The sequence below is a fragment of the Arvicanthis niloticus genome, chromosome 3 (assembly GCF_011762505.2).
Source record: "Arvicanthis niloticus isolate mArvNil1 chromosome 3, mArvNil1.pat.X, whole genome shotgun sequence".
Lineage (NCBI taxonomy): Eukaryota > Metazoa > Chordata > Mammalia > Rodentia > Muridae > Arvicanthis > Arvicanthis niloticus.
In genome coordinates, this window is record NC_047660.1 from 69,364,515 (window position 1) to 69,652,872 (window position 288,358).

Consider the following 288,358-nt stretch of genomic DNA (forward strand, 5'->3'; position numbering starts at 1 on the left):
CTGAAATACACCTCTACAGCAGTGTCCCCTAAATTCCACCAGCACAGAGGAATGGAAGCAGACTCTCCAGGTTTGAGGTGTAAGCGTTTTTAGAGTGTGCACATTTCCAAAGGGAGACCAAGCAATTCAAACAGTTGGTGTCTGGCTCTTTTTATTGGGACTTTTGGTGGCTTCCCTTAATGGACTATTGAGTCTATCTTCCTTTTAAGCATGTCTCCTAGCAATAGGAAGGGTGATGAAAAATGGAATAAACAGACCCACACCAAGTAGTTCTCCCAAGAAACCATTAGGAAGTATCTGTGTTTATGCAGAATTACTCTCTGCAGGGAATTCCTAGTCAGTGGCAATAAAATTTTTCTCTGCTTCAGATGACCAGTCCAACTATAAGCATGGAAGGTAGGCTGCCTCTGATCAGTGAGCTGAGTTCATGACTACTAGTTTGATGATATCTCTGGGCCTTTGGTTTCTCATTTAAAGATGAGAACACTGCCATGGTGATCAGAATTCAACGTCAATTCCCATTTTAAAACAGGACTCAAATTTTATTGAGGTAACTATCCAACTGGAGCTGCCTGGTAGACATGTGACTTCATTCTCAAAACGGCTCCATGCTTAGATTCCTAGTGTTTGCACATATGATTTGGAGATGAAGTCTACATGGAGAATACAGACTACCTTGTGCAGAGATGGCAGACATGGCTTGTCTGGTTCTCAGCCTCCCCATCTGCAGCCTCCATAAGATGCTCACATCGAGGTCACTGTTTTCTGTGCTGCCAGATTCTCATGGTTGGTTCACAGGCACCCCATCATCAAGTTCTGCATCAACATGACTCCAATTGAATGGGAGCTGCAGCTCTGAGAGGTTCTTCATTTCCCAAATGAACCAGAACTTGCTTTGAGTGCAAAAGTTGTTGTTCTAAGAAATGCAGATGATCGAGAAATCCCATCACATCCTGTCTTATTTATGTTACTTCCTTGGGTGAGCCAACAGTTCACACTAAAACCACAGAATGTTGGCCCTTTGTTCGTATTCACAGTCACTGGGCAGAAATGTAGAGACGCAGGTAGAATGTACATATCAAGAAATGAAACAAAAGTATTTTAATTAGTTTTCTTACTTTCCATGTTTAGAAAGAATAAAATGTGCATTTATAAACTAAATAAAAATTGTATGGGATGCAGTCTTGAAGGGGCATGTCTGTGCCTGTGAGGGCATGAAGCAGAGACATGAGGAGCGAACAGAGGTAGACAGGAAAGTAAATGGCAGAAAGAGAGAGAGAGAGAGAGAGAGAGAGAGAGAGAGAGAGAGAGAGAGAGAGAGAGATACATCAGCTTTCCTTTACTATGATAAATACTTGTGATGAATCAAATTAATAAACTATGAGCTCATTTTGACTCATAGATTAAAAACAAACCATAGCATGTATGGTTCATGTGTATGCATGCATACAAATGCAAGCATATGTGTGCTACAGTGTGCAGATGGTGGTCAGGGGACATCTTCAGGTATTTGTTCTTGACTTCTACCTTGTTTGAGGTAGGATATCTGGTTTGTCATTGCATATGTCAGCTTGCATGCTGGCCCATGACCTTCTGGAGAGTCTCCTATCTCCACCTTTTATGTTACCACAGGGTCACTAGGATTACACACATGAACCACCACTGTGTCTGGCTTTACATTGGTTCTGGGTATCAAAGCCAAAAGTCTTTGCAGGTACACAGCAAGCACTGGGCCTCCTGAGCCATCCCCAAGTCCCTAGATCACAATTTTGGAGGCTTTTGATCAACTGGCTCTGTTCCTTTGAGTCTGTAATGTAGCCATGAGCTTTTCTATCCAGCCTCTTTGTTCCCAGAATAATGACTCAGAGGCTTAATTATTTATGAATAAATGCTTAGACCAAAAGCTTTGGCTCATTCCCTGACTAGCTCTTAACTCATTAACCTGTTTAAACCATTCTATGTCTTCCACATGGCTGGTTACCTCTCCTCAGCTTCATATGTCCGACTTCCTCAGAGTCCAGGGGCCCATCTCCCACTTTTACTCTTTCCCCAAATCCTATCTTTCTCTGCTGGATATCTCACCTTCTATTTCCTGCCTCAACTTTTAGGCCATCAGGTTTTTATTGACAGGTGAGTTCTCATGTAATGAGGCAGCATGTTTTGGCAGGGAGCATGTGGGGAGGCAAAATTACTCACTTCACTATGGTCAGAGGACAGGAAGCAAAAGAGAGAAGGGTTGGAGACCCAGTACTCCCTCAAGGTCACACTCCCAGTGACCAGAAGTTCTCTCCAGGCTCTACTTCATAAGGTTCCAAACCTCCCTATAATGAAGCTGTGCTGGGGACTTCAATACACAGGCCTTTGGGGGGGACATTTCACATGCAAAATTTAACAGTGGTGTCCTGAATTTTTATTTTCTTAGTGGGGTACAGTCATGTGCAGGTGAACCAAGGGTGAGCCGTGACTCTGAAGTGCTTGGTTGTAGAGAGGTCTGCAGCCACGTAGTCATGGAGATTCTATGCTTTCCTAGTTCTACAAAGGTCATTTACTGAAGTATTAGCAGCTCTTGTTTAGAACTCAAACACTTGCATTTGAAGTTGAGCCTGCTTCTCACCGATGGTATAAATTGGGCATACAGCTTTTTTTTTTTGTCCTGTGTCTTGGCTCCCACAATCGTAAAATGAAGGTATACAGAGGACTTACCTCTGCCTCTGCCTGACTGCCCTGCCTCCCTTCCTTCTCTCCTTCCCTTTCTTCCCTCTTTCCCTTCCTTCCCTCCCTCCCTCCCTCCCTCCCTTCCTTCCTTCCTTCCTTCCTTCCTTCCTTCCTTCCTTCCTTCTTTCTTTCTCGTCATCTAGCATTTGCACTGGCAAGAACTCCTCAGTGTTTTCTTTTAATTGCCTTACCAGAAAGATTTCTTTTATTTGGTGTCTTAACCATCCCAGAGGCTCACAGACCTTCCTGTCACAGTTAAACATTAAGAGACAGCTTCTGCATGGATGAGCTTCTCACCCTCCCAACACTTTTGACAATGGCCTCCAAGCCTCAAATTAAATACTCCCAAGGCTCTGGATTATGTGTGGTTTAGTTTTGCCTTTTGGAAATGCAGTCTGGTGAAGAAAATAAGAAGGATCTTGGAACCAAACCCCACCTCTGCCAGGCGGTCACTGTGGTTCTCTCCAATAACTGGGCATGTGATTTGAGTCCTGGCCAACTTGGGAGTTTACTGAAACAAAAGCAAAAGTCACCCAAGAAATGCTGTATTCATTACTTTCCTGTTGTGGTGACAGCAAACTAGGCAGAAGCAGCCTAGAGAAGAAAGGATCAATTTGGGCTCCCAGGTTGAAGGTAGCATGAAGATTAGGAGCAGCTGCAGCTTGGCAGCAGGGGCTTGAGAAACTGGTCACAGGGTGTCCCCTGTCAGGAAACAGGCCGATGAATACTGATGTCCATTTTCTCCTTCTCAATCCCAACCTGTGGGACAACGCTGTCCCCACTCAGAGTGGGGTTTGCTTCCATGGTTACATCTCTCTAAAAATATTCTCAAAGACATGCCCAGATGTGTCTCCTTGGTGGTTTCAAATCTAGATTAACACTACAAGCTCATTTCATATCAACAACTTGAGACTCAAACATATCACTTTTAAAAAATATTTTAACTTATTTTAAATTTTCTTAGAAAAAAAAGTTGCAAAAAAAAATCACACAACAAAATTAACCAGTCCCATTATACAATTCAGTGAAGTTCGATACAGTTAGAACAGCTACTATTTCAACTTTTCAACCATAATATTCCACCCTGTCTTCCATTGGCTTGTGGGTATTTTGTAGTACAAAATTCATCTGTTTTCCACATTCAAAAGTCCACAGTCTTAACAGTTTTAGTCTTGTTCAAAAAGATCAAAGCATCATTGGAGACTCAAAGTGTCACAGAAAGCCTGGCAGAGATGACCACTCAGACACTATGGCCACACAGACACAATCATAGCCAGTTGAAAGTCTTTATTCTAGCTGTCTTAGATGACACTCGGTATTCAGGGACACAGGTGTAACCCCAATGTCCAGAACTTGGGGTTTCTGAAGGCCTGTCCTGGCATCTCACTTGGCAATTTTGGGGGTGGGGCACACATAAGCAAGCAGGTTGGCAGAAGCTAAGATAAGTTATCGAGGGCATCCTGACCTTGGGTCCTAGACTAGAGTTGGTTAATTTTCCACGGGATCATCAGAGAGATCAAACTCTAGTTAAAGCTGAAATGGCCTCCTCAACAACACAAGCTGAAGAGGTCTATGCACTGTCTTGCCCTGGGACATTCTCCACTGGTCCAATGGGTACAAGTCAAATTGTTGACTGACCTGTTCTGAGGGTAAAGGGGACATAGTTGGTCCCAAAGGACAATAGCTTAACTGAAGTTTTTCTCTGTTTGATGTGGTTGGCCATACAGAGGAGTATGTGTGCCTACAAACCCAGCGACATGGAAGTAATAAGAAGCTCTGCTATTTAAGCTCGCGATGTAGACTGCACTCCGACTACAGCTGTAGTGCTTTCTGTGAGCCTTTATGGCTAAAGCTACTTCCCTAGGCAGTTGTTTTCCTATAGAAAATCCTTTCAAAGGTTGTCTCAATTCAGGCTATCTCCTTTCAAATGAATTTGCCTTTCAAGTTGGAGCCTTCCACACACAAGGTCTAGTCCTCGGACTGGAGCCCCTTTCCTACTGTCCTAGTGAGGAGATTCAGGTTTTACTTCCAGGGCACTAAACCACTATGACACTTATGGCTGCTTGTCTGCATCTCTAAGCTCACACTCTTTTTCCTGCCAAACTGCACAATTTCCACATCTTTCTGTTTTCTCACACGGTAGAGCTGACTGCATAGTGGGCAGTAACCAAGCCAGAGCCTGGATGCCATCTGGAAATGTCTTCTGCCAAACAACCAAGTCCATTTCTTCTTAAGATTTAGTCTCACTCAAGTTTTGAGGACACGGGCAGAATGTAGCCAGATTCTTCTCTTGTAACAGGAATGGTTTTTACTCCAGTTTTCAGAGTAAAAACTGGAACCTCATGAGCTATGCCTCCGCTGTCCACGTTTCCTTCTGCTCTGGTCTTCTGAGCTCACACTAGAATGGCTCGTTGTACCCAGGTTTCTGCATTCTAGGCCTTTTCTAGAAGCTTCTAATTTTTATTACATCTACCCTCAAAAGTCACTTCCATAAGTCTGTGAGTCACATGGTCAGATCTGGCATTGTATCAGCCACACATCTTGGTACCAGTTTTCTGTGGCTGGTATTACTCGTGTATAAGAAGCAGAAAAGCATTTGTTTGCCGTTTTGCCTGGCTATAGACTGTCACCTCTTTTGTGATCTGCCTTCCCAGCCACAGGCGGCAATATTTGGTATCAGCCCAATTCTCTCCTACCTTGCCTTGGCCATAGGGATCAGAAATGACTCTGTTAGCTATAGCATATTTCCTCGACTCTGTAAGATACCCATATAATGCCTGTTACATGCCAGACAACGTTTGGTGAGTTGCCTTGTGCACTGCCTTGCATTCTACACATTATGGATGAGGTAACTGATTCAATGCATAAACATAAATACGCATTCTTAAATTGTTCAAGACAAGCAAGGAACATATAATTTAAACAAGTTAACCTTTAAACGTTGCTTTCAACTCCATCTCAGAGTTGGATAATTTGAAATTCTGATTTCTGCCCTCTGGATTAGTATAATCTTTCTGAAGTGGACTTAGAAATGTAGTCCCATTCATCTTATAGTTACCACCAACAGTTACAGCTTACCTTTACCAAACAAGCAAATTTGAGGAAACCAGAAAAATCTCAGGCAACCAAGCCCCCAAATTTCCATGAGTATTTCTTATCATGATGTGACCAAGACATAAAAATTCTTGGCTATAGTTCAATGCCAGATGATGATTCTGCAGCTGAAGAACATCTGGCACAAGTATGCAAAGTTTAAAAACTCCTTTTTATAGATGAATATACAGAAGAAAGCATGAGCTATATATCTGGGGACAAAATCCCATATTATCTTTGTTTTTAAATACCTAGCACATAGCCACCCTACAGAGGGAGACCGTACCAATCTTGTTGGAATGACTACAGTTGTTGGTGAACCAAGGACATCTCAGCCTGCCTTCAGTGACCCAGTGCCAACACCCACGTCATCACCAGCCACCAAATGCGACATATTTCCACTATTCCTACAAGTCCTGCATTCTCCCTATGTACACACGCTATACTTCTTTTTATACATGCTTTTTGTGATTGTTCTTTCTCTCCTCCATCCTTGCTCAGAAGTAGCTTTTATATACATCCACCCAAATAAATCTCTCTCAAGATCTAATGCATGGTGTGACTTTGTGGCATTCCTTGGCTCCAATCTGTCAAGTTACTCTTCCTCCCAGAAACACTAACAATGGTGGTAACAATAATTTTTTTTTGCAGTTCTTCTATTAATTTAAGAAAGAAAATAGCATTATGAAAGAGACTATAGTTTCCTGGTGAGCTATTTATGGTGCTTCACTATTAGCTAATGTTGATGCCTTCTTCCTGGTTCCAGTAAAGTAGGACAGACCTTAGAGAAGGAGGTTGGGTAGACTGAGTCACAGATTCACCTGGATGCTTCTCCATTACACTTAGTCCTGGGATTGCAAGGGGGCATGAGGTTACATTAGATCTTTTTCTTTAATGTGTCCGAATGCTTTATTTTAATGTATGTCTGTGTACTTGCCTGGAACCCAAAGAGGAAAGAAGAGGACATTGCATCCCTTGAAACTAGAGTTACATACAACTCTGATCTACCATGTGGGTACTGAGAGTGGAACTTAGATCTTCTGAAAGAGCAGCCAGTGCTCTTAACTACGGAGTCATCTCACCAGCCCTAAGCATTACACCTTTTTCTCATTGTTATAAAGAATCTTCATTGAGAGATGCCTAAGAGGTTAGTAAAGTATACCTCTGGATGTGTCCGTGATGATGTTTTCAGAGGCAATTAGATTGTTAGAACTCTAGCATAATGAGTAGATTAATTCTTAGACAGATTTCTAACCTGATGCTTTTACTGGGAGATGGGTGGTAGGGGGTGGGGTTTATCTGGAGGAAGTGGAGGTGGAGCACGGAGCACAGACTTGGGAGCACAGACTTGTATCTTGTTTTGAACTCCTCTTATGTTACTTCTTTCAGTTTCTTGGTCCACAAGGACATGAGTGTCTTTGCTTTATCATGTGCCCCATGATGGACTGACACCTCTGAAACCATGAGCCGAGTTCCCTCTAAATTGTATCAGATAATTTGGCCACAAGGACACAGGGGTAACAGATATAGTCACTATGACCAAATACATAAGAGAAACAATTTAATGGAGGGAGAACTGATTCTGTCTCATGGGTTCAGAGGTTCCACTCTCATGAGGGAGCAAGGCCACACAAATCATGACTGTGAGGAAGCAAAGGGATAGTGGCTTTCTCCCTCTTCCCCCTCAGTTTATTAAGTAGCATCACCAGTGTTCAGGTGATTCTCCTCTTGTCATGCATCCTCCCTGGAAACACCCTGCAGACCAGGAGCGTTGTTTATACTATCCTGGATTCTTAATTCAATCGATTTGACAGTCAGAGTTAATGGAGACAGAAGGCTTACCTATCCCCACAATGATGTGGCTTGTGGGTAAGCTATCTGAGGAACAAACTGGGACAGATCTGGTAGAGGCAATTTGTAAGACCAGATGGTGCAAAGCGAGGTTGCAGTGGGTGGGAGCCATTTTTATTTATCTATAGTTTACACATGTCACTAGTCTCATATAGATGAAGCATGCCCACCAACACTGTCAGCTTTGGTAGCAAAATCTTAGAACAGTGGAGTTCAGGTATCTTTGGCACAAATCAGAGATGTAATGAAGAAAACACTGGTAATACCTGACACAGTGATCATCATATTATAGACCGAATATATGTTATCAAAAGTGGGTGGCTTCCTATAAATCCGGTCTATATGAGCAAGTAAGCTACACTTCATGGCTTTGTCTATGGGCTTATGTTCCCTAAATACAGAAAGATCATTCTGTCATCTGATGGAAATAAAAATGAAGATAAATGTAACAGTAGGGAAATTTGAAAATGTGTTGCTTTCATACCATAATCAAACGATTAATGTATATCTCTTTAATAAAATTGGCGTTCTATTGCCTCAAAATGTCAATGACAACTCATACTTTCCTCCCTTCTGTTGTTTTACACTTCCCTTTTAAATAAAAAAAGGAGTCAAGGAAGCAGATAAATCCCAAGAGAAGCTATTCAGGCATATTAGACATTCCCGTGGTTCACTTTCTGGTGTAGTTCAGTATTTGACAGTGATGGAGGACATCCTGAGACAGCATGCAAGAGCCAACTGCAGACACCAAGGTGCATGGCCAGCTCTACTAGACTTTTCTACTGATGAAGCTCTTGCCTCCCGTTCCCTGTATGGCAGCCTATTTGAGAAGTTAGTACCAATTTTTCAGTAACAAAGGTTTGGGTTAAAACAATGCTCTGTTGTTTGAGCTGCATAAATGAAAGCAGCAGATCAAGATAAACTATCTTTTAATAGAAAAACAATCTAGCTTTGTTTCTGTTTTTAATTCATTAATTAAAAACATGCTCTTGTAAGAAATATAGATGTCATTCATTAAAATCCCTACACTTAAATCAAGTTCTGCAGGTCTAGAACATTTAAAAATAATGTCTAGGGGTTGTTATAGTAACCCCTTAAGTTGTAACTGTGTACCTTCCCAAGTAAGGTCTAGAAATGGGATGACATTTGGGGAGATACCAGCCCCACAAAGCAAGTTTATCTGTAACTAAGTCTACTGTAACCATTGAGCAGCTATTCCCCATGGAGAAGAAAAGGAGACATAATACATAATAATTTCCATGCAAATCGCTCTACAATGGCCACTCCGTACAGTCTCCAGCAGAGGACTAGATGGGGAGAGAACGAAGAGAGATGGGCTGTCTCTAAGAAGAAGACCTGTTGTCCATTGGTGAGTTGAAGAAGGCCTACTTTATTGCTTCTGCAGGGAGGACGTAATGTTTCTTCAGGGGAAAGACTGTGTTTGCTCCAGGGATCAGAACTCAGTGTTTACCCATCCTTTAACAATGCTGAGCCACCTGAACTAAACCCCACCCTTCATATACTCTCTCCCAGTCCTTGGGACTGCATGGGAATTTGCCAGATGGTGAAAACACCTGCCTTCTTGGGCTGTGGGTAGTCTTAGGCTGACCACCAACCCGCCCTTCCCCTCTGCTGTTAATTAAGCAGGGCATTTTTTAATCTTTTGTGCAATTCTTTTTTTCTCTCTCTCCGATTATTTAAGAGCACTAGATCAGACTCTAAGTCTGAAAGTCTGGCAATCCTTACATCAACCTCCATTTTTCTCTGCTTGAAACAAGTGTATGAAATGAGCTAGATTAGAACAATCTATTTCCTGAGCAGATAACTTGACTAATGTAGTCAGGGAGTGTGAACCGCCATAACAATCTTGAGGATATCATTCATGGAAAGCATCTAAATTCTTATGCTTGTGGAATCCCTAAAGCATAGGAACAGTGGTGTCCATTGCGTAGCTGTCAACTGTGCTGTGGTGGTTGAGGTGGGGTAACTTCTCTGCCGGGCGGTGATGTTCTGAGACAAGGGAGGTGGTGTTGGGATTGTGACAAAAACCATCAGATAGGTCTCTCTTTAGATGACACAGTAGAATGGGGAATATGTCTGGACTCATGACAGATAACACATTGTAAATAAAGTAAGTGATGTTCTAGTTACTACAATTATATTAGTGTTTATTGGTGTTAAACTGAAAACCCTGTCATTGATAGGAATTCATTCAGTTTCCTAGCTGCCTGGGAAAGTTATTTATGCCACAGGTAATGGGAGCCAGGGAAGGACTCTAATGTCAAACTAACAAGCCACATTACAATAAAAGATCCATCCACCTGGGATTGCTCAGCACTTCAACACAAGGCCTAAGCTACCCCGATGCTAAGATGGGGTGGTATAAAAGGGGGTGCTGACCTATAAAAGGCACCTGCAGCTGCTGCAGGATGGCATTAAAGGTATAGTTAGGGCCGATCCTTGGAAAGAATCAGTTTCTGTCTTAGGTTTTACAAGACTGCCTGCAAGACTGTCTGACCACACACACCAAGGGGAGAAAGCTGACTGGAATTAGTTTTCACCAGCATGTGATGATGTTACACAACAATGCGTATATGCTTCATGTCAACAGATTGTATATTTTTACAATATTTATTTTATTTATGCGTATGTGTGTATGTGGGTACCTATGGAGCATGAAAAGTCAGATCCCTTGGTGCTGGAGTTAAAGGTGTTTGTGAGTCACTCGATATGAGTGCTGAGATCTGAACTCTCTCTCTCTCTCTCTCTCTCTCTCTCTCTCTCTCTCTCTCTCTATATATATATATATATATATATATATATGTGTGTGTGTGTGTGTGTGTGTGTGTGTGTGTGTGTGTGTGTGTACATTTCACAGTAAACATTTTTTTTCAAGTTTTTTAAGGGAGAGATGAACAGGCTCCAGAATAAGGTGCTTAGAGTTTTGAGAGTCTCCTAGGCAATTAAGTGTGACACCTGTGCTGTTCAGATGGTTAATATCAAAACTCTTCTCCACTTTGAAGAAATCGTAAGATGATGCTGGCAGTGTAAAATAGATGGTGGGCATTCCTGTGGAATGTTCATGTGCTGGACTGGAAGGGGAGGGCTCTATATGTGTGGCTTGGAGCAGAGGTGAAAGGAGTTTGCGAGGGGCAGCCAGTGACAGGCTGTGGTTGCAGGCTCTGCAGCTCCTCTGTGTTCTGTTTCCTACAGTTTCTGCCCATGATCTCGATTTTTCCAGCGTCCCTGCTAATGATGCAATAGACTCTCTCTGCTCTATTATTTTCCCACTTAGGCTACCCCGTGTTAATTTCAGGGGCTTGGGAGTTCATTGGTAATAAACAGAGAGAACGTATTTCATTATTTCCATATTGTCAAGAGGTATTTGAAATCAAAGTCAAAAGGGAAGTCAATGGTTTCTTCACTGTGTAAGAATCTTAATTGAATCTTCTCATCATTTCCAAACTATTGCACTTGCTGTGCATTCAGGCAAATGAAGGCACAGATGATTCTGAAATAGTTTTTCTCTCTATCACGAAAGAAGACTTTGCCAGGAGATCAGGAGGAGCCCTGATATTACCCTCTGGTATTTTTGCTAGGGATGGTTTAAGGGTCAAAATAGGAAGCTCCAAAGAAGAGGCCATTGTCTCTTCTCTAAAAGCCTTTACAATGAGGGTGTGATCAATGGGGCTATTACTTCAGGAGACCCTGGAGTATAGCTGTGTAGCAGTTTCCTCTAAGATTAAAACCTTTCATCTTAGAAGAAAGCTTGCTAAAATACAGGTATTAAGGGGGAGAAATGACACAATAGTGCACTTTAAGAATGAGGTGAAACATCCCATACTGCAGAAGAGCTTGTTGAGCTCAGGAAATAAACAACTCAATAGCTTCAGGAAGTCACTGAAACCAACAAGATGCATTAGGCCCTTCCCTCCCCAAGTAGATATAAATGGTAAGGACTACTTAGGCACACTCTCAAACCAGCTAAGCTGCCTGGAAGAAGCAGGGAGATGAGCCACTTGGAAGAAGCAAAGATCAACTGAGCTATGTAGAAGAGGCTCAGAGTGTTTGGGTAGCCTGAAAGCAGCACACTTCAACTTGCCGAGCTGCCTGAAAGCTGTCTGGTATGCACCAGGTTTCTAGATTTTTGTGAGCTGCCACTCCTGCTGGGGTGGGATTTGGTGATGCAGCTGTCTTTGAGCAATTTCTGCTCTTGTACACAACCCCCATCCATATTTCTATAAGTAGCCCCAATATAATTCCTTGGTTGGCCAACATGGACTTTGGTGGTATCCAAACTTTTGTCTGTTATTGTTCTTCATGTAAGGTGATGTCATTGTTCTTCATGTAAGGTGATGTCATTGTTATGCATCTGAGGAGATGTTTGTTCATCACCAGAAATAGTATCACACAACAGGTATTCATCTAGAGGGAGACACAGGAGTTATAGACAAGATAGGATCCAAGTTCAAAAGCCAAACCACAGAGCCTAGTGCTGGGATGTGACCTTATCTCCAGGAAGGATGCTTTCTCCCTCTCCCAGATCCTTTGCTTTTCCTTTAAGTAAGCTTTGCAACTGACAGCATTCTGAGGAAATCATGGGAACTGGTGACATAGCTGTTGTTGGCTATGGGATATCTTTGCTGATGAGGTAAATGTGGCCTTTGTGTCCTCACCTTTCACCCTGGTAATCTAGGTGGCAGAAATGGAGTGAATACTGCACCAAAGCTCAGCTACACTCTGATTCTAAGACAAACGTTGCTAAAACCAAACCAAACCAAACCAAACCAAAACAAAACAAAACAAAACAAAACAAAACAAAACAAAAAACAAAACAAAAAACTGCATGGTCTGTGACATGAGTCCAACCTACCTCCCTGAAGGCTGTGCTCAAACCACTAAGCATTTCTTTCTGTTAAACTGAGTGTTCCCTGTCTTTCTTTGAGCACCCATTCTGCACTGAGACATCCAGGACAAACTGTGACAGAGGTTCTTTGGTTGGTTTGTTTTGCTTTTGCTTTTTATAGTTTCCAGGGTTGTGATTTACAGCCAGCATTTACTGATTCCACTTCCACTGGGCTCAGGATAGAGACTAAGTGACAGGAGTCATCCTGGCTATGACATCTCTGGACCAGGATACTTTACAACACCCAATGGACTCGAGGAGGACAGGGTGGGAACATGAGTGGCTGTGCACAGCTATGTGGAGATAGTTTGCAGGTGATCTGTGCACTGGCCTCACCTGCTGCCAGTGCCAGGGTTCTGGAAACAGGAGGAAGCTGACTGTGGGAGAGAAATCAGTGTGTTGGACCTTTTTTCATTTTTGAAAGTTTTCATTGCTATACAGGAAGAAAACAAATGAAAAATTCTAAATTACTCAGGATTGGCTCCTCTCTGAGAAGGTAGGGCATGTGTCCTGAGGCAGAAATGATGTGACATCGCTGACAGCCGCCATTTTCTTTGCATTGTTCCTGTTGCTTCATTTAGTGTTGCCTGATTAGCCTACAGCAGTGGTTCTCAACCTTCCTAATGCTGTGACCCTTTAGTGCAGTTCCTCATGTGGTGGTGACCTCCAACCACAGAATTATTTCATTGTTATTTTATAACTGTAATTTTGATACTATTATTAATTATAATGTAAATTATAATTATATGTAATTATAATGTAAATATCTGTGTTTTCTAATGGTCTTAAGTGACCCCTATAAAAGGGTCATTTGTGACCCTTAAAGGGGTCACAACCCACAGGTTGAGAAATAATGGTCTACAGAAAAGATGGTGCAATGACCAAAGACACAGGGATAGGTTGTTGCCAAGCCAAGCTTATAGTAACAGAAGAAGGTACAACTTGGGAAGATGTAGTGACAATTTTGGAGTTTTGGTTTCTTAAAAAAACACAGAAATATTGTAAGAAATTGTTTTAGTTTTAATCCCAGGTATGGAGTATGGGTCTGCTTCTGATTGTCCACAGCAGCTGACTGTGATTTGCCTTGTGCTATAGCAGGGGTGTGATTTTGCCAGCAGCAGATAGTTTCTGTGACTGTGTGACATTTGGAATTCTGGGGACTTTTTAGAGAGTATATAAATGCTAAGGCCCTGAAAGGTGGGGTGGGTTGATGGTTGGTTGTTGGTTACTGTTGATTGTGGTTTGTTAAGTAGTTGTGCACAAAGAAGAAACAAGAAGAAATTAGATATTCTGAAGGTGAAGATCAAACTTGCCCTAAGGAACTTGATACCCCTAATCAGCAGGAAGTAGTCTAAGGATAACATCACCCCATTTCTGACCCCTGACTTTATTCAGGGATCTCTTTCTATTCTTTTTTTCTCTCTTATCTAGTGTTAGGGAACTAAAAGGGTGAAAGAAAAGGGGTGGAGAAGGGTGGAAGAAAGAAGAGCCCACAAAGTAGTCAAAGACAGGCTATAGGAAAATATACAGTAATGGCTGACAAAAACACATGAAACACACATACACACCACACAGACACACATACACACACAAACATATACACACACACAACACACATATATACACATACATACCACACACACACACACACACACACACACACACAAACATATACACATATATACACATACATTCATACATACATACATATACACACACACACCACACACATACACACACACACCACAAAATAACCCAGGAAAACCAGTTAATCTGTAAGGCACTTGGCACTATCTTCTAGGGAGCTATTTCACTATTTTCCAACAATTCTATGGGATTTACAGAAATTAGAAGAGCAATTAAAATTACATGAATACCTACCCAGACATGTTGGTGTTGCTTGATATTTTCTAATGTTTTAAGTCCTTTGCATAATTGGATTAGGTAACATGAAGGTACCACTCCGGAGCTAAGGGCTACCACTATCCTGGAAATGAGAACAGCATTAGCTAACACATTTATTCCTGGGTGACCCAGACAGAAAGGAATTAAGGCCTTGGTTCAGGACTCAGTGTTTTCGAATAAATCCCAAGTTCAAGAGACAACCTCCCCAAATGAGTTATTGTACCCCAAATACACACGGTGTCCCAATCATCCCACTGGGTGCCAGAAAGGGAAGTATGCACACGGGTTGCTAATCTGCCCAGTGAGAGAAAGCATGTGGTGTGCGCGTAGCACGAACTGGAGTGCTACACTGAAATGCTTTTCTTGTTATCCATCTTCATGACCTTGGGCAAATAATTCCAGCAATTTTGAACAGGGTGCTGCCTTCACTACCCTATAAAAATGACTATTGCATCTATCGATCATGCAGAGGTGCCACAAGGCTTAATTTATTAGTTAATGTTTGTGTTCCACTCTGCGGCTCTTAGATGGAAGGTGCAGAAATGCAAAGCAGCCATCTATTACAGAAACATCTGCCTCCTCACGCAGCTCTCCAGGAAGTGTTCCCCGCTTTGGCACAAACGATTTCTCCAAAAATGGATGGTTTCATCCAGTTCTTTCTCACCCTATAAATTGTTTCCTGCTCCTCTATGTCCTCGGGCTCTATGCAGAATACACTTTCCATCTTGTCTTAGGGCAGGGAATTTCTCAGTGCACACGGCAGTTACTCACGGGCCTGCCCTACCCTCTCCATTCTGCTTCATTCTTTATTTCAAAGAGCCATTAGAAGTCTGATTTTCTTTTGATGCTTAATTTCATACACGGGTGTGTTACATCAAGCCTAAGAGCTTAGGGTTTGAGAACTTGGCACTAAAAGCAAGAGGAATCACTGAGGAGTTTCTTGAAAAACAAATTTTTTTTTAAAAAAGTGCATAAGTGGGTTCAAGTTTGAACATGCTTTGATGAGACTCAAGTAATTTCTGAAGGTTGTTTTGGAGACTACTTTGCTACTGTTAATACTATCTATGTTGTTATTAAAACAATGGCAAGACCTCGTAGCAAATGAACAGTTCTTCCTATAGAGATGCCACGTAGCTGGGTGAGTTTTGACAACTTCTTTTGGAGATGGAACTAGAGAAAGAAAATTCCAAATACATTTTATCGGCATATGCTCTTTAGGGGCTCGTTTTTTTCTTTTTTCTATATTTTTCCATCTGCTTCATTTTTTAAGAGTAGTTTTTTTGCATATTATTTTTGAACTTTATTGCTTATGGGGTTCTTGGAAAAGCCTAGGGATTTATGGTGATCAGGTACAGAGAAGAGAGGCTGCTGTCTGTTTTTTGTTTGTTTGTTTTTGTTTTTTTGTTTTTTTCGATACAGGGTTGCTGTCTTTGAAAGAAGAGTGTCACTCACAGTTCCTAAGAAGAGAGGCATACCAGGTCATGCTGGAAGGAGCTCTAGGGTCAGGCAGCCTGTGGATAGAAGAAGAAGCGAGGCCCAGGCCTTGGTTTTCCTGGGGAAGGATGAGAAGCGGACAGATGTACACATGCACAGGGTTGCAGCGCTAAAGGACTGTAGAGTGATCTAAGACACCAGAGTGCTCTCTAGCTGTCTGAACTCTGGAGACTTAGAGTAGGGAAATTTTTGGCTTAGTGTGAGTTAGAGAAGGTCAGGGCTTTGGGCTGGGGGTTGAGTGGATTGTTTATAAAAGGTGTGTGCATAGGCAACTTACTAGCTAAGAACTAGGTCACCTTGGAGGAGCAGTTCCCTTTCAAGTCTATACAGTCCTCAGGAAGGGAAAGCATCATGAAACACAGAAAGAACAGGATGCAAAATAATAAATAATAAAATATTAATAAATAATAAAATAATAAATAATAAATAAAATAATAAATAATAAAAATAAAATAATAAATAATAAAATGCAAAATAATAAATAAATAATAAATCCATGATAAATAGAAGGATCTTTTCTGAAAAAGTTTTGAGCAACTAAGTTTGGCTGGGTAATACCTGCCTCATTTTCATTTTCTGAGTTAAGTTCAGGATATACAGCCCAGACCTCCATCTTGAGATCCTCCTGGTTAAGTCTTAAAATTGCTGGCCTTGATCGCTCTGTCTGTCTGTCTATCTATCTATCTATCTATCTATCTATCTATCTATCTATCTATCATCCTGATAGCATGCACATTTTATAAGAAAAGTTGTGAAAATACCCATGAGCACTGCTGTCTGTGGAGAGCACTTACTATGCCCTGCACCTGGTGCAACACGGCAGATGTGATCTCATTTCAAAGATTACACTAGAGACCAAAAGTGACAAGGTCTGCATCATACTGTTTATTTACTCTTGCATTCTAGTAAAGCAGCTCAAGGTAAAGTCTGCAGGAGGGGACCTGGAGGACTCGGAAGGGAACAACCTAGCATTTTCTGCTTTCTTTGTTTTGTGTGATGTTGTAAGACCACTCACACAGACCCATAGCTCTAACTCGCACCCCCGAGCCTTGCATCCGTGGGAGAGAAAGCACGAGACGCAGAGATCGGGTAGTTACTGCAAAACGAGGCTTTTTAATCTGTATCACACACGTGGAAAACGTGGAAGGGCTGAGCTGTGGAAGGGGTCTGGCTTAAATACAGTCTAGAGTGACATATTCACTTCTGATTGGCTGTTCGCTCACCACCCAACATTCAGTGACTTTGGCACGCCTTTCTGCCTAGCAGCTGCATAGATAATTGTTTACATCTGGAGAAGACACGAGGCTAGCGCCAACTTGGGGTGGCAGATTATATTGCGGCTCCTTACATCTCCCCCTGTTTAAATTATTAAAATGAAACAGCCTTTTGCCTATTAAATGTAGTACCAATTAAGATTCGAACTCAAACCCGATCAAGCAAACTCCATCTTGGGGGAATAAGCGATCAAGAGCTTATAGACCAAAGATTTTTCCCTTACCCTAACCAGGTGCAATGGAAACCAGTCCTCTGGGTGCAAGGGCTAAGGGGATATAAAGAGGAATTGACACCCATTCCTGTGCAATGGAGTATAGCTCCCAGGAGTGCAAGGGCTGTCAACCTATTATTTAGGTACCACAATTATTTAGGCAAGGGCTGGCTGGACTTAGAGCTCTCATCGTCCCAGTGCAATGGGCTGAGCCCCTTGGGGTGCAACGACTGAGAGCCTCAGTCAATTGGCTACTTTCTTAGCCTAGATAGTCAAATTTCAGGGAGACGCTTGCTCTAAGGCTGCGAATGCTTAGGCTTTAGCTACCTTGTCACGTTTTTTGCTGGGCTCTGAGCTTACAAACCAAACATCTATGAATACTAATTCACAACATAGGGCTGTACCAAGCAGGCCTATTCCCGCTCTTTAGAAAGAAAGAAAGAAAGAAAGAAAGAAAAGGGTAGAAGAAATTTAAGAAGTAAAATCTCCACAGGAAACAGGTTCCATCCGCACTCCATCAAGGCTCGAAATCCAGATTTGCAATTGCTGCTGTACCTGGTCCAGCTTCCCATTCCACTTTCCTTTTAAATAAGCAGAAAGATCATGGCTTTAAGTAAATGTATCATTCACAAATCTCAGAGGTGTAACACCTGGATGTGGGGCTGCTGACACACAGCTTATTTGAACCACATCCGTGAGCTGCTTCACATGGGCTTGGAGCCAATCAACTCTCTGATTGACCAAAGTCTCTTTTAAGTCTCCATAATGATGTACTGGGATGGGCACAAAGGTAGGCACATGCACAACCAAGGCTAGGTCTAGTGATCCATTCCAGCATTGTGCTAAAAGCATGTAACATTTTTACAATCCAAGATATCAGAATTATTCTGAAAGTTGGATAACATAAAGAAAAATAAAGGGTCTACACACACCAACACCGGTTGTGCAGATGCATTCCCAAACACCTTATTAATTTTTAATGTTATTTAAATGGCTAGAGATATTAAATCTTGTAGCGGAAACATTTTGCACTTTATGAAACATTTAACAAGACAAAGGCAGATATACCCCTTTTTAACATTTTAAACAGTGGCTACAACACATAATTTAATTGTGTTGAAGCAAGATAAACTCAAGAAAAAATATATATGATTTAATTTTGGACTTGCATCCCTTTGAACACATTAAACAGAGGTTTAAATCCTCCTATGGTAAGCTTAAGATGAGGTTTTAGTCAATTAATATCTCTTAACAACTTTTAAAAATCACTAAGAGGAAATCAAGATTAAAAGTAAACTATTTTCCTTTGCATGTACACTCACAAGCCAGAAGATGGCGTTAGATCCCCACCACAAATGGTTGTGAGTCACCACGTGGCCGCTGGGAGTTTAGATTTTATATTTTAAATTAAGTCCAGCCTTTAATGGCTGAGCTATCTCTCTACCCCCAATTTATCTCAAATATTGAAAGACACTGTCTTTGAATCCTTTTTGAACTAACAAGTATTTTAAAAAATTTTTAAAGCTCGTTATATTGAAGCAATGGCTTGCAGAAAAAATTTCCTTAGAGAAATCCACTAATAAAATATCACATAAGAATAATACACACCAAAAGATTTGACCTCTTACCTTTTGTATTAATGCAACAACAAAATTTGTATAAAATGTAAAACATTACCCATTTTTTGAAGCAATTATTTTTTAACAAATATCTCTCCATGGGCTCTTAAACATTATGAATAAATTTATTACCTGTAAACCTTTCACCTTTATCAGAAATGTAAAGGAATGGTATAAAAATATCCTTTATGTAAACATTTATTGAAATGGTAGCTGGAGAAGACAAGTTATGCTGTATAAATCTTAAATTTGAACTTTATTTTGGATTAATTTAATAACCAATCTTTTTTTGTCCCATGAGAATATCGGATAAAAGCCGATCTTATTTTCTAACAATTGTTATACACATTAGAGGAATCTAAAGCATCTTATTTTTAGCAACTTTGAATATAAAGGAATTAAAATAATTTGAACCATATTTTATAAGCACATTTCTAGGATCTGGTCTGTGAAGACTCAGAACAAAACTTAGCATTTGGGCTTCTGTGGCCAAGGCCTGCATATCTTAATTCAAATGTAAATGCACTTAACCTCCCTCTGCCTGCCGATTCCAGGCACCGGCCTGGACTGTGTGAATTTGCTTTTATTTAAAACCTTAAATTTGAACTAAAAGCCTCTGGAACAGTTTAAGATCTGACCAAGGCCCACAGCGGTATCCACAAATGGCAGGAGAGTCAGAGCCGAAATCTTGTAATCCAGCTTCCTTCTTTACGATCCTCAGACAGCTCCAGCTCCGCCTCCTGAGCCCACACCTCGGGGCGCCGTGGCCAGCTCCGCCATCGCGGCTACGCTCCGAAAGGCGAGAGGGGCTGAAGGAGGGATGGACTCTCAGCCACCGAGAGCCGCCCTTGCTGCCACCATGAGCCAGGGACCCAAATTAAATTGTTTTCACCTGTGAAATAAGCACAAATAGCCTCTCCTCCCGGCCCGCAGCACGCACCTAGGCAATCCCGCAGCCTCCCGTTCCCACGAGAGGCGGCTGTACGTTCCGCTGTGGCCGCGTCCCTGCGTCCCTGTTCCCACAGTCCGAGCCGAGAGGCACAGCAGGGAGCCCTCAAACCCCAGCGAGCCGCTAGCTTTCTTAATCCTATCACGGCACCGCTACCCTGCGCACAGGTAGCTGCCTCCCCAAAGATTGTTTCATAAAGGCGGATTCTTTTTTTCTCCAACCTCTCCCCACCTGCCGGTGGTTCAATGGACTCTGCAGCAGTCCGTGTTCCCTTTGAACACCCTATTCTATCACCAGGCCTTCTCTGTAGCCTGCCAACACACTTTAGTTCTGATATGCCCGAGTAGCCATAAAACAATTGCAATATAAGCAAGAGGCTAATTAATGGAGTAGCCCGGTGGATCTAAATCCACTTGCCACGACCCCTACTTTAGACATATCTCCTAAAGGTGTACCTCGCACACCCGCAGTCTTTCAACCTTCCTCGAGTCTCGGGGTCCCTCCGCTGCGCCTAGAAATTCCACCGCACCTAGGAAATCCTGTGCGCCTAGAATTACCCACACGCCTGGAAATTTCGAGCGCCTGGAAAATCCCGGGTTCTCGGCACCAGCTCTAACGCGCACCCCCGAGCCTTGCATCCGTGGGAGAGAAAGCACGAGACGCAGAGATCGGGTAGTTACTGCAAAATGAGGCTTTTTAATCTGTATCACACACGTGGAAAACGTGGAAGGGCTGAGCTGTGGAAGGGGTCTGGCTTAAATACAGTCTAGAGTGACGTATTCACTTCTGATTGGCTGTTCGCTCACCACCCAACATTCAGTGACTTTGGCACACCTTTCTGCCTAGCAGCTGTGCAGATAATTGTTTACATCTGGAGAAGACATGAGGCTAGCGCCAACTTGGGGTGGCAGATTATATTGCGGCTCCTTACACATAGCCTGGAATTTGGCAGTGAGTAGCCAGTGAGCCAGTTGTTTGGAAACTCAGCACTGATGTATGGCTGTAGTTGAAAGTCTTTGTACAGAGGCAGCTGTCTTCAGCTTGCTGGTAAGGGTTCTTAGCCTGCTGGTATATAAGCAGGTAAGCATGGTTGACACATTCACACTCTCCAAATCATACCTGTGGCAAGTGTCATCTAGTTTCTTCAAAGATGGAACCTCAGGATCTATCTCAACAGTGTCCTAGGGAAACCACACACACACACACACACACACACACACACACACACACACACACACGTGCGCGCACACGCACACACGCACACACACACACTTTATCTAGATTGTCAAGACAGGTAAAATGTAACGTACTTTTCATCTCTATAGAGAAGCATCAGGATCTTGCTTCGATGGTTACAGTGAAGTTTTGGAGTTTAGGATACTGAAAGATAAGGCTTCGTTGGCTAATAAAGAAATCAGAGAGGAGCAATTCGATGCTTAGATCTTCATAATGGAGCCTTGCCTTTTGTAGTGTGCAGCTCAGTCCTCTGTTAACTGACCTAGTCCATACCCAGTTAACTTCAGATGGGCAACCAGACTGTACAGCCTCATCCTCCGGGCCACTTTCATTAGGATCAGTCTTTTCATGGAGACCTGATTCTACAGGTGTGAGGAGCTTAGCAGGAGCTGCTGATGCTGATCTAAGTGTCCCCGTCTCCTTCCCCAGCTCTCTCAGACTCACCTCTGATTTCCAGGGGGAAGACACCTGACTCTGGCTAAACAACATTCTTATACCCATGCTGGATGTTATAGGCTCAGCCAACCCACATCCTCCCTGGGACTCCTCAGCTAAAGCATCAGAGGAGACCATTTCCGGATGGAAAGGCAGCCCAGGAGAGTATAAAACTGAAGCTGGTGGTGGCCATTTTTCCCGGAAGGTAGAACATGAGAGAAATGTTTATGGGAGCCCTGAGAAGAAATGGAGGGAGACAGAGCTTTTGGATCCAGCCATACTTGAAGCTAAGTGTGTGCTATTACTGCCCAGGCAGAAGACATCCCTTTATGTCCCCTTAGGCTAGTTCAGAAATCGGACTCTTCAAATTTCCAAATGACAGAGTCCTAACTTGTATACAGATTTTTTTAAAATATTTGAGTTATTTTTATTGTCCATCTAGTGCTGTTTTCTGAGGTTGTCATGCTTATGGGTTATTATTAATGAAGAGAAACATAACTTGAGATAATATCTACCAAGCACTTCCTACATGCTAGGCTCAAGTATTTTCCATGTAGCAGATGAATTTGAGAAGTACATTAAGTAAGACCATGGGTTGTGAGTGAATGGGTTGAGACCTGAACCTAGGCACACTGGCCTGAGTCTCTGCTGTTAGTGACTGAGCCAACAACTTCAAACAAATCCTTTCTTACTGTGAAGTCCTTCATAATAATGTACAGTGACAGAGGGGAACAAGGCACAATGTCCCCTCTCCTCTATGTCTGGTTGCCCCAAGATACCATTTTAGCTTTCCAAGATAAAGAAGAGGGCTTAGTTACCCTTTGTATAGAATTTGAGTACCACTGTCCTCCAGACCTAGGAAAGGACATTTTGGAAGGACTGTAACTCCGAAGTCCAGCTCAAATTAGCACAATCCCCGGAAACATCTATCTTTTCTTAAGTCTGGTGAATGATATTATTAATCTGCTGACAAATCCAACTAAATCCCAGAGTAAACTGCAGTATATGATCTAAGATAAACATATAGAGGAAAGCCAAATGTTACACAGTGAGAAAGAGCAGGCCTACAGCTCAGGGCTTTCCTGGAGTGAAAAGCAGGATGGCCTGCCATGCTTCCTGAGATGAGGTCACCAGGTTTGCATTTTCCATCCACAGCTCCTGAAGATCTCCGCCCTCTGTCTCATTCCCCCGCAGGATTGTCAAGGCTGGAGTTTGCACTTAGTTTCTTGATTACCCACTGAGCCCCTGAAACTGCAGCTGCTGCTGCTATCTTAGGTCCTTGGGTTTATGAGGCTCAGTGCCTGTCCCTTGCACCTGCCTGAGATGTGGCTTTGGAGATGAGCAATGACATGGTGAGAATGGGGACAATGGGGACAATGGGGACAACAGTTCCCAGGCATGAGGGCATCAGAGAAATTCTGAGATTACAGGATTAGCAACAGAGTGCACCCAGTGTGTGTGACGTGCAAGTCTTCCCTGAAATGCCAACCATTCTAGGAAGGCAGTTTTGTCTCTTGCTGCAGGAGGGAGAGGGTACCTGTGAAACACAGTGGCATGACATATGGAGAAGCTGCTTCTTAAAGAGGGGTAACCTGGAGAAGATGCGGCAGTTTCTAGCTGCCCTTTTCAGCACTAATGGTGGCAGTAGGTTGCAGGATCTTGACAAGGGGGCAAGGATATAGACACATTTCTAGTTTCTTTTCTTAACAGAAATCAATACACACTTTGTTTTCCTCAAAGTCTAGATCAAAATGCCTTCAAACCAAAGAGGAAGCGTGTCAGACAGCCCTCATGAGCTCTCAGCTCTGTTTGGCTTTGATTTGGGGTAATCCATTCTCTGTGTTTGTCTGACCCTCAGACCTGCTGTGTTGTCAAGGCCTCTAAGGAAGGGAGAACAAGGCAGCAAGAGCTGTAGATGGTGAGAGAGTTAGGAAGGTGAGTTCTGTAAGCCAGGAGTACCCAGTTGTTCTGCTCGGCAGACGTTGGGAACTTGAGTCCGCAGAGTCGCATCTGCAGGTTCTTTATACCTGAAGGACTAGATGTGGCGACTGCTCAAGGGTACCTCTCTACTCAACAGCTTGTGACATGAGCACACATCCTCACCCATGCCGATTCTGTAAGAGATTCTACAGGCTTGGCTAAAATATAATTCATTTAAGAAACCATTGCTAAGCCTTCAAAGAAGAGTAAATAGGATTTAGTGTGTATAGTTTATGTATATTAAAAGAAAACCTCATCATTTGAGAATAAGAAGAGAAAACCAAAGGTAATTATTGGCGTATGGAGACACCATAACACAGGCAACTCTTATAAAAACAAAGCATTTGAGGACTTGTTTAGAGTTTTTAACTTGCTTAACAGTTTTAGAGGGCTAGTCAATGTTTATTATGGCAGGAAGCTGCTGGCACTGGAGCAGTAGCTGAGAGCTTTATATCCTGATTCACAGGCACGCGCGTGCGGACACACACACACACACACTGAGAGAGAGAGAGAGAGAGGGAGAGAGAGAGAGAGAGAGAGAGAGAGAGAGAGAGAGAGAGAGAGAGAAGAGGGAAGGGGAGAGAAGAGAGGAAATGTGGAGGGAGAGGGAGAGGGGAGGAAGAGGGAGGGGGGAAAGGGAGAGGGAGAGGGGAGAGGGGAGGAAGAGGGAGAGGGGAGGGAGAGGGAGAGGGGAGACTGACTGGGTCTAGTGTGGAAACTTCAAAGCCCACCCCAGTGGCATACTTCCTCCAACAGGGCCACACCTCCTAGTCCTTCCCAAACAGTTCATCAACTGGTAACTAAGCATGCAAAGGTATGATCCTATGGGGGCCATTCTCATTTAAACCACCACAGGGTACATTGGCCAAAGCTTGAAGAACATTACCTTTCAGATAACTCTTGGGAGCCCTAGTTAGCTATTGGATAAACAAAAGATACATGGTTAAATGTAGCTCCTGCCCAAAGACTTCAAATACAGGTTGAGGAGAGTTCAACTGGATGATGCTCCAATTGTGAAGAACTAGACTAACCACACAATTAAAACCTGTTAGGGCCACAGGCGGCTGCTAATTCTATGCTTAGAAACTGCAGGAGGAACTTTGAGGAAGGCAGAGCTGCAGAAAAAGGGTGTTCTTAGCCTGATCTTCATAATTGCGCTCGATCTCTCTCTCTCTCTCTCTCTCTCTCTCTCTCTCTCTCTCTCTCTCTCTCTCTCTCTCTCTGTGTGTGTGTGTGTGTATGTGTGTGTGTGTGCGTGTGTGTGTGTGTACATTAAAACGAGTGTTTGTAACTCACGGGACAACTTATGGAATATCTATTCTCCCCTCCCACTATGGGGTCTCTGGGATGGAATTCAGGTTGTCAGGCTTGGTGACAAGTATCTTTATCTGATCCTAGGGTGTATCCTTTTTAAAAATAAATTTTGAGATAAAATTCATGTAGTTATTATCTATCTGTTCAAGTGTACAATTCGGTCTTTTTTCCTCTGTATAATCACAGTTGAGCAACCACCATTAATTTTAGAACATTTTTACCCCCAAACCTAATACCTATTCATTACCATTCTTTTCCTTAATCACCAGTGAGTGACCACTAATTTGCCTCTATGAACTTTTGAGTCTGGTTTCTTATACTTAACACATTTTCAAGGTTTGTCTGTGTTGAAGGATGGGTCAGCACTTCATTTTTACAGCCCACATTTTAATTATGTGTATACATTTTGTTTATCCTTCTCTTAGGTGATGGACATTTGGGTAACTTTCAAGCCTTTTTTACTATGGGTAATGTCACACTAGCACTGACACATCCACATGGCTCTGGACAGTAGCCTCGATGTCCACGAACAGATGGACAGATACTGGAAATGTTGTACATGCATACGATGGAATTGTACTCAGTTGTAGGAAAAAATGGGATTTGCACAAAAGTGGATGGAACTGGAAACCATTATTTAAGTGGGGCGGGCCAGGCTCAGAGACACAAACTGCACATGTTCTCTCACGCGTGCAGATCCTGGCCTTTTAAAACATATATCTTCAGGTGGGAGAAAATGGTGATGACTGTCAGGAAACTAGAATGAGGCCCAGGAGACTGAGGGCAGCTCTGAGGGAGGAGGTGGAGAAGGCAATAAAGTGGGAGGGGAACACCAATGGCTGACACATAGCTGAGAAAGGTCTGGGAGCTGGGGAGAGCAGATGGGGACGAATTGAATGTGTGTAGTAACTTCATACAGAAACCTATTACTTCCTAGGCTAAAGGTGTAGGGGACATCCGCTCATGTTTCTGTGTGTTTCCAGTTCTCTGCATCTAGGAGCAGATTGCCAGGCCACATAGTAACTACATGCTGCAGACTGCTTGCCTCAAAGCAACAGCACTGTTCTGTCCTGGAAAGCGGATGTCAGAGTTCTGGGATGGTCTTTTTAGTTATCCCAGTGGCTATAAGGCAGGACTGTGCCGTTTGAATTTGCATTCCCCACTGGCTAATGATGTTGAGCATATTTCATGCGTTTATTGAACATTTACGTATGGGGGTGGGGAAAACAACTTTGACCTATTTTTAGTGGCATTGTGTTCTTGTCAACAAGTTGAAGTTCTTACATAGGTTTGATTCAGTTTCCTTGTGAGACTTATGGCCACCATATATTATCTTCATTTTTATAGTTGTCTTTTTACTGATGACAGTTTCATTCTGTGCACAGGAGTTTTTAATTTTGATGAAAGCCAACTTGTTCATTATTTGTTCTTTTTGCTTTTCCTGGCTAAGAAATGACTAGTTAAGAAATGACTAATTTAAGGTCACTAGAGTTGAAGCTTTCCTTCAAGAGCTCCACAGTTCTGCTCTTTGACCCACTGAGTTAATTGGTTTTTTTTTTTTTTTTTTTTTTTTTTTGGTTTTTTCGAGACAGGGTTTCTCTGGGTTTTCGAGACAGGTTTTTCTAGGGTTAGCCCTGGCTGTCCTGGAACTCACTCTGTAGACCAGGCTGGCCTCGAACTCAGAAATCCACCTGCCTCTGCCTCCCAAGTGCTGGGATTAAAGGCATGCGCCACCACTGCCCAGAGTTAATTGTTTTTATCATAAGACCCCATACCTATGGGTCCTAATTCCATTCTTCCACATGAAGATACCCAGTGGTCCTTGATCTATTTGTTGAAAACAACCCCCTCCACACACTCACACTGAATGAATTCAGCACACTTGCTGAGTGGGATAAACCTTACAAGGATAGCTGTTTAACTACAGAAACTCGTTACCATTCATGACACCTCAAATTTGATAAAAGTAGAACATATGCTTCTTGTATAAAAGGCTATGTTTGCATTCTTTTTTTGAAATAAAAGAATCTATTTCTCTCAACAATAGTTTGAATATCAATTTGAATAGAAAAAACACATCACAAATGCAAATATTTTCTTACGATAGACATGCTGATTTAAGGTTTGAAGGCTCAGTCACCAGTCTTTTGCTACTAAAAGAGAAGAAAGACTATCATAAAAGTAGTTACACAATTATATCAATCATGAAGAAGACCCACTAATTCTAGAACCAGGTTAAATTCTCCTCTGAATTAGATTTATTTGACAGGGATAAAATGTCACAAGAAATAGTAAAATAAGAACCAATGGAGTTTCCTTAATAAAATGAAGTTTCTTTAATAAAAAAATTTGGGAGATTTCAGAACACATATGTAAGAATGCGGTGTGCAGAGTATAACGAAACAATACTCCTGTCTGTTTGGGATTCAGGTAGAAACTCAAGGAATGTACAAATAGTCTACGTTTTGCATCCACGCCTCCCAACGTCCCCACGAAGCCAGCGATAACAAGAGTCTGAAGACAACTTACAAACATGGTGAGATTCGTTTAATAGCTTTTGAAGATTTTTTCCCTGTAAAATGGCTTATATTTCCACAGGTACAACAGTGAAGACATAAATTTCTCAATTTGACATGAAATATAAAAGAACAGATTTTACAAATATAGCCATAAAATTTAACTGCTCATAACACTATACATGGTAAATATGATCAGCCCCTAACTTCTAGATTATTTAACAGAGAAGCAATCTGTGATCTCATCTTAAAAGGCAGAACATCCTTTTCAACATGTTTATTTTTGTTCAGAAAGTTAAGCAGACCTGGAAAATATATTCGTTTTCCCCTACTGCCCACTAGGGAGTCGTGAGGGCAGACATTTGTGAGGACGTCTTACTAAAAAGTAGTAATAGAACTCTTCTGATTTTACTGCTTTCAGGAATGCTTAGCTTCCTTTACAAATGTCCTGGAGTTATCTCATTGGCCTTGGGTTATAAAGAAATGCCTGGAGCTGTGACCTACGCTCACCACAGGAGCTTCCGACCCTCAGTTCAAAAGGCTGAGCTCTGGGATCATGAGACTGACAGCTCTGGGAGCAGAATCACATCTGGTGAAATCAAGGTCCTGGGGCTTGTCTGTCTGAATTTTCACTGTCAGAGGCAAGACTGCATGAAGTCAGGACCGAGAGTGGCATGATTGTCCACCCCTTGTGCCTACCTAATGAACAGAACAGCTCTGAAGAAGAAAAGCAGGGAGTGAGATCATGGGACAACTGTTAGTACACATAAGTAGAACATGTGCACCCTAAACTCTTAAAAGGGTCCAGAAACCAATACTGGGCTCTTGCTTGCAGAGACTGGTAAGCAAAAATAGGGGGCCTTGCTGCTTTCTGGAGAGGTCTGGACTCTCTGAATACAGTATATGTAATAACTTAAAAACGATTTCCCTACTAGCACTGGGAAACAAATTCTACTACAATCACTCCTGCACCTAGATTAGCTTGTCTCCTTAATGGAGTCCATCATGTTTCCAATGGCTTTCTCCTTTCTCTACACCCTAACCCTGAAAGTCTATAACCAGTTACATCACATGGCTTCCCTGAGGCAAAAAGGTACCAACCCTACAACTAACTATTGAGGAATGATATAAATATGCTCTCTATTTATATTAAATGATTTTTAATTCTTTTGGGTCGCAGAAGTACGGGGGTGGGGAAGGACCCAGAATGCTTAATACTTACTCTGCAGTGTGAACTGTAGCCCTTTCTGCAAAAGCTGAACGAAATCCGAGAAGCGTTGAGAGCCGCAGCGTGCATGACCCAGCAGCACCGTTTATTAACAATAATAATAAAAACACTAGAAAAATACTCAGAGCTAAATCCCATTCACTCTGATTGTTTTTTTGTAAGAAAATGACACAAACAACTGAAAAAAATATCATCTATGGAGGCATGTCACTAGGGCTTGACTTCTGGAAACCTATTTGAAAAGGCAACTGGTCGGGCCGAGACCAGGATGAGAAGTTGATTTCCTTATGTACAGGTGGAAGGAAGTTTGGGATTCATCCTTTATGTGATGGCCACCAAACCTGAACACAGAGTTGACCTTGAAGAAGTTTCCTTTTCTCAACTGTATCATTCTACTTGAATGAACTAGAGTTTATTCTCAAAAGCTTAACTCTTTTCAGACTTGAAAGCCTTTCCTCAGTAGAAAGTGATCAGAAATTGTCTGAGTCATTGTGGCTGCTTTTGCAGGTTGACACCTCTTTATTCCTCTGGCAAGGGGCAGGGGCAGGGGCAGGGGCAGGGGCAGGGGCAGGGGCAGGGGCAGGGGCAGGGGCAGGGGCAGGGGCAGGGGCAGGGGCAGGGGCAGGGGCAGGGGCAGGGGCAGGGGCAGGGGCAGGGGCCGGGGCAGGGGCAGGGGCAGGGGCAGGGGCAGGGGCAGGGGCAGGGGCAGGGGCAGGGGCAGGGGCAGGGGCAGGGGCAGGGGCAGGGGCAGGGGCAGGGGCAGGGGCAGGGGCAGGGGCAGGGGCAGGGGCAGGGGCAGGGGACCTCACCTGAAAATGGAAGGAAAAGCTACAGGCTGCCCTACTGCCACTGAAGGGCCTGTAGTTTATTATCTGAGTTTCAGCTTGCACTTGAGCTGAGTTTGCAATTTTGTAATCTGACAGTGGGATGCTTGCCTTATTTGGGGGGTGTATGCCATACACAGAGTATCAGACATAGTCCTTGACACAGAGAAATCTGGTATCAGAGTGAACTTCCTTGAAAGAAAAAACTTTTTTTGATTTGTTTTTGGATAGGTGAAATTTAGTATTTCTGGGTGTAAGACTCTTTATCTTAGAAGAGTCCTCAAACTATCTATCTCCATATAAGGAGAGGTGGGACGGGGGCAGGGGGAGTGCATCTTTTATCCTTCTCTGAAAACCAGTGACGAAAATTCTGTCTGCACCAGATGACACCCTATAGGTTTCTCTAGAAAGTTCTTTCCCTCTCTCCCTCTCCCTGTCTGTCTGTCTGTCTTTATTTCTTTTTTGTCTGTAGGTAATCTATGTAGAACACAGGGAACTACCAGTAAAAAGACTGTTGGATTTTCATAAGTTAAAACAAAACAAACAAACAAAAAAACCCTCTCTTAATACACAGCAGTCTCCATGGGAAAATGAAGCGGACAGCGGAACCCAGCACACTGAGTCAAACTAAGCAGCAGCACTACAGAGTAATTAATATTATCGTTTTGCTTTCAAGAAAAAGTACGCAAATAGATTTAATTTGCTGAAAATAGGCGAAATATCTGCTAATAGGCAAGATATGGAAAAACCAATTCAAGTATGAATGTGTCATAATTATATAAGTTACTTATATTTACAAAAGCTAAAACAGGCAGCTCAAATCTGTTGATGGTCCACCTGAGCAATGTTAATTTAACTGAAGACTTTCTCCTTGGGAATGGGGTGGAACGTAGCTAAGCCCAACAGTGTCTCTCCATTCTGACATTCTAGGAGCCACAGATACTACTGGCACCAAGCACAGAAAACAAGCATTCAGGCATTATTAATCAATGCTAGATGAAACTGAAAGAGAGGGCCAGTGCAGCTCATATGAAATTCTGATTTAATTATTCCTCAGTAAACATTCACTTGCTCTCTCAAAATCAGAAATTTCAAATGATCTCTGCAGACATGCCACTCAGTGCTCCGTGTACTAACGATCACATTTAGATTTAGTTTGATTTGCAAACATAAAAAAAAAAAAAAAAAGTATGGGGCTCCTTAAACTGAAAGGGAAGATGACTGATGGTGGGGAGGTAGGGGACAGAAATGGCAATCCCACTGTCGCTTGTTGCTTCTGGGTTAACAAAATTTTGGCTTTCTTAAGAAGGAGAAGAGAAGGAAACCACATTGTGAAGTGCCAACAAGTGGCTTTAAAAAGTCAAAGCATGTTTTCATCCCACTTGGGTCTTAAGTATTCTGGTGTACAGATAAAGCTGGAATTAGAGTACCTGGGACACACCCACTGCTGCCAGCATGGGCAACAGCTGACCTTAGTGCATGTCCACTACTGCCACCCTCAGCTCATGAATTTAATCATCAATCAAACAATCAATCAACCAATGACTTCTTGACATGTAAGATGAGGAGCAGAGACAGCCCATATTAAGCAAAAATAACAGGACAGACTGAAACCATGGGGAAATTCTTTGTTTGACATGCCAAGTAACTGATAAATGAGCGAGTGAATTCCACTGAAGTTAAAATAAAATAGGATATGGACATGCTCCTCCACCTAAAGTCAAAAAAAAAAAAAAAAAAAGGTGAGAATAAAGTTGCAGATTTCAAGACAAGTACATGGTCTACACTGCCTGTCCACGGGTGTTTGTGGCAGGGCCGACAGAGCTGGCTCTCTGGTATTGAGTCAGATTCTAGCTACTGTCAAGTATTCCCAATCACTGATCATCACAAGATGTGTGACACCTGTGCCACACAGCTCTGCAGGCTGCGCACTAAGAGACATCTGTTGAGTACACTTCTACATTTGTAAAATCTTACCCAAGTTTACAAAGGGGAAAAAAAAATCTGGTTAAAAACCTAAAGTTAAAAATAAAAGCATGGCAGTTGAAATCCAATTATTACACAAGTATTAAAGTTTAATCAGGCAGACCTCATGACGATGCTGCTGTTTTGAGCATGCAAAACACAGTGGTATCTGTCATCGCCTGCCGTATTCAGCCCTCCCTCTGTCTTCGCAACCCAGTCCGCCGTTCCCTTAACAAACAGCATTACAAAAAGGTAGAATCTACAGTTAGTGGCAAAATCTTCACAGTAACTTGTTAATGATGTGTAGATGGTTGTCCAGGGTGTCAGTCCACTGGACCTTGGAAAATCAATTTGATGCAGTTCTGTTCACCAACCAGCTGCGTGGCGCAGAATGGACAGGCGGCGTGAAACGCGTGGGTTCCATGGGGCAGTGGAATCTGCGACCAGTACTTGGCAGACTTCTCTGAACAGACGTGGCCGCAGGGGGTGAAGGCATGGGTTGGGGGTCCTGCATCGACATAAAATCCTGCCTCACAGCCTAGCCAGAGAGGGACATAGGGGCCCACAGTCCTGCACATGGGACACTCCCTCTCATTGGCTTCTGTGTCGCTCCGATGGCCCCAGCTGTGATAGCCGTGCACATGGCCGCAGCTCAGGTATGCCCAAGGCTGCTTCTCTTCCACTACTTCCTTCCGGTTGATGCTGGGGAAGGCCAGGGTGTTGAGGCCCACGGGACACTGGGGTCGGGCTGCATTGATCTCCTGCCGGAGGGCTTCAATGTGTTTCTGAGTCGGAGCGTGGAAAAGGCCATCTGCGGTTCTCCAGAGAAGAGTGGCCCCACACAGGTCAATGAGGGAGCCGTCTTGCAGGACATTGGTCTCAGTTTCCACCTACAACAGGTTTAATAGATACATCTTTAAAAGCAAAATCCTATAAACTATGGGGGCAAAGGCCCCCATTCTTTACTCAGTAAGTAGAAATTCAGAAGACACAGAAGTAACACATCCCACTAAACATGGGAATTATCACTCTCCCCAAGCCTCAGTGCACCTGAATGTCCAGGGTGCAACTCAGCAGAAGGTGATGAGCTATTTAAGTTGGGTTAATGCAGCGGTTACTTTTAGAGTCCAATAAACATCACACTTTTATTTTTAACATTTATGCTGGTAATATATCCAGAGACCTTATGAGGGATGAAAGCTGTCCTGCCAGTGAAGACCCACGCTCCTCTAGCAGAGCCGATGCCCAGCAGAGCAGCCGACACAACCCAGGCGACCCTTAGCTGCACAGGCCTTGATCTGTCTTTCATCCGTTTGTCCTAAGGTCCAAGGTGAAAGGCTTCATGAACAAGTCTTTGTTTTCCTAGGACATGTGGGACGTGTGTGCTGCATGCCCCGTGCTTGCACGGGTGGTTAACAGCTGACAGGCAGCAGGGTCAGGCATGGTCAGCAGGACTTGGCCCCATACTACTTGTGCCAGAGGCACGGTAAGCCCCAAGGTGAGCAAGACTAACAAAACAGAAACATGCTCTCCAGGAGTGTGAGCAGGACAGGCATGCCTGGATCCAGGGGAGGTAAATGAAGCACTGGCCCACTGACCCACTGACCCACAATGGCCGACAGTAGGCTCTGGGGGTTCTCGGCCCCTTATAGGTGTGTGACTTGGGGTGGTTACTGGAGCATACTGCCACCCTCTCCCTTTCTTTAGACTACAGAAGGTGACTATGACAGATAAACTAAAACAAGTGGATTCTTGGACTGAGGTCTGGCATGCAGTAAACACTGTTATTACTGTTACTTTGATGGAGACAGGTTAGGATGGATTCTGAAAGGATTCTTCCTGAATAGAGATCTGGAAAAGATGTTTGGAGCCAGGAGGTGGGTGCTAAGACCAACACACCAGAGAGGTGTGATTACTCTAAGTATGGAGTCTACAAGGAGCTCAACTGAACAGGCTGGGAGTTCTGGGTGATGACACAGTACCAGGCAACAGGCCCAGGCTGCATGGCTGTGCACAGAGGTCTTGGTGCCAAGAGAGAATCAGGCCCAGGCTGCATGGCTGTGCACAGAGGTCTTGGTGCCAAGAGAGAATCAGTGTGTCTTTTGCTAGCTCACACCTAGCTGCATAGTGATGGACTGGAGGGGTGCAGGGCGGTTGGCACAGGTCCTCTCTGTAGGCAGAGTTTGGGTACACCACACACAGTAAAGAGTATCTGTGGCACCAGACAAAGCGTTAGGGATCTTGACTTGAGGAAGAAACATGTCAGTAATTCTATTTAGATGTAAGACACATTTCTGACAGGCACTAACTTCAAAATTTGTCTGGGCTGGGAAGGCAGTTCAGTGGATAAAGCACTTGCCTTGCAAGCAGGAGAACCTGTGCTCAGAACCTGTGTGGGAAGGCCACGCGTGGTACTGTCTCCTTGTCATCCCAGACACAGGAGGCTCTCTGGGAATCACTGGCTAGCCATCTTAGCCTAGTGGGCAAAGCCCTGTCTAAAAAGAACAGGCAGTACCTGAGGAACAATGCCAGAGGTTGTCCTGTTGTCTCCATACGCACATGTGTGCACGCACGTGTGCACACTACCCCCCTCCCCCCCCACACACACGTTTGGAGCTGTTTCTTATTAGCAACCCTGGCAAAAGTCTTCCGTGCCTACTGCTGCCTAAGCTGTACTGCAGTTACCAAAGAGGACAAGAAACCCACCAGTGACATGCTCACTGGACAGTCTTGCCAAGTAGGCCTTATTTAATCTTTTGTTTTTCCTTGCAGGGGACTGAGTGGAAGTCCTTGTCCAGGATGGGAAAGAGTAATGTTCAGCAAGAACACTACTGAGCTGTCTTTCCACGCCATGGTTTATGAGACGGGGTCTCAGGATGTAGCCCCATCTGAGCCACAACTCCCAATCTGTTTGCCCCCACCTATTCAGAGGCAAGGGCAATTGTGCCTTTTATTCACACAGGTAGCAAACGCTCAAGTGGGACCCAGCTCAGGTGAGCACTGAGCTCAGCCCTCTGTGGTGCAGTACTGGGTGAATTAGCCAGATTTGGCATGTCAGCAGTGGCCACCTCCTAACTCCATGACTCAGGGCAATATTTAACTTTCACGTGCTACTTCTCTTCATAGATAAGGTGAGGGGATTCTGCCTCGTGTAGAGGGCTTTGGTGGAGAGGGGGCGAGCTGAATGCTTGGTGAGGAGTGCTAATGTAGTGTCTGTACCTGCCGTGTCTTCTTCCGCTACTGTAATGATTAATCACAAGCCAGCTGAGTGAGCTAGGGCAGTCTTGTGTAAAATTATCGGATCACCAGAAACATTTTTTGTAAGGAAATTGTTTTCATATTCCCTTTCCTATTAATAGTGTCTCAAAAAGTATTCAGCTAAAACAGAGTTTGCCTGGCCTTTCTCAGAAAATACTTTTCATGTGTATTCATTAGAGATGCTGAGAAAAGGCGACTTTACTGTAAGATGAAGGGTCCTTCCCTGTCTCTGAATGGTGTGAAACAGAGGGAATGACCCTCTAGAAGCAAGCCTCCGCTGTGGGACAGCAAATGGTCCATCAGGCTCCTCCTCCTTTCTCCACCCTGAAAACATCTGGCTGCCACTTTCATCTCTGCAGCCCACAGAACACTCCCCAGCCCCAACCCCACGTGTGTCTGTCTAGGGCTGTTTGGAAAATGCCTTCTTTTCTATAATCTAGAAAGTCATCTGTTCTCTCCCTCTAGCTTCTATGCAACAAAGTGGAAGTGAGTGAGCCTCTTAAGGGCTCGTGCCACGGCTACTTCACTATCAGAAACCTACACTACTGACAGCCAGAAAGGGAAACAGAGGCACTTGCTTCAAGGCTCAGCAGTGGCACTTATAAGAAGAGGTCATAACAGTGATACAGGAATGATGTCAAGTAGAATAGCCTACTTCCTCTGGGGTGACCAGCACTGAGAATGCGATTAATTTCTAACTATGAAGCTAAGGGGGTGTAGAAATGCCAACTTCATTATTTCTTAGTTTTAGAAAATCCAGATCTTCTAATTTAAACATTTCACTCACTGCCTCACACTGCTCAGGATTTTTCTGACTTAGTGAAGTATTATGGGGAAAGATAAATTCTGCAATGTTAATAAACAACTGTCCTCTCAAGATGGTCAGGAGTGAAAAATAACACACTTGCACACAAACGGCCAGCTACAGGGAAAGGACAGGCACCCCCTCCAACTCCCTGGAGCTTATGGGACTGTTTCTGGATCAGAAAATGGCACATCCCACCTTGCAAAAAGGCTCTGAGCTTTATCAGTAGGAAACTGACAGCCACCATGAAGCATCTGTGCGCATTTTCTAGGGCGGAGCCCACTCACCAGCTTTCCCCTCTGCTGGGCCGACCTGGTCTCTCGCAAGGTGTACACGTCTCCACAGACGGAGATCTCTCTCCAGACTCCAGGCTGGGATTCCTCAGTGAAGCCTCCTTGTGGGTGCATTACCAGGACACCGTTGGTGGTGAGTCCATCCATGTGTCCATCAGGATTTTTCCATTTTGCTGCCTTCTCCTGGAGAACAATACCACAGACCAGAAAAAGCTTGGTAAAATAACACTCGAAAAGGAGGACTCCAGAGTCTCCTTAAAATACAGAGAAAGCCAGCCAGGAATGGTGGCGCCATTAATCCTAGCTCTCAGGAGATAGAAGCAGGTGGTTCTCTGAGTTGGAGGCCAGCCTGGTCTACAGAGTGAGTTCCAGGACAGTCAGGGCTACACAGAGAAAGGCTGCATTAAGAAACAAAGTACACAGCAAAGGTGGGAGAGAGTGAGGGATTTTGATTTCTAGTTAATGCTGATAACTAGAGGATAATGTGCTGGTTTGACACCAGGAGAGCTGCTGAGCTCTTTGAAGCGGAAAGGTTCATCTCTGGCCACTCGCGCCACTCTCCTCGGGAGTTTAGACATACCTGGCACCTGACCTCCTCACTGAGAGATTCCTCTCCCCTGTCAAGCCTGAAATCTTAGCCCTCAGTTCCTTTCTCTGGCTTTACTTCTGCCTGCTCTTACTCAGGTACCTACAACTGTTTTACATGCACTTACTACTTGGGTACAGAAGGAAACATAATATTCTAAAAAGTACTCTTTATTAAAGGTTCAAAATTAAAACAAAAAATTAAGCCAATAATTTAGGAGCCAGTGTGTTTCCACACAAACGGCTGTGCCTGTTCCCAAGGCAGAAGTGATGGCGGACAGTGATGGGTCAGCCTGCTCAGGCTGCTGTGCTGCTTTGATGCCCCTCCTGCTTCCTGGTGACAAAGCTCATGTTTTGTCCATGAGGCAGAGCAGGGATGATCAAAGCCCTGCTTAGTACAAACCCATCAGTCCCAGACTTCCTAATGCCCCACACCACAGATGTCGGAAAGCTCAGGGGAGGGTGGCACACTCAGAAGCAGACTTCCCCCTCCTCTCCACCCCCAAGTGGCTGGTGTGCCAGCAGAGACACTGAGCAAGACATAAAGAACCCAGTCCAAGATGTCACAGGGTCACTGCATCAACCTGTGCTGGACTGGCCTTCCACAGCACTTCCTGCCATGTGAGACAATACATTTTCTCATCCTTTAGGTCACAATGGACAACTGCTCTCTGCAACAATATTCTGATTCAAGAGGTATTCGTATCAAGATAGGATAGTCACTAAAGCTTTTGGAGTTTGTTGACCAAGATATTCCATGAGGGAAGAGCCTTCTCTTTGTTATAAACATACCACATACAGGATGTGATGTAGTAGACATTCACCTTTCAGTGACAATTGTTCACTAACAATTTCCTTTGTGCTCTAAAGGTTAAATTTGGCCACTTATTTTTCCCTTTGAAATAAGCCTCTCAAATCTTCCATAAATGTGTTATACATAAGGCTAACATATACTCCTTTGAAATAATTACTGCATACATTATAACTGACACAGCAAATACAACAACAATAACCGAGTAAGCTACAGAGTTTCCTTTTTCTGAGGCAGCATCTCGCTATGCAGTAAGGTTGGCCTTGAACTTATGATCCTCCTGCTTCTCTCTCCTGAGGGCTGGGTGCCTGCGGCCAGGCTTCAAGTTATCTTTAGGTTTTTACCACTGTCTTCTAAGTCTAGTCTGAAAACTAGAACTTCAAAAAAAAAAAAAAAAATCTAACTACAGCCTCCATGCAAAGAAACCTCCCCCCACATTAAGTAACTATCAGTAGTGAGTGTGAGTCTGAAACCAGAATATAGTCACAGTACTTACTCCAAGGAATATATTTTTGGAGGAATCGAATCCTGCTGCGAATATGCGTGCTGTGTATGGCTCGTTCCTGTCACACACGATTCTGCAGGCGAACCTGGAAATGGTGCTCTGTGTGATCTGGGCATCGTCGTTCTGACCACCGGAAACCGTGTCTGTGACCACGAAGTCGATGGGGCTTTCTGTTGACCTGCCCACCTGAAGAAACCAAACATTCTCATGACACACATAAAAAACATCAGGCTCCGTGTTGCATTCACAGAACAGAGGCCCAGAACCCTGTCAACCTCACTGTCTTTGCTTAATCAATTGCATCCCCTTCCTTGTTATCGACGAGAGAAATTACAATCAATATCAACCGGATCTTTTAAAATGAGATGTACACACCTCCCACCTCACTCCACATGCTCCGTGTGTATGTGTGCAGACCAACATGCATAGAGAGGCTAGAAGACAACCTTTCTGTCATCTTCAAAGATCCTGTCTACCTCCTGAGACAGACTCTCACTGCCTGCTGTTCTCCAGTTAGGCACGGCGGGCTGGTCAGCCAGCTGCAGTAAGCCTCCTGTTTCTGCCTCCCTGGCACTGAGATTATAAGCAAACATCATTACCCTTGGTATTCTTTGTGGGTTCTGGGACTTGAACGTAGGTCCTCATGCTTGAGAGGCAAGCAGTTTACCAATTGAGCTATCTCCTCAGCCTGAGATGAGTGCATACAGATGCACAGTACTGTAGCTAGTATGCTAAAGACTAGATTCCTTGATCTTATTCATTTTGTTTTCTACAACTTTATGTCTGTTAGTCTACCAATTTTAAGTGTCTTAATACGGTGTCTTCCTTTCCTTGGTAAGTTGTCAAAGATGCCAAGAGATTGTACTTCACTAAAATCTTAAGAGTTCTAACAGCCTTTCCCGTTCAGCAGATTCCTCTAAAACAGGTTCTGCTTTCCCCTGTGAACTACAGACACATTTGCTTATGAGTCGGAAAATCCTCAGGATGGGACATTAAACATTTATGTACTGATGCTCCCTAGGTGTTTGCCTGGAGGCACTGGAGAACATGGCCTTCAATCAAAACCATTTACATGGAGATGAAGAATTCCTCACTAAATAGGCCACTAATGCTTTGCCTGAAAACAGAGCCTGGTTCAGAAGCTGGTAGTGGGATGAACACATGGGCCCCCGACACGTATGCACATAAGGTCATGAAAATCAATTTCCAAGGTGTTTTTATTCTGATCGTGAATTCTATCTGAAAGATAAGCAATGTAAAATACATGATTTTTTTTTAAAAAGAAAATCCAAATGAATAAAGTAAAAAGAAGAGATCTTCCATCATCTAGCTCCGAATGCTTCCCAGGAGTGTCACTAGGTCCTTTGTAAATTTCTTCTGTATGTTCCCTTGCATCGACTGCCCCAGTAAAGCCAAACAGACGTCTGTTTTCTCTTGTTTTCAAATGGCCCGTAATTCCTTGTTCTAATGACATGTGCCTGGGATAAATGAGGTTACTGGTTTCACTGAAATTCATCAACTTGAGCAGGTATAGACTGCTTAGTGGTATGCATTTCAGGTTTAGAAAACATACAACTTTTTAAATAAAATTTTACATTAGAGATGCCATAAAACCACACCATCTAATTCACCCTTCTAAGGTTGTGTAACCTTCCCTCTGCTGGGCTTCTTTTCAACATGCATGTGTAACTTAGCTCTCCTGACCAACAAAGCCTTGAGTCTTTTTGCTGTTGTCATTAAACTTGAAACTACTTACTAACAAATTTCACAATAAGCTTTATATATGCACAGTTCAAAATAAAAACATCCAGAAACACAGAATGAAAGCATGGCTCCCTTCCATTTAAAAATATAGTATTTCATATTTGTTATCTGGGAATTTTATGCACATCTCATGTGTTTTGATTTCATCCACTCCCTATTCACGACACCAGCCCTCCTGGACTTCTCTCCATATCTTCATCTCAAATCCCAACTTCCTGTCTTTTTTTTCCCCTTAGACTGGAGTCCAGTTACTGATGCCCGCATGGTCACTGGTGAAAGGCATGGTCACTGGTGCAAGGCATGGTCACTGGTGCAAGGCATGGTCACTGGTGCAAGGCATGGTCACCACCCTCAAAGAAAACTGACCCTTCTCTCCCAGCAGCCAGTGCTGTCAACTGCACCTCAACGAGGGTGAGCACCCTGTGAGTCCCTCTAGCATCTACGCAGGAATGACTAACTAGTTTGGCCTTGTGGAGGCAGGCTCTAAGTTTCTTTTCTTTTTTTTAAAGTTTTATTTTTTAAAAAGGTCAACAAATGTTTCAAATATTTGATAAATACAGAAACATAAAAAGGAGAAAATATGTTTTCTTCAAACTGAGCATCATACCTCACTCTGAACTTTTATTCTAGAATATGTCTAGGGTTAAGAAGCCCTGCACTTTTCCTGGGTCCTAGCATCCATCAGTCTTAGAGAAGAGAGGTGGGACTTCACACACTCTGGGTCCTAATGTCCATCACAGTCTTAGAGAAGACAGGCAGGACTTCACACAGTGTGTGTCCTAATGTCCACCAGTCTTGGAGAGGTGGGATTTTTACACACTCATTTGTAAGCTAAAAGTGACTGCACTTCTAAAATGCCACACACTGCTCTTAGACGAGTGGGCAAAGGATGTGTGACTGAAACCCACTTCGCAGCCCCACCCCTTCATGTCTACAGCCATTACTTCCCTCCAGGAGTGCAACATCGTGACTTTCCCCCAAGTCACTAAATTCATGTCCCATGATTCAACTGAAATTGACTTCAAAGACCTGAAATTTTATTTCAACTGAAACATTCTGCTAGGATCAGTTATTTTAAGCCCTGCTCTTATCTGGCTGGCCATATTATGATTTATCACCTCACCTCCGATTGCACCTTATCTCTGAGGTACTAGTATGATTTTCTCCTTTAAGACACAAGCCTCATATTGATTTGCCAGCAAAGAAATTTCAGCTACTTTCTTACTGAAAGCCCGGTTGGTGTGGGAAACCTGCCGTCCGTCTTTTCTTCTGTTGGATCAGTTCCTCCTTCTCTTGCAGGCCGTTGTATAGACAAGCCCAGAAGCCTCTGAATTTCATCTGACAGTTGAATGGTACCCAAGCCAAGATGCCTCTGAATTCATGTGCTATTCATAGAATGCTGGCAGGCACTTGGAGAACGGCTGGAGTGAGAGCTTCGCTCACTATCCTTCAAGTTTTACATATAATCAAAGTGTATTTGTTGAAGGGGCTCAAGAAGACAGGGCTGAAGTGGCAGAGGCCTCTCTCGTTTCTCCTCTCCCTCCCTCTACACATTTATTTTCTCACTTTCCCCATGTGACACAGAAGAATCATGGCTGCTTCTATCTAGGAGCTCTCTCTCAGAGGTGCCTTAGATGCCAAGGGAGTCCTTTCCCATGGCTCTGCTCCAACAGTTTCCCCTGAATCTTCACTCACTCCTTTGTTTTGGATCATGAACTCATCAAACACACACCCTGGAGGACCCTGAGCTGAGATTAAAGGCACAGATCTGTTCTGGTTTCTGTTAAAGATTTTAGCCTGTCACTGATGATCTTTTTTTTAAAAAAAAATGAATATTAGAAAAAAGACCCTTAGCTGAGACCATCTGAGCCATGCTGAACTGCTATAAAAGTTTCCATGGCTTGGAACCTTCTCCTGCCACCAAGCATCCTGCTGCCACAGTGGGCACAGACCCCTACTGAATGTAATACGCCTTGGAAAACCACATCCACCTGATCAACTTCCCTTCTCGGCCCAGGCCAGCTGTCTTCCTAGCTCTCTCACTTCTGGGGGTCAGTACACTGCTAACCCCAGGCTACAATCCTGAACACATCTGCCCCTGGTATTTATCCTGCAAACACGTTCAGCTCCCCCCCTCCCCCCCCCCCCCCCCACCTTCAAATCTCCTTCACTAGCTCCAAGCTCTGACTCTTCTGGGAGCTACCAGCCAGCAGATCCAATCTATCCTCTGTCTAGTGAGCACCTCTGGTGTGACCTGCTCTGAACAAAAACTGAGAGCCTGCAGCCCCTCTCTGGATGGCGATGGCTGCCATACAATTTGTTCAATCTAAAAATCAAACCCAAGATCTGTCCTTGGTCTTTCCGTGGTCCCTCTGTACAACCCTGTCACTGTAGTTCTGGAGCATACTTAAATACTTCCATTTCCCCTCTTGGCTCCAGTTATCATTGTAGACAGGGATTCTAGTTTGTTCATCTAGCTCAAAACATGTAACTTCTGATGGCCTTAGGAATCCTCAACCATAAATTAATGCTTGTTGATACTTTATAACTGAGTGGTTTGCTACTGAGTGGTGTCTCAGTTCCCAAGATCAGGGAAATCTGTTTTCCTATGGTCAAGACCCAGAGGTTGAGAACCGCTGATGAAGTTCCTTCTTTGCAGGTAACAGCACCTTACTCTTCCCATCTGTTTCTCTCCCTTTACTTCCTTCCTACTTGTCTCTGTTCCTGTCTTGGAGCTCTGGCAACTCTATGTTTGACCTGGAATGTCTGCTGATGGCTGGGTGGTCTATCAGCCTTCTTGGACTTGTTTGATTATATGCAGTGTCGGACAGAAGTGGACTGTTCATTCCAGGTAAACTGAGTCTCATCCCTAGCTCTTTGTCCTCTGAAACTAGGTGAGTATCTGACATAGCAGACTCCATATCTATACCTAGATAAGATATAAAAAATGATGGAAGGATTCTAATGGTGTACCAACTTTGTGAGCAGACACATGTGCGCGCATAGGACAATTTCCAAAAGTAGTAAGTTTAAAACGCAGGTATTACTAAACCAATACCAATGCTAATTAAATGCTACCACATACAGCTATAGTAAAGCACCTAAGCTGAGTCTCCTAGTCTCACAGGCAGGGCACTTGGTTCTGCGTCTCCTCTGAGCGACAATGTAGGGCCCCCAAGTCTCCTCTGACTAACTCAAATTTGTTTTACTTTCTCTTTGAGAGCTTCTTTTGCTTTCTTAATTTATTCTAACCCTAGGAAACAACTACTAAGATCTTGCTTGCTTCTATGAGTTCAGACTCTACCATCCCTAAATCCCTAAATCCACACCTAGCCCTGACAGTTCATGCTGACACTCCACAACACACACGCAACCTTGACACCAAGCTAACGGGTGGCTGAAGAACATAGCCTATGCTGAAGCCCGTTCTTAGGATTCTGACTGCTGCTGTACTGTTTGCCAGTGACAGACTTTGAACGTACAAACTTGTTCAAAGGAGGAAAAGCTGGGCATGGTGTTGTATGCCTTATCCCAGCACCCAGATGGTAGACAGAGGTGGATCTCTGTGAGTTCATGTCCTGCCTGGTGTACACAGTGAGACCCTGTTCAAACAAACAAACCAAAACAAAACAGAACTCCTAACATGACTCTGTTCAGTAGACAGTAAGTGGTAGGTAATACAGGGCTGGAGAGACATCAGCTGAGAGCACTTGCTGTCCTTCCAGAGAACTTAAATTTGGTTCCTGGCACCCATATAAGACAGCTCACAACCTTCTGTAACTCCAGTTCCAGGTCTAAGCCCTCTCCTGGCCTCTGCAGCCACCTGCATACAGATGGCATAGACTTTCACATAGAGACACATTAAAAACAAAACAGATCATTTCAGGAAAACCCACAAATGTGGTGTCTTCTTAAGAAACTTAGTCTTGTTTGTCTTGCTTCTTGCTGTAAGGAGGCAGCACTGGGGTGTGTGGAAAACAAAGACCTGAAGCTTACTTCTGCCACTGTCATCTCCGACCTCAGTTTAAGATGCACTTCACTTCAAAAAATCTAGAGTTTTCAGGTTCAAAATTTAGAGGCTATACAAAAATTAGTCTTTTTTCTTTTTCTATCTGTGTATGCAAAGGTATAAGTGCATGTTTGTGTGTGTGTGTGCACAGAGGCCAGAAATCAATGCCATGTCTTTCCCTTTGACTTTCACTATTATTTACCCTTTGCGTGTGGATGCATGCGTGTTCGTGAGTGCATGTACACATGTGAGCATGTGTGTATGTGGGGCAGAGGAGGGATGAGTGATGGGCATGCATGTTGGGTATTGTGTGGAGGTCAGAGGACGACTTGCCTGAGTTGGTTCTTGCTAACTTTGTAGCTTCTGGGAATTAAACTCAGGTCATTAGGCTGGATGGCAAATGCCCTTAGCAACTGGGCCCATTGCTGATTCTCTTTACCTTATCTGGAGGATCTCTTGCTGATTCTGAAGCCCCACCAACCTAGCAAGGCCAGCTGGCCAGGGAGCTCTCAGATCTGCCCAAATTCCTTACATAATAAAATAAAGATGTCAAGATGGCACTGCCATCCCTCTGTGATGGCCTCTGAGGAGATGGAGATCAAGTACTAGTGACACGCACTGTGGACTCAGGGCGAGTCCACACTGCACCCTTGGCATTGCTACATATTGGCAGGTGAAGAACTATCGATTTTATTAGATCTTGAATCTTTTTACTACTGTAACAAAATGAAGCACTTGGAAGTTAGTTGAAAAAAAAAAATCCAACTGCATCTTTAATTCATTCTGAGAAGGGAAAGGCGCAAAGAAGACCATACTGGTCCTCAAAGGATGCTACATGGCTGTAGGGACTTACTCAGGCTTCTCCTTAAAGGGAAGCACCATTTCATGCTCTGGCACCTGCCTGACCACTTCACGTGGGACAGACAGCAAGCTGTTGATTTAAGGTTGGGAAAGTATCAGTGGCAACTGTCAAACAGTCACGTCCCTCTCAGTTATGACTGAGAATGCTTCCAGCCCACTTGTAGTATAAAAAGGCTTTGCAACTGAAAATGTGCACTTTCACCAAGCATTAAACACCATTATAAAGTTCCATAACAATACTGACAGGAAGTACGTGCCCGTCCTTGGCATAACAAGAGCCATTTAGGTGGTGCACGGAATGGCCCAGAGAGTGGAGATGCTGTCAATACTGTGTATAAATAACAGATCTTGCTTCTGAGTTTGAACTGGCATTTGAACAACTAAGCCTGTATTTATGGTTCTGTCTGTTACTTAGGACGCAGCTGTCGAGAGCTGTTTAGCTTCGCGTGGTCTGCAAATCTGCACCCTACCTCCTACTCCTTCCTTCCTTCACAAAACTAGCTGCCTAGTAAATGTTTTATTTACCCTTTTAGAGACTTTTAGTGACTTAAGTATTGTTTCAGTCATTCAATAACACCAATTTTAACAACACAGTATTTAATATTAATGTAATATTTAGCATTATTGCTTGTATTTAATGCCATGATTTAATTGTTTGACACTTTACAGTAAGCAGTCCTAACTAACTCTAATATTAGCAGTAGGACTCACTATATGCACTGGCCTTGATATCCGCTCCATCAATCTGTTGTAAGCACTGGGTCTGTACTCAGAGCTTTTCCTTGCTGAGCACGATGGCCTGCGGGCTCCAGTGCACTGCTGACCCCGAACTTCTGGCATGGGTCCCAACTGGTTATTTCTTAAGCCATGAACTGTGTACACTGTCATGTTGCACAGAGGGAAGGATATCCCTGGGATAAGTTTGTGGGAAGAGAAAAATTTTTCCCATGAGAAGATTGGAGTTGAGTCCGAGTATGTGAACAGTTGAGTTTTGTTACAGCCATTTGCAAATGTCTGCCCCACTGAGGTTAGTCAGTTTATAAAGCGTAGTAGACTCACCTATCTCTCCCATACTTTTGACAAGTCTTTGGGTTACTTTTGTAATCGAGCAAGAGAAAAGTAATGTTCCTCTACTAATTAAAATCACATATCCTCTCTTTTTTTGTAGGTAAGATACAGTGTATTTTCTTATTTTCTTATTTTAAAGAGCTATTTAATGTCCTTTTTAAATGAATAGCTGCTATATTCTTTGATGGTATGTCAATTTGAGTGTATGTATTTTTATAGTTGTTTTTAGGAATATCTTATCTCTTAGGACCTCAACTACCTGTGACATGAATTGAAATATTTCTCTCATTTATCAGTTGCCTTTTATTATATTTTGTCTATAAAGAAACTTACCTAAAATACAAAGCTTATTTATAATGTATTTTATGTTTTATGTTTCAGGGTTAGGAAGTTTTAACTTGAGTAATTCCTACAGTAATCACTTAATTTAAAAAAATCTGACCACTTAATCATTTGGAATTTTATAGTGTTTGCGAGGCAGTTTTCCTTTTCAGCTATTTACCGCAATTTTAATCTTAACTTTAATCAGATAGCTTATAAAGACAAATATTTCTGCAAAAATTTGAGGACAGCTTAGAGAAAGGAGACACTTCTGACAGAGCTGGTCCTTCTTTTTAGTCAGAGGTGTTGAAGCGCACGTGTGCTCTGGAGCTTTCTGGTCTACCCACCCTATCTACGCTGAAGTTTGTAGTTACCTTCAGTTTTTCATTAAGAAATGTAACTGTGAACCAAGTAGCTTTGTGTTTAAGTCATGTTTCATATTCCTTAATCATTTAGGCATAAACTAGTGGCAGTGGCTGGGCCAGTGGATCTGATGGTTTATGCCACTGGTGCTGCTGTGACCTTGCCCTGTGCAGACACTGCCCTGACTCTGGTGTCCAGAGCCACTTCCTCACAAGGTGCTCGGTGCTGTACTGCCAGTTACTCTGCCATGAGCCCACCTGTGCTTAGCGATTTTAATACAGCTCCTGGCTGTGTATGGTTCTCTTCTGACAACTGTCCCTGTTTTGTTCTTGCTCCTTTGTAAAGTCTGGGGAAATGGATGCAGGATGGGGACCAGCCGCTGGCGTCTGGATTTGCTGTCTTGAGACCCCACTTTAGCTTTCACTTTTGTCTGACTTTCATAAGGAAGCTACACTGTGAAAACAAAGCCTGCTAACCCTCCTTCCCACCTTACCCCGCACGCTCACACTCACTCCATCCACAGTTCCCTCCCTGTGCAGATGTGCAGGTCTTGCCTCCGAGGCTCACCTTTGTGTCTGTCTGTCTGTCTGAATCCATGTTAAAGCTTTCTGTTGGTTCTTAAGTACTGAATCTCAGATGCATCTTCTAACCTCTTTCTTTTCAGCTTCATTGGTGTTTGCCTCTTTCTTTCCTTCTGCTTTTGTTTGTTTTACTTCTAGACTCTGTAATAGGCCATCAACTCTTCCTATGCCCATCCTATAACTTAAGGTCAAAGAGCTTTCTGAGATAAGCATTTGGTAATCTGACTATCAGTCTTTATCTTCTTAAAATTTAATTATTATGAAAGCACTTATGCTTCACATTTTCTCGAAGACTGTAAGGCACTTACCACATCACGTGTTTCTCCATACACTGTTCCAATTACTTCTGGAAGCCTCCAATATTTTTATGTCTTCCTTGACTTGTGCCATTTAAAAAGCTCGTCTATGTTTGTTTTAAAAGTGGCTGCCTTTACATTTTTTTGTGTCTATTGTTAATGCCTATTTTTATTACATTAAAATTGATGAAAAAATAATGAAGCCATGAATTTGAAGGTGAGCAGGGATGGGTGTGTGTGTGTGGGAGAGAGAGAAATGCTGTAACTAAAATACAATCTCAAAAACAAACAAGCAAGCAATCAAAACTACCTCAACATATGGCCTTATAATTTTCTTTTCCCCTTTAGAATAGGAACAATTTTTTCATTACTCTCACCTCTTCTCTCCCCCCAGCCCCCTGGCATGACTGAACGGCACTGTGGCAGATGTTCTGGTTAAATGTCAAAACAACAAGTTAACAGAAATGGGACAGTCTCCATTAAAAAGACTGGTTACCTGAAACATGTCCGTGTCTTTATCGTGCGTGTACTCCACCACGACAGTCTGGTTCCGTGACAGAGTGTAGGATATACTGTGTTGACCTTTGCAGCTGATGGCCTAATTGTGAGAGGGAAGAAAAGAAAAACTCATTTAAATCTCATCTTAGCAACTGGCTTTGCTTCTGTCACAGTTCAGTCACTTCTCCACCAGGAAAACCCAGCATGAGGCAGCGTCATCCCTGCGGTCAGAGCCTGTCCCCATGCTCCACCCTAAAAGGTTTAGTTTCAGAAAACTTTGTCATATACTCTACACAGGTATAAAAAAATCAGTTAATTTGCAACCCTTGATTTAATTATATTGTCAGAAAAATATATACAGTCTCCTTATTCCCGAACTTAGTGATAGAACTTTTACACCAACCATGGTGATTTCTTTAAATTTTTAAAATTTCTTTCACACAATGGATAAATGAATGGGACTCTGTCACACTGCTTCATCTGTGTTAGAGAGATTATTATAAGCACAGCAAAAAAGTCACTGAAAACACTATTAATATCCTGCAAGGATGCCTAAATAACAACGTAAAATTCTACCTCGCAGTTGTGTCTGACTGGGTTCCGCATCTCAGTCACATCTTGTATGAGCAATGCCACACTCACACGTTTTAGATCTTAAAATGTAAGACAGCAGGACTGGGTGGTACTTTACAGAAATCCCAGTGCTTGAGAGGTGGAGGTAGGAAGGTTGGGGGTTTGAGGTCAGTCTGGGCAACAAAGCAAGAGCAAGAAGCTCTCTCTAAAATACAACTTATTTGTAGTTTTTCCCTGTTTTTATTTTTATTTTTAAAAAACAAACAAACCCTTTCTCAGTGATCTACTAGGAACAGGAGGACAAGACACTGCTCATTGTTTCCCATAACGATGCTTGAACACGTCTTAAGTTGTAGTCAAATGCTTTTAATATTTCTAAATTAATAAGGGAATTGATTTAAATGATACTCTGAACTGTTTCAATTACATTTTCTCTAGTACTTGAACTTATCTTCATTTCTATTTTTTTATTAAGCATAATAAATAAAACTTTTAATAAGCTGCCCTATTAAACATTTATTGAAGGAAGGCTCTGTCTGAAGAGCACAAACCCTTCTGAAGTAGCTGAGCATCCACAGCTGCTCAGAGCAGTGAGCAGCAGAGAATCCGAGTCACAATCAACCTGGTGACCCCCAGATGTTACTAATATCTCATGAGGAGCTCTGTGACTGACCTTTTACTCTACAATGCTTTATTAAGATACTGCAATTGCTAAAGGCAACAGAGCTCTTTAATATGGCCCGGAATCTTAAAACCACTTCTTATTTAACACTACCAAGAATAGTCTTCCAACCAGTCACTGGATGAGTCAGACAAATTCTAACGTAATGTGAACATATTCTATTTAGGTTAAATCAAAGTTGCTTTATTAGTTTGGAAGACACTTAATTTAATGATATTGCTAGAGATATATCCACCACTCCCTTCCCCCTCCCCACCCCCCCCCCCCCCCCGAACGCAGGTATAGACGTGTACTTGCATGAGGAGGTCAGAGGTATCTTGGGTGTTTTCTCTCAAATTCTATCTGTACATGTCTCTGACAGGAACTTGTAAGCCAAGTTCCTCACTCTCAAAACACTGTACCTTAAAATTATTGCAAGCTTTACTCGTGCTTGCTAGTCTTAACATTCTCCCAGTGTGCTGGGACAGTGATACGTTTGGGACTGGCTTATGGTAATTATGGGGCCTAGGTCAACCCTGTGCAGGTGCCTGGAGACACTGCCAAACCACCAGGGGAAGTGCCAGAAGCAGGCACGGTGCAGCTGGAAGGCTAAGTTCAACTGTTCTCGTAAGTTTAATTTATAAAATGCTCTTGTGTCCAAACTATAAGCTGCTATGTAAGAAATGCAAACCACCAGCAATAGTGTTTATTGACCTGGTTTGCCCTTCTGTTATTGTAAACACCATGACCGTAAGCAGCCTTAGAGAAAATAGTTTACTTCAGCTTGCACTTCCAGGTCGCAGCTCATCTTTGAGGGGGAGGCAGGAAACATGTAGGAAGGATGGTTTTCTGGCTTAAGCTTACCTAGCCTTTTCACACAGCCCTGACCCATCAGCATACACTGACAATCATCATTCAAAATGTCTTACAGATATGGTCACAGGCCAATTTGATAGAGGCAATTCTTCACTTAAGGGTCCCTCCTCCCAGGTGACTTTTGTTTCCATAAAGTTGATAATAAATACTAACCAGCACAGGTACATGTGGAGATGAACTATTTTACACAGAAACTGCCAAGGCAGAGGAACCATGCCCAAGTGCTATTAGAGACAAGGGGGGATTGGAACTTCTTGGCTTTGAATGCCCCATCCAGGACACTGTGAATATCTCCCTTTTAAACAAAATGTTATCATTTTAAACCACTGTAGGTTATTTATGTTGCCAAGACAGTAAATGACAGGCTTAGGAAAAGTAAACAATATTATGTTAAGGAAACATGCTTTCTGCATCTTCAGGGTTAAGAAAGCCATAGCTGAGGCCTATGATGGGAGGCTCTGCATCTGGGGGAAGACAGAAAAGAGGTTACCAAGACTCTGCATAAGCTCCAAGAAGACAACCAGTGCTGAGTTGTCTCACAGGGCACTGCCAGCACCTCACAGCAGTCACCTCACAGGACACTGCCAGCACCTCACAGCAGAGTCACCTCACAGGACACCGCCAGCACCTCACAGCAGAGTCACCTCACAGGACACTGCCAGCACCTCACAGCAGAGTCACCTCACAGGACACTGCCAGCACCTCACAGCAGAGTCACCTCACAGGACACCACCAGCACCTCACAGCAGAGTCACCTCACAGGACACTGCCAGCACCTCACAGCAGAGTCACCTCACAGGACACCACCAGCACCTCACAGCAGAGTCACCTCACAGGACACCACCAGCACCTCACAGCAGAGTCACCTCACAGGACACCACCAGCACCTCACAGCAGAGTCACCTCACAGGACACTGCCAGCACCTCACAGCAGAGTCACCTCACAGGACACCACCAGCACCTCACAGCAGTCACCTCACAGGACACTGCCAGCACCTCACAGCAGAGTCACCTCACAGGACACCACCAGCACCTCACAGCAGAGTCACCTCACAGGACACCACCAGCACCTCACAGCAGAGTCACCTCACAGGACACTGCCAGCACCTCACAGCAGTCACCTTACAGGACACCACCAGCACCTCACAGCAGAGTCACCTCACAGGACACTGCCAGCACCTCACAGCAGTCACCTTACAGGACACCACCAGCACCTCACAGCAGAGTCACCTCACAGGACACCACCAGCACCTCACAGCAGAGTCACCTCACAGGACACCACCAGCACCTCACAGCAGAGTCACCTCACAGCAGAGTCACCTCACAGGACACCACCAGCACCTCACAGTAGGGCTAGTCTCCTTTATTCTCATTCCCAGCTTCAAGGGCACCACAGGCATTCAATGATGATGAAATGAACAAATGAAAGAATTTGCCACAGACACAAGATGACATTTAGACTTTCCTTTCTCGGGCCTTCCCCTCACTCTCCTTGCTCTTCATGAATGGAAGTTCTGACACTGACCAATTGTGTTATTCTCAACTGTCTCCAGTCTATGAAAGTTACTTTACTGTAAGTGTGAACTGAATTAAAATACGCAACCAGGCAATTGTGTCCACATGGAATAACAGCACCTAGTCCATCCAACTGAAGAAGTGAAGCCTGACTTTAAAGCCCCAGAGGCCCATGTGGGCCCATGTTGAGCAAGGCACTGCTTCCTTTAGCTGCTTTGCTTTCCTTGTGTTGCCCTCTCACAGGCTTAGTGCTCAGCCTTTGCCATTAAGGATGAGAACAGTCAGGGTGCATACTGGCTCAACCTCCAACTAAGAACCTGATCTCATGGAGTTCTTCAGGTCCCTAGACTCACACCCAAATGGTTCCAGATCCTCCTCTCTTAAATCAAAGCATGCACACACCATTAATGACCCTCAAGAGAGTACAGCAGTGGTGTGAGGTTACCTTGAGTATCTGATCTTCAAGTGCAGGGAAGTAGAATTCATTTTCTTCAAAACAAAACCAAGTTTGACTGATACTACACATATCTCAGAACCAAACGACTCAAAACTTTAATAATGTCTTTTTTCTAGATGCCTTGAATGCCAATTATTACAGAACTACGGGGTACATGGCAGTATGACTAACTGTTTCTGGGAGCTCACTCTGCCCAGTATCCTCTCTGGGTAAAAGCAATTGGGTCTGTCTCTGCCCCTTGGAAGGGAGAGCAAGACACTTGCAATGGCCACATGCTGAAGGACACATGCTGAAGTGTTCTCAGCCTTGCCCTGAGAGCACTGTCTTGGGTTTCTAAGCTCACTGTTCTCCACTTCATTAAACTGCAGACACCAATGAGAACCGGAAAGGAGGGACTTGGCTGGATAAGCTCAGGCCAAGGGATGGTTTTTGTAGTCTGTCCCCTAAAGTGAGGCCAGAACCTGCCCCACAGCCATCTGATGGGTTGTTTTGGGATACAACCTCACACTCTTACTCTAGGAGCCATGACCCCCTTGTCTCTGGAGCTTACCAAGAAGCACAACCTATACTTCTGTTCTCAAAGGCCTTCTGAACGATGGCTACCACTGCAGATTTATTAAGACCTGAGGGGTCAACTACAGAGCCTCCTTTCAAGGCACCTGCATGTTTCAGGGAGTATTATTTTAAGTCCCTCTAGATATTAATCCTAACTGGTAATTTAATATTCCAGTCGATCACTTAAGGAAATAACTATACGGGGTGATCATTGCAGAAAGGACCCGATAAAAGGGAGATATAACCTGCAGTGGCCTCTCACAGTAGGACCACTATTAAATGTAAGCATCCCACAGTGAAGTGTGTATTGGTAGAAACACCTAGACTGGCATTACAGGAAACAACAGGGAGACAGTTGGAGCTAAGTCTGAATGAGGCAGATGAATTGCACCATTTTTGGTCTATATCAAACTTTTGACCTGTGTGTTTGGTAGAAACAATTGGGTGAGCTTGCATGACTGCAAGACAGCCTGAAGCAACTGTGGACTCTAAGATGCTGGGCATAGCAGCCTGGGTATCACTGGGTTTGAAGTACAGACCAACAAAGAATAGCAGTTTCATTAGCTGGTGACATCCAACGACATGTGAGACTGCCCACGGTGATTCAGCCTCACAGTAAAGCCAACAGAAAACCTAGCCTGTGTCTGAAGCTACTCACATTCAAACTCCTTGCTCCGTGTAAGTACCTGGTTTACTCTTCTGGGTTCCAACTTTACACGCACTTTAAGAGGACATGGCCACGTGTGGGCACCACTAAGGTCAACTTGGCTAGTGGAATTTAATGCTGAGGAAAACATCACACTGGATCTGGCTTGGATCCTAGTCCAGATACTCATCAGTTTAAACGGCATCCCTTTCTGATGCTTCTGTGCCCTTAATTCACCAACAAAGGGCGTCAGTGCCAGCAGCTCTGAAGCACAGCAGAGGCTGTGCGGCCTGGTGCTGCCCTTCCTCATGCATCAAGCTGTGCTTACGGCACGGTATCAGAACTAAACAGGTTTGCCATCAGCTCCTTGGAGGCGACCACGTGCTGGAGACAACTATTCTCCCTGGGTTTAAATACATGTTAGATATTGACTGTATTAATCAGAGATCATCCTGGTATGACAAACACGTTTTTCTAGAACTAATGACTTTTATGTCAGGATGACAAGTGTAATTAGGCAATAAATCCTCCATCAGTCTGGTTCAAACTGCTCCAGGGAAGATGAGGTTTCTGCCATCCTTGTCAATTTTCATATAAAATATGCATGAGTACTATTTCTAAAGTAATTCTCAATTCATGGTACATGTGCACACACTTTTAAAGGTATTACATTTTCCAAAGAACCATATATTTCAGAAAAGTACCTAAGCCATGGCTATGATAAGAAAGTCAGAGTGTATTTAATCAACAGCAATAGTATTTCCTAGTAAATCACAATGATAAGCCTATTTGATAGCAGCAAAGGTTTTGAACTTGGCACTTGGCCACTACTGTTCCCATCCACATCAGCTTAGCGAGCTATTTTATAAGCCTTGACAGAGAATTTACTGTATGCATGGTACTGGACAGTGCCTGGGACAGACACAGCCAAACAGCTAGCAAGCACAGAGGCCAGAGGCTAAGAATCCTTAAGATGTACCTGTTTCTAATTTGGGGTCATTCTTAACCACAAGGAAGCTGGATTTGGTTGGTGGTAGCAGTTACAAGAGACAACTGTAGTATGATATTTCAGAAGACAGGAACAGCAACGGCTACAGCAGAAAAGCTACTTCCTGTGCGGGCTGAGAACCTGTCCCTAGGGATTCTACCACTTCTACTTACTCTGTATCCGTGGAATTAAGCACAAAGTACAGAGTAAGCCAAGGTCTCGCTGTGATAGCTAATACTGACAACTTGACGGGGTCTAGAGTCACCTAGGTGACCAGCCTCTGGGCATGCCTAGGAAGGATTACCTAGGTTAGCTCTGAGGTGGCTAACTCATCCTAGCTGTGGGCGACACTATTCCATGGGCTGAGGTCCTAGACTGAATAAAAAGGAGAAATGCGCCACGTCTGCTTCCTGACTGCAGATGCTGTGTCATGATTTCCCTGCAATGAAGGGCTATGGGGGGTGGGGGGGGGATGAGGCAAAACAATCCTTTCCTTCCTGAGTTGCTGTTTGTCAAGTCACAGCAGCAGGACAGTATCTGATACTGAAGACCAGCACTGCGAAGCATGACTACTGCTCTGATAAACGTGACCATGTGGTCTCTAGCAGGCAGGCTAAGGACTTTGGGACTTTGAGCTAGGAAGGCCTCCAATGCTGTGGCTACAGTTCAATGGGCTGTTCTGATGGAGTCTGGAAGACCAGAAGCCTGAGAGAAATGTGGACAACAGAGGCCCAGCTCAGGCCCAGCTCATGGGGTTTCGGAGGGCAACAAGGATTCGGCCATTCAGGGTATAATGTGACAGTGAGTCTGGCTGCCTTCTGTATGCATCCTGAGAACCCGAGGGAGACTGGATTTAAGAGTAATGGACTGGTATGTTAGATGGCAGAAATCTCACGTCACGATGGGATTCCGACTGTGGTTTGGCGATTGCTCACCTCTCCTGTCAACTCTACAGAGAAAAATAGTGACACACCCAGAGATTTGTCTCCCACGTGATTCTATATCCTGTCAACTGGCAGTCAGTGTTAACCATTACACTTGAGGTTGGAGGATGCTTTATTTCACTGTTTCACATAAAGAGCTAATCTAATGCATGGCCTTCTTGTTTTGTCTCTGGGGAAATCGGGATAGAGTACAGTTTTCCACACAGGAAAGCTGAGACTTGAACACACTATCTATACACATAAACATGTTCCCATTACCAAGCGCACACCATGCACCAGTTGCCATAGAGAAAGCCTATTTTAACCATGCAACCCCCAGTAGCTCTACTTTTTTGTAGCAACATCTCCCCACGCTGAGTCTGTGGCAGCTCCGGAGAGCACCACACTCAGGGGTCAAAGCAACACTGAAACCTAGGCATCAGCACTGCAGCCACCCAGGGGGTCACATGGTGACAAAGACCAGGCATGGCCACCTGCACAAGGGTAGGGGAGCCAGTCTAATCTGGTAAGGGGTGGAGAAGCCACCCTTAGCAGACTCCTTCATAAAGATGGTGGCATGCTTGCTTTCAGACAGTTTTATGGTTGCAGGCATGAGCAAAGAAGAACATGTTAAAAAGGATTTTAAGAATATTTCTTGAAATACCAATGGTTCAGCAAAACTAAAGCAATATTTTCTTATTGTTGCATATGTTAAACTCGACAAACAGACTCGGGGTAGAGAATGGTAACTGTAATGGGAAAATATTTAATCAGTCAAGAGAAAATGTTTTAAAGGGCGTATGTGAATCTGTCTTCTATAATCTTTTACAGATAATTTAATATTTATATTGACAAACACATGACATACTCATCCCAGGAAGTGAAGTTTATTTAAAGAGTAAATATGGATCATAAGTAGAATAAAGCATCTTATATATGACTTTGCTCAAAGTGCAAACTTCATTGGCCAATAATCCACTTGCCCGTTTTGTTGGCCTGATCAGGCAAATTTCCAGATGCTATAAATTGGCCCTGACACAAATTGATTTTATATTAATGTTGGGGGCCGACTTTTAGCAGAAAGCGGCTATCAGCTTTGCAGCCATCTTGAGCCATATACCCTGACATGAGATTTAAATTACAATAGCCTACAACAGCTGAGAACACTCGGATAATCTTGGTTTAGATACCTTGAGATTAAAGGTGTGTGAGATTAAAGGTGTGTGACTTAGAAGTATAGAGATCAGAGTTAGAGACAAGACCTAAGGGCATGATTAAAGGTGTAACTTAGAGGCGTGGCTTAGAAGTGAGATATATAAAAGGCAGAGACAGAACAGATCAGAATTGAGACGATAGAAGACAGAACCAGAGATCAGAGAATATAGACTGAGATCAGAGACTATAGAGGGATCATCAGAGACGAATCTCAGACATTAGGGAGACACAGCAGAGAGAAGACATTAGGGAGACATCAGACGAGAGAGAGATTCATACACATCAGACATTAGGTAGAATCTGTCCTCACCCTCGCTCTTGCTGAACCCCCCGACCGGCAGACCGGAGCAGCAGCTTGGGCCAGGATACAGTGGCCGCCCAAACGTGGGTCGGCCCAGGCCTCAACATTTTGCTCAGGCCGAGACATTTTTTAGCCGCCCCAACGTGGGACTAGTGCGGTCCCCAACATTATTTTGGCGTCCAACGTGGGGCTAGTGTGGACCCCAACATTATTTTGGTGCCTGAACAGGGACTCGAGCTTGGGCCCCAACATTTATTTTGGCGCCCAACGTGGGGCTAGTGTGGACCCCAACATTATTTTGGTGCCCGAACAGGGACTCGAGCTTGGGCCCCAACATATTAAGACAACCAAAAACCTACCATATATATATATATATATATATATATATATATATATATATATATATATATATTTTTTTTTTTTTTTTTTTAATATGCAGGCCAGCTTACTAGCTGTCTAAACAATCCTGAGCACTGAGAAATACTGAAATGTAGTCATGCTCCAAGTAAAACAACATCTAAAACCCACTAATTACCATTATTCATAGGGGCAAAGGGCCTCCTTCAAAGGTGTAAGAAAGAAAAGTTCAAGTTTTCTAAGGTGACTTTTGTTTTTATGATTCAGATGCAGTTAAAAGTTTGTCCACCTGCTGAGAAATCTCTTTTTCTTTATGCAATTAGTGAAATCTAGAATTCCAGTTATACAGAATCATGAAAAATTTTTCAAAAGAAAACATGCATGTTGGCAGTTGGCATTTTCAAGATGCTGAGCCTGTTAGAGTCAAGGAAATTACAATCTTAATATTAAAAAAATCTGGGGGTAAGACAATGGCCAGTTGTCTCTGTGAGAACCCTCGCCTCATGATCTCGATATCTCTCTCTCTCTCTCTCTCTCTCTCTCTCTCTCTCTCTCTCTCTCTCTCTCTCTCTGCAGACAGTCTTGCCATTTAGCCCTGGCTGACCTAAAACTCTCAATGTAGATCAGGCTGGCTGGCCTTAACTAACAGAGACCTGCTTGCCTCTGCTCTGAGTGCAGGGATTAAAGGCATTAATTAAGAGATTAATTAAGCCTTAGCTGAAAGCCGTATTTTAGCTCTAGCTCCTACACAGTAAAGTACTTTCTTGAAGAGCTGTGTGAACCTATCAGTTGGCATCTGAAATGTACTAGAGTTCAGTGCCCAGGAGATAATTACCACGGCACCAAATTATCATGATAAACACTCAAAATCTCTATTGGATATTCAATATTTAACTTCACAGAGGTTTTTAGGTTCTCGGTTCACTTATAAGCCAAGAGTATTTTTAAGATTCTTAGATCTGTTAATTTTTGTTTTCTTAGGGGTATGAGTATTTTGCTTACAGGTGCACCATGTGTGTGCTTGGTGCCCGGAGGCCAGTGAGGGGCATCGGATCCCTTGGAACTAGAGTTCTGTAGATGGTTGTGAGCCATCAGGTAGGTTCTGGAAACCAAACCCTAGTCCTTTAAGAGCAACTGCTCGTAGCCACTAAGTTGTTGTCTGAGTCTTCTGTCCTGCCTAGAGTCGCCCTTAGGGGCAGTGGGTGAGAAGGCACAGAATCAACTTGCTTATTAACCCTTGGGAACACCTTTTATGCCCTCCACCCATGTCCCATTGGTCCCAAGTGAGTGTGTCCTCCAAGTGTTAGATGCCCAGTGGCTGTCACTGTCTATGTTACCAATCGCTAAGCTCTCAGGCAGGCTTCAGTTTGGCCTTCATGCAGAAATTGCCTCCATAGCTGCACAACCCACGGGCTATTTACCGACTTTTATGCGGAACCAGCCACCGCCCTGTCAGTGAGGCCTGCCATTCCTCCTACACTGAGCCAGCCCTCCAGCCCCTTTATGTGGCAAGGGATATTTTAATTAGGTGAAATGTGCACAAGTACAAAGAATGCACCTTCCAATAGCAGTCTATCATAGAGAGAGTCAGAGGACCACTCACCCAGTTCCTATTACATTCTTCCAGGGACAACTGACCACACCAGCAGGGTGTTTATGTCAGGAATTAAAGCTTGCTGTGCCGTCTTCCTATTGACTTCCATCATGGGGACTTAGTGAGATCCCCTGCTTTTAGACGTACAGGTAAGAGTGTGAATCAGCCAGTACATCATGTTTTTGTGGGTGTGGTGGCTTCAATAAAAATGGCTCCCCTACACTTATAAATTGTAATACTTGGTAGAACTGTTTGGCAAGGACTAGGAGGTGTGGCCTGTGGAAGGAGGCGTGTCACTGGGAGTGGGCTGTGAAGTTTCAAAAGAGGACACCACTCCTAGTGTAACTTCTGCTCTTGTTCCTATGATCCCCTGCCTAGGTAAGTTTACTACTTTCATGCATCCCATGTGATTGAATGCTGGGCACTGCTGTGTCTCCGTTTGTGTGTGCTGGGTTTTGTTAAAGGCACTGGGCTTGTTCTGGCAGGCAGTTAAGTCTCCTCAGATCAGCTTTATCTCTCAAGGCTTGTTTTCAGGTTTGTTTGGGCAAGTCTCAGGCAGACTCTGACCTAGGGTAATTTACTCTGATTATCTGGGTGGTGCTCTGCTGCACATTGCATCCTAATTCTCTTGTACTGTGTGGTCTTTCCACTCTGTGGGTGGGGACGTAAACTAATCTCTCTCTGTGAACTACAGCCCTGTTAGGACTGCTTCCTTCAACAGGGAGGTTGCACCCCCAAACGGAAAGCAGTGCTGACCGATGGGCTCAGGGGGCACCCTTGGTACCCACTCATTCTCAGGGCAAGGCCCTTTCCTCTGAGACTCGCGTTCACAAATCCTAGGTGCTGTCTGTTCGTCTCAGCGAGGTCACCAGCAGCTTGGGGCTTCAGTACTGTGCTTGGTAACAGCCGTTAGGCAAACTGAGGCTCACCCCAGTTCTGAGGTGCTTGCTATCTTGTGTCTTCAGGCAGGAGGAGGCAAGTCTTTATGGGTAAAAAGTTAAATTTGTTTTAGAATCTTTCTTGTCTCTCTCTCTCTCTCTCTCTCTCTCTCTCTCTCTCTCACACACACACACACACACAGAGCTATTGATTCATTCATACTTATACTTGAAATAATGGCAATTTTGATCTTAAACAGTTCAACTTAATGAATTATTACCCACCTAATAATGCCATATATTAAGTACCACCTCAATTCAGTTCTAATTCTGAGCACTTAGTAGAAGCAAGCATTTGTTTAATCTACTTGCTTACTTTCTCTCAGTCCACACTGGTTTGTGAACTCTGAGAGAGTAGGATGGCTTTCTGTATTCTTTATACCATTTATTATCTCCAGCACCTGAAATAATTCCTGACATACATGTAGAACAAGATTACCTATTGTGTGACTTGGTAGGCATCTTTCACATAAAAAAAAAAAAATCTGATCATAAAACCAAGTCCAATTTGGGTTAAAAATATCCCATTTGTGTCCTTGATGCCAATATGTATTACTAAAATAAGGCTCTGCCTTGGGACATATAGACATTTACACTCATGTGAAAGAGAAATATGACCTCATATATGCTGATAATAATCAACTTAATACATGTGACACAACAAAATCTTTTGTAGCTGTCCAGACAGCTGGTCTCTTTAGGGCACCTGTAGCACCAAGAGGACTCTGAGGATGGAAACCTGCATACTGAAGTCAGAGGACACAAGCTGCAAAGTCATAATTTCAAAGGTATGACTTGGGTCCTGTGCCATGGCACTCCATACCCAAATACTGCCGGGAGAGAGCTGGTCTCTCAGGAGTGACAATATACCTGTGAGCACAGGTAACACCACCACTCTGCTTAAATTCCAGGCCCAAGAGGGACCCAACCAGAGCCATCAGGACACAGGAACCAAGGACAGCCCCAGAGCTGACGCTTTGCCACAGCTCTCCAGACCCAAACTCGTCCTGGAAAGAACTGGTCTCCCAGGAGTACTGACACACAGGCTTGCAAAGGTATGAACTGTCTTTTTTAGGACAGATATTAAGTACCAGAGAAGAGACCTGCTTGAAATCTACAAACTAAGAGAGGTTTTGATTAAGATTTTACAGGCTAGGTATTAGTTACTTTCTAATTTTTTCTTAGTTTTATAATTTCTAACTATATTTTGTTTCCATAAAACACACACACACACACACACACACACACACACACACACACACACAGAGAGAGAGAGAGAGAGAGAGAGAGAGAGAGAGAGAACACAAAATTCCAACACAATACACTTTGAACTGGATGTGATGCATCCTTCCTTCAGAGCCACCCCTGGCTTCTCATGCTCCTAATTAAATATTATTGAGACCATTTTGCTGTTTTGCCAGAACTCACTCCATCATAATCACTATCATTACACTATAGTTTAATAAGCTTTCTATAAGTAATCTTCCAATTGCATTTTGAAAGACATCTTTCAAAGCCCCCTGAGTTGAATGGGACAGACTGAGTTACAGCTTTAAACACACCAGTAGCCCAGGATGACATCCACCAATGAGCACAGGGACATCTCTGCCTTGGGATGGCAACTCTAGAACAGCAATATATAGCATTAACTGAGAAAAATTATTTTAAAGGCAGAGACGCTTCTCTTCAAGCCTGCTTCTGTTACACAGCCCCTCTAGCATCTCTCCCATGTGTACAAACTTGTCAGCTGAGAGTGCACCCGACACAGATTATTCAGTAAGTGCTGGCTAGACAAATAAACCCTTGACGCAGAATATCCTATCCTGCCGGAGATATCATTACCTGATGCCATTCTCAAGCTAAGCTGATTAACAGTTCTCAAAAACCTACCTCATAATCCACTTATGCCTCGCTGTGAAAAGGAAGGAATTATGGACCACACACTCACCATGCTCCAGGTTGTCATGCGAATCTAGATGAGAGCACAAGGTGATGTAACTGAACAGCTACAGCAGAAGCTGTCCTTAGTGTCCTGCTGTGCTAGGCTAGCGCCAACAATTAACACAGACAGCGTCTTACATCTCCTGCCTTCTGTCACTATGCTCAGCGGCTTCTTCTCACAACTGACAAAAACTTGAGCTATGGACTTTGTTTCTGTCCACGCACTGAAGGGACTAAGTGTGCAGTCACACAGACAGTGGCAACTCTAAGTAACACCAGCTTTCAGAGCACAGACCTGCCATTTAACCTTCTGCATCCCAACATGTAAAATAAATGCAACACTTGTGTTTAACAGTATGCGCATCCCACAGATCTGCTGCAGGGACCAGACAGGATGTCCTGTGCAAACTACTAGAGACAGATTTGACTCACTCAACCTGCACATATTGTGACATTCTCACCTGATAATGATCAGTGATCACTTTAATTACTTTATAGCACTGCTGCAGGGATACAATGAAATAAGGGAATTGGTTGGAAACTTGGTTTTTAAAGTTCAAAGTCTTAGACACTCACTGGCCAACAAAAATGATTCAGTTGTAAACAGAAAGCTAAGGGTAACTAGCAGTCAACTTCAGTCATGTCTGAAGGCACCTCTGCTGATGGCCCTCACAGACCTGAGCTCCCATCCCCCCACCACCTCTCCGTGTGGAGAGTATAGACAATGTAATACTGACTAATGGTAGCTCAGAGACTAAATCTCCTACTGAGATGGTATTACTTCCCTGAGGTAGCTTGTAGCCTAGAGCTAAGGGAGGGAGGGAGGCTGAGCTGCTGACTCAAGGTGGAGCACTCTGCCTATTCATGCCCCATGGCCCCTGGACCAGAGCTTCTTCACACACGTCCTCACTATCTGCTACTGCTAGCGCAACCCCAGTAAATCACGTCTGCTGATTTAAAGCCAGTGCCTTATTTTCTAGGGTTGATTTACCTTGCTGACATCTGACAACCATCAGCAAATCAAAGTGTTTCCAGCGTGGCCCAGGATTCCACTGGGAACCACTGTTGACCTGATGGTGCCACACAAGTCCAGCCAGTGCTGGAAGCTACTTGGAAGTGAGCTTGATGTTGAGCTTAGGCAGGGAAGTTGCTATCACAGGAGGGGAAAAAGTTACATGGAGGAGACAGACAGAAGCCTTCACAGCGATGGGACAATGGTGTTGACATGTCACACATGTAAAGAATGACAAAGACAACAGGTGTCAGGTCTGGGGACTAGAGTTTAATTTTCATCCCTCTACCTGTAGAGCTGCCCGAGCCGCAGGAAATGCCCAATATTGCTTATATTAGAAAACATTAATTCATTAAGCTTATAATCCTCATACTCCAGCAGTCAGTCGTGAACACTGATAAGCATCATAGTCGCTCGCTCACTGCCAACCTCGGGCAGGGAGTAACTGACAAAATGGGCAAACCTGACCACAGTATAGGACAGAGGCACAGAGATGCAGTGAGGGCCACCAATGTATTCCAGTGCTTGAGCTGACCTTGAACTACACAGAGCAAAAGCAATGTCCTCTCCCAAAGAGGCCCAGGCACCCTGAGGGCGGCATGCCAACTGTTCCTCCCCATACAAGACAAGGCCCAGAGGTTCAAGTCAGTGATGCATCAGCATTTGAACAAGCAGCCAGACCCAGTTCCTCCTCTTTTTCACTGGGCTCCGAGACTACAGGCTGAAGCTCAGAGTCCAGGACTCAGTTTTGGTACAGTGCAGTCTGGCCATGTTCCCTGCTCCTCTGGGCCCATATGCCACACATGATAATCAAGGGTCCCTGCCTTTCCTCCCCACTATTTCCCATGCCCTCTGGTTGCTTTCTCTCACCTCTCATATGACTCAGTGCTCAGGTGGGTGCTCCTGTCAATCACACTTAACTGAATGTGATTAGGACTACCTATTGCGTGACTCTAACACTGCGACCTATTGCGTGACTCTAAGACTGCGATGCCCAGTCTTCTACTCTTCAATAATTCTTTCAACTAAAGGATGGAAATGACCATTTGAATTTTGCTATAGACCTTGAAACACTCAAATTGAGAGTGTTAGTCCAGCCTTCAAAACCTTAAAAAGAAATAAATAAGAATGTGCAAACAATGGTATTATTTTCTATGTTAGCTGGAGCCACATATTTAGTTGGCTTTATGGGAAGTTCACTACATAGTAAAAGCTGTACAGACACTGAAAAATATTTTTGTGTTCCAATTAAAAAGTATGCCACTACTTTTGATAGTTTAAATGAACCCAGTATTCTGAAAATACATTGTAACGGATGGTACTACAGCTGATCTTGCTAAAAAAATGTCCAAATGGAGTTTGTCTGTGTGTGCCAGTCATGTGGTAGTTAGCCCAATGGAATCAAAACAGAACTTCCATTTGCCTTTCCTTTTTGGCAATAAAGCTATGGGCATTTTTAGACATTTCTGGAAAAAAAATGTTTCTCCGTTAATTTCAATGTTTTCTAAGTACAGAGCACGGCATCATCTTCCCAGAATGGGTAACAAAGCCTACTCACGGGATGAGTTAACGAGCTGTGAGAAACATGTCTCACAGGGACAGAGACATGTTTGTACATAAAACGGAGAGATGCAGAAGAGTCTGAGAACTGAACAACAGTTATACCTGGGTGAATACACTTGAAAGTCATGTTCAGCCTAACAGGAGCCCTCTAGTGGTAACTACGCAACTCCGCCCTCAAGTGTGGAGGCCAGCCTTCTTAAATCCACGATTTTTAAGCTGTCAAGGAGAGTAACTTAATCGTAAATCTAAAACTGAAGTGTCTGGGTTCTGGGGAGGTGGCTTGGTAAAGGAGACACTTGCCATACGAGTATGGGGGCCAGTCTGGATTCTCCAGAACCCGCATACAAGCTGGATAGGCAAGCTGGCAGAGATAGGCAAGCTGGTTAGCTTACCTAGCTGGGATTGGTGAGCTCCAGGTCTCAGTAAAAGACTTTGTTTCAGTAAAGAGGAAATTAACAGAAAGATACTTGGTCAACTTGGGCCTACATACATGTGGCCATGAACATCTGCACACCTATAAATATACATTGCACACACATGCACATACACATAGCACATGATATGTCTGAAACCAAAGATAGTCAAACCACTGTACCGCACAGTCCAAGACATTCAATACCGGTCCATTCCAAATGTAGACCAGATAGAACAGTATAATACTTTTACAGAGATAAATGCAAATGTCTATATGTAGGTTCAGATGATCGATTCTCAAGAATAATGATATCTGTTTAAGATCATTCCTCTTGCCACATGGAGATATTTTTTGCAACGTGGAGATATCAAAACATTACCAGGGGATGTAGTTTACTTTGCAGCTAAAACAAAACAGAACAACAACAATGAAAAAAAAAAAAAACCAGCAAAACACAAGATAAAATACCCAACACAGTGGACCGAGTGATGACGATGTGGAATAAGATCCAGGCTAAACATGGAGTGACACAAGCCATGGGGTGACACAAGCCGTGGGGTGACACAAGCCATTTGAGTATCCTGCACACACAATGCTCTCATTCTTGGTTTAGTTTTGAAAGACCTATAGTGGTGCTCCTGCTTGTGCTGATACACTGTGTGGGTGTGTGCATCTGTGTGTAACAGGATATCAGAGCTCCTGTTACACACTGTGCATGTGTATGTATGTGTGCATAATAGAGCATCAGAGCTCCTGATTGTGTTAATACACTGTGCAGGTGTGTGTATGTGTGCATGAGTATGTATAACAAGACATCTGAGTTCTGGCTTATGTTAGTACATTGTGCAAGTGTGTGTGTGTGTGTGTGTGTGTGTGTGTGTGTGTGTGTGTGTGGTACCAGCACAGCTGAGCTCTTCCTATGCAGCAGATGCTCTCCTGCAGGTGCTTTACAGTTAAGAACCCCTCCAGTTCCCTTAATGATTCAGCCACACATCCCTGTTTCTATTTCATTCAGTTTTGGTGCAGACACAGAAACAGTAGGACAGGAATCTGAAAATGCAGTCATCTTACCACATATCGTTTTTATACGTCTGTGCCTTTTAAAGGGTTTTAGAAGTATATGATACTTCATAAATTAGAGAAAAGAAACTGTGTCTAGTGAGTGCCTATGAGAAAGCCTGCACAGTCCAGGCCATCACCACAATGGAATAATGGAAAGGAGGAGCACAGGTCCCGTTTTGCACCTTACTAGCTAAGCTCTTGAGAAATTTCTGTATCACCTGACTCAGTATTATGACCACAAGTCATCAACTCACCTTACAGGGAGCTGTTAAAGACCTCAGGATGGACCTGAACTCTCCAGGACAAGGATGTCTGTGTGGTGATTAGAAGTTACTCTTCATTTTGCAAAAAGCAGCATTTGCTGAGATGGACCATTTGTGTTTCAAGCTAGAACGGCTGGTGGCTGGTTAGCAAGCCCCAGTACTGCTTCTGAATCTGGCCCTAACAGCTCTGGGGTGACAGGTACACATGCTGCCACGTGTGTGTGCATGTGCGTACATTCCTATCCACCAAGCTATCTCTGCAGTCCATAGTCTAATAAGTTCTATATGCTCATCACCATTTTTAAACATGAATGAAAGCAAATGTTTTGAAATTATATCCTGTGTCAGCACACCCCTTCAACAATATTAGATGACATATTTAGCTTGAGCAATAGTCCCCATCCATCTAAGCCATCAACTTAACATGCTTTAATTTCAGGAAGTTAGGAAATTACAACCCACTGTACAGTGAGCAGTGGCTGCACTGTTTTGTTCTCTTAAGCAGCCCAGATATTTGCATTAATGAACCCATATGTTATGAAAATGGCTTTTTGGGGAAGCTATGAGGACCTACCCTATCCGTCAAAGCTGTAAGACAGAACTTCTCAACTTGGGAGAGTGGTGATCAGATTCTTCAGTCATATAATTGCCTCAGATTTTTACATGTGCCTGACATTTCAACTTCTGGATATGGATCCAAACACAGCAGAAAGGAGTTAGGCTGAGTGGCCCATTGGCGTAGCTGTTTTAAAAACTTCTGCTTTAGAGTTCTGAGTCTTATTTCCAACATGTACCAAGAAGAGACTGAGCTGGGAAAGGTAAGAGCATGTGTAGTCTCTGCTGGCTGGCTGGCTGGCTGGCTGGCTGGCTGGCTGGCTGGCTGGCTGGCTGACTCAAAGAATATTTCATTTCAGAGGGCTGTAAAGATGGTTCAGGGTAAAAACTATTTGCTATGAGAGTGTAAGAAGGCCATTTGAGTCCCTAGTACCCTCTTAAATTACAGGTAGGTATGGTGTCCATTTGTAGTCCCAGGGCTTATGAGACAGAGACAGGACCTCCAGAGCAAGATGGCTGGCCAGAGTAGCTGAACCGGCAAGCTCTAGGCTCAAGCGAAAAACATGCGTCAGTATATAGAGAATGGAGCTAGTGAGGAAGATTCCCAATATCACTTCTGCCCTCCATGTGCAAATAAACACACTTTATGTGTATACCCACACAAATGTGCTCACCTACACACTTGCAAACAGGCATGCACATCACACAAAGGCACATGCAAAAAAGGAGAAAGTTCACTTCATACCCTAGCTCTAATAGATCTCATTAGCTAACAAATCTCAACATAGCAAAGCTGAAATACGTGTTTGCTGAGAACTGTTTCCTAGAGCTCTGGGAAACGAAGCCAAGTGACAGCCTGTTCATTCCCCTCTCGGTGGGAAGAGTGGAGTGTGGATGAGCACTCTCGGGGTACCAGCATCTTATGAATACTTGGTGCCCTGTCATGAGGGACGCCAAAGAACCTTTCCATCAGCGTGGCCATCCAAAAAATGAATCAGTTGAAAATGAAATAAACTAAACCAGACCATCTGAAGCAAAGGGTTACAGTGAAACAATGTATCCAGTCACTGAACACGTCTCTCTCAAATGTGCTCCCAGCTCACGCTCAGGACTGACTCTGAGTCTGCACGTCAGTGGTTTCAATCAACTTTACACTGAAAGACTCACTCTTATATACCGTCGCTCTTTCATACCGTACACCCCTGAACTAAGTGCCACACAAGAGCAGCACTCAACGGAGAGCTGTTCCACTCTCTGAGCCTGTTTGCTGTTGGCCTTGGGGTTGGCCTGAAACACTTCTCAGCACAGCTGCTTCTGGATGAGGGACCCAACTCTGAGAGATACCTTTGAGCCCTGTTCTGGGCCCTAAGTGACAGAATTAATCAGTTCCATCCCAAAACACTATTTTGTACTTGGTCTGGAAAGCTACACTTTTACTAGAGGCCAATAAGCTTTGACTGAAAGTAACTGAAAGACACTGGGTTTTCAGGCCATTCTCTGACGCAGCTTCATAGCAGAGGGCGCACTGGAGTCCGTGGACAAGTGAACCACCTGCCAAGTCAGATCCAACTCTCAGAGGGCCCTTCCAGTTTACAGTTTTCCTTCTTCTGTTATTTGAGTGAAATTATCAGCCTGTCAGATTTGCTGGTCTTTGGACATTAAGAATTAGATTCAGTAATTCTACAGGGTTTCTGTTCACAACTTCTGTTTATGGCATTTTTAGCTGTAGTGTTTTATTTTTATTTTGCCACCCTTCTTATGTTCCAAAGAACCACTTCTGGATTACTCATGCATTTGTGTGAGCTCAACAAAGGAAACAACACAGTTTCAATGTTAAAAAAAGAAACCTCCAAAAGCTAACTGAAGTAAAACAGTAACACCCTGTAAGATGCCTACTATGTACCATGAACTACTTGAAAGACTTCACATATCTCAAGTGACTGTTCTTCACATCTAGAAGGAAAAAGTGCTAGCGTCCCCATTTTACAGACTGGAAACTTGAGGCATGACATCATTTAACAAGATAACCAGGCTTGCTTTTTTTTTTTTTTTTAAATGTGACCTTCACAATGAAGATAGAACACACAGAGATCAATGTCCAGAAGGGAAACAAAGGCATAGTAGGCACAGCTCTCAGCCCAAAGAATCCTACCAAGAGCTCTACTGAGATGAGCTTGCCCTACAATGTCCCTGGCAGCTGCATCCAGGACACTGTAGACAAGAGGCACCCACTCTCTCCTGTGAGATGGCGTCTGCTGGAGCAGTCACTAGCCAACTTCTGATGGATGGCTTCTTCTCCTGTGCCTTCGTCTTGCTGGGCTAAAGCCTGCTCAGTCTCCTTCAGTGGGTTGGTTTAATGTCACATGATCTCACATACTACATCCTCTGATTTTTAAGTTGTTTGATTTCCTCCTTGCCTCCTTTCTCCTCATCCTAATATATGGCTGTTATCGAATGGCACTCACTGTTTTCATGGCTAGGACTATGAATGGAATACTGTAATGGCATCTATAGTATGTCATCAACGTGTTTCCTTTCTTGACAACTCCATTTCTCCTAGAATTAATCAGAAATTTCTTTATAGTTATTTAAGTTTTCTGTTTTCCTATTACTGATTTATTACCAAACCTTATGACACAACTGTAAAACAACTCTGTATAAAAGCCCATGAGTTCAATGGAGCCCCATCTGTCCCCACACCTCCCAGAGGCTGCACCTCCCTGTCATCGGTGGGCCCAGCACACACAACCATTCTCCTCTCCCCCATTAGATTGCCTATTACTTTTTTCTTGTATTAGATCTCTTTTTTCTAGTATAATGCCTTTATCTTTCTGAAGTTTACTCCCTCATTTCTATGGAGGATATGCTAGTAATTAATATTTTAGTCCTACTAGCTAAACATTTCTCAGTTCTAGTTGCATACTTGATAATTTGGCTGGGTATAAAACTATTGACTAGAACTCATTTACCCCCTGAAACAACAGAACTTTAATTCAGCTTCAACTCCACCTGGTTCTTTAAATATAACAATTTTCTACTTTAAGGAAATTTTCACTATTTTTCCTTTTATCCTTGGTGTTCTAAAATTTTACAATAAAGAATTTTTTCACTTGCAATTTTATTTAATAAAGGGGATTATCTCTGACTGTCAAGGAACTCACTCTGTAGACCAAGCTGGTCTCAGATTCACAGAGATTTACCTGCCTCTACCTCCTGAGTGCTTGGATTAAAGGTGTGTATCACACTATATTCAGCTTTCTCTTACAATTTTCAAATTTACTTCTACATGCAGAATTATTGCCAAACTAACCAGTTACCATTCAGCTTCTCGATAAAGTGCAGGCCATATTTCCTTCCAATGCAATGTCAACAGAAAATAAACAAACGCAAAGGCAACACAGACAATATCTGTCTCCCCTAGCTCCTAAGTTTGACAGAGACTGTCTGCTAGGTAATACTCAAGCACACAGGCTGAATGAAAAACCAAACATGCTCACTGAGGTCCGAGGTCTCCATTTTTTGGTGTCGAGATCAAATGCAGGGTTTTGCGCAGTTAAGCACATACACTGTAACTGAATGACACACCCAGCTCCACTAAGAATTTTTAAAGCAGATAGTCTAAATTATTTTTGCCTTGGGTACTATTTATCTATTTCAATTCTAAAGAAAGATGAAATAAATATTTTTAGACTTTCCAGACTGTATGAAACCAACACATGTGACTCTTTTGAATGTAAAAAAACTCTACGTAACCAGTCAATAACACTGTTTGTGGTTTAGTAACTAATGACTTTCATTATTTTAGATCTTTTAAGTCAATTTATACTTTAAAAAATAATACCTCAGATCACTATCACACAGCATCAAAGTCATCTTCAAAAGCTGTGATACTAAGAGCTCATATTTCCAGTCAAAACCAAGGGGGGGGGGGGACACAATTTTTCCCTATTACTGAAAAAGCATGTTTAATTTACTACTTGAGTTGGTTCAATCACATCAAGTAGGTTTTCACAGCCATCTTTCTAATTTGTTACTCTTCTTTTAAAAAGACAGAGAAGGGTTCCTTCCGGTCTGGGCCAGGGCACTGAGCAGACCTTGGGTGGCAGCTCTGCCCCCAACATCCAAGAACCCAGAGGAAGCAGGGATCCCAGGTGCTCGAACTAAGGCAGTATCCTAGATCCACAGAGGAACAAATGAACTCAGAGCTTCAGACAACATATCCTGAGATATTCTAGAGGAGACACTGCACCCAGAACAGCAGACACCTATCTGGACTACTACCTTGGAGGCACCATATCCTGAGGCATCCTAGAGGTACCACTGTAATCAGTGCAGCTGGAAAAGATCACAGAGCCATCTGGACCCCTAGGAGATCAGACACAAGCTAGATAACTAGAAAGACAGGCTTCAGTCAGAGACAGCAAGTACAGGCAGCACTAGAGTTAACCAGATGGCAAAAGGCAAGAGCAAGAATGTAAGCAACAGAAACCAAAGTTACATGGCATCATCAGAACCCAGCTCCCCCATCAGAGCAAGCCCTGAACACCCCATCACACCAGAAAAGCAGGAATCAGAATTAAAATCACTTCTCATGATGATGATAGAGGGCTTTAAGAAAGACATAAATAAAGAAAGAGATGTCCATAAATATACAAGAAGCTTACAGAACTCCAAATAGTTTAGACCAGAAAAGAAATACTTCCCGCCATATAATAGTCAAAACATCAAATGTACAAAACAAAGAAAAAATACTAAAAGCAGTAAGGGAAAAAGGCAAAGTAACATATAAAGGCAGACCTATAAGAATTACACCAGACTTCTCACCAGAGACCATGAAAGCCAGAAGATCCTGGACCGATATCATACAGACCCTAAGAGAACACAAATGTCAGCCCAGACTACTATACCCAGCAAAACTCTCAATCATTATTGATGGAGAAACCAAAATATTCCATGACAAATCCAAATTTACACAGTATCTCAACACAAATCCAGCACTTCAAAGAGTAATTGGTGGAAAACTCCAACACAAGGAGGGAAACTACAACCTAGAAAAAGCAAGAAAGTAATCTTCCAAAAACCCCAAAAGAAGATAGTTACACAAACATATCTCCACGGATGTTAGCCCAAAAGCTTGGATTAGCGAAGACTCAACCCGCAGACCACATGAAGCTCATGAAGAAGGACGACCAAGAGGGGATGCCTCAGTTCTACTTAGAACGAGAAATAAAAATGCTCAAGGGAGCAAATAGGGAAACAAAACATGGAACAGAAACTGAAGGAGGGGCCATCAGGAGACCTTTCCACCTGGGTATTCACCCCATGTACAGCCACCTAATCTAAACACTGTTGTGGATGGCTGGAAGTGCATAATGTGAGGAACATGATATAGCTGTCTCCTTAGAGGTCAGCCAAAGACTAAAACACTCAGAGGACAATGTTCACAATTAACCACTGATATGATCAGAGGTTTCCCAATGGAGAACTTAGTGAGAGGACTGAAGGAGCAGAAAGGGTTATTGACCCCAGGTGGAAAGCAACAATACCAAACAACCAGAGCCCCCCAGGGTCTAAACCACCAGCCTGGGAACACATAGGGAGGGACCCAAGACTCCAGAGGTATATGTAGGGGAGGATGGCCCTGTCAGACATAGGTGGGAGAGGAGTTTCTTGGTCCCATAAAAAAAAAAAAAAAAAGAATGAAAAATGAATGAATGAACACACAGTGGGGGGGGGATGTGAGGGCGGGGAGGGGATAGTGAGGGGGTAGGTGTGGTCACTGCCTCATAGAAGCATGAGGAGGGGGATGGGATAGGTTTCTGGGTGGTGGGAGGAAGTAGGCTAAGGGGATAAAATCTGAAACGTAAATAATACAACCAATTTTAAGAAGGGGGGGGGGGAAGTCTTCAGAACCAACATCTTTTAAAAAAAAATGTCAGCCCCCTGGGGGTGGGAATTCTTTTTTTCTTTTCTTGATACTAAAACTTGTTCTGAGAATTGTATATTGTAGAATACACAGCCTTGGTGTATCTACTCATCAAGCATACTGAGCAGACCTGCCCAAACCTCTGATGTCCTGGAATTCCATCTGGATTCAGTGAAGACACAGCATCAGAGGCTTATCAACTTACTCTCCCCCCCACCCCTCTTCTAAAATCTCAACGCCCTTAATCAGCTTGAAGAAGTTAAAGAAGAGTCAGCGCCCCTATTCCCTGAGCTTGGGGACTAATGCGGTTAATAATGGTCTGTCTTTCTAGGGAAAAGTAGTGATTTTGTTGGAACAGGGAGGATTAGCTAGGACTTACTGCATAGCCATAACCTACTGGTAGAAATCTGTATAATTATTATCAAGATGAAGTTATAAATTCTTAAATGGTACAAAATTTACTTTGATCTCAAATTTAAGGTTTTCATTGGTACGAGCCTCTTATTAATATAAAAATGAGATGAATATTGATACACTCATGGGCATTGTGCCTATATAACACATTTAGGAATACAATGCCTAGACCCAGCCCTTTTTTAGCTTTTTTAACTGATTTGGGACGGTTAACCTATGAGTTAAGGGACTATAGCAAATTCATATTTTTGAGTTTATTGTTAGGGTGCTTTCCATATTTTACTTAGAAATAGCTGAGAGGAGTGAACAGACAACAGTCCAGGTTACCTTACATGGATAGTTGGTTTTCAAAACATCAGAAGTCCATAGAACTGATGCTACAAATATTGATGTTCATATTGATTAGAGACCTGTCTGCTTCTGACAGCTTCCTGTCGTGGATTCTAAGAAGAAATTGAGCATCCTTGGAGTTACTCCAGTTGTGTGGTAACAGCCACTAGGCAAGAATTGCCTCTCTCCATCTACAGTCAAATTACTGTCCAGAAAAGGACACACATGCAGAATAGTCAACTGATTATATCTGCCTAGACAGAGTAATCAGTCCTTAATAATCCTGCATCACCAAGGTCTGTCAGATGATTCTGGGCCAGAAGGCTGAAGATTTGATGCTCCAACGTTCGGTAGTATAGGGGCTTTTCAGGTGTTCAGAGGTCTCTCTCTATAAATTGGCTAAGTTTTAGAAGCTATGCTTTGTGCTTCCCACAATTATAGTTAACTCAGTCATTCTGGATTTCTGACGGGGTTGAAAACTTATAGCTATTTACCGTAAGAGAAAAGATTTGAGTGGATGGTCGTCAGCTGACATTCATCCTAAAGCCAGGTTCAGAAGTAAATGTTTTAGTTAGGATAGATGACAGAGGTGCTGGTTAGTCAACAAAATGATGGACTGGGTATTAGGACTATCTTGTACCTCACTGGTACAAATTGGCATAATTATGCTCTAATTGTATTTTGAGAGAAAAGTTTCATTTTAACAGGAAGGGTGATGTGCAGGAGGAGCTAAGGTAGGAGGAGTACTGAGAGGAAGAAAAGGAGTAAGAAGAGGAGGAGAAGAAGGATAGGAGAAGCTAGGTGATGAAAGAGAGAAAGAGGGGGGAGACAGGGAGGCAGATATTCATGTATCTCCACCAGTCAAAGATAGTCGTTATATCTAGGTTGGTCAGTGGGTTACACCTCTGATTGAACAATTCCAAACTTATAACGCTTATGATTAAAATTATTTAAAAAAATGTATAAATGCAAAAAGGAAAAGGGGGCATGGGATAGGGGTTTTCTAAGGGGGGGGAATGGGGAAAGGGGATGGCATCTGAAGTGTAAATAAAATATCTAATAAAAAAATAACCCCCCCCCAAAAAAAAGACAGAGAAAGAGATTTTTTTTTAAAGTTTGCTGAACAAATCTTTTCATGTGAACCTTAAAGTAAGTTTAACCATAAATGTTCACGGCTGAACATTGTTTTGTCAACTATGTTCATTCATCTGGCCTCTAGATACATGGTTGATATTTCTGCACAAGTTCCAGGATAGAAACAGATTAATTAAACTCCAAATTCATTGTTTGGAATATAAAACTTAAATCACAAAGTAATCACTGTAAGTCTATACTATCTAGTAAGGGCTATCAAAAGTCAGGAAGCCCTGGCTGCATGTGATGATGTATGCCTGTAATCCCAGAACCTGGAAGCTGAAGGTAGGAGGATCACAAGTTCAAAGCCGCCTCGGGCACACAGGAAATTAGAAGCTAGTTCCTAGGTGACACGAGAGTCTGTCTCTAAGCAAGCAAGCAAGCAAACATACAAAACATTCAAGCATCTAAGAGCTGCAAGAACCAGGTTTTGTTTTAAGAAACACAAAGCCATAGTAGAGATGGATTCAGACCACTAATCACCTCCAACTTACATTGCTCTCAGAAAATCCCTGTGACAAGAACCTAAATTATAAGACAACGTATGTATTAGGAGACTGAAATCATAAGAAATCTAATTAATACTCTCATTATAAAATGGCAATTGACACAAAATACTAGATAAAACGGGACAAGAGTTTTAATCTATTCTTTTAAATTAAAGGTAAAAATAAAACTCTTTTGTAAAATATCTCTAATATATATAATCTTTTAAAAGTGAACTGAAAGGAGCATAATAAGTCAATGATTTGATTATTAGTAACTATAGCTGTGTATGTACTAACCTCTGCAGACAGAACTGACTGACAGCATGCTAAGTGAAAATGATAGGTTTTTAAACATTCCAAGAGACTTTCATACTCTAGGTAATTTTCTACTCAAGGAAATATTCTTTAGTGAAGATAAACAGAACAGTATCTCGGCCTTCATCAGCACACCCAAACAGAGGCAAATGCTAACACAATGGATACTTTTTTAAAAAGGTGTGTTAACCCCTATTCCAGGATGACTTTGTTCACATGAAAAAAAAGGTAAGGGTTGAGAGTGATCTCTGGGGAGTGTGGAGGTGAGTATGGAAGTGAGGACTTATCTATCACCCCCGCTGCTGCATTACGACCTCTGCGATGACCAGCACCTCGGAGCTGCAGACATATACAGCCATACAAGAAGCAGCTGGTCCAATGCTATACTTAGATATGGTTAGGTCACAACTGGGATATCATGAGCAATCATGAACATGCAGTGTCTGAGGGACACAGACAAAGTCGATGCCCAATGGATGAGAATCCGTAACACTCCTAATGCGGTAGACGGAGATTCAGATCTTGATGCTCAACAAGTCTGGAGACACCAAATTTAATCCAGGAAAGAGGGCTATTGCCGGTTGGAGAAGCAAGAGACACACAACCCCAAAGGCCACAAGGAACCAACAGAAACAATCAGGAAACAACCAGAAAAAATTATGGAGATGTAGAATTTAATTCTGTGCAAGAAAAGGTTATTGAAAAATTGAAGGTGTCCAACTAGAATACGGTTCTGAATAAGCAGCATGCACTGTGCATGCACTGTGCAGGGTTTGCACTGCCTCAGATGTAAATTCTATGATTTTTCTTGCCTTAGCAGGAATCATATGTGCTAAGAAGGGGTTCAGAGCAACCTTAGAACTGACAAATTTTATTTCTAGAGATCTGCCTAAGTATTGTGACAAAACCTCACTGAAAGTTGAGGCCAGTCCCAAAAAAACTTTGTGGACAGAGGTATCTTGGGGAAAAAAAAAAAACTCAAATGTCCACAAATTTGAGATCATTCTGGTCTACAGGGAGTTCTAGGGCAGCCAGGGTTACACCGTGAGACTTTGTCTCAAAACAAACAAACAAAACCACCTACTTATTTTCAGCTGAAAGCTGTTTCCATTGGTCCTGGGTCAGCAGTAGGTTCTGTTGCAGGAGAGGCAAAGGGGCTTCTTCATTGGAGGAACCCACTCACCACCCTGGCTCCAGTGAGCTCCACTAACTAATTCTGAGAGATAAGGACTCAAGCTCAAACAAACAAACGGAAACACTAAGAGAAAACACATCTACAAACAAGGTGCTATGACTACGTGCCAGCAACAAAAAACAAGAGCAGGCACTGAGCCGGGAGAGCTGAGGGTGTGTGTACACAAGCACACTCACACTACTAAAAGTCAAGCGGTAGCATCTAAACAGCAGAGCTTTAGAGCTGCTGAAAAATTATCCTGTAAGTGTAATTAAAGCCCGAAAATGAGCCTCCTCTCTCCAGCATCTGTTACGATTGTTCCTCTATACAGAAAGGCCTTGCTCACACATGCCTGTGTGTACTTCAAAACAAATTCAAATACGTTTATGCTGAGACATGTTAAATGTGTTCTAATTTATAAATCCTGAAAATTTAATTATGCTCACGTCACAAAAGCACTGACTAAAAGAAGTCATACAACCCAACACTCATTTCAAGTGTTCTCTGAACTCTGCAGGAGATGGGCAGTTGGTAAATGCTGCTCTACCATAAACGCACCAGCCAATCCTCACTGCCCAAAGTGACTAGGGAAAGGTGAGGAAGAGCCCATCAGAGGGGACCAAGTTCATCGTTAGCCATGTGACTATGGGCCTAAATAAACAGTAGCAGACTTAGGAAAAATGTACCAAAAATGGAGCCATCAACTGACTTTTCCGATAATCAACAGATACGGTTTTCTCGTTGGCTGCCCACTAGTGCTAAGGTATGCAGGCAGAACACATGTCATGCAAAATCATCCAGCAATAGCACCATTTTCACACCCCTGGTTTCAATAACCTGGTGTAAAAGGATCTGACGGTGCCAGAGACTCAGGACCCAGCACTGCCTCCCAGGCTGCTTTAGAGAGGTTGGTCATGGTCCAAGGACTCCTAGACACCATTACTCACAGTTGACAGTGATGAATCAGGGTGATGAATCAAAGCAAGCTCCTAAGACTGATGCGATGTCCGGGAAACACACGGTAAAATATAGCTTCCAACCCTCATGAGACCATTCAAGGAAACTTACGGGGCAGCCAGAAACAGCTCCTAGTTCAACTTCTTTGACTATCCCAACAAATAGGCAGGAAGACAGGAGAGGAGGGAGGGGGTGAATCCCACTGGCACCAAAATGGAAGCAAAACAAACACCAAGGACTAGAATTCTGTTGTGAAATATATGTTAGTAGAATGTTGTTTTAACAAAACATGGCTTTTCAGAGTGCTAGTATTCAAGTTTTGGGTTCACTATCACAAAGGCACCCCAGAACACACAACTATGCCCAAACAAAAGTCCCATTTCCCCATAACACAGACGCCTCAGGTCAACTTCTTCAAAGAATTAAAGGGTGCAACTAGGAATTGCTTCATGTTTTATGGCTTACAAAGAATAATGAGTATCAACATATCTAGGAGAGTAAAGTATAGGACATCTTAACATTCACTAAGGTCTGAGGACAAACATGTAGCATGCAATAGGATTTTAGAGACAGTTAAGAAACTCGCATATTTATTTTACAAATACACGGTGACAGCTGGACAAGTGGCTTAGGGGGAAAAAGCACAGTCCTCTCTTCTCACATCTTTATGCCATTTATGGCTAGCAGGAGAGATCAGAACACCTCTTTGTCCCAAATGACTCTGCAATCAGTAAGCCAGGTGGCCAGCAAGGAAGAGCTAGTAGGCTATAATGACACTCAAGGAGGTGGACAGGGGCAAAACCACAGTGCACTGCAAAGGACACATGCATCAGGACCACAGATGTGTAAAAAAATCAGAATGATCTTGATCCTGGAGGTGCATTGGTGGAACACAGAGGGCAGATAAAATAGACACAAAGCAAGCACAAGAGGTGGGCAAGATGGGTTGGAGGCAACTACCAGGATTGAGCCAGGCTCCTCTGACCTGACATGTGGCTAGAAGCCACAGGTTTTGTTTTAATGCTGGGTGACTCCCTAACATCCCTAAGGCAGTGAGATTACACTGGTGGATGGACTGGAGACTGTCAATACTTTAAACTCTCAGACTAGAAGGAGTTCGGATCCAGACTTTACAGGATTAGCTGAGTGGCTCAGTCTCTAACCTTTAAGCCTGATTTGTGGAGAAAGGATCCTCCTGCCCTACCTGCAGATATGCAGGCATGGAAGGGCAGACTAGGGCTACCGCCTGGTTCTCTACAGCAGATTTCCCCAGTGGCCTTTTTGGGAACTCTGACACCCTCTAGGACAAGAAAAGCAGGGCAGAATGAGGACACAGTGCCTCCTAAAAGGGCAATATTGTAGGGGTTACGACTCTTCCTTGTCCCTCCTCCTATGCCTTATTAATTCATAGCCAACATGGGAGAGTGCTGAAAACCAGTCAGTTCCTTATGCCCACCTCACTTACTCCCGGAGCTCAGGTTTACTTCTCATCTCTCCTTTGCTAGCCCTACAGTAACGAGGTCTACCCCCTGTGAATTCTCAGATTCCTACATTTCTGAATAAGGTACCCCTCTCAGACCTGCTACTACCCTAACACACTCTTGCACCTACCCCAGCCTGAGTCTGTGGAGCCCCTTTGTTACTCCACCTGCTGCTTTGAGCAGCTAGCCTGGCCAACTTCCTCTCCTGGTCTCCTAGGATCAGCCCTCCACCCTCAATGCTCGTTCTACCAAACTGACTTTCCATGCATGTATACACATATCTACTTGTTCTCTATACAGTGAGCAGCCAGCAATATGCTAGACCCTGTGAACACATGCACCCTGGAGACAAGACCTTGAAAACAGGAAGCATAGAGAGGGAACTTGATTGGCAAACCAGCAATTATACAGCAGTATAGCTGGTACCATGTCAGGAGTATACACAGAGAATCAGGAGACTAGAAAAGACGTGGGTAGAGGATCCCAGGTCTTCATATTTGTCCTCAACTATACTTTATGTGTTCATGTTGTGAGTCTTACACATCCATGTAAATAGTGAGTTCCTTGTTCAATAAACCCTTGAACAAATGTACAGAGCAACCTCTTCCGCGTATACAATCAGAATCCAAAGTCTGCAAGTAAAACACTGCGTAAACTTTGAATTGCGTTTGTGAGTTACTCACTGTATTTGTGAGGGTTCTCTAAAGGAAGACAGCAGGGAGGATGGAGAGACAGATATGTATTATAAAAGAGAAGACAAAAGCCTGACAAGACACCATTAGGTGAGCTGACAAGACTCCGCCAGGAGAGATTAAAATCCTCTCCCACTGCGCCCCAGACCCTACCCAATTCTCACTAGATGATCTTATGAGCAAGTTTCACAGAATCCTAGTGCTGAGCTTTTAAAAAGCTACCAGTTGCGAAAATTAAGGACTTTTCAAGCTGGAGATACCATCTTACTAACGGCAGGTCACAGTCATCACCCAGCGGGGCCAGAGATTTAAGGTAGATTTAGGAAGTCAATGCCAGAACCTGCTTTTTCTTGATTTGGAATCACAGGCCTCATCTGAAAGCAACAGAGGTCATTTTACTGAAGCAAGAACACCTGTCACCGAAACCAGGACCCTTCTGCTCAGACCAGCCCATTCAAACAAATATGGAATGCAATTCAGGCATTAGTCTGGGCACCTCCCAACCTGCTGTGGTTTTCTAACTGGAACCTTTTAAAGTGCACACATACATTCATCCATCTTCTTCCTACTCCCCTCTCAGCCATGTCCACAGGTGGTTTTATACTGCCCATTATTTGATAGACTAGGAGATCACTCTAATGAATAGTGAAAAGTGCACTGATCACTACCCTCCTATACTTACATCTGCAGAAAAGAATGTGGGACTAGAGAAAAGCAGGTTTTATCTAACACAAACTGGCTATAATCTCCTGTAAGTGGCATGCAATTCTTGAAAAATTAGAATAAAAGATCTCTAAATAAGGAAAATGCAGGGGCTGGAAAAATGGCTCAGTGGTTAATAGCACTGACTGCTCTTCTACAGGACATGGCTGTGAGTTCCAGCGCCTGCATGGTGGCTTACAGCCATTTCTAACTCTGATTCGAGGAGACCCTATACTATAACTTTGTTCTGGCCTCTGAGGGTATCACGAATGCAGGAGGTGCAGTCATACACACTGGCAAAACACCCAACATGTGAAATGAAAAATAAAATAATAAAAACATTAAAGAAAAACTACAGGAAAACTACCTGGTTTCTTTTACCTTGTGTACTTTCGGAAAGTTCCTAAGAATGTGGTATCATTATCAGACCCTTGATAAAGTTAATAAGTAGTTAATAAGTGGTCCAAATATTTTCTAGTATCAAAGAAGGGAGAAGGGACATAGTGAGGACAAGTACCCAACTCATAAATAATAGGTTCTAGATTCCTTTCCACACCAATCTCCATCTGCTGCAGTCTTCTTTCCTATTAAGGCTGCACTGACCCCATCATCTTGGCCTTTCTCTTTGTATCCATAACCCACAGAAAGCAGAGTAACACAGGGGTAGGTAGCAACCAGGCTGCTCTTCAGAAACTGAGGGAAAGTGGTCAGCACCAGTGTGCTGAAGGACACCATGGCACAGAAAGGACACCAGGCTCTTCTGGAGAGCTGCCTCTGCCAATCTAAGGAGGGGTGTCCAGACACTGGAGCAATTCAGTTAACCCTCTGGTGTCACTAACCCCTTTGCTCTGAGAATGCGTTCTGCCCCTAAGAACAAGCCCTGCATCCAAGCATTGGGGCTACAGAAATAAGACCAGTGAAAATAATTAAAGTGGAGGAAAAAAAAATGCCAGCAGCAGTAGTACTAGTAGCAGCAGCAGCAGCAGCAGCAGCAGCAGCAGCAGCAGCAGCAGCAGCAGCAGCAGCAGCAGCAGGGGTGGGAGCCCTGTAACTTGCTTGTTGTATGCTAACCCCTCCTTTCCTTTAGTCTCCAGCCACAGGCTCTGGAGAGAGGAATCTGGAGCTGCAGGTCACTGAGAGGACCAGGCTGCTTTATGTGGCTTTAGCATGGGTCAGCTGTTGTCAATCTCCTTCCCTCCCGACTCTGCAGTAAATTTGATTTTTTAACCATGTGTGATCCATCACTTTGTCCTGTGCTGCTACCCTCTCCTGCATCCACTCTCCACTTGCTCTCACTAGTATCTTGCTTCGGTTCCATTCCATCCCTCAGCATCCACACACACCTCACTGACCATGTGGCTAGGCTGAGCTATATCTTCTGATACCCAGAAAACTGTATCCGGCCTGCTCTTGGCTCCTTAGGTCATAAGCCACTGTGCCAGGCTGGTTCTAACCCAAGAAAGGAAAACCTTTCTTTGCATGAAAATGTCACGTAGGGGAATCCCAGGCCAGTGCAGGCTAACGAGTGAGAGCCTGTCTCAAAAAGCAACCACAAAGTCAAAGTGCCACTCGCTCACCCAGCCTTGTGCCCCACGGGTGTAATCTGTCCACGGTTAGTTTCTTAATTAGTACAGACTGGGGCTACTTATGCTTCCTGCTCTCCTATAACATCTCTGTGAATTAAAACAACTACCCCTCCCACAAAACAAACTCCTTTCAAAATGCTCTTAATGATAGCATTTGTCATTGAAGACACAGTGTTATTACATCAATACTTCCCCCATGAACACAGAGTTTCTTCTGATCTATATCCAGCAAAACAACTTCTGGAATTTGGGTGTTGGTGTTGCAGGGCAGATCACGGCTGCAAAATGTACCGATTTAAGCCACACATATGCCGGCCAAGGGAAAGGACAGCTTGCTATAAAGATTAAATGAAGTGTTGTATTTGAAGAAAAGATCCAGAAAAATACATCCTGGGCTCAGTACACTTAACGGGGAGGGAATGGGATGGAAAAGCTTCCTAGAGGCCGTCCAGACATTTAGAGAGCAAGAGTGCCCTGACATCATACACAAAAGAGACACACCTCCATTCAGAGTAAGCTTCCGAAGCAACCCTGGACTGATCTACTAGCCCTGCCCTGCAAAAGTAACCAGTTCCTGACACAGCTGTCCCAAGTCACTGGGACTTGTGTGCTAACCTGGTCATAAGTCTATTAGCTAAAGGTTATTTTTTTAATTATTTATTTATTTTATGTATGTGAGTACACTGTTGCTGTCTTCAGACACACCATAAGAGGGCATCAGCGCCCATTACAGATGGTTGTGAGCCACCATATGGTTGCTGGGAATTGAACTCAGGACCTCTGCAAGTGTAGTCACTCCTAACAGCTGAGCCATCTCTTCAGCCCCATTCAAAGTTTTAAAAATCTGAGTGTTTAAGCCATGGACTACCTAGGAAAGTCATCTCATTGAGCTGCATATTCACAAAGGGTTTACAGGGTTTTTTTTTTGTTGTTGTTGTTTATTTGTTTGTTTTATTTTGTTTTTGTTTTTTTTTTTTAACTGACATTTCCCTTTGCCTGCTGATGGGAGGAGAGAACTTGTTAAAACACTGTCTGTGGGCATCTGAGACTTTGTTTCAGCCTGGCCCTTAGACCTCTGAAAGAGCCCATTATCCTGGCCATCAGACATGGCACTCATGTCCAGTGTGGGCCTGACAGTTACAAGCCTTGCAATTGGTTTCATAAAATGAACAGATTGCTCCCACACAGGGTGGCTGGAGGGAGTCTGGAGCAGGAATGTACACTACTGTTTGCTTCACCAGGAAAAGGTAAAGCTCTCAGACTCTCCCAGCGGCACTGAAACACAGGGCAGCCTTGTGATGCCTTGAATCCGCTTTCTCACATTCTCCTGTCACCTCTGCCAAGAGTGCACCCTAACCTGTCTCTTCATTCCTGATCCCACCCACCCTTCCCACTGCTCTCTGCAATATCTCCAGGTTTAGATTCTCCATAGAGAATCAGGGTGGAGATAGGGAGTCGGTCTCAAGTGAGCCCCATCTGTCCCTGCCCCAGCATCTCACTGGGCCTAGCTGTCTGGCTGGTTTATGAATTAGTATGACTCATGGCCATAGCAGTCAGAAGAGACACTGTGCTTCTAAAGACTCAGTACATGTAACACACATGTAAGCTGAACTATGCCGCCTCTTGTTTTCTGGAATTCTTACAGGAGTCCGGGTTACCAAGATGGTACCATGTGTACCACTTGGTCCTAGTTACTCTCCGTCCTGCTCCTCGCTTTTGCCTCCTCAGCTTTCCGAGGCTTTTTGTATCATGACAGGATCCAGCTTGCCAAGCTGTTAGTACACTGGCTTCTTAAATCACAGGAGAATTTCTCCCTCCTGTTTTTCCTTTGTATTGTCATATTCTTACAGATTGGAACACAAAAAGAACACACACAATGATTGTTTCATTTCTTGGTTTTGGCAAACTCAGCATGGCATTGTAGAGTGACTTTAGCCAATGTTATCCTTTTGCTCAAACTGTTACACAAATGCCAAAACACAAGAAGGTTACTGCTTGGTTTCTGGTTGTTTTTCCAGGGCGAAAACTTTGACTTTTTTTTTTCCAAGAAGAAAAATAAAGATCCATGCTGTGCTTTATAACTATGTTACTTCAAAACCATCATTTTCTTTTCAGCTATTTTCCCCACAAACACTAGCTTCCAGCCAGATTGTCATGTGTGTGTCAGAGAGCAAAGCACCCCCCCCCCCCACAGATGTACCGCCACACAAATGAAATTAATCTGCTGTTAGAACTGCAGAGTGTTAAACCATCCCTCCCATGGCGCAGCCCACTGCAGTCACACTGGCGCTGGCGATGGCGCTGTCACAGCCATCAGCAGCTGGGACACGTCCGCTGTGTGTCTCTTGTTCCAAGCCTTATGAAGAGAGCAGACATAAGGAGCAGGCTGAAAGTCTGCAGCCCGTAGATAAGGCACATGTCGGTGAGACAGGAAAAATCCTCAGCGTCTGCTGTTAATGTATTGTTTACCTGTGCTGCCTGGGATATGATTCCCATGACAAGCATTAATAAAGCAATAAAAAGTGTTAGCACGACACTCAAATTATCTGTTCAGCTGCATGAGATTTTCAGTCCTGAGAGTCTTTAAGGAGCCTGTATCTATTAAAGAAACAACAGGCAACTCTCTTTATGGATGTCAGCTGCCTCCAGTCCTTTGTGGAAGAAGATGGCAAGTTATAAACACACGAAGATACAAGACTTCAGCTGAATGAATCCAATATGTGTCAGGCTACTTTCTAATTTACCAACCTACACAGAATTTCCTCCACCTAATTTTCTGCTTCTAAACTGGCAGCAGAAATGGAAGAACAATCAACAATTAAGGGTCATCCATAAACACAAGGCAGTGTCCTAGGAGGCCCACAGAGGCCGGTGGGCGTGTCTGACAGCCTGAGCCTGAGGCTCACTTCCTTGGTGCTGACTGATGGAGACATTGCTCTGAGAGCTGAGACAGGCTTGGGACAGGAGAGTGCTCAGAGAACAAGAAATCATCTTGTCTTCCACAAGCGGACTGAAGGACAGGGAAGGGCGGGACTCAAACAAGGAAGGATAACTTGAGTCCTTCGAATCTGAAAACAACGTGCGACTTTTGCTATGCGGACAATAATTTTAAAGAACTACAAAGAATGAAGAGAATGGGGGTAACTTAAAAATGGGGGTACTTAAAAATGCTTCTGTATGAATGCTTTCACTTCCCAGAATTCTGACTGCTACTAGCAAAAGAGACGGGAAGAACAAACCAGTCATTGACCCAGGTGAGTGCAGGAAAGCATAAGAACTAGGAAGCTTACAGAGCCAAGGCTGAAGCCACTTAGGGATGCTGAAGAGTAGGCAACAAGACATTGTCTACAATGTGGTAGAGAACACTTACAAGCAAGCCACAGTCTGGATATGCCAGAACTGGCCAAAATCAAAGAGGAATCAAGATCAGTTTCAAGACCAATCTCTTCAAATAACTGAAAAACAAACCTGAAATTCATTATTCATCTGCTCTTGGACCATATAGGAATAAACAGTAAGGAGAGGGAAAAAAAAACAACAAAATCTGTGGCATTTATTATAACATTATTATAAATGGCAGAATAATTTTTCTTAACAGTTAGAGCATGAGCACCCCCTGCCAAAGAAAAATCTGTAAATATAAAAACTGTTAGCTGTTAAACAAACAAGATTATACACTGAAGGAAAATGTCCAAGAAAATGATAGAGCACTGGTAGCTAATCTGTCAAGGAGGGGAGAGAATTGGGTTATTTATTTATTAGATTCCTGGAGATGGAGTCAACAGAGCAGGGCTCAAACTTAATGCTCTTTATTAGATGTGAAGCATTGGGCAATTTTCTTCATTACAGTTTGATTTATTTTCAGAATCTTTAGAATAGGAAGATTTAGCATGTTCAGCTGACTGGGAAATCCTGTGTGAAAACTACCTATCTGGGTGCCCACCTTGCAGCCACCAGCTTTTCATAAAGGACTGTGCCCACTGGCCAGCTGAGTTTCAGAGGCCTAAAGAGTGTTCGCTGGGAGCTGGTGAGAAGATGCTGGTCTGTTGTGAAGAGAGGAAGAAGAGACCTTGCTAGGGAGGAATGAGCCACATGGATCAGAGATGGGGAGAGGCAGATGCTTTCTAGAAGGTTAAAATTTGTAAGATGGGATCCCGAGAAAACAGTCCACCTAACTGCTGTCTTTCCTGTAGTGACGTGCATGTTCAACTTCAGTGTAGAGCTGAATAGGATCTCAAGTACTGCCAAGTAAACTGAGAACACAGCACATGCTAAACCATACACCAGAGAGTGGATCCATCTAGTTGCTGTTCAGAAGGTGGCAGAGGGCAGAGCGATCCCAGGCAGAGACTGACGCCCCTTCTCTCAGCCAGAACTCACTTCCTACTGCTTCAGCATGGCCCCAAACTTATCTGTGAACTTAAGAGTCCTGAAGCACTGCAATGTCAATGGCACCCTTCTGCCTTCTCTGTTCCTGTAGCTTCCAATGCCCAAGTCTCACCCGAGGAGGAAAGCAGCGACAGGTCCACCTCTTGTGGCACAGACTCTGAGCTACAGACCCCTGCAATGCCTGGTGGCTGTGTGCACCTGTCCACATTTCCTCACAGGCTTTACCTGATTCACAGGACTGCCATCACTCTGCAGGTCCTGCATGCCAAGCCGAGGTGCAGCAACAGAATGTAAGAACAATGATCTGCACAGGACACCTTCCTGTGGTGTTTAACATGCTATCTCATGTTAAAAAGAAAGAAAATTCCTACAACTAAGTGAGATGCTGACAGAAGACTGAATTGTTTAGGACATGCTTGGAGATTATTAAATTCTCAAATTAATACACAGGTAAGCAAAATGATTCTTAAGAGACACTCTAAGGTATTACTTAGCCTTGAGGGAAGCCCTCACTGTCAGCAGCTCTTGGCTGAGAGGCAATTGTCCCTTGGATAAGTATAGAGACTGACTTTGTCTTTTTCCAGAGGAGCCAGAAAACTAAGTCCTAGCAACACGAACTTGGATAGTAACTCTTCTCTGAACACGGCCGCTACTCACAGAGGTTTTTCTCTGTTCTCAGCTCTGAATTGGGTTCAAAGGAATGCAATTACAACTGGCTTACACAAAGCTATCAGCAAACACAGGAAACAGTCACTACAACTAGGACAAAGAATTATAATCTGGCAAAAAAATAAATTATGTGAAATATATGCCTTTAGGAACGACTATGTTTTGCAGCACAAAACAACCTATGATGTGTGTGAGCATATGTGTGTATGTGTGTGTGTGTATGTGTGAGTGCCTGTGTGCGTATGTGTGTGTGTGTGCGTGTGTGGGTGTGTGTGAGAACTAATAGTGTGGTTTGAATACCCACCAGCACTAGCCTCCACTGTTCAACAAGTCTTTATAAGCTGGGAGATGAAACTAATGAACAAGACTGAACAGAGTGTAACAAATCCAAATGGCTTTGAGAGAAGCGAAGGGAACAGTATGGCCTAACAGCAACCACACAGATGCAACTGACCTTGAATACCTCCCCAGTCAAGCACCCAAGCACATAAGTGACTCTAAACCGAAACAAGATGGATTACTCCACGGGCACATAAAAAGCAATTCCCTCAGCATACTTTTGTTTGTTTTTCTATAATGCTGATTAAACAATGAAGCAAAATTAATTGCTACCTTGAAAACCTGAAGATGACATCTCTGCAAAATATGAGCCAGATTAAGCAAATTCTTGCACTGCACTGGCATATGCCTCCCACATAAAAATAAAACTAACATGAGCATAAACGTGTAGTATAATCAAACTTTCCGAGTGTGCAGTGCGGCCACCCAGAGAAACTGTGGCTCTCATGAGCCATCGCAGTATGGATGCTACGAAACCACAGCATGCATTGCTTTAAACTTCTGACCAACGCTCAGGAGCCTCAGGTGCCCACGTTCCACATCACTGGCGACAGTGACAAGACCTGACAGGAGGAATTAGGCAACAGTGAATCCAATTAAAGTTTTTATTTGTAAAACTAGGCTCTATTTCAAGGCTGAGTCTTAAGACTCAATTAATTTCTGAAAATAATAAACCCTTAAATCTACCAGATCATAGAGTTCAGCTGAAATGCTGTTACAGCTTAACATCAAATATGAAGTCCCAACAACCGATTTTTCTCTCATCATCTCTTTTAGTCTTGACTTACAGGTGTGTGTGTGTGTGTGTGTGTGTGTGTGTGTGTGTGTGTTTTACTTTAAAGCTCTAAAGCTCTAAATGGGGAAGATGGCTCAGCTGGTAAAGCAGTTGATGTGTAAGACCGAGGGCTTGAGTCTGATCCCCTACATCCACATACAAAGCCAGGCACAATGAGGCAGATCTATTATCAGCAGCAGAGAAGCAGAAACAGAAGGGCCCCTGGGCTCGCTGGTTCTGTGAACTCCAGGTTTAGTGGGAGACCCTGTCTTAAAAAAAAAAATGAACGGAGAGTGATTGAGGATACAGCTGAAGCTGACCTCAGTCCCTACAGGACGAGAGCAAGCATGCATGTATGCACATGAACATACATACACACACACACACACACACACACACACACACACACACACACACCAGTCTTCAATCTGGAAAACAAGGATGACTGTCTCCCACCTGCCTACCTGGAAAAGCCCCCAGCCATGTGAAAAGACCGCAAAGCCTCTTGGCTTCCCATGCTCTCAGCAACACTCCCACACTGATCTCTGGTGAGGCAGTATATTATGTCAGCAGCCAAGGAGGCCGTATTTGCCACCAGCTCTTCCTTCCCTATGCCTCTGTGCTTGTGGACAGGGTCTAGCCTGTGGAACACAGTTCCTAGTGCATAAATGTACTTCTGAAGAGATGGAGATGACAAAGGGCAACGGCAAGTGCCAGGTCAAAGATCTGATTCAAGGTCACCACAGTGCCAAGTGAGACTGTGGCAGACGGTGATTCCTGAATGACAGACACCCGTGTCTTAAAGCTTCAGTGAAAAGCTGGTAGTCACTACTGAAACCTCTGCTCCAGTGGCCAGCTAACTGTGTATGTGGCTGTTAATCCAAAATGTAAGTGTAAGCGGAACAGTCAACGTCTGGCATCCCCACGTGAGAACAAAGCCTATGAACCAGCAGTCACGCCCTGTTCCTGCCACTCTGCTGGGCAGCTGTGCTGTTTCTCGAACCATCTCTCAGAGCTGTCTGACTCTCCCCAAAGCATCTTGGACCTTGTGAGGCATCCTCAATACCACACTGTCACTTACCACCACAGAACTTTGAGATCTGCTTCTGCATTCTGCAATGTACCGGTATGGTGCACATGAAAGTATACCGAATGCCCTAGCAGTGGCCATACCTTCTAAGGGCAGAGGTCACTGTGCCACTTCATCCCCACACTCCTCCAAGGCTGCCCTGTAATAGACAAGCAGCTAGCTTGTCCCATCTAGGACACATGAGTTTCTTCCTGCCAGTGGAACAAGGCAGAGAAAGCCACTTACTCTGCTCAGGGGACAGGCTGGGAGGGGAGGAGAAAGGAAGGCAAGGCTGGTCTACCAAGCCAACAACCACATGTGAAGCTACTGCATACAATAGTCCCCACACCATGACAACCCAACATCCAAAATGAATTCAGAGAAAAACTGCCATCATTTCTTTTCCCAGACCTACCTCTAAGGCCTGTCAAGAGCCACAGAGGTCTCAAGATCCCCTAGCCCCCTCTGCATCTCTCAACCCTACCCTTCATACCTCACAGCCGCAAACCTTTCAACAAGGAGAATCCAAGACCAATTAATTTCCCAGCACTGAATTAAATTGAAAATTATTTCCTGGTGGGCCCCAATTTAGATCCATGAGTTTTACGGAATTATATCACAGGGACATTAGGAAAAGCCTTGTAAATGGCTTTGAAAATTAACACTGCATAAGGTCATGTTTGTCATCCAGAAAACTGAGACATCCCTCAGGAAAAAACCAGCTGAGTAAACCTGAGCTTTTGTAATCAGCGCTGTTCACTGAGCCCTGTCTTGCTCTCCCAATCTCTCTTTGCCCCTGACCTATGAACCTTATCCCCAACACATCTGTGTCCCTGAACACTAAAAACACCATCACTGCTAAAGTCCTGACCTCTGTCAACTCGAGCAATAAATAGTCCACACAGTGTCAGCCCCTGCCTCTTTGCCACATATTTCCTGCAAACTGGCTTTATCCCCCTTCACTCCTCCCTTTCCCCTGGAAAGTGACCTAACCTGGCTGGTGGACACACCTTCGCTTCCCAAACTTCATAACACGGCCTGATAAATATTCTCCTCACTGGGTTTTGAACAAGCCAGTTCCTATCTGGATCTCCTTTGGCATCTACTGTGCAAACTGTACGTAAGACACAAAACAGAATAACAAGGATCTGGGATCTGAACTGTGATTTCAGCCACACACGGTGGAAAAGGCAAGCTATTCTTAGTCAGAAATTTTTCTATTTCCTGGGTGGAAAAGATGAAGCAATTATTGTCAACCTAAAGCTCTGAGCTCAGACTTCTACCACCCACCCGAGACACAGGGCTCCAAAGAGTGACAAATGCATCAAGGCTAGCCCAAAAAGTGCCTCCCGACCCGGCTACCTGACTCTCATGAAGGTCTACTACTGCGGCTGAGCACTGGCCTCTTCCTTAGTTGGCTAAGGCTGATAACCTCCCCTTCCAGCAGAGGTGGGTGTGATCAGTCTCTGGACTGTGCCTGGCCTGTCCCTTCATGGTCCAGTCTCCAGGAGATAAGTCAGGTACTGAAGGAGGACTGAAGCCTCCTGAGCCCAAATGGTCTCCATAGCTGGTTCATACTGCTGCACTAATGTGGCAATAGTGTTGCTACCTGCAAGACTGTGACCTCAGGTCAGAAGCTCTTCCCTCAGAAGGACAATGCAGTGCTAGGAAGTTCTAGGTATGCCCAACAACAACAACAACACAACAACAACAACACAACCCTGTCCATGACCTCACCTACCTCAGATGTCTTCTACAACCTGGGGGGCTCAGCCAGGAAGGACAAGAGCAGGAGAGAAGATGCCAGGGGCAGATGGCATCTGTGTCAGGGCTCCTACGACTTGGTGATTTACTCTAAGTCTGGCCTGGCAGGAGAGTTCAGGCAGAAACAGTGACACTTTTCAAAATGATAAAAGTGATGCACAAAGCAGCTGTGAAAAGCAATCAACACAGAGTGCGATGAAAATCAGTCCTTGGTCCCGGACTGCAGACGCTGGCTTCAGAATGGCTTGGGACACATATCACCATCCTGAGCAGCATCTCTGTCCCGTTTGTTGCCAGCCCACCTTTCTCTTGTTCTTTGACGATATTGATCCCCATCGAGATCTCTAACGTGCTGTACTCTGAACAGAGCCCACACAAGACCGATCCTCCTGGCACCTAACAGGCTCTAGATCCTCTCTGCTGACAGACGAAGCCCAGCCTGCTCAACATCACACTTACCTTCCTAGGAGAGAAACAATGTTTGCATTTGTAGGGATTTTAGTTTGGTTTACAGAGATTTTTTTGCCCTTGTAAGAAAGACAGCACTGTGGCTATGAAGTTCACCGGTAGAGCTCCTGTCTGACATTTACAAGGACCCCTCGTACCAAGGAGGAGAAAGAGGATGAGGAGCGATAACCAAACTAGATCTATAATGAAAGCATTAAAAAGCCTTTTATCCCATTGCTCGCTTGGAATCCAGTCATCTGGCAACCCTGCCCATGGAACACAACAAAAGCAAAACAACATACAGTCAATACTGTAACAAAATGTCTGTAGCCTTGACGTGCCAAATGTCTCCCTGTCTGTATTTACTCATCTGTTTATACCCTGGAATTGGGATTTCTGCTTCAATCCTAAGGACTACAACTGGAGCGACAAACACAGACAGCATGCTCTCTGTGCTAACAATGCTGATTGTACCTGAGGATACACACCATACAAAAAGTAAGAGGCTTTGTAAGAGGTACCTAAGAGGCACTACAGGCACATTGAACACAGCCTCTGTGTCGAGGAACAGTGGTCCCAGCAAAGCAGGCTTCACAGGTGACAGACTGCACAACAAGGCTCAGAGGCTCCTTACCACCCGAGCATCCATCATCCTGCTGCCTTCCCAGCTGCTGGGCTGAAGGGTTGTGAGGCATGGCTAGTGGGGGACAACTAGGGGTTGGCTCAGTTGGTAAAGTGCTTCCTACACAAGCCTGAGGACCTGGGCGTATTGTGCCCCTAGAACCCACGCATGGTACGGTATCGTGATGCATGTGTGCATCTCAGGGCTGTGGAGGTGGGTTGGTGGATCCTGAGGGCTTGCTGGCCAGCTAGCTAGCTTAGACTAATCAATGAGCTCCAGGTTCAGTGGCGTCTCTGTTTCAAAAATGAGTTAGAGTGCTCTCAGGTGCTTTGAGAAAGACACCCAGTGTCAATGTCCAGCATGCGTGGATACGCACAGATGGGCCTGGCGTGGTCTGTGTTGTAATCCGAGCACTTGGGAGGCTAAGGCAGGAGCTGTTCCACGGAGGCTAATAACATGGGTCTCATAGTGAAACCCCATCTCAGAACAAAACAAAACAAAACAAATCACAGGTGGGCTAAAAGAGGTTTAAAACAGCTTGCAGCTTAGAAAAATCAAATTATTCCACAGGCTAAAGGTCAAACACAAAAGCTGGATCCACCTTTACTTCAAAACCAATTTTATCCTCTCGGAGAAATCCAATCTCAGCTTCTGCAGCTGTTTCTTCTGCTAATTACTTCTGTGTTCCTAGACAGCACATCTTCCAGACTGCATCCACTGCCTGTTCTCTCGGCTCTCTCCTCTATGCCCCATCCACAACTCCGCATGCAAATGCCTCTCTGTATTGTCCAGTGGGTTTGTACTGTGTAGCTTTTGGTTGTCAATTTCCATCATGGCATTATTTATTTTATTATATTAATGTTGCTCAAGGCCACATTACAGTGAATAACAATTACATGTTTTCTTTACTCATTTATTACTTTTCCCTGGAGTTTGACTAGCTTTCAGTTTGTATATAATCCCGACCCTCTAAAAACATAAAACTCTCATTATAGTCATTAGACACTCCATTGGTTCTGGGTGTTTTTGCTTTGGAATTCCCTCTTGTAAACAAATCATTGGGCAACTGCTCTGTCTTGCACTATGTCCTCTGGCCTGCTTGCCAGCTCTATCCTGACTTTCCCTACCTCCATTGGAAGTCTTTTTCTTCCCTCCTCCCCCGTGGGATTATTTCCTGGATTCAAGGCACTCCTCCTATTTTCTCTCTCCTTTAGATAAAACCCACCTTCTGGTAACTTTAGTGAGAGCTGGGACACTGTTTCCTCCTGTATGAAGATGTGCTTACTCAATCCCTAAGATCCCCTGGTGATGTGGCAGGAGACACAATGTGGAGCTGGGACTTAGTCACCATTTCAAAAACAGTGTTCAATCGAGTTGCTGGTGAGAAGGCTTTCTAACTCCTGGGTCTTCACAGGTGGTGACTTTTTTTTTTTTGGCAGTGACTGGCGTTCCCCAGGTTTGGTATCCTGAGTTTCAGGCTATGCCTTGATGTGGCTCTCTCCTTTTATTTCTGGTGGCTGTTGATATGTCATCCAATTTTAGCCCATTATCAGCTAGCGCCTCTCTTTCCTGTCGGCCATGTCATGTTTGACATGACCCTTCCCCGGTGAAGCATTAATTTATTTTTTTCTCTTTTCTTTCTGCCACTTCATCTGTAATGATAGTTCTATTTATTAATTGAGAATTTATAAAATATGTTTCTATCATATTCTCATATTCAATTCCCCTTCCCCAACTCTTCTCAGATCCACTCCACACTCCACATCCACACTCTAGGGTGTGTGGCCATCAATGGAGCATGTTCCACCCACCAGGGGCTACACCCTAAAGAAAACCAACTCTTCCTCTCCCAGAAGCCATTAATTATCAATATAACACTTCCTCAGCTGGGGCTGGGAATTCTCCACCTTACACAAGACTTGTGCATGCTGTCATCATCTGTGGCTACATATGCTCAAGTGCCCTGTTTTGTCCGGAAAACACTACCTCTAGCTCTTACAGTTCTTCTGAGGCTGTTTCCTTGAAAATAATCCCTGAATCTCGGGTGGGCTGAGCATGCACCCAGGCTGGTGGCAAGCCTCTGTAATTGCCATCTACTAAAGAGGAAGCGTCCCTGATGAGGTCACCTTGAGTCTGTTTAATACATTATGTCATTGTCCACTCTACTCTCCACCCCAGGAAGTATTTCAAACTTCATTTTCCAAACTTTTATTCATATGTCCTGATGCTGGTGTTATGTTTCTGCCAGACATTTATTTTGAAAATCTAAAACTACAAGGTCTTAAAACCAAGGCCATGAATTTCATGTACCCTTAAACTACTCTTACCAACTGTGAACATCATTGTATCTTCTTGCTTTTTATGTGTGTCTCCTTTCTTCTCTGGCTAATGTGAACTGTGACATTTCATTCCTAAACACCTATGGCTGTTTCTAAGAATAAAGATAATTACCACACTAAAGAAATTTAAAATGAGTCTCCGTCTGATGGGGAGCACTGTAGTCCTGGCACTGGGAAGTGAGCACCCTGCGCCACTCCTGACTTCGCTGCAGCAACTTTCTAAGCTCTGTGAATCCAGTCCCAGCCTGAGTGAGGGCTCTCACTGATCTTCCTCACCAGCCTTTCAAATGGTTTGGCAGACATCCAATTCGTGGTATTAAACCCTTTCTGTTTTATAAATTCAGATCCTTGTTCTGAAACAATATATTCTCAAAACCTCTCTATAATCTCTAAAACCACTGACAAATTCCAAAGGGCTTTTTTTCCTTGTGTGTTCCATCTGTGTTTACCATATCATATATTAAAAATGAAAAACCTCAAGTATCATTAATTCACTTAAAATGACATTATTATAAGATAATGAAAAAAAATCCTGTGTTTCACAAGATGAAAGAACAATTTACTGGGAAGAATGACATTGTTTTATATTTCAGAAATCTTCATGCCTGGCTGGGCTTTCCTTTTCTTTCTACAAGCAATCTGTTGTGATCCACTGATTTGGTTGATGTCTACGAAGGAGATTCAGCCTCACTTGGATATGAAGATGGGAAGTGGGCAACTGCTTAACAGTCTTCACAGCTAACTGCAGACACATGTATGATACTACACACCTAACTGCAGACACATGTATGATACTACACACCTAACTGCAGACACATGTATGATACTACACACCTAACTGCAGACACATGCATGATACTACACACCTAACTGCAGACACATGTATGATACTACACACCTAACTGCAGACACATGTATACTACACACCTAACTGCAGACACATGTATGATACTACACACCTAACTGCAGACACATGCATGATACTACACACCTAACTGCAGACACATGTATGATACTACACACCTAACTGCAGACACATGTATGATACTACACACCTAACTGCAGACACATGTATACTACACACCTAACTGTAGACACATGCATGATACTACACACCTAACTGCAGACACATGTATGATACTACACATCTAACTACAGACACATGTATGATACTAGACACCTAACTGCAGACACATGTATACTACACACCTAACTGCAGACACATGTATGATACTACACAGCTAATATAGACATGTATTTGATACTACACAGCTAATGTAGGCATGTATTTGATGCTGCACAGCTAACTGCAGACATGTATATGATACTGCACAGCTAACTGCAGACATGTATATGATACTGCACAGCTAACTGCAGACATGTATATACTGAATATCTTTAACTATATGTGTGCAGTAGTTAGTTTTAATTGCCAACTTGATAAAATATAGAACCACCTGGAAAGAAAATCTCAGTAAGAGACTGTCTAGAACAGTGTCAGGGGCAGCCCTGCTTATACACTGAAGGCCTGGGGTCAGCTATAGGCCTGACATACAGGCATGCTAACACAAAGTCTTAGGTCTCTGTGGAAAAACCCTGAAAAAGATGGCTAGAAGCTATTGTTAACAAGCAGCTTTGGTGGAAAGTTGCCAAGCTGAATAGTCATAGACCTTGTAGATAGGTAACCTTGGTGGATAGAACCAACTTAGATAAGGACAAGTGAATCATAGGCGGAGTCATAGTGACCTGTCCCACCAGGGACACCCAGTTGATACTCTGTTCTGGAAGATATCTGTACTCCCCCTGAACACCTACATTCCTGTGTCATCCCTTTCCCCCACATCCTGCCTTTTTGTGTATATAACCCCTGTGTGAAAAAAAGTAAAATTACAGTTTGATCAGCCTATAGATAAGCCATGGTTCTTTGCGTTCGCCTGTCCCCCATCTTCTCTTTCAGGTGATCTCCCTAGACCTCTGTTTAATGCCCTGCTGGCCAGGACAGAACAGGTTGTCCTGCAGGCATGTCTTTGAAGGAGTGTCTTGATGACATTAACTGATGTGCACAGACCCCAACCACTGTTGGTGGAACCGGTCTGTGGCTTTGGGTTCTCAGCTATTCGAATGGAAGATGCATACTCTGTACTAGAAGCATTCATTTCCCTCTGCTTTGGACTATGGGTGTAATGTGACCACAGCTTTGGGTGCCTGCCTTGACTTCCCTGAAATGATGGCCTGTAGTCAGGATTGGAATAAGTGAACCCTTCCTCCCTTAGAGTTTCTTCCAGGTTTTTTGTTTAGTTTTTGTTTTTGTCCTCTATCTCAGCAACAGCAGTGAAACTAAAACACTATGCTTCCAGAACATACTGTGTTCGTCGTTTGGAGTCGTAAGTTTCCTTATGCACGTAGATTTCTCAAACGTTGACAGAGATGTCCTGAAAAATGCATACTCACTAGTATCACCACTAAACGCTCCAGAAAACCCTTTAATTTAAAAAACTTTTTTGTATATATGTATTTGCACATATGTGTCTATGTGGGTGCTTGTAGAGGCCAGAAGAGGGTTATAGGCTCTAAATTTATGGGTGCTGGGAATCAAACTCAGGTCCTCTGCAAGAGAAGCATTTAACCACTGAGCCATCTTTCTAGCCAGTGAATGATCTTAAGCATCGGAAACTGTGAAGTCTTAGTAGCAGATACGAGTTTTCTAAAATCCTAATTTTGCATAAAAACTTGATAATACTTTTTTTTTTTACTGATTTCTTTCAGAAAATGGCTGCCAAATATCCAAGTGGCAAAAAGCAGGCTTATATATGTTCCTCAAGATAAAAACACCTTTCAAGGAAAATAGTTCAGTTTGCAAAAAATATACAGAAATGTTCTTCTTACAACTATTACACTTTGGTATACCACAAGTTATATATATATACTTCTCATTTCATCATGACAAATGTAAAGATGTGTGTACTTAACTGGAAACGTTTAATTTTACAAAGTTTACTGCTTCAGCAAGTGAAACTGAATTTTCAAAACTGCAAGTATTTTGTGGCAATAAAGACTCCAGCTTTGAACACTGCACTGATTCCTGCTAAAATGCCAGTTTTACCCCCACTGCTTTTGGACCATTAGTGAGAATGTCAACACAGAAAACAGCGGAATGCCGTCAGCTCTATCTCTCATACCTCACAGTCCAATGAAAACACTTCCAATTCTTGGAGCAGATTTGTCTGTGCCTATGTGAACCACTGCTTCCCTCCGTCCACTTCCTCCCTCTTAAACCCATTTTCAAGTGCTAATGTCATCTTCTTTGGGAAGTCCTTGCTACCTATCTGATTGGAAGCCACATGTTCTTAGGGCAAGTTTCCTGTACCTGTGCACTGAATCCAGCAAGGTTTATAAGAGCTCTTCAGATCCCCTCCCTCGTGAACCTGCACTCAAGGATTTGTTCTTTGCTCACCAGACTGATCCCTAAATGATAAAAGCTCCTTCCATCACTGCTGATGTATCCTGGTAATGCAGTTCTTTGAATATAGCCAACATGTCTGACACTCAAGACGTGTTTGCCTGGTTTTTACTGCCTATATGTCTAGATAAGATTGGCTTTATGTTTGCCTTCTGGGCCTCAATCCGACTCAATCTGACTCAAGCTCTTAAAGAGACTGTCAGTTCCAGCGACCATGCAGATAGAAGGCATGATTTTATGATCCTCAAAAGCCAAAGGCATCCAGGGCCACTATTGGTTAGAGGTGTTTCTCTGTACTAGTGGGCTCTGCAAACACAGGCCTTAATACCTTCTGGCCACACAGACAATCCTCAGTTGTCTTGATGATTTTAAGTCCTTTTAGCCCTCAGCTGGTACTGAACAGCTGACCACGGTGATGATATATGGCTCTAGCCTAACCACAAATCTCACTATCCATGTTCCACACTGGGACTAGATCTAATTGTGGTTTATTTACAGTGTGACCCTGAGTTTCTGTATAAAGACGGTCTGCTAACAGAAAATGTACCCATTATCCAAGTTGGTTCCTCATATACCCCAAGGATACTAGATTTTAATGGGCTGATTGCTTGCTGGAATTTCTCACTAATTTATAAATCCCTAAAGGATACTGAGTATAATATATCCAGTACCCATTTTAATACTTAGTACATAATAGGTAGTCAAAGTATCTGTTAAACTGATTAAACGGGATCACGCATATGAAGTTCTTAGCATCACACCAAGACAAGAAAGTCAACAGGGAAGCTGTTTGGATTGTGGCAGGACCACAATCACAAGAACACTGTGGCTTATGCAAAGATTATTCAGTAATTTTATTTGCTCTGCCAGCCTTGGCAGTCTGCAAAATATATTTTCTATTAGGACAGGAATCTCAGCATGTGTCTCAGGGCAATGAGACATGATGTGGGCTGTGAGTCTCTCTCTGTTCGTGGATAGTAATTTTTGTTATTAATTCCTGCCATCTCCTCAGAATTACACTGCAGACTTACAACTCAGCAGACACGCAGCCACTGGAAATTAAGGTCTCTTCTTGCTGGGTACATTTTGATGAGATCCAACCAAACTGCTTTCAGGAGCAGGGACCAGTCTCCCGAGACACGCTGCCAATCCCCCTGAGGATATTGTCGAAGATTTTAGCAAAAGGAGCAGCAGTGATCTGGGTATTCAGAAAATACTGACAGAGTTCCACAGCAAAAGCAGACAGGCAGCATGAGAGCCTGGGCTGCAGGGGAGACAGCACTGGGCTGAGGAAATGCCAGCCGTCATCAGGATTGCGCGGCTGATGAAAACTCGCAGCTTCTCCTGTAATATTCAAACATCTCAAGCGAAACCACACGGATTGTGTTTCCTAGGAATGCAGAACCATTAGCAAAACCAAAAGCAGCCTTTGATGAAATTCTGAAATAGAGATATCACAGCCAGCATAGCAGACAGTCAGTTACTGAGTCCCAACTGACAATACTAAAATTTAGTGCGAGCAAGGAAACTCTCAGTTTACACAGCAAGGCCCACTTGGAAAAGAGCCTGCTCCAAGATCTTCATCAATCTAGAACAGTGGTTCTCACCCTTCCTAACACTGTGACCCTTTAATACAGTCCCTCAGGTTGTGGGGACCCCCGGCCACAAAACTACTTTGTTGCTACTCCATAGCTGTGATTCTGCTACTCTGTGAATTGTAAACACCTGATACGCAGGGTCTCTGATGTGCAAACTCCAAAGCAGCTGTAACCCACAGGTTGAGAACCGCTGGTCTACAGTAATGCAAACTCTTCCTTTCTTCAAATGGGGGCAAGGATGGTATGCAAACCTGGTGTCCTGATGGAGTTTTCTGTTTTTCCTTGATTAGTCTAACAAGTCACAGCAGCTTTGTTTTAATGAAGTGCAGGGAAGCAATCTGGACACAAGCAAGTTCTCCAGGCCATCACCTGTTCTAACTTCCTTCCTGCTACAGGTACCAGTGAATCAAGTGTGAGCTCTTGTGTCCAACTTTGTAAACCACAGCAGATTGTGAACGGATGCTATTCCTTCTGCTGGGGACACTGCTAGAAAGCTGACCACTCTGTGTCCTCTTCGGCACTGGAACAATGCTTCCTGACTAGTGCACAAGACCCTTTGACTCTCCAATCACACCTTCAGCATCCATGGTACTTACAGCAAACTCTTATTCCAACTGCATTTAATTTGATTGTTAAATCCCAACTATTTTCTAACCTGGGAGCTAGCACCCCAGCAAGAGGGGTCTCTGCCAGAGGTTCCCTGCAAGGTCACCCCGTCCTCCTGGAATGACACTGTACTTGGCAACAACATTCATCTTCAATGCTACCTAGCCCAGGGAGCACACTAAATGGTTTTACTTCCTTAAATATTCATTTTAATTTTCTATTGAGTCACTGTCTCCAGCTTTCCTCTCCCTTTCTTTTGCAAGTGAGAAAGAATTCTAGGGTACCTTGGCCAGGCCTGGCTGAATTCAAGCCACTGCTGTCTTCTGTGGGATTGCCCAGTCTAATCTCTATCCCCACACTATCAACCCCACCCTTTCCCACAGGCTCAGGACCTTTGGGACTCAAGGATGCCTGAGAGTCTTCTACACTGAGGTCTGTATGAACAAATCCCTCTGTAACTGTGCATTCCGGCACCAACATCACTCACTGTTCCCTATGCCTGCCAACACTCTCTCTACCTCCCACACATCTACAGCCCACTCCCCCTCTGCAGTGCCTCCCTGGGGCTCCACACCTTTAGTGAAGAGGATCCCTGAAGGTCACCTCATACTGGCAACAGCAGTGGGTTCTTTCAGTGTTCTCTTGCTTGGCCCCTCGTGGTCCACACCTGCTGCTGACTGCTGGCCTTGCTGGAAGCCCCACGTTCTCCTCTTATTCCTTGGGCCCAGAGCCCTTAAACACACCTTTCTCTCTCTCTCTCTCTCTTTTTTTTTTCCTCCAGAATACTTCAAAGCTGCAAGTGTACTCATTCCCTGTATCCAAACACCATCAGTAGATCCCAAACTTCCTCACCCTGAGCGGCCCTCCTCTCAGTGGCAGATCCACACTTCTTGCCACCTTCTGAGCCCAGCACTTGCCAGTCTCACAAACAACCTTTAACTCAGTGATTCCTGAGCTCATTCATCTCCTCTTCCCAGGAACTGTAAGGAGGATCAAAGCACCTAGATGAACCTACATGAACGTCACTAAGCTGTCCTCTGCCAACTCAAGCTACAACATTACGCCCCTTGTTTGCCCATTAGCTAATCTATCTGTTATAGTCACCACTTGGCAGCCCGATTATTTTCACAGCTTCAAAGCTACCATCAATGTGACTTTCTCAATCGGACACTCCATACCTTGGTGTTGGTCCCTGGAAAGCCTGCAGGACCTACCGGAAACCTGGTATTCTTCCTACCGGAAAGCAGCATTCTTCAGCTTGGCTCTGCCTCCTGTGGTGCTGCCCACCTAACCCTTGGCAAGGAAGAATGCCTTCTCAAGCTTCTCCCTGTGCAGCTCCCCATTATACACATGGACCTTGTCTTGAGGTTTCTATTCCTGCACAAAACATCATGACCAAGAAGCAAGCTGGGCAGGAAAGGGTTTATTCCGTTTACACTTCCACATTGCTGTTCATCACTAAAGGAAGTCAGGACCAGAACTCAAGCAGGTCAGGAAGCAGGAGCTGATGCAGAGGCCATGGAGGGATGTTACTTACTGGTTCGCTTCCCCTGGCTTGCTCAGCTTGCTTTCTTATAGAACCCAAGACTTATAGAACCCAGCCAGGGGTGGCACCACCCACAATGGGCCCTCCCCCCTTGATCACTAATTGAAAAAAATGCCTTACAGCTGGATCTCATGGAGGCATTTCCTCAAGGGAGACTCCTTTATCTGTGATAACTCCAGCTTGTGTCAAGCTGACACACAAAACCAGCCAGTACAGACCTCAAATTCTTCTTTGGGAGACTCAGCTGAAAAGGCACTGTCTGTTAAAGCTGGTTTTCTCTTTGCTTACAGTGTGCAACAGCCATAGCCTTGCTCCGAAACAGCAGTGTGACTCCAGTTATGAGATGCACCTGGGTCACAAGGCTGACCAGGATAAGGACTGTATTCCTCTTGCTCAAAATCACCTGGGTAACCTTAAGAGATCCTCAGTCAGCTTTGATAAATAAATTATAAAGCCAACAAAGAACCTCAAAAACACTAGAGTTTAACTTCCTCATCACACTGCAAGTCCCTGCTTTGTCCTTTAGCTGTTCAACTGTGAGAAATGAATGTGAGTGTTGCTGTAATAATAATTCCCAGAAAGATGCTTATAGTTACAGGGGATAACTGCATACATACACATATGCATACATACAGTGCATATATACACACACATGTATGAAGTATAATATATAATACATATATATTAATATATAATAAAATATATTTATACATATACCTATCTCAATGACATAAATATATGTGTACATTATACATCTATGTTTATTTACATGTAAGTGTGTGTCTGTGTGTAAGAGGAAACACACGTACAAGCAGACATGAGGCGATGTGAACTATTTCAGGCTGTGCTGCACAGATGACGCTGTACCCTGAGTGGTTCAGTGACTTCTCACATCATCACATTGCCATCGTAACACCTGGGAACAACCTCCAAGCAATGACTGTACTCTCCTTTTTATTCCAACTTTACTGATTGTTTAAGAAATGTACCACAATCACTTTTTTCTTTTTTAATTCCAGCTCCAGGGAATAGAGAGTGGCATTTAACCCTTTTAACCTCCGTTAATGAAAAACAGCTAACCCATCTTCTATCTTACTTTAACAATTTAGTCTTTGATGATGGGCTTTTCCTATAAAGCCAACACTGGTATCAAACTCAAGATCCTCCTGCTCCAGCCTCCTGAGCGTTGAGACTGCAGGGACCTTTTACAATGTGTGGCTGTGACTGACATTTCTAAATGGTCTAGGCTACAGGTCCTTCAAAGTTCTAACTGAAGAGATCAGGTGCACACACGCTGTTGACAGTGGTGTGCAGATGGTGACACGTACTTCCTGATGAAGCACTGAAGCAGGCGACAGGATCCAGCCGGCTGATGCACTCTCCTTCCTCTACACTGAGGCTACACCTAAACCCAGGTCTCACAGGGCCACAGTCCTTCCAAGGTGACAGACACTCCAGTGTCACTCAATACTTAGGACAAAGCCAACAGGCTGCTGACTGCAAGGAACCTAGAGAGCACGTTCTGCCTGAGGTGAACAAGAGAAGGGCTGCAAGACATGGAGTTGACAGAACACAGCATCTGTCACTAGGAAGCATGGCATGGAGGAGGTGCTGAGGAGACGGCTGCACTATGAGAGGCTAGACACCTGGAAACTCCAGCGAACCAGGAGAGAGTCAGCCAGCAGACAGGATTATATGACAGGAAATGTGTGTCTTCGTTTAAAAAAAAAAATGTATCTTCTATGAGCAATTTGCAAGTGACAGCTGCTGGGAGAGGGAGAATCCATCTCTCCAATGCAGCGCCCAGAAGTAGCTGACCAACACAGTGGACTCCAGCTTGTGAGGCTGTTGTTGTTATGGGTTGGTGTTTCTGTCTTGTTTTGCTGGTCCCCTCCCCCACCTCTCCTCTCACAAAGAGAGAGAAAGAAAAGCATAAAGCAGGGTACACAGGGAGGTGACCAGGATCTGGGAGAACTTGGGGAAGGGAAAAACATGACCAAGATATATTGTATGAAATCTTTTTTGTTTTTTGTTTTTTTTTCCGAGACAGGGTTTCTCTATATAGCCCTGGCTGTCCTGGAACTCACTCTGTAGACCAGGCTGGCCTCGAACTCAGAAATCCACCTGCCTCTGCCTCCCAAGTGCTGGGATTAAAGGCACAAGCCACCTCTGCCCGGCTGTATGAAATCTTTAAAAAGTATTTTTTAAATGTAATTAAAAACTTCTAGGGCTTAGGTGCATCACCTTCAGACATTCAGGCTGTGAGCTGTGGAGTCCTGGCAGGTCACCAGTGATGATGCCGGGATGCTGGGACGCTGGGATATCATCTAGGGATCTCGTGCCTCCATTTCCTCATCTACCATACAGAGTAACAGAACTGAGTGGTTGTCAGAATAAACAAGGGGAGTGAGTGCTAAGTGCTAGACAGCGCCTGGCACATCAAGCATGCTCACCGCCTCGGTAGTCACCGGGTTAATGCTACTCTTATCTAGCCAGGACTCCACTTAAAAAGCAGCTTCCATTTTTGTTGTTGTTGTTGTTGTTACTTTAGCCTCTGTAGGAAAAAAAAAGATGAACTGATTTCCCTGCAGATGTGATTGCTGTAAACTATTTGCAAGCTGGACTCTTGGCTAAATACCCCTTGTTATTAGCTCAGTGACAGCACTTGCCAATCATGAATGAAGATTATGGTTCAATTCTCAACACCACAAAAAGTAAACTAAAACTAAATATCCCTAGTTGCATCCCGGTAAACCCAGAGCAACTAAGCAGCCCTGGGAGAAGCTTGCCAGTAAAAAAGCAATGACTCACTACACCTGCGATCAATGCAAAGAATGGTTTTAGGTAGAGCCTGCCAAATACAACTCAATCAAATCATATAAAGAAAGTGGGTTTTTTTCCCCTTCCTCAAAGTTAACATCTGTATGGGAGGCCACTGAACATGATGGCTGAATACATGTGAAATTCACTCTACACAGCGAGAGGAAATTTAGATAGAGCTTATGGCTACACCTTTAAAGATCTCTAGGCCTTTCTGAATAACTGTTACTGTTCTGTGCATTGCTGTCCAAGACTCAAGAATTATCAACTACCCTGTGCTGAGTGGAAAGGCGCTTGCAGGCCTAATCTAAAGAAAAACAAAAGGCAATGTCACCATTCCCAGCCTCTCTGTGTCTCCAACATAGTTCCAAAATACCACTTTTACGGGAAAACCAGGCCCCAAAGGCAGCACTGTGCTCCATCACTGTCCACCAGTGCTTCTCTGTACACCTTCACAGCATCCTCACCACAGCGAGACGGGGGATCACTTCTGATGCCACACAGCAACAGGGAAGTTCCAGGTGGCCAAACTGACCAGCCGTTCTTAGGTTCATAGTTAAAAGGCTAAAAGCTCCACACTGTTTTAATTGGTTTCTTAACCAACTGTCTAGTTTAATAAATGGTATCTATGTGTGTGCCTTTTCTGTGTATGAAAACAAGGCATATGAAATAGAAACAAACTTGCAACATTTTTGTGGATTTATTCAATCTATTAATAGTCTCCAGACCAGGCAAAATAGGCAAGCTAGGCCATGAATTTGAAATTCAGAGGTACTTTAGTGGGGAGCATGCCTTGAGGTCTGCCACTGTGACATCCAAAGTAAATGTGGACCTGAGCCTGGAAAAGCCAGCTGCCCAAAGCAGCAGCTTTGCCCCAGTCCCTCCCTATCCCAGAGTTCTATGACTGAAAACCCACTGTTGGGAATTGGTTCTAATGCTTTGTCTTAATTCAGCTTCTAAAAGCCATACTTTCAGATGCTGAAGGTCTCTGCCCCCAGCTGGCTTTGACTGGCAATAAAGAACTGCCATACAGCCAATGGCAGGACAGAGAGACAGAGGTGGGACTTTTAGATTGCACAGGCAAGAGACCAAGGGGGAAGAAAAACAGGAAGAATCGCCACAATGGGGAAGTAGAGCGGATACTAACCCAAAAGCTCACAATACCCAAGATACAACTCACGGACCACATGAAGCTCAAAAGATGGAAGACCAAAGTGTGAGTGCTTCAGTCCTTCTCAGAAGGTGTAACAAAATAGGAACAGAAGCAAATATGTTGAGACCTGTACTCTGGCCAACGCTTTGCCTCAACACTTTTGGGGCTAAGTGCTCTGGTCAAGACAGAGTGTGGCTCTTGGGGCAAGAGACGCGAAGAATGGAGACAAGACAGGGTGTGATTCAGTCTCTTCTATTTTCTCAAGTCTCTTTTATTGAAGGGAATTCTGAGGTATTTATATACACAAGCAGGAGAACACAGGTGAAAACATTTTACCACGTGCACCATACAGCTGAGGTCACTAAACAGCAAAACAAGCTATGTGGGATAAACAATATATTTATCAGAGTGTGCTTCAGCTGTTATAGGCTTTTGACAACCAAGTCTTTCATCAGGGTATATGATTCCAGATGGCTGCAAAGTTGATCTAGCCGCTTTCTACTAAAGTCGGCTCCCAACACAAATACAGAGACAAAGTGTGGAGCAGAGACTGAAGGAAAGGCCATCCAAAGACTGCCCCACCTGGGTTTCCATCCTATATGCAGTCACCAAATGCAGACACTGTTGTGGATATCAGAAAGTACATGCTGACAGGAGCCTGATATAGCTGTCTCCTGAGAGGCTCTGCCAGAGCCTGACATATACAGAGGTGGAGGCTTGAAGCTAACTACTGAACTGATCACTGGGTTCCCAATGAAGGAATTAGAGAGAGGACTGAAGGAGCTGAAGGGGTTTGCAGCCCCATGGGGAGAGTGACAATACCAACCAACCAAAGTTCACAGGGTCTAAACCGACAGTCTGGGAGCACATAGGGAGGGACCCATGGCTCCAGCTGTATATGTAAGGGAGGATGGCCTTATTGGGCATCAGTGGGATTGGAGGCCCTTGGCCCCATGAAGGCTGGATGCCCCAGTGTGGGGGAATTCAAGGGTGTGGAGGCCAGGAGTGGGTGGGTGGGTGGGGGCACACCCTTAGAGAAGCAAGAGGAGGGTGAATGGGAAAGGGAGTTTCTGGGAGGGATGGGGAAAGAGGACAACATCTGAAATGTAAATAAATAAAATATCCAATTGAGAGAGAGAGAGAGAGAGAGAGAGAGAGAGAGAGAGAGAGAGATGATTGAGATCAGAATTAAAGGTCTGCAGACATGTAAGAATCTGGGGAAGCGGCCCTAGGGACCACTACCCCACTCAGGTCTGGGAAATGAAAGTTGAAAAATAGATTTAGAAAATGTTAACTCAGGAATACTAGAGGGAACTATATGCTAGCCGTGGGGAGGTTTAGAAGTCCCCAGCCACTCAGCTAGTTAGGCACATTAAAAATTAAGCTGAAATGTGTGTCTTTCATTCATAAATCCGGACTCTTGGGCAGGTACCTGCGAGCTGCAGGGAGCATAGAGCAGCTTTTAACTATTCATCATACACCCAGCATCTCAACACACGGCTGTGTGGTTTCAGGCTGCCCATGGGGTCTACTGTTTATCTCTCCAGCCTTTCAGATGGTTTCTTTCCTTGCAGACATCACTCCCAGTTCTCAGAAATGCTTCTGTGACCTCTGTAGAGACAGAAGTCTATGGTCACTATAAAGACCGATGGCATCCGGACTCAGAGCCTCTCTACAGTTCTCCTCAGCTGTGTGGCCTTGGGAAGGCAACTCTGTGCTTTGGGATTCCTCAACTGAAAAGTGAAAATTGTAAAACCCCTACTCCACAATGAGAAGTACAGGAAAATCAGAAAAGACACAAGACGCATGTGGCCTAATTCCCAGCAGGTAACTGGACTCTCCACGCTGGCCGTCCTTATTACAGTACAATAGTGTACAAAGGGCAAACTCAGGTTGGTAGGATACATCTTTTCTTCTTCAAAGAACAGTAACAGTGAGAAATATTTGGAAAATGCATCATGGCATAGACTACCAAGCATGTGGTACTTGAACTGGGAGTCAGAAGTCCAGCTTTGACAAACTGTCCTTCATCTAAAAGAATCCTGGGTTATCACTTGGCTGATGACTGACAGGAAACGGTCTGTACTAACCTTTCATCTACCAGGTGAGTCTACTCAGTGCCGCCGCCCATGCAAGGCAGTTCCTTCAAAGGTAAACTTCAGCGAGCAGTCATCACCCAGTTACCCAACAAGCCTGGGCAGGACCTGCAGTCCAGCTCAGTCCCGGACCCTGGAGCAGTGGCTGTTAGTTAGAAATGTCAGTTCACTTTTGCACACGCCCTGAGAAATCAATGGGGAGCGGGAAGCAGAGTAATTTTATAAATGTATTTTCCTATACAAATCTCCCTTCTTAATGATAGGAGGCCCAACTCCACAGTTGTAGGTCCTTTAGCTGAACTGTGTTATTCCACAACACAAGAAGATCTAAAGAGGCCCGGGTAAAACGCCTCTTGCATAAACAAAACCAGAAGGGAACAACAGTCAGGAACCAAGCAGAGGGGCTGTGCTCAGTTTCCAAACATGGGTTTGTGGGGTGGTGAAGGACAGATGCTCACATGACTCAACCACATCACGTGACCACTCTCACAAGAAAGACTGTGGTCAGCAACACAGAGACTCTTGGCTCTCACATACAACAGTAATAATATTCTGTTTGCTTAGAGAATAATGTCAGGAAGAGATATAAGCAGTTGTTTAAATTAGTAAAATTTTAAAAAGATATTAAACATAAAGAGTGAAGTAAAAATCCACCTCTGTGAAAATAAGTAAAAATATGTTAGCAAAAGTGTTTATGATATTAGGAATAAAAATACCATAGTTTATAGACTCAAATCATTAAATGAAATACATTTTGTTTAATGTATTATCTGTAACATAGTAAACCAGAATGTAAAGAAAAGTTTTGCTTATTTGAGAAAAACAGGAGTAAAATCGGAATCAGTAACTATAAACACACATGCATATACATATACACTCCCCCACACACAAACACACATACATACAGAAATGGCATTTCCTTTACCAACAGAAACTATACAACACAGGAGTACTCTGTCAGCTACTGTAACCTTTAGTAACCTAATTCTAATTTTTGAAGCTATAGGTCTTTACAGAAACAAACCATATCATTTAAAAAACCAAAAAACAACAACAACAACAAAAAAAAAACAAACGAACAAACAAAAAAACCAGCATAAGTAGAGGATCCTGCTAAAACAGGCAGATTCAATATGAGGTACTGCTTATCCCCAATTATTCTACCAATTATATGCAATCCTTATCAATTTGTCAATGTGTCTTTTGATGGCATTTGTCAACTTAATCCCAAAATTTATATAGAGGGAAACAAAGCAAGAACAGTCAATAACTCTGGAAGAAGCAGGTAAGAGGACTTAGCTCACCAGAGCTTAGGACTGCTCACAACAGAGTGGCTCTGAGTCATCGAGAACAGACCATGGACAGGAACAGCACTGCACATGTGGGTCCTCAGAGTTGCAGTAATGTCGTGCACGACTAAGAAAGGGTTACAAGCTAATGTAGACTAAGAAAGTGTACACGCTAATGCAACAAAGCCAGAGAAGCCTGGTGTTGTACATGAAAGCAAAATCTTCCTATAGATTACAACCTATGCAAAACAGAACCCAGATGTTCAAAGTCCCATCTACGAGAGTAAAACCTTAAAAGACAGTATTAGAAACCATCTCCAGAAAGAAAGGAAACAGGGAGGGAGGGAGAGAGGGAAGGAAGGAGAGAGGGAGAGAGGGAAGGAAGGAGAGAGGGAAGGAGGGAAGGGGGAGAGAGGAAGGTAGGGAGGGAAGGAGGGTGGGAGGGAAGAAGGAAGGAAGGAAGGAAGGAAGGAAGGAAGGAAGGAAGGAAGGAAGGAAGGAAGGAAGGAAGGAAGACTGGCAGGCTGACCATTTCCACAGCAAGAGAATAGAGAAAGATGAGATATAAAAATAAGGCACAAATGTGTAAACAAACAAAGGCACTTAAAGAGACTGACTTATCTAGTTGTATTTTAGCTTGGGGATCAAACTGCTCAGTAAACAGACCTGCCAGTAGCTTCTTCAGAAACCAGAATACACAGGCTTAGGGGGTTATCATGTGCAAATAGTGGCCACCATGCTTCTCAAGGAACACTTATTTCAAGGAGGGAAATAGTTTATAATATTGCTTGATATTAATCCTATTGATGCAACTTTCCCAATTTTGGAAGTTTTATTTTAAAAGGGCACTTCTGTCAGCCATTGCATTCACCTGTTATTACAGCCAACACCATGCCTCCAACTCCCATCCCAGGAATCATGTGAGCACTGCGGAGTTGACTGGGATGACAGATGCCATGCAGTGGTGTCCTGCAGTGAAGGGAACTCTCCCCTGCAGTGAAGGGAACACACTCCCTTAACCTCTCAGCCATAGAAGACAGACAACCCTGGTGCTTACTGACACATGGCCTTTGGGAATGCGATTCCAGACACCCATCACAGACATCAATCTAGATCAGGCCTGACATCTGAGCTATAGCTCATGTACCAAAGATTCTTTCCTGGAATGGCCCCCGAAGCTAGGACAGGGATAAGCATAACCCAAAGAAGTAGAGGGGGATTTGTCTCATGAGCTGTGCATAGGATCTTAACACAGGAGGTGACCGCGTCTGGAGGGCAGCCACCCCACCTGTTTCCTTAGTGCTAATTTGCACAACTGAAACCATCTCCTCTGCCTCTGCCACTCTGAGCCGGGTTGCTGCAGAGCCTCTCAAACAGAGCAAACCCATTTCACAGCCATTGTGATGACCGTGAGCTTCAGACAGCTATGGTGAACAGATGCCTGGGAAAACCACTTCAGCCTCAAGCCAGTTGTTAGGGGAGACGGGCTGATGGCAGAAGAGTGCCAAAGACGGCAGTGAAGCAAGGACGGGAAGGAGTCCGGCTGTGGTGCTCCCTCTGCACCAGCATCCCTGCTGGACTGTGGTGCTCCCTCTGCACCAGTATCCCTGCTGGAAAACTGAGGACAGAAAAATAACAGGAGGCAAATGTAAAGATACGATAAGCAACAGTAAAAAGTAAAACAAGCAGACAAATAAAACCCACATGTTTAGAACCCCATTTCCCAGAGAGAAGCCAGAGAGAGGTTGTTCACTCTCTAGATTTACTTATCTCTGCCACACATCTGATTTCCACTTTCATAGACACCAAAAAACGTTTTTGCTAAAAGCTTCAGGCACACATCAAAAAAAAAAAAAAAAAAAAAAAAAAAAAAGGCATTAAATTAACAAGCATCAGGTTTATAGTTTTAGATTAAACTCCCATCAAAAGGGAGTGAATTCTGCTGCATTCATTAGGGTCATCACTGCACATGGTAAAGGATGGTGTGCTTTAATTCCACACAGGCGCTCTTGGGTTCCAGGAACAGGGACAACACTGTTATCTTCTTATACTCTCCTACATAAAGAGCAAGATCTTAAACACCAACCCATTATGGTTCCCCACATGACTTCGTGGAGGTGTGGAGAAATGGGGAAAGCGGTTGGGAGCATCATGTGGCAGACGGCTGTATGCTAGTTAAGATCACTGGCTGGGTAAAGCCACGATCCTGAGCAGAGCACAGGTCTGTGAGGAAGAGTTCCATCCTTGGCATGAACAGTCTGTGGCTTGGAGTCAAAAGGAAACTGCGAGGGGTCCATTCATTCATCCAGAGACCACAAGAAACATGGACACCTGAGATCATGAGGGTGTCAAACAGAGTGCAGAGTCTGGGGACTCCCTGGGCACAAGAGAAAAGAAAAGCAGCATACCACCATGTTCCCCATCCTGATAATAAGGAACTGGAGAAGGAACTGACTGAAGACAAGAAGCACATCTATGGCCAGATATTGAGATGAAAAACAGGTTTTGCTCCAGTACAAAGAAGGGCAGACATACATTAGCCAATGCACCACCAGGATGGGGCATGAATGGGCACCAGACCAGCGCCCCCATTTCCAGTCAATAAAAAGCGTTTTAATCTCAGCTGCAATCCGTGAGGGCTACATATGGGTTCCTAAACTTAGAATCCATTACTACTTTAGTTTTAAAAACTTTTATCAGCTCAAACCAAGTCAAGACCCTAACAAGATATAAAATAAATAAATAAAGAGTCTGAGGCTTAATCAAGATAGTGGTGGCCACCAGCATCTACAGGACCTTAGAGTCTTTGGGGGAGCCTGAGAGACCCACGGAGGCTTCAAGGGGAGAGGAAGCTTTGAAGAGGTCTGATCTCAGGAAACACTAAAAAAATAAAAATAAAAATAAAAATAAACATAAACATAAAAAAAGGGCAGGTCTTAGGGAACGATGCTTATAAAAAGCAGTTTCATGAAATTTGAGAAAGAAAAAAAAAAACATGGCAGAGCAATCCATGCTGCTCGCCTGCTGCAGGAGGAAATCGCAGGGCCGCAGCACTGGCCATGGGCTGCCTGGTGAGCTGGCACCAAGGTGCGCAGCAGCCTGGAGCTCTTGTGGATCCTGGCAGTGGATACACTGCCCAACAGCAAGATCACCCTGACTCTAGGTACCAACAGGGTATCTGAGATGAGCCTCAGAAAGAGTTTAGTATTTATGGTGCTTTGGAAACCAGAAACCTGGAACCAGACCAATATTGGTTGCAAACTGCTTTCCCCCCGATCCCCCAAAAAGTAAAATGCAGCAGTTTGCAATGTCACTTTGATGGATGAATGTGAGTGAAGAGGTGGTGACAATGGCGGAACGGAGAGGCAGAGCTGGAGACTCGGGAGCACGGCTGTGGTGGACAGAGGAGCATGTCTCTGCCGATCAAGGCTAGCAATGTGACGTGCAGCAGCCTGGAGCTCACACAGACTCTGCCCTCGATCATCTGCCCAGCCACACAATCCTCCTGACTCTGAGCAACAAGATATCTGAGATGAAGAATGGTTCATTTTCTGGGTTAAGCCTCCTCAGAAGATTTCCGTGATCCCTGCTGCTGCCAGAGACCATGTTGGTGTCTGTGATCCATGCTGCTGACAGGGCCAGGATCATCTCCATGGTTTGTCATGCCATCACCTGAGACCATGTTGATATCCATGGTACATGCTGCTGCAGCTGAAGGCCATGTTGATGTCCACTGTCCATGTTGCTGTGTGGGCTGGGGAGCAATTGTATGGTCCGTACCCCCCACTGGAAGCCATGTTGATCTCCAATGTGCATGTCACCACAGGAAGCCAAGTTGATGTCCTTGGTCTGTGTTGCTGCCTGAGGCTAAGCTGGTGTCTGTGGTTTGTGCTTCCACCAGAGACCATGTTAATGTCCATGATCAGGGCTGCTGCAGGAGATCATGTTGATGTCTGTGGTCAGTGCTGTGGCTCTGGATGTGTTGGTGTCTGCTCTGTGCTGCTGCTGGAAACCATGGGCAAGTCCACAATCTGTGATGCCGCTGGCCGTCAGGGACACGGAAGCTTCTTTTGCAGTGGTGTTGATGACTGCAGACTCATAATTGAGAATGAGAGACACTGAAAGCTTCTGTAACAACTGTCCACCCCACCCCCACCCAAATAGAAACAATCCACACAGGAAACCATTGATGAGAAGACTGAAAAACTGTGGCAAAGATTCGGAAGTGCAGATCTTCACAGTTGATGTGGCTTCAGGAAAGACCAGGGGCCGGTTGGGGAACGACTCAGTTGTTTTTAAGAAGCTGGCCATTGGGAGGTTGGGGGGAGTCTGACCATGCTCCAGTGAGTATATAGGCAACACAAATTGGACCTGGTGTTTTTTCCTTTTGGAGGGAAGAAGTTGAAGATGGGAGGGTGGACCTGGGAAGGAATGGGAGGTGAGTGTGATGGGTGCACTGTATGAAATCTCCAAGTAATCAATAAAAGTATCATGTTAGGAAGAAGAAGAGCAGCCGCAGCAACAGTGGTAGTAGCAATAGTATATTCATGACATTACAAAACACAATGTTTGCATTTGCCACATGTCAAGGGTAACACGTCCACAGAAATCATGTGTGGGCACATCCCAAGGTAGTCGACCGCGTAACAGCTACTTGTATGGCTCTTACATCTTCTTAGGGTTTTTAATATAGAGGTCAGTCAAGTATTTGAGTGGATGTATGTGGTTTCTGTCTAATACTGCTCAATTTTATACAAGGTACTAGAGCATCTGTGAATTTGGTACCTACAGAGATTCCCAGACTCAATGCCCTATGGATTCCCAGGTAAGCCTCTGCCTCCATTTTATTTAAAAGGGGGGGGGGGGAGGCTTAAAGTTACTGTCTTAGTTAGGGTTGTACTGCTGTGAACAGACACCATGACCAAGGCAACTCTTATATGGATGACATTTAATTGGGGCTGGCTTACAGGTTCAGAGGTACAGCCCATTATCATCAAGGCGGGAGCATGACAGTGTCCAGGCAGGCATGGTGCAGGAGGAGCTGAGAGTTCTACATCTTGTTCTAAAGGCTGCTCAGAGAAGACTGGCTTCCAGGCAGCTAGGATGAGGGTCTTAAAGCCCACGTTCACAATGACACATTTACTCCAACAAGGTCATACCTACTCCAACAAGGCCACACCTCCAACAGTGCCACTCCCTGGGCCAAGCATATTCAAATCACCACAATCCACTCGCTGGCCCCCATAGGCTTGTTCAAATACGTGAGTCTATGTAGGCCATACCTAGCCATTGCATAATAAAAAATACATTTAGTCCAAGATCTGGATCACAAGTGTGCTGTCCATTTTGAGATTGTAGTTCATTCCACATTAAAAATCCAAACTATTTCTTGTTCAACTCCAAACAGAAACAATAAGCTTAGATGAGTGGGATCCTGCCCAGAGATCACCACTCCCTTAACCTCTTTATCTCCTTGAATACAATATTCAGCTCTATTACACTTCCTGGTGCCCTTTTATTACTTTAAACTATGCATTTTTGTATTTTAGATAGTATAGAATTATACAGATAATAATTACTAGTGGTCAATGGGCATTTACAGTATATAAAGGTTATTCTTTAAGAACCTTACATGCACATGGTTTACAACTTGAAAGCTGGATAAATATTTATTCTCTCACTTGAGAACTGAGTATCCGAGGGTTGTAGTGGTTCTCACTCAGCCACAGAAGGGTTGGGAATTCAACCTGGAGACTTTAATTCTAGATTCCATACTGACTAAAGGTTAACAGCCTGAAGTGTTCCTTCACTGCCATCTAGGACTCCCAAGATGAGCAGTGTCTGGGGACCTCTTTGGCACTCATGACTGAGGATGGATATCCCTGGGATCTAGTGAGTGGAAGCATTCTCCACATTGAGGAGTCAGTTAGTCTAAGCTGCCCTTCACTTTGGAGTAACCCTCTCTCCTGTCCCGGTGGGAATGCAGAGCAGAGAGCATGCACTGAAACTTACAACAACAAAAGATGAAGCGCAAGTTCAGCAGGATGACTGCAGTGTTACTCAACTGTTCGAAACAAACAAGAGCAACAGCAAATTAAAAAAACAAAAGTATTAACACTAAAACCAAAAATGAAAGTGGTAACCAGAGTCAAAATTTTAAAGCTGATTTTGTATTATAATTCAAGCAGGGAAGTTCTCAAGCCCTTGCATAGTCAGTAAAAAAGAACAGTTACTGGTTCCCTAGAGCCTACCTGGTAGGCAGGGTATGTGTATACTGTCCATCCTTCCTGATCCTCACCAGCCACTCTGGAAAGACACACTTAGAGAGCATGCCCTAAGCCTCACAGCCAGCAAGGAGCAGAGCCAAGAATCCAGTCAGTAGCTCCCACACTGGTCCACACCATCTGCGACTCCTAAGTCAAGCTACCTTCAGACCTCACAAACTTGTCAACTAAGGGAAACATGGTTATCCGTGAGCATTTTTCAGAGGAAAACAGCAACATACCACAGTCTTAAAAGAGTAATATAGAATTAGAGTTTTCCCTGGAATATTCAGCTCTACAAAATTATTGTTGTTTTAGCAAGTTTACCCATTTTCCAAATGAAAATAGATTTTTACTTCCAGCAAAAGATAGATTTCTACATTGTTGCAGGCTTAGACATAAATACTGGTAGCTATGATTAACTTGTATTTATCTTGGCTTTACATCCTAAGGTGAAATAGCTTTTAAAATACCAAATACCAGAAATCAAAAATATAACTGGGATTTTAGTGCTATCAAAACTTTTAGGCATATTAGTTATTAGAATAATAGTCACACAAAACGTTTAACAATAAACAAACTCCTGCATCCAACACAAGAGTATTTCATTTACAAATATGATACTACATCAAAGGAGTCAGAAATAGAGACGCTCACATAGTGAGCCCACCTGTGGCTTCCGGGTCGGATGGTGGTTACCTGGTTACTGCTTGGGTTGGACAGTAGCCAACAGGGGAGCAACAGGACCTCTGGTGCTCTGGCAGGGCTCTTGATCTGCGTGTTGTGTACAGGTGTTTGCTTTGTGAAAAGTCATCAAATTACACATGTAAAATGTGTGCATACTAAGAAAAAGTCAAAATAAATGAAATATACTAGATCTGGGATATACAGAAGGATGTGTGCCTATAATGTATGAGATCCTGAGCTAACACTCAGTATCACATGCTAAGCACAAGGAACAAGAAATTCAAATACTAGGTAAGATCTGTTTGCCAGAAGTATCATTCAACTCACTGAAGAAAAGCAGATTCAACATAAGTTCTACTTTGTTTGTAAGACTTAAGTATTCGGATGATCCAGTATGGCACTATGGGGCAAGCAAGTGAGGACCAAGCTCATAACAAATTCAATCCATGGGACCCTTGTGGTAGAAGGAGAGAGGTGGTTCCCACAAGCTGCCTTCTGACCTCCATACATAAACTATGACATGTGTGACTAAACACACACAGAGTATTTTTTTAAAATGACATTCTTTTATTTATGAGACTAGGCTACAAAGGATCATAACTGTGGTAGTTAATGTTGGTTGTCTAGATCAGGAATTAACTAAAAAGCAAGCACGGGGCACTCCTATGAGGGATTTCCTTGGTCAGGCTAGGTCAAAGAGGAAAGACACACCCTGATATAAGTGGTATCTCCCTTCACAGTTTGCCTGCCTGCATTCATCTTGCTGGCAAGTTCACCTATCCTGTTGCCAACACTGTTGTGTCTCTTTCCAGGTTTCCCTTGTAGACTGAAGACCAGAAGCTCCCCAGGTATCTTCCAGGCCTTCAGCTCCAAACAGGGACTGCTGAGACAACCTGCCACATGGTCTGAGCAACTGCCATACTCTGCCTGTCTGCTGTGCATCAGCCATTGTTAAACTACTCGGGCTGTGTCATGCAGGCTGATCTAAGGATCCTCCTTTTAATACACACACTCATTCTATGGGTTCTGTCCCTTTAGAGAACCCTGACTAATACAGTAATAAAAATGATTTAAAAAAAAAAAAGGTTGATGGAAAAGATTGCTGATATCCAGGTTAACAGTTCCAACCAGACATTACTATTATGACCAACTTCGAATATGCTTATTTTTTTTTAACATCTAATTCGTTCATGTTTGACAATGGTATAACTCTACATGGAGAAACATGCAGAACACCTCTTCTGTTCAAAATGCAAGGAGTGAAACTCAGCTGGCAGATGAAGAGTGCCTGAACAATGAACTGTGCTGGGCCAGGCCAGATGCACCTTCCCTTGAGTAGGCCGTATCACAGCATTCTCTTCGTTGACCGCGCTCTCCATGAGAAAATCCACTGACCTCCAAAGTTAGTACACCCAGTGATTCAGACACTGCTTCATGGTAATGCTTCGCTGCTAGGAGCTAAAAAACTAATAAACTTAAATTATCAAGTTCACAGAGGAAGCCTATGTCCAAATTCAGTGTCAATTTTAACCCATCAATACACTTTAGCTAAAAGTTTCTTACAACATCTCAACAGCCAGTACATTAAGTGTAGGTGCCAGGTTTCATGAAACCAGAGCCCATTATGACTTTTTTATGAGTAATTCTTTCCAGAGACCACATCACTAACATCAGTGTACATTAGGCAATTGCTACTACTACTGTATAGCAGGCAGCTGATGCATTCCATGTATTTCTTTAGTCACTAGCTGGCAGACCTTCAGGATAACCTGCTGTCTCAGGATAGGCCCAAAGCAGTTAACAATGTCTGTGTAAGCGCTGAACACATGGAGCTAGGCAACAGGAGAGCAGAAATGCACACATTCCTGCCTCTGAGGAAAGCCAGTCAGCAACTCTAACATAGCATAGGTGCTCAGCAAACACTATATGGGCTCAGAAAGGACTTCTCTCTGAGGCTAGGGGAGGAGACTCAGTACAGGCTAGTAGATGAGACTGAAGCATATGTTAACAAACAAGGATGTTACTGACAGAAGCACAGAATTGTAGGGGGAAAGGCTTTTGGGGGAGCAGAGAGGAAGAGAACAGTGTGAGGAGCTCAGGGGGCAGCTGGAAATGGAAAGAGAATACAGTCCAAACACCATCTCTGCTCGCTCAGCAAGACAAAACCGAAGGGTTCAGAAGCCATGATTTCCTCATCTAGAACACAGATGCTGTCAACCAAACACACAAATATTAGTAGTACTGGACACAGTCACACAAGGTTTCAAAGAGGCTGAGATACTTTCGCAAGAAACGTGTGCTCTGAAAACACAAGGGTCTAACCTGATGGCAGTCATTCCTAGCCATCCCCTGCTCCCCTGTGCAGTCCATCACCGTTTTCAGCTGCACTGGACTCTTTTCCCTGCACCTGTACAGCATGCTATCGTAAACACCACTGCAAACAGACTAGCTATTATTGAAGCCAAGCCTCCATTGCTGATCCTTCTGTAGAAGGGCTCTCTGCAGAACACACGGTTTCACTAACCACTGGTGCTGCCAATTCAACTACAAGGCAGCTTCCAATTTCAATTGCATGTGTGCACGCATGTGTGTGTGTGTGTTCATTTTGTACACAAGTTGAATGTGCACATGGCAGCCAGACATTGACATCAGGTGTCTTCCTCTACTTTTATCCATTTTACTTTTTAAGACAGGTCTCTCCTCCCCAGATTGCCTGGCCAGCACATTCTGGGGAGTTGCCCTTCTCTGCACCCCATGGCAGGTCACAGATGTGCTGACGTGCTGGTGCACTGGGTGCTTATGTAGGTGCTGGATCTAAACCCGGGGTTTTGTTCATGAGCATCGAGCACTTTTCCCACTGAGCGGCTCATCAGCCTGGCAGCTTCCACTCTTATGAGCAAGAATTGTATTAACTCACTTTGTCATCACGGCAGCCCTTGTCTGGCAATGAATGGGTTTTCTAAGCCACACTTCCAGTGGGGAAGACAGTCAGAAGCAAGCCTTGCTCAGTTTTGGTCCCTGTTCTCTAGGGGATTCACTTTGCAACAAGAGGTCCACACTCTGGGGCCCTGGGTAGCGCACACACCTAGTGAAATGAGTCAACTTGCCAAGGTTGATTTTGTTTGTTTTGTTTTGTTTTGTTTTTGACACCTTAAAAATGCAGTCTAAATAAAGATCCTCTGAATTTTTAGTGCCCACTGTTTTCAAAGGGGAAAAAGACCCCCTTACTCAACAAAAAGACGGTTCTAAGTGACCAACTGGATCATAATTCAGCTAAGCTTGATTAATAGCATAATTATAGGTAAAACCATTCTCCAACACTGATATGTTGAAACAAGTCAATGAAATTTTCCTTCAAGAACAACACAAATTATTTTTCCAACTAATACATGCATTGAGTCAAAATTGTAATTATTGTATAAGTGTAATGTAGATAATTACAGTGTTAGTTAAAGACGCCAAGTGCTTGAATCAAGATTTCCTGTTTTAATTCTTTGTATCCAAAATTGTTCATCATCTCTCAATTGTCATTTTTTCCTCAATATCTTCATTTCCTCTAACACAAGTCTAAGAGCTAATCACAAATACAGGCATTCTGTACTGAATCCCCCAGAAAACAGTAGGGCTAAGTTTTCTCTTGCTGCTCTAACAGATCATCAAAGGCCTCTGCTGCTAAAACCACACTAAATTTCCCAGTAGATGTGTCCGCCAGTATCCAGCAGGAGCCCTGGATTCTCTGCCAGAATCACACCAGGCAGACCACAAGGAGTGAGCGAGTTCAGGGAAGACTCGTTCTAAGCCATTCAGGTTGACTGCAGTCCCTATGATGGTGAGACTGAAGTTCTGGTTTTCCTGCTGGCTGACAGGTTTGTCCCCAGCTTCTAGAGGACGCAGGCACTCTGATTTATGGTCTTCTTCCTCTACCTCAAAGCTCCCTTTGCCCCTCTGCCCTCATCTCCCTCTAAGCTATTCATCAAAAACCCTCCCTTCCGCTGTTAAGGGCCCTTGTGATTACACTGGGCCATCTGGATAATCCATGATAATCCCTCTTAAAAGTTCCTGCCTTAATTTTATGTGCAAGGTTCCTTTTGCCATGAATGCATCCAGAATAAGGCACAGGCCCCCTGCATCCAAATGGGGTAACTACCTATAGAGTGCATACAAGAGAATCTCTCTTTTATTTGAAAGCTTGGGTTCTTCTAGTCACACTACACAGCAAAGCAGAGTCACACACACAGTTGTTAGCACTTGAAAATATGAAACAAGTGTTGGAACACACACAAAAAAACATTAGAGCTAAACTTTTTAATTGCTGAAACTAGGAAAATCCCAGTATTCCAAATCAATACATCACTCTTTTGGAAGTACTCAATGTAGGAATTTTGAATCAGACTTCTAATTTTAATTTGCAATATATTATACAATATATTGAAACCTACTTGAACGGCTCACAAAAGGCTACAGAAGAGTACTGATAAGGAATTATGCTGTTTCGAATTCTAAAACTGCAAGTAACGCTGGTTTTAAATATTTAAACACATTCCCATACATTTCCAAGTATCTATACCATGAAGCTATACACTCAGGTGTGGCAGGCAATGGCATCAATCATCCTTCCAGTCATCCCACTAATTTCCAAGCCATCTGTTAATTCTTAGAGATTGTTAGCATGATCCTTTCTTTGACGTAGTTGCCCACGTGGCGCAATGTCTGAGCTAGGATTTGACTAAAGACACCAAATTCTTCCACTGCTCCAGTTAGTTGAAGGGAGAAGGCAAATGAGTTTGAACACACAAGGACCCTGCTGGGGCTGGATCAGCAGCTCCTAGCCCCTAATCCACATTCAAATGCCCCTGCTTTCATCCTAACCACAATGAGATTTTTCACACCTACTATTTCCACCACCACCTAAGCCATGAGAACCACTTATTAGGATTTTTACTTTCGCTCTACAGTATTCCATAAAGAGCTGGTCAAGTCATAGGAATTGACGAATTTAAAGATGCTGTTAGAAGTTAATAATGCATTACTCATATTTGTTACCCATATAAAGTCCATGCTCCTGTAAGCTGTTGGATAATTTAATATTTTCCTCCTGGAATTCTTACTTTTATTTCTTTTCAGATTTGGTTCTTATACATTCTGACTCACTACCACACTTGCCTCTGTTTGGTTTTATATGTGTTTTACCATCAAGTACCTATCAACTGACTCTGGCCATGTTGGCATTACAACTTCTTATTCTTAAAAATAAAGAAAAACTTCCCGTAACATCAGTCACACTATCACCCACCAAGGCCAAACCCTTACCCTTAAAATCTCTGCACAAGTGAATCTCCAAGCCTTGGTAAGACATCAGAACTAAGTCTACACAAGTCCCCACAGGCTGCTCATCAAGGCTCAATTACCTTACATTGCAACTCCAGGTCCTTCAGAATGCTATTTAACTCTACTGCGTATTTGATGTGAAGTAACAAATCTTTTCAACATAAAATGTTACAGGGTTTCCTTAGTTCTTCTTCCAAATCATCCACGCACAGCAAAACAGCAGGGAGACAGCATCCAATGAGAGATCCTTCTCCCCAGCTCCTTACATCATCTGTGCAAAGTCCACAAGGTTCTCCTGTAAGTATGGCTCCTGGAAACCATTTTTCTTGAATTATTCTTGAGAACCACAGTAAAGCTTAATATTCTTCAGATGTCACTCCTGCTGGCTCCATGAAATCAACAAAACCATTACAGCATCTTCAAAGTCTTCAGAATTGCATCTTAGATCGCTGGACCTCTATGTGAAATGTGTGGAGCTTCATCCTTGATGACTCAAATTTTACTGCTTTGGTTTTGTAAGTTTTCCAAAGGGTGTTTTTTCATCTCAGTAGATGTGTTATGTAACAATCGGAACCAAAGATTTAAACTGACATGATCATTTCCTACAAGAACTATACTGAAGTCCTGATACTCTGTCAGGTAATCAAGTGAACTGCCTGGCATGCTCAGACGCACTGTCTTTGCTCTACCAACACCCATTAGGAAAGAGCTTCTGCAAGTTTCTACTTTAACCACTTAGAAGCTGACTCGTGCCTGTGTTTTTACTGAAGTAAGTAGTTTCTCATTCTAGAAATGACACAATTTGTTTTATGTTTGTATCCAGTAGAGAATCGAGATATATTCAGCTCTGGAGTCCATTACTTCATTATTTTCTTCTCTTAATAGGTTTAGAATATTCATACTTACAGTGCGCCTAAATGAAAGCCTTATCAAAACACTGTTGCCCGAACTATAGCATACTTCACTGAATTAACTAAATAATTTATAATAATTTCATTCATTAATTCTTGAACTTCTAACTATCAGAGAGTAGAGTGTGGTGACTCATACATGTAGTCAGGAGACTGAGGCAGGGGGTCAGTGAGTTTGGGACTAACCTAGACTACACATCATACCCTATCTTGCCAAACCAAACCAAACAAACACCACACACTACGAACTGAAGATTTATAACAAAATGACTATAAAGGAAGCCAAAATCAAGACTATGTAAAGCCAAACTATTTCAAAGTAGCACCAGTGAACAGTCTGTAGACACTGAGGAGCTGGTGCTTCTCCTGAAGCAGAGTCGGCTATGCTTTCCAGTGCCACCAAGATACACACTTCAAAAGTGGACCTCGATGAACCCTGAATATCAGCTCAAGCTATTGAGCTCTTAAGACTACATCAGCTTCACCACTTCCCACAGTCACTGTGATGCTGAGTGTCTGCACTGTACTGACTCAAACACACTGCTGCGGTGTGGATGTGGCCAGTCCCCAGACGCTTATGCGGTGGCAACTTGGTTCCTGGTCTAGCAATGCTGTATCTGGAAGGGGGAGGACACACGGGCACCACCCTCAGAATGGATGAGTATTGATCTTACAGAGTAGGTGAGGTCTCAGGACACTGGCTAAGTTCCCCTAAGAACCAGCACTGGGAACAACAGCTCCAGCGTGTCTGCTCCATTTCTTTCCTAGTATATGCCCCAACAGTAGTTGACCTGCTCCCCTCCTACATTTTCACCATAATGTGATTGACAGGATGCAGGGGTAAGCTGCCAGCACAGTTGAGACAAACAAATCTCTTCATAAGGTACCCAGCCTCACATATTTTCTCACAGCAAAGAGGGTAGAGACACAGACAAAGAGCAGCCCTGGCATGCAGTCATATTAATGAGACTTAATATCATTCTAAACCACTACTCAAATATTGATGATATTGTCCATTATGAAATATACTGGGAAGGGGGGGAGAGTTCCCAGTTAATTTTAGAAAATGAAGATATTCCCCAAAGGACATTTCTATAAAATATAATCTAAGAAAGAAAAAAGTATGATGTTTTCCTAGCAATGTTGCTAAATTTAACATGCAGCTGGTAAAAATATCCGTTATCAGATATTGGTACCATCACCACACCAGACTGTTTACTGGTAGAAAAAAACAGTATACTAGTCTCCCCACACTGTAAAAAGTAAATTCTCAGCTGTAACATGCCATTCTCTCAGTTTAACATTGCCCAACAGTTCCCACTCAGAGAAAGTCAAATCCTCTGGCTAGGCCCTAATCTCTTACATCCCTGGTTGGCTCCACCCCCAACACCTCCCAGTCAGCAGCAGCTCATATGCCTTCCACAGGGACTCTTCCCTGCCTGCCTGGTGCACACTGTGCCTTCCCCCCAACCCCCGGGCACTTCTCACAATGCACAGTTGCATATGTACTCAAACAACGCTCCACTGTTTGCCCACACTGGCCATCAGCTCTGTGCTGATGTGTTTGTTCGAGGCAGTCTATCCGATACCTGGCATGATGCCTGGGCGTGGAAGGTGCTGGATAAATATTTGTTGAATAAATGAATGGGTGAATAAAATATGAGGCCTTATGCCTCATATGTAACAGATCTACCAGAAGTAAAACAGGACTTCTGATACTTCTAACCACATTATATAATCAGAGAATACCTCTATCATTCCAAGAGCAAATATGTACACAAATAAAGATTATACAAATAGAGATTATACAACAATAGCATTGGCTTGCCATCAGAATCTGCCTCCACTTTAATGTTGGCATTCCTGGGCGACTAAGAGGCCCCGTCTCCCACTGACTTTACCACTGGCAGAGAGACATCTTTGTTCTACCCTCAAACAGAGAGACAGACGAAAGACACAGGACAAAGATGTCTGGACAAAGGTCAGGCCAGACAGCAGGTCACTGAAATGCAGGAATGAATAAACTGTAGGTCATCGTGGGGAGCAGGGGGAAGGGACAAGCTAAGCCAGAAACATCAACAGTGAAGACAGGAACGGCAGCAGGATGTAGTCGTGCCTAATGCCATGGCCGGGAAGACACGGAAAGAGTAATAAAGGTATTTAGGTACTATAAGTTCAGCTCCCCATATTGCCTGTCCACCAGACTACTGGCTTACCGACTCAGTTAAATACGTAAGCACAAAGAAACTGTAGCTGGAGCCCAGAAGCAGGGAGGCCAACAGGGCAAATGTGGCAGTAGGGGCAGCACCGCCACACAGACAATGGTGTGCATCTGAGAGGCCCAGGAGGGCAGAGCCTGTGACTGAGGTCTGGGTCCCTGAATGGAGAAACAGATCCAACCCCTATTCACGCTGCAAATAATATTCTGTAGTTCCCAGGCACAAAGCCCTTGAGGCAGTAGCATGAGGTACAAAGACAAGTAAGGCTGCCACAGGGCAGTGGTTGCCATCTGCACCCCCACCACACACACTATGTCCCTGGTCTCTCTCCCTTGGCCATGGCAAGGCCATGCTGAGCCCACCAGATTCTCTCCTAAAAATGCAAACCTTTAGTAGGGAAATGGGATGGTGAATACAAGTCACTGAATAGTGAAGGAACCACCATATTAGTAACTTCCCTTGGGACGTGCACTGTCCTCCGGAAGCACTGGACTCTCAACTTCTGCCCTATCTCTCATGGTTTCTCTCCTTTCTGTCCCCCCTATTTCTTTCTTTAGCGAGAATTTGCTTGTAACCAAAATACACTATGGCTCCTGCTTATTACTGCCCATTTGCTTAGCTTGCAAATGAGAATCCATCCCAAGACTCTGAGAAAATATTTTGTTTTCCAGATTACAGACGGTCAAGAACAATTAGTACTGTGAGTAATGTGTTTAAGTGCAGACTTGCACAACTACTAAGAGATAAATGATTTAAAAATCTTGAGGCAAAATGTAAGCATGTAAGAAAAATAATGAAAGCTAAAACGGGCGGTAAGAGAAGGCGGGGAGGGGAGAAAGAAGAGCTGCGTGCCCATAGTCCCCAGAGCCAGCTACAAATTTGTTACATTTCATCACAGAACGAGCTTGGATAATCAAAGCAAAATCTCTCTAAGGTGAGTATGTGAGTGTATGAGTGTGTGTGTGATTGTATGAGTGTGTGTGAGTGTGAATGTGTGTGTGAGTGTGTTTGAGTATATGTGATTGTATGAGTGCGTGTGTATGTGAGTGTGTGTGAGTGTGTGTGAGTGTGTGTGTGTGTGTACGTGCACATGTGTGCGCATGCATGTGTGCATGTTTTCTTAGGGATCAAACTCAGGGCCCTGCACACACTAAGCGAGTCCTCTATCACCATGATCCAGCCCCAGCTTTCTATAGCTTTTGTCAACCATTTTATCAACATTAAAACTCGTGGTTTTAAAAGGAAATAATGGGTGCATGATGTGAAGTTCCCAAAGAAAGAATAAAACTGTTACGTTGAAAAGGAAGGGAATAATAAATAGTACAGATCCAAAACAAGACAAGGAAGACACAAATGTCTACGGCTCTACAAAGTTAAAAGGACCATATTTATACTACAAGAATATTTTTGGCACTCGTCGTGTGCTCTCAAACATTTGTCTTGTTTTCCCTCTTCAAACACTCTGACATGTCCTGCGCAGGATGCAGTGCTCATCCCCAGCAGATGGTGCTGTTTAGGGAGCTTGCAGAACCTGGGAAGGGAGGCATGGCTGGCCGGGAGTCAACTGGAGGCAGTCCTATGTGCTCAGCTTGTTCCCAGCACCATCTCTGCCTCCTGATTCACCACACAGTAACAGGGTTATGGTACAAGAGCTAGCCACACTTGGCCACTGTGCCTTCACTGCCACCATAACTGGCATCTCCTGAAACAGAGCCAGAATAAAGCAAATTGTCGGACATTTTGTCAGTGGTGGGTGGGAAGTAACTAAGACAGACTACAAAGCCTTTCTCATGTCCTTGACCACTGAAGAGCTTGCTGCTATTCCCTCTCTTCCAATTGGTTCAGGTCCTGGTGAAGCCAGGTTTACTATAAATGTCATGTCATCTCCCAGCCTTCACTGCTGCTCTCTGTAGTCAACCTTGCCCAGTCAACACTACTCTTTCCCATGTTTTTGGTCCCTGGTGTCTTCTTTTTTGCTCACTTGTCACTATCAGCAGGCCGCTGGAGCTGGTACATTCTATCAGACCCTCTCCAAGGCCCTGTGTCAGGGATTCTAAAGCAGCCAAGTATCACAGGCTGATCACAGTTAACACTGTGCATAAACACTACACTTGATTCCAAGGAAATGTCATGTTCTCTGAAAGTTGGTGTTCAGTAAAAGCTGAATTAATGTTTGACTTGCCCAGATTGTTCAGAGCCATAATCACAAACACATCCAGTAACCCCATAAGAAACATTGCACATTAATATTTTATTAAAAAGGCAGGTATTATATAGCAAACAACTGATTTTATTGAAAGAAAAGTGTAATATGTAAGACCAGTCATAGTGTAATATTAGTGTAATAACTTGCCAACCAGGCAGGAAACTCAAGATATTTTTCTTGCTTATGTATTAGAGGACACATGATTTAATCCTTTAAAAAATTAACATTTCATTTACTTCAAACTTTGTCTAAGTTACTGTTTTATTACTGTGAAGAAACACCATGACCAAGGCAACTCATAAAAATTTACTTGGTGGTCTGCTTACAGTTTTAGAGGGTTAGCCCATGCCCATCACGGCTGGAAGCAGTCAGGCACTGCACAGGAGCAGGAGCTGAGAGCTTTACATCCTGACCCACAGGCAGCATGCACAGAAAGAAAACAGGCCTGTCACAGGCTTTTGAAACCTCAAAGCCAACCCTCGGTAACACACCTCCTCCAATAAGGCCACACCATCTCATCTTTCCCAAGGAGTTCCACAACTAGGGACCAAGTTCAAATACATGAACCTAAGGGTGTTATTCTTATTCAAACCACACGAAGATACTGGAAAGAAATAAACACAGGGAACATACTATACCACTTAGACCTGTGTACTTCACATTGAATTAATCAAGCAAACTCAATTCCCAGAAACATGTAGACAATGTAACAACATGCTGCTTCAACCGACAGAAGGAAACAACAGATTTTTGGGAAGTTTAGCCCCAGATCTAATGCAGAAATTCTTTAAGATAAAAAGCATCATGTAACTTCCTTCAAACACAGCTGTAACCTGATGAAGCTGGCCGCCTTCTTTCCAGTGTACAGACTGCTGACGTCCCCTGCTCACCCCTCCCCACCAGCCATCCTGCAATGTCTCCCGATACATTTGAGCACTGGGGAGTGGGAAGGAGGATGTTGTGGGCACCTAGTGGGTCAAGGTCAAGCGTGCTGCTAAACATCTCACAGTGCACATCACAGCTCTTCACAAATACTCCCCAGCCTCTCGTAGCTTAGACGCTATCCTACATAAAGAAAAAAGTCCAGAGGAAACAGCAGCTGACAAGAAATATGAACATCGCCATTTGCCTCCACCACCTACCTTGGATGCCTGGGGTGTGGAGACCACGTGGATTGTGCTGGGTTTGACACCGTTGGCCTTGGTCCGCTTATAGAGGGCGAATCTGCTTTTCCTCCTGCCCCTATCACCATTAGGTAAAGCACCATTGTACCTACAGTAGAGACAACAAAAGTGTTCAGTTGCTTATAAGTTTTAAAAATGTTAGTGTGAGCATTGGTGCAAGAGGACAGGAACGGCCAGAAAGCTGCTCACTGAGCCCCCACGGTGCGAGCAGACTTCAGTTGTAATAAAGGCCAAACCACTTCCAGAGACTTCATTTAAAATTACTTGACGGATAAGTAATTATAGGTTTCCTATTCTATAAAGACAGACTCCTCAAATCTTTCTCAGAAGAGACCAGGATATGAATAAGCAAGTGCGCACTCTGCGGAGGCTGTACAAGCGCTGGCTGGACTCGCTAGCGCCATTCTAACAGACCTCAGAAAACCACTTGAGAAGTGTTTTAAACGAACTCATTAGGAAAGAGTATGCTAATTAAGCCTCATTTCTTACTCTCAAATCATGTTAATGCTTTCTGTAAGATCTTTATTCACAAAAAGACTAAATTTAGTCACTTCCTTCAGAGTTTTGAAGCCCGTATGTATTCTCATTTGTTTGAACCCTACACTGCTAAGTTAACAGGGAGAAAAAAAAAAAAAAAACCACCTCGTAAAAATTATACATGAGTTTTACCCTGCTCTAAAAAAACCTAGACGGTAAACAAGTCTTGAGGTAGATTGCTTACATTTAGCTAATGCCAGAGTTTCAAGTTCAGGATTGCAGCTGACAGCTTGGTTTCAACTGCATGTACTAACCATGGCTTAACTACTAATCTCTGAATGTTTTAACCAGCTTCCCATGTGGCCATTTGGATTTGACTAAGACTCTTTGCTGGCACCATGGAAGAGCTTCCTCCCAAGAGAAGATGTGAAAGAGAATCATATAAAATTTACCAGGATAAACACAGCTGCTCTAAGGTCCTCTGAGAACACTAAAGAGAAGGGCCTCAGCTCTGGTGGCCTGTGCCTACTCTGTCTTATCCAGCAGACCCTTGGCTTGACTCCTCTCCCTCTGTGCAGAAGATAGGTATGGTGGAGGTGTGGGGTGAGGCCCCTGGGAACTGAACACACTGGAACAAAGGGGTCTGGGTGTATTTGTAAGGGCTGAGTCAATAACTCTACCAGACAGTGGTTTTACATTACGCCGAAGTTATTTGTACTGTGCCTGTCCTCTGTTTCCATGCCCACCCCAGCAGAATGCCAGCTACCTAAGGATGTCTCCAGAATAAAGAAAAAAAATTGTTTCAAGTTTTAGGAGTCTCTTTTTACCCTGAGGCAAAATTTTTAAAAAATGTACATTTTGCCTAAGTCTGCAATCACTAGTATCAAGTATTCGTGAGTAAAACAATCACCATAGACTTAGTTGAATATATTCTGATGCCACTTAACTCAGGATCAACAGCACACACACACACACACACACACACACACGTGTATGTATGTATGTATGTATGTATGTATGTATGTATGTATGTATTAAAGGAAACATGTGAACCAATTAAAGCCAAGATAGTCAACAACTTGGAGAGCCTCTTTCACTGCTGTGGAGCGGACAAACTACAAGTTCTGTCAAGGTTTCCCATGTCATACAGTTTCCTCACTCGTACACGACCAGTCAGGGAGCCCAGCCTGGGCAGTGTGCCAGGCAGTGTAGCTCTCCGCTCAAAACTGTATTCCCTTCTCCCAAAGCTGCCCCTCCCCTCACAGTACCACCCCCTGATTGGGTAAGATAGGACTGCCCGAATCTTCCTCTGTCCCTATCAACTTTACATCTGGTCCAATCTGGTCAACAACATCCTCGTCCTAGGACACATAAAACTGGGACAAGGGACAACTAACCATTTTCAGTGGGTGGCCTGAGTCACATAAACACAGATCTGTGGGAATGTCGCATTCTGGCTGAAGCAGAAAGGGGAAACAGAATCCATAAGGGTTTTTATGGGCTCAGATGTTCTTCTAACCCTCATTCATGAGAGGCTGTTCACAGCCTCAAAGCTATATCCAGCACAAAGAGAAGGAGTCAGAAATGCCAGCACATGCAGAAACAATTTAATTTAAACTGCCTGTGTTCGTGCATAGATGCACAGATACTGTAGGTTAAACAAATACAGCAGCGCATGTACAGACTGCCTACTTAATATATCCAGACAATGACAAGTGCAAAGTCCTATTGGAAGTAAAACAGTGGAGGGAAAGCAATGAGTCGAGTTTCTCATTAGATTAAACGCTTAAGCCATACACTCAACATTTACCAGCGTCCTGCCTAAACAGAGCCTTCTATCTGTAAGGTACAAATAAGGTGGTGTTAGAAACACAGGGGACGAGAGGAGCTAGCGTGCACAGAGCAGGGAAGACACTCTGGAGTTGTCGTGACTCCAAGCCAGAGGATTAAATGTGGAACACACACAGCAAGATGATTCTGCAAGTCCCAAGTTCTAAGTTCCAGAAGAGTAAAAGCTGTGGGAAGGAGGGAAGAGCAGACATAGAACGTAAGAGCAGAGTACTGCAGGAGAAGTACCTGGGCTTCTCATCCTAAGGAGAACAGGGGGTCTAGTAGGATTTGCTCAGTTAGCGTGACAGGACCAAGGAAGTACTAAGGTACACAATTCAGGATGAGCTCACTCAGGCCCTGCGAGTGATCAGTGCAGAGCACCGTCCTTGCCTGAGGAGGCAGGGAGTAGATGGATGCTGCATCCCCCAAAAGATACAGGCACATCCTGGAGTCTGTGGGTGGATCTTTCAGAAAAAGGCAAAGGCTTTCAAGATGAAGCCATGTTAAACTGTCGGTGGGACCTAACTGTAATGACAAGAATCTTTAAGAGGCACTCTGAAACAGAGGAGGAGACCATGCAAAGATGGAGGGGAGCCCATAATACACAAGACACTCTAAGGAATTCCTGGAGCCACATACAGCTCAAACAAACAAGGAAGGCTCTCCCCTGGAGCCATTAGAGGGCACAGGGTCCTGCCTACACTGGATCTCAGCCTTAAGCCTTCCAGGACTGTGAAAATGTAAACACTGCTGTTCTAAGCTATCAAGTGGGTGCTCGTGTGTTATAGGAGCCCAGGAAATTCCACAGGCTGCATCAAAGGAAAATGGTGGGAATGGGCCAGGGCAGGATAAAGAAGTGGCAAAAACAAACAAACAAACAAACAAACAAACAAAAACAGCATCACTAGGAAGTCTCATAAAAATACAGAAAGCTACACCCCAGGGATCCTAATGCAGCACGGGGTCCAGGTCCACAAATATACGGCACAGGTTATACTTACGTAGGAGGAAAATCCAAAACAATTCAACAGTCTGGACAGAGAAAGAAAAAATCAGAGAGGTTCTGGCCTGACCAGGGTGCTTCTAAGACACTGAGTACTGGAATTCCATGTTATCCAGAGATGACAGGCAGAGGATAGCTGCCATGGGCCCTGTTGTATATTCACATAGCACAAGTACAGGAAAAGCTTTCCCTAGGAGGACTCCCTTTGTAAACTTTGTATACTTTGTAAGCTCTGTTAACCCTTAAGGCAGAAAAGTATCCAGGCCCCACTCCCACTCCCCCCAACACACACACACACACACACACACACACACACACACACACACACACAGGAAGCTCCAGCAGCCAGGCTACTCCCTAACTGTCCTAATGGTGTTTCCAGCCTCTGTAATTGTCACAAAGGTCATCTCCAGCCCCTCAACAGGACCCACCTCAGATTATACGAGTTTTAGGTAAAAGTCTGAACAAAAGCCACCAATCCCTGAATGGGGAAACCCGCCAATTCCTGAGCTCCCCCAAGTTCAGGACATGAAATCCTACCAATCCTCACCCTGGAAATCTCCAAGCTAGAAAGCCCCACACCCTCCAAGAATTCCTATAAAAACAGTGCGCTTTGTCCAATTCTCTACTATCAGCTCCCTCCCAGGAACATAGGCAGCCACTCCTGAATTTATCCGTTAACACCCTGGACCCTTCAATAAATCTCTTTTATGAGATTTGCTGCCTGGTATGACTCTCTCACCAGAAGAAGACAAGAAGCAATGAAGAAAAGCAAAGAGAAGGCTGCTGCTCCTGAGCTCCTCAGCTCAGCTGGGGATACCACCCCTGCTCCACCCCAGGAGCTGCAAGGCCTCTGCTGAGGCCTCCTCAGAGCTGTGTGGTTCCTGGGCTCACCTGTCTCAGGATCCCTTCCTTTGGAACACTGTCTCACCTCAGAGCTGTGTGGTTCAGGATGCCTTCCCATCCGAGCACAAAGGCCAACAATTTCTGTGGGCCTCTGCCATGGGATGTTAGCTAAAACAAAGAGAATGGACAAGAGCCCTGTTCAAGAAAAAGGTGCAAAGAGGGAAACAGATAAAGCTGAGGTGGTGATTACAGATGGAGATCACTACAGAAAACTGCCATTCTTAGGCATGGGTGAGAGGACCAAGACCAGGACAAAGTTTTATCACAAAGACAGAACAAATCTCCATGCATATCTAACCAGGTCTATGGGGCATGTGCAATGGTGGTCTGGAGCAGAACAGGCCATGATGACCTCACCATCTTCACAAACTAAATAAAGCCAATGCCCCCAACCCTATCCCTCCCTGAGCCTCCAGGGTGGCTCCAGCCTGAGCAGCAGAATTCTAGGAAAGCACTGTACGTCCACCATCCACACCAGTTTCCCAGACCCACCATACACTGACTCCTTCAGCCTATGATCATTTGATTTTTGTCTCAAATGGAAAAGTGCACTTTGTCATCAATCATGGGCACCCAACGTTCTTCCACCATTCCTCTTCAAGGTGTCCCAGAGGCTTTCCTATCAAGGAATGTGCCTGGTGGCTTCACGAGGGTCACAAATCCCACATCACTGTTCCACTGCTCCTCTTCTCTAAATGTGGGCTGACCTTCATGGTGTATGACTTACTAGATGCAGAAGAAGGTGAGAGTCTGAGACGTCCCAAGCCAGGTGTGACACTGCGTGGTCTCTGCTGGGGACACTGAGGACTTGCGCTGCCACGGGCAGTAATAAGGCTCTGTGCTTTAGAATGGCTGGCGATGCTCGCACAGCGTTCATTTGATGCCCAATCGATTTCAGGTCCGGAACTCAAGCTTCTAACAACCAGCTCTTCTCCCTGTCCCTCCCATCTGGCCCCACTACCCCTAGAGGACTGTGACAGGCTTGGTGAAGTCAAGGCACCTGGCAGAGTACACCAGAGACAAACAGTAGGCACCGAGAGTGTCCCTGCCAGCCAGGCTAGTGGAGCGCTTTTGCTATGGTAGACCCAGGCAGAAAGGCAAAATTCTGCTTGTAGAGGCAAAAAGGCACTGCTCACAGAAGGAGGTCAGGATGCCCTCTGCCAGGCGAGCCTTTCCCAGTGAATCTGTAGGAGCAGAGCACCCGGTGCTGCTGACTCATCTGCCACGGCTGCTGAATGGGGAGCTCTGATTTGACCCGCAAGGTGCCTTTCAAGCTTCACATAAAAAAAAAAAATCTGAGGATGTTTTTAAAACTCCATTTACTTAATAGACGAGCGATTAAAAACTCTGCGAAGATGCAGAGCCAACAGCCTGCCTTTGTAGCAAACTTACATGGAATTTAAAAGATAATGAAAATCCTTTGGGGGAAAAAATCCGCCCAAGTATTACAGGGAGTCTGTTGGTATACAGTATAGAGTTCATATACTAGCGTCCATCAATATGGTTTTCTGTGCACTTATTTTCTGCCAAGAAACCTGAAAAGGGCACACTGCTCTTAGGCTAGTAAAATGCTCAGAGAGACTTATTAGCAGGTAGGAAAGGTCATGCAGGATCCAAAGCCACATCCAGTTCTATCCAACTCCAAGTCACACAGCTTCCTGAACACAGCAATGACAAGGTAGCATCAAGGCATGTCTGGACACACAACCGGTGACACTGTCTTGAAACAATGCATGTCAGAAAGAAGAAAACAGAACAGACAACCCTGAGAAGGGGTGACAGGAGCGCCCATGCTGGAGTCACTGCAGGAGCGATGAGCTTTTTGGCATCCATGTAGACTGAAGAACTGTGGGCTCCCACAGTGGAGGCAACAACAGCATCCAACAGCCATGTTCCAGAGACAGCCAGGGTTCTCATTACAGACTGAAGGCTCTGCCTTCCTTTCAAAGCAAGAACTGTCACTTTCACCAATAAATCACAAGCAGCTACTGTAACCCAAGACGAACAGCATGTGACCTGGCCATAGAACGCAGGCAAGGCAGTGGCTCCTACTGTCTCACATGCAGAGTCCTGCTCTTACTGGAGAAAGATGCTTGTGAACCCACAAGAGTTTGCCTGTCAGCAAACGTTACAGTCTCAACCCCCTGACTATTTAACTTAGTGCACTGATGCCTGGACCTCTGTCCTAATGAACTGGAACACCCAGAGACACACTATTTCTCTATGCACAAGCACTGCTGCACATTGAAGTCTTGTAAGTACCAAGACTGGGTTTTAGCCAGAGCATTAATGATGGCATCACCGTAACATCGATTCCCTCTGAAGGCAACCTGCCCCGGCTGGGTAAACATCAGTTCATTCAGGAAAGGTTCCCAGCTTTGGCATTAGAAGACTTTCAAGTATCAATTTCTTGTCGGAAATGGTACCTGCTCCAAGGTGCTATTCAAAATAATATTAAATGTGAGACACATACTTTTTTTTTCAAAAAGCATCAGGTAAGTTCATGGAGTGTGTCATGCTAAAGATTGGGATCAAAGGAGTCAAAACACACAAAGGAGTCAAGAAATCTGAATCCTGATACATTTAGCCAAGTGAAGAGGACTGTCGGTGTAACCACAAACCTATACTGGTAAGTGCTAATGCAAGAAATAAATGTGGGGAATAAAAGAAATCAAAAGAATGTGCCTATGTCCATTTTTCCATTTTACTTTTTAGTGCTGGGTGAGCTCAAGGCCACACAAATTATCTACCACTGATATGGCCTCAGGCCTCCAATGGTACCCTTCACATCATGATGCCACCCTGGTGTCTTTGAGGCAAATGTATTAGCGTGCCCCACACATGCAGTTCCAGTCATGGGGTAATGATCGTGTTCCACAGCAGACCTGTGTGACAGCACAGGCCATCCAGCCTGTTCATTTTCCTTCTCCCGTTCGGAAGGTGGTTATCGTCTAAGCAGTTCCTTCTCTGTGCATATCCTCCCTACATGTCTATATGGTGCTTTACACAGAGGAAAGGCTCACAAACAACCAGCACACCAGCAGTGTGGGGACTCTGATGGTAGTCTAAGGATCATGAAACACAAGCTATGGCCTACGGTCTTGTCCTAGCTATAGCTGGGACTTTACCTATCATCATAACTGTGTCCTCAGCTACACATTACCAATTTAATCAAGAGCAGTTCTCAAATGCTTCCACTCAGTATAGACACAGGAGGCATTCGATGCAGCTCCAACTATGGCATCCTGTGTGTCCCATCTGAGGCCAGTGGGTCAGGCCAGTTCTTTGATTCATACTGCCACTATAGTTGACAGATGACACCCAACTCCTCACAGCAATAAAGACATTGTGGTGATGCTGCAGGTCACCTTCTGCTTAGCGTCTAGTTCTAGCTTCCTCATGATAAAATACTTCCAAAGACCAAGCCTTATAAATCGCTCCCCACCCCAATATCAAGAACACAATTTTAGATGCACCTTCAACTGATATTCACCTGCCCTACCCAGGCGGGCTGTGATGGTTAGAATATGCTTGGCCCCGGGATGGCACTATTAGGAGGTGTGGCCTTGTTGAAGTACGTATGGCCTTGTTGGAGTAGGTATGTCACTGTGGGTGTGTTATTGAGACACTCATCCTAGCTGCCTGGAAGCCAGTCTTCTAACAGCCTTCAGATGAAGATGTAGGACTCTCAGCTCCTCCTGCACCATGTCTGCCTGGACATTGCCATGTTCCCACCTTGATGATAGTGGACTGAACCTCTGAACCTGTAAGCCAGCGCCAATTAAATGTCCTTTATAAGAATTATCTTGGTTATGATGTCTGTTCACAGCAGTAAAACCCTAACTAAGACACAGGTGAACTCACAAGCTCATCACTCCTCGGTGTCAAAAAGCCTGGAGTGGCTGGGAGAGATCCTGGTCTACCTACAATCTCCCATATGCCTCCACAAAGCCCTTACACTTCTTGAAAGGAGGTTTCTACAGTGTGGGTGCTGTCCAGTGTGCTTCAGAGGTCTGACTCCTGGCCTCAGCCTCATTAGCACCACACCTATGCTGATCCCCGGCAAGCACTCTGCTCGCTCTGGCTTTCATTCAATTCTTACTGATTCTTGAAGGTCAAAGTTCCTCTACTTCTTCCCCCAAGCCTGTCACAATTAATTAATTAATTAATTAAATTAAAAATAAAGAGTATGGGGGTGTCAAGAAAACCTAGCGCACCTAAACAAGACCGATATTCACAAAACAAATATATATTATTTAATAGTCACCTTTTCCTTTTGAAGTTTTCCTCAATTCTTCATTTTATGTCAATGCTGTCACAGAATCAAGCAAAGTAATTTTTGTTTTTACTGTGCTAAGGCTTGAATTTTAAGCAAACATTTTTCAGGACACCCGAAGAGGGTAGACAAAGAACCAGGAATAAGGAGAGCTGTTACTCTCTCTGTTCACATACTGTTTCTTTCAGATTACTTCTCTTAGTCTATGTCTGGAGCCGACAAGCTGAAGTATCTCCAACTAAGAGACTTAGCATCCATGCTCTATGTCAGGGATGGTTTACTCCACTGGTGAAATTTTTAATTATTTTCCTGTAGTCATTTTTTTCCTAAAAGAATAAAAATGCTACCCTCAGTCAGAGTGAGACGCAGCAGGAGATGGACTTCCCTTTTTTATCACCGTTTCTATTACTTGCGGTTTGAGATCCCATGAAGAATAAACATTCAATCTTGTTTATGAATTAATGTCTTCTATATACTGAATACATCCCCACGTTTCAGTAATAAATTTTAAATTCTAGTAAAATTTTTAGACATCAAATCCTATGTATTCCCTTTCATGACTTTGCTGTCTTTGTCTATTTTGGTTTGCCCTCTCACTACGAAAAGTAAGACAGTCGGGTGTATAAACCATAGGTGGCAGACTGAAAACTCCATCCCAATTCTTTATGAATATGGTCCTGAGCCTACTAATGTTAAAGCTCCAGCTATATCCTTTATATGGCTCAGGCCACAGGAGGACCTGTTCTAGTTGGTTTGTGGGATGAGCAGGGCTGAGACAAGCAGAGGTTAGAAATGGGCTCGGTGGTGAAAGAGTCTTTGGGGACCTGTCTTGGGCACAACTGGCTAGGCTCCCAAGCCAAATGAGGCACCTGGAGGCTGCCACATCTCATGGAGGCAGAGGGGAACCCAGGTGAGGGGGAGGAGAGAAAGAGATGAGTACTGAGAAGGGAGGTTAAAGTGGGGAGGGTAGGAGGGCAGGATGTGGAGAGGGGAGGGTTAAGTGGGGAAGGGATGGGAGGGCAGGGTGTGGAGAGGGAAAGGTTAAGTGGGGAAGGGATGGGAGGGAAAGGTGTGAGGAGGGGAGGGTTAAGTGGGGAGGGGAGGGTTAAGTGGGGAAGGGATGGGAGGGCAGGGTGTGGAGAGGGAAAGGTTAAGTGGGGAAGGGATGGGAGGGAAAGGTGTGGGGAGGGGAGGGTTAAGTGGGGAGGGGAGGGAAGGAGATGGGGAGGGGAGGGTTAAGTGGGGAGGGGAGGGAAGGAGATGGGGAGGGGAGGGTTAAGTGGGGAGGGGAGGGAAGGAGATGGGGAGGGAGGGTTAAGTGGGGAGGGGAGGGAAGGAGATGAGAAGGGAGGGTTAAGTGCTACAGGGGTGAGAAGCCAGGGTGGAGGAGGGTGTCAAGCACAAAAGAGCTAATGCTAAGGGTGTTTGGAAAAGCCACATGGAAACCTACAATTTTCTAAGCTTCCTGATTTTTTAAATGTGTTTGTGTATTCATATATTGTAATTGGAGTTATCCTACACGGTGGATTATGCTTATTCCCGTATGTTGCCAAATAAAGAGGCCTGTAACAGATGTGAGATACTTCCCTCAAGCTGTTGGTCAGACTGGTCCTGAAGACTCTCCTGTTCCTCCCCTCCCTATCGCCTACAGAGACTTGATGGTAAGACCCCAGTGCTGCGGACACCACACACGTTGGTCATAGGGTATGGAGAGACCAAGCTGGGGCTGATCAGGACGCTTCCTCTCCTCTCTGTTGTAGCTCTGACAGTACTGGGAGCGGGGAGAGGCCAATCAACGGTCTTACCCAGTTGGGAACTGGGAACTGCAATAGTTACTACTGTATAAGACCACTGGTACTAATGTTATGGGGGTAACCAACCACTTTCTGATTGGATTTAAGACCCACTCCACAAAAGAAAACATGCCTGGTATTGCAGCATGCTCTCGGTACTCACAGGCCCAGGGCTGAATCTATATGGACACTGAAGAGCCTCTAGCCAGCTAGAGCATGGTCAGCATGACTGTGGCAGGCCTTGCCTCTCATTCCCTAGGACTTGCTAGAAACAATTACAATATATTCCTAAAGCAAGCCCCCAAGATCTATTCCCTTATTTGGCCACATCCTCTTCCTGAGGTCCAGTTATCAAAGTACTGAAGTCCACCAATCAAAGCCCTTTTCGGTTCACCTAATTAACATACCCACTTAAAATTAAACACCTCATCCTAATAAGGATTTCTCCCTTTACCTTTATAATCCCCCATTTTTATATGGGCCACGTCTTCTCCTCTCTATCCAGAGGCAGTCCTTTGTTTCTCCTCTCCCTTGTTGCCTTCCCTCTATCCCTCATCCTTTCTATCTTGGTCTCTTACTCCCTGCCTTCTGTTTCTCTGGCAAATAAATCTTTGTGCTGAGAACCTGGACCTGGGAGTCCTGTCCGATACTGATCCCTTCAAACACAGCTATCAAACTGCCTTCTGCGTTTGTAGAGCTCAGCCAGTACTTGGGGGCAGATCTCAGACCTCCTCAGAGAAGTCCCTTGGTGCAGCAGACAATGGCTAACACACAAACTCATGACTGGTCAAAGTGCAGAGAATCAGTGCAGGAGGAATGCTTAGCCCCAAACAGGACAACTGTCATCATGCCCCCTCTCCTCAAGGCTCAGGACCATCTAGAAGGAAAGAGAAAGACAAAGCCAGAGGACAGGGGCCAGAGCAAAACAGCATCTTCCAGATGTGACAGGACCAATGCACTCATGAACTCACAGCAGCTATGGCTGGCTACCATAATAAGGCCAGTCAACACTCTACTATGCAGTGCGAAGGGCTTATGATCCCAGTGGCAGCCCTCACTGAAGAGGTATGAAGAGCTGGGAGATGCTGTGGGATAGGAGTTTTCTTTACGGATGTGGTACCTGGTGGCCAACTACACTCTAGTGGATGCCCCACACTCACAAGTGGAGGGACAGCACAAACTGGAGTCCACAGGTCTTGGTGTTTGTCTTGTTAAGAAGACAAAGCCTGTGGGGGCTTGGGGGGTGAGGTAGCTCGTGTGTGTGGATCAAAGGTCAGTGGGGGGGGGTAGCTGAGGGAGAATATAATCAAAATACACTATGTGACATTATCAAAGAATAAAATAAAAATTTTAACTAAAGAAAAAAAAACTCATGGATGAAATAAGAAACAATGCCACCCCACCAGAGCCTCCCACGGGTTGGTAAATGATGGTTGTTTAAAGCCAGCAGGTACAAAATAAAACATGGCAACAATCAGTTGACATCTGCATTTCAAAGGCTAAGTAGCTTCTTTAGTACTTAAAGATGTGAACCCAAATATATACATTAAGTATCTTTTCAAACTTTTACACATGAAGAAAACTCATTCAGAAGGGTAAGCATTAGAGATAATTTTAAGTTTACTCCCTTTAAAATTGGTTAAGAAAAAGAAATTTCAAAATGTGTACCATAAGAGAATGGTTGATATATTTAATTGTTTTCAATAAATCATGTCCATTAAAATCTATGGTCTCCTAAACCTATTAATATCTGCATACGATGATTTTAATCTCACATAATCAAACAGTCACAAAAGAATTAAGATTATCTATTACTTAGCAAAGAATTGATCCTTTAAAATCTTTTTGCACACAAATCCTACCTCAACAACAAGTCTTTAGAAAGAGCATCTACATTGCCCTCATAAGAAAGCATTTTTAACTCAGCACTGCCCATGTCATCAGAATCAGCATTAGGACAAGGCATATTTCAAAACCCAAAACTTAACAAATCTGGTCACTGGCCCAAAGCTTCAGAGTATTAAGCCACCAGATACATAAGCAAGCACTGGGGTCCCCTTGTACCATCCCAATCCTCAACACTGAAAGTCACTTCCCATCTCGTTCTCTTGTTTAAAAATGTCATGGCGTGCCTCTTCCTACTCCCAAACAAACCGTGCCAATGTGTTTAAACCTCAGTGTGTACACAGACGCTTTTTAGAATCTCAGAAATACAGACAAGCCAGAGCATGCAGAAACGCTGAACACTACTAATACCGAGTTGTTCCTAAGACTCGGTCTTCTCCTACCTCTGGCTGGGACACTCTTTCCACCTCCTTCCTGAGTCCTGTCTGTGGCTGAGTGCTCCTCACGGCACTTTGCCTGGTTTGGAGCTTATGCATTAGCTGCAGAAAGGCTTCCATTGTTGTTGGAGCTGGTTATCAGATATTTCAGCCTTGCTCAATTATTCATGGCAAATTTTTCAGAGACAACATGACTGTGTCAAATATAAAAGTTGTAATGAGCCTGGAAGAGTGACCCGGAGGGTCATTAATGGCTTCCCAGAACACCTGTTGGCCCTATGTGGACGATTCCTTTTCCATCGACTCTTCTATAGCTGAACCACGAGACTAGGAAATATTCGAAATAAAAATACATACAGAGTCAGGCTCCAGGATGGACACACTTTAAACAGGCATCTTAACTGCACAAGAGCAGGTGAAGAAGGTCAATTACACAGAAGGGCTTCTCAGCCTCTGAGTAATAAGCCATTTGCCACAACCAACTCTTCCGAGCTACAGTAGCATGCTGCCCAGAAGTCAATGTGCTCTGGGTCATTAACCCACTGGCTTCAAAAGGAAAGCGTCTTCACGGCCACCCTGAAAATAGATACACACATTACCTTGTCAATTAGCAAACACATACTATACTTAAATGACCACAGAATCTTAATGGAGGGACAATGGTATCAATTATTCAAAAACTGAAGCACATCAGAAGTCCACTCCCTCAATCTCTCCATTCACAAATTCTTGAAAAACAGGGAAATAATGGGAAGCTGCAGTCACAGGAAGAGTCACAGCTCACAAACTATAAATGACCTGACACTCCATCGTAAACATCTCCACTGTTTAGTACAGTAGACAGAAGCCATGAGGAGCTATTAAAGTTTCAGTTTAAGGTTAAGTGAAAATTAAAACTAGTTTGACACTGCCTATAGCCCACTGGCTCATGTACAGGATGGCTGCCACGTGCAAGTCTACAAGCCAGCTCACACATTTTCTAGCATGTGGTGTAAAGGGAGTCACTAAGGTCACATGACCAGTCAGCAGAAGAGTCCTGAGTCCTAGTTCATTTCCAGAATCTGACAGGTTTGGAACACACAAAGGTTCCCTGAAACTCCAGGGCTAGAACATAGAACACACTCTCAAACTCCATCTCTCTGCTTGGCCCACCCTCTCCCCCACCCCACCCACCACACTCCAATTGGTGATTAAGAAAATGTTCTATTGCCTTTTGAGGGAAAAAATATTCTGGCATCAAAAATATTTTTCTGCTTGGGGCTGACGCATTTCCCCTAGAGACACACTTTGGAATTTACAATGTAAGTTACTAACAAAGTGTGATTTACCCACAGAAGTTCATCTTACAAACAACTTCCAAACAGATCCTGCAGATGCCAAACGGGCATTGACAAACCAGGGTGCCAGACTGTTTTTAAGAGCCTAAAATAATACTTCATCACCACACAATACTTTTTAGAACATTTATGAGGTAAATATGAACGGTCATAAAGTTTCAAGGAAAAAAACCTTTATTATTCATCTTATTTGTGAGTAAATAGGAAATGTGTATGTAATATCCTCTTTCATACTAAAAATGTTTAATATACATAGGACAAAAAAGCAAAAAAAAAAACCCGTAAGATGTTAACAGTGGTATGATTAAATTATTATTTATCAGGAATATTCTCATAAACATAATAGTAAGAATTGGTTTCACTTAATATATAAAAGTTTGATGTGTCTATACATCAAATTATAAAATTATACTCAACAAATCTAGAGAAATACTGGCAACAATACAAAAAGCACAGTATCTTTAATAGCTAATTTCTTCTTTAAAGATGAAAACACACTGTTACAGAAATACAACAGAGAAAGGCAAGGACAACTCACAAAGCAGCTATGACAAGTTGACGAGAATTTTAAAATATTCAACCTTATTAGGAGTTTTAAAATCTACTGTTTGCCAGTCAAATTACCAAACTCTGTTCAAACATCACCAAATCCTGATAAGCCTCTGGTGAAAATGTGAATTTGTGTAATTCCTCTGCAAAACAATTCAGCAGCACACAGCAACACCCTTCTAAAATGCTCACATACTCTGACCTGGAAATTCTAGTTTGAGAGCTCCATCCAAGGAACAATTTTGAAATAAAAGCCAAGATTTATGCACAAACATTGCTAATTACGTTATTACTTGTAATGACCAAAACCAGCAAATCACAGAAATGTTCAATAATGGATCAATTCGTACAATTCTACATGATGAGATATTTATCCCAAACTCTTAATGACGATGAAACAAGAGTATGAAAACTAAATAGAAAATGTGTGCGTGATATCCTCTTTCATACTAAAAATGTTTAATATACATAGGACAAAAAAGCAAAAGAAACGTAAGATGTTAACAGTGGTTGTTAGAATTGTATGATTAAATTATTATGTATAGATTTATAGTCTTCTCTTTTAGGTGTCTACACTGAATCTATTTCTTTAAGTTGGAGTTAGAGGGGGGATGTATATTATATATATAATTCACATAGCTCAATCAGGTTGTTTTACTGTCCAGTAGCACAGCACTGTTCTATTTATAATTAAAATAGGGCCCAGATATAAAATCAACCCATAGGATGAGAAGCTTAAATACAGACTCAGAAGAATAGCACAGCGCATCTGAGCCCAGCTGCGGACATTCTCATGCTAACACAGCCACACATCCTGTGTGTCATAGACACACAGGAAAGCTAAGTAATTTCTGGACTTTCACAACACCTACACTCATCTCCCTTTAGCATGCCCTTCCAAATTGATAGTAGTCATCTTTTCCCAAATACATCTCCAATAAAAACTTACATTAATGGCTACATTGATATCTCAGTGGTTAAGAGCACTTGCAGTTACAAACAGAACTCTCTCATAATTTACTTCTTTGGTGTGTTAATAACAAGCTAGGGTGATGGAAATAAAGAATAATGAAAATATCTAAACCATAAACAAGACCCTTTAATCCCAGCACTTGGACAGCAGAGGCCGGCTTAGGTGTTATCTAAGCTTCTGAAACCTAAAGTTAACTATGCATTTGTGACTACCAACGGATCTCAAGGAATAGGACAGGCTGGGGAGCCACCCAGCTGGGCTCTATGTAGTTGTGTGACTGTGTGAATTAGGAGATAAGGCTGTGAGTAGTGTACCTAGCTTCTGCCGCCTCTCCCTAACATTAGAGCTCCTAATGTTCCTCCCAAAGGATGCAGACATGACAGTGTCTGCTAGGCAACACCAATCTCTGGTGATCACAACGGTCAAGGGAGCTGGGTCTCTGGGTGACCCTAGGATTCTAGAGTCTTGGACTGTGCAACTTCAAGCTGCTTCACAAGAGGAAACATCTGCAGAACTTCCCCTATATTACTCAAACCTCCTGCAGTCTGTTTAAAAACAGATGGCTTTCATTTGGGCCGGGATCCTTATCTTCTGCAATATTTTCTGATACTTTGCTTCTTAATAAAACTTCACTCTCTACTTAGATCCAGAGAGAAATACTTGACAGTCTAAGCACGCTTCATCTGTGTTTACTCACTGACTCTTCATAAAGAACACGTCATGTAGAGAGACTGAGACATGTTGGGTTACTCTGAGATGTGCTGCTATCCTGTTAGGTAGCAGAGGTGAGACAGAACAAAACACTCTGCCTTTGAGTCTTAGCTTAGCAGGAGAATCTAACGGGTAGTAATGTCCAAAATAAGGGGCACGTTTAGGCAACATAGACTGTGAGAAATGCACAGGTCATACAGAGGGCTATTCCTGAACAGGTCTCAAGCACTAATGAAACATCAGGGCCAGAGAGTATGAGATCAGGAAGCAGATTACCAAGCCTGGGGAATAAGCACAGTACATGGGGTGCATGGGGAGAGTCACAAGGTGTAAGACCAAGTCATAAGGACTGCTTGGCCAGGGGCCACATTGGGAGCTTGGGGGTGGGCGTTATGCTTCAAGACTAAAGGCAATGCTTACCTAACCTGCAAATCACTTTTTCTTCCTTGTGTTTAATTTCAGCTTCAAATACGACAAAGCTGACAACATTCAAAAGGCAGAATCTTTCCACCTCTTTAGACCTCTGCCTTTTATTGGTAAGTGTGAATCAGGTTTCTCAGAATACAGAACTGAAGGACTCTTCCCCTGCCTTGAGAAGGAAGGTAATAGGCAAACCAGAGAAAGCTGTGTTGTTCAGGTTTCCTTGTTTATTCCACAGAGTTCTGAAAAGGCCAGTAAGTCATTCACATAGAGACAGTGTGACAGTTTATAGGGATGCAGGATCTGTTACTTCTCCATCATCACCAAAGGAGAAAGGGGGATGGATGTTCTATACTGAGGGTAAGACAGTAACTATCCTTCTTGATAACAAGACTAAAACATAAAATATTTACCTTTTCAAAGAAACAATTGGGTTCTTAGATCAAGAACAAAATTATAATGTATACAATGTTTTAGAAAGACTTTTTTTTCTTTAAAAAAAAAACATAATATATCAGTAATTAGGCATAGCAAGTTGGGGGTAGGAGGGACAATGTGGCCTGCAGCTTGCAGAATCCACTCAGCAAGGCTCACATCAGGAGGAAGGGAAGCGGAGCACAGCCTTTACCTTTTATCACTCAGTAGGTTCACGCACACAATGGCATCCAAATTCACAACTCTGATTTCAAGGTGATTACAACTCTAATTCAATGTCTATCTTCACAGAAGGATCCTATGGCTTAACACCTATCATGGAGGACTTGGGTCAGTCTATATCCTCTGGGAAGGACTGTATTGATAACTAAAACAAGTACTCTGAAGGAGGAGGTGGAACACTCAGGAAGCTCTCTGGGTCATGAACACACAATATACACAGAGAGTTGAAGTTGAAGTCTACCTTCCTCTCTGAGCCCAGGTTTCCCCCCAGAGTCAGGCCCCTCACCTCTCACAAGCATCTACACTCCCAGAGCCCTAGGCTGACTCCTTCCCTCACCATCTGTGAAACCTGTGGATGTGTATTTGGTGTTGAGCTCTGTGTTAGATGCCAGGTCACAACTACTGCCCAGAGCACACATGTGGTAGACAACAAACGCAAATTCCCTGAGATTACTTAGGACCAAAGTCACACAAGACTTGGAAAGTGACATGGGAACCCAGGAAGAAAATCAGCAGGAGGGTGTGTATGGGTTCAAGGGGCTGGACACCTGTACAAAGTCCTAGAAGGATAGAGTAGATATGGCTGGGGAGGGGCACGTTCCCCACACAGTAAGAGCAGGAGCTACAAAGATCCAGAAGCAAGAGACATGGGAACATCTGAGAAGCCCCGAGCATCATCTGAGGAAACACGTCTAGAAGAATGGCGTAGATATGGCTGGGGAGGGGTACGTTCCCCACACAGTAAGAGCAGGAGCTACAAAGACCCAGAAGCAAGAGACATGGGAACATCTGAGAAGCCCCGAGCATCATCTGAGGAAACACGTCTTCGGTACTGTGCAGGATGAACTGAGCCAGAGAAAGGATGGGGAGGAACTGGAAGACTACAGCCATGGAATGCTGGCATCGGAATGAGAGTAAGACTGTGGGAAGGTCTAAGATGCTCAGGGATTGGACTGTGGAGAGAGATCTGGGCTGAGCTCTGGAATTAGGCAGACATGGCTGGGAGTGTCACGCTCAAGAGGGAATCCAAAAGAGGGAGACAGATTTCCAGGGGGAGAAAGAGAGACCCTGTGCTTAACTTCACACTTTTACCAAAAGTAAGAAGTAATCTGTGCTTCCCATAAATCCTCCCTGTTTCTTGAGCTGACCACACATGGGACATTAAATCTTGTATCAAATCTAATTTGAGGACCCTTGTCACACTAATAACAGCGTGGTGAAAACACCACATGGGTAATCACATAACAGTACCCGAGTTTCCCATCTGGACACACACCCAAACCACACGCTTCCAAACACCGGCCCTTCCTCCTACACATTTGTGGCTTCCTCCTAACTTTCAGAAAGCTGGGGCCAGAGAATTACACAAGATGGTTGTTGGCTGATTTGTTCTAGCACAGCTGAGGGCAACAATAAGGGTATTTTTCTAGACTCTGGTGACTGACAACTAGTTCATATAAAGCCAAAGCTAATTAAGAAAAGGAATTAATATCAGCATTACACATCAAAACAAATACTGTACTGTTATACCCTCAGGATACTAAACCATACAATTTGGTTTAGGAATTCACACACACACACACTAATCTCCCTACCACAATAAAGTCATCATGTCATATCTTTGCCACATACACACAGGCTGTGTTTATCCTAAGTACAAACGACAAAATTCTGGAGCCAGTAAGACCATACACTCCGTAAGGCAGAGCAGCTTTGAGGGGAGGGCAACTTGTCAGTTTCTATGGAAGTTAAACACAGATTACAGTAAAATTCAAGTAATTCACTACTAAGAACCTACCAAAGAAAAATCAAAACAAGCCAATATCCATTGACTGAAAAATGGATTATGTGACCATCACCTGGTCAATGGCTAAACCAAATGTGGATACCCACACCAGAGTACAATTTGGACATAAAAGGGAATGAAGAGCTACCATGCGCTGTAACATGGATGAACTCTGAGATTCTGAGTTCAGTGACAGAAGCCAGGCACAAATGACTACCTACTGGAAGATCCAATTCAAGTGAAATTTTCTAAAAAGGACAAAATTATAGAAAACCAGGCAGGGAGTAGACATTAACCACAAACTGCCTGGCGGGGGCGCTGAGGGTGCTCAGGGCTCTACCGGTGATGTGTCAGTGGACATATAAACCACTGCACTTTATGCAGAGTGGATGAGGACTGTTGTCATGTATTCCCAACCTTAAAGTTCTCTCTGTATGAGTGACACTGAACTATCTGTATGGACTAGGACACCTCTCTAATGAACCAATGCCTCCCCAGCAGGGAGGGGCTTATGAACACACTCTTAGGGAAGCATGGGGCATTTTCTTCTTCAGTGCCCTGACTTGACTGCATTCCAGTTACAACAGAGCAAGCATATCTCTCTCATCATCCAACACCAAGACCTAACTGAGGTAGGTATTATCTAGATGACGCATTTGGGACCTCAGAAGGACATGGGAAAACCACACTGCACTCTACAAAACCTAATACCACAGTGGCTTCAGGAGGGAAGAGTTATCGCAAGGCACCAGTCGACACAGAATGCCGTACTGCAGATCATACTTTTTATTTTTTTAAAAGCAAAACAACATCATTTACCACATTAAACTGACAGATCCAAATTTACTCAACTTTGTAGTTTTGTATTTCATTACACACTAATTTTTCTGTAGTAGCAAAAGAAAGGCAACCTAGTTTCTGGCTTCTATAAACCTAAGCAGTGTTATTTAAAAAAAAAAAAAAAAAGGAAAAAAGAAAATATCTTTTCCCTTTGAATGAGAATTATCAAAACGGAAAGTGCATACGCTACATTTTTTCATCACTGTGTCAAACATTTGAGATGACACATTCCAACTCAAGTCTTCAGAGGTTTTGGAGCATGGTTTCCTGGCTACAGAGTCTTCAGGCTCATGGCAAAGCATGATTATCACAGTGGTAGGCATGTGGTAAGGAGAGCTGAACACTTCACAGCAGCCAGAAGTTGTACAGAACAACACAACTCTTTCCAAAGCACATTCACAGAGACCTATGTCACCCACATGGGCCAATACGTAACTCACATGCACCCCTACATCACCCACACCGGCTCCTATGTCACCCACATGGGCCCCTACATAACTCTCATGGGCCCCTACATCACCCACATTGGCCCCTACAAAACTCAAACAGGCCCCTCCGTCACCCACATGGGCCCTATATCACCCACATGGGGCCCTACAAAAACTCAAACAGGCCCCTATGTCACCCACACAGAGCCCTATGTCACCCACACAGACCCCTATATCACCCACACAGACCCCTATATCACCCACACAGACCCCTACGTCACCCACACAGGGCCCTCTATCACCCACACAGGGCCCTACATCACCCACAGAAGACCCTATATAATTCACACAGACTCCTATGTCACCCACACAGACCCCTACATCACCCACACAGGCCCCTATGTCACCTACACAGGCCTCAAGTCACCCACACAGACCCCTATGTCACCCACACGGGGCCCACTCCACTTCTTGCTTTCACCATCTGCCAATTCTGGCCATCGTACTATGAATCTATTAAGTAGTTAACCCACCAATGAAGTCACAGATGTCAGGACCAATCACCTCTCAGGATCTGGATCCACAGCTGGAGGCCAAATCTTCAGCATATGAACCCTTAGAAGCACGCTTCCTATTTAAACGGTGACATTCACTAGGATACAGATTCTTCAATAGCTGAGCCAACAGCCTTTCCTCTCAATAACCCCAGTGCAATGCAAAATAGAAACCCTGGGCAGACACTTGGGTAAATGTAATGTGCTACTACTCTTTAAAAAAAAAAAAAAAAAAAACAAGCATGCCAATCTCCACTGTCTAATACTGACACTGTCCTCAGCAAACCTATCCTGAAGCTTGAAACTATGGTGAGCTGGGTAAAAACTAACCAGAGCCGAACTACTGGAAAGAGCAACAGGAGAAGCAGGTGGCAAACGAGTCAAGTAGTCTTAACCTGACCCTCAGCTCTTGTCTCTCTATACCCTTCCAAATTGGGTTTTTCACTTTGTTCCTGTCTCTTAATGGAAACACTGGCAAAGGATAAACCTAGTGATAATAACACATTAGGATGAGAGGTCTTACTCATTCTGCCCACTTGGCAGACAGTCACTGAGCACAACCTGGGGTTATAGGACAAGACTGGGGCCCCATGAGACAGAGACACAATAAACTAAGTCATAAATTACAAATAAGTGTTTCTCTCATAAATTATTTCATGTACTTGCTATAGCAGAACCCTGATATGAATTCGTACTATGAATCTATTAAGTAGTTAACTGACTCAAAAAGCTGGAAAGCCTTCTGAGAGCAACTGACAGTTTCCTGAAGATGAAACCCCACCTGTTGATAGTTCAAATCTGTCCTATGTCACATCTATGGGTTTGGGATTCAGCCAGGCCAATCAACTCTTTGAAAGATGTGTGATATATCCCCTACTGGTTCTCTTGCTCTAATTCAGTCTTCAAGAATTCAATGAATTGAATGAATAAGTAAATATACTGTTTCTCATTCTTAAAAGTCAGTTTTAAACAAAGGAAAGAAGAATGCTAAAATGAACCATATGGTATCAGACTGGTGTCAGAAAGAGGAATATGTTCACATGTAAATATATACACAAATATACAGGTAAATACAGGTATGTATGTAGCATGTGTGTATGCATGTATGTGTGCAAGTATATGTGAATGCATATACATACTCTGTAGTGTGTGTATGTGTGTTTGTGTGTGTGTATGTGTCTGTCTGCTCTCTCCCAGGAGAAACAGAAAGGATCCAGAGTAGCAGTGAGCTGTCCGAACATCCAGCTCCAGTCTCTGGATATTATTATTGCTCAGTAAGAAGGGCCAAGGCTCCTTGTAAACACATTAGATTTCAGGGACAGAGTGGGTGAAATATGGATGGGCCTGAAACACCTTGGAATGCCACAACAAAAGATGCACACAGCAAAGAATGGAGCATGTCAGCAGGGGGCGGGGCCAACTCCAAGCTGACAATCTCCAAACCTGAAGCAATCTGAAAAGTGGGGAGCATTTGGGGGGTCAGGGTGCAAATTTTAGACTACAACCATGGAAAGTAAATATTAACTCAATTTTCAAATAAACTACTGAATAAGGACATACCTAGAGGAGATAGAACAGCTGCTCCTCGCAGAATTAAAATCAGTGAATATGAAAAAAGGAGAAATCACCATTAGGCAAAGAAAGACCTTGGTGATCAGAAACTGTCCCTGGTAAAAATCCACTGACAGATGCTAAAGTCAGTAGGAGAAACACAAAGAAATCCATTTGGGGAGGTCTTCCCAAGACATTTATCAATTACAGAAGGCAAACAGTAAGTTTACAACAAGGCTAAGCAGACACCACCTCACCCAAGGCCAAGATAAGGCACTCCATCACTGTGGCCCGACTCACCATCGACTTATATCTGTGGACTTAGTGTGCAGTCATGTCACTGCTAGTATGAGACCCTGTCACTGGTTGGTGCTCACCAAAAGCCTTGGTAGAATAGGCTAAAGAAGTTTCAGAGCTGCAGGAGAGTGGAGAGCTGACAAGCGATGGATCCTGGCAGCCAGGACTGCATCACCTGGAGGAAGACACCTGGTGGAATCCCTGTGGAGTCTGCAGACTAGGCTCTGGGATGTCTTGTCTCCTAAAGGTTCGGAATTATTCAGTAGTTATAAACACCGATAATGCTAAAGGAAGCTGAGTAAAGGGTGTACACAAAATCTCTGTACTGTATTTACGATGTTTATGCAGGATTTAAGTTAGTCCAAAACAGAAAGAAAAAAAGACCTGCTATCCAAAGAGATCTAAACCTGGCTGAGTATTTTTGAAGTGGTAAAAACAGCAAGTCTGCATGCATCTATTCTCATTAAACATAAATATTGTAAACAGTGATTCTTAGTGCTTTTTAAAAAGCATGTCATGATTTCATCCTCTCTGTGTATGTGTTACATGCATGTGTGCACATGCTCATGTGTGTGGTGCAGTTGAGTTCGTGCCACAGTGCATGTGGCAAAGTCAGGCGTGGGTCCTTGCCTTCCCTCTGCCCCTCTGCTGAGGCAGGTTCTCTTAACTCACAGCTTCATACATCAGGTGGCTAAAGCTTAGAGGCTTTCCAGCTCTTTGAAGAACAATGGAATTAGAGAGGTGCCCTACCAGGCCTGGCTTTTGGAAGCCCTCATGATTAACCCAGTCAGTCACCATCACAGCCCTAGCAACCTTGTGATTTAAAATTAAAAAAAAAAAAAATCATACTGATAACTGATAGGGTTGGGGTGGGGGGTGGACAGAACAGAGAATTCTGTAACAACAACAAAAACCATATGCAGTGTGTGCCCTTGTGTACGCAATGAGAAACAAAGGGAAGCCATCTATTCACTAGATATTTAACGAGCCCCTATTGAGCCCCTATTAAGCCCTTCCAATTCTAGGACACTGATACTACTGTGACACAGTCTCTGGGTTCACCTAGTTCATACAGAGGGAAAAACAAAAAAAAAAAAAAAAAAAACAAGTGAGCAAATAGAAAATAAATCACACCAGAGGCTTTGACAGAAACTCCGGGACAAGGGACAGGAGAACACAGCTCATATGCCAGACGGCCTGGAAGCCCCAACCATGTGAGCAAACTTGATTCAATTTCCTGAAAGGGCCTCTGGGGCTGCAGTGAAGGGAGCTATGCTGCAGAAGGGAGCCATGGTGACCAGGGGAGCCCCAGCCAGGAGCAGGGGCTCTGAGGGACTGACTGATCCTTTACCCGGTTTGTATTTTCTGAGTCTTCAGCAATGAGTACATTAAAGCTTATTAAAGAAGTAAGGATTAGTCTAAGACATTAGAAACGCTTCGGTTTCCACAGCTGTCCTGGTGCATCGCTAGCACGGCTGCGGCCTCCTGCAGCCGCTCCTCCTTTCTGGTATCACATACAGGGCATGACAAAACAGAACATGATCTCATTTTCAAATTGGACGGTGGGGGGAGTGCTTTATACAAAATACACTCTGAAATTTTCTAAAATCTAATAGCTCTAGGTTAGGATCAGAGCTCACAGAAAAAGCCATCCCTAAACCTTAAATTCTTAATTCTCTGATGAGTTATAAAGTGCACGCCGTCCAAGGGTAATGAATGGTAGATGAGCAGGCAATGGCAAGCAGGCTTGGAGCGTCCTGCCGAAAGCCCATGTTCTCACACAGCACCGTGGAGAACACCAAAATCTGTTAGGGATAACAGCATGCAGGATGGCCCATTTTCCTCTGGTGTTTATAAGTGGCACACCTGTTTACCTATTTGATCAGCAGTTACATATCTTGTTTATTTACATATTTAGAGACAATGTCTTTGAGTATCCCAGGTTGACACCAATGTACATAAAAAAAAAAAAAAAAAAAAACCAAGTAAATCTTTAAAAAGAAAAAAAGAGGAAGTCATTATGTAGACAAAGATGACTTTGAACCTCATCTTCTTGCCTCCAACTCCCAAGTGCCATGATTATAGACACGTGTCATCATGCCTAGTTTTATGTGGTGCCAGATATCGGACCAAGGGGTTCTCCTAGGCAAAGACTCTTCCAACTGAACTATAGTTACAGCCATTTCTTTTGACTTTAAAGGGTAAGAAACCATTTTAAAGGTAAAACACAGACCAATGTCAACATCTACTCATGAGCTCACAACTCTTTCTTCAAAGGTTTCTACAAAGAGGGATGGGTGTGTTCTAGCCACCGTATACTAAAACTCAGTGCTCATGAAAGAACTTCTCACAACTGGGAAGAACCACGATGGTCCAGACGATACAGCTTGCATCTGCTTAAGCTCTACTGGTGCCTATGCACGACGATATAAAAGGTGTTCCTTGGAATCAAATACTTGAAATCTTGAGATATACTTACCCACCTGAATTACAGAGACTTGACATCTGGAGGTACAGTCCATGAAACAAATCAGCTCCTCAACACTGGGGAGGCAGTTCTGCCTCAGAAGGAACAGAGCAGAAAAAGAAGAGGGGATACGCTTGCCAGCCACTCAGATGCCTGCCATTCCTGTCTCCCCAGTCCTCTGACCCACATGAGCCACCAAGGCCCACCGGGTACCAACCAGACTCTGGTCTGGCAACACCTTCCTACGCTTAATTTCCCCACTCACAAAACTGGCAGAGGAAATAGTGCCTGAAGAGTGTTAAACGTCTTCATAATGAATCAGATGATCAAGTTACACTTTCATCTCTGTAGAAGCCAGGACTCAGGGCAAACAGCTCAGGGCAAGGCCACCGCTACGCTTGCCTGCCAGCCTGAGCCTGCATTCCAAACCAGTTCACACATTACTGACCTCATCCTTTCTTGGGTTAGTAGGACGACTGGACAACAAGGTGCCTGGGAAAACAGCGGAAATCAGTGCTCAGCAGCTGTGGCTACTCTAGAGCTCTGCTCTGGCCAGTGGAGCTCAGGAGTCCAGAAGATGCCCTATTCTCTTGGCCTTCTCTATGTGCCTTTGGATGACGTGAGATTGTCTGGTACCAAGTCAACCTCTATCGCCGGCTCACTTCATCCCATGGGGGCTGGGTTCTTGTGCAATCATCCATTTTCCTCCAAGTATCATTAAATCAGAATTTCGAACAAAACACTTCTGGCCCCTGCAAGCCTCGTCACTGTCCTTCCATGCTGGAGTCCTTCAAGGAAAGACTAAGTATCACCCCCAAAAGTAACTCAGAAGTCAGTCCCAGAGGTTTGCTAAATTCATATACCTTCCGTTTCAGGTCCCACTACAAAGGCACAAGCGAATGGCAAGCAATGTTGCTGCCATATTTACTGCTGCTTTGGCTATTTTTGAAAATTGTATTAGCGTGTGGTTATTCCAAAGAGTTTCACTTAAAGCAACTCTGGCATTATTTGTTGCATATTTTAAGTAAATAACAAGTGGAGGACAGAGTTTGCCTAGTGAGGAGCTCGGCTCTGAACTGGGCATGCTCCAGGAACGAGGCAGAATTTGGTCCTAACCAGACAGGGGTTAATTTCTGATAAAAGTCAATCTCAAGAGCAATGGCACACCCCACACCAAGACTGCGCCTCCAATACCAGAATCTGGCCTCTTCCTTTAGTAAAGCCAGTCTGTGCCAAGTTTTCCAGGACAGGAATGGATTTTACCTGTGAGCATGCTTCACATAGCGGTGGCATGGGAGGCCATCATCAGGACTTCTGGCCCCAGCGGTCTTTAGTACCATCTCACTAGGTACAGGAATCATATATTTCGAAAATTAGCTTTAAAAATATTTCTGTGACAGAGAACAGCCGGCACCCCCCAAAAAAGAAAAGACGGGAGGAGCAAACCAAAGTCTAAGTGGCAGTTAGCATGAAAAGGCCCTCAGGCTTAACAGTCACTCCAAGGAAGCATCCTCCTGCAGCAGATGGGAACAAATACAGAGACCCACAGCCAGACATCATGCAGATAGGGAGACCCTGGAACTGTTAGCCTAAAACAGGAGGACCTTGCCATCAAATCCCTCCCCTCATAGCTCAGTGGAAGGAGGCAGAGAGGAGTCTAAGAGGATGGAGGACACCAAGAAACCAAGGCCCTCTAAATCAGCATGAGTGCGCAGAGACTGGGGCAGCATGCACAGGGCCAGACAGGTCTGCACCAGGTCCTCTGCAGATCTCTCATGGCTTCCAGTTTGGTGTTTTTATGGGATTCCCAAGCATGTGAACAAGTGGGTCTCTGATGCTTGTGCCTTCTCCTGAGCTCCTTTCCTTCTGTCTGCTCTGTCCGATTCTGCACTGATGTAGACACACCACATGCTAACCGACTGAGCTACTGGAACTCCACTCTGTCCAATTCTGATGTGTTAACTTTTGTTTTAGCTTACTATATTTCATTTTATATTTTATTTTATCATTATGACTTAGAAGCCTGTTTGTTTTCTAATGAGAAAGGGAGGTAGATCCAGGTGGGAGGGGAGGTGGGGGAGGAACTGGAAGGGTGGAGGAAAAGGAAACTACAATCAGGATATATTACATGCGGGGGGGGGGGGGGGGGGGGGAGATATTTTCAATGAAAGGAAAAAAAATTTAAATTTTAAAAAAGAATTTCCATACACACACGCAAGCACCACTCTAAGACTCAAAAATAAACGCAGTGAACTAAAATAACAATGTACCCAAAGAAGAGACGAGGAAGGAAATCATAATAAAGGGGTGAGGGCTAGGACTCCAGTTCAATAATGGCTTACACATCAACTATCGGATAGTCTACTTAGCAACTGCTGACAAAACATACACACCAATCAATTTCTATACGCTTCCTACTCGGTCTAGGACAACTTGTAAGTCCATGATATCCACAGAACACTCCCACTCACTGCACTCAGCAGCCCTGCAGTCTCTCTCCTCTTGTCTCCTGCCCTGCACTTCCTCTTCCCTGGCCCATCTGTCTTCCTCTCCTTCCTGGCTTCCTTCTCCACACCCAGCCACAGAAAACCAAGGAAGGCCGTAGGGTCGGGGGCCTGGTGCTGGGTTAGATAATTAAAGAGCCTATGGCTTTCCCAAAGACTCCACCTCCACCCAGCTGCCCTCCTTCTGAAAATCCCTCCAGCTCCTGTCAGCTAAGATCACATCGAAGCCGGGTTCCTCAAATGCTCATCAGCTCTGTCAGCAGGAGGAGTGAAAGGTTGGCTGTGAAAGTCACCTGAGAAAATAAACATGCCAATGACCTCAGGAGGGAGAACTGTTTCCACGTGAGCTCAGACAAGACGACTGAATGAATGAGCAGGCTTTAAGTGACTGACAGTGGACCTGAAACCATTTGCTTCTTCAGTAAAACCACAAACCAGTTACAATGAGAAAGAGAAAGCATGCAAGGATTAGCTTGATAGAACAAACCTTTAATATTTAAATACCCGCCATTACTTGGATATCCCTACCAGGAAAGCCCGACTTTAAAGTATGGCAAAGAGGATGTTTTACAAAGATTCCAATTCCAGACTTCATGAGCGAATAAATCCCTGTTACACAATATTCCTGGTTGGCAGCCCACTCCACCTTTACTGTAGAGACATTACAGAAAACTTAAAAATGGCAAATGCTTGACAGTTTGGTGGGAAAATGCCCTACAGGGCTGTTTTCTTTCCTGGAGAAAGCAACCAAACAGTTCTGATCAACAGGTGATCATCTCTGCACTCCATAAGCATGTGGTGTGCTCCTCTCCACTGGGTGCCTGTAGCAAAGGTGCCCCCTAAAGCATCAAGCAAACATGCTTCCTGGAGCCTGTCCTCCCCACTACAGGCAGAAATACCCAAAGTCCAGGACCCCTGAGCCGGATGTTCTTGTTTCATTTCAAGCTGAATGAAAGAGATTTCAAGCCCCAACAGAGTAGACTTCTGAACTCTTCTGCAGAGATCAATCTGGTTCAACTCCCTGAAGCAACACAGGAAAATGTTGAACAGTTTAGGATCTGAAATTCAAACCGTAAGCCCAAAGCCTCAAACTGGATCCACGAAGTGACAATTTGGCCTTTTAAATGCTGTTTGATAGTGCTGGCAGTCCATGCGCCAATTTGAAAGGCTCTTTTCCCACATATAACCTGCACTGCTAAATACCTTCAAACAAAGGCACCACACCAAAGCCCTTCTCTCACCCTCTTTCTTCATATATGAACAGGCACAATCTCTATGCATGGATAAAACCTAAGACAATCTGGTCAGCAGTATCCCTAGGTGGCAAAGAGTCAGGATGGCTATCTTACTTATACCCTGGTGGTAGAAAAGAACCAGAGGACCCCCTCCATTTAGGAAGCTTTGCTTTCTTTATGCCCTTTAATCCAGACACACTGATTACATGATTACATGTTGCATGGCTCAAAAAGTTCTGTTTTCCCTGTTGTTTGTTCCAACGATTATGGAAGAAATTTCTCAAGTTTACAGAGAGAACAATCATCTTACTATGCACACTGAACAGCCTCTCCCTTCTAAGAAAGAAGAAAAAGCACACTGCAGGATCCTCGCTTATGTTAATGCTAAGGCATCAAACACTGTCTGAGAGAGTTATGAAACCCATGTCCAACTCCTGCAACTCCAATGCTGTTCCTTCAAGTGCGGTGAATTAATGAAAACAACCTAGTGGGTAAAACCGCCAGCACCCAAACAGACTGCTGTCTGTGAGAGGAGGCACCCCCATGGGGAGTCGCCACCAAAGAAGGCTGGGAAGCCTGGCTTCAAGGAGAGGATCAGAAGACTGATTCTATACTTGGGCTTTTTCACACCTAAAACTCCTAAAAGCTTCAACAGTCAAATCAACAAGGTCTACCTACCTAAAAGGAAAGCACAGAAGACAGAACAAAAAGTGGAGGATGAAAAAGGAAGATAGGGAAGTGAAGGAGGAAATGGGAGAAGGAGGGGCAGGGGGAAGGGGAGAAGGAGAACAGAGAGGGGAGAAGAGGAGAGCAAGAGAGGAGAAGGAGGAAGAAGAGAAAGAGGAAGAGTAGTAGGAGAGAGAGTAGAGAAAGAGGACTCTTTAAGACTGAGACCACTGGCAGGAACCCACATCAATCTGTGCTTTATTCATTAATTAAAACCCTTGGCACTCCATAAATTACACTAATAAATTACATCAGCGGATGTAACAATCACCAAGGTCAGGAGGCTGAAGTAGTCAATTACTGTTTTTATTCTTATTTCAACAAAGGCGTTTCTTCTAGATGAGCAGCCCTGGAGAATGACAGATCACAGATGACAGCCCCAGCTTGGCTTTCTGCTCCCAATTCTCCTAGGTTGAAACCATGATTTAATCTCATTTTCCCCAGCCCAAAGCATTGCAAGAAACTATAGCTTCGAAGGTTAAAAATATAATTAGCTAACAGGGATCCTGTTAAATTACATGTCCCACAGATGGGTAGGCTGACATGTTTACTTTGTTGCCCCACTGTCTAAATCCAGATACTATAGGAATGACAAAAGACACCCTGGCCTCAATAAGCCACCCACCCAGCTGAGGGGACACTGAAGAAACCAGCTGCACAGAATGTGTGTGTGTATCCTTGGCCAGGGACACAGAAGGCTCCTCTGATCACCTCACTGTCCGTCTAAAGACCCTTGTCAAGCTGAACTTTCACTTTCTAACTTTACAGGAACTAACGCTTGAGACGAACTTTGAAAGTGTTCCCGTAGATCCCTGTTCTCCAACTCTTGTAATTTCACACAGTTATCTGGTGCTCCCTAACATACAGAAAGATCAATGAAGCAAGCAGAACCCACCGAAGACTCAGGTAGCTACCAGTTGTACTTGAAAAGAAATCAACTGTAACTCAGGAAACAGAAAAATTCTTCTATGGTAATTTCTGCTAAGGAACCAGTTTACCCTCAACACCCATGGTGTGCCAGCACACACTCCTGAGATGTGCCGGCCAAGAGGAGTCCCTGCCGTACGAACAGACCGCTAACCACTCAGCTCAGAGGCTTTCACAGGACTACATTGTTGGTCTTGTGTCTTTTTTTAAGATTCAGTTACTCTGGTCCAGAAGAAATAAACATTCTAGATTTTGAAATATATTCTAGCAGGAATATAAAGGCTGTTTTCAATTTAATAATAGTTACCATATGCAGTTGATACATTCGTCAAAGAAATGTCACCTCTTGGAGAAATCTCCTTTGAGAGAGATATATCTTCAGTAATAAATTTACTCATCAGACACACCCACCCAAATCTCGAGGCTTTGATTTCCTGGTCATTTGTTTGCTGATATGTGTCCATCATATACCAGAAAGAAGATCTACTAGGCAAAACTCTTCAGCCACAGACTCAGCATAAGACAGCTGCTTATTTTAACCCAACAGAGACCAAATGAACAGTTTCATTAAACCACTGTATAAAACCATAGCTCACAAATCATTTGGACTGCAGCTTTCTCCCAAAGACCTGTGCGCATACTGAGCAGCCAGCCTTTCCCTTCTGTGCTGGGAAGTCATGAGGAGGGCTGTGTTCACAGAGCTTGGTCTGTGTCTGCTTCCCACTTAGAACACAGGGATGCTGCTGCAGACACCACTCAGAACAAGGTCCTGAATTCACAGTGCTTTATCCAATTGCGCTGCCGGCCAATGCACAAGAAAGACTTTTAAATCAGCACATTCTCCCCTTTCATTTCCCCTAAACCACACGAATCATCTGAATTTCAGACATTTCATTATTTACCATGGCCCCTACAAGGAAAGAAGTGGGGATGGACAAAGGAGATGGATATTCACTTGAGAATTCCAGAGTGAAGGCTGAGTGGGAAGCTAGCGAGAGGAGCCGATCAAAAGCAAGGGAGAGAGATGGCTTATCATCTTCTGCTGGCCACAATCCCACCAGCAAGAAAAGAAGCCGAATTTGATGGTAAGATCTCTGGTTCCTTCTGATGAGGAGGAAAACAGAAACTCACACTGGCTTCCCGAGTACCACAGCTGTCTTGCTTCAAAGTTACAACGAGCCACCCTCAACCTGGTGGAATGGGGTATAACTGGCCAACAGCAGCACTTTTGCAGGGACATGTACCGGAACGGGCTAGCTGCAAACATCTACTCTTTGTAAGCATAAAGTTCTCCAGGCAAGAGTTGAAAAACAAGAGTGAGCTCGCACACGGCCAAGCCCAGCCAGCACAGAGCCAGCTGCGATAAGCATCGGTGGAAAATAATGGAAAGAATATTTCTCTGTGGCTTCAGGGTGAAAGATAAGCAGCCAGGGCAACGAATTTCAAGTAAAACTAGAGCTTCATCGCCGTCGAAATGGAGCTGGGTTTGCTGACGTTCCGGGAAGTTGTTTAATACTATACACTAAGGAAGCCCAAAGTCACTGTCACAAATCGGTATCTATCCATTCTATTGCTTGTCATCGTCAAACTCCAGAGGAAAACGTTTAAACCTGTGACTGTCTCATCTCAGGAACTGTCACTAGGCACCCCATGTCTGTGCACTGAACAACTTTACAACTTGCTGTACCTCAGAAGACTTAGAAGCCCTATTAAGTACTAATAAGGAAATGCCTACTTTAGAGACATAATGCATTTTATGTCCAAAACAAGGTACCAAGGAAGAGAGTGGCCTGTTCCTACATCCAGGAAAGTTGTTCTTTACTCTCTCTGCCCATTTTTGCCATGGGAGCTATTACACCAGGTGCTGGGGCACAGAGCAGCTGAGGGAACACTGGAGACACAGAGGCCTCATTGGACATCCTTGCTGCAAGAGGAGGGGGAATGCAGGGAAAGGAGGTTGAGGACCCTTTGGGAGGCGATGCCAAAGCAATACCCTAAGGGAACCTGGATGGGGTAGGAGACAGAAGGGACTGATGCAGAAGCAGAGAGGATGAAAAAGTAGGAGGAGAAAGGTCTAGGTGCATTTCAGAGACTGCAGAGGGAAAGCCCTGAGGGCAGGGATGGGTGTTCTAAGCTTGCTTACACAGTGCACACTTAGAAGTTACCATCCTGGGGAAGACTTTTCCTCTGCCTACAAGGACTTACTCTCAGAGGCTACACCTCACATATGACAGTCTTTCTCTAGGCCTGCCTGATTCCTCTCTGGTGTATCCTGTGAAGACCGGGACCTTAGAAATGACAAGACAATTCTTGTCCTTCCTCGCCCTTCAAAAATGGAGACTTTTCATCAGACCTACTTTGATGAAGAAAAAAGGTACTGGATTTATTTTAAAATTTTTAGCATGAATCAAATTCTCTTTTTAAAAAGGGTTAGTTGGCTAATACTTTTTAAAGGAACTCATGGTAAGTGTAAAGCGAAGTATATAAAATGTTTGTAGACGAAGCAGAACTAGACAGTGAACTGCAAAACTAGTAAAATTAGCACTGTCTTTCAAATAAATTCTTCACATAGGCTTCTGTTATACACTCTTCAGGATAGCACCATGCTGCTAGAGTATAAATGGCCTGCCTTAAAACTCATTTCCACTTACGACTGCTTTCAGGAGAGGAAAGCTAAAATGACTGATATTGGTATCTATAAGTTGCAAGAATCTAGGACATATTACTTAAAAGTGGATTTAAGCTCAGAGAAACTGAAGGTTACAAACAAATTCTCAAGCAAAACCAAAGAGGGAATTATTGTTCAGTGATTTCCATAGTGATCAAGTGAATAAAATGGCCCAATTAGGTCAGAGAGTCACTTAGTCTGAGTTTAGGGACCAGCAAGAAAGCCCTTCTCTCAGGGGAGTAGAGCTCCCTTGTCCACTTAGTCTGAACAGGAAGACCAGGGGCGGACATCCTTTGACCCCTGCCCTGAGCCTGGAGGTGGAGCTCCAGAAAAAATGTGAACAGCAGAGCCAGCTCTAGCAGCAGGACTCCTAGAAACTTCCACTCCCACTACCCCGTTCACCATACCCTGCTGATCCAGACAGATGTCTGCCGCACTGCAAATCATAACCACAACTTTACTTGCTTCTGATCTTAAATGAAAAGTATTCCTGACAGTGCCACAGACTCAGTGCAGTCTTGTGAGCCATGGAACATCACGACACAAACTTCCGGAAGCTGAAATGCATGAGTTTAACCAGTTAAAGTCCTTAACATCAGCACCCTTTGATGTTGATATGCTCAGTGCCCCAGATTTCACAGTTTATTTTGTTCCGTGGGGAAGACATCACCTCCTCTAGATCAGTTGTGATTGAGCCCATGGTGGGAAGGGGCTACGGTCATGTCCTGTCTGCCTTCCATAGAACACTTGGCTCTCGCATCCTATGGGGAAGTATATGCTGTGCTACCCCCTGTGGGATAGCCAAGCAAAAAAAACCTCAAAGCATGAACTATCGAACTATCTGGATGCAGATGTGATTTTTCTCTCTTATCCAGTGGGGAGAAGTGACTAGTGGTATCTTTTTCTATTTAAAACAGTAGTACCCAAGCAGACACCTGCTGTAAGTAACCCCATTGAGGGGCATTCTGGTGAGTGAGTCGCCTTGAGTCTCACCCCTTCCCCCCTTCCTGTAGTTGATTGCATTATACATTGACAGATCACTTCCCTGTAGCATTCCCAAGCCTCAGCTTCCCCCTACGTAACAGCTGATATTGCGCATCAAGATGCTAGATCTGTTCCTTGGTATAGGAGGCCTGTTTGCTGAGAATGTCTCTAAGAAACACAGGGTCATGGGTACTTCATCAAGCATGTTACTGAAGTCACAGGACGACTGAACCCACACACCATAACACTTTCCCACGGTCTAAGGCAGAGTCTCATCAAAGCCTTAAGCTGGAATCTGCTTTCCCAGCCTGCTGTTCCCCTGTGCTCCTTCGATGAGCTGAAAGAGTTTCATTACTGGAACAGAAGTTGTGAGTCTTTTCCCTTAATCAATAACAGGAAGACCAAGAGACAGGAAAGGAAAACGCCACAAATAGCAGCACTGAGCCGTAGGTAAATGCCAATCTTTACTGAGGAAGGGAAGTGTCACTGAAGCCCCTTCCTTAAGCGATCAACCTAATAAAATGCTGGTCTAAATAGCTCCCAACAGCAGAGGGAAGGAGAAAGGACTCCACGGCTGTGTACCATAGTTATAAGGTCAGAGCTGTCATATGGTGGACCCACCCCCGAGGAAGCCACAGAGGCAATCTGCAATCACCTGTTCCCACGACTCACCTGTTCTGTGAGTCTCGCCCCCTTTTTCGGGGAATGAATGAGCCTATCACCTAAGGGTCACCTAAGCCCCTTGGAAAACACTGATATTTACATCACAATTCGTAACAGTAGCAAAATTATAGTGATGAAGTAGCAGCAAAAATAATTTTATGGCTTAGGGTCACCACAACATGAGGAACTGTTTTAAGGGTTGCGGTGTTAGGAAGGCTTGATCTGCATGATCAAGGCATGTTTTCCTTGAACTATCAACTCAGCTGTGATATATCCAGATGCGTAAGACAGGGGTAGAAATCCGTGTTTTAGAAGCAAACGGGGAAACAAAGCAATCTTTTTTTTAACTGAAGAAGCTAATCTAAGTTATAAACACAAGAAAACACAAATTTTACTGCTGGTAACTGCCTTAAAGGAATGATGTCTTGTGCTCTGTGCACGCAGGTTAACCTGAAAAGGTGAATTAAAGGGATGTAGGTCAGCTGCTGAACACAGAGGAAAGAAAGGAATCTTTGACAAATCGAGTGGAGACACAGGCCAGCCCTGGGTACCATCCTCAGGACCCCTAAGACCTGGCAGGATGAAACCAGGTGAGATGCTATAGATCTCAGGGATACTTGAGTCCTCTGTGGCTCAAAAAAAGAAAGAAGGGGGAGGGACAAGGAGTGGAGCAGCCACGCTGTGGGTGAGGGGTCACCCAGAGCTCCAAGTCCTAGCTTTCTTCACTTACAAGGCAAGCCATAAGGCTGTCTTGAGTTCAAAGGCTGGGGCCAGCCACACTTCCACATAGGACTTAGACGAGAATACTCAGAAAGGTCAGAAGTCATCATCAGGGCCTAGGAGCCAGTCTTCTGCCTCGCCCCCTCCTGAAGGGAAGAGGAATCAGGCTTGTAAACAGTAAGAAGCAACTGTCCAGGGGAGGATCACCTGTCTCCACAGAAAAGGAAAAAGGTTTGGATCCTATTGCTTTCTCCCCTAACTTAGAGACCTCAAACACAGGTTCTCTCAGCACTGGAAGGCCTCACTTCAACTCAAAGGGAGTGAGCAGCACACCCTGAAGGCCATGGAGATGAAGAGAAGGACACTCAAAGGCCGGACAGGGAATGCAAGCAACAACCGGGACTCCCACAAGTGTCACTAAGACACAGTTCTGCCTAGTTACATATCTGAGGGGCTGGTCTGGAGCAAAAGGCCAGGCTCTATGCACACTCCTGCTGGTGTGGCTGGGCAAAAGGCAGTGGGGTGGCATGGGGTAGGGTGGGACTCCAGTAGAGGGAGCAGCCTGCTTTGAACCACCACAGTAATGGTCTGTAGGACAGCAGCCAGCTGCTTCTTACAATGACTACTAGAAAGAGCCTCTGCAGACAAGGAAAGGGGAACAGTGGGCTCTGATGTCATCCCACTTCCTCCCACCCCAGCAGACACTCACGGGGACACCATGACCTGGGCCTTCTGGAATGCCAAGCCGGAGGGGGTGGAGGAAGGACAGAGTGTGGAGAGGAAAATGGTATCTGGCCCCAACTGCTTGGGCCAGTGGGACTCAATCCCAAAACATTCATCGCTTGTAGCTTGTGTCTCTAAAACAAGAAGCCCCCATGGGACGAAATGACCACACTGTTACCCAAATGCCACTGCCAAAACAGTGCTACAAACACTGAGAGTGACTGTCCCTCAGCAGGAAAAGGAAGAGAGATGGGGTGGGGGAAACTGGGGGGGGGGGAGAGAAACTACAGTCACATAAGGTCCTGAGGATTACCAGACTCAACTATTCACAGCCTTGCACAAGAGCTTCCTGCACCCAAGACTCTGAAGCACGAGCAGCGGAGCTTCCCTGCCAGAGCCTCTGCCCTTCCAGCCTTCCAGTCGTCCACCCCGACTTTGATTTCCAAACACAGAGTGTCTCAACTCCTCAGGTTCTCGGTGTGCTTCATGCACCATGTTCTCACCTCACTAACCGGAACTAACCGGTTCATCCCCACTAGCTCCCACACATCCTTCCAACCTCTGCTCAAGTGGAGCCAGAGAACTCAAGTCCCTCACACAAAAACACACTTTGTCCCCAGGGGCTGCCCTCATACTTGGCAGCAACTAGCTAGGTTTAATTTGCTCCAAGTCCTTTTCTGCCAATAGACTACAAAGCCTGGAAGACTGACTAGGATCACTCCCAGTCCCTAACGTAAGAGCCTACTGACTCCTGATACTACGCTAGCCACAGTTTCCAATTCCATCCCTTCCCCAAGCACTTCAGTCTCAAGGTTCCAACGCCCCTGGTGGCTTCTGTACTCCAGTCCCAGAACAAACACTCTGCCTTCAAAACTGCTCAAAGGCTGCAAAAGGCTGCCTTGGGAAACTGTCCCAGTGCACCTGGTAACATGTTCTCTGTCCTTTGCTGAATGGAAAGAAGCAAATTTCTGGGCCATACACACTGACCTCCCTGTCAGGCTCTGTCACCAAGGAGAAGCCTGGACAAGTCACTAAATTGGAACCTCACTGCCCAGATAATGATATGAGATCCTGGGAGAGTCATGTAAAACACCTGATAGACCCTGGCGTGCTGTTATGATCTCCCTGCGAGTGCTGCAGCTCTGCACTGTCACCTGGGTCCCAGCACCCGCGCTCTAACTCAAACTACCATACCAAACCATCACTATCAAAAATCGAGGGGTGACACCTTTTTAACCTTTAACCTTTAACACTACAAAACTGGAAATGCTAGTAACTTAAAAAAAAAAAAAAAAAAAAAAACACAACATTTCAAAGTTTCACTCAACACTGTGTTGATTAAAAGTAGAAAATGTTAGGGTTAACTTAGAAATTACATTCCTCTCAGCTGCCTACAGGAAGAGCTTGTTTTCTGTGTTGTCTCCAGATTGGTTTGTTTTCTTTTTCCTTTCTAGGGGACATGTCCAGTTTAGAGCCAGCAATGGCAGTTTCCAGGTCTGCTGCCTCCTCTACTCGATACCCAGCACCAGAAAGAGCCAGCCGCACTGTGGATGTCACAACTGGCTTCTCTGTAGAAAACAAGCTGCCCCCACCCCACCCCAAACCACACGGCACCACAGATACCTCTCTCCACGGCATGTGTGAGGCCTGAAGTGTTTGTAACTGCAGTACAATCTTACCTCCCAGAGCCACAGACAGGGACGACACATGTATGTGAGCTTGCTTTCCAGGCGGCCACCGGCCCCTCACTGCAATGCAGAGGCCTTTCCTCTGGTCCTGAACCACAAATGCTGGGAGGGATTCCTCCAGAGGAGGATGGAGACTAGACAAGGAACCTCAATGATAACTACATTTGATAAAGTTATTCCAGATGCTTTTGTTAGTTAAGATTCTCAAAAACCTCCAGTATTTAATGTTTAGAATAACTCATCTAAAATACTGTAATTATGCTAATTAAAGTAATCAATAACCTAAACGAAAGAAAAACAACTCTACAAAAGCTCCATGAATCTACTTCATATTAGAGTTGTCAGATCTAACAAGGGAACTAAATGCAAACGTGGTGTGTATGGCTGCTGCGAAACAAGCCTCCCAGAACACAACAGCACACAACACAACACATACACACACTGAAAGAGAGAGAGAGAGAGAGAGAGAGAGAGAGAGAGAGAGAGAGAGAGAGAAACACAGAGAGACATGCACAAACACGCACAAACACACACACACTTCTCTCATTTGGACAGAGACGGTGGAAAGAGCCTTCTTGCTGTTCTGGGTAATGTCAACTGGCAGCTCAATGGGCCCACGGAGCTCTGATGATATCACTCATCTGTCCATATCTGAAGATAGTGGCGGCCATGTTAGACAGGGTCCTGCCAGCTTTTTCCTCCTCTCATGTAAATCCCTCACACACCAGCACCACTCTCTCCAGGGAAGCAGTCAAACTTCTTGACATGGAAGCCCTCATCTAAGAGAACATTCTGGTGTAAAACTGTACTTCCATAAAATTCACCTTGAAACACTAACTCCCAGAAAGTGCCAAGGTGTTAACTGTGTTTGGAGATGGGCTTTAAAAAAGGTAATTAAAGGTAAATGGGGTGACACAAGAAGGCCCCATCCACAGGCAGGTGGGCCAGGCGAAGGAGCCAAAGAACATGTGAGAAGGTGGTTATGTGTCAGTCAAGGACGGGGCCTTAGAACATCCCTCAACCCTGCCCCCCAACATCCTGGTCCTGAAGTTCAAAACTACAAAAATTTAAGTTTCTGTTGTCATCTTGTCTATAGTGGGGTTTGGCCCCCGTGGAAGTGGAGGTGGAGGGCAGAGGCTACAGCAGCCACTAAGGCAATGCATAGAAGCTTGGCATTGTTCCTTCCACCACAGTGACCAAAGCAAACCCAAAAACCAGCAGGTCTGAAAGGGAGGGTTCACCAACCACTGAGGACCAACACACGCAGGCAGGGCAGGGGAGCTCTGGCTGTCTGAATAGAGTGTGAGGTGATGCCAAAGATCTGACTTCCCTCCAACCACAAGACCAACTGGGAAAGTGGCCTCAGCTCCACCTCAGTGGCAGTATGATGCTTTCTCTGAAAGGCTTTAAGATGAGGCACTGAAGTTACTACGTGAAAACAGGTACAGCATGGGAAAACATCTTGAAATGGAGGAGGACTGGTCTACAGACGTTTCTGGAATTTGAGTGAAAGCAAATTCCCGTGTCTACAGCACTCTGAAGAAAGAACCTCTCCTCGAGGTAACCCATCAGTCAAGTACCCAAGGAAAGCCTCATTATTCAGAGCACAAGGTGTTGTGGTGACAATTCATATTCCACAGCCTAAGAACAGAAAGAGGAGACTAGGGAGGCATATGGAGGGAGAGGCAAGGATGGGGAGGGATGGAAAAGGGCAAAAAAAAAAAAAAAAAAAAAAAAAAAAAAAAAAAAAAAGAAGGGCAGAGGCTACGGTTTCTCTGGGGAGCTTGCTAGGATAGTTAACAGTCTGTTTCCCACCAAAAACCCAGAAGCTGAAGGCAGCGACCGCCTGCTGTGGCTGGATTCTGTGGAGCCATTCTTAATTAGAATGGAAGCAGAAAGCTTGTAGTAATGACTTCTTATGCTACAAACAGGTTTTACACAAGCTGAAAAAGTGAGAAACCAAGTCTACTAAGTGTCTGAGTGAGTAGCCTTGTGTGGACAGGCTGGAAAGAAAGTCTCAGCCAAGCCCTAACCTCTAGGCTGAAATGACCCTGATGTCTATGCGTTAGATGCTATGCAAGACGCTTGTACGCCCCATAGTGGACTTACATGGATGACCACAGCCCTTCAAGTCACCATGGCGCTGCAGTGCAGCTCAGAGCAGCTGGGAAAGTCAGAACAGAAGTCCTGCTTCCCTGTGAGGCAGAACTTGGTGCAGGTGACCACATGACTGGCAGGTAACTCATGAAAAGAAAAAAAACAAATCAGAATTGAAACAGCTGACGTCCGTAAAGTGGCTCCTCCTCGAGGAGACACTCCGTGAGTATCTGCTGTGCCCCTAAAAGATGTGACCAGCACTCCTCAACTGGTGAATTCACAGGTCCCTGCCCATCCAATCAACGTCCACGAAGGGAAGACAATGCAGTTTCAATGAATGCTGGTGGAATTCAAGAACCACGCTGGACATACTGGGTATACGCATACCTCTTCTTGGCGCTTCACACTGACTCGTGCTTGTAGTGAGGATCTGTCTCTGTATCTGTGCCTCTGTCTTCCCTTTGGGAAACTACTCTGCCTCCTTAATTGATAGAATACCTGTCTATCTTTTTGGCTGTAACATCAGAATGTGTATTAACAAGGAAAACAACACTGAACAGCGGGTGCTATGAAGACAGTTCTTTCAGCAGCTCTTCCTGGATTATTCTGAGGGGGTCCCACTTCTCCCTAGCACCCACCCTGCACCCTCCCCTCATGCACACCCAACCACTCTCTGACATTCTTGCCTTTTTTCCTGCCTGCATGTTTGCCATCTTTGTTCCTCAAAGTGAACATGAGGTAGACAGTGCTTGTCTGTGACAGTGGTCCAGGGTAAGGGTCAGGCCTTAACCAGTAAGACTATAGTCATTGACCAAACTGACCCATGATACCAGGCAAGGGATTAAACTAGGTCCCAGTAACAGGAAGCAGGGCCTGGAAAGCCAGATCATAGACCTCTGTCTTTGCCTTGATGGACTCTACCTCAGTTTCCTCCCCATCACCATGGTGCCCTCTCTGTAGAAGGTTCTGTCCACAGCCCTTACTATTCTGACCCTGCAGTAGTCTCAGACTCTCCCACAATACTCCTCGAGGCCTGTCTCTGTCTCGCCTCACAGCTTACCTCACTATTCTCCCCAATCACTTTCCTGAAGGAACTAAGCACAGTGCTCTCCCCAGATGCCAGCAATCTTTGTATTCTCTTGCCTCTTTCTGGGCCACCTCTTCCCCTTCTCGTGAAGGACAGAGGGTCTGCTAAATGACAGCATGCATCTTTTGCTCTTCCTGATCATGCCGGAAGCTCTGCAGCACAGACTAAGCCACCTTATACGTCTGAATATCAAGCATGGCATCTAACAGTATGTGGGAGACAAATAATGAACTCCACCTCAACGATAGCTGGTCACTACAGGGATGTGACGAAAGTATCTAGCAATTCGTCTGGGTGGGAACCCTGCCTTTTATTTCTAGCTGCATCCCCAGGGTCTGGAAGGGTAGACACACAATAAATATTTGTTGAACGAATAAATTCCTGGCACTTGCCTGATGTGACTCCGCCCCTTAGCTCCCACTTTAGGGAACACATCACAATGTGTGGGGGTGAAAGCACAGGCAGTATTAAAGTAACATCACTGAATCATCTGCAAGATCCGCCCTTGACTGCTTGTCATAAATCACAAGCCACAGGCAGCACAGCTCATCATCACACGAGGTGGCTGAGAGAGTGGCTCAGAATGGCCAACTGGGACAAAACGAAGACATGTGAAGCATGTTCTGCGTTTGTCAACTTGTCTTCTAAAAGACGAAGATGACAATTAAAAACTTTGTAACTCAATCACTTCATCTTCATTTTCCTTTCAGGAAACAACTTAGGAGACCCTTTTAATTAAATCATGGACATTCCTTTTCCTGGATATTTTTCTCCCATGCCAATGAGGCCCATGTGTGGCTATTATGCTCATTTAAAAGCCAACCCACGATCCCACTCAAGGAAGTCACTATCCCTGTACCTGTGTCACCAGGGTGACGGGATCAGTCTCCCTACGGTGGACTGAATGCCATGTCTTATTTTGTTTCACTTTTGTCTGTGTTTTATCTTTTGGATAAGTAACGTCACTGGACCCTGAATCAATCTGGTCTCACTTTGATTGCACAAAGCATCTTGAAATGACAGTTGCATGAGGAAATACGTCCCAAATGAAAAGTCCTAATGAAGTTTTTTTCAGTCTTGGCACGTAAAAGAAACAGATCTAAGAAAGCCAGATTGGCAAGCCCACAGCCAGACAGACAGTCACACACACCAAACAAGGCTAAAGTTAGTAAAGGAAAACATAGCAAGCCCAAGCTAGTAACATCATAACCCATAATAGCCTCGGAATGAGGCACCCATCCACAGACACACTGGCTGCAGCTCTCCATATCACCCACATGCTGAGTGGCAGCAAAGATTCTGTTTATTTCTAAACATTCGAGGATCTTTTAGTCTATAAAATACAATGTTTGACATTTTGGGGGTCAAATAAGAGTAAAAACTAAGGAAAGTATACAGTAGGAGAGAGCCCATCGAGGCAGGACCAAGGAGCACAACACGGGAAGCCCATGGATAAGAGCAGCCTTAAAAACTGTAAAGTCTGAGTCCATAGCATGATCAAGCAACAGAACCTGTTGTCTCATCTGACAGAACAACTGCCAACCCGGGGGAAGAGCAGGCACCTGCCCAGTGGACTGCATTTCCAGCCACAGCGGATGATAAGCCTTGACTGTAAGGAACTCTTAAACCTTTTTTGTGCCAAGCATCCGTTAGTAATCTGGTGAAGCCCACTGAGTCCTGCTCAGGGAGGGGGAAAAGGGGGATTTCAATGCATAAAATAAAATACAATGGATTACCAATGAAATTAGTTACTTTGTTATCAAAATAGCTTTACACTGGAAAAATCACGGGTACTTCTAACAGTCTGTTTAAGTTCACTGGAACTTCTAACAGTCTAAGTGCTGGGGGTAGAAAGCAGGGCCTGGCACATGCTAGGTAGTAGCTTTGCCACACCTATATTCTCAGCCCAAACAAGCTGACCTTAAGCTTATGATGTCATTATGTAGCCGAGAATGACCAGGAACTCCCCAGGATTTCATGTGTGTACCCCTATGTTTTGCTCACACCTCTATTTCTGTATTAAGACATTAAGTAACAAATAGTCAGCAGGTCTCTGTGTTGCCTATTCTGAGTGAAATACTAGATTTCAGGTGGAGAACTGTAAAAGCAGGGTTTTTCCAAATCCTACTTTGTGGATTCCCTGAATTCTGCAGAGCCCAGATGAAGAGCCCTTGGCTGAGAGTGTTGAAAAAAAACATGTTCTGTGTCACATCAAATAGAACTTAAGCCTTGCAAAGTGCATTACCCAGTCAACGCTGAGGCGAGAGAAATCAAGGGAGTAAGCAGTCTATTTTCCCCCAAAACCAGGATGGGCCATTAGTAGGCATGCTTCAAACTGACTTCAGAAAGGGCTCTGAGGCCCAGCAGCACAGCTGGAGTCAGCCTCCAGAAGTAAACCATGAGACTGACCCAGCACAGGAAGAACACAGAAGTAAAGGAGCCCTACCTCCTTTCAAGAGCCCTGGTTTCTTTGTGAAGGGCTAAATAATATACCTCTTAGACTCCTGCCCTCCAAAGCTCCATCACCAGATTAATGCTCCTTCTGTCATTTGTCTCAGTCTGCTTAACTTCAAACATGATTTTTTTTTTCCCTCTAAAAATGTAATTACACTTATTTACTTTGGGGACTAGATGTGTCACATGTGTGTGCCATAGTTCAGGTGTGATGGAGGTCAGAGGACAATTTACCAGTGGGATTTATCTACTGTGTGAACCCCGAGTCAAACTCAGTTTGCCAGGTTTGATGGCAAGCTCTCATACCTACTGGGCCTAACTGCCTAATTGCATGTACCTAACTGCACACACATGCACCTCCGGGAGCCAGAGACCAGAGTAAGGTGTTTTCTTCTGTCCCTCTTCACTTTTAATTTTTGAGACAGATGGCTCACCGAATTTGGAGCTGGCCATTCGGACTAGACTGGCCACCCTGGGAGCCCCTGGGATCTGCCTATCTCTGCCTCCCCAGTGCTGCAGTTACAGATGTAATCACATGCCTTTTACATAGGTCCTCTTGCTTGTGCATCGAGCACTTATTCACTGAGCTACCTCCCCCGTCCCAGCCCAGCACTGATTGCTTTTCTGCTGTTATGATGATGGATGTGTGCCCATGTGAGTTCTAGCATCATCATTTTAAGACTCATGAAAATCAACAAATACCAAGCTATTTAGACTTTGTTAACTGTGTGTGTTCCACATTTGAGAGAATGAACAGAACAACAGCGTATACCCCAGAGAGGCTCCTCGGAGACTATTTTGATATTGCTGAAGAAACAGAGAGGAAGAAACTAAATCAAAACTCACAGAGCCAGTGGGTCAGGAAAAAAACCGAGACTTTAATCAGGACTCCACTACCTTGAATGGCTCTTAAATCCCAAACCACTTCCCAGACTTTAAAGTGATAGCCAAAATAATACTTCTCAGCTAAAAGGAGCAAATAGGCCAATCATGTCTCCATCTTCAATTAAGCAGCAGACATAACAAGAACTTGCAACTATGACACAGTAACTGGTTAGGATTACCAAATAATTTAAATTCCACTAACTGGACAGAAAGTGACGACCCCACTAAAATCCCACATGGCATTCTACTGTGCAGCCTATGACAAGAATCACACGCACATAGATCTAGGCCTGAATCAACGTTACAGCTTGCTCTCCAAATTTCCCAAGTGATATTTTACCATGTGATTCAGAACACAGCAAAAAGGAGAATCACCCCAGCAGTTAAAATAAAATCACTGTACTTTCCAAGCAAACAAAATATTCTAACATCATCTGATGCTGTATCTTTAGACTCAAAAATTTCATCAAGAATATTTCCTAGACGTTTCTGCTCACCAATATTTAGGTCCCAAAGGACCAGGCATGCAAAGTAATGGCAGTTTTCATTTAAATGCACTTGTTATTTTAAAGGGGAAGGCATACTCTCAAGTCCAGTGGGCAGAACTGTGTAACTGAATCTAGTTAGATTCGTGAAAATCTAACTAGTCCACTACTTTACAGGTACTCTTTAGCGTGCTCAATGTTGCAAGAATCAGAAATCTGAAAGAAAGAGGGGGAGGGCGGCAGCCACAATTCAGGCATACACAAACCATCAGCTACTCCCATTTTTCTTCCTTAAAGACCGTCCTTAAGCCAGCAAAAAGCAACATTCCCCCCACCCCCCATCCCCAAAAGGCAGGGCTCTACTGCCAACCAACTTCAGTTGAAGAAGTGCAACACCAGATATCATTAGCCACTTACTTATTCAGGTTTCTCTCTACTTATGCCTTGTCCTACAGTGAAAATGGAAGTGTTCCGTCCACTACTGGATGATACTCAACGTCCAAACAGTGTTGGCATGTGGTAAGGTGCACAGATAACTGCCCTGCCTGCCTCCAACAATTAGGTAAGAAACCACTAAGCCATCTCGGATGCAGGAAAAGCATTAGGAAAGGTCGGAGCAGGTGCTACGGGCAATGTGGTTACAGAGACACTAAATTACAACAGTCCAGGGTATAAATTCTCTTCCCGGCTTTGGCGTGTCCTACACTTTTTGCTATGAACACAAACCTCTCCGGGCTTATTCTACACTGCTCTGAAACATCTCAGCAGATTGCCTCAAAAGGAAATAATGAAATGGCTCTGGCATAAGTTAATCTTCTGTGTCAAATTCACAGTGTTAAGCATACTCTAAAGCCAGCCACATAAACAAAACCAAACTCCACAAAATTAGGCTGGGCTGAAGTTACATAAGACAGACTAAACTGTGGCTTTCCCCACCTCCCATCCCCTCCTCTTCCCAGCGAACTCTGACATCTGTCTCTTAAGTGCATGCAATTCCCATGCAGGTGCGGAAGGCGCTCATCTACTGAGCTTCCAAATAAGCAATGATATTTCCAGTACTAGCCCCAGAGAAATGCTAGCAACAAACTGAGGAAGACTAGGAAACTTTAGCTTGTCTTGAAAGAAGGGAGGGAGGGAGGGAGGGAAAGGGAGAGAGGGGGAGGGGGAGAGAGGGAGGGAGGGAGGGAGAGAGGGAGAGAGAGAGAGAGAGAGAGAGAGAGAGAGAGAGAGAGAGAGAGAATGAGAATTTAAATCAGCACTTACTTCAAGGTAGTAATCAAAACACGTTTCTCAAAGTTCCCAGAGTCTCTGATTAGGGGTCGGGAGGGGGCTTCCTCGCGTGCCTCTAAGCCCACCCATCAGCACCCGCGTGGGTCTGAATACAGATCTCTCAACTGAGGACAAAAGCGCGGGTTCCCTGGAGCCACACATCCAAAGGGAAAACAATCCTTCCCCAGCAGCACTAAACCCAAGTTGCTCCAGCTCTGAGTTTCCTGCACTTTCCGCCTCCCTCACCCACACCCTTTTCATTGCCCACTTTACCCTGCTTTAATCCTTCGAAGCCTCCCTCCTGGTTTATTAAGGGTAAACAATAGAAATGTCACAAGGAAACTCAGGAAATAGATGAAGTCTCTAATTGCTGCCGTTTTAACGATTGTAGATAATTACTATCTTCAAAATGTGATTTTCACCAGCGGAGTGAAAGCCGAGGCAGGGTGGCGAGCTCCCAGCCGCTGGCAGGGCATCGGAAAGGCCCGGCCCGAGGGGTGCAAGGGCCCGAGGTGCAAGGGGATGTAAGGGGTGCGGAGACCCGAGAGGTGTGGAAACCCGGGAGATCCGGGAACCAGTGTTGAGAGGACTCGGGAAAAACAGGACCCAGTCCAGGCCCTCGGCCGAGCTCACTCGCGGCGCAAAAAAAGCGGAGGCCAGCCGGCGACCCGGGTCACAGACTGGAACAATGCATAACCCCCGCGGACTGGGCTCTGGGCTCGGGGACAGGGCTCCGCGTTTGCTGTCTTCGGGAACAAGAAGTCCCCAGCTCCTAGCTGCACCGAGCGACTCCGCGCGGTGCAGGAGCGCCCTCCGGGCCGCAGCAACGAGTGCCCCGGGGACCCGGGCCCTCGGGAGCGCATCCCTCCGCGACGCCCCGCAGCCCGCGTCCCCAACTCACCCCAGGACCACCAGCTCTCCGTATTTCACCGGCTCCTTGTTGGGGGAGCTGGGTTCCTCCTGGCCGGGGGAAAACATGGAGCCCCGCTCGGCCGCCGCCGCTGCCGCCTCCGCTGCGATCCCCGCCGAGTCCGCGCCGCCGCTACACTCCCATCCCGAGAACGGGGTGAGCGCGCCGGGGAACGGCACGGCGGCGAACGGGGCGCGGGGCGGCCAGTCCCGCGGCTGCTCCGTCGTGGCTGCGCGCGTCGCCCGCCGGCTTTCCCGGAGCTACACGTTTGTTGGCCGCTGCGAGCGGGACCCGGCACGGACTGCGAGCGGCGACGGGAGCCCCGCGGGAGGAGGAGCGCGCGCCGCCGGGGGCTGAGCGGGCCGGGCAGGTGGGACGGCCGCGCCGCCGCCCTCGCCTCCGCGCTCCCGCGGCCCCCGCCCGCCGGCCCCCGCGGCCCGCGAGCGCCCCGTGTTATGTAAACATAGAGTAAAGGGGAAGGGAAGCCCTTAAAGGGGCAGCTCTGTTTTTCTCCTCACTTCCTCCGGAAAGTTGGAGCGCGGGGTCTTCGTCCTCAGCCGCACGTCCCGGCTCTCGGCCCCGCCAGCTTGGAAGCCAGGCATCTCGCCGCCACCCCCCCACCCCCAGCTCACCGTGCTGCGCACGATGAGCTGGGGGTGTCTGCTTTCAAAGTCAAACCCTTGAGGGGGGCTTGAAAAAGAGAAAGAATCTGCTCACTGGTGAAGTGGGGGCAGGGATAATTGAAGGGTCCCAGAAGCACCCACCATTTCACGGGGTGTTCCAAGAGAAAGGAAAAAGAACGTAGGGAGGAAAGAAATGAGAGAGATAGAAGGAGGAGAGGAAAAAGGAAAAGAAAAGTTAAAAGTTACTTTTAATCCCTTATTTATATTGTCTCTTCTTTCAACTCTGGGGAATTTAAAAGTCCTAGGTGGACTTTTTTTTTTTTTTTAAATGAAAGACAAATTTTTTTTTTTAAATGAAGACAAATGTCCCTTTATTTCCATGGCTTAATCAAGGCACCGTTTGTATTTTATGCTTTTTTTTATGTTACTGTGTCTTTAAAATACTGTAGGCTGTGATAGTTTTACTGACTGCTGTTTTTCATCATAGAGGAATTTATTATTCTAGCATTTATTAAGCCCTTGCAACATGCTAGAGACGCCACATATTATCACTGACTTTCCAGACTGTTAAATATTTAAAGAAATAAATACTGCAAAAGCTACCCAATGTATAAACAGCGAGTGTACATGCGCACACACACACACACAGGCACACACACATTTAGGTTATGACTCTACTTAAGGAGCTAAAAAAGAAATAATTGCACGGGTAGCCTTCCATTCTACTGCTCGGCACCGTGTGTGTATCGCTCTCTGACAGGCTATTACTGTAGTGACATGATGCTTTTTTTAATTTTACTCCAGTTAGTAACCGGCTTTTCTTCTTTTAATTGAGGCTTTGGAGATAAATTACTCCAGAATAACAAAAGCCACACTATTGATGAGCCAAAAATAAACTTTATTAGACAATTACCTTATTTCCGCTAATTACAGAAATTCTATTCTTAGACTGAAGACAACTAGCTATCCAGCTTATTGTACAGATCCTCTGTACTTTTCTCTGTTACGAAAATGTAAAGGTTTAGCCAGCAACCCTTCTTTAGAGAGTTGAGTTCTTTCTCTTCATACAGTGTTTCTGTATGGTAACTGTAGTTTCCCTTACTCTCTGGACTCACTTACTGTATTGACTATGTGACTGTCAACAACCTTTTGAATCCCATTACAGTTACCCATCTCCCTAATTATAGTCCCTCGCTCTGGCATGTGAACTTCCCCCAGTCTGCTCTATTGCTGCTACTGATCTCTAGGCTACAATTACCCCCTTCTCTTGGCATGCTGTGCTCCTGTGCTTGCCTTACACTGGCTCCATTTCCTCCTTGCTGCGCTCTGCATCTGCTGTAAGGAGGATGGAAACAAATATTTATTAACCTCCTACTAAGTTCCAAACACTAGGCTGAGAACTTCCTATAAGCTGTCCCAAGCCTTGGCAGAGGCACTCCTCCATTACTGTCAGCTGGTCCAGACACCTCTGCCCTCCACCGGGATCTTTCTCTTCTCTCCCAGCATGACTTGGGCAATGTTGATGGTGCTTAATCGAGTCTGTCTTTATGAAAGTTACTTACAGGTAGTTCTGCTTTCTCTGAGTTTTTATATCTGTAGAGGCTTTGATCTTAGGCAGCTCACGACTTGTTAAGTGTATCGTTTCTGTCAATCACTGTAAGCCTTGCAAGCTTGCAGTCCAGGAAGTCAGTCTGTTGATGGCCAGCAGGAATGCATTCATCAGGATGACAGGCAAGGGAATCTGAATGAACAAATGGACCAAATAGAGACTGGTGGTACATCAGTGGTCCTTGGCCTCCCAAGAGACTATCAGACACTCATCTCTACCTATTTATTGCCATGTGGAAAAGATAGCTCACTTTGGGGGGGCAGGGGGTGCATCGAACATTTATTGATGGTATTTAAGAGTGCTCCTCCTCCTCCTTGGAGGTCATGTAGGCCTTAAGGTCCACGACTCTGTTGCTGTAGCCATACTCATTGTCATACCAGGAAATGAGCTTTACAATGTTGTTATTGAGAGCAATGCCAGCCCCAGCATCAAAGGTGGAACAGTGAGAGTTGCTGTTGAAGTCACAGGAGACAACCTGGTCCTCAGTGTAGACCAGGATGCCCTTGAGGGGCCCTCAGATGCCTGCTTCACCACCTTCTTGATTTGATGTCATCATACTTGGCAGGTTTCTCCAGGCAGCATGTCAGATCCACAACGGATACATTGGGGGTAGGAACACGGAAGGCCATGCCAGTGAGCTTCCCGTTCGGCTCTGGGATGACCTTGCCCACAGCCTTGGCAGCACCAGTGGATGCAGGGATGATGTTCTGGGCAGCCCCACGGCCACCACACCACAGCTTTCCAGAGGGGCCATCCACAGTCTTCTGAGTGGCAGTGATGGCATGGACTGTGGTCATGAGCCCTTCCACGATACCAAAGTTGTCTTGGATGACCTTGGCGGGGGGGGGGGGGGGGGGATAAGCAGTTGGTGGTGCAGAAGGCATTGCTGACAATTTTGAGTGAGTTGTCATATTTCTCATGGTTCACACCCATCACAAACATGGGGGCATTGGCAGGAGGGGCGGAGATGATGACCCTTTTGGCCCCACCCTTCAAGTGGGCCCTGGTCTTCTCCATGGTGGTGAAGATGCCAGTAGACTCCATGACATACTCAGCACCAGCATCACCCCATTTGATGTTAGCGGGATCTACTCCTGAAAGATGATGGGCTTCCCATTGATGATAAGCTTCCCATTCTCAGCCTTGACTGTGACATTGAATTTGCCATGGTGGAGTCATACTGGAACATGTAGACTATGTAGTTGAGGTCAGTGAAGGGGTCGTTGATAGCAACAATCTCCATTTTGCCAGATGCAGAGCAGAAGGCAGCCCTGGTAACCAGGCAGCCTATACGGCCAAGTCTGTTCACACTGACCTTCACCATTTTGGCTACTGGACGAGGCTGGCACTGCACAAGAAGATGTGGCTGTCTCTGAAACAGGGAGGAGCAAAGAGCCGATAGCTCACTCTTACATATGAAATCAATTTTTAAGTCCCCAATCCTGATTGTGCATAAACTTCTAATATTGAACGGTCAGAAATGCATTTGAGCTTTTTGGACTTGCAAGCATAATATTGTTTTATTGTTTGAGTGCCTTTATATGCAATGTGGACCCACTGAAACTATGTCCACTTCCTAAGTGGTTCTCAAAACCCCCAAATCTGCTTTTGCTGATTTTATGGAAGGCCATATGAGTGACAATAAATGAATATTTCTCAAACAAAATCAAACAATAGAGCTGTGTTTGTGGTGAGCTTGACTGTCTCAGAGTCTAGGGCCTGGGACCCTAAATAAGCCAGCTTTCATCTCTCCTACCTGATCTGTTGTCTGTTTACAGCGTCAACCAGTAAGAACATAACCACCTCCAACCCAGCCAACACTAGGAACCTGATCGTAACAGAAATTTATCCCCTTCTGAATAATTGTTTTATTAGCTCCAGGCTGGTGGGACAATCTGGCTGTGCCATCTGCCAATCCACTGAGAACCAGGGTGGGGTTGGCTGTCCTTGCTACCCCTCATCTGCCTCTTCTCTTCCCTCCCTGCTGTTTCTGTCATGTATGTCCCCAAACCACTCCACAAGCCATATTTTCTGAAATAACTCAATATGCACTGATTTCTCTCCCTTTTACATTCAAAGTAAAAGCTTCAGCCAAAAGGTCTATGTATATTTTGACGACATACTTTAAATAAAAGCCACCATATTTCTAGAATGCAGAGTCTAACTTTGATCACACCATATTTATGTTTACAACGTCTAAGGAACAAGTATGCTCTCTAATATATATATAATAATATATATATATATATATTATATATATATGGACAAGCTGGTTTTGTGTGTGTGTGACTTCAGATATTTGACTTTTTAAACTGTATCCTCAACTATAGGCATCATGTGTGTTCTTTGCCAAGCATTTGGAAAATGTGAGGAGAAAAATTTTTTGAAACTCATTTTTAAAATCACCCATAAACTTGACTGGAAATAACCCTATTTATCATGCTGTATGTTTCCTCCTTAAAACTTATTTTTACATCTTTATTTATCAGAGGAGGAGATATGCATACCAAACATGCAGCCTCCCTTTGTGTTCTGATCATTTCCCTTCCCTTCTTTTGGTTTGCTTTTGTTTGTTTTGTACTTGACATATCTTCCCTAAAGCATTTATTTTTTTCTACTTTTCCCTCATTTAATATTGTATTCTGAGTGGTTAATTTGGGAGGTGGGGTTGATCAAAAGTATTAACATCTATTAATCACTCCTCCTTAATGGAATATATTTTAAACTCTCTGCTCTTAGAAAGGTATTTGCATCTGTTACTATTTCACTGAAATGGATTTCTACGAATAACTACTATATCAAAGGGTGTAAACATTTTAAAAGACCTTTTGATGTATACTTCCAATATGGTTGGGTTTTTTTTTTTTTTTTTTTTTTTTTTTGGTTTTTGTTTGTTTGTTTGGTTTTTGTTTTTTTATGATCTGCCAATTTACACTGCAACCCAGAGTAACGGAGAGCCTGCCTCAGAATACGTGGCAGCATCCTTAAATTCCTCACTAACTTGACAGGTGATCTTTTTTTCTATTTGCATTCTGAAGAGTGTCCACGTTTACTTTTATTGTGTAACAAAAAACACACAACACGAAACTTACCTCCATGCACTGCTAAGCACACGCTGCACGACTGTGTTGTTGATTACAAGCAGTGTTCTACCACAGGTTTCCAGAACCTTTCATCATGCATGACTGGATTTTTACACCCATTGAGCAGCAGCTTTCTTCTCTTCCCTCCTTCCACAGTCCGGCTCCGACGAGCTGATTGCTTTGGATAGATATATCCTGTGAGTGAATCACACCATAGTTTTCCTTCTGTGCCTTGTTTACTACCCATATCATAATGATCCTGAGACTCATCCATATTGTGGAATGTGATAAGATTTCCTCATCTGAGGCTGAATATTCTATTTTCTTTAGCTATTCCTCTTTGCTGGACACTGAAGATGAACAGTTAATGAACACTGTAGTTAATGCTGCAATCAACTGGGAAGTTTAAATATCTCACAGAGATCTTGAGTTTAACTCTTTTAATAAGTAGACATAGGTTTGTTGGCTCAGACATCAGTTTCAGGATGGTTTGCCTGCTTTGAGAAACCACATTTTATCTTCCTACCAACATCATGCAAAGGTTCCCAATCTCCCCACTCCCACCAACATGGACTTCCTGCTTTGTTTTCTTTTCTTTTGTGAGGGGGTCCTAACAGGTCTGAGGTGATTTGCATCCTGATGTCAATTGCAACTCATTGATCCTGGGCATTTATTTTTGCTGTATCTGTTGATGTCTGGAGATATGTGGCATTTGAATAAATGTCGACTTAAATCTCATGCCCATTTTCAGTTGGGTTATTTGACTGGGTTTGATGGGCCATGTTATTTGTCTTGCTTTTGAAGGAGAGGTATTCTTTATCTATTTTAGATATTAACCTCTGGCCAACATTTTCTCTCAGAAGCTTGGTGAACGGTTGATTGGCTGAGTGTTTTGGTCTGATGTACTCTACCTGCCATTGTGGCTGCTCTGTCTGTTCTTTTGTCATTGCCAAGAAACAAGGTGAACTCCTCTAAATCCTTCCCATCCCCCTCTCATATTCTCAGAGTGTGAGGTCTTGGCATCTTTTTGTTCGTTTTTTGAAACCACATCTCATTTTATAGCCCTGGCTGGCCTTGAACTCACAGAGATCCCCTACCTCCTAAATACTGGGATTATTTATTATTTTAAAGAGAAAAATAGATACACACAGAGAGACAGAGACAGAGAGACAAAGAGACAGAGAGACAGAGACAGAAGGATTGAGAGATTTTACTCAGTGTTCCAAAGATCCAATACAAAAGCAGGTTCTGCTTAGCTATAGTGAGAATTTCCTGGTAGATGGTGTCACGGCACAATGACAGGAACATACGTAAGAGGCAGAGGTCATACAATGAGGCAGGAAGACAGATAATGGGGAAAATCCAGCTTTAATGTTTTTTTCTAACAGCACCCTCTTATGAGAACTAATGCACTCTGCAATATCAATTCATTAGCCAACATTTCATGACTGTAGCCAAAATGAAAAACTTCCGAGGAAGAACTGTTTGTGTTGGCTCACAGTTGTAGAGATTTTAATGCATGATTGCTTGGCTCTGTGGCTTTTGGGGCCTCTACTGAGATACAGCATCATGACAGGGACACATGGTCAGGTAAATGTATACATGTTCTGGTAGCTGGGAAACTAAAGAGGTGGAGGCTATGGCCCCAAACCCCCTTTCAAGGGCATGCCCGGGGAACTTTGTTTTGCCAGACTTAAACCCCCACTCCCTCTCATTTGTACCCAGACCAAAAGCCAAACTTTTAGCACAAGAAGCTTTAGAGACAACTTAAAATCTAAACCATAACAACTAGCATTAGTCTGTTGTGAGGCCAATATTTCCTCAGACCAAATTACCTCCCTCTAGGTTCTACCACCAAAGGTTCCACACTGCAGACCACACTTCCTGTACACGAACACTTCAGGAAGCACATGTGAGCTGTATGCATCCATAGCTCATGGTTTCATTCATTGGTGTGTGTGTGTGTGTGTGTGTGTGTGTGTGTGTGTGTGTGTGTGTGTGTGTGTGTGAATGCATGTTTATAGTGCCCTCAGAAGAGGGCATTGAATTCCCTGACGCTGGAGATACAGGAGAGAAGGGGGAGATGAAAGGAAGAGGGAAGAGGAAATAAAGGAGAGAGAGAACAGAGAGAGAGAGAGAGAGAGAGAGAGAGAGAGAGAGAGAGAGACAGAGACAGAGACAGAGACAGAGACAGAGACAGTGTGAGCTACCCAACGTGAAAGTTAAAAACCTGAACTTACGTCCTCTGGAGGAGCAGGAAGTCCTCTCAACTGCTGAGCTGTTTCTTTAGTTCACCCTTATGACTCTTAATCAGAATCTTACTCGATACCCCAGGTTGGCCGCAAACTTGTGGTGTTCTTGGCACCCAAATGCTTAAAATATAGGCACCCCCATCACACCCGATCTTTGTATTTTTATACCTATACCACACTTGTCTCTATGAAGCTTTGACTAGATTTTGAGGCCAGGAATTGCAAGACATCCATCTTCATTGTTTCTCAAGATGTTTTTGGCAAGTCATCGTCGTTTGTGGCTCAATACAAAATTAGCTCATTATTTTCTATTTCTGCAAAAATGTGCCGTTGATTATTTTGGTTGGCATTGCATTGAATCTGTAGCTTCTGGCTGGGACAAGCAGGCTAATATGGTAAAAACTCCAATCCATGGGCATTTATTTTTCAGTTTTCTCTAGCGAGTTAATAGTCTTAAGTGGCTTTCTTGTTTGTTTGTTTTGTTTTATACTATAATAAATATGCTCTTAAAAAGTTCCTTTTCTGGAGCCTGTTGTGGCAAATATTACTTAAGGGTTTCTACCCTACCTTTGATCATTTAGTTCCCAAATAAAAGACATAAAGCCTTTATTTTTATAATAAGCCTTAACGTACTAGAACTGTGCAGATAAGAATTTTTTGTGCTATTTAGTCTATTTGTCAATAATTCTGAGATAGCACTTGCCCTGTTCCATCTGGGCTGCTCCTACTCCAATTGGTCAGGCCTCATGGCCATGCACTCAGGATCCACCTACCCCATGGTGCCTTCTTCCTTCTTCCCTTCTCTCACCTTCTGATCTCTGCCTCGGAGCCCAAGGCAGTAACCAAAGCCCTGCCTACCTCTCTTTTGCCCAACTAAGGCTGAAGGCTGTTGCGGGAGATATTTAAAATCATTGCACTCGATCTGTCTTGTGATATGGGACACCATGTTTCCGACTAGGTTAGGCCTGATGTCGCGAGCAGTGGCGTGTTTTCACTGCTGCCGAGGCTCAGGCTACCAGCTCAGACTGCCAGCTCAGGCGGCCAGAGACACCGGCCCTGCCACCCACGGACCCTGCCACCCTCAAGACACCAGCGTGGGAGATGGCTCTGCCAATCTTTCATACTGTCTCCACAAGGCTGGGCTGAGCCCAGACCATCCTGCCATTTATGCGGTACCCAGTAGAAAATGAGACTCTAATGTTTAATGACTATCCAAAGGCTTTATATGTTTGGTAATGCTCAATAACAAAATGCTCTCATAATTAGAGGTGTTTCCCAATTAACTAACCCAGATATAAGTTGTTGCCCAGGACTACGCTCGTTCCAATCGTGGTTTTCCATCCTCCACCTCTCTGCCTCCTCTCCTCCTCTTCCTCTCCTTACTCCTCCCACCTTAGCTCCTCCCAAGTTGCAGGAAAATATGCTGCTACAGTAGGCATCTTTATTCAATGGTTTCAAATTAAGGGGCAATATTTGCACAACATAAGCTGGTATACACGAGAATTTATTCATCTTGGAGTAACTAGACCTTGGGATACAGAATTTAGCATTACAAATATATAGCAACAGACCAAACTTCTCAGGGGCCAGTGAAATTGATCAACAGGGTATGGGAAAATGGATGCAGGGAACAGAACTTGGATCCTCTGGAACTTGCCACTTTGAATTAAATATTACAGGATCTATATAGTGGAAGAAAAGAACTGATAGCCAAATCTAAACACACACACAGAGGGCAGGAGGGAGGGAGGGAGGGAGAGAGAAAGAGAGAGAGAGAGAGAGAGAGAGAGAGAGAGAGAGAGAGAGAGAGAGAGAGAAATGAGAGGGAGAGGGAGAGGGAGAGGGAGAGGGAGAGGGAGAGGGAGAGGGAGAGGGAGAGGGAGAGGGAGAGGGAGAGGGAGAGGGAGAGGGAGAGGGAGAGGGAGAGGGAGAGGGAGAGGGAGAGGGAGAGGGAGAGGGAGAGGGAGAGGTAAAATGTGATTTTAAAAAAATCCTCTTGTGAGAGATGGCTCAGCGGTTAAAACCACTAACTGCTCTTCTAGAGGTCCTGAGTTCAATTCCCAGCAACCATGTGGTGACTCACAATCATTTGTAATGGGATCCAATGCCCTCCTCTGGTGTGTCTGAAGACAGCTACAGATTACTCATATACATAGTAAATATTTTTTTTAAAAATTCTTCTGCATGGCTTTTTTTTTTTTTACTTGTCTGTTTGAGATTTTGGTGGTGGCAGTTTGGGGGGTTTTAGTTGGTTGATTTGTTTGTTTGTTTTTTTTCCTTGTTTGTTTTGACAGGGTTTCGATGTGCAGCCCTGGCTGTCATGGAACTCATTCTGTATACCAGGCTGGCCTTGAACTCAAAGAGATCCTCCTGCCTCTGACTCCTGAGTGCAGAGATCAAAGGTATTCACCGCCATGCCTGAGTTGCCTTGCTTATTCTTAATATATTGACATACAAGAGAGTTTTGCATCCTGTGACTTTATTGAATTCATTTATTGTGTTTTTGTGAAATCTTTCAGATTTGCTGTAGAACACAGATAATTTAACTACCTTCCTTTCTAATTTTAATACTTTTTATTTGTCTTTCTTGCCTAATTTTTCTTAAAACTTCCAGTACTGTGCTGAATGAAGCAGCAAGTGTGGGCATGTGTGCTTTGCCTCCTGGAACCTTAATTTTTTCTAACCTTATTTTTAATGATTGTTCTTCAACGATTTGCCCATCACCCACCAGAGATAGTGGAAAAGAAAGGATATGGGGTGGGGAGAGTGGACTTGTTTAGAAAGGTTCTTTGGAATAACACCTATCTGTGTCGTCTGGAAATCGACAGGTCAGTTCACAGGTTAGCAGGCAGCAGCAGCTCAATCCACTTGCAAACACCTCACAGATACACCAGAAGTCCAGTTTGGTAGAGTTGGGTTAGCAACAGTGGTGAAATGACCTAGAAGAGAGAGCCAGGCCTCAGCCTAGACTAGAGTCAGCAGGAGGGACCAGGAGGAACACCAGGAGAAGGCCTCAGCTATGCCTCAGGGAAGTAAAGATCAGTAAAGACTCAAGACCCACAAGGGTTGCAAGGCTAACTGTACCGGCAAACCAAGCTCTGTGGAGTCCTATTTACACCCTCCAAACACCACGTGTCCTCTGCATGCCTTGCCTCAACACGGGTCTTGCCTCAGCATGTGCATCCAATCAGCCTGAGTTCCTGAAGTCCCAACAAATGCAGCTCAACTATAAAAATGTAAGGTGGACCAATACATGCGTGTTGTTAGCAAAGAATCCTTTATCACATGTCCTTCCATGTGCCTGCTCTAGCAGAACATCCTCTCTCCTGTGTCTGCTTCAGCAAAATGTTCCTTCACAAGCCTGCCTTAGTCTTTTACCTGTGTTCACTTAAGGAAAACACTCCTTGGATATTTGCCCCAGGAAAACACCATCCAACACAACTGAGACTCCAAAGAACCCTTAAGTTTGCACTTCTGTTCCAATCTGAAAGGGTTTTTCACTTTTAGATTGAGATTACTGTGTGACTCTTATCCAGTGTTCTACGGCACACTACATTTCCAACATTGAGCTATCCAAGCCATGCATCTTAGGGATGAATCCACTTGGTCATGATGTATGATCCTTTTAGTGCCTGTAAAATTCAGCTTGGTATTATTTATCTCATTGTGAGTATTTTGAAGGCTCCAGTTGCTTTCATTTGTATGTGGCTTTCTAATTTCTTCCTTGCCCCTTCCATTGTTGAACAAACTTTTTCCTATTGTGCATTCTTGGTACACTTGTAAAAGATTAACTGACCACATACGCACTATGTATCAGTCAGTTTTCAGGTGCTGTAACAAAAAATGTGAAGGTGGATAATTTGTAAAACCAAAGATGTGTGTTTTTCTCATACTTTAGGAGACTCGAGAGACATGGAGTTCTACCTAGCTTTGTTGGTGGAAGACATGACAGTAACAGTGTTTGCAACAAAAGAGACTGAGGTGAGACAAGATACAGATCTGTAGTTCTTGGAGCCTGCGCAATAGTCTTCTATATTTGGCATAAGAATACCCTCCTCAAAAAATAAATTTGAAAGTGTTCTTTCCCTTTAACTTTTTGGAAGGCTTTAAGAAGAATTGGCATCTATTCTCTAATTATTTGATATGATTTACTTCTCTAGTAAACCTTCTATTCTCCTTAGGAAGCTTCTGACGATTGATCCAACCTCCTCAGTCCCTCTCTGCTTAGACTCCCTGTGTCACAGGGACTCGGTCTCTAGATCGTGCGTTTGTAGGAATGTGGCTGTGCTTTTCTGTGTATCCTAAGTTTTGATATATAATTCTTCATAGTAATCCCATAATTCTTTTTATGGATACAGTATCTGTTACAGTAGCTCTTAATTTCTGGTTTTATTTATTTGAATACTTTTGTCTCAATTATTCTAGTCAACAGTTCATCAATTTTATGATTTTATTTTCAAAAACACTAACTCTTAGTGTCTTTCTTTGGTTTGTTTGCTTCTAATGTTTTTCTTCTAGGGTTTCATATAGATCTCTAATTTTATTACTTCATTCCTCCTGATAATCTTGGGGGTTAATTTTCTTTCTCTTCTAGTTGTATGAATTACACAATCAGAATGCTAACTTGAGAGGGTTCTTTTTGAGTTTTAAAAAGTTTTGTGTGTGTGTGTGTGTGTGTGTGTCTGTGAGCATTCCATGTGTGTTGGGAGGGGGTGCCTTGGAGGGCAGAAGGAGGTATTTGATCCCGTGGAATTGCAGTTATAAGTAGTTTTATGTGTAGGACCTGAATTTGGGTCCTCTGGAAGAATAGCAAATGATTTCAATCACCGAGCCATTGCTGTAGCCCAAGAAGCCACTCTCTCTCTCTTTTTTAATGTAGGCATCAAGGCTACATCTATTCTTTACGACACCCATTTTTACTGTAGCCAATAAACTTTAAATATTATGCTTCTTTTTAAAACTGTTTCACAGTATTTTCTTTTTTTTCCAACTTTTTCTTGATCCACTGATTGTTCAGGACTATGCTGTTTGACTTCTATGTTTGTGAGCTTTTAAATTCACCTCCTGAGACTAATTCCTGCCTTCACCCTATTAAAGATGAGATCTCTAATTGATATTATGTCAGTCTCCGTAAGTTTGCTATGATGTGTTTTGTGACCTCATCTGGTCTGTCATGGAGAATGTGTTTAGTGCTTGAAAACAACATGTATTTTGCTGTTAGATGCATGCATCCAACTCAGTCAAGTGGTTTGGTTATACTGAGCTCATAGTCAATAAAATATTAGATTGTTTTTAATCAGGACCTACCTCACTAGGTTCTATGCAATTGAATTCTTGACTGTAAGTGAAATAGCAAATATGTATTCCTTTTCTACTTCCAATTTGTTAGTTTCAGACGATCTAAAGCATCTTTTTTTGTAATTCTTTGAAAAAAAGTATTAATTCTTTCAATAAGTAGAAGAGAAAATAAACAACTTAAATATTACAAAAGAGTGAAAAATCTAATCCCAATTATATCCTACAGTTTCCCTTAGAGGCAGCATCAATTTCTTGTATATTTTCCTGCAATATTCTATGTGTATGTCTTTATGTAATACTTAAGAAAATATATAGGATGGTAGTAGACTATGCATTATTCCGTACCTAGTGTTCCTCACTTAGCAAAATAACCTAGGAAGGATTCTTCAAGAAGGCCTTTGAGCAGATTAATGATAACAAAATAATGACTCATGCAAGGCCTGAGAGTGGGTGTGGTTTAATGAAGCAAGCTCCACCAGGTCAGTGGTCCTGGCTGGGAATGAGTATGGCGTATATTAAAAGCAGAAAAACCCACACTGCTGTAGAGCACCAAGTGGGCAGAAAAGGAGAAGGTGAAGACGCAGGTAAGGAAGCTGTCACATAGAGCCTGAGGGGCATTGGTGTAAACATTGGATCTGTTCTCTTTGATATTGGAAACCACTAGACTTTGGTATAGTTGTTGAAATAATAAAAAATTGTTGAACAATTTTGCCTACGTATATTTATGTCGTAAGAGACCATAGGATGCTTTGTTGAACTCAAAATACACATTCTCAAAGCCATCTAATGAATGATTTTTAAAGGGATTTATTTTTACATTTTTTAAAGTCCAAAGATAGAATGACCAAAACCAAGAAGACAAACTTGTAACAATGAGATGGCATTGAAAGGGGATCACAGATTCCCATGTACCTATCCCTGGAATAGGAATGCAAGGGGAGAGGTAAACTGAGGCATGAGAAGGCAAACTGACTGTGAGTTCAGAGACCTCAATTCTACAGCAACCTTCCCATGCCTGTCTCAGCTATACCATGTATGAAGTGAGAATACTAAGTCCCTACCTATGAATAATGCACTGGAACTGAACCATGTGTAGTACAGTTGCTGAATAAAGCTATAAGTGTAACATTATGGGAAAGAGTATGTGGGAATGTGTATAAAACATGCCACTGTGTGCTGAGAGCTCCGTGCACTCGCTATGTGCAGTCTTGTAAGAGCAAACATGACCAATGTTGTCTATGAAGTTGGAGGCACAGTGACAGATACATCGGATGACACCGTGGCCAGTACGACAGCTGTTGTGCAGAAGCCCCAAGGCTCACGTGTTGGAAGTGATTTGCATTTGGAATATAATTTAGTTGACTATGGCTGGCAGAGCCCACAGGATCTGTGGCTTTCCTGTAAAATGCCATGTATGGCAACCCGAATTTCAGAATTAAATAAGAAATGGCCCCCAGATAAGAATGCTTTCCAAACTGTGAAGTGCTCCACAATAGTTTGATTGCAAGGAAGCACGAAGTGTTCCACTTCTGTTAGGAAAGCAGAGCTAAAAGTTCGATGTTAAGAGTTCACCGTCTATGAATATCATTTGACCTTAAATCATGCTGGCCGAACTCATTTTATCTTAACCTTTCCATAATCTTTTAAGTACAGCTGTCGTGACTGCACGTGTGAAGGGATCAGGTGTGCTCAGCTGCAAAGTCAACACACAAACCCGCGTGACCTCGTCTCCAGTGCCACGTGCTCACTCACAGAAACAATCCAAGGGCACGAGGGCACAGCTCAGCACAGACAGAACTAACCCCCATGGCCAGCAATTAAAATAGAAATTAGCACCAGATAGCAAGTAGAAGTTATAACTGCCCCCCTTAGATAAATTATAAGATGAGGTGACATTTTGCACTCCTCTCAGAGCGCTTAAGCTAAGAGTGTTGTGTAAGTGCCATCATGGGAGAATTAAACCCTTGAACGCCACAAAATCGACTCCTTAATTCATACGACATCCACCTGCTTTGTCCATTTTAGTTCCTATCAATCTTTCTCTTTGCCTGGTCACTGATCAGTGTTTTGAGGGGACGTCTCTTCTCTTGTTATGAATAATCTTTGGCTCACGATTTGCTACCAGAAAGATCTTGGTGTTCACCAAGAGGAAGCTACAAATATACAACAGCAAAGACAGACCTGACTGAACTCCAAGACTGAGAGACACTATGAGAAACAAAACAAATTTCTGTCAAGTGAGGGACATCTGAGCAGACGTTAAATATCATGTTAGCTGCATCCAGGCCAGCAGATGTTTAAACTGGGAGAGAATCCCAAGCCATACCAAACCACACAAAAATGTTCTGTTAGAAATATTACTGGTTAGAGCTGTAGAGATGGCTCAGGGGTTAAGTGTGCTTCCTGTCCTCTCAGAGGATTCCACTTTCCAGCATCCACATCCAGTGGCTCACAGTTGCCTGTAACCCCAGCTCCAAGAGGGCCCAACAACCTCTTCCGGAGTCAGTGGTGTGGACACCAACATTCACATGGCACATACCACCCAACATATGAACATAATTAAAAATACAAAATAAACCCTGTAAAGTAGCCTATCACTGCCCCTCTCCTCTCCTGGGCAGTTAAGATTGTACACTCCTTTGCTGCATTCCTCACAAACTCACCAGCTGCTTGGTTCTACACTTATCATATTCAATAGAGAAATTTCTTAGAAAAATCTTTTTTGCAATAAACCCATAGGCATATCAAGTTGAAATATGATTGAAGCACATTTTAGCTTATAATTAGAGGTTAGTTACTAAACAACTTTTGGGGATAATATAGCAAATATCTATTACTATAGAATTTAAGATGCCAAAATGTAGTGGCTTTAGCAATGTCAATTTATGCACTTGTCTGCAGGGTGGGGATGTGAACTTAATTGGGTTGGGTGGTTCTTCTTCTCCCATCCTTTTGCTGGCTCATGCATTTGTGGTTGGCTACTTGTCACCTGAGGACAGGATGGACCCATTTGCTTTTACAGTTCCAGGGCCATGGCGTAAAGATGTCTCTCCATACATGGGCTCTACCCTGTCTACCAGTACAGTCTCTCTTTCAACATGATGTTCCAACATCAAGGGAACTAGCCAGGCTTATTCATAAGACAACAGTTTTTCAAAAGGCTGAGATGCAAAATTCAAAGGCAAGGATGAGGTGCTACAGAGGTGGAATGCTGGTACCCAGAAGTGGGATGCTGCCAAAATAATATCTACAACTTATGGCTTTAATAGTGGGACTGAGCAGTAGGCAAAGGCTAGAAAACTACTAGTGAGGCTGGGATAGTGATGAGGGGGATGGAGACAAGCAATGATACATAGAGGCAAAACTAACCAAACCCAAAGTAAGTTAGAAGACAAGGAAGAAGGAGGAGGAGGAGGAGGAGAAGAAGGAGGAGAAGGAGGAGGAGAGAGGAAAGAAAGAAAGAAAGAAGAGGAAGAGGAGGAGGAAGAAGAAAAAGAAGAAGGAGGAGGAGGAGGAGGAGGAGAGAGGAAAGAAAGAAAGAAAGAAGAAGAAGAAGAAGAAGAAGAAGAAGAAGAAGAAGAAGAAGAAGAAGAAGAAGAAGAAAAAGAAGAAGGAGAGAGGAAAGAAAGAAAGAAAGAAAAAGAAGAAGAAGAAGAGGAGGAGGAAGAAGAAGAAGGAGGAGGGGGAGAAGGAGAAGGAGAGAGGAAAGAAAGAAAGGAAGAAGAGGAAGAGGAGGAAGGAGAAGAAGGAGAAGAAGGAGAAGAAGGAGAAGGAGAAGGAGAAGGAGAAGAAGAAGAAGGAGAGGGGAAAGAATGAAAGAAAGAAGAGGAAGAGGAGGAAGAAGAAGAAGGAGAGGGGAAAGAAAGAAAGAAAGAAGAGGAAGAAGAAGAAGAAGAGGAGGAGGAGGAAGAAGAAGAAGAAGAGGAAGAGGAAGAGGAAAGAAAGAAAGAGGAAGAAGAAGAAGAAGAGGAAGAGGAGAAGGAGGAGGAAGAAGAAGAGGAGGAGGAGGAAGAAGAAGAGGAAGAGGAAAGAAAGAAAGAAAGAGGAAGAAGAAGAAGAAGAGGAAGAGGAAGAGGAAGAGGAGGAGGAGGAAGAAGAAGAAGAAGAGGAAGAGGAAGAGGAGGAGGAGGAAGAAGAAGAAGAGGAGGAGGAGGAGGAAGAAGAAGAGGAGGAGGAGGAGGAAGAAGAAGAAGAAGAAGAAGAAGAAGAAGAAGAAGAAGAAGAAGAAGAAGAAGAAGAAGAAGAAGAAGAAGAAGAAAAAGAAGAAGGAGAGGGGAAAGAACGAAAGAAAGAAGAAGAAGAAAAAGAAGAAGAAGAAGAAGAGGAAGAGGAAGAAGAAGAAGAAGAAGAAGAAGAAGAAGAAGAAGAAGAAGAAGAAGAAGAAGAAGAAGAAGAAGAAGAGGAGGAGGAAGGAAAGAGGAAGAGGAAGAAGAAGAAGAGGAGGAGGAGGAGGAGGAGGAGGAGGAAGAAGAAGAAGAAGAAGAAGAAGAAGAAGAAGAAGAAGAAGAAGAAGAAGAAGAAGAAGAAGAAGAAGAAGAAGAGGAAAGAAAGAGGAAGAGGAAGAGGAAGAGGAAGAAGAAGAAGAAGAAGAAGAGGAGGAGGAGGAGGAGGAGGAGGAGGAGGAGGAGGAGGAGGAGGAGGAGGAGGAGGAGGAGGAGGAGAAGGAAGGAAGGAAGGAAGGAAGGAAGGAAGGAAGGAAGGAAGGAAGGAAGGAAAGAGAGGGGAAAGAATGGGAAAGGAGAGAAAAGGGAAGGGAAGGGAAGGAAAGGAAAGGAAGGCTCTACACGTCTCCACTCCTGCTCCCAGTGCTGAAGCTACAGGCACTGCCATCAAGCCTGGTTTTTCACACAGATGCTGGGAATCCAAACCTAGCGCTGTGCAGTGAGCACTTTACCTGCTGAGCCACTGTGCAGGCTCCTGGACTGTTTCTGTATGTCTCCTTTGGGTCTCGTTTCTCTAGGACAGCTTAGTCTGTGCCACTCAGATTCTGATGTATTTTGTTATTGTTTGGTTTAAAATATTTTCTAATTCCTCTGAGACCTTGTGTGTGCATGGGTTGCTCTTCACTTTTATTTTAAAGATTTGGGGAGGGGTTTCTCCATATCATACTGATGATATCTTTTAATCTAATTGAGTTTACTTGTAATTTGAGAAAGTATATTATTTTGGCCCTTTGTTAGTATACGGAGACTTACTTGTTATATGAAGCTGTATGTGCTCTGTTTTATATTATGTGCACTGGGAAAGAATATTAACTATTGAATTCTGAAGTCATTTTTATAGTGTTCCATAAGTGTCAAATGACTCTGATAGTGTTGAATTTTTTTTTGAATTAATTTTTGTCTAGTTATTCTCAATTGCTGAGAGTGTACTCTAACTACAAATTGTCTGTTTTTCTTTTTAGTTTCGACAGGTTTCTTCATAGGCTCCATTATTAAGCACATACATTTATACCCACTCGGTCTTCCTGATGAATTATCCTTTTAGTTGTTAGAAATCCTCACATTTTATTCTGTCATCAAGGATACTGAACTTATTTTCAGTCTTTTTTTTAATCTGATATTTAAATATTCGTCTACTCTTCTAAGCCTACTGTTTATGTAGCTCATCTCTCTCTATCCAGTTACTTAGAACTTGTTTTGGGGCAATAGTATGTCAGTTATATGTAGTATGTACTATTGTCTTGCTTTTATACCACTCTGACAATCTTTGATTTTTTTAAAATAAAACTGTTTAAGTATTCTCAAAACTATGTAGCCTCTGTTCCTTTTTATTTAAATAAAAAAGGAATCAGATGTAAACAAAATACATATTAAGTACATAATAGGCACATACTAAATGCATTTCCTTAGTTACAGTACCTACATGAACTGTGTTCAATGGCCATATGCCACCAGGTAACTGCTTTTGTGTACCTGTGTGCTGGAACCTGTCCTCTTGGAATGGTTTCACTGTGGTGTTTCCAAGTTGGGACTGGCTCAGTGAAGTAAAGAGTTGAGCCCCAGCCAACAGCCAGTCCCAGCTATTTATCACATGTGTGTTTTGGGGGAGGGAGGGGCCTTCTGTGACTCTCTTATGACTCCAACTGTATGAGATGCACAGATGAGCTCAGCACAATTTGTGGATTATTATTATTTTTTGTTATATGCCTGCAGAATTGTTCTCATCCTGAAGCTTGATCCCAGGGCCTCCCACATTCTAGGAAAGCAGTCTACCACTGCCTATATACTCTTAGCATCAGGAGTAAGTATTTATAAGCTAGTTGTGTTATCCTAGATGAATTAAACTATCCCACCTTCCTACTTACTATTTTTTTATTTACAGATTTTTAGTTGCGAATACCTGAAATTTATATTATGAGCCTTAAATAAAGGCTTGTAAAACAAGGGTTTGTCGTTTAGGGGGAAACCACGGCAAGAAGTACAGTTGGGCGTCTTTGAGGATAGGACCAGAACCTATGGTTCCATGGCCTCTGCCTCTCAGAGGGTAGCTGCTCTACAGTGTTGTTCCTAAGTTACAGGGCTATGCTGGCTAGTTTTATGTCATGTGGGAAGAGGGAACCTTAACTGAGAAAATTCCCCCCAGCAGATTGGCTTGTAGACATTCCTTGATGATTGATATGGGAGGACCCAGCTAACTGTGGGCGGTGCTGATGGACTATTGGTTCTCGGTGCTATAAGGAGGCGGGCTGAACAAGCCAGGAAGCACCACCCTTCCATGGCCTCTGCATTAGCTCCTGCCTCCAGGTTCCTGCGTTGAGTTTCTGCCCTGGACTTCAGTGATGGAGTGTCACCTGAGAGTCAGAAGCCGAAATAAACCCTTTCATCTTTTTAAAGTTGTTTTTGGTCATGATGTTTGTCACAGCAATAGAAATCCTCACTAAGACAGTGATTTTAGCCACTGTGATGAATAAAAACTGCTTGGCCCCTCTCAAATCCCATTCAAAATTCTAGCCGGAGAGGTTCTGATTAGCTTAGCTTGAGCCAGGAGACCATTCTTGGTTGCAGCGGCTGGGGCTGAGGGACAAGGTTATTAGGTCCAACCACAGTTGGTATGGGAGCAATCTTCGGAGAAGTCTGTATGCGACTGGGGGCGGGGGACGAATATCCTGGTGGCCTAACTATGATTCCAGTGGAGGGAAAGTGAGAGAGTTGAGAGTATAAACAGATGTTGAAGGTGTGGAAGGAGATTTAGTTAGTGCCAGATGAGAGATGTGTGGGTGGGAAGGGTGTGACTTGAGCAGAAGGTGTAGGAAAAGGTAAGGCCACCAAAGGGGCGGAAGTACAGATGAATAACCTAAATCTGGAGGGGAGCAGTCAGTCTGGGAGAAGATGTGTGAGGCGGGAGCAGAGTTGACATTCAAAGACTCAGAGAGTGTCTCTGTGCCAGGCTTCCATGCTGAGCCATGGGTTGTTTTAACAGGAGGTTCTGGAGTGCAGGGAGGGCACACACTGCCTGAGGAGTGGTGCGTGGTTCTTCTCGCGTATGTAGCTGAGAGAAAAGATGTGCTACTGGAAAGAGACAAGAGAACCAAAGCTCCACCGTGACTCAGAAAAGCAAATCAGCAAAGGACGTTATCTCTGCAGGAAAGCGCCCTTCAGGCTTTGTTCTTCAGATCGACACCATAAGGGAGGATGAAGTCTAGTGGCTTAACACTTCCTTCTGAAGCACAAGAGTGTGAACCTCAGCTGTATTGTGTGAAGATGTGTGTGTGTGTGTGTGTGTGTGTGTGTGTGTGTGTGTGAATGTATATATCACTGTCAAACAGAACTTAATTCCTTCCAAACAGAACTTGATTCCTTCCAGCCTTGTGGCTGACCAGATATCTTCTGCAAGCCAGCCTACCCTCTTGACCTAATAATGACAGTGTGTTTATCCTGTGGCAAGCATCACTTACAGACTTCATACAGACACCATATCTAATTTTCACAATAAGAATGAAACTGAGACTATCATCACCACCCTCATGATAGAGATGAAGAAATTGAAGCTTAGAGAGTTTAGAAGTGGCACAGGTGGGCATTAGATACAAAACATTGGGTCCAGAATCCATGCATCTAAAAATGATGCCATGTTAACCCTTAATTGCTATGATGGTTAATGCTGTCAGCTTGGCAGAATCTAGAATCATCTGGGAGTTAACAGCCTATAGGTATGGCAGTGTGTGTGTGTGTGTGTGTGTGTGTGTCTGTGTGTGTGTGTGTTAATTTTGATTGTGTATATGTGCATAAGAACCACACACTCCACCTCCTTTCTGTGGCTGTGATCTTGGACTTTATAAAGGAAGAAAAAGCCGAGTAGCAGCAGGAACTTCCCGATCTGCTTCCTGAGTGCAAACACTGTGACAAGCCCGCCTCCAGCTCCCCAGACCACACTGCTGCCTGCTGCCATGTCTTCTTCACCACAACTGACTTCATTCTTTTGGCAAAAATCAACGGTTTCATTTAAGTTATTTTTGTCTGTGTATTTTATCACAGCAATGGGAAAGTAACTAAGACAGTTTATATATATACATACATACACACACACACACACACACACACACATATATATATACCTATCTATCAGGGCCAATAGTTTCAGTCACTATATATTTCTAGCAGGAAGACCTTAACTTAGGTGCCTTCCTGCCCTAAAGAGATAACATTCACCAAAGGGCTGAATGTGTCTATTCACAAGGTACTATGCAGGAGATTCATAAACTGTGATGGACACTCTCTGGTAAGAACTTTACACTCTTAAAAAGCTAGATGAAATTCCAGCAGTCTCTTTCATCGTACATGACCACTGTTTCTCTCCTGATATAGGCCAGCAATCACAGATCCAGCCTCTGCTTACCAACACACATGTATGCATGCATGCACGCACATGGGCGCACACGTGCACACACACACATGCACACGCACGCACACACACGCACACACGCATGCATGCACACTCATACCATTCAGTGTGAGTGAGCAATTTTGTCTCCTCAAATTCTCAAAATCTTTATTTGCAGATCACTTCCAGTCTCCTTGCCAGGGTAATTCTGCTGTTCCAGACTTACTGAAAAACTCTTCAGTTTCAGTGCCCTTCTCTGAGGACAGAGGTTACATCCTTGTTAAGGCGCCTTTTGCTTGTTCAAGGACTGTAAAAGCCCTCCATGTCCCACACTGCTTTCAGTAGCTCTGAAATCCTCTGTTGTGGTTTCTACCTTCAATCATTCAACTACTAGGTTTACTTACATTAGTATGGGGGAGGAAGAGAGGCAAACTTGCTCCAGGGAAGCAGGCCAATATGCAAATGCTTTGCCAAATTTTCTCAAATTTCATTATTGGATGGATCAATGTCAATATCCTGAATGTCAAATTATCAAATTCCATTACCTAATAGAAACTGACAGCCCTGAGCCTGTTTACACTAACTCTGGACAAGACATTGAAGTTAGGTTGTTGTGAATAACAAGAGACAGAGAAATTTATTAGCAATACTTCTAGGAAAGGGAGTTTCTGCTGAAGCCTCTACCTGGATTGTTAGAAAGAGCTGAGCCTGCTTGGTAGGCTGCCTGTCTCTCAAACAGGGCTTTGTGGCTAAGCGGTTGCTTCTTTTCTCCTTTGTTTTTTTGTCCCCCAGGACAGTAGTGTGTGCTTCCTCTGCTTCCTCTTTTGGCTCCTGTCTTCTTTCTGGTTTTTGCAGAGCTCACTGGAAATCCAGTCCTCACGTGGCATAATGCTGAGCCTTGCTCCTAATGATTCCCGGATTCCTTCTCTGTGCAGATATTAGTTTACGGTCCTGAGAGAAAGAATCTGCATGACCTCACATAGATGTCTTTTGAACACCAGGTAAGGCATTTCAGACTGGCTTTGGTAACTGTCTTTCCTTTTCCAATCATTAGAATGCTGGGGGCCACTCAAGTGTTAGAAAACAAGGCTGCTGGCCATAAGTACTTGTATTCTCTCTCTCTCTCTCTCCTATGGGTAAGATATTTGGGGCAAAATGAAACAAGATCTTTGTGACATCTTTATCAGCATCTACTTTGACATTAAATTAAAACTAGGCCATAAAAATTTAGAAACTTTAAATCTGCATTCCTTCCTGGCCATCCTTCAGATACAAGATGATGTGTTTTCTAAAGTTCATGATTCAGCAAATTCATGTATTATTTTGAAAAAAAAGAATTATTAGCAAATTATCAAAGAAAATTTCAAGATTCCACAGTCTCTTTCTTTCATCTGCTTAAGTTTCAGCAGCATCACCAGCTGCTCCAACCTCCTCCCTAGTGTGAGACCTGCCCTCTTAAGCCTCACTTTCATTCAGGGTGAATGGTTCTTCTAAACCAAACTGCTAGACAAAACAGGAAGAGTTCAAAGGTCTTAGCCTTGCTTTTTGGTGCCTAATATAAGACCTGCAAGGTCAGAGTTCACAAAACTCCCCTCGAAGGATAACTTTGAGGAGAGAACTAGTGAGCTTGGGAGAACAATATATTTTAGTGATAAAAATTGAAAAGCATTAGATACAAAGATTGAAACTTGTTTTTCATAATTTTAAGCCGTCTCATAATCAAGTAATCAAAAGTATCATACTCCTTCCCAAGTTAAATTTCCACTTTTTGTTGTTGTTTGTTTGTTGTTTTTTTTTTTTTTTTTTTTTTTCAAGACAAGATTTCCCTTTGTAGTCATGGCTGTCCTACAACTCACTCTGTAGACCAGGCTGGCCTCTAACTCACAGAGATCCACCTGCTTCTGCCTCCCAGGTGCTGGGATTAAAGGCATGAGCCACCACTGCCTGGTGTTCTATGGTAATTTTTAAAGATTCCCTAGGTTAGATAGAGTCATCATTTCTTTTTGCCTGCCTTCTCTTCTTAAGAAAGTTCTTGCTAATACCTTTAAAAGATTGGCTCATGCTTTGAGTAATTCCATGAGATCTGTGACATGGGCAGGACTATTTAACACCTACTATGGTGGCCACTGTTAAGGCGCCTGCATGCTTGTAAACAACCCTCATCTATGTTTCTCCAAACAACTCTAATCTCTCTCTCCTTCTTTCTCTTTCTCTTTTTCTCTCTCATACACACATGCTCACACACAAAGGTAAGCAGATAGAAGAGGACTAGCTGACTAGTTGAGAAGAGGAAGAAGTTTATTGTAAATGGGGAAAAGAGAGAATAATGGGATGAATATAATTAAAATACAATATGCCCAAGTATGGAAATTTCACAATAAAATCCATTATTATATATAATTATTATATGCTAAAATAAAATATAATGTATAAAATTATCATCATGCTATGTAAATATAATATTAAAATAATATTAAAAGTGATGAATCTTATGTTTATACTTGGTTTACTACTTAAGGCCACTCTTACTTTGTATGCAAATATTACCAAATCTCCCCAAATCTGAACTTTAAACATGTCTTATCTAAATGTCTTCATAGTAAATCCTTAACCTGTATTAGGATTGACTGTAGAACATCCCAGAATTACATGTAGCTGAAGTTATGGGGAAACAGACACTGAAAGTCTAGAGAAGAACCTGGTTTGTATGGGAAACTGGAGAGAATATAAAAGAAGGAGTGAAGACAATATGGAAAGAAAGACGGGAAGTTATCTGCCCAGAGATGCTGAGTTCCTCAAGTCAGGGAAGAGTATGGGAAGGAGTGATGCACGAGGGGAAGAGGGTCCTTTCCAGCTTAGACAATACAGTCTTCTCTACTGCCTTGAAGGTAAGTCTGTTTCACTTGTGCCTATTTTTAATCTGGATAAAGGCTGCTTTTGGTGGTGTGTCAAAAAACTTAAAGAAATGGCTTCCACCTCTCCTGGCATTCTCCACAGGAGACTGAAAGCAGGCACTAAAGCATGCATTTGGTAAGCATTTGCAATGAATAGGAGTCTTGTCTGGGATGGATTTCATGAGCAACTTCTGCCACCCAGATGCAACTTAGTAGAAAAGTTTTCCCAATGGGCTGCATGGTTCAGTTATTGTACCCACTCAGCAAGTTATACTGAGAGTGTCTACTGTATGAGCAACACACTGCCAACAGCTCAAGATCCCCCTAGGACATTAGGTGAATTACAAGTCAGGTTTTCAATAAATCACAACCACCGTGATATTTACTGTGGTCCGTCGAGTGCTGATGGGTTCCAGTCATGTGTGAAAACAGGTTCCAGCCCCATTTCCCTGGATTTTTATGGAAAACGGATTCCAAATGAAAACAACGTGCTATGAATGAGTTGCTGAGATAATTCCGAACAAATCAATAGAACTTGAAAAAGGTTTCATCAAAAAACTTTTGTACTAGAAAGTTGACTAAGACACATCTGAATAGATTGTATATTCTGAGAAGTGGTATCTCTGGCTCATCAACTTCCCATTTATGTTGATGCCTTCTTATGTCTATTAGTAGATTCTCTAATTTTCTAAGACATTTGCCACTCAGCATGATCTACCAACACTTTGAATTAGGAACATGCATGACCTTTAAATAATGGCCTTGTAACTGGATGAGAGTATTAACAATTGAAGAGTCTTAGCTTCCCTTATGGACAAGGTCTAAGAAAGTTCATGAAGTCTCTACCCTGGAAAGCAAGGTGTCAGACTTGAAGCAATAGCAGGTACCATTTCTCTTGTTCAAAGGAGCAGATAGTTTAACTCTCTGAATGTGAGATCAAGAGTGAGTTAAAACAAGGGTTGTCTGCCCAAGAAGTAAGTCCAAAAATGCTACCTGAAGGAGAACTGAATCTATCAGCCATATTAGTAGAGTATAATAAAGATATATATATTATTGTATAATATATATATTATAATATATATTACTGTATAATATATATTATAATATATTATATTATATATAATTATATATAATATAATATATATTATAGTATAATAAATATATATATTATTGTGTATGTATATATGTATATTTGATCACTGTCTCTATATCTATCTATATATATATATATCTAATATATTTACATTTGCAAATCAAATAACCTCTTTCTTTCATAGAAACTCAAGGAGCTTTTTCAAAATTGGTCAAAAACAAAAGCACAGCTGAGATTAGAGACATTCCAAAGAGAAGCACAAGATCAAAATCTACCCAGAAAAACGCTTTGCAATGTTGTTCTGCCTAAGTGCCCGACAATCATAATGGCCAAGTGCCTATCAAGTTAGAGCTGAGGACCAAGAAAACAGAGCCCTTTTCAGAGCAGGCTCTGCTTCCTTAATGGTCTTGTAGGGCACAAGTTAAATTATTGAAAATGTCAGGTATTCAATAAGGTATATTCTTAGAAAGAAGCGGGGAGGAATCCTTCCAGAAATCAGTCTTATTACCTAAGAAAAAAGCCACAGTTCAAGTGGAGCAGGAATTTACAGAGGCAAACATACATGTGAGGAGAGACGCCCCTAAAGCCTCAGGATTAAAGGAGGGGTTCTAGTCACGCTGACTACTCAGCTGCATCCTTAAATGTCCAGTTATCAGAAACAAAAGACTCTTCAGGGAATTTTCTCGGTAAGGATTCAGGTGGAGCAGACCCAAAGCCCCAAGCTGGGAGGTGAGGAGCTATGGGAGAATGGCGGACTGAGGTCAGAGGGCTTGGCTTTGTGTCTCAGGATAGTTCTTCATCTCTGTGAGTTTGAGCCAGCTGTTTCACATCTTTGAACCCCGATTCTCTTTTCTATGGCATGGCAGTCACAATAACTACCTCACAAGGCTATTAGGAGAATTAACAGAGATCATGTGTGGACCACAGGACCTGGCCTAAAACTAAGTGTCATTTCATAGTTTTTGTTGTTGCTGTTGTTACCTTATTCCTGTGTCTTCCTCTGGGCTGGCAATGGTGAAATGGTTAGAGCACACAGCAAAGGGACTGGAATTCCCTCAGCTCTTATCTTGAAGTGGCTGTTTTCCAGTTGTGTGTGGTTTCCTAACTTCTGTGTAAGTCTCTATGTACTGACTGACATATCCAAGGCACCCAAACAACATTCAGCACATAGGGAACACTATACAATTTAGTAGCTTCTATTGTTATTGCTGTTATCACCTGTATGCTAGGTAAAATGGATGTTCTATCAAATAGCTCGTTCAGATGGAGTGTTTTCCTCTGTCTTTTAACTCAGTCTCAAATTATGTGCACAGCAAACCATTTTGGCACTTAAAAACAATCTCTTCTTGTGGTGACTTCATTTTCCCATAGATGATTCAATGGTAACTCCCATCTCAGGCACTTTTTATTCTAGTGAGAAGCTGTTTCCTCTCCATCAACTGGTGCTGCCCTCCTACCCTGTACCCAGTGGACTCTTGACTAGTTTGGCAAAGAGTCTCATGAAAATGATTTCAAAGTTGATTGGATGGAAGCCAATTTCACCTTGAGCTGGGAGGCCCAACTGTCCTGTGAGGAAGGCAGACCTCACAGGCTACATGGAGGTATCTGGTTGGGGATGTCAGAGCCTATGAGACACTTCAGCTCTAGTGCCAGGCAAGATGCAAGGAGCCCCCTAGATTCTAGTCTCAGCTTCTGAGTCACTCTGGGTGGCTAGAACAGCTGGGGTGTTTATACTGCAACAGCGACTACCATGTCTCCTTCCAAGAATGGTTCTTTATTATCAGTCTTTCAGAGTCAACATGTGTGCATGTGTGTACTCAAATTTGAACCGAAAACACGGTATCCTTCATGGTTATTTGTAGCAATAACGTGAAGGATAGATGTTTTAAATTGAAATTTTCTTTCATGAGCTCTGTGGCAGGGCCTGGAATGAATCTTATATGTTACGTGTCGAAATGCCTTGCACTATTTCCTCCTCAAACACATGGACAATTGTTTTTCTTGACCTAGAATTTTCTCTTTAGTAACTGGTATGTCCTAACTGAAATAGAAGTAATTTAGGAATATTTAAGCAGCTGTATGCAATGACTGGTGAGTATTTTTAGTAGCCGGTAGTCTTGGATGCAGAATTCTTCACTGCAACTTGCAAGTGGGAAGAAAGGCTCCCTGTCACATGACTATGCATACATGACTCCTTACTCAAGAACCAAAACCACACAGAGGAGGGGCCTGTACTTGAGTGCATAGCTACGGACAAGCCAGACCTTCTAGTAAATGCTGTCCTGAAAACTTTCCATACTGCAGGTTCCACCACCTTCTCCAAGGTAGGCAGACACAGACTGTCCATTAGCATCTGAGAGAGATCATGCCGACACAGAAGGATATAGGAAAGATGGGGGCAGAGCAATGGCAGATCATTCATTGGTCACATGATCTTTCTTCTTAGGGCTTTGAGCCCTCCTTCCTGATAAGAAGCTTTTCTCTTCTGGCCCCTGCTGGTTGCAGGATATTTGACCACACTGTGAACCCCAAGACTGTGTTATTTATTGAAAATACCTGTTTCTAGTTGTGGTATGGCTCAGTACTTAACGCACCTTTAATCTCTCTGGATAGAATACAGACATGCTCTTAGCACAAACATTTAATCCCAAACAATGAAAGTAAAGTTAGTATGTAGAAGGAAGCACTCATGTTTGAATGTGATATCTAATTGAGTGGCAGGCAAAGTGATAAGTCAGAGAAAAGATTTGAAAGAGTAGGATATGCCTCACTCTCACAAGAAGAGGAAAGGGTAGGTACTTAAGAGGCAGTACAAAGAGAGGAAGAAGGCAGGTTTATCCAGACAGGTTGCAGAGAGAGGACAAGCTAGACACAGATGAAGACAGACTGAGCCAGAGAATGAGAATGAGCCAAAAGATTAGAACAGATTGCCAAAGTTAGTATGAGGCCAGGCAGAGAGGCCGACAGAGAGAAGCCAGACTGAGACAGTCAGCTTGGGGAGGAGTTTGAACTAGAACAGCTGAGTTGAATCATTCAGTCGGAGTCCAAAAAGGGCTAGAAAGAATGAGCTTAGAGCTTATTCAGCAGTAAGTCTCAGGGGTAGAAAACATTCTTGGCCTAGATAAGATTGTAGGGAGGCTGGAAGCTTCGAGAACAAAGCCTAGGTTAGCAGACCAAGGCAGTACACCTCAGAGAGAACAATTGCAATAGGAGAATAAAAGATTCTTTTACAGGTTCCCTCCTCTCTTCCCTCTCCTACACAAACCTGGCAGGGCTTGGCTTACTGTAGGCATGGGCCTCCCAGAGACACCTGGATTTGACTCATCTTCTGCCCACTAGCGACAAACCCTGGAGGAGTCATATAAATGCTTGAATCACATGTTTCTTTGTCTTAAAGGTAAAGAGGAGTATATCTCTGCCTTATAAGAGTCCTGTGAGAATGAAAGAACATGCCATCAGAACCCAAAACCCCACTTAGACTCAAACTGAATTCCATTGTATATTTACTATTATTTAGAATAAATAGATGATCAGGACCTGGAACATCCAGGGCCTTGCCAGTAGCTTGGTTGTAAGCTATCCCTTTAGAATGATTAAAGAATAAATTTCTATTGTTTCAAAGCACAGTTTGTGACCACTGGCTGTGACATCCTTAAGTAAGGCACACATCCAGCAACCCACAATCTCAGGGGACTCTGCATTATGAACTTCACCTACATTATTCCAAAGAGCCTTCCCATGGAGGGCAGCAGCCGACACCTGATGTCCAGCTTGACAGCTGAGGAGACTGAGTTGGACAATGTTCAGCATCTTGTTGTGGTGTAGAGCTAATTCTTCAACGGTTACAGCCTTTCTGCTCCAGTGGTTTCCTAAGCAGTTAGAGTTGTGGCTTTCTTTTGAAAGTGGAGCCTGTGGTCCAGAGGGCAGATTTAATTTGTAAAGCCCTTTTCCATGTTCCTTCTGCTTCCCTCGTTGTTACTTTGCCTCCACAGCTGGAGGCCTCAAAATCTCCCTCCTGCAGCATTGCAGACTTAGACACAAGCAGGGAGGTGCCATGGCTTCCAGGCTGCCTGAAGGACTGCAGAGCAGGAACATGACACCCCCCACCCACTCCACTCCCAATCCACTCAGATCAACTCCGTTCATGCCCAAGCCCTTGTGAGCAAACACTTCCTCCGTTCTGTTGATTCCATCATGGTCGTGTGTGCTTAAGCATATTTTTAAGTTAAATGATATCAAATTTGGATCACAGTTCCCCCTGTTTTTTCATTTTCAAAGGCAATTACACTTCTGGGTATGTAATTCAGTGTGTTTGAAAAATATTCTCTTTCTTGTTCATTCATTGGGATTCTCCCCTATGTTTTCTATAGAAATCAGAAGACGGCATGGCGCTGTATTCTGGTGATGTGTGGGGGCTTCGGGCAGCCCAGGTCTCCACAATAACCCACTGCTTCTTTCTCCTACACATCATTCTCCACTTTGTCTCATTGGTAATTTCTAAGACTTCCAGCATCTGTGCTGGCACACATGTTGAGCGGCTCTCCTGAAGATAGCACTATACTCCAGTTGCTATAGAAATGCACCAGGGAATGTAACTCTGGGTTCTTATGTCTCACATATTCAAATTTAGATGATGAATAACATGTCTAGAGAAAGGGAAAAAAAAGATGGTGCCATTTCCCATGAGGCAGAAGTGCAACCCTCCCATGTCATCAGACTCCTTAACTGATAAGATGGCCAAGTAAAGACATATATCTCTTCTACTTTAGGATCTGCCCAGTTAAGGAAGCTTCATTTAGTGCGACTCTTAGCCTTTGGTATTCATGCTGCCCTGAGAGCTAGTGGAGTCGGGGAGGAAGATGGAAGAGAGGACAAACATCAGTAATAGGACAAATTATTTGAGTGTTTGTTTTTCTATTAATGCATCATGAAAATGAGAGCCAGTTGGAGACTGGTCAAACTGAGGATGCTAAACCAAATGGGTAGGTTGGGGGGGGAGGAGACAGCCCACAAAATACATGCTAAGGCTCCAAAAGGAAAATTACAAGGAGCCAAACCAAGCCCTATGTGTCTATGGGAGAAAAGGAGGCAGAACGTTCTGTTTCTGCTTGTCCTTCTGAGCTAATCTTTTTTTTCCATGAAAAGTCATTAAAAATCAATCGAGAACACACACTACTCTTTAGCTGCTGTTATTGTTAAGCACATGTTCAATTTTAAAAAGTGGAATTGCTGAGAATAAAGCCACGAAGAAATAGTCAACAAGACAGGGAGTGGGGAGGAAATAGGAAGATCAGGTTTTCCAGAAGTCAGCCTTTAAAAGGGTATTTGCCATCAAACTGTTGACAACTAGGAGCATCCCCCTGCCTCCCAACCTCCACTACCCCATGCCCTTATGCCTGGACACATGCAGCTCCAGCTTGAGAAAAATGCATGGACAATCTTTTCTCAGCTGAATTTTAAATGCCACACTGCAGCAGTGTGAGGGGAGATAGACTTGCATGAATGAGAACAGGAGACAGGACTCACAGGTCTCCCTCAGTGCTTCACACCTTAGCATTTAGTCACTTGGCCTATGGGTCCAACTTTTGGGTACTGCAAATTACTTGTGTCAGCCAGGAAGGTGACCCCAAAGTTTCAGTATAAAACCCCTGCCCCCAAAGGTTTGATGGGAGCCTGAAGATGCTAACCAAGAAGGTGGAGGGACAGCTGCGCTTTCAGTTGCTTCTGTGTTCTTTGAGGGGAAAAAGGCTCATACTGATGAAGCTTCTAATTGCACCAGGGGAAATGGTGGCTAAGAGCATGAACAGGCAGGGTGAAGGATTCAAGTCACTCGTTAATACCAATCGGTCCGGTTAGGTTCAACTGATGCAGTGCTTTCCTAGCACAAATGACCCTGGGGTCATCACCAGGTGTCGTGGTAGAGTCCTACAAGACTGTGAGCCCAGCACTCAGCAGGTAGAAGTAGGAGGCATCCTTTGCTACAGAGGGAGTTTAAAGCCAGCCTAGGGTACACGGGACCTTGTTTCAAAAGCAGGTAAGGTTTTCCAATTAGTTGGGGAATTAGCTATGTTACTTAAGAGACTCCCAGACAAGGAAAGCCTTGACCTTCAAAGCCCCATTTCTCCTCCTCTCGGTTGTGTGATTATGTAAGAGATAGCTGCAACTTTGGTGAACAGTGGAGGCTCTACTCTTAGATCCACTTTTTGAACATTTTAGTGTATGCAGCTGTGTGACTGAGACAATCATAACAGTGTCTCCTGTTTGACTTCTAGTGAGAAGTCATTAATACAGCGAATATTAAATGTGTGACTTACTGTGTAGGAACCTAGTAAATACTCAGTAAATATTTATATCTCTGCTACTACTTTTGCTAGTGTTTGGGGGCTGTTGTTTCTTCTTCATCGAAAGGGAGGGAACAGCCTTCAGTATTCTCTTTCTCTTGTGTCTTACACAATTAGTGTATCAGTAAATATCTTGGTATAGAATCACTTCTTTAGGAACTGCAAGTGCTCCGCTAGGCCTAAAACTGTTCACACAGTTCTTGTTCAGGCTGACCTTTCACCTAGCGTGACAATGTCAACCTAACCCACCCAGTTCTGCAACACTTCACTGGACCAATATTAGCTTGGGCTTCTCATTGCCAGAAGCACCACCTTCTCACTGCTGATTTGCAGTTTCTTGGAGGTCTCAGACCTTTCAAAATTGGATATGGTCAATTTCATTACTAGTGGCCTGTGGAGTCAATTTTACAATCATTAATCTCTATATACTCAAAGGTGTGTCCATTAGCAAAGGTTCTTACAGAGCATTCATTATGGGGGCTATGGAGTGTAGGGGGTTGGTCTGGTGCTGCTATGTATTCAAATGCTAAATACTGTATCCCAAGATCTGGTAGCCCCAAGGAGCAAATTCCCACATACACCAGCTTTTGTATAAACTTTGCCCCCAAGTTATCCCTGATTGGTTAATAAAGTTAGCTACAGCCTGGGCTGAGGAGAGAGGGTAGAGAAAGTTTCCCAGGACTTGAAGTCTTTGGCAGGGACCATGAGGAGAGCAAGGAGGAAGAAAGAGGTCACCATGGGGTAGTGTGGATCATGAGCTCGTGGCCGTGAGCCCTGGACCAGGTGGAACATGGCGAGTGATATCACAGGGAAGTAGACAAAATAGCATAGAGGGTTCATACCTGCCTAGATCCAGTGCTTTAAGCTTATTATAAACCTAAAGGTTTCTGTGTCTTTTTATCTGGGAACTAGATGGTCTGAACTGGGTAGAAACCCCTAATAGATATTTAAAGACAACAAGGGGTATGAGCTCGTCTCTGTGCAGAACTGGAGCTGGGAGGACAGGTGAGAAAGGTCCTGTATCTGCTTACTTACTTTAGGAATCCGGATGTGGAATCTGAGAGAAAGATTCAGGCTGCATTCATTTTTTTATTCATTCTTTATTTTTCGTTTAGCACTTACTTTTCCTCTCCCTAGGCTTTAACTTCAGGTAAATTTGAATTTAATTTTAAATTTAAATTTAGGTAAGTATGATTAAAACAGAACAAAGCAGCCTCTTCTTGCATGACTAAAAAAAAAGTGAACAAGCCCACAAAAACAAGAAAAAGTGAATTGCCTGATTCAGAAGCTACTAGAAAGGTTAAGTTGGCTGTCCTAATGTTCTTCTCCAAGAAAGTAAAGCCTCCAGAAAGTCAGCCTTTGGAGGTCTGGTTTCTGTTCCTCAGTTGAAAGTAAGCTGAGGCAGATGGGGAACAGAGAAGCTACTCCACTGTACAGAGATACTCACAGGCAGAATTTTCTAGAATGTTTGCCATGGAATTAGTTTCATAATAAAAGCAGAGAGAGGCCTCATATTTGGAGATCTCCTTAGCCCTAGTAAGTCTTGGGACCAAAATGACATGAAAAATATTAATGATGCCGTCAACATCAATAGCAAACAACCTCAACGATGAAAAGAAAGGTCCACGTGGAACATCTTCTAAGAGTCCAAACGGAGGCTTCCTACAAAAGCTGAGCCTTGGCTTTAAATCCTTGTCTGCAGAACAGATGGGACCAGCATCCTCACATATAGAAGTGGCCACATTTGCCCCTCATTAGCAACGGCCACACTGTTAAAAGGCCTTCTTATTCCATTTTCAGGCCACAGCCTCGATGACCCACCATATACCACCTGAGCCCAGGGCATGATTGATACCCATTAATCATACTGTAGTGGCCACCTTGGCAGAGGCGTCCAGTGTGTCAGATGACAAAGGCCTCCAGAAACCAGCTTAAGGTTCCCTCATTTCTACTTTCACTCCACCAAAGGCAATTCCAATTTCTCATAGGTTATCAGCCTGAGCAAGAAGAAAATGTATACCTTTCTTTTAGGCTCACCATCAAGTTTCACAGAAAGTAAACATGAATTTTTTTTCTTTTAAAATGGGGACACACATTTTAAAATGTGTTTGTGGATTGACACCACATGAGAAAAAGACGTGTTATTGACCCTTGTTTGTGCCGGGCAAAAATAACCCCATGTGGCCACAGCAGCTGCCTGGGAACCTGGCCTCCTCTCTGTCTCTGTCCCTGGCAATGACAGATGATCAGTAGCTCCCAAGGTCTTCAGGGGGCTCATTTAGACTGTGAAAGCTTCTGGCTGCTTCCAGTGGTCCCAAGCATATGCCTGGCTCAGTCCAGGCTACAAGGATAGAATCTTCTCATTTTATCACTTCCCCTCCACCCCACTTTGAAAGCTACTGCAGTGAATGGGAGCCTTCCAGCAAATTCAGCAGTCCAGACTTACAAAGAGCTAGTTGTACTGGTTGAAAGAGAAATTCAGTTCTGTTTCCGACAGTGTGAGAGTATGCATTGCGCGCGCGCGCGCGCGCGCGCGCGCGCGTGTGTGTGTGTGTGTGTGTGTGTGTGTGTGTGTGTGTGTGTGTGTGTGTGTGTGATGTTTGGGGAAATTGCACGCTCCTCCTTTGTCTCCACAGCTTGCCCAGGACCTTTTAGAAGCTTTTTCTACAACAGCATATTCAACATAAAACTAGGTGTCCCACTGAGGTGATCCCAGAAAAAGCATTGGGTGACTTCCCAATTTTAAATCTCCTACCAATCCTACTCACCCTTGGAATAAAAACATTGGGTTTCTGAGAGTCAATATTTGTGTGGATGAGAGTGGTTACCTTTTTCTCTGAATGCATGGAGATAACCATTTGCAAACATTATTATAGATGTGTTCTCCTTTTATAGTTGCTAATTTGTAAGACCAACAGTGTATATTTCAGGTGATTCAGATAATAAATAATAACAATAGTAATAATAATCAATATTTATTACTCACTAACTAGGAGTTTTAAACTAAGAACTTTATGTTCTCAGCCTTATTCAGTTCTCAAAGCACTATAGAATTAGACACTAGTACTACTCTTATATTGGAGAGAAAACTAGATCAGAGATTTGGTACCATATCTGCACTCACAAAGCTAACAGGCAGTGTAGGTCTCCGCATCTGCCCCCTGCATCTGCACATTTCATCATGACACTTACCCACCTTTCTTTGATAAATGCTACATGACTATCTCTCTGGAGACAGGGAAAGCTTGCCTTGGGTATATTTGTCAATCTCATTATAAATAAATAAAGGCCACACTGCCTCTGTGCAGCAATTTCTTCTCACCATTTTGTGTATGGGAGTGTAGGCATGGCCAGATATGAGCCTCCATGGACAGCAGCTAGTTTGAACCAGTTGAAGTATCAGAATTGGCTGGAATGGTGGCTTTTGAGTATGACGTTGTTAACTAAACTTGGCTACTAGTAGTTCTGATGACATATATTATGGGATAAAAATTTAATAATCGCCCAACCCCCCCCCTTTTCCCCTCCCCCACAAATCAAAACTATTTAGGCAGGACAATAGTTGGCAACAGAAATAATACAAACCTCAAACGTCACAGTGTTCTCCCTTTTCCTATGTCTGAGTTTTGTGTTCACACAAGGTATCAGCTTACGGTCTCATAACATCAACAGGCATCACAATGAAAGCAATAGAGAACATAAGAAGTCAGACTTTTGCGACTGCAGAAGTTGAGTCCCAGTTCTCAGTAGAAATTATTATAGGAAAGGTGTAAATTTGGCTAACTAACAAAGGGCTCACATAGCTATTTTAACTGATGTATTTTTCTCCCCTATGTTTAGAAAAATTAAGATAAGATGAATACCAGTCACCGTGGTAGACTTCATAACCTTTTCCCATCTCCCTCTGGCAGTTGAAATTTCCCCTTCTTCACTGAGATGTTGAGCTCAGTAGAAGTATAAACGAATTATAAGAGACCATTTATTTAATGGCCTGACAGCTTAACTGAATCTTCTTGTGGCAGAGTTTTCCTTATAAGATTCAGCTCTCAGATGCCTCAGAGGATCTTCATGTTCACAGCAGAATGTACCCCCCCCCCCGTGCAAACCTGTCACACTGGTGGTGGTACATCCTCCACAGTTAATCCGTTCACAGGATTCCTAGTGATACTAGCTACATTACCATATTCATGCTGAGGTAATTCATACCATCTTCTTCATCTTGGGAAACATTGCATTGAACTGAATCACAGATCTAATCCTTTATGCAAATATTACCAGTAAATATGGACCATGGTGCACATTTGCCTTACTTGACATACGGAGTGTTCATATTGGAAACTCTGCTCTCTGCCAAGAGCTCCAGAGCCATCCTGTCACGAACTATTAATTCAGAGATCAGTCTTCTCATTGGCAGCTAACCACCAAACCCACAAAGTTATATTTAATTTGCTCTTGGAGGAAAGACTGGGTTCTCCCTGAACTGGGCAAATGATATTTCTCTATAGTGTCCCAGAAAATATCCGATGCTCTGACGTGCAACCCTTTTCCTAGTTGTCAGTGGCATAGCTGGTCTGTTCCAGTCAGCTTTCCCTGAAAGCCAGAACAAGAAAAACACCACAGGCTGCACCAGCTCTTGAGAGAGATTTAGCTTCCCTCTGTAAACTCAAAGCTTTCTATTAACACCAGTTAATGTGCTCTGGTGGCCCAGCAGCTTGCTTATTTGCCTTGTAAAGGGATGCATTGCTTTCTTGGCATCCGGAGACTTTAGAAGCAGCAACAGTGAGAGCTGATGACTGTTCTTCTTGTGAAATATATGCACGTGTTGGGGTAGGTGAGGAGTAGACCAGAGTCCCAAAAAGGCATCTTAACAGTTTCCACTGCTAATGCGCCAGCAGGTAACCCTCAATCTGTCACTGCTTAAAAGTAAGCCAAGAGCCTGCAAGATGGCTCAGTGGGTCAGGACTCTTGCTGCCAAGTTTGATGGCCTGGGTTTGATCCCGACAACCCATATGGTAGAAGGAGAGACCTGACTCCTGGAAGTTTCCCTCTGACCCTCATACACACTGTGTCACGAATGAACACACACACATTCCAATACAAATTTAAATTAAAAATAAACCAGAAAAGTAGCTTTGTCCCCAAACTAGCCACAAAGCTAAAGAGTACTGATAACAGCAAATACAATTAGTTGTGTCTTCGTGGTTTAAAGTTAACAAAAGTTAGAAGATCACCACAGTCATAAGTCCCACACAAGATATACTGGAGCTGCCTGCAGTGGTAAAACCAACAGTAATCAAATGTTATTCTATTTGCCTCAGTTAGGTCTGAAGGTACAGCATAGTCTTCATGCCTAAGACTCATGTTATCCTGAGAAGACCATGGGTTTCATGTTCACCCCAAAGGATAGCTACTAACACCCAGCTCTTCGTCTCCCCAGGGCGAACCTTGACTCTCCAAGGTCTATCTTCCTACTTCTACTTCGTTAATCGTTCTCTTATCAGATCAGATCTATTATGACTTCTGGGTTTTTGATTTATTTGTTTTTGTGGGATTCCTGTGTGTGAAATATGTGTGTCTTCTGTGTCTATATGTGTGTCTTGTGCTTTTTCTTTGGTTTTCTTCTGTTTGTTCATTTTGTCCTGTTCCAATTTGATTTTGGGTTTTTTTTTTTTGTTTTATATTATTGTATTTTATTATTATTCTTAGATGCCTGTTTTCAAATGAGAGACAGAAAGGGTGTGGATTCAGATGGGAGGGGAGGTAGAGAGGAACTGGGAATAGAGAGATGGGAAACCATAATCAGAATATGTCTTATGAAAAAAATCTATTTTCAATTAAAGAAAAAAAGTTGGAACTTTCCAAGTATTGGGAATACAAAAGAAAAATGTATCTAACTCTTTTCTAAGACTTTTACTTCATTCTTGGGGAAGATGTTCTAGGGGATACATCCTTAACCATAAGCCACCTTAGTCAGGGGCCTGGTTCTTCTCTGGGGACACATACATCCTGTCTCCTTTCTTCATGGACCACAGATTGGAAGGATCTACACTTAAAGCTGATGGACAAGACAAGAATCTTCCCCAGGCTAAGTCAAATAACATATTTCCTTTGGTCACAAGAATTGGTCCAAAAGATTTGTATGTGACTTGTTGTGTGTTTACTAACACAAGGGAGACAACGTCTGATAATTCATTCCAGTTGTTTTCTAACTTGGAAGGAGATAGTCTGGGAAGCTGCCAAAAGATACCATATGACTATAAAAGGCTGGAAAACCTGATATAAAGGATAGCTAATATAAAGAAATTTGATCTACAGAAAGACCATTCAAATCTGGCAATATGATTTCAGCTCGATTAAGCCACTCATGAAGCTGGGCTCTTCTGAACTCTTCACACATCTTCTGAACTCTTCAGTTTCTATTCAAGTTCCTTAATCTCATTGGAGTTATCTTGTCTAGCATATCCCACTTAACAGTCATAACCAAAAGAGATCTTTAGAGAAGGGTTGCCTTATAAAATCTCATGTGATAATTATCTAAGTATTTATGTATTAGAATAGTTAAATTTGCCCTTAATTGAGGTTTTATAATATGTTGGGCATGGTAATATCTTACCACTGGGAATGGTGGCATGTACTTGTAATCCTAGCCCTGGGGAGGCTGAAGCAAGAGTTCATGGTCATCCTTGGCTATATAGGGTGTTTCAGGCTAGCCTGAGCTACATGAGACCCTGTCTTGAAATAAAATCAAGAAGGGAAGAAGAAAGGAGAAAAGGAGAGGGGAACGGAAGGGGGAGGGGAGGAGAGCAGAGGAAGGGTGGGAGAGAAGGGAAAACTTAGCAGAGAATGAATAGTAAGAATAATCTTTGTAAGGGCAATGTGTTTGCTAATCAAAACTTTCAGGGATATTACATTTTCTTCTCATAAGTAAAATATGAAGTGTGTAGGACAAGAATTATCCTTTTATTTTGAGAGAAAACAATGGCATTATATCAAATGAATGTAAGGAACAAGTAGTGATGGCTCACTCCTTCATCCCAACACAGGAGGCTGAGACAGGGGGAGGCCAGAATGAGACTCTGTCTCAGAGAGAGAAAGAGAAAGAGAGAGAGGAGGAGAACATAGACAGAGGGATACAGAGAAAGGCAGAGACAACAGAGAAAGACAGAGAGACAGACACAACAGAGAGAGAAAGAAACATGGAGACAGAGGGACAGACAGAAAGGCAAGTGAAAATAGATCCCAGATGTGGACACTGATTTTAAGATAGTTGAAAGACTTATGAATATCACAGAGATAATCACTTAATTAATATTTGGAGTGAGAGCTTTCTGGAAGGCCTTTGTAGGTTAAGATGCTACAGTCTTACTCTTTATAAATCTCTTAGACCTGGGTGCTGGTTCCATCCTCCAGAAACTGAGGCCCTTCCGGTCATGTTTGATTTGTATAAAAGGGACACTAACCCTAATTGAGTTCAGGTCTCTGAGTTTGTAAAATGTCACTGGGTCACAAACATGACAGAACAGATGTTCCCATCCATAACCATAGCCGTAGCCATAACCATAATCACAAGAAGTCCATATACTTTTTCATGGCTGTTTTTCCTCGCTGCCTGGTGTTATCCTGTCCCACTGATGTTATAAATCACTGAGGAGCAATTCCATTCAGCCAGGGTCTCTTGCTTGGCAGTATACTCATTATAGTTTTATTGCTAATTCTAGAGCCACATAGTTGGCTCTCTCCTGGGGTGGGCAGCTCTCTGGCTGGAGGCCTGTCATTGGCACACAACTAAAAACAAAAAACAAAAAGATACTACTCTTGACCGAGGTGTGGAAAGTTACTGAGTAGTACAAGTCTGGGATAAGTTTAAAGAGTAGATTTCTACCACCTTTCCCTCCAAACAGCATGTCTTCAGGTGTCCAAATGCATAGTAATAAATTCAACCACTCAACAAATAGTATGTGCCAATTACTGTCCTGGATTCTGGACTAACATTTTGCATGGGCTGGAGAATATCATCCATCCCTTTAGGACCTTCATTATATTGACAAAGAGAAAAAATAAACCAGAAAATAAAATACATAGTGATAGATGTTAAGGAGAAGGAAAAAATGAAGCAAGAAAGTAGGACAGACTTTTTCGAGCTGTTTACATTTGAATAACTGAGGAAGTGAGAGATTCAGACATCATGAAATCGGAGACCAGCCGGTCCAGGCAGAGGAGCACCTGCAAAAGCTCAGAGGCAGAAGCAGACTCCAGGGATGTTGGAAGAACAGCAAAGAAGGTTTTCTGTTCTTTTGGGGCATCTCATCCATAAGTACTGTGTATTTCATCATATCCAAGATTCCGTCCCCAGCTCCAACTCCTCTCATGTCCTCACATGTCTCTCTAAAGTCCATGTTCTCTTTTTCTATAATTATCATCGTGGCATACATTCTCCTGGGGCCACTTGGTATTGCCCATATGCACCCAGGTGTACGACTGACAGCGTGGGCAATTGACTGATGTTCTCCTTCCAGAAAAAAACCTGACCCTCCTTTGATATCCATCAACTGCCAATGGCTCTTCAACTCAGACTGGGGCCTTGTGAGTACCTCCCGCTCTATGCTAGGCTAGTGACTGCTGTGCTCTTGCACAGAGCTTCTGCATGCAACTGTAGCTGTCGGGAGCACATGGGTGTAACTTCTCTGGCCTTTCCAGAAGACACTATTACCCAGAATTCCTCCTGGTCTTCTTACTCTTATATTCTTTCTGCCTCAGATGGATTTTTAAGATGACAGAAGCTACAAGCAATGTGTTGGTAAGCTGGTGAAGCTTGCTGAGAGCTTGAAGATGCAGGAGAAGTGGGGAGAATTCCTGAAGGCAAGTGTCCCTGAGCAGGATGGCAGCACAGGGCTACTGGCCAGGATCTCATTAGCTGGAGGAGTAGAGGCTGGGCCAGGCACAAGCAGGTTGAAAGCCCTTGTGACCAGTCTGCTTACATCACCTCTATTTTTTTGCTGAAACACCATGTACTTTACACAACAAAGAGCTTCTAGCATTCTTGCAAAGTCAAAGAATGTCAACGTTATGAGTCTTATGACTGGGAAACATACCAAGACTTATGCAAAATAGCTACATATTACAATTTCCTTGCTGCTCCTGGTCCTCCTGTATAGCGATGGTATCTCAGCAAGTCTGGGAGTGCAAACCAGTAAGCAGTGTTCCCCACTCAAACAGGGTCTTGAATTTGTAATGTCCTGCCTCAGCCTCCCCAATACTGGGATTATTAACTATTGTTAGTTTTGTGTCTAATTTAGGAAGCTTTGTATATGGGACCTCTCGCTATCAATAATAAGCCCCCCCCCCACACACACACACACATTTATTTATCCTGTATGTGTGTGTGGAGGGAGGAATTCCACGGTCTGTGCTGAGATCAAAGGGCAACTTGAGGGAGTATTCTCCTCCTTTCTACCATATGGATCCTGAGAATTGAACCCAGGTCATCAGGCTTAGATGCAAACACCTTTACCTGCTTCCTGAGCCATCTTGCCAGAACAAGCCTGTCATTCTAAGAGGTGTCCATATGCCCAGGTTAGATATCGTGGATACGACTGCTAGTGGGGGAGGCCCACACATTCCCCATCTTGATTTCAGGAGGGCCAGCTTCCTCCTTCAGCTATGCGTTGTCCCCTCTCTGTCAGCTTCTTTTCCAATATTCAGGTGAGCACACACACACACACACACACACACACACACAGATTGTTAGGCTATTCAGTTCTGCCAGGCTCCCATACTAGGGACTCCTGTCTCCATTCTATGACTACAAGCCAAGAAGTACAGCGATTTACCAATGGCTGCACACTCTGAGGAGAGGGAAGACTCAGATGCATGAGTTTGGGCCGACAGAGCCCCACAGCCATGTTCTTTTGACTGTACTTTGCTGTGTGTGGTGAGGAGAGCAAATGAGATGCCAGTCAGAGAGTTTCTGTTCCTCCCTGAGCTCACGCTAAAGCCTTTACCTGAAGCCCTTGTTTATGCTACAAAGAACCTTTTGTTATACCATGTGCGTTCAGAGTGCTGCCTCCTGCCAAGGTGGCTTTTAATTTATCAGAAGTCTCTCTGGGATAGTGATATCCAAACTATTTGCTCTACTGCTTTTTCAGCCAAGAAGCCTTAAGGGGGGCAGCCGTGGCACTGCTGGTGTGACAGTCTGCTGCAGTGTCTTGGGGACAAGTTGTTTTGTGGCTTCCCTCTTCCCTTCTGCAAGAATGACCCTCTGTTCTGCATTCTATGTCCAAACTGACTTCTTCATCATTCTGAGCAGATGTGTACTACTTTCATTGAGTCAGCTTTTCTAAGCATGTGGTCCACAATGGCCTTCCTACTTCTATGTTCTCAATTTCCTCAGCACCTACTTCTCTCTACCTCCCTCTCTCTCCATGTGTCCCTCCCTCTCTCTACCCCCTATCCCTCTCTCTACCCCCTATCCCTCTCTCTACCCCCTCTCAGCTCCCACATTCCTGGCCAGCCTCTCTTTCTTTCTGTCTTCTCTGCCGCCCTCCTATGCCTCTACCCCTTTTCTAGGTCCTTGCTCCCCCTCCTTCTTCTATAATAAACTCTCCTTATATCAGGTCTGTCCCATGGCATGATTTCTCAGGGAAAGACCTTGACATGGGTCTACCAGGTACCCCCTTTACTCCTGCATTACAACAGTAACTATACTCTATTATAACGGTTCTCAACCTTACTAATATTTCTAACCTTTGCTACAGCTCCTCATGTTGTGGTAACCCCCAACCATAAAATTATTTTCTTTGCTACTTCATAACTGTAATTTTGCTAGTTATGAACCATAATGTAAATATCTGTGTTTAGGTGGTCTTAGGTGACCCCTGTGAAAGGGTAGGTAGTTCAATTCCTTCCCAAAGGGTTTGTGATCCACAGGTTGAAAACTACTGCTATATTGTGTTTGTCCGTGTGTTGTTTATTTTTTGAGAAAGGGTATTAGATAGCCCAGGCTGGCCTTGCCATATAGCTAAGGTTGACTTTGAACTTTTGATCCTCTTGCTTCTGCCTCCAGAACGTGGGATTGGAGCTATGCAGCAACACTCCCAGCTTATGCAGGCAAGCACTCTAGAAAACTGGTGTCTTGGGTGTGCTGATTGGTTGTTTTCCTATAAACATGTGTTTATTTCAAAGCTTTATTGCTTCCCATCCCCTCCAGTTCCTGATAGTTATTCTCCATCTCCTCATAACCTCCTCTGGTCTCCTCTCAGCTGTGTCCAGCCTCCTGGTTTTCACCTTTCACTCTTTCTTTCCCCATTGTCTTCCTTTCTTCCTCCCACTGCCTCTCCCTCTCCCCTGGGTGAGTAGCTCACATCTTTAGCTCAGGCTGTGGCTGATCTGATTGGCTGATCTTCTCCAATGAGGCCTTAGATAAGTTGTAGGATGTGCCAGGCCCCCGGTTTGATCCTCAATATCACATACAGACATTCTAAAGGGCTGATGTACTTGAATATGTAGTAGGATATGAGCTCAAAGGCTGTTTGCCTTCCTTTAGGGAAGGCTCACGCACAGTCTACTTTCTCCAGAGAGCCTTTCAGACCCATGCAACCTTGGTCAACATTAGTTCTTCCAATGGGAAGTCCTTCAGATCCTTCTTTCTGTTATGCATACTATAACTCTAAGTTATTATTGGCCTCACAGGACTAGTGCCATATTTGGGACCCCAGAAGAGTGGTTCTCAACCTGTAGGTCATGACCCCTTAGGGATTGTCAAACAACCTTTTCACCAGGTTGCCTAAGACATCATTATATCAGATGTTTACAATTCATAACAGTAGCAGAATTACAGTTATGAAGTAGCATCAAAAATAATTTTATGGTGGGGGGTTACCACATGAGAGACTGTATTAAGAGGTCACAGCATTAGGAAGGTTGAAAACTACTGTTCTGGGGGCTGGAGAGATAGCTCAGGGGTTAAGAGCACTAGCTGCTCTTCTAGAGGTCATGAATTCAATTCCCAGCAACCACATGGTGGCTCACAACCATCTGTAGTGGGATCCAATGTCCTCTTCACATAAAATAAATAAAAAAATCTTTAAAAAAAAAAAAGAAAGAAAGAAAACCACTGTTCTATACCTTACCTTCTGGAGTAGTGTGCTTTCCCTATGGGAGGCTGAACAGATTTAAATGGAATAAGTAACACAGGAAAGGAACGCATGAGGCTTGTTGAATAGGTTAGACAACTGCGTCTTGAACTGGATTCTAAGTTACAGACTAGCTCAGAGGAGGGAGCAAAGAAGGTATGTTCAGATGAAGTGACTGGTGAGGGTTGAGGAATGATGGACCCATAGGAGATGATTTAGAAAGGAGAGTAAAGGAAGGCTGTGGAAATGGGGTGATTAATCTTAATTGTCAGCTGGGATTTACAGTCTCTAGGAGACACACTTCTGAGCATTTCTGTAAGGTGCTTCCAGAGAGATTGACCTGAGGTCAGAAGACACAGCCTGGATGTGGGTGATAACATCTCATGGGCTAGTGATTTGAACTGATAAAAAGTCATGGATACCAGCATCCATTCATCTCTCTCTGCTTCCAGATCGCAGACTCAATGTGAACAGTTGTCTTGTGCTTTGTTGCTGTTGTCACAACTGACACTTCGACATGAGCCAAAATAAGCCATCGTTCCTTCAGTCGCTTTTGTCGGGTGTGTCTCAGCAATGAAAAAAGCAGCTGGCACAGAGAGTGTAGGGCATAGGAGGCAGAGAGCCATGGCCAGGGAAAACAAGAGAGCAGAGTACTCTTCTCCCTGCCTAACAGCCTCACACCTTAATTCTTCTTATATAATTTCCCTGTTGCAGGAAGAACAAAAACATGTTTATAAGATTGTGTGCAAGTTTATTCTTGATAATGTTTGGGAGATCTTCAAACACAAAATACAAAGAGGAGGGTTTTTTTTTTTTGTAACCAGGCTTTAAATATTAAAGTGAGCAAATGTCTTTAAACACAATTAGAAAATATGCCATGTTATAAATAAGTACACTGACCACACTGACTATAAATACTGAATGGGTTTTCAACGACTGGATGAGAGATGTGATAAATTATATATAGAATGTGAATGCTCACTCCTTGCTTTACTTACTCTCGCATCAAAGGGAGGAGGCAATCATATGTTAAATGCATTTGTAACATTAATTTCTTTTCTGTCTCCCTTTTATCTTTACATCAGCAGTAAATATTTTAGTTAATTAAGCTGATTTCCCACAGGCTTCTCTTCTAACGTGCTCATTTAAACACAGGCCAGATGCTAACATAAATCTGACTTAGACAAGCCTTTCTCATTCTTTAGGTCCCTTCTAGAATGTTCCATGGATAGTTTTAGAATACTTATTTCTGAAAATTGGCACACAAACATTTTTTTCACAACAGGGAAAAATAACAACAACAACACACAGCAATAAAACCCAGCTTCCTGTTTGTGGCACCAGTAACCAGCAGTGGAACGAAACCTTAAAAACACATTTGGGTGATGGCCATCACGAGACACTGAAGTCAAGATATTTGGTTTCAGTCAAAAACATAGAGATTGGATAGTAAGACATGCTCTTGAAAGCTCATAGTCTTTCTGGTGGCCAGGGATTGGATCAGATAGAGAGAGACACGGAACCTCATCTGTAGACAAACTAGAAGAAGAAGGGAAATTTTCCTTGGGTGTTCTGCTTCAGACTTGTTAGGAGCAAAACAGTCTCCCACGTCTCTAACAGCAGTGGCTGGGACTGTCTTGCCAAACCATCCAGTGGGCTTAGAATGCTAAACTTGGAATGGAGATTACATCATCCATCTGAGAGGTCTGCGGCTCGCTCCCATCTAACTGCTGGGAAAGAGAGATGGAAAAGGCGTGTGGCCTCTATCCATGGCTCACCCTGCTCTGTAAGCTTTTATGTTCACCTGCAGAAGAAGTGAAGTGAAGCAAAGAACAACGGGCACTATCTTCCTGGCCTGATATCAAGTGGAATTTTCCCACATCATCATCATCAGATGGACTCTCTGCTTTGCTTCATGAAGCCAGAGGCTGATCAGGGCAGACTATGAGCAGCCGAGCCTGACTGATAGCACATGCTGTCAGGAGGTCAGAGGTCAGGAAACACATGGTCTGGGGGCTCTCTTCCCCAGCTCCTTCTGTTCCTGATCACAAAGGCTCAGCTGCTTCTTTGTACCAAAGGCTCCTATTGTCAGACTCATTCTCCACACAGCCATTCCCAGGTTCTAACAGCCAATTGTTCTTTCCGTATGTTGAAGGTTAGCAGCAGTTTCTGTCCCCAAGAGCACGTCATTCCTAGTGAGAGCATGAGTCTCATTTCATAGACCCCTTAGTGGCGGTGAGCGATCGGTGATTGCTGTACCAGTGACTTGAAGACAAACATACAGACCACAGGACTGAGGGCTGTGAAGCTCTGCTGCTGTTGACCTTGAGTATGGGGTGAAGGGCACAGAGCAACCCCCCCCCCCCCCATGTATTTTACACTCTGGTCATAGCTTTACTGTGGGGGTAAGACCTGTCCGTGTGTAACATCACCTTCACTTTTCAAGTATTTGATCTGGAAAGTTAATCAAGAAAAGTGGATGCCTCCACTTTCGTGTGCAAGATGGTAAAATGTTAACATTAATGTCAAGAAACCTTAAGAATTAAAAACTAGGATGACAAAAAACCAAACCAAACCAAAACTCTTTAAAACTCTGAATTCCCATGAAACTTGCAGAGGAAGGAGAGCTTCTGTAAAACATCCCAGTTGAATTTGGTGTTTGTTTCATAGTTTAGCCTTGGTTTTTGTGCTTTGTTTTTAGTTAGTTAGTTAGTTAGTGTGTGTGTGTGTGTGAGAGAGAGAGAGAGAGAGAGAGAGAGAGAGGGAGGGAGAGAGAGAGAGAGAGGGAGAGAGAGAGCGCTAGTTTGGCCATTGACATAATTACAAGATCCTTAGTTCTTTAGAAATCTGTTCTCTCTACTTAATCTCCCACTTATTTAGCCCCACCTCTCTAGAAGCAAGTGTGTCCCAGAAACCAGAGCAACAAGAGATCAAACACTTTTCAAGTACAACTTTTTAAAAAGATTTATTCTCTCCCCCTCCTCCCCCTGTGTCATCTACCTGCCTGCCTCTCTCTCTGTTTCTGTCTCTCTGTCTCTGTCTCTGTATGTGTATGTATGTATGTATGTATGTATGTATGTATGTATGCATGTGCTCATGCATGTGCAGATGCCCCTAGAAGACAGAAGCGAGCACTGGGTCCCCAGATCTAGGGCTACTGGAGGTTGTGAGAGTGACCTGGGTGCTGAGGACCAGTGCTAGCTCCTGTGTAAGAGCAACACTGACTTTTAACTATGGAGCCATCTCTCTGGACCTCATTCTTTGATTTTTGTACATAAGTGTTCTTTAGCAAGTGAGAAGTACTGAGATTGAAGGCCGTACTATTCACAGGCCAAGTCATGTAAAAAACCAAAACAAGACAAAAATCAAACAACAAATGAAACCCTGATAGCATCACAGGAGTTACAGGAATGCCAGATTTAGCACAGAACCAGCTTGTGTAGCATCATGGTACCTTTACACAGACCGGTGTAGCATAAGATAACATCCTCCAAATAAGCAATTATAAATGAAGTAAGAGGAAGGTACTCACCTCCCTGCCTCAGAGTATACAGCAGTCAGGCCCAATAGGAGTATTTGCCTTCTCCTGCCCTAGCTTTGTCTCCAAGGTGAGCAGCTCTTTGGGTGGAGTTAGGATTTCAGAGATATTGGCAGGAGGAGACTAAAGTAAATGGCTGTGACAGGAGATACAGGGTCCATTTCTGCATTCTTCATCCCACACAGCTGCTTCCCACTCGTCTCTTGCTTCTGAAAGAGTATATGTTTAAATTTTTGCTGAGACCACATCCTTAGCCCCAAACACCATGTGCAGAGACTAGGTGCTTTCAAGTCTGCTCGCCAGGATTCTTTTTAATTAGTATATATTAATTATAAAATATGGGTCTCGGGGCTGGAGAGATGGTTCAGTGGTTAAGAGTGTGCACTGTTCCTACAGGGAACTGGAGTTTAGTTCTCAGCACCTGTGGATCACAGGCAGCTGTCACTCCAGCTCCAGGGAGATTCAGCACCTCTGGCCTCTGGTGTCCATGAGCATCTGCACACACAAACACACACACACACACACACACACACACACACACACACACACACACACACACGTAGTAAGGGGAGGATAAGAATTAGAAGACAACAGATTTTTAAAATAGGTTCATTACGACATTTGCGTACATCCACATAATGAACCCTGATGCTACCCATCCCCAGATGCTCTCTTACTCCCCTTCTCCTCTTTGTCTTTTTTCCCCCTGATCTTTTTTTATGATCAGCCCTTTCTTTACTGCCCATTAGTTCCTGAGCCCACACAGCCGCTCCCCACTCGTCTCTTGCTTCTGATATGTTTAAACTGCCTTGGCTACATCCAAACCAAAACATTTCTACAAATTAAAGACTTTCTGGATTCCTTGTCTTGTTTCTGAGCTTGCTTTTGGAATACTAATTAGTCAAAGAAATGTCTGCTTTATGTTTCCAAAAACAGAAAAAAAGTGGGGGGGGGGGAGGGGGAGACCACACTAAAGATAGCCAGCTCTGGTGGGAGACTTCTGTTTCACAGAAGAAGACTTTGGTCAGAACAAAGCATAGTAGGCACAAATAGGGAGTCTCGGGGCAGGGCACCAGTGATAGGCTTTAGAAAGAGAGACTGTATCATATAAAACATATTCATGTAGGACCAGACACATCAGCCAAACGGCTCCTAGTAATGCCATGATTCCATCTGAAAGGACAGACATGGATGGATACACCATTCCAGAGGAGCTTGAGCCAAAGCTTGCCATCTCGTCCTAATGGATGGCAAAGGTCACTCTTTCCCTTATTTGATGAATGACTCTGGTGCATCACATTTGTCTTGTACCTGGCAGCAATTCTCAAGTCTGTCATAATGCAGGTCTTCCTAACAAGAGAGCCAAATTCTCTCAGAGCTGGTTACTACTATTCAACTGCTTACTTAGAGTTAACAGGAAAAGAGAGTTCAGTGGCCAGAGGTATGGACAATACAGGATATAGGCAGTGATGCTGCCAGACAATCCTCAAAGGCCGTCACAAAAACTCATCAGCATCTTTGCTGGGCCATGGGATAATGGTCTTCTAACCACAGAACTGAATAAAAAATAAAGGTCAAACCTGCATTTGGAAGAATTCTGGAAAACTGCTGTCTCCACCCAAGCCCCACCACACACGATTTGGGTAGAGTTCTGCAGCACTTGTAACTATATGGATAAATCAGTCCTTTTGAGTGGCTGCTTGCAGATTAACACAGTGGGTGAGGATGAACAACTGTGTATGTGTGTAAGTGTAGGTGGGTTTTCAATTAATTAATTAATTAATTAATTTGTATATTTATCTGTTTTCACCTATACTGCTGCAGATGAAGACCATAAATCATTGTTGGTGTATTAGTCAGGGTTCTCTAGAATCATCTAGAGGGACATAATAGATAGTATTATATATTTATATGTATGTATATATATCATATAATCTTGTATATTACATATATAATAGGCTTGCTATGTAAGTCAAGACAAGCGGGTACTGACTTGGGAAACTGGGTGGAGTGGGTTAGGCTGCCTGAACTGGAGAAGTGGCATTCTCCCTTTGCTTGGATCCTAGAGTGCTGTCAAGGAAACTCCATAGTAGAGGCATTAATGAGGTAGGGCCAGACCCTCGAAAGTCTCCAGTGCCACGCCAGAAAGACAGATCTTTTTGGATGTCATTGAGGACTTCAAGCTTGTGGATGCTATGAACACATTGCTGTGTTGGAACCATCCCTCCCACAACAGTCCAGAGGCCTGAGTGGAGGGGCAGAGGTCCAGACAGGCACACCCAAATGGACAGAACAGCAGTGTAAGAGGAGGGTCTCAGGAGGAGTGCAGAGAAAGAGGTGATACATTTCTGGACATGGGGAACGGATAAGTCATGCACTATGAATTAAGGTTGTTCATGGAACAGCAGGGTGGTAGATCCAGCAGACAGATAAGAGAGTATGCAAACAAATGCCTAGAATGCTTTTTATTGGTATTGCATTAATATAAATGATAGTATAATATTCGTTTCCTGACTTTATGGCCACCAAATGGTTGTATTGTAAGTTTTGTTCAGCATTCAGTGCTGTATGTATGCAACACTATGACTATGTAGAAACTATTCCCAAGTCAGCCATGCAATAAATCATAGTTTGCTTGTTGTACAATGTTTAATTGTAAACTCCTAGGTTGAAAATAACTTTTGTTTAGTGTTTGCAGACATTATCTTACTCTCTGGTTGCTTCTCACACTGCTCTTGAGAAGTCCAAGGATCCTTGGGTTTGGTCTTTTGATTGTCACTGATTTAAAGCAGGGTCACTCATGGCCCATGCTGGCCTTCACCTCCATCCTGCTGCCTCCACCTCCAGGTGCCACAAAGCCTGGTTCTCTTGGTCTTCATACAGGGGTTCTTAAAGTATAGGCCAAGGTCTTTAAAACTGAATCGGTTAAGAAAGGACAGTTTTCTCTTCAAACTCAAATTCTGAGCTTCCTCTATGGAGTTGGGCAGCAGAGCACAGGAGTGTGGGTAGCAGCCTGGGCTTAGCTTCTATAGAAATCACAGACATACAGAAATCACAGTTCATATCAAGCCTTGATCACTGCAAACATCTTGAAATACTATTTCCACTTATTACTTCTTCAAAAATAATGCTATTAGGCCTACTGTTGTTATTTAATGTGGACAAGAAAGCGTATATATCATACCACACATTCATTTTTAATATTTTAATAACTCTATTTGGATATTGGTTTATTTGTGATGCCACATATTTATGACAAGTATTTCAAAACATTATTCCAAGAAGAGGTTTATGGGCTTCCAAAATGCTGCAAAATGAATCCATGGACCAGAGAAAGATCAAGAACTTCTGGTCCAGAGTTTGAGGGCAGTGAGCCCGGTCAATAACTCACTGTTTTCTGCTGAGCAACTATATGGTGAGGAGGATGTGACCTATTCCAGGGGCTCCAGAAATAGATGGAAAAGGCAAGAAAATGGTCAGCTGCAAATGACGATGAAACAGGGCTTGTTTGGTTAGGAAGCTCTGGCCTCCTTCCCCAAATAGGCCTTTATAGATTCAGTCTCCTGTTAAACAGTCCCTGGGAAGTTTCTTTGGCTATTCTTGGGAAATCATAAGCCAATGTGATGGTGTATACTGATTCCAGAATCATGGGGCACTCCTTTTTTTAAAATTTTCTTTTGTTAAGTAGTAATTTTTAATTAAACTAATAAAATTTATTTTAAAATATACAGCTTAGTATTGACATTTTTAAGTCATCAAAATAATTTACAATAGTTAAATACCTCTTAAATCTATATGATATCTTCTGAACATAAAAGTAACATGCACTCAACCAGTTTTTAAAATCTATTTGGAACATTAAGCATGATAGAAGTAGAAAAAAAATCTCTTATAAAGTCCTTTATGAAAGAAAATTGTGACAAGTTCCTGATTAGACAGAAACTGTTTCATCTCCAAGGGAGAACACACAGTGTAACTGTGGCATCATAGAATGAATTGGGTAGTGTGCCTTCTGTTTCTTTGTTGTGGAATAGTTTAAAGAGTATTGGTATTAGGTCTTCTTTGAAGGTCTGATAGAATTCTTCACTAAACCCATCTGATCCTGGGCTTTTGTGTGTGTGTGTGTGTGTGTGTGTGTGTGTGTGTGTGTGTGTGGTTGTTGTTGTTGTTGTTGTTGTTGTTGTTGTTGTTGTTAGGAGACTTTAAATGACTGCTTCTATTTCTTTAGGGATTATGGGACTGTTTAGATGGTTTATCTGATCCTGATTCAACTTTGGTATTTGGTATATGCCTAGAAAATTGCTTATTTCATCCAGATTTTCCAATTTTGCTGAATATAGGCTTTTGTAATAGGCTCTGATGATTTTTTAAATTTCCTCAGTTTCTATTGTTTTATCTCCCTTTTCATTTCTGATTTTGTTAATTTGGATACTGTCTTTGTACCCTCTGGTTAGTCTGGCTAAGGGTTTATCTATCTTGTTGATTTTCTCAAAGAACCAGCTCCTGGTTTTGTTGATTCTTTGTATAGTTCTTTCTGTTTCTACTTGGTTGATTTCAGCTCTGAGTTTGAGTATTTTTTGCCGTCTGCTCCTCCTGGGCATGAGGCACTCTTTTTTTTTTTTCCTTTTATTTTTTTTTATTAGATATTTTATTTACACTTCAGATGGCATCCCCTATCCCCATTCCCCCCCACCCCCCATGAGGCACTCTTAAAATGACCACTCACCAATGCTTGAACTGTTAACATCAGAGATGATAAGCATGGTGGGGCTACATAGCAAGACCCTGTTTCATTTGTTTATTTTAAATCAGATTAGGGTACAAGTAGTTGTAAAACAAGTGTCAGAAATGCATAATTATCTCTGGATTAACTTCCTGAATTCAGCCTAGTGAGAAATCAGCCACAAAGAACAACTGGGGAAGATGGCTGAAGGAGACATCTGAAGTCATGGGATGTTCTCCTCAAGTGGACACTAAGTCATATGTGACAACAGGCTCCATCCTTTCCAGGACTCATGGGATATCCCTCTATTCATAGAGCAAGTCCTGTCCAGCCTCTTAAGGCTGAATGGGCACCAAGCCTCCCCACTGTCTTCATCTTATCATGTAGTTCTGCAATCTTGTATCTGCTCTATGGAAGTAAAATAAAGAATTGCTATAGAGCTTTTGACCATTAAAAAAATGTAGATGTCCTCTGCAGAAAGTCCAGACCCTGCAAACTTCTGGATGTCCATCTAGTGAAATTATATGACCACAGAGGCCTTGTTCAAGCACCATTTATGATTTGAGTACTGGAAATAACCTAAGAATGTATCTGGAGGTGACCGAAGTAAACTTGTGGCACAGGCTTGCAATCCTAGCATGTGGGGAGTTGAAGCTGGAGGGTTATGAGTTAGAAACCAGTCTTGGCTGTGTAGTGAGATTCATTGGAGGGAGAAGGGAAGGCCAAATGGTAAATTGGTATAGTTTATTCATACTTATCAAATGCTTCAAATGGTTTGAAAAATATACCCAGTCCAGACAGAATTCATACTACAAAATTAAAATCATAAAAAAAAAAAATGTTGCAGGAAAGCTTGCCTATTAGGATCATATGTTTTTAATGAAAGTGTGTGTGCTGTATGGGGCTCAAGGTTGCTTATAAACGTCTGCCTGGGTATCTCTGAATGCTGCTGACATTTCACAGTGTGTATATTGGAAAAGGGTTGGGGGAGGGGGCAAAACTTTCAAAGAGAATTTATCAGTCTTTGCTATAATATCGTCATACAGTCTCAAAGTATGAAATTAGTTTTGTGATTTAAAGTGCAGCTGGAAGAGTGAGCATAGCAGCTCCCATCATGTGTGATGGTAATCACCTGGTAATTGGTTTGTAAATTTTAATTTGTCAAGAAAACTATTCTAAATCAAAATAGTTCTCTATCCATTAAGATTAGGTTTAACTATGAATAACAGAGACTGTAATAAGCATAATAACTTATCTTGTGCAAGTGAGGCTGCACACCCACATGAGGTGGTTTGGTATTGATTGACAGCCCTGCTTACCCGGTGGCTTATTCTTCTGCCTCCCCCTGATAAGAGTGCTGAGTACAGAGCAAACCCTCAATAAAGATTTTTTTCCCTTTAAATGGTAGTCAAATTACTTGTGAATATGTTGACTGTGAAATGGTTTGAAAAGATAAAGAGAGATCCATATATAAACTCGCTGTTTAAAGTTAACCCTTTCCTTCCAGGTTTTACTGGTACCTGGCCTTGTAACATGTCATAGCAACATGTTCTCATTCTGTCCCTCTCTCTGCTGGCAAACAGAATCTTGATATGTTTCTGATAGATTTATAAATTGTTACAGCTACTCTGCAAAGCCGTATGTCAGTGTGTCCCAAGGTTATCAAAGCTTTCACACTGCCAGGAAAGCCACTCTTAAATATATCAGAGGCATGGGTGCGTAAAAATGTTCATATTGAATTTCATTTTCAAAAGCTTAAGTTGGAGACAATTCATTATTAGTCAAAAGTAAAATGGATAGGCAAGTAATGTGTGATCATTTAATGAAATATTATACAACAAATTATCCAGGGGTGTAGCTTACATGGGAGGTCCTGGTTTCAGTTTTCAATGCCACAGAATATTATACAATGATTTTTTTAAAAAAAGCCAACAGCAACATGTGCAACAGTATGAAAGCTTCCCCACAAAATTTTATTTATTTATTTATTTATTTATTTAACTATCTATTTATTTGTAAAAGAGTCTACATACAAAAAAGCAACTCACATGGGTACATATAATTTCACTTATAGGAATTGAAGAGATCCAACTAGTCTGTGGGGACAGAAGTGAGAGGAGAGGTTACTGTCACTGGAGGCAGGTGTGAAATGGCATGGCATTGATTGTGTGGCTTTGGGAATTTGCCTGGGTGGTGGTTGTGCTGGTATACGTGCACACACTCATCATGTGCATTCAGGATCTGAGTGCATCTCTGCATATATGCTGTATCATATTTTCCAATTATTTACAAGTTTTGATTCATTATTACTGTGTATGCGTGATCTGTGTTTGTGACTGGCAGAGTGCACATTGAGGTCAGAGGACAGCTTTCTGTGGTAGGTTCTCTCTGTCTACTTTTGTGTAGGTTCTAGACATGGAATTCAGATAGTCAGGCTTGTGTGGCAAGCACTAATACTCTCTGAGCCATCTCACCACCCCCTTATCACATGTTCTTAGAAGCTAGAATAAAGCATATAACATCCATTGGGAGAGCTTTGTGTATTTTATCACAGTTGTCTGACCACCTAGGGTAGATGCCAATGAACATTTACTGAATGAATAATGAAAGATGGCTGGATTTGCATCCTATGTTAATTATATTTATGCATGGCTTTCTTTTTGGAAGTTCATTGTAAAACTGGAGTTCAGAAAAGAGTCTTAGTCAATAGAGCCGAGCAGTGAGAAAAGTAAGGAGTCTTCTTTCTGCTTCCAAAATCTGGCTCTAAAAACCAGTATCGCAATGTTCCCCACTATATCAGGAGACATATGAGAAATGAAGGTCTGACCAGGGGCATAAATAGATATATTTCTGGCCTAAGGAAAGACATATTTTTGGTCTGACACCCAAATGGATAACTGAGGAGACAGCAAGATGAGGAGGCTGGGAAGCCGCCTTCACAACTGGGAGGTGCTGTTGTATCTCTAGGAGCAATGGCGAGGCTCAGTGCTGGGAAGATGCAGTGTAAATGTTTAAAGAACAAATGGACGAATGGTCTTTACTACTGTGACAAAGCACTGACCACTGCCACAGTTAAATTTAGGAGAAATTAAATTTTAAAAACTTAGAAGACCCTTGCCTCCCCCTCTCCCCAATTTCTGCACCCATGGGCCATTGTTCCTCATATTCTCCCAACTGAATCAAGGAACTGTTAGTGAACTGGTATCAACTGGCCAAAGGCCACTGTGTTTGCTTTGAGCAGTAGATATTGCAGTGCCTCATCACCACGCAGTAGTGTGAAACAAAATTATGAATTAGGTTTCTCTTCGAATAATTTTAATAGGAAATGGGAGCTGGTTTGGCTTTGCTCCATTTTTTTTATTTCAAAATTAAAGTCCATTGGCCCGAAGAAGTCTCAGCCTCATCGCAAATGCAATGCTTCTATAAATATATATATATCTTACACAGAAGGATGCAGCCTCTTGTACAAGAACACAGTAGCAGGATGCTTCTGTGCATGGGCTATAGCATTTGGAACTTTTACTTGCTTTCTCTTCTTAAAATAGCAGTATTGATCACTGATCCTTCCCTTAAACTTAAACAGCAAGATGGTCACTGTCACAACCCTGTTCACGGTGCCTCCTTGCTCATCTAAAAGATCTAATTAGTGTTTTCTTAATTTAAAAACCCGGGGCTGAGGATGTAGCCTAGTCATAGAATATTTGCCTAGCAAGAATCCATAATGGACCAAGCCCCAGTATCACATCCACAAAAAAATTTAAAACCCAGGAAAGGTTATCTTGTAGCCCCATAAACACCATCCAAGATTTAGCTTGGCTCAGGGCAACACGTGATTGTAAATTGAAGAGATGACACACTGCTCCAACCCGTGATGGATTTTCTATCCTAGCTTAACCCCACACTTATCCAAGAGGTTCATAAATAACGTCTCCTTATAAATCTATGGGATGATTGGCAACTGCTCAGACATTACCGTCATCTTTCTCTCCTTTACCTTATTTACCCCAGCCCTTCCCCCCCGCCAGTTACCAGCTTCACATGCGGAAGCTTTCTAGCTGTTCATGTGTCACAGACACAGAGACAGGCTGATCTGTTAGTTAACCTCACTCTGTCTATGAGCCTAAGTAGGGTGCACTGGAGTCGTTGATAACACTTCACAGGACTGAGTATGTCTTCTCAGCTCTGCATTCAGGAGTATCAGCTGAGAGCTCAAAATCAGCCATGGTGAGGATGTTTACACCAGAAAGATCGGCAAATGCTATAAATTAGAGGTCCTTTTTGTTCAGTCTTAGATTGACTTGTATTTGGGGCTTTCCTGATCATCTGAGTATTAGATTTCCTGTTTTCCTTTGTCATGATTCCTTGTTTGTTTTCTTCCTAGCACGGGCTGAGTATCACTCGTGCAGTGTCTGGGGTTAGAAGTGTTGCTGATATTTGCATAGTTGTAGCATCTCTGTGCTGTTACCTACACTACTGACTCATTGTGCTAATATTGTTCTCTGTCTGCTAAAGCCTCCATTTCTAAGAATTACGAACCTGTCCTGATTCAGAGACAGAACACTCTCAGGCCATGTATTTTTAAAGCAAACACTTTGTTCCCACCTCCTCTTCAGCTCATCCACAGTTCCCACGGAGAGGTGCTTTCAGCCCTCAGCTCTGTTCTCAACAATGCTCTTCATAGTTTCCACAACGGACTAAAATCAAATTAGAACATCTTAGGGATTTTAGCTAACTTCCTTCTGTCAGTTTAGAGAGAATGAAAAGCACAGTGTTTCTAGGTCCAGAAAATAGCCGAGCAGAGACTGGAAAGATTCCCTGTGCCGGCATCTGCCAGCCCAGAATTGCACAGTGCTTACCATGGACATCTTCCTCAAAGGCACATATGTGTGCATGTACACACACCTAAACATTTAACTTTCAATGCATCTGCATTCTGGATACAAACTACCTCGAAGATCATGTGAAATTGTTTGTTTCCTGGCCCAGTGAGTCAATAATATGAGTGCTCAGATCCATTAACAGAAAAACAGTTACAAAGCTGTTACCGGATATCATGTTTTAATCCTGGCTACATCTGCTCATCACCCAGGGACCTGAGCAAACTTCAGATGTTTAGGTCCCACCCTGGCAGATTTGCTCAGGAGAAACTGGGCTGGGCGTGCTAGGGCGTTCCTATTTTTAGCAGCTCTCCAGCAGTGAAAGGGAGCACCCGGATCTCATCACCCTGATATCATCACCCCTGCATTTTCAAGGAAGAACCTGAGCTTTCTGGGAGTTGTGAAAGTTAGATAAGACTCAGATGTCTTTGACTCACAAATTGCAGAGCTAACAGAATTGTGCCCCACATCTCAGGGCTGCCTTGTTCCTGTTTGTTAAGCCCCACCCCCACCCCCAAATCAGTCATGGAAACGACAAATGTTTTCCTCAGTCAGAAATCTAATCATCCTATTTCATTCCAGAACCGATCTGTGGCTGTCCTTGTTTTCCTCTGTATTTCAGTTATCTCTAAAATTAAAAGGAGAGCCAAGTGTGGTGGTTCACCTCTGTGACACCAGCACTTTCAAGACTGAGGCAGGAGAATTGCAAATTGTAAGCTAGCCTGAGCTTGATGGCAAGTTCCTAGTTAGCTTGGGCCACATAGTTAAATTGTGTCTCATAAAGATGGCAAAAGAAAGAGGGAATGGGAGGAAGGAAAATTATATAAATTACACAAAGGTGGGAGCTATTGTGACTGACTAATCTTTACTATGTCAGCCTGCTCAAGGGCACATGCCCAGGGATCTGTGTGTAAATATTTGATGTGTTACATGCCTTGGCTGCAGTTGGGGGTCATTTGATCTTGTAACTAAGGTGTGGATTGTAGAACCCTGTATCTTGGGTATAGTTCCTGGCCCCATTGTACAGCCTGAGGTCTTGAATGAGTTATTTATTTTGTGCTTCAGTTTCCTAATCCAGAAGAAAGTCTCTACAACAGAAAGCCTCCTTGCAGATTAAAAAGACAATACATATTGAGCTCTTAACCCAGTCTGGCCTTGAGCCACTGGACAAACACCAGTAACTGTTTCATTGGCTTAGCCTTGCTCCACCTCTTTACTTACAGCCTGCTGGGAGAAGAGCCATTTAGAGCTGCAAAAGATTTACTTGGAAGTGGCTGCCTGTTAGGCATTAGGCAGATTGAGCTCTACCTTGGCTTTTAGGGCTAACACAGGCTAGGAAGACATTGCATTGCATTCTGGGGAAGAAAAAAACCACCTGTGGTATGTATTCTGGTCTGGCCCTATTGTTTCTCTTGAAAGCTGAGGGCTCCATAAGCCTGCTTGCTGTCCTTCCAACTGGGCAAAGGATCTCTTCCTCATGGTTGTTGCTGAGGGGAAATGCATCCTTGCTTGGAGTCCCTGGTCGAGTTCAGTCTTCTTCACTCCAGAAACAAAGATGGATGTAGAGATCAAAATGGGGCTGATGAAGGCCTCTAGAATCTTGTTAGGTGAAAGCCAAAAGTTCGAAGTGCTCCAGCACACATCTCTGTCCCTCAGAAGCTTCACTGTCTACCCATGTAAGGCAGAAGGCATGCTACATGTGTATGCGCCGATGTTTCTTATTCAGTTTTCCCACTAGTTGGCATCTTGGTCCATCTCAATAGATATCCACCCCCACCCTGTCCTTGTTTTCAGCAATTTGTATTTCCTAAGAACTGATAAGTTGGTATCCCCCAAATATATCAACATCAGCATCCTCCCTAGCTCAAAACAATCAGGTTTGATTTTCTTAATAATAATGCTTGAACTGATAAGGAGGTGTTGTACCTTCACACGTCATTAAAACTTTTACAGTAGACATCTTTAAAAAAAAAAAAACAAACCAAAACAACAACAACAACAACAACAACAACCAGCTTTAACAGTACTTTTACTTAGTTCACAAAACAAACAACCCACCAAAACAGTTTGGTACCTAACATTTCAGGACCATCAAAGTTGGATAGAAGTCTATAAGGTTTTAGTTTGCTCCGTGTCCTCCCTTTGTAGATAAAGGAAATTAATGTTAGCAAGGTGAAGTAGTCAAAGTCACAGAGCTAGTTAGAAGCTAGGTTAGGCCTCCGACTGAGGATGAACTGTTCATTAATGGAACAGTTACAGAGCAACCTCTAAATGAAAAGCAGTGTGCAGGGTATGGGCAATCCACAGAAACCCGAAAGGTGCCGCCCTCCTGTTCTTGCTTGTGGTGAGAAATCAGGGGTCTGAGTGCAACTCTGAGATAAGAAAAGAAGGTGAGGAAGACTGACACCTACCCCTGTCATTCGTCACCTGGGGTAGGGGTCCTTTAGTACAATGCGCCTTTCTGACTTCTGAATCAAACAGACAGCTGGCTTTCTCCAGCCCCCTGGCTCTTATTTTCCTTTGATTGGAGTAAGCACAATTTAAGAATGTAATCTTCAGTCACTAATGCCTGTTGGTAGCCAGAATCAGCAAGCACTGGGGTGTAGCATTGAACTGAAGTCTGAAGTGACTCGTTAGGTTTTTTTAATTACAAAAATAATTTATTCGAACATATTTAGAATCCATCGGCACATGTTTTGTGACTTCCTTTATGTTATTCCAGAACTTGGACGAATGTCCTTCACCACCAGTTTCTTGGTGCCTAATCCCCATTAAAGCACAGTCCCTATTTACACCCTGCTCTTTTCTTTCTGAAATATAAGGAAAAGAGGAAGTTAGACTACCTTGGAAATACCAATATTAAGAACCAATATACACCTGCCAGCCCAGAGAGGCTAGAAAAAAAGACACCCAAGGGCCCACTGCAGGTGCCATGATGACGGGTGTGATGGTTTGAATATGCTTGGCCCAGGGGGTGGCACTATTAGAGGTTGTGGCCCTGTTGGAGTAGGTGTGCCACGGTGAGTGTGGGCTTTAAGACCCTCATCCTAGTTGCCTGGAAGCCAGTGTTCTGTTAGTAGCCTTCAGATGAAGATGTAGACTAGAACTCTCAGCTTCTCCAGTGTGTCTGCCTCAATGTTGCCATGCTCTCACCTTGATGATAATGGACTGAACCTCTGAATCTGTAAGCCAGCCCCAATTAAATGTTGTCCTTATAAGAGTTGTCTTGGTCATGGTGTCTGTTCACAGCAGTAAAACCCTAACTAAGGCAATGGGTGAATGTGTTATGGACAGATGTGGAAGATGTAGACCTCAGTGGAGAGATGGGAAAGAAAGCAAAGCTTAGGGGTTCATACACTGTAGAGAGAGGCGGAACTGAAGACTCCACACAGCTATGAGGAACAGGTTGATACAAAGATCCTGCACAATCGCCGGAGGCTGTGCTGATATCCTGGCCCAGGCTGCTGCTAGAGTCCATGTCTGAGTCCATGGTTCTACTGCAGCTGGGGTCTATGTTGATGTCAAATGAATGGCCATGGTCTGGGCTGCCGGTGGAGACCTATGGATGTCTGGGGGCCATGCTGCCACCAGAGAATACTGATCTGAATGGCCTACACTTCCACCTGAGCCATGGTGACATCAAGCCTATGCTCCTGGGGCCCATGTCTGACTCCATGGTTCTATTTCATCAGGAGTCTGTGTTGATGTCCCAGGCCTGTGTTACCATCAAAGGTCATGCAGAGACCCCTGGCCTGGACTGCTCCCCGAGGCACTTTACTGAGCTGGGCCTGCCCCTTGCTAACCACCACACTTGGAAGAACTGGGCCCATCCTTTGCCTGGGCCGTACATATCTAACCCTGGTTGTGAGGGATCCAGTGAGTCAGCCCTGGGGCACGAGCACAGGAGAGCTGGCCCAGCCCTCACCAACTGCAACACTCAAAGAACATGCCCTACACCTCACCTGGGAGCACGATAGAGGTGTCCTTGGTGGCATGGGTGTAGGTAAGCTGGCTCAGAGGGCATGAAATCAGGAGCACTGGCCCTGACCCCTGCCAACTGTGGCATTGGGCATGCTAGCTGGGGCAGTGCTGGAGAGCTTGCCCTGGTGGTATGGGTGTGGGAAAGCTGGTGGACTGACCTACCACCCAGGCCCACATCCAGGGTTTTGAGTTGATCCACCCCAATATCTACCCATCTATAAACTGCCAGAGCATATGAAAGGGCTGGTCCTGCAGCTCTAATGCTGCAGGATCTCCATGACACAGGGAAACAATAGTATATCCAAGAGGAGTCCCAGTGAGATTCCAGTATTGATAGTGTAGCAGAAGCCAGAGGTGTTGAAACAGACCGGTGACTCATCACAATGAACATTTGCAAACAAAGAGATGTGGACAAAAGGGTAGACTGAGGGACACACTGTGACACCCTGCAGTTCCACGACAAGATTTTTTAAATCTTATTTTCTTTTCTTTTGAGGGGAAGGCTGCAGGGGCAAGGGGCAGATATAAAGGGACAGGGAAATTGAGTAGGTTTGTGAAATTCATGAAGAATCAATAAAAGGTTTATAAAAATAGAACCAATACATAGAACAGAGGCAAAGACTGGATAAAAAAATTACTTTTACTGCATCTAAGAAACATTGGTATTTTGCATTTCTTTCCTTCTTGTTTGCAAATTTTAAAATGCTAGTATATAATCACAAACTTATTTGAAAACATAGGTGTAGCCTAGGCTGTGGTTTTTAGGGCATCTGTAGTGTGTTATTAATGTAAGACATGGGCACGAAGTACGTGAAAGAATTAACCCCAAACCTCAGCTACTCCAACTTTTTCTATTAGACTTTTATAGATTTACACAAACTTCAGAAAAAAGGAAGGAAGGAAGCCTATGAGAAGTACTTTGTTAAGGACTACTGGATAACCCTTGAATGCCAACATGAATAAATTACAAAACGAATTCCCAAACTTTTATTTGATTTTGCTTTATTACTTGAGGAACAGGTTTGACTCCACTTCCTTAAGAACATTTCTTTTAAATCTACTTGTTTTTTCTAAGAGATTATTTTACTTTTAAGTTATGCATACATGTGTGTGTGTATGTATAAATGTTCACACTTGAATGCAGTGCCTGTGGAGACCAAAAGAGAGCGCCATAGCCCTTGGAGCTAAAGTAGCAGGTGGTTGTGTGCTGCCCAACATGGGTGCCCTGAAGTGTACTTGTGTCTTCTGGAAGAACAGTAGTACATACCTTTTTTTGTAAGCCATTTCTCCACCCACCCACTAGTTGGTTTCTTGAATGAAGAACTGCTTTGGGTTAAGAGTTAAGGCACTGTTTCTCCTGTTTTGACCCAGGATGTTCCTATGTAGAAACTTTAACCAAATACCTGGGTAAAGGTTGTTGTTTATCAAGTGAGTGAGGTAGACCTGGTTATTAAGACAATGCTCCCAAAATGATTAGTGAAAAGGTCACTCTCAAAGTCTGAGCAAAAGGGCTCAATGAGCTCTTAAAACGGCACATGGTACTTCATTAAAGCTTGAAGGTAGTTTTGAGAAATGGGGACAGGGCCAGGTCTAGATGTAGTGTTGGGCAGAGACAGACAAAAGGCTGAGCAGCTGTGGGCTTCTAGTAACATATCTGAGATCTTGTACTGGACCTTCAGGTCAGTTCTTACCAGCAGTCATTACCCTCTTCCAGGGGGAATCTGATGTCAATGTATTTGTTGCTTATGTTTAGAGCTGGAAGACTGTGTGTCTCACCATGCACCATGACAGTCTGTTTACCTTTGCAACTACCTAATGGATAGTAGGTGTGTCCCCTCCATGTGTAACTACAAATGCTGCCTTTCTGTTGACTTTGCAATGGCCTGTCTTCTAACACACTACTGTTGGATTCGTCCTTCTCTAGGCTGAGGCATTATCTATCCATATGGAAACAAATACATAGATCAGATTCTCTCCTAGGGCTTGGGACAGATAATAAATAATAAATAATGGCTCTCTCCCTCTCGATCCTATTAGCTGAAATCTCTTGGATTCTTGGCTATGTTCAATAACTTCAGATTCCTCTTTAGTTCTCTGTTTCCCAGCTTTCTTTCTACATTAGAAGAAGCCCAGAAGAGTTGCCAAGATAAGGCCACAGAGAAATCCCTTGGTAAACAGAGATGTGGTCCAGTGTCTTGCATGCTGATGGGCTCACTTCTGCTCCCATACCTGCCCTTTGTATCCCCTCTGTTCTTTGCTTCTCAAAGCTCTGGGCGTTTGCTGCAGGGAAAAGCTTCTGCTCTTGGGATGACAGGCATTTATTTATTTACCTCTTTGTATAGTCTATGGAGGAGTTGCCTTTCTCACACTGCCTGGGGGGGGGTGGGGGGGGGGAGTAAGGGAAACGGGCTGCGGAGATCTGGAAGGGACTCTGGAAAAGGAAAGCAGCTCGCCATCTCTGTGAAAGATGGGCAAGAGGATCTGTTGTCTCTGGCCACGCACAGGACGGCAGAGGTGGGAACCGTGGTCCGTGGTGGGTACCATCCTGCTCAGCCTCCGCTTTTCTGACCTCCACACATTACTTAACCTCCCAAAGTAAAGCTTCCTTTAATTCGTATTTTCCATTTTCATCTCTGTCAGGGACAACGGTGTGTCCCCTGACCTCCAGGAGCACCCGAGCCTGCATTTCCTGGCAGGAGGCAAGGCGGGTCCTCCGCTTTCCTTTCTTGAATCAGCATTGTGGGCTTGGAACTTAGGTTCTTGGAGTCTCTTAAGACAAATGACGCCCTTGACCATCCAAACTGGGGTCAGTTGATTTCCCGGTGTTAAGACACCAAACTGAGGTTTCAGAATGGCACTTTTTTTTTTCTTGTCAACAGCATTTATGGCCTACAGCTGGGCTCCTACTCAGGTTCGGTGACCTGTGTGCTGAAAGTTGATGCCTTTGGTGCCAGACAGTGGGTCCTATTTTCCTAAAAATCTCCTCTTAAAGTGAAAGTGCTCTCTCCCCCTACTCTCTCCTTCTCTCCCACCCTCTTCTGCTTCTCTCTTCCCTCCTGCCTCCCTCTGTTCCTTCCTCCCTTTCTCTCTTCCTCATCCCTCCTTTTCCCTTCCCCCTTCCTTCCTCCCTCCCTCCCTCCCTCCCTTCCTTCCTTCCTTCCTTCCTTCCTTCCTTCCTTCCTTCCTTCTTTCCTTCCTTCCTTCTTTCCTTTCTCTTTCCCTTCCTTTTATCCTTCTTGATGCCCTGAAACATTAGATTATTTATTTGGGATATATTCTTTTTTATTTTTAAATAAGTATTGTTAATAACAACTAGATATTATGGCTTCCTTCACTCTCTGGACAGTGTGTAATTAGTTCTTGGCATCACAGGTCTAGGATTTTCCTTCTTTCTGTTTTACAAATGCGGAGGACATCACAGTGAACTAAAATAACTTTACCATCTGCAAAAGATTTCACAGACAAATAGTACTTAAGCTGAGAAATCCCTCAATAAATTTGCCAGTGGACCAATCCTCCTCACTGGTACCAGAGAGGCTTATAACAGGAACCCTTTGTGCATTGCGGAAGGCATGCATTTTACATGAGCAAATTCTAAACCAACTGGCCACGATTTCTTTCAATTACACTTTCCCCAAAATAACCCCTTTAGAATAAGTTCTCAAAGGTTTTTCTCTCCCTAATTATAAGCTTCTCTGGGAGCCCTCAGATGCAGAGGGGGAAACCAGGAGTCAAAGCCTTCTCTGTAACCACGGCTACTCTATTCCTTGGAAGCTGTCCATTCTCTCTCTCTGGAGAGTTGCAGAGATTTTATGTCTGTCTCAAAGTTGACTGTGCTTTCAGTCTTATCATCTTTTGACTTAAGAATCCCAACCAAAGAAATACAAAAGTGACCCTTATCATCTACTGTTCCCTTGTCAGCTAATTTGCTCAACACCGTGAATGCCTGGTGGGCTGTTCTTAGCTGGTGTTCACTACTCAGAACCACAACCCTGAAGTAGCCTCGGGCGGACAATATGAGGACAGCTGTGTTCTTTGTGTAAATTGATTCAAGGCGTTCATTCATAAATTAGCTAGCCCTTTTGGTTGGTGTTTGTTTACTTGAGGTGACAATTCAATCCTGTCTGAATGCAAGCCATCTTCAAGACCCTGCCAATTGCAATACATTGACTGAGCTTCAGCTGTTTTGTATGCATGAGATTGGTAGTTAAATAAAATAATGCCTACTCTTGCAGAATCATTTGTTCTTATTATCATTTAGATAGGATAGCCATCTGTAGCCCAGGCTTTTCTTAAGTTTATAATTATCCTGTCTCAAACTACCAAGTGCTAGGATTACAGGTATGCACCACTATGCCTGGCTGTTTAGATTTTATTTTATTTTTTTCAAACACACAGCCTTGTACAAGTTAGACAAGCACTGAACCACTGACTGTCCCAGACCTCATAATAGTGTGTGTGTGTGTGTGTGTGTGTGTGTGTGTGTGTGTGTGTGTGTGTTAGGGGTGGGGGAGTGGACATTGCTAAGGATCAAACCCAGAGTTAATTTTGATTCTTGAATAAATGTTGTCTTAGTTAGATTTCCATTGCTGTGAAGAGACACCATAACCAAGACAACTCTTATAAAGGCAAACATTTAGTTGGGGCTGGCTTACAGTTTCAAAGGTTCAGTCCATTATCATCATGGTGGGAGGCATGGTGCTGGAGGATCTGAGAGTTCCTCATCTTGATCTGCAGACAGCAGAAGGGGGATAGTCTTCCAAAGGCAGCCAGGAAGAGGCTCTGGAATGCTACACTGGGCGTAGCTTGAGCATAGAGCCCTCAAAGCCCACCTCCACAGTAACACACTCCCTCCAACAAGGCCACACCTCCCCATAGACTCCCTGGGCCAAGCATTCAAATACAAGAGCCTATGAGGACCCAACCTATTCAAATGGTGACTCTTTACCAGGGTCATTCCTTGAAATAGTATTTAGGACAATAAGGATAAATAATGTATGAAGAATCAGAAAAGACTAGGAAAGGAGCACAGAGAGATGGAAGAGAACAGGAGGAGGAGAAGAAAGAAGACAGAAAAGACTCATTTGTGAGTCTTCCCAGAACAGGAACAAAAGAATTTAGCACGCTAAGCTGAGCAACAGCACTGGTGAGAACTGCGTAGCAGTTGCTGAGAAGTGATCCGAAAATCCTTCAAGGTCCTTGGGTACAACGTTTTCCAATGCTTATCCAACTCCAGTGAGCCATATCAGAGCTGCCTGGATGAAGGTTCTTCTTAACTCAGCCCATATGGTGGCTAGAATCCCCTTGTCCCCTCGAGACCCAGAGAGTCTGGCTTATACCCTTACTGTATCTTAGGCAGGTCCAAATGGCCTCATGCTGAGATTTCTGGAATGCTAAGGAAGTGCCCTGGGGGAGGCGGGGAAGGGGGATGTGGAAGAGCTCCATTTTATATTCTGGCTTGCACTATTGGCTCAAGGCACCACTCTGTGTAAATAATCCCAGTTCTGGTTCTTCTCACTAACTCATATGTGGTATTTCATCCCATAACACATTAACCCTGATGTGAGCTATTTTCATTTCCAAAACATTTACATTAGGCTGTATATCTAGGAGATAGTCTAGTGAGTACTAAAGGTGAGAGATGAAAAACAAATCAAATCAACCAAAAGCCTCGTGTCTAAGGGTCCAGTCAATGAATGAGGTTTTGCAAAGGCCACCATGAAAATTAAGTTACACAACATTCCTATCTTCATGCAAAGTACCTTTGACCTTGTGGACACTATGCCATACAGTCAGTTCTAGGCAACCGCTGGTCTGACTTTAGTCATCTCCCCATTCCTACCCCTGACAAGGTTTTACTACATAAACTGGGCTGTCCTTGAACTCACAGAGATCTCTTTGCCTCTCCTTCCCCAGTGCTGGGACGAAGGGGTGTTCCACAACACCTGGCCTGGTCAACATATTTTAGAGATGCATCTTTATTGTATGCATATTTACAGACTTCATTCACTATGTTCTGGTCAGCTACAGAACAAGCATGTACCAGCTTGACTCCAATAGATTGTATTGCCCAGCAATGTCCTAGGCATCCTTATCTGAGTAACTATACTATGTGATGTTGGTACAATAATTAAATCACCCAAGTGTGTATTTCTTAAGACATGTCCTTGATCAGTTGTGAATGACCATAACAGTACTATGAAACTTCAGAAGTACTAGCCTGTTGTATATTTATACTGCAAAATGTTCACTCGTTTTTCACTAAATATTTGCATACCGTTAAGATTTTAGCAATCATAGCTAAGTCTACTGTGAACATTTATTTAAGTCTATATGTGGATTTGTAGTTTTCTTTTCCTCTTGGAGAAATACCAGGATTAGGAATGGTTGTACTCTAAGTATAATTAATTTCATAAAGCCAACATACTCCTTTTCAAAATCACTGTACTGTTTTAGAACCCCACTAGCGATGTGTAAGGGGATAGTTCCTTATGCTGCATCAATACTTGGTATTGATGATCTTTTTAATAAGGCCTGATGTAGCAGACATGCAGTGGTGTCTCATTGGGACTGGCATATGTTTCTCTTATGATGCATCTCACTGAATGTCTTTGCAGATACTAATTTGACACTCATACTTCTCTTTGCTGAGGTGTCTGTTCATATCTCTAACTTACTTTTTTTTGTCATCTCTTTGCTTTTGAGCTAAGATCTCTTTATCTACTCTGGATAAAAGTCCTCTATCAGATAGATATTCTGAAAAACATTTTCTCTTTATCTAGTCCTAATAAAAAAAAAATCCTCTGTCAGAGAGATGTTCTACAAAAGACTCTGACTTTGCTTAATCATTTCTATCATGTTATCTTTTAGCATGTGTGTGGTTGGCATATATATACATGTGTATATATGTATACACACACATATGGAGAGAGAGAGAGAGAGAGAGAGAGAGAGAGAGAGAGAGAGAGAGAACAAGAAGAGAGAGGAGGGGGAAATCAGAGGAAGTCCCTTCTCCCCTTCCACTATCACATAGGTCCTGGAGATTTGAACACAGGTCTTCAGACTTGTATTGCTGAACTACCTTGCTGAACCAATGCTGATTTTGATGTCTGTAAGTCAAACTTATCAAATTTTCTCTTACATGCTTCATATATGGTTTTTTAGCTATATCTTAACACATGTTGTCTATTCTAAAGTGGAGGAGATCCTAATTTCAGTGATTTGGCACATTAGCCTTGTGGGCTGGCACACTACAAAGGTCTCATACTGCTCACTCCCTTCAGAGATGTTTCAGGCACATTTTAGCCCAGAACACATAGCCCAGGCTACCCTACTCCAAAGCCCACTCTCCAAATTCCTCCAGGAAGTCAAATCCCTGAAGCTCTGAGCTCAGCTTTGTGTGACTCAAACTCATAAGATGTCCAGCTAATTGAAAGGGTCTCCCAGAACACAGCTGTGATTAGAATAGTTTCCTCTTTACATAACCGAATCTACTCAAATTTATGGCCCAAGCGTTCCATCAACATTTGTGATGTTAACTAAGCACTGTCTTTAACTAGAATATATGCAAAGCCTTGAGTACCCTGGAAGCTTTCTCTATTTTTATCTGTGGGGTCCATGGTCCTGATGCTGATTTGACGCAGATCGATACACTGAGAAAGAAGCCAATCAGCTGCTACTTTCCACAGTGCCACTTTCACACGTGTCTGAATGACCCCTGCCCACAGAGACCTCCCACCGTGCAGAATGGTGTCCCCTCTCATTTCTGGTTCCTAACACCACTTTATGCCTGTGGGAAATCCCAGATGCTTCAAGGTCAAGTTACGCCATGGACACGCTACTCTTCTCAAGTTGAGTTCCTGATTTGTACGAAATATATGCATTTCTTTAAATTCTTTGTCTTTTGTCACATTATAAACTCTATCATCACCTCAAATGCTGCACAGTCCAGAAGAACCTGCCTCTCCTTTCAAACTGGCTTTTCTCTTCCACTGTCTCATCTGTACCAGGCTTCATCTCAAAGGCTTCTTGGGCTCTTTCAACCTTATTATTCAATAGCCTGGCACAATGGGCTAATTCTTAGATGCCTGGGATTTGTCCCTCTTTCTCTTCATCTCAAACCAAGACTGTCTTGTTTGAATTACTGTAGCAACTTCTGACCCATTTCTCCTAAATTCTCTCTTGTCTCTCACTCTTTTGACCCGGTTATAAACTCATATCATTTTCACAGTGGGAAGATCTTCCTATACTCATTAAACAACTTGTCTTGGCTCCCCTGCCTACATTTGAATGTCCTGGACTGTGAACTTCTCTGCCTCACCTACCACAGTAGGTTTCCATTGCAAGCTGTACCCTGGAGCCAGTTCCCTAATCCCTGCCCGTGTACCAAGCCCACCCTGTCTCTGAATTATTATTATCTCTGGGCTGTTAACTTTCCCGCAGGACTCAGAACTTGCCAGGTCACGTCTTGCAGTCACTAAAGCGTCACCTTCTGCCTGCCTTCTGCAACTAATTTCTCTGTCCTCTGAACTACAGATTGAACTGGAATTCACTGAGCTTTAAATGCAATGTCTAGATAACACGTGGATATCTTGTAGCAGTCCATGTGAGAATGGAATGGACTGTTATCCAGAGGAAAATACACGAAGGGAAACAAAAGCTATGTATTAGCAGCAGAGGCCCCACTAGTTTAAGCAGAAACTGAGCCTTTGAGGTCCCAGGCCAGTAGATGTAGACTTTGCTTCCTCTCTTGACTTTACTCTTCCTTTCTACTCGTTTATATGGGGGCTGAAGTGACCAGGGAAACACAAAGGACTTGAATCTTATCCAGTGTTCACACCCACACAGCCAAGAACTGATGGGTTGGGATGACCTTAGTATGTGCTAGAGACAAGCAATCACAGGGAACCAGAAGTCTGGCTCAGAAAGGTATGGGGGAGGGGTGATTCCGGATATGGTCCCACAGCTAATAACCAAAATCTTCCTGAATAAGCCTTGGTGCCAGCATTGGTTGGTCGTTGTGTGAAGATAGACAGAGCAAGCTGTATATTAAGCACTGTCACAACACAGGCTCAATAAACCTTACTGATAACCATTCTCTATGTCTGTTTTCTGCCTGGGCTAAATATAAAAAAGTTGCTGCCTTCTTCTTCTTCATCTCCTTCTCCTAGTTCCCCTTCCCCTTCCCCTTCCTCTTCTTCCTCCCCCTCCTTCTCCTCCCCCTCCTTCTCTCTTCTTCTTCCTTTCCTCCTCTTCCTTCTTCTCTTCCTCCTCTTACTCCCTATTCATTGTCTTCTTTTTGTTCCCAGAACAATGACAAGATCTCTGGCCCTGAGGTACAGTGGCTTTTCTCCAATTTCCCAACAATAAGAGCAATGGATTCCTACCTCTTCAGGTGGCCAGAGGACTGGGAGCCAAGTTTCATCTCTACAGAGGCATCTCTGTGCTGCTGGGGCCCTGGCTGCAGAATCCCAGTTTATTCTGCTGCTGACCACAATGTCTCTGTGAATGAGTAGACAGCCCAATTGCAGGTTTGTCACTACCACAGGGAACCCTGCACCAAAGGCTTCTCTTGTGTGTGTCTAAGGGCATTCTCTAGTTCCGGAAGTGAAACATGATTCTTTTCCTCCACACAAAAGCACAGATTCGGAGGATAGACTAAAAAACACGGTTTCTTTTATGTCCCCTGCTATCCTTGCCTGACCCAGTGAAGATGGTGGGGAGGAGTCATATTAAACATTGGACTGGTTTCTCAGGAACTCAGGAAGATGTCACGTGATCTAGTGAGGAGCAAGCTATTCTGATGGACTGTGGGTTCCTGGGAAGTTTAGTCCTTCGCTCATTTAAAGGAAGAAATAGCCAAATGTCAAAAGGTCTTGAGCGTTGTAACAGTTGTAGCATAGTTTAGGGGATTCCTTAAGGTGTCAGCTATTACTGACTGACTCATCTCTGACAGAAAGCAGTCACTCATAAAGCCCGGACTGTCTTATCATGTCATAGGTAGCCAGATTATAGTAACATTTAAAATCATACAGCTAAGACCATCCACATCCATACATCATGTTGCTACCTACTTTAAGTCATTATTGTCTGTGGCGATCAAGGACCAACTCTAGCAGTTGCCCTCTGGCTGCCACACAACTATCCTGTGCCTGCATTGGCACACAGGGTGACGCATGTGTGCACATAGTCCAATTGCATTAGACACTTACAAGCTTATCTCATTAACTTTGAGATTATGAGGACACAGTCTAATGATCAAATAAATAAAATGTCAGTAAGTGGTATTTGCTTAGAGAGACTGCCATAGTTTGAATGCCCTTAAAAAACCCATATCAAAATTGAATGACCATTGTAACAGTTGAGAGATAGGGCCTTCAGAAGTGACTAGGTCACAAAGAGGGTCCCCTTGTAAATGGCTGGATGTGGTCGTCTTAGAAATGAGGGATGTTATTCCAGGAACACGTTCCTAACAAAGAGGATAATTTAGACTCCTTTCTTTCCAGTCTTTCTATCTCATATACCCTCTATCCCTCTTCCATGAGGTAGGAGAGCAGAAATGCCCTCGCTTTTGGCTGGAACCATGTTTTTAGATTTCTTGTCATACAGGGTGGGAAAAAAATAAAATTTCATGTTTTATAAATTGCCCAGTTTGGGGGTATATTCTATTACAGCAAACAAAATGGACTGAGACCAAGACTAAGGACCCCAAAGTGAGAGCATATTAGGAGCCTGCTGTGGCGTTACATATAACCAGGGGGCATGGCTGAGGTGCTCGATGGAGCCCCAGACAACGCAGACAAACTCAATACTGAGTGTACACAGATCTAGGTCCATCACTGTGGATCTAGGTGGAGCTGTGGAATAGGCTGGGTTTAGGTGTTAGTTTCTTTCAGTGATTCTTTCATAAGCTTTGAAACATGAGAATATTAACAGAACAGAATAAAACAACTGGACACATACCACATATCCAATAAAAGAAAGAAATGTTATGGCTTTGGATTTTTACCTCAGGCACGATATATGTGGATGTGATGGTAAAATATAAATTATTATTTCATTTCCCAGTTTTACTCATTCTCATTATTCTCATTATTATTTTCTCCTACAATTAACCTTTTCTGTTATTTAAGTTCATGCCTATTTTAAATTCTTTTGCTTCTTTCCATTCCTATTTATGAACAATAAATAATATGATAGTGGTTTGTGTTTTTAATATTTTTGTGCCAAATATATCATGTAACATAAATATTTTTGACAGCTTGCTTCTTTCCTCTCTGTCTTTTAAATCTTTAAGCTAGTAACCAAGAAAAGCTACTTTATACAGAATGGGGTTTATTTTGATCCAGTTACAGTCATACAAGATCCAAAGGCCACTGCAAAGGCCCAGGCAAGTGGTTCCCTTGGCTGTACCCCATCATGGCAGAAGTGCACATATCTACATTATGGAGATAACCCCTCTCCTTCCTATAAAGCACTAGGATTGAATCTGGGGGTGTCATTGCAGCAATTTAATCCAATCATATCCAAAAGTCCCACATCTACTTAAAAAATATGTGTATGGATGTTTTACCTGAATATATGTCTGTACACCACTTGCGTGCCTGGTGCCCCCAGGAGAGCAGAAGGCAGCACTGGATTACCACAAGGAAGAATTTCAGATGGCTGTAAACCACCACATGGGTGCTGGAAAATGAACCTAGGTCATCTAGAAGAGCAGTCAAGTGCTTTTAACCGTGAGACATCTCTCTAGCCCCAGTTCCCACTTCTCAGCACCATGGTCAGAGTTTCTTTTAATACAAATAACCTGAGACTGTGGATTGGTGTTTCCTAGGCGCTTGGCGAGGTGCGACACAAAGCATATGCAAGCTATAGTACCTGTCCATGGACAGGAATCAACTTATGTCATTTATGTGTTATGGGACACTCACACAGACACACAAGTCATACACACAGAGACCCAATATATGAAAGTAACAAAAAGACCCATCCCAAGGCTGAAGGATCTCAGGTGACATCTTTGACCATTAAAGTCAGGAAAAGAAAACAAAATGACTCCTGCTATTATATTCCAGTCGTGACACCAGAATTTACTTGTCATATATAATATACAAATACATTAAATATATGTCAATATACTTGTTATCCTATTGATGGTCATTTATTTGAGTAGCTTTTCATTGTCACATTACACAAAAGCCTATGATCTGACACTTTAGACATTCATACCTTTAAAACTATTGCCATAGTTAAGATGGGAAAAATATGTTGCCCCATTCCAAATGTTCTCACGTGTTTCTAAATTCCTCTCCCTACTGTTCTAGGGTAACTATAAATTAGTTTTCATTTTCTAAATTGTACGGAAGCTGGGTCATGTGTGTTCTTTTTAGTATAGTGTGTCTGCCATTCACCATAATAATTCAGAAATTCATTCATGTCCTTACATAGACTAGCAGTTCATTCTTTAAACTAACAAGTAACTTTATTACATAGTGTCTCCATTTATTTTCTATCACTGAGAGAACCTGGGAGAGAAAAGGGTTTATTTGGCTTACATGTCCCAGTCACAGACCATCATTGAGGGAAAAAGCCAAAGCAGGAACTGAAGCAGAGCAGGAACCTAGAAGCAGGAATTGAAGCAGACTCTGAGAGATAAGCGTAGGAGGGGAAGCTAAAGGAAGGAGCTTCCCACAGAGTCTGGGAATGCAGCTAAGGGCCTGGGTGGATGAAAGTAACATTCGTAACAACCTGATATGTCAGAAGAGAGGCAAGAGTATATTGTCTTGACAATATCTAACTTTAGATTACCCACACTTTCTACTTAGATATGTTTGATAGCAGTTAAATACTTAAATCTTAAACTGAAGAGAGCAGTTTTGCCACAGGTATTGATCTGAGTGATGGTTAATGTTACTTCCATCTTGAAAGAAGCACCTGGAGATAGGCCTTTGGACATGTTTGTAGATTATCTTTATTATATTAATTGAGGTGGGAAGACCTGTGAATTGTGGGTACCATCATGCCTTTTCCTTGGCTCAGGTCCTGGACTATACACACAGAGAGAGGGAGTGGGAGCCATAGCTTGTATCCATCTTGCTCTACTTCTTGATTTGATACAATGTCCTCAGCACCTCAAGTCCCTGCCTGTTACTTCCCTTCTATGATGGAACGAAACCTGGAAATTTTCCCTCTTGAACTGCTTTTGTCAGGGTATTTTATCAAAGCCACAGAAAAAGTAACTGAGACAGCATCATTCCATGGTCATTAAAACCAAGAGAAGGGCCAGGCAGTGGTGGCACCCGCCTTTAATCCCAGCACTTGGGAGGCAAAGGCAGGTGGATTTCTGAGTTCGAGGCCAGCCTGGTCTACAGAGTTCCAGGACAGCCAGGGCTACACAGAGAAACCCTGTCTCGAAAAACCAAAAACCAAACCAAAACAAACAAACCAAGAGAAGGAATTCGATCTCCTAGAGATGGCTTTTGGTCTGCTGGGCAAGCAAAGCTTAGGATAAAGCTTGGGCTCACCAACCTCAGTGCGGGCCAGATGGCAAGGCTTTGAAAGGACCACAAGTGAACCAGCCAAATACCCTGGTGGACTGACTAAGCCCCTGACTTGGGATTGTACTAGGAGGCAATGAGAAATGTATAGAATGCTCAGTTCAACCTCTGCTTCATTCTTCTTCTTCCGGGATTTCCCTAGTCTAGCATGTGAAAGGTCAGAAATGAGGTTGTTTAACATTAGGAGGACTGATGTGGGGCAAAGGCCTCTCTTCTGCCGTTCTTTCTGCTTGCAAGAAAGGTCATCCATTTCTCAGCAGAGAAGTAATTACAGAGCCAAACTCAGAAGGTTCCAGCATGCTTTCTCTCTCTTATAGACCCAAGATGAGTTCTATTTCTCTACATCTACATCTGTAGTTCCCACATTTTGTATCCATCAATTAAAGTTAAATTTAAAAATGTTTTTGCTTACATTAGCACTTCTTGACACATTGACTTAATCCAACTTGTTATAAAAATTGATACAATGGTCCAAGGACCAAATACTCATATTCAATTAATCTAAGTGTTCCAAGGCTAGTGTGCTTGATGTTTTTAAGTGTCAATTTGCCAAAACCTGGGCCAAGAAGAGAGGCTTAACTGAGGAATTGCCCAGATCAGACTGGCCTGTATACATGCCTGTGAGGAATTGTTTTGTTGGTTGATTTTTTTTTTTAGGAAGACCCACTGTGGGTGGAACAATTCCCTGCGAAGGTAGTGCAGGACTATTGGGTGTGTAAGAGTGTAAAGAAGCTTGCTGAGCATAAACAACACAGTAAACAGGAGGCATGGATACATGTGTTTTTCTCTGATCTTGACTGTCGGTGTGACGTGACTAGTTGCTTCAGTTCCTGCCTTGACTTCCCCTCAATGGTGGACTGTCAGTCACCTGGAATTGTAAGCTTAATAAATTCCCTCCCCCCATAAGTCAGTTTTTGGTTGGGGTGTTTTAGCACATCCACAGGAATGAAAGTTGAACATTTGGGTAATGCAAAAAGCACAAAGACTTATTTTGCTCTGAGTTTAGGAGGCTCAAGGACAAGGCACAGTCATTACTTCTTGTGACGGGAACTCATTGGAGGATAGTGTCCCACTAGCAAGAATGTCTGCAAAGTTGATCCCACGGCAAGACAGGGAGCCAGAGAGGAGGCAATGACTATTATATTTTTAGATCAGTCCTTTCTTGGGGTACTAACTTGCATCCAGTGAAAGCTTCCAGTTGTATTACTGCCTAATTACCTAATTAGTTTGTGTTAAGATCCATGTTTTAGAGGTTCTTCTGGGTGTTAGCCTCATTACTCTGGGGACCACACTTCTAACACGTAACCTGAGGGACCTGCTTACATCATATTTCAATCACAACAAATCTCACTTAAAAATCACTTTGTTTTTGAGAACATTTCGGGTGATTCTAGTGCATACCCAGGCTTAACTACTGACTTTTGTTAATACGTATATAATGCTGATTATATTTTATGGAAACCATAAACCCTTGCTTGTCTGTTGCATCTTCAATGTGTGTATTATGAAGTTAGGTGGTTTATACTCTGTAGAAGTAAAGCATGGTTGTTGAGATTTCTTGAATTCAACAACTATACTTTCTCTCTAAGTAACTTCTTTTGGTTTCACCATGTAGCCCAGGCTAGCCTTGGACTCATAACCTGAAGGTCTGAACTTCAGCCTCCCTAGTGCTCATGATTCTAGTTATGTGCTACCATGCTCAGAATATGAATACATTGACCTGAGTGTTTTGTATAATAATGGCTTCTAACTCTATTAGTTTTTCTGTAAAGCATGTTCATAAGTACTGAACACATTATAGAGTTATTCATTTGTGAGCTCAATTTGCATTTGATCTGGGCTTAGGGTGAGAAAATAGCCTATGAGTGAAATGAACTAGGGGTTTAATTTTTCTCCACGCCAACAGCATCTAGTCAGGCCAAAGTCCTTCAAGTCAGTTTCTGATTAAATGCCCCAATTACTAGTTAATTGTTAGAGAATAGATGCAGCTGACTCATTTGTCTTACAAATACCAAGTAGGAGGCCTCAAGTGAATAAGAATAATTCTAGCTCCACACTTAGTTAAAGGCCAGCCTAAACCTGGCTGCTGCTGCTGCTGCTGCTGCTGCTGCTGCTGCTGCTGCTGCTGAAGTGGGCCCTCGGTCTTCACTGGCTTAGCACACAGCTCCAGAAGCTGAACCCAATTAGGATGCTTTGAGAGATTGTAGTCACAGCAGAAAGCTAAACATCCAATGGCCCACACAGCCCACATTTTCCAAGAAAAGAAAAATACTTCACACGATTCCCTAATTAACATCATTAATAATAATGAACCTCTTGGGGAATACGACTCATGCAACTGGTAAACATCCACTTGGTTTCATTCGGATCTGCTGCCTTCTTTTCCAAGGTTGCATGCGGACTGTCTGCCCCATTACATTTTCCTATTCCTCTGACAAGAACACACAACACATGGTGCGCTCTCTGTCTGGGACTCGTTGGAAGACTTGGTGTGAAAACCAGATGCTGCCTAAAAGCCTGATCTCTCCTCAAATCAGCCCACTATAGTCCCGAAGGAGACACACGAAGCAGGGCGATTGTGTTGACTTATACACTGAACTGGTCTGCCAGTGATAGATAATGCAGGACTTAGTCACTTCATTGTCTGGCTCGGGAAAAAAATCAATCCGAGGGCTCAAAATTATTATTCACCTAAGTTCATGGATCAGTTAATATGCATAGTTTACTCAAAGGCTTTTATCAGACTCCAGACAAACACACAGATATTATGACACCTCCAGGGGGTTCAGATGTCCAAAGGATGTACAGAATCCTTCTATTTTCCCTTTGTCAGTATGGATTTGATTGCAAGGAAGGAAATCCTATGAGTTTCACTGACCATTTAAGTATACTGGATCACCCTTACCCCTACTTGCACATGGAAATTCAAGGTGAAGTCAATAGGCAAGAAATGGATAAGCTATTCTTCTGGTGGGGAAAACTATCACAAGGGTTGGGAGTCTGTTTGTTAGAGTTAGTACAGCCCTGATCAGGGGCTGTCTGTGGATACTCAAGGCAAAATTGCTCCATGAGACTCTTTTCTCCTAAACTGGACATTTATTTTTTGTGTTTTTCTCTGTGCAGCCCTGGCTGTCCTGGAAGTCTCTTTGTAGACCAGGCTGGCCTTGAACTCACAGAAATATGCTTGCCTCTGCCTCCCAAATTCTGAGATTAAAGATGTTCACTACCACCACCTTGGCCCAGTCTGGCAATTTCTATTGTAATAGATCCAATCTCCACATGAGAACCCTGGGTAATTAGGATTAAGGGGCTTGTTGAACCATGGAATTAGAATCCACTACCAGGCTCTGTGTTACCTGCTTCATTAACCGGAATGGTAAAGACAGACTATGTGAGGTGTTGACTCTCATGTGTGATGTGACAAATGCTGAGGATTGGTACCTAGAATCTGTTTTCAGGATTTAGATACTCATTCCCTTGGCTTCTGGAGCACTGGTTACTGACGGCTCCAAGCTGGCTACTGGGCCTTTGGGCAATGAGAGGATCTACTTTCTCATTGCTCTGCCCCTCCTCCTTTAGGTTGGTCAGTCATCTCCTGCCTGGATGTTAGAGCATCTGTTGCCATGGCATCACTGAACTTCTTCCTTCTGTTCTGTCTCCTGACCAGCCTGTTCTCCAGCTTTCAGTGTGCCCCCAGTAAACCTCCAGCAAATACATTTCCACCTCTAAAGTTTATTCCTACAGGAACAACCCAGCTAAGCAACACACCAGTCATCCTGTGACGAAGAAAATAGGCCATAACTCAGCTCCTGGCAGAGTCTAAGTTGTTTGCATTTGGTATAGCCAGACAAATAACCACAGCATAGAAAAACTTCATTGCCTTGGGCCACTGGAGTTTGTCTGTCATCTGTTAGATGTCATGAATGGAGCTAATTTAAAACACTATGGTGTCATCTTTTTATGTATAGACATACACACACACACACACACACACCTCTTTGTTTGGCTTGTAAAACATTGTGCACATTTCTAGTACACATTATTTAAAGCGGATTAACTTCTACAGGCCTTGGGAAGAGCACCTTGGAAGCACACTACAGAAATCTGTGTGGTTAACTACAGACATTCTATTTGCTGAAGTAGAGACCTTCCAAGGGCCTGTTACCAGTTTAGTTTTATTGATGATTTCTTTTTCTAAATTTATATTTTAGTTAGTATAACTCTTTTCATCCCAGTGACTCCAAACCGTTGCCACTTTGCCGTGACCTAGTGATGAACACTCAGATATCAGTCGGGTCGGAACCCCAACTGTTCGATGCACAAAATTCATACGATTCCTGTGTAAGATCAGCATTCAGCTCAGCATTTTCCATCTAGGAGGGAGCACGGCCAGATGGTGAGGGTCAAGAAATCTCGCTTCAGAGTCCGTGCCCTTAGCTACCACACTTTGACTTCGTTACAACTAAAGATGAGCAAGATAAAGAGAAGGCTAAAATATTTGGGGAGTTGATAGGAAAGAGAACAAATGCACACGCAGTGAAGTCATGGCAGGGATGGAATTAATCTGTATTCTAAAAACTAACTATGTGATGTTCTGAGTCTTTTCTCTCCATTAAAAAAAATGCCAGGCTGTAGCTTAGAATAGATACCTTGCCCACCTAGCATATTCTTGCACCTTGGGTTAAGTTTCTAGCACTACACATAACACGTGGACATGTAAAAAGTTGACTAGCAGTTTCAGCAAAGAGATAAAAAGGATAGGAGGGACAGAAAAACAACAAAAAAATGTTAGCTTTTATTCAACTTTTAATTAGAACATAATTGTGTGCTTGACACTGTAAGGGAGGTAAGTTTGTGGTACAGCCAATGTTTTCCGAAAAGTAACAAGCTCCTGGGGTATTAGACATTAATATTGAAAAGATAAGAGACAGTAGGTATTAAATTCTGTATGAGAGTAATCAGATGAACAAGTAACAGGAAAGTGAAGAGATTAGCAATCCTGTCTCAACCCTGTTCTTAAGACATGAAAGAGACTCATGCCATCACCCAGAGGAGAGGTTACTGGGCAGTGCTTGGCAAGGTAGACTTGGAAATGCTATGGAGAACCAGAGTACAGACGAACATTATGTCCAAAGTGAGATCCTGCTTTTTGAGGTCTAGGTGTTCTTTTTTCCTTTTCTATTTCTTTTTCTTTTCTTCCTTTCTTTTCCAACTTATTCCTGACAATTAGTAGATACTGGTAAACCTGAAAGCATGGCAGAGCACTGTTCTTAAGGAAGGTTGTGTCCCACACCCTGGATCCCCGACCTTCTTAGAGACCATCCCTCTCCCTGCCTGTCCCCAGCTGAAAAGAAAAGCTTGGCCTTCATCTAAGGGCCTCCTTCTTGGGGGCAGGCAGTGAGGATGTAGGCAGTGCTCCCTCATAGGAGTAGCAGTAGGCAATGTATCTGCTGTGTGGATAGTGTGGTAGGGAGTCCCCAGGACAACAGGATTGGTGTACTTTCTTCTCATCAGTGGGAGTTCTGGCTCTTTATACTGATACAGGGCCTGGGGAGATGATTCGGCAGCTGTAGGATGAACTGGGAGATACGCACATGGTGAAAGGAAGAACTGACTCCTGCCGGTTGACCTCTGACCTCTCTATTCATGGCTTGCATGCCCACCTGTACACACAATAAATAAATACATGTTTAAAAAGTTTAAGCATGATATGAAAAGTAAGGCAATGTCAAGTTAGTACTGAGATAAAAACATCTGTTGAGATATGAATAGTGTAGTAGACTGTTGTGCTAAAGGCTGTATGAATATTAATTCTTTTGGGATGCCATTGAAATAACGTCTGCCTAGATACGTCAGGGAATTTCATGGAAAAAAATGAGATTAAAAAAAAAACAAAGACTGAGTGAAGCTGAGAAAGGTAAAGAGGTGGGGTGGGGTGAAGAGAGAGAGAGAGAGAGAGAGAGAGAGAGAGAGAGAGAGAGAGAGAGAGAGACCAATGACATGAGCAGAGAGGCAAAGTGGGCCTCCAGTCTTAGGAGACCAGATCCTTGGTGTGCCAAAAAGGTCTCAAAAGAACTAAAAGTACATGCTGGTAGTGGCATCTTTGAGTTGTTTCTGAAGGGCCAAGCAAGAACTGTCCATCTCTGTGTCTAATGAGTCTGATACTCATTCTCACCAAACTAATCTGACCTCCTGGCTTAATTTACCAGCATTTATCATCTTTATGCCATACCTCACAATATGTTCTTTTTAGATTCCAGTGTGTTAGTCAGAACTTATAAAATGAATGAGAATATATATACATACATATACATATATATGTACATACATATACATATATATGTACATACACATACATATACACCCAAGGGTGATTTACTACTTACAGGCTGTGGTCCAGTTAGTCCAACAAAGGCTGCTTACCTATGGAAGTTTCAAGAATTCGGTAGTTGTTCAGTCCACAAGGCTGGATGTCTCAGCTAGTTTTCAGTATATGCCAGAATTAGGAAGAAGCAGGCTCTAATGCCAGTGAAGGAATGGGCTTACTAGTGAGAGCAAGGAGGCAGAGAGATCAAGCTTCTGTCTTCCATGTTCTTTATATAATCTACCAGGCCCAGATTAAAGGTGATCTTTTCCCTCTCAGAGATCTGGGTTAAAATTAGTTTTCTCACTTCAAATGATTTAATCAAGAAAAAGTCCCTTACAGGTGGGACTGGGTAGTCATCTGTGATTTAGTTAATTCCAGATATAAAAAGGTTGGAAACCAAGAATAGCTGTCACTCTCAAAGATGGTTCTTGAGAAGCAACCATCTTTACCCACAGCCCACTTCGTACATTCCCAGTGTTCCTTGGGCTTCTCTGGACTGCACTTCTCCTCTTAGTCTACCATAGTGAGCACTGATGATGCTCAGACATGCTGAAACTGGCCTGTGGACCCTTCAATTGTAGCATGGGATGCAGCTTTTTTGTGGGGGCCTTTTCTGCTAGCCTAACATAAAGAACTTTTTCTTCCCCCATTAGTGAAAAACTGCAGAAACTGCTATTTTCAAATCATCTGTTGTTTTTTTTTAAAAAGGTGTTAAGCCCATTTCTTCTGGGTACATAAGCTATAAAATTCAAATTTTTCTATGTAAAGTATTGCTTTATTTGGTAGAGGATAGAGAACAGAGAACCTGTATTCTACATAAATGCTATTTTAAAGTACCATTACGTCTACTATTTAGCCATAAAACTTGGTGACTATTTAGAAAAGCCCTGGGATTTATCTGTGCATGTTTAATCAGGAGAAAATACATGCAGATACATCATTTCCTCTATTTCCTTGTCTCAAAACTTTGATTCCGTCCTCTCCTGTGCCCTTACCCCTTCTTTGTGATTGCCTGCCTGGCTCTGCTCCGTGTAGTCAGAACACGGAAAACGGGTTCCACTGCTCCCCTATAGCATCTTTGAAACTGAAATAGCAGTGAAATTGCTGCCTGGCCTTATATTTTTCTTGTATTTATACATCTTGTTCTTTGTTTCTAATGACAATTGACATTGTCTTTCTATATAATCCAGGTGCTATATCAAAACACTACTAGTCCTGACCTTGCTTCGTGGAAAATATTTTCACCTTGATAATTGCACTTGGCACATGTTTAGCTAGGTATATTCAGAATGGACATACGACTTTTAACAAGAAGCTGGCGAGGGAATAAAGTTGGTGTCCTGAAATGCCCAGCCTTGCTCTTGGTAGCTATTTACTTAGAGCTGCATACTTCAGAAAGAAGCAGCATCCACCATGAAGCTCCCCATGGATGCCCCTCTGACAACACCCATTGGAAATGATCTGGAAGTTGTCAATGATCTTTTTCCTCCCAGGAATGTTATTAGCCATCATTGAAGAATCGCTAATCAGGCAATTTTCTTCCTTTTGGCAACACATCACAAGTCCGCACCACAACACATCCACAAATGGCATGAACAGAGAGATACAACTTAATATAGCTGAATGTTGTGGTTACTAGTGTGTGTGTGTGTGTGTGTGTGTGTGTGTGTGTGTATGTAGCTCAGGCTAGCTTCGAACTCTTGATCTCCTCACCTGCGATTATAAGCATGTCCAACCAGAACCAGCTGCAATGACTACTTTTAATCTTTTCCTAAAAATTCCAGTTTTAAGGAAGACAATCACACACAAATAACCAAGTAAGAGCTGCACCATAGGCCACATTCTTAGTCACAGAAGAGCCTGGGGCCTTCACAGTCTGACAGTTAAATCAAACTCTAGGGTGGATGTTCAGCCCCCTAGTGTTCCAGTTGAAGGAATATTCTTACGAGGTATCAAGAAAACAGATATCAAACTACTAATTCTGTTCCCCTAGCTGTTGGATGGAGACACTGTTTGCAGAGTGTCAGAAGTAGGACTTCTTACACTTTCCCTGAATTTCAGAACCCAAATAGCCTTCTACGGAGTGGATGGCTTCCCCCAGTGAAGCTGGCAGTATGAATATTCTGCTACATGGAGCAGAAATAAAGAAAAGAGAAGGCTAAATGTGAGGTCAGTTGGCCTAGTGACAGCAAGGCTGGGCCACCAGAATCAATGACCAAATTCTAGTGTCCCATGCTAGCCTCATCTCCTCACTTGAGAAGAAAAAGGGGCAAAGCTTCCTCTGAGTCTTTCTTCTCTTTTAGGTGAGTAGAACTTCTCCTCCGAGAAACCCCCTCAAGAACACTGGCAATTATTTCTTCCTGCATTGATTTTCTAAGGCTATTCTCACAAAGGTCTCCAAATTTATGGCTTTCCCAACAGGAGTTTACTGTCTCACAAGGCTAGAGGCCGGAAGTCTGAATGTAAGGTAATGATGTGTCTATTAGTTCCTTTTCTGTTGCTGTGATGAAACACTATGATCAAGGCAACTTAGAGGGGGAATAAAAAGGAGTTTATTTGAGTTTATGCTTCCCGAGAGTTAGAGTCCACAATGTCAGGCCAGCATGGCAGCAGGTGGCAGCAGCTGGAGAAGTAGCTGAGAGCTGACATCCCAGGTCACAAAAATGAAGCAGAAAGCATGAGCCCTGGGAATGGCATAGAGCTTAGAGACCTCAGAGCCCATCCCTGGTGACATATTTCCTCCAAGAAGACCACACCTCCTAATCTCATCCAAACAGCACTGCCAACCAGGGACCAAGTGTTCAAATATATGAGTCTATGGGGGATATTCTCATCTATCTGCCCGCGCATGACTGGTTTGTTCAGTGTGTATGAGGGTCTGCCTTTCTCCTGGCTTCAGCCCCTCACATTGTGGCTCACACACACACAACTGTCCACATCTCTGACCCAGTTTCTTCTTTTATAAGGACACCATTCATTAAATGGAGTAGAGCCTGCTTTAAAGGCCTCATTTTAATTTAAGCATTTTTGTAAAGACTTCATCTCCAAATAATGTCACCCTAAGTGCGTTTTTTTTCTTGAATTAAGTGTTCAAAGAAAAGCCAGTTTAATAAATATAATTATGTATCAGCTTACATAGCACCAGACAGACAGCAAAATGTCTCGCTCCAATCAATGTGCATGTGCTTTCTGGAAAGCGCACTTGTGGTAGATAGCCCAACCAGGTTCCTCCAATGGCTGCTAATTAAGAACAAGGCTTTGTGGAAGAAAATTCACAGCCTCTTAACTGCTTTAGGGTCCTGTACCTCAAAGAGGGTCTTTCTCAGGAACATGATAAACAGGCTGGTTTGCACATGTTTCCTGTCACGATTGTTCAGCGATCCAGAGCTCCCGTCTCCAAATATTTACAAAGTACTATTTATCAGAACGGGAGGGAATGCTTCTGCTCGGCAATGTCAGGCATATGGTAGCAGCATGAAGTGGAAGATAAATTGTGTGGGGCATTTCCAATTGGATTTAGTGCCAGCAGTAATTATTTTTAATCAGATGGAAAGTTCCCTTGGTGATACCCAGCCATCTAACATTGGAAAATAATGATATCAGTTCTCCTCATGGTCTGATGCTATTTCTACAAATGGTCTCCTGGAACTGTTTGGACTTTAACGTGCTGCCTTTCCTTTACCCATCTCCTTCTTTCTGTCTCTGAGACTGTCCTGTCACATCCCTAAATTCTGGCTGCTGATCACAGGATGCAACTGTAATTGTGAAAACATAGAAAGCATTTGTGGCACAAAATTTCAACACATTTCTTGATTCTTTTTATCTACCACCTTAAAAGGGGCCTCACCAAATGCCACTATTAAGCTGAGAGAAGCCCCAGTCTGTGACATTTATTTGTCACTCGGTGTATTCGTGTGAGGCTAGAATGAGGTGACGAGTGTTATTGCGGTAGTTGTGTCCCAAGACGGTTCCTCATGGCAACATCACACCCATACACATCTTTTGAAAACACAGCATTTCCTAGGCAGCTGTGACCTGGCATTTTAAAAATAACTGGCTATTTGCTGAATTCACTTGTAGGTTTAAAAAATGAGTGGCAATTGAGAAAACAACAATCTCAAAGCTGGCAACCCCAAATGCAGGGTCCCAACACCATCTAATGCCCAGGAGTAGTTCCATGGGTCATTTGATGTTCAAGCACACAGTTTCCTATAGCATATCCTCATGGCCATGCCTTCCAATAAATAACACATTTTACCATCTGCCTTTGCCAGTGAAGAAAGACCTCATATGGAGGTCCACTTATAGGTCTCAAGGGTATACAAAGACAACAGTATGTGGCTCAAAAGCAAATGAACCTAATGACTAGGTCATGGTCCTTTTTTCAAGTTCTCGAGGCCTCTAGTTCTTAGCTCACAGAGATAGAGGAAGATCTAACCTAACTATCAACTGGTAATCTGGACAGTAAGTCAATGTGTGATATTATATTTTTGACAAATAACTCAGAGGGATACTGGTGTTGGGAACTCTAGTACAGAGAGATCCTTTTTATTCTGTTTAGCAGCTTCAACACTTAAGGAAAACAAGGGACCAGGGACATTATTGACATATTAACATATTCTGGCCCACTCAGTACTTACAAGCAACTTTTTTGGTTAGTCTTATTAATATCTCTATTTTTTTGAAGGAGAAAAGAAACTTAGAGAGGTTAATTACTTGTCCAAGGTCACAGAAGTAATTCTTTGGTTTAGATGTTGTCTTTCCCAGAAGGACTCATGTGTCAGAGATTAGTCTCCAAAGTGGCAAGCAGCTTGGTCTCTAAAGTGGAAATTTGACAAGACCTTTAGGAATCAGGGCCTGGCTGGAGATTCTTAGTCATGGGCTGCATTCTCTTGAAAAGACTTGTATTATTTCTCAAAGGACCTTGGTTAGTTCTCTACCATAATCAAGACTGGGAATCATGTTCTCTAAACGACGCGCTGTCTAGTTTGGTGGGGTGGTTTTGTTTTGTTTATTTGTTTTTGTCAATTTGACACAAGATGGAGTTGTCTGATAAAAAGAAACCTTAGTTGAGACAATGCCTCCATCAACTTGAAGTGTAGGCAAGTCTGGCAGGTGAGGCAATGTCTTGATTGATAGAAGTAGGAGAGCCAAGCCCATTGTGGATGACAGCATCCCTGAGCAGGTGGCCCTGGGCTTCGCAGAAAAGCAATGCCATGGGGAACAAGTTAGTAAGCAGTATTCCTCCATGACCTCTTCTGCAGGTCATGCCACCAGGTCTTGCCTAGAGCTCCTGAGCTACGATTAAAAAGAGACCAGCACCATTGAGGTAGAATCTTTACTGTAACAATTGATGCTTGTTAGCTAGAGCCAAGAAATTGGTGGTGATTAAGAAAAGACCAGCACCATTGAGATGAAATCTTCTGAACTGCACTTCCTTGAGGTTAGAACTCTGAAGCTATGGTCCAGAAGATACTTTGTGCTGGAAGCTGAACTTGGTAATATGTAAGAGTGATACTAATTTGGTAGCATGGAAGCTACACTATCAAAGGGGTCACAAAACCCAACTGAGGCTTGGTCCTCTAAGAGGTCATTGGTGAAGGTGCAGTCAAAGTTCAGTGGAAATCTCAGGATTTGATGTGCCATGGAGAAAGGTTGAGGCTTGGTATCATGTAGAGGGATAGAGTACCTAAAAAGAGACCTGGAGGCCATTGGTGAAGATGAAGGCTTGGTTGAGGCAGAGGCACCAGGACCATGGGATGTCTGGCAAGGACAGTGGCAGGTGTGGAGTGAGCCAGCTTGAGCCTATGAGACAGGCTGTGTGTTCGGTAGATGGCAAAGTTAAAGTGGAACTGACCATTGAAGAAGTGAAACCGTCCAAGACCTTTGGAGACCAGAAGATTGTGAGTCTCAGAATTGTACACTAAGCTTTTTACACTGTTGAATTTTGATTTTGCTTTTCTCTGATTGTAATGGTACCTTAGTACTTCCTTCCCTTTTGAATTAAGAAAGTATGTAACTTACTCTGGATTCCTCAAGGGCCCAGCTAATAGATTTTGGATGTTAAAGTAACACTGAGCTTTTAAATTATTGAACATATTAAAGACTGTGGGACTTTTTAAATTGTACTATGTTTAATATTGTGCTATTAACATGAGCTCTTGGCGACAAACAAGAAAAGAAATGTTATGGCTTAATAATGACGTGTTTGTGTATCAAGTTGACAGAGATCAATTATGCTGGCTGGTATTTTACCAACTTGACATTTGCTAGAGTCATCTATGAAGAAGAAACCTTAATTGAGAAAATGACTCCATTAGATTGGCCCATAGGCAAATCTGTGTAGTATTTTATTAATTAATGATTGATGAAGAAGGGCCCAGTCCACTTTGGGAAGTGCCCTGCTTGGAAAGGTGGTCCTGGAGTGTTTAAAAAAGCAAGCTGAAAAAGCTGTAGAAAACAAGTCAGTAAGAAGTGTCACTTTATGATTCTGCTTCAGTTCCTGTCTTAACTTCCCTAATGAAGGATTATGACATGTTGTTTTCCAGAGAAACAAAAAAAAATAGGTGGTTTAAATTTGTTTAAAGCAGCAGGGTTAGAAACCAGAACCAAATTCTAGGTGAGTTCTCTATTCTGAACCCCTAAACGTCTCAGTTTGGGTGTGATGTCCTTAAATTTTTAGAAACAGCATTCAAAATGTGTCAGGGCCTCTTCTGAATCTCTACAAACTGGAAACTTTAAAATAATGTTTATTAAGATGAGGAGATGGGTCTTTTTTTATCTGGGATTCTGATGGACCCCTTCAAGCTTCAAATACATGTTCTTTGTTGGTTTTTTGTTTGTTTGTTTTAGTGAATATTTTATTTATTTACATTTCAGATGTTATCCCTTTTCCCCACTTCCCCTTCATAAACCCCCATCCTATCCTTCCTCCTCCCTTTTTACTTTTATACCATTTTAATTACATGTAAATATTAAGGTCACTTCTAGGTTGAGGAACTAGCAATACAATAGATACAAATAGTCAAGGAACAAGCAAGACAGTAAACATAAATAGTCAAAGAACAAGCAAGGCAATAAACAAAGTTCTGTGGCCACTTCCATGATCACTGTTTCTAAGGGCTTATAGGAAGACCAAACTATCTGAGCCTACTTTCCTGTCCTAGCCCAAAGTAATTTTCATGTCTGAACCCTACTTCTTTGTTCTAGCCTAAGATTTAGATTTCTGCCTTAAATTATTTCTTTGTTCTAGCCTAAGATTTAGATTTCTGCCTTAAATTATTTCTTTGTTCTAGCCTAAGATTTAGATTCCTGCCTGAAATTACTTCTTGTTCTAGCCTAATGTCAGATTCCTGCCTGAAGTCCATTTCCTTGTCCTTGGCCAATGTCAGATTCCTGCCAAGCAGCCCCCAAAGCTCTCCACATCTCCCCCTTTTTATTTCATAAACAAGACTGAGCCTGTCTTAGGTTGTTCTGACACAAATGCCTTCCTTATCCATAGTGGAATATGAATTATCAATAGCAATGCACTTCTGTCTTAGGTTGGTAAGGCACTGTGCAGAATCTTACCCATCCTTGGCTTGCCAGCCTGTTAAATTAATAACTCTGTCTGGGGGTCCATTTTCAGTTTCAAGCCATGTACTTTGGCTGCCAACATGTTGATGTTGTTAAAGACAAGCTTTAACACGATAGGCAGGAATAAAAGTATTCTCAGGACAACAAGGGTTAGCATAATCAAGCTATATATGCCATTCTTGATGCTTGACCAAAATGAAAATACTGACCTCAAGCCATGGATAATTTTATCAGCATTATCTGCAGCATCAAAGCTCAGCAGAGCAGCATTCTTTAAATTCATAAGCTCACTATGCAAAGTTAAAACATCCAGGGTCGTGTTAGAATTATGCCAAATACTCTGCAAATGTCTTTAAACTTTTTCCTAATTATAATGGCTATCATTATAAATTTTAGAAGAAGCACAACTCCATTAGTATTTGGCATGACACTCGAGATGACTCCTTACTCTTAAACTCTGAACCTCCTTCCAATAATTTGAATAGGATAAAGAACATCAATCCAATGTTTCAAATGCCTATCTAAATCCTCTTGTATATTCAACACTTTAGTAACATTTTTTTGCTAAATGATTATCAAAAGTAGCTATCTTAACTTCTTGTGTCACAGCAATTGCAGAAGCAGTGGTGCTAGCAATTAGTGTAATTAAAGCTGTTATACCAGCAATAGTCAAGCCCACTACCCTCTTGCTTCTGCTTAAAGCCTAACTCACTTCTTCCAGTACTCGCAAGCTTTTTTCAGAAAACCAAGGTTCTGTAATACTCAGGGAAATAAGACAAAAGCTGATTGATAGACCCTCATAACAGACGTGCCAGGTTTCAACACACTAACACAATTAGAAAGTGTACAATCAATGCAACTTACAATAAATACTGTAGAAGAAACAAAAGTAATTTTAACTTGACAATTAAAAGAACCTTAACACATGCACAACACTTGTTTGAAAATCAGATCCTGTCCCAACTTTATGTCTTGCTAACATAACATCATAGAGAACTACAGCTAAGTCCCAAATATGTCTCTGAAATGTCCAGATCCAGCCTTCCAAATGAAGACTGTTATTTCCAATATTGGATTGATTTCAAGACCAGTATATGATTGAGTCTGAATAATTGATCACATTTAAGAAAAATACAAGAGTCATTATAACTTCTCTTTTTCATTCTCTGTCCCACAAGGTCTAAAAATTTGAGGCAAAGCAGCTTGTCCCATCTGCGATATAGAAAAGCAAAGGTGGGTCAGGAGCATATGTCCAATACAGCTTCCCAGTCACCATTGGCACTGGGCACCATTGCCAGGGCACTCAGCAAGCTCACAGGTCAGCATCATTCTTTATCCCAGCATCAGCATGTCTCACCAATCAGTCTGGCAGCCACCATGCTCCTTCGGCATCGTGCAGAAAAAAAACACAAACATGCCCTCTTCCCCATATTAGATAGCAACTGTTCTGAGTAACACAGTTCCTCTGGGATGGGTCAGAATGTGATGTCTTCCTGGGAGCAGACCAGCTATGAGTCTGCCACAGCAGGAAGGCCAAGTGCATGTTCTCTAGCACCCAAAATTGTGCTTTATTTAGTTCATCTAGGTCTATTGTCTCTGATACAAGAGACCCTCAGAACTTCAGTCCTCCTTCAGGGAGCAAGCAGGAGAGATTCAGTACATGTACCTGGTGAGAGAGATGTAGGTGTGCATCTAGGAAGACTTAGCCAGAACCCAGACCTCCTCCATATCCAGATGTTCCTGCACCCTGAGGTGTAGATCAAGCTGCTTATTGTGACGTTCTCTTACAAGATTAAGTTTCTGTTCCGATTGGCCAAACTCACTGAGTTATTACTTCCTGGTTTCTGAGGCCTTCCCTGTATTTTCTGGTTTCTGATCTATGCTTGTATGTCTCTGCCTTTCCATTCCTTCAGTAGTAAAGTCCTGTAAAGCAACAGCAGTGAGTACACTTCTAACGGCACACACCGCCTCCTCTAGAACTCCTGTCAGGTATGTATTAGAGATTTTCAGTTCGTCCTGTATATTCTATTTATTGCAATTTTAAACACTTTCTACATCTCTGCTGTTCTCCAGGTGATTTACCAGTTCATTTATTGTTCCTTATTTCGTTTCAGTCTTGATTAAATTCTGTTTACTGCACTTTACTTCAACAACTGTTTTTAATTTTTGAAAATTTCTAATTAGTTTTCGCTATTTTCTAATTTATCTTTCATCGGAAGGCATGGCTTGAAGTTTTTGACACAATCTTATTAAAAGTTCATCCCCTCTAGAATAAATTCATGTTAAACACTTGGCAGTTGGCTACTATAGCAGGAGATTCTCTGTGCTTCATTGTTAGGGTTTTCAATCCATCTTGGATTTCTTTTCTTTATTCTTCCACGACCTGCCTTCTTTGGCTTGTGGCTTTGTGTGTGCAGTTATATCGTACCCAGGTTTGGGCACAAGGGCAGTATAGTTTCCTTGTTCTGATGTGCTATTGGTAATATGTGGATTTGCTGGGCCAACCACTGAGTCTGTGACTTACTACCTATCATTTGCCAGTTGCCACTGGGAAGACTCTGGTATTCTCAGACTCCTTTACAATCAGGAAGGTTTATTAATTCAATCTGTAAGACTGCGGTGCCTCACTATACTACACAAGCTAAATCCCTGCCTGCCACCATCTGAGCATATGAGAACACCTTGGCTTTCTGCCAAGTCATGATTCTTTTCCAGATCTAGTCTTAAGTTGGTTTATCGTATTTCTGACCCTGGATATGTTATTACTTGATTTCTTTCTTGTCATATGAAATTGCCAGTTCATTGGCAAAATGGTCAACTACTGGGTATTTTATGTGGTTCATATTTTTAAAATCTATTTTTGCTATATGCTTTGCACATGAGTACTTCAAAGAATAAAGTATGATGACATCCGAACTGAAGGTCTCTATAAACTCTAATACTCTTTTAAAATATGTTTTATTAATTTTTGAGGATTTTATACAATTTATTTTGATCATATTCACCCTTAACTCCTCAAAGATCCACCCCATCTCCCCAGTTTCCCCCAAACTTGGTGTTAAAAGAAAAATAACCTATCTACTCCAATTTCTGATGTTCATATACTCCTGGATGTAGAGTCACCACTGGAGTACATTCAGCCTACAAGGGAGCACACCCTTAAGGGAAGCTGATGATCTCTGCTGCCCCCTCCCCAAGCCATCAACTGTCCATTGTTCCTCCTTTGGGGGAGGGGCTTGTGCATCCCTTCCTATTCTGTGCTATGTTGGAGTGGTGTTTTTGTACACTGAATGAAGATGTGTCTCTGTTCTTCCTTGCCTGCCTAAGGTGCCTTCTAACTGGTTAAAATAAAAATCCTATGGCCTATAGCAAATGAGGGGATAATAAGGTAGGACATCCAGCAGGGGGTGGGGGGGGGCAGCCTCTGGGAAAGAGAGAAGTATGGGAGAGAGATGTGGAGGAACTTGGACCTATGAACCTGAGGAGAGGTAACCAGCCATGAGTCAGGATAGACCAGTATAAACAGAATAATTGAGTTACAAGCTAGATAGGGAACAGCCTAAGCTAAGGACAAATTGTAAATAAATATAAGCCTCCATGATTTAGAAAAGTTGGAATGGTTACAGTGTTAGACGGTTGGCTGGCTTGATCTTGTGCAGGCATCCACAGCTGCGGTGGGTCCATGAGTGCCGTCGTCATGACCAGGAGACCATCTTTCACTCCTGTCTTCCCAGACCTTTGGCTCTTACAGTCTTTCCACCTCTGAACCTCAGAGAGAGATTCTAACCTTTCTTAGCTCAAAAAAACAAAAAACAAAAAACAAAAAAACCCTCACCTACTCACAAACCACCAAAACTATCACAGAGCAATGAACTAAAACCCATTAGTAATCCCTGGGTTTGAGAGCATGTCCTGTTGGGAAGCGCCTTTCAGATGCAGGAAGGCAGCAAGGAGGGAGAATGGAGGTGAGCACCAATAGACACAAAGGAGCTGCATAAGAGCTGAGAAGGAGCATTGTGTGTGCCAGCCTCCTCCGTAATGAGCAGGTCTTACTGTCATCCAAACGATTGAGCTAAGTGCAATTCTGTAGTCCAAGAGCTATGATTGTTTTGTTTACATTTTTTCAGAGAACACACTTGCAAAGATGCATTCCAAGGGGAAAAGTACTACATTCATATTTCACTTTTACCATTAAGTTCTTGACTTATAGATGTTACTAGCAACTGTATGGACAGCCTAGCAGATATGATGATTCAAAAGCGACGGGTAATGGAAACATCTAGAGTAGTGGTTCGCAATCTGTGGGTCATGAGCACGCCTCCGTTGGAATGGCATATCAGGTGTTTGCACTAGGATTTGTAACTATAGCAAAAAGTACAGTTATGAAGCAGCAATGAAATAATTTTATGGTGAGGGGGTCACCACAACATGAGGAACTGTATTAAAGGGTCATGGAATTAGGAAGGTTGAGAACCACTGCTCTCAAGAGTATATTTGGGATATTTAATTTTTATGAAGGACAAAGGAGAGAGAGCTGCAGCACAACAATTTTCAGAGATCAAGTTGTCCTTAAATGAAGTTCACCAGGTTCTGCTAAGATGAATCTAGTTTAGAACGTAGTGATATTTTCAATCTTGAAAACTTCAGGATCCTTCATTCTGGTCCCTGCCTACGGCCCCCAAATCCTGCACTTTTTCTTAATAATATAATTTCTGATCTTTAGCTGGGCAGGCTGCCATCGTTGGAAGAGTATTTTTTGACTCATAAAGTAGTTAGGGTAACCATGCTGACTAAGTCTAGGTCGTAGAGTTCCCTATGACTTTGGGGGAAGTTTCTGTGCAGGGCAGGCTACACTCTTGGCTAGTATGCATCCACTAGCTTCATAGAGAAGAACAATGAAAACTGGAGCTCAAGAAACCAACCCAAAGCTCCAGGGAGGGTAGATCCAAGAGCTGGGAGAGACCCAGCACCCCATGAAGACAGATAGAACTTCTTGTCCTTCTTAAGTTGCTGTTATTTTTACTATATGTCTTCGGGGCTCACACTGAAGGGAACCTACAAACGAGCGCCATCCTAAAATAAGTCACAGATTGTGATGTGATATGCTCAGTCAACAGTTAGCTCATCCTCTCTCTGTAGCTCCCTCCAAAGGGGGAGGGTAAAGAGATTTGTCATTAGACCCATCCCACTTTGGTTCTCAATGCTTGAGAGACAGTTCGGTTTCCTTCAAGAGGCTCCATCACACAGCAATGTCCAACAGCCTTAGTCAGCAGATCTGAAAACTGTTGTCTTCATGTCATAACTATCTGGGCTCTGCAGTAAAAGAACTCCTTTGTTTTTAAATGTCACACTCCCTCTGGGTGAATAAATACTTTGAAAAGCTAAGCCTGTTGATTGTCGTGAGCCTGCATTGTGTGTCACTCACTACAAGTGTCCTTTAGCGTACCAACACCCACCACTTGTCTCCCCCACAATTTCTTTGTGTCCCTGCATAGTCTTCATTATCCTAATGATAATGCATATATTTGTTAGGAATGTTTCTTATTTAAGAGGAGAGGATTTTAACTCTAACTAATTTAGTAAGAACATACAGTATTTGTTCTTGGACTGAATAGCCCAGGGGACATGATATTTTAGAAATGTCTGGGGCTGATGATGTCATCAAAAATCTGTTCTGTTGCTTCTCAAGTTCTGCTCTCCTCCTTAGTGGCATAGATTCTACATATAGTAAGCAGAATAGATTCCCAGAAAAAAATGACTTATTTTTATTTTTTATGCATGTGTGACTTCCTGCCTGCCTGCTTGCATGTATGTATGTATGTATGTATGTATGTATGTATGTATACTTTGCGTTTGCCTGGTGCTGAGATCAGAAAAGGGTGTTTGATCCCCTGCAATTGGAGCTACAGACAGCTGTGAGCAGGAAGAATAGCCAAGTGTCCTTAACTTTCTGACTTCCTTGCTTTTAATGCTAACATTCTTACTCCAGAGTATGAGTACACACACACACACACACACACACACACACACACACACACAGAGATAAATGTAATAGTAAGTAAATAAAAGACTAGACTAGAGAAGAAACCTGTTCACCATAAAATAACATTCTTAACAGAGAGAGAGAGAGAGACAGAGACAGAGACAGAGACAGAGACAGAGACAGAGACAGAGACAGACAGAGAGACAGAGAGACAGAGAGAAGATACCTACCTGCCATGGGCCAGTCAATAGCAAGGACAACCTTCAACATCACTTGATGCCTCCTAGGTTGAGTTCTTTTTAATGTCTACACAACTAATTATCTTTGACAACTAATTCACTTCTAGAATAGCTAGAACGCTCTCTCTTCTTTCCTCTTCCTCTCTTTCCCTCTCCTTTTCTCTCTCTCTCTCTCTCTCTCTCTCTCTCTCTCTCTCTCTCTCTCTCTCTCTCTCCGTCTCTCTGTCACACACACATGCACACATACACACACTTCATATTTTTTCTATTCTTCTGAAACTTTGTTGATGTTTCAACCTCAAAGTGAATGGACTGGAGGGGAGAGACTATGTAGAAAGGGGTGGGTGTTAAACTCTTTGCTTTAGATGACAGTTTGGATTTGAAAGTTTGGCAAATTAGGGGAAAGAGCAGGATCAGAGGGTCACCCTGGTAGGTCACAAACCTGCAGCTATTTTCACTGGGAAGGAATATCACAGCAGGAAAGTGACAGAGGCTGTCTATCACAAGATTTAGTGTCTCCTGGCTCTCAGCTCTAATTTAGGTAAGGTGTCCCTGTGAGCTACACCAAGAGAGGAGGCCATAGCATGGCATGAACACAGGCAAGCCAAAAATGACAGGTGGCCCATCACCTCACAGTACATACTACAAACTCAGTGAGCAAGTGTTCCTGGCTTGGGAGGTAACAACAGTAGGCAGCAGGTGGAATGCATAAGAAGAGACTATACCTGCTTCCCATGTAGGATAGGACTCTATTCTGCAGCAATGGCCAGAAAGTTCTCATCCCCATGGTAAAAGCCAAGTGAACCCTCCAGACCTCAAAGAAATGACTTAGCATTTAAAGAAAAATGTCACACCTATGGGCAATTTGGGGGGCACAAACAAAAAAAAACAAAAACAATAATTTTACAAGAAAACAAAGTCTGGGCAGTTGACTGTGGCTTCGTTCTAAGGAAAGCAGATGCCAAATGAATCCCAGATTCCTGGGAAGGCTGTAGAGCTAACCCATTGCTGTCTAAGGTGGCAATGGCAGAGAAACACGGGGCTAGGTTTTCTAGTAAAAGGCATCAGATGTGAGAGGACAGCCTTAGAATGAAAAGAAAAAGAAAAAAACGTCACACTCTGCTTGTTTATGTGGAGGGGTGATGGGGGTGCCCTATGAGGGGGCACCAGGAAGGGGACAGTGATTGGGATGTAAAAGATTAATTAATTAATTAATTAATTAATTAATTAAAGAAAAGATATATTTGCAAAAAGAGAGAGAGAAAGAAAGAAGGAAAGAAAGAAAGAAAGAAGAGAAGAGAAGAGAAGAGAAGAGAAGAGAAGAGAAGAGAAGAGAAGAGAAGAGAAGAGAAGAGAAGAGAAAAGAAAAGAAGTCTGGCAGGGCTGGCTGGCAATTCAAATGTCAATCAGTGTACTGCAGGATTCCAGCCAACTAAGCCTCTCGCTTCAGAGCCACATCTCTCGGATTCGTCCACCAGAACTCCTGTTGGCATTAATCTGTCCTTCTAGCTCTTAGAAAGTAACATGAATTCTTAAGTGTGTGTTTTCTTTATGCTTTGGCAAGATGTTATAATTTAAAAGATCGAGATGTTTGTCATCTGAATAATGACATCTCCACACAGGTAGCAAGAGGATTTTGATCTTTAGTTATTGTTCTGGGGTGATCTGACACAATACTACAGAACACCCTTGCACATTGCATCTCTCTCTCTTGTCTGTTATTTGCCTATTTCCTTCTCATACCAGGTAGCTTAGTTTTACAAAGAAAATCCTTTGTGCTTTTCATGGCTACTAGTCACATGAGAATGCTAGATAGTCTTTTGGGGAGAACATTTGGGGGTTGGGGAACAAGGTAGGTGTTGCCAGACTGTCTTGGCCATCATTGGACTGACAGATGTCACAACCAGGTTGTCCTCCTGCCCAAGCAGTTGGAGAGAGCCAGGTCATTTCTCCAAGCAGACAGTCCAAGGGCACACACACCCAGGTAGTCTGTATGTGAGAAGCCCAGTCAATCTGAGACATTCATGGCTCTCAGCAGGCATGCAGCCTCATAGGTAATCAAAGTTAAGATATCCAGTTTGCTCATAAAAAGATGGGCTATGTCTCTTGTACCAGAGAACACTTAGGAGGAGGGGAAAGATCACTGTGTTGAAAAGTTCCACATGCCTGTAGATGGCCTTATCCTTAGGACAGCTTGGTTAGAGGACTGTTGAGTCTGCTACCTTCACTGTCTCTCAGCTTTCATTCTTAGAGTTCTGTTTGTGCAAGAGATTCTAATCCTGCTGCAAAAGCATCTTCAAACATTCTCCACATGTTTCCCAGAGTTCTAATGGCACAGGAGACTTGGGGTTTCCTAGTTGGATTAATGTTGGAAAGAAGAGACAGAGACATGTCTTTAGAATGGTGATGGGTTGGAAGGAAGTCTGTCCTGTTCTACTAGCTACTCCGACTCCCAGTGCATGGCAGGTTCAGTGCCCTACAGGGCTCCGTGTGCCCTGCAGCTCTGAGGTAGGGGCAAACACTAATGTGCAGTGCCCAGGCCATCCCCACTGTGGCTTCACTTGGCTCTGGCATTGGCATGTGAGGTCCTTGGGTTTCTGCACTGCGAGTGGGGCCTTGGGAGGAGGTGGTGGCACAGCATGGACATTCTCTCCTCACCCACATAAATTCTCAGAGGTCTCCCTCTGTGGGCTCATAAAAAAAAAGTCCTTTATCTAATTCATGGCCCAGGATATTGAGTTCGCTGGCTAGAGGCTTTCCAAATCACATTTTGAATAATTTCTCAGCAATTCATTACGCAGGAAAAAACAGGTCCTTTTTGTTCTCAATCTTAACCTAGGAATGCGACTGCCCCTGCCAAATTCATTAACAAAACCTGTGCATAGTGCGCTGCACCCAGGCCAGTTTCTTAAGTGTGCTAAAACTTGCTGACCATTGAAATGTAAATTTTTACCTTTGGCTGGAAGTAGTCTTAGCTTGTTGGAAATATCAATGTCACTTTCAAATGTCCAGGACCACTCCAGACCAAGTAGCCATTGTGAGAGCTAAGGCTTACCATGTGGCAATCAAGAGAGATTGGCCAAATGCCTTCTTTCTCATTGGCAGAAGAGAGGGCTATGAACAAGCAGGTCACAGATTGAGAGGCAAAGATCCCCACCCCCCTCTTAATGGCAATGGAAAGTGACTGCAGGCTCAGCAGAGCCCCCAGAGAGAGCCAGAACACTCAGGATCCAACTCACAACCATCCTCATGACCAGAACAATTGGGCTTTTTGCTCTCCAGGCTGACCTATGCACACAGAACGGGTCACTCTGGACAGAGCAATTTTCAAAGGGTTCAAGAAGAACACATTTTGTGCAGCAGAGGCCTACTGAGCCATCTCAAGGAATGGTGTCACAGGATGTAAATCTATGTGCTTGTCTCTTATATATGTACACATGTGTCTGGAGGCCAGATGATGACCTCAAGTGTCATTCCTGGCTCCAGTGTGGTCAAGATGTAGAACTCTCAACTCCTTCTCCAGCACCAAGTCTTCCTGGATGCTGCTGTGCTTCCCACCATGATGATCATGGACTAAACCTCTGAAACTGTAAGCCAGCTCCAATGAAATGTTTGACTTTGTAGAGTTGCTTGGGTCATGGTGTCTCTTCACAACAATGGAAACCCTAACTGAGATTTCCCATTCCCAACACATACACACACACACACACTTTTTGCATATTATTCATAAAAGCTTGGTGGGTAACTGCACCCACAATTATTGGTAAACATGTTGTTTGGTGCAAAGGTAAATTCGAAAAGCATATTTTTTATAGAAGCTACTAAAATTCATGAGGTATGACTGGCCCTAGGGTAGCTTATGTTTTCTTTTTTAAAATACCCTTTAATTATATCTTTTTTGCATGTGTATGTCTATGTGTGTGTAGAGGGAGGGTGTTTGCATGTGTGTTTGGAGGCCCATGTTTGCTATACACAGCTATATTTGGAGGCCAGAGGTTAATGTCAGGTATCTACCTCAGTCTTCCACTTTGTTTACTGAGGTGAGGTCTGTAAACTAAACTCAGAGCTCAATGACTTGGAAAGCCTAGCCACCCGGCTTACCCAAAAGATCCCATGTGTGCCTCCTGGGGTTACACACAGGCCACCACTTCTGCCTAGCTTTGGTGTGGGTGCTGGGGATCCAAACTTTCTCCTCACACAAACACACAACAAGTGTTTTACTCACCAAGCTGTCTCTTTAAGCCCCCAAAGAGCTCTTAAAACAAAGAGTGGCTGGAGGAAGCATGTAGTGAGCAGTACAATAGACAGACAAGCTCCATGAACCCCACAGGGGTTCTGTTATGTGCCTCTCAGGACAGGTTCCACATGGAACGTCAGCTGGGAACTTTTGAAGAAGCTTCTTTTCTACTCATTCCTCACCTTCCTCTTCTCTTGAGTTGTTGGGGACCAGAAGTGCCTAATGGGGGGGGGGGATAGGACTAACATTTTCAGCAGCCTTTACTTTTAGTGTGGCATGGGTGACATAACCAGAACATGTCACTGGCTGAGACTCCAAGATCTCTCCTCTCATCTGTTGGCTTCCTGAAGTTCATATTGTAACAGCTAGAGCTACAGCAACCAACGGAGACAATGAGGGAAAGCCTACAGAACCCAGAGACCTCTGCTTATCTGTATTCACCTCCAAAGTTCAAATGTGCAAGAGAAGTTTGTCATGTGCTTAAGCTACTGTCATCAGGTCCTTAAGCCATAAGCACCAGTGGACTAAAACTATACAATCCTTGCCAGGTGCCTCCATCTCCCAGAGCCTTCATACATGGGCAACCCCACCAATTTCCTTCAGTGCATTTGTTCATGTGCATTTGTTCATGTGCCTCCCAAGCTGGACCACTGTGTACTTTCAAAGCACAGAAGACCACCATTCACAGAAGACGATGAATCTTCTATGTCACAATTGTCACAATCTCCCCCCCCCCCCGTGAAGAAATGTGGTTGCTTTGGAAAAGTTGTAGAGGTCACCAGTCAAATTTGAAAGTCTTTTGTGTTTCCCCTGAGCCCTGGATTTCTCCTGCTAACCTCAACCATCGCTAGCACCCATGGACTCTATCTAATCAAGGCTTTAAAAGGCAGCCTGGAGACTCTGAGTAAGTTGTGTACTGTTAGGGGGGCTGGGAAAGCTGCAGAGGCTGTAGGAAGGGTCTCCTGGGGTGCAGAAGTGGAGAGCTCAGGCTCCTCCTCATTTCTATCCCAGAGCTGGCCATGCCATTTGCTTTGCTTTGATAAACTGCAAGTGGTTTTAAATTGAGCCATAAATTTCTCCGGGTCTTTCAAAGACCAACCCTGTCTTTGATTCATCTTCTCCCGTGGCAGCAAAGTCTTGCTGGAGACACACACATGCCACTTTGTGCACATTTAGTCTGGGAGGTGGAAATTTACAGGTTGTGCCTTGACAGTGACCTCGACTTTTTCATAGTCTGAGATGTAGGCAGAGGGATGAGGTAGGATTGGCATTGTTCCGGCAGATCCAGCGGAGAAACCCTGAGCCCCATCCTGAAAGTGAATGATCTACCGGCGGCTTTAAGAAAGTCCTTGAACAGACTGTATCAACTCCTTCCTTGCTTGGAAGCCATGAACTAAAGCGAGTTTTTACTTCAAATTGTGATTTTTTTTGTTTTGTTTTTTTTTTTTTTTTTTTTTTTGGTTTTGGTTTTTTTGTTTGTTTGTTTGTTTGTTGTTGTTGTTGTTGTTTTTGTGGTTTTTCGAGACAGGGTTTCTCTGTGTGGTCCTGGCTGTCCTGGAACTCACTCTGTAGACCAGGCTGGCCTCGAACTCAGAAATCCGCCTGCCTCTGCCTCCCAAGTGCTGGGATTAAAGGCAGGCACCACCACCGCCCGGCTTTTTTTCTTTTTAAATGTACACACTGCTTAATGTCTGAGATATGGGAACTGAAGTGTAAAGCTGCCAAGTTCCAGGGGAAATGGTTGAGTCCACTCTTTCTTACCACTAAATCCTTATACAACTTCTTAGTGGGTAATATGAGAAGGACCTCAGGAATGCATCAAATAGGAAGGTCAGAAGAATGACTTCTGAAGATACCTGTTTAGCGTGCTTCTTGCTGCTGTGATAAATAAATACCACAGGGGAAAAACAACTGAGGGGAGGAGAAGGCTTATTTGGCTTACAGGTCGAAAGTCCACTATCAAGAGACAGGAAGGCAATAATTAAAGGCAGGAGCTTGAAGCAGAAACCATGAAGGAATGTTCTTCCCAGCACACTACAAGGCTTGCATGCAGCTATCTTTCTTACACAGCCCGGGCCTACCCACCCGGGGTTGGCACTGCCCATGGTGGGCTTGTCTCTCCTAAACAAATTTGCAATCAGGATTATGTCCCCACAGACACGCCAACAGGTCAATTCAGCAGAAGAAATTCTTCAGTTGAGGTGCCTCCTCTCAAGAGCGTCAAGTTGCCAACCACAATTAGCCATCACAATGCCAGAGTGCTACCTCCCAGAACATGGCAAAGGGGGCATTAAAGTTGCAAATGGAATTAAAATTTCTAATCAGCTAGCCTTGAAATGAGGTTGTTCAGACTTCTATTCAGAAGCTCAATTTAATCACAATGGTCTTGATAAGGAGAAGACAGAGGTAGAAGAAAAGTCTGCCTCAGAAAGATCTTATAAAAGAAAGTCTCAACGATCACTGATGCCTTTACAAATGAAGGGGAATGCTAAAAGCTAAGGAGTTAGGTGCCTTCCAGAATCTGGGAGAATCAAGAAAATCGTTCCCCTCACCCCAAGAACTCCCAAAGAAGCTTAGCCATGGAGACACTGATTTTTAGCTCAGGGAGATGTCTTTCAGACATCTGACACCACAACTATGCATTTAATTTAATACAGTACTATATACCTATTCTATAATACATTTATGTGGCTTTAAGCCCTCCGTGTTTGGAGTAATTTGTTATAAAGGCCATGGTAAATAGTCCTGTTCCTCTCCATTCTGTGTACTGGGGAGACCATTTGAGCCCCACTCTTCTGATGTTCCACTCTGTGACAGGTGAAGTCCCTAGAAACTGATGGGGGTGGGGCACAGTGGGCTCCATCATGGCTGGCATGCAGATTTGTCATCCCTTAAGTCTTACTCCTCAACAGTTTCTGTTAAATGCGATAACAGAGGTGAAAGCCCTGGGTTATCCACAGCCTTCCACCATGCCGGCTTTTGTGTGTTAATAAGTAATTGGATGCTAATAACCAGAGGGGAAACCAGGAGGGGGGAGGGGCCATGGTGGGGGAGAGGACTCTGCAACTTGTCACTCCTTTCTTTGCTCACAAGCATGTAGTTTATGTGGGCCTTTTTATTCTGAATTTTTTTTCTTTTGGTATATATCAAACCATGGTCTATCACTCTATCTTTCCCTACCTGCTGATCTCTTCCTCTGGTAATTGTACATGTATATGTATATGTATATGTATATGTATATGTATATATATATATATATGCATATGCATATGTGTAAATGTACATGTATAATATACATTATGCTGGTATACAGTAGTAATAATAATAAAGAAATATGAATAAGATAAAGAGGGAATGACCTACCTGCCTGCAGGAGGATTTGTTGACAAGCCATGTAAGAGGGATGGGTGAGATGAGCCATGAGAGCATAGCCCAGGCTATGAGATGGCATATCCCAGGCTATACGATGGCATAAGGAACCCAGGAATGAAGTTCAGGTCCATTGGGTTGAGAATTGTGATCACTGTACACTTTTCATCCTTGGAGGTGTACGACCTCTGGTGTCCAGGACCTCACCCTGGGTATATCATAAAAGAAACATGGATCACAATCACCAAAGATGGTTAAATAGCTATTCCAAGTCCTTTCTGCCACACACAGCTCTGTCCCACTGTGAGTCACAAGAGTGTGTTCCCTGTTAGCTCTTCAGGATCATTCTCCCCTCATTGCTCAGGAGTGGTTGGTCCCTCTACTGACAGGCAAACCAAAATACCTAAGGTCTAACCCTGCAACAGGAGAGCCAAGGTTGATCAGCTAGCTCATCCTTCCTGGATCTGAGGCTCCTCCTCACTGTTACTCTCTAGGGAAAGAGACTGGCCTGACCTGCTTTTCTGTAGCTAATTCTTTTCCTGTTGGCTCCACAGGAGCAAAAGAGAGGGCATTTGCATCTATTTATATGTCATTGAGCGCCTACAAGGAAAGACAAAATCCTACCAGTGGGCTCTGCCTTCTACTGCAAAATGTAGACAAAACAACTGTTTCTCTGTTGTTTAAAAATGTTGCATGCTAAGAGGGTTTAAGATGCACAGGAGCAGCAGCTGGAAGGCCCTGCGGGGAGGTGTTATGGCTTGACAGGATGTCCTCTCACAGAGCAGGGCTCTCCCTGACACAGCCCCATTGCCTTCCAATGGGGCATTCAGGAATGGCAGGTTAGAGAAAGACTACTTTCATCAGTTGCTAGACCAGGACTAGGGCAGTCTAGAACTGATCCATTTAATATAATCTGTGTTTGCAACCTTAATAGTTAGGAAGGGCAAGATTCCACGTAAATAATGCTCAAAGCAGGATATGTGCAACTTTCCCAGGAGACTCCCAGCACTGCTTGCAACCCCACTTCATGCATCACTAAGGACGGTTCCATGTGGCTGAAATTAGGCAGGATGAGGGACTTTACACCTACGGGATGGGACTCTCAGAGCCCCTGGCAAGTATGAGAGGGGTAAACACAGCTGCTTCTGCCATGGCATCTCTGCTGCCACATGAAACAGTGGTAGAGCAGCCAACATTTACCTCTGCCTGGGAATGGGGCTCACTCAGATCTGAGAAAGAATTTGGTAAATACTCCATTTTCCTTCGGCTGGTGCCAGCCTAAACCATTTATTACCTGGCAAGCAAATGATGCCATTCAGCTGGCAACTTAAGGTGCCCAGAAGAGGCTTGAAGGGAATGCCATGGTCGAAGCCATCCCTTCAGCACCTAGTTGTTAGGGAAGGATGAGGACTGGTCTGTGAGCTGGAAAGGGGGCAGGATCTCCAAAGAGCACAAAGGTTGTCTTACACCCTGGTGTTCCAGGGCAGTTACCTAACAGAGTTACCCTAGGAGATCTGCATTAGGACTTACAGTTCCCAGGCCTGCCTGGAACCTTGCAAGCTCCTTAAACACAAGACACAGCCCAGGGCAGAACAAAGAGACCAGCAGAACAGAGGCCTAGTGCTATTTTTAAAGTACCAATTAGAAAGCCTAAAATTACTGCATGGCTAGATCCACTGCATCCGCCCAGAATTAATCACACTTTCTGAGGCTGGAATTTTGCATTTTCTGTTTCCCAGCCCCTACTCAGAATATTTTAAAAGGCCATTTCTTGCCTTTGTCAGACCCCAAATCAAGTTGTGGTTTGGTATGGTTTCTACCAGGAGTGACTTTTCTTAGTTTAAGAGTCTTTAAAAACCTGTCTTTTACATATTTAGTTTTGTTCTGGGAAGAAAAAGCAGAAAAGAATTTGAGATTTAATACTAAAAGAAACAGGAAGAAAGAAATAAAATCACATGACACCATGATCGTGTGATTCTTCTGTTTGCCCAATCACGTGACTGCAAGTAACACAGTTCTGCCCACTGCTGCCCCTAGCCCTCCACCAGTCTACCATCCCTCCAGACCTGGCTCATCAGGCATCCAGAGAGTAGGACATAGCTGATACCTTTAACACCAGCACTTGGCGGAGGCGGAGGCGGAGGTGGGCCAATCTCTATGAGTTTGAGGCTAGCCTGGACTACGTACTGAGTCTTAAGAGAACTATCTCAAAAAACCAAAGAGGGTAACTGAAGAGTTGGCTCAGTGGTTAAGAGGACTAGCTATTTCAGAGGACCCAGGTTCAATTCCCAGTACCCATGTAGTAGCTTATATATGTCTGTAACTCCAAGTCTGGGGTTTCTCACACCCTTACAGAGACATACATGCAGGCAAAATACAAACGAACATAAAATAAATTTTAAAAAGAAAGGAAAAACTAGAGAGAGAAGAAAACTAGATGGTTTACCTAGGGTGAACAGCCCCAGCCCACTTCCTTCCACTAAGACCAAACCTCAGAGATGTCTGCTGCAAATAGGAGAGCCAGTACATTTGAAATTCAACTGGGCCCGCTTAGAAGACCCAGCCAAGGACCAGGCTTCAGGAAAGTGTGTGAGTCTGAAATATGATGGATTCATAACCACTCCAGCATCACCTAAGCGGTACCATCCACACTGCACACTACCCATGTCTAAGTGACACACTGCTGTCCAAAGCTATCTGATATGAAGAAGAAAAATCAAAATTAGACCCTTTAAGCCCCCAAAGGACTTTTAAGGCTGAAAAAAGAAAGTGTCTTCTTGCCCCTGCCTTCCTCACCCTCTTCGGTTGCCAGGACCGTTCTGGGTAAGTGAAGTGGTTAGTTGTAACATGATTTATTTTGTGTGCCTGGCCCTTTAAAGGACCCTACTCCTTCAATGTTGGTTGCCTCTTGGAATTCTGGGAACAGGAGTGGCTATAAAAAGCCAGCAGAAGCTGTGAGAGGAAGAATAGGATTCAGGAGTTAAATTGAGAAAGTTCCAGGAGGGCCAGGCAGTGGTGGTGCACGCCCTTAATCCCAGCACTTGGGAGGCAGAGGCAAGCGGATTTCTGAGTTCGAGGCCAGCCTGGTCTACATAGAGAAACCCTGTCTTGAAAAACAAAACAAACAAACAAAAAAGAAGGTTCCAGGAGTCAGACAAGGGGGGTCATAGAGAGCAGAGTGAGAAGAGAGGACAATTGGTGACAGTTGAAACAGGAGAGGCTAATCTGAGCTGGAGAAGACATTGTTAGGAAACAGGAGGAGGGCCTACAAAGAGCCCACAAAGCAAGTAGTGAATATGTAAAGAAAAAAATGAAGATTAGAAGTTACAGTTAATATCATCAACTTGCTGTAGTTTGGAACTGCCATAGAAAGAACTCCCTGGGCATGTCTGTGAGGGGTTATCTAGATTAGTTAATTGGGGTAGGAAGACCCATTTATTTATGGGTGGTATCATTCTGTAAACTGGAGTTCTGGACCAAGCAAAAAGGAGAAAGCAAGCTAAGCATGGACATTGATGGCTGCCTATGGGTGCCATGTGTCCAGCCTGACACGATTGGTGTCTTGACTTCAAACACTGGTGATTCTATGCTCTCCTCCCTTCCTCAAGTTGCCTTTCCCAGGTGTTTAAGTCGCAGCAGCAAGAAAGGTAACGAATGTGGTAACATTTAAGGGAAACTGATCTTCCTGAACTAGATTTCAGCCCTTGACTGTTTTGGGAAAACCCTTCTGCCTAAGGTTGTCACAAAGAAGATGCATCCGGGTTTTTTGTTTTTTGTTTTTTTTTTTCCCATCACTACACATTTATGTCTTAAGATTCCACCAGTCAAGAAGAGAGTGTTAAGTTAATTTGTTTTTCTTAGAAAGGAATATAAAGCATTCCCGAGGACAAGCAGAATAAAAGCTCTCCGAGTGAATTCATATATCTCAGCAACACCTCGGGAGAGGCAGTCGTTGGGCAAGCTTGCTTCGAGGCAGGGCGGGTAGGAGTGGAAACTGCATGTCCCGCCGCAGCCTCCTGCGCCTGCGCACTTGGCCCTGGCCTTCCTCTCAGACTGGAAATGATGGGAGGAGGGATGGCTACCACCTGCAGTATCTCTTTGGCTCGATCTTCCATGTGTTTTCCAACTAGTAGGTTTCTTGGGCCGCACTCAATCCCCTACAAGATCATATGGAACAAAAAGCAGCTTATGCTGTTAAAGTAAAAAGGCAACTGAGGGCAAACACAAAATTACCTTTAAATGGATGCCTTTGACTTCGAAGCATTTAGAAATAGGTGCACACAGTCCAGCCGTCCCTGTGCTATACATTCTGTGGCTGTGACCATATATTTTTTAACCTTAGGAATAGTATTGAAGGCACATCAGAAGTAAATAGACAGATGCTGTGTCACTGAGCCATATGCCCAACTTCTGAAAGCACTTTTTTATGGAGACCCATTTGGTTCCTAAAGAATTGCAACTGCCCAGATAAACATCATGGTGAAGATGGTACCAAGGCAGGTTCCGCGGCAGGACTGAAATCCTCAAAGATTCGAGGTGACTTCTGGGGTATTTGGTTGAGAAAATGAGTTCCAAGGTAATTGGGTGCCTGTTCCTTAGCTGAGCTGAGAAGGCAAAGAAGTCAGAACTAATGTTCAGGGGGACTGAGGGTTCCACTCTCCCACTCTCCAGTGCTTGGCCCATTTACACACCACAGAGTGTCTTTCCTGGCCACAAGAAATAAAAGCTCTTTTTCCCCCAAAAGAGTTCATTCTAGGGGCCTATGTCTTTTTCCATACTGTCCCTCAGTCCTGTGAACTCCCATAAAATGATCTCACATGCTGAGGAACTAATTGGAGTTGCCTAGTTCTTGGCCATTTGTTTGAAAGCTATAATGAGTGTCACTGTTTTAAGGAAATGACTGACATGCTGAAGGAACAAGAAGAAGCTTTGAACATCAGCCAACAAGGAATCCTATTCAGAGAGCACGGAACACAAAAGGTCACCCTCCCCCTAGCCTTGCAGACAAGTCCTAGCTCCTACATACACCCCCAAGCCACCCCCTCCTGCCACCCAGTGACACTGTGGTTCTCCCAAGGCGAGTTGGTTAGATTTGTTCCAATGGAAGCTTGCTTGCCAGAGCACCCATGAGCTACAGAACACTTATCTGTGATTGGAAATAAGGGGAGGCCAATACTAAAGTGTAGACCCTCTATCTGTAGATAAAAGTTAAAAATTAATAGGAGTAATAGCACAAAAACTAGCAACAGAGAATAATAAATGAAGGCATTGTAATATTTCATGTATTTATATTTTATATATTAACATGAGGGGCCTTGATACTTGAGAATTTATTAATCTATCTACAGAGCATCTGCTATGTGCCCAACACTGAACTGGGTACTTGAAAAGTACAAGATGTTCAAAGGACATGAGATACACCTTCAAAGGATGTATCTCATGGGGTGCTAGGAGCCCAAAGTAGGCAAGCTTAATTGTACCTGGGTGAAAGGTCAAGGAAGATGGCCTGGCAGAAGATACAGGCTGAGTCTTCAGAGCAAAGCAGGACATGACCAGATAGAACAGAGGTGACAGCTGAACTGCAAAGTTGGGGCATTTGAAATATGGGGTTTGGAGCAGAGGGGAGGGAGCAAAAGGTAATAAAGAACACAGGCAACCCTGTCTGGAATGCTGGGATTTTGCCACCTCATATAGCCTGGGGACACCTAGAGGGATAAATTTAGCAAAAGCTGATGGAATGGGTCCTGTTTATACTGTAGCAAGAATATTTTCATAGCAAATATCCAGGATGTGGGTCAGTGCTAGAAGTGGAAGACAGAACAGGCTAGTGTGCTTTCTGATACTGGAAGCCATGTTCAGTGTTTAAAAGAGAGAGACAAGGGAGAGCTTTGGAGACCAAAGCCTGTCTTTACCTGGTGTTATACAGATCCAGAGCTGGTAACAGTTTTTATATGTTTAAATGTCAGAGGCGAACCAAATGAAGGATAAGACCCACAGGACCTGAGAATCACGTGCAATCTAAATTCCTATATTCAAGTACAGTCTCTTGAAAGCCCAGTCAGGTCTGCCTGATGACCGTCGCCTATGGCAACTTTGGAGTTATCTGCAGAGCTGTGTAACTACCCAGAACAAAGTGGCTCAGAGAGTCATCTCATCTACTAGCTGACCCTGTGTAGAAAGTTTCCAGACCTGGAGCCTGCACGTGGAAGAAGACAGAAAAGATCACAGCTCCCTTGGGGTCAGGAACGATGTTTCATCCCAGAGGGTTGGCTTATACCTTTCTTATTGTAAAGACCCAGGGACTGAGATGAACACAAGTAGGAAAAGTCACAAGACTAGACCAATGACAATGCAGTTCAGAGATTGGCAAAGTGATTCTTCAGACGACAGAATAATCCAGGGTTGACCAGGCAACAGGGAAGGGGGAGAGACACAGAGAGGAAAGAAACCAGTTTCTTGCTTTGTTTCCTGTTTTTCCCCCTTCCTTCTTATTTTGTTTTGAGATAGTCTCATGTATCTCAGATTGCTGTCACACTCCTGTAACTGAAGATGATCTTCAATTTCTGACCCTCCCCTTCTAAGAGCTGGATTGCAGGTGTGCAATAAACACTATACCTCCTTGGGGTTTTTGTTTGCTTTTTAAAAATCTTTTATTCAAAAATAAATATGAGATACTGTTGGGGATTTGATTTTTGCTTCCATGGGAATTCACATGTCCATTGTGGGTCCCTGCCAACAGATGGCTTTGTGACTGGTCAATAAAGTGCCAGCAGCCAATGGCTGGGCAGGAGGACAGAGGCAGGACTTTTGAGATTCCCCAGCAAGAAACACAGGAGAGGGGAAAGAAGGGAGGTCTCTATGAGAGGACATATGACAGACCACTCTGTGAAGGAGCAGGAGGGTGAGATGGCTGAAATGTAGGCACACAGGGAAAGCAGTCCCATGGGAGAGCTGCCCAGAAGGTAACAGGGCAGCAAAGATAAAATGTAGATTTAGAAAGTGTTAACTCAGGAATACCAGAGGGGAGTGTGTGCTAGCCTAGGGAAGGTTTGGAAGTGCCCAGCCATTGAGCTAGATAAAGCATATTAAATACAAAGGTTGTGTTTGTATGTCTTTCATTCATGAATCCAGAGCTCTTAGGCCAGTGCAGAGTGGCACATGCACCCACTGGGATCATAGAGCAGACCTTAACTATTTACCACTTACAAGGCACCACAATAAGCAAGAGTTGGGCTTGGGTTGGATGGTGGTGGCACCACGCCTTTAATGCCGGCTCTTGGGAGTAGATCTCTGAGCTTGAGATCAGCCTGGTCTACAGTGAGTTTCAGGACAGCCAGGCCTACACAGAGAAAGCCTGCCTAGAAAAAACAAAAACAAAACAAAACAAAAAGAGTTGATGTAGGTCTTGGGGACACACCTGAAAGACAATGTTGGTTTCTCCTAAGTCCTTCCACCTTTTTCCTCCTGTTGAACTCATTTCTTCAGAGACACTAGGTCTACATCTCTGAAACAGAAGCTGACACTGCATGTTCCACATCTTGCCCTTCTCCAGGGAAATACTCAAAGTCCCTGCATAGTCTGGGTCTCAGCTACCTCTTCTCAAGTTCTCTCTTTGGCCCTATACTCTTGAAGACAATTAACTTCTTCTTTTTTTTTCCCAAGTGTGCAGGACTACTTTGTGTCTCTGAGTGTTTGTATGTTCTTGTTGGTTCCCTGTCTGGAATGAGAATCCCATCTTCTTGCCCCAACATCCTGTTACTCACTGCTCCTCAGCTTCAGGGTGTCTAGATATGGAGTTGGCACTGTGGGAGTTCCTGGACTGATCTTGTAGAGACAGTGGGCAGTCATAGTAGGGAGGTGAGGAGGTTGGCTGTCCAGATATGAGAGGTGGTGTGGAAGTCTGCTTGTCAGACATAGAGTGAGCATAGATTGACCCAACAGAGGCAGGCCTAGAGCTGGGGTAGAATTCAAGACCTGAATTGCTCTTAGATTCAGGGAAATGAGTGATTTCACAGTCTTGGGTTGTTAGTTTTGGAGGGACTTATAAAAAAACATGCACGTTCTTCTTTAACTTTCATTGGCACTATGCCCTAGAAACCCACTGTAAATGGACGGTATGCTAAGGGGGAAATGCACTCAAAACGCCCACCCTACTGAATATTGCACTCAGAGGCACAGTCACTGCCATGCCCCTGCACTGGCCATTGCAAAGCTGTCGGGGCACTGAGGTTCTCTATCTCCCTATCCCCACTCCCTGTATTACAAGATGATGGTAGTGTACATGCTAGTTCAGGAAAAGGTCGCCATTTGAATGTACCTAATGAACGCTGCTCTCACAACAGCTTTATGTTGTTAGTCTGGGATCCACTGAGCAGTTATGCAACTAGAGTGGTTAAATGGAAAAGATTGACGGTGCCAAGTATGAGTGTTAATGCAGAGAAAATGGACTCCTGAGTGCTGATAAGAAGCTGAAAAATGGTGAGAATCTATGACAGTTGTTATGAGAACATCTGTTGGTTTCTTATATGTACACTTAACAGGACCCAGAAATTTCACAAAAAGACTCTTTACATGATTGTAGCAACTTTATTTTCTCTGTGTGTGCTTATACATGTGTTCATGTGGGTGTGTGTGCCTGTGTGTGTGTCTGTATGTATGTGTGCCTGTGTGTGTGCCCCGTGTGTGTATGTGTGCCTGTGTGTGTGAGCATATGGAGGTCAGAGGTTGATTCCCATGCCTTTATCAGCTACTCTGTATTTTTTGACAGGGTCCTTCACCAAACCTGGAGGTTCCCACATGAACCTGGCTGGCAGCCAGTGAGCTCCAGGATCTGCCTGTCTCCACCTCATCCAATGTGAGGGTCATTGATGTGTCCTTCCGCACGTAACTCTTCCACATGCTGGGATCCAAATCCAGGTTCGCATGCCTATGTAGCGATCACTTTATCAACTGAAACATCTTGCCAGTCCCCAGCATCGTTCCGAGCAACCTAAATTTCCATCAAAAAGTGAATGAAGAAACAATCTGTTATAATCCATGCAGTGGGCTGCTGCCCAGGCTCAGAGACGACCATGCCTGACCAAAACAGCCGCAAAACCATCATTAGTTAAGACATGGGTACTGCTTTGAGAAAGCTACACAGACACATCTGTGCTGGGCTCAGGCTTGGGAATGTGATCTGACTGCAGGTCACTGCTTGTTTATGTCAGTAGCCTGCACTCCAAGGCTGCCCAAGCCTGTTTAATTGTATAAAATAGCTTACCAGATGTTTAGCATGCTGTAATGTAGAAAGCAATGCATTATAAGCTAAAGTAGCTTTCAGATACTAACAAATCACAGCCAAGGGTAGAAATGCATCACATTGTCTCCAGCAGCTGCCATTCTACTGTGGAGAAGGATCACCTGCCATAAATCAGAGCTGCTGATCCGCTGGTCCCGGGACAGATCCCATTGTGACCCTGGGTGACATGGAAAAGCTCACCCTGCAGGATTTAACAATGTCAAAGAAAATCCAGAGCAAGTCAAAGAGACTTCACGGATAACTTGGGATATAGTGGCTTTTAGGCTTTGTTCATGTCTTTCAAGATTCATCCTGCTGAAAACACCCTGGTTGTGTAGTGCAGTTCTTGATTTGGGTTCTTTCATTCAATAAACCTGGGGTTGGGCCAATCAATAGCCTTAAATAATGCAACGAGGAGTGGTGTGTGCTCTGCCCCTCTCAGGAGGATGAGTGATGGGACTAAGCATCCTTCCCATTAGTCTGTCTCGATAGCTCTAGCCCCACAGCATAAAGAAGATTTTCATGCTTAAGAAAAGTGAGTGAGACTATCAGTCACATCCCAGCAGTACTGCAGAAGCCAGAAAACAAAACTGTTCCCAGCATGGAGAAGAGGTGGGACTCAGGGGGTTGCGTTCCCTGCTGTGAAAATGGTGGCTATTTGCAGCAGGCGTGACAGATACTACCATGGACAGAGCAGTGTCTGTGAGGACAGCACGTAATTCCAAGCACAGCAGAGACGAAAGGGGAACACATAGCACAGGTTTGGGGATGTCATAAATGCTTAGTGGTAGGTAGCTACTGTATACTTCTTGTCAACCCAGCTTTGGAAGTAAACACTGGGGAGCAGAGAGAAAGACTCAGCAGCTGCCCACTGTCTTGAATGCTAGGTGTGAGAATCACCTATGTGAGTCTAAGTCCATGGTTTTACCCAGTCTCTAGAATCTTCTCAGGAGGTACCTGCTGTGTAAGTCTGCCGAGAAAGCTGCTTCCTTCAAATGAAGAATTATACTTTTTGGTCCAGAGAGATAAGTGACTTTGTTTGCTTATTTGAGCATTTGAAAGTCTGTACTTATCAATTGCTGAGTCCTAGATTAAGACACCAGGCAGTGCCTTCCAGTCTGGGCCAGAGCACTGAGCAGATCTTGGGTGGCAGCTCTGCCCCCAACCTCCAAGAACCCAGAGGAAGCAGGGATCCCAGGCGCTCTAACTCAGGCAGTATCTTAGGTAAGCAGACAGCAGGGCCCGCCCTAAAAAGGGAGTAACTGGGATCCACAAGGACCCGGGAAGTCACTCCCGGCCCAGAACACTGGTTCCTTCCAGTCTGGGCCAGAGCACTGAGCAGATCTTGGGTGGCAGCTCTGCCCCCAACCTCCAAGAACCCAGAGGAAGCAGGGATCCCAAGTGCTCTAACTTGGACAGTGTCTTAGAAACTAGTTCTCAGATCTGAGGCCTGGATCAGACCTCTGCCAGGTCTGCTGTTGTGTGGACCCCGGATTCCACCTGAGACATACTGGAAGGTCCACTCAACCCAGAGCCACAGAGGAACAACTGAACTCAGAGCGTCAGACAACATATCCTGAGATATTCTAGAGGAGACACTGCACCCAGAACAACAGACACCTAGCTGGACTACTTCCTTGGAGGCACCATATCCTGAGGCATCCTAGAGATACCACTGTAATCAGTGCAGCTGGAAAAGATCCCAGAGACATCTGGACCCCTAGGAGATCAGACACAAGCTAGATAACTGGAAAGACAGGCTTCAGTCAGAGACAGCAAGTACAGGCACACTAGAGTTAACCAGATGGCAAAAGGCAAGAGCAAGAATGTAAGCAACAGAAACCAAAGTTACATGGCATCATCAGAACCCAGCTCCCCCATCAGAGCAAGCCCTGAACACCCCATCACACCAGAAAAGCAGGAATCAGAATTAAAATCACTTCTCATGATGATGATAGAGGGCTTTAAGAAAGACATAAATAACACTCTCAAAGAACTTAAGGAGAGCACTGGTAGACAGATAGAAACCCTTAAAGAGGAAACACAAAAATCCCTTAAGGAATTGCAAGAATTGAATGCAACCAAACGGGAAAAGGAATTAAACAGAACCATGCAGGATCTAAAAATGGAAGTAGAAACAATAAAGAAATCACAAAGGGAGACTACCCTGGAGATAGAAAACCTAAAAAGATCAGGAGTCATAGACACAAGTATCACCAACAGAATACAAGAGATGGAAGAGAGAATCTCATGTGCAGAAGATACCATGGAAAACATTGACACAACTGTCAAAGGGTCTAAACCACCAGCCTGGGAACACATAAGGAGGGACCCAAGACTCCAGAGGTATATGTAGGGAAGGATGGCCTTGTCGGACATAGGTGGGAGAGGAGTTTCTTGGT

The 288,358-nt window shown here is 43.5% G+C and overlaps 1 protein-coding gene and 1 long non-coding RNA gene across 2 annotated transcripts; both read right to left on the reverse strand.

Annotated features, from left to right (window-relative positions):
- Nucleotides 1-29,491: 29,491 nt before the first annotated feature.
- Nucleotides 29,492-174,512, reverse strand: Peli2 (pellino E3 ubiquitin protein ligase family member 2). Its single transcript, XM_034499095.2, has 6 exons — nucleotides 174,076-174,512; nucleotides 126,881-127,010; nucleotides 47,533-47,634; nucleotides 37,765-37,959; nucleotides 35,867-36,055; nucleotides 29,492-32,406 (listed from the first exon to the last, which is right to left on the reverse strand). The coding sequence occupies exons 1-6, from the start codon at nucleotides 174,150-174,152 to the stop codon at nucleotides 31,840-31,842; spliced, it is 1,260 nt and encodes a 419-aa protein (XP_034354986.1). The 5' UTR covers nucleotides 174,153-174,512; the 3' UTR covers nucleotides 29,492-31,839.
- Nucleotides 174,513-176,537: 2,025 nt separating this feature from the next.
- Nucleotides 176,538-221,875, reverse strand: LOC143441736 (uncharacterized). Its single transcript, XR_013109386.1, has 3 exons — nucleotides 221,764-221,875; nucleotides 179,409-179,577; nucleotides 176,538-177,688 (listed from the first exon to the last, which is right to left on the reverse strand). It is a non-coding gene; the product is annotated as an uncharacterized LOC143441736 (long non-coding RNA).
- Between the last annotated feature and the right edge of the window lie 66,483 nt (nucleotides 221,876-288,358).

Excerpts from the sequence above, each read along its gene's own strand:
- Peli2 (XM_034499095.2), bottom strand. The coding sequence starts at position 174,152 with ATGTTTTCCCCCGGCCAGGAGGAACCCAGCTCCCCCAACAAGGAGCCG. Across the intron at positions 127,011-174,075 it reads GGAGAGCTGGTGGTCCTGGG|GTACAATGGTGCTTTACCTA; the intron begins GTGAGTTGGGGA and ends TCTCTACTGTAG. Across the intron at positions 37,960-47,532 it reads AAGACACGGACATGTTTCAG|GTGGGCAGGTCAACAGAAAG; the intron begins GTAACCAGTCTT and ends TGGTTTCTTCAG.